Source organism: Sinohyriopsis cumingii, chromosome 19, assembly GCF_028554795.1.
Source record: "Sinohyriopsis cumingii isolate HCF-2022 chromosome 19, ASM2855479v2, whole genome shotgun sequence".
Taxonomy (NCBI): domain Eukaryota; kingdom Metazoa; phylum Mollusca; class Bivalvia; order Unionida; family Unionidae; genus Sinohyriopsis; species Sinohyriopsis cumingii.
Genome location: NC_142979.1, coordinates 32,346,592 through 32,634,949, shown reverse-complemented (window position 1 = coordinate 32,634,949; position 288,358 = coordinate 32,346,592). Strand labels below are relative to the sequence as shown.

Here is a 288,358-nt window from a genome sequence, read left to right as displayed (position 1 = left end):
TTTACCTTACTTGTACTAAATTCCGTATCTACTCAATTTGCCGCCTATTCGCTTAAACAGTCTCTAAGAACCATACTAGAACCGACTGGATTGAACCCACACATGATAAAAGCACCAAATATCATTGTGTGATTTTCAATCATAGAGAATAAATACGACAAATTACACAACTAACCACTACCTTTTTCTCATAATAACAACTCTAGCTGTTAGCACTGTTCCCGAAAACAGGCACTAGGAAACACACTGGTACCACGCCTGGTCAGAATCTCACAAGTTACAAGCACAAGCTAACAGCTGTGAGATTTTCCGATTCACAAACAAACTTAACTTTAACACTAGAAAACAAATTCTGAGAAACAATAGGCTTGACAAGGAAATGAAATCACATGAACCCCCACCCCTATGACACCAAACCCGCAAATAATCACGGGGAAATTGGATCTCAGTGCAAACTCCAAGCACCTTGAACTTTGCGAGAAGAAACTCAACTTCTCATCCACTCCTGAAAGGAATGATTTAACAACACCGCATCTAACCACCCCTGAGAGAAATGAACTAATTCAAATATCAGCAGCCGACTTAAGTATCAACTCAACCGTAAGTTTCAAAAACTTACTAGATCCATCGGCAAACAATGTGCTGGACGATACAATACCTATAGAAACACCAATATCGCCACTCCAAAAACAAGACCAGCCACCCACCCCCAAATACATGGTCATTGCACAATCCCCGGGAAAAAAACATATAGCCATGATAATAGGAAACCCACCGAAAATAGGGCCCAACTCAAGTAACAAAGGAAAAAGTACACCCAAAATGGCGCCCATGGTAATGATAACTCCACCCATTCATATCAGTAACAACAAACCGAAATATCATAACAGTCAGACCCCTGGACCATCAAAACCTTTAACTGAAGAACAATTACTCAGCAGCCGAAACAAAACACAAGCTAACCCAACCACTAAATCAAAACCTAACGTGTGGGATGGCAAGGGTAAAGGGAAGGGACCCATGTTTACCAAGAACAAACCTGCTCCCCAAAATAATTCAAACTCACACACCCCCAAAGAACCAAAGAAACAGGCCAAATTTTCATACCACCCCATAGAACACACACTTTATATCAGTAGCAACTCCAATAAACTGATAAACTTAACTGTTAACATTCTCACACAGGCCCTCCTTAGGGTTCATCAAGGACAATTCAAAATATTTAGGCCAAACACAAGGTACATAATAGTACACTGCAGCACTCGCAGTCAAATGGCCAAATTCCTAGAAATTGAAATTATTAACAACATTAGGGTTAACGTCGAAAGACACAAACAAATAGGGACAAAGAACATAATAACCAAAACACACAATAACAACCAGACCCTCATGGCAATAAACAATAACACACGAACAAATGACTTAGCCACATACTCCCGCACGAACAACCCCACATTTAAAGCAGTTCTAAAACTCACAGGACAAAATAAAGGGATAAACAATGAAACCCTCACTGCCAAACTCAAAGACAGTGGTACCCCCATAAATAGGGCGTATAAACTCAAAAATCATTTAGGACAGGAAACCAATACAGCGATACTAGAATCAAATTCTCCACTCTCAACCATGATAAGACTAGATCACTCTGGGGCACGCCACCGCCTTGAGACCTACATAAACAAACCCAGGTTCTGCAGCAACTGCCAACACTGGGGACATTTCTCTAACAGATGTAGATATACCCAACTATGCTACAAATGCGGGGGAAACCACAAAGGTGTATGTCGTAGAACCACACCCAAATGTACCAACTGCAGGGGCCCCCACCTACCTAAATCCCACGAATGCCCCAGCACTATCAAGGAATATCAAACCATAGATATCATGAACAACAAGCAAATCCCGTATCATGCGGCGAAAAAACTAACCCCAGTAATAAAAATCACCACATCATGACCCCAAACAAACCAGCAACTGAAGCAACCACAGTCCAAACACCCAACCAACCAAGGTCAAACAAGGTCAAACAAGATCAAACAAGATTAAATAAACAAGATACATTCTTAATCAAATCCCACAAAGACTCACAACTCCACCCCGAAGAATCAGATAACGCTAACACCAAAAACAAATCACTGTCAAACCCGACAATAGAAAAGTTACTCATAGAGATCAAAGCCGAACTTATCAACAACCACCACTCCATCGTGGATAAAATAACACAGATAATAAGCATATAAAGCAAAATCGAATCAAATTTGAAGTTAACATCATAACCCTCAACACAAAACAATCAATAAATGACCACCCCAATAATGGATTATACAACAAACCGGAACATAATAATATGGCAATGGAATGCTAGAGGGTTAATAAGTAATATCAGTGAACTCAAAGCCAAATTACAAAGCTTAGAACACAAACCAGATAGTATATGCATTCAAGAAACAATAATAACAAGTAGAACCAAGTAAATACCCTAACTCCCAGGATTCGCCACATGTCACTTCAAAAATCGAACCACGGGACAAGGAGGTGGGGGTTTAGCCATCTATATAGCAGATAACATCCCGAATGTAACAACAATAACCATAACACCAACCCCAGGTAGCAACGAAGCATTCGAAATTCAGTCCCTCATAATTCATACAGGCAAGGGTCAAATACAGATATTCAATATTTATGACCCGGGGGGAACATCAGGCACAGCTAACTTAATTACTTACAAACAAATAAATTATCACAAACGAGTAAATCAGATCGTCATCTGTGGAGATTTCAATGCCCATAACGAGCTGGGGGGGGGGGGGGGGGCGGTGTGACGGACAAAAGAAGCAAATTGATTGAAGAATGGACCGCAGAATCTAACTTAGCCATTTTAAATGACGGTACAAAAACACGCCTTAACCCAGAAAACGGTTTCATGTCCGCCATCGACCTCACCATTTGCTCGCCATCAATAACCCAGGTGGCGGACTGGAGAGTGGATTAAACTGACCCCTTGGGCAGCGACCACTTTCCAGTAATAGTCACCCTGCAGATGACGGTCCAATACAACTCGCTAAAAAGAACCCCTAGATGGATATATTCAAAAGCAGATTGGACCACATTCAATGAAACACTAAGCAAAATAGACACCAAAAACCTAGAAAATGATAATATTAATAAATATTACGAAGACCTGATTGATACCATACTAAAGACAGCCACCACTAACATACCCAAAACTAGTGGTAACCCAAATAAACAAGCAGTCCCATGGTGGAATGATGAATGCAAACAAGCCATCACTGAGAAGAAAAAAGCCCTCAATAAATTCAAACGCACTAAAAACTCTATTGATTTCATTATATATAAACAAAAGGAGAAAAACCTTAAAAACATAATTAAACAGGCAAAGGAATCAACTTGGCATAATTACTGCACGAATATCAATATCACAACTAGTACCAAACAAGTCTGGGATAAGATTAGATCAATTAGAGGAAAGACAACTAACACCACCCCAAAAATAGCTGGAGCCATTACTAATAAAGAAAAAGCTGACCGACTAGCTCAGCATTTCTCAGATATGAGTAGCAACACCAACCACACCCCAGCATTTCAATTACATAGGGACAAAGTAGAAAGAATCCATAGTAATCTCTTTAAAGACCTCGGTCCCAAAGTCTCGAACCTAAAAAAAGACATTACAACTTACGAATGGGACCTAGCATTGAAAACCAAAAACGAAACTAGCCCAGGGGAAGATCAAATAGGATACACAATATACAAAAATATCCCCAAAAAACATTAAACAAACAATTATTAAATTACTAAAACAAATATGGACCTCAGGCAAACTACCCGATAAATGGAAACACGCAATAGTAATTCCAATACCCAAGCAAGGAAAAGACCCTAACGATATTAGCTCCTACAGACCCATTTCCCTAACAAACAACATTTGTAAGATCATGGAAACCATAGTCACCAACCGACTCAAACGCCACCTAGAGAGCAATAATTTAATCTCCGATAATCAATGCGGATTTAGAAACAAAAGATCCACCACGGATCAACTAATACGATTGGAAACCGCAATCAAATTAGCGTTCAACTCCAAACGCAAAGCTGATGGGAATTTAAATGCATTATTTATTGACCTCAAAAAGGCATTCGACCTTGTATGGACCAAAGGCTTATTAGCCAAACTCAAACACTACGCCATCACAGGTCGAATGTTTACATTCATTGAAAACTTCCTCGCTGACCGTAAAATATCAACCAGAGTCGGCGACACCTACTCTGAACCACACACACTTGAAAACGGTACACCACAAGGGAGCGTAATCAGCCCAACCCTTTTCAACATCATGATTAATGACTTGGACACCAACTTAACATCAAAACTAATTGAACTCTCACAATTTGCTGATGATAGTGGATTATGGTGAGCAGGAAACCCCTCCAACCACAAAGTAATCAGCGATATTCAAACAAGTTTAAACAAAATAGGGAAATGGGCTGATAAATGGGGTTTCAAATTATCCCATGAAAAAACCATTGCAGTATTATTCACCACCAAACGTAAGTTACAAAATCAGTTTCCCAAACTCACCATCCAAAATCAAGAAATTAAATTCGTAAAAGTAGCACGATTTTTAGGAATGCATTATGACTCCAAGCTAAACTGGGGACACCACGTAAACGAACTAGTCAAAAGGTGCAATAAAGACCTTAACCTCCTTACAACCCTTAAAGGAACCACCTGGTGATCCAATCAAGAAACCTTACTAACATTATATAAATCGTTAATTAAATCTAAACTAGATTACGGATGCCAAATTTACAACTCGGCACCGCAAAATAACCTCAAGAAACTAGATAGTATACAAAGAAAGGCCCTAATTATTTGCACTGGAGCACTACCATCCACATCACTAGTGGAACTTAAAATCTTAACTGGAGAACTGCCGCTCCACCTTAGAAGACAAGAACTCACCCTCAGATATGCAGCCAGGCTAACAACACACCCCGACACACACCCCACCCGGCTAGCTATAAATAAATGCAACATACCTTTTAGAACTAAATTATCACAAAATATACCAGCAGGGAAATTAGTCCATCAGTTAGTTGAACAACTTCCTATAGACAACCTCCAAGCAGAAATTGCAAATCACTATGACAAAGAACCATGGATAAATATCAACCCCTCAGTTAACACCCTCATTACGAAATATGGCAATAAAAACGAACAGGAACTCAAACTAAACACAATCTGTACAGAAGAAATCAACTCAAAATATTGCAACTACATTAAGATTTACACTGATGGATCCAAAATTACAGAACCACCCAGAACAGCAGCAGCTTACGTAATCCCCGAACTTAACAGTAAAGTAGGACGAAGACTACCTAACCTCTGCTCCATATACACAGCTGAATTCTGGGCCATACTTGAAGCACTCAAATGGATCAAAGAGAACAAAATACCACAAGCGGTAATAATAAGTGACTCGCTAAGCGTCATAAACTCAATACTTAATAACAACACCAAATCAAGAGAAAACTATCTTAGGCAAACCAATTTATTGTTAAAAATACTGAACAATAATAACTTACAAGTAGAATTTATGTGGATACCATCCCATATTAACATACCAGGTAACGATATGGCAGATATAACAGCTAAACAAAAACTAAACGAAACCACTCACATCAACCTAGATTATAGCATATGCGAACTGAATAGCATATCTAAAACCCTCATTGATAATAAATGGCAGGAATTATGGAACACAAGCACTCAAGGCGGGAAACTAAAAACCATCTTTAAAGAAGTATGTAGAAATAGGAAACCACCCAAAACAAAAGGCAGTGAACAAAAATTCATAAATAGAATACTCACGGGCAAAACCAAGCTGGCTAACAGCTTCGGACAGTACATAGGACCACAACCACATAACCCTAACTGCTACCAATGCAGGGTCCCAGAAGACATAGAGAAATTTTTTAACAACTGCCATACACTTGAAAAAGAAAGGGCTAAGTTTAAAGTTAAACAGCATAATATTGGATCCCCTGCAACATACCCAGAATTCTTGATGAACACAAACCCCAATATTAATCTAACATTCAAAAATATCATAAGTTTTATACACGAATCCAATCTAATCAAAACAATCTAAGAAAGTAAATCAAAGACCAGTTAAAAATATTACAAATCACTGTTTGGGAATTATGACGGCCGGTTCGGTCTCGTGGATTCACAGACTGACACAGCCGTTCATAGCCCGAATAATAAAAACCAATTAAGGACGAATATTACAAAATCACTGTTTTGGAATTATGACGGCCTGCTAGGTCTCGTAGGTTCACAAACTGACACAGCCGTTCATAGCCCGAATAATGAAAACCAATTAAGGCCACAAACAATTAAAATAGGAAAATAGGAATTAATTAAAACAGGACTCCATAATAACATACAAACAACCATAAAACAAGTTTTCATTCCAAACCAGTAAGATAAGGAATCAAAATAAATAAGGAATTCATGAAGAAAAAAAAAGAAAAAGAAAAAAAATACTCCTAACCGTAACCTTGTCTCTTAAACAACATCTGGCTGAACTTTTAAATCAAGCTTCCACAGCTGTTTATACTAACATATTCAGCCAAATCCAGGCAATGTTGGCAGACGACCCTGAAGAATTTGAAACTTCCACGCTGGCATCGGCCCTGGAAGTATCATCATCCAGCGGCGATGAAGCTGATGAACCTGCACCACCTAAACAGAGTGGAAAAAGGAAGGCTCTGTCTACCGGAATATGGGACTGGGAAAGGCAATTGATGATATAAAAAAAGCGGGCCACTTCGTCAATGCCACAAGACCAGGTGTCCTAATGTGACGTCATCGCTGCCGACCAGTCGTAGCGGGAGTCACATACTGCTTGGTTTGACACCTGGGGCATTTCAATCCAACTAAGAAACACGAGTGTGTGGTGTGACTATTCCCACTCATGTTTATTAGCCTTTCAGTCAGGTTGTTAAGGATTAGTTAGTCCTACACCTGAGTGGTTAAATTAAAAAGTACTCTTTGAGTACATAAAAGCCTGGGGGATGAGGCTCCTTTTCCTTCCTCCAGATTAATTCAAAATCACGCAGTGCGTGAATAAACAAGTGGTACATGTTCAAAAGAACGTAAAACCACTATAATCCAACTAACTAACTAACTATCTGGCTACCCATCGTTGACCTGTTAACAGCAAGACAATGAACACCAGACTTCAAAAAGTAATGGAACTCCAGATGAATCTGGAATATGCCAGGCGCATCCTGGACGAGCTGGCCATGGAAGCTGTAGAAGAGGCAGCAAGAATTGAGGAAGAGGAGGAGAAGAAGAAAAAGGAAGAAGAGGAGGAAAAGAAAAGAGAGATCAGGCCCCACCCAATGATGATACCTAAGTATGAGGTCAAACCCATGGTGAGGACATTTCCCCAGCCAGTAGCTGTACCACAGCCACTACCAGCACCACAGCCTCAACCAGCACCACAGCCAATACCAGTAAGGATGCTACAACCAATAGTGGCACCGCAAATTGAGCATCCAAGAGTGCAAAACAGAAGAAGAGATAGAAGGATCAACACTATTCCAGAGACAGAGGATTGGTGTTCTGAAGCAAATCATCCTCCCTCTGCGCTCCCAGCCACAAGAGTAAACTGGGAAGGAGACTGGAGTAGGAGATGCGTGTGCTGTGCCAGGCCGGGAAGGTGTCAACACTAACAGATACCTCTGGAGTTCCATAAAAACAGCCCTTTTCAGGGCTAACCCATACTCTAGAAAAGAAATAGTAATCAATTTGCCAATTTGTGAATGTGGAGTAGTGTGAAAATAAACACTCACTCATTTACTGGTGTGATTGTGTGTGTGTGTGTGTGTGTGTGATTGTAAGCGCTAACGTAAGTATGTGAGGATAGAAGAGTGAGTCGTTATTAAACTTTCCATTCTGTGTGGATAGTAGATTATTGGATTTTGTAAGTGCTATCGTACGTTTGTGTGGATAGTAGATTATGGTTATGTTTTTGCTGCTTACCGTGTGTGGATAGTACATTTGGGTTTGATTTTGCTGCTTGTCGTGTATGGATAGTAGATTTGGGTTTGGTTTTGCTGCTTACTGTGTGTTGATAGTATATAAAATGAGATGACAAAAGTAGGGGATGTTTTCCTTCACGTCCGCGCATTTTATATATGAACCCAGAACGTTCGTCGTTCGCACCATTCTACCGAATAACGGATAGAAAATGGTTCAAGTGTCTGTTTTATTTAATCAATTGAGAGACATGTATTTCTGGATAATGAATGTAGAATATGTTGTAGAAAGAATAGAAAAGGAATGGAGGTATGGAGATACGAAAGACTTGGTAACCAGTCAAGTTCAAGATCTAAAGTCAGCCAGAGATCTCATAGTAGGGATGATAGAAGAAGAAGTGAATAAGAAAAGAGGATTCATTGACCCACCTTATGTCAGAGTGGGAAGTTTGAAGGAAGCACTGGATCATGTCATCCAAGTCCGGTGCTTCCTAGAAAACATATTGTACTGGACGGAGTGGAGGAAAGTTAAATGGGGGTGGGACAAGATGAAGAAAGCGGAAGATCTTATGAGAAAAGTAATGGAGGAAGAAGTCATGAAGATTAAAGACAACTGGACAAAAGAGAGAAAAGAAAAAGAAAACAACAAGAAAAAGGAAGAGTTTGAGAGGTTGAATCAGAATTGGATAAAAGTCCAGGAAAAGTTCAGAGCATTGGGTCATCCTGACTGGATGCCAGAGAAGGAAAAGAAGAAGAAGAAGAAAGGAATGATGGAAAAAGTGAGAACTTGGTGGAAGAAGTGGAGGAAATAAAAGAAGAAGAAGAAACCAAAGGCCCTTTTCAGGGCCACTCCAATGCCTCGAAAAGAAATTCCCTTTCATGCCTTCATTTCTTTCCTTTTTCTAAAAAAAATGTTCAATTTCTCTTGACGCTATACAGTCCAACCATGTTAAATTCGCCTTGAGGCCATAGTACAAAGTAAAATTTCCCCATGTTAAATTTCCATAGAGGCTATGGTATCCCATATTCCCATGTTAAATTTCCATAGAGGCTATAAGCCATCAAAAATTTCCCATGTTAAATTTCCATAGAGGCTATGGAACAACCCTCCTATTTTAACATTAAAGTCCACTAGAGGCTATAGCATCCCATTTCACTACTCACATTGACTTTTGGTAAAGTCAGAGAAGCCTTTCACTGTGCATATACGTAAAATATTTCGCGATTGAATACAGGTAAAGTGAGACTAGTATTTCCCAGAGAATACGGTAATATCAGAGAAGTATTTCACAACTAATTCAAGTAAAGTTTCACAGTGAATACGGTAAAGTCAGAGTAGTATTTCACAATAAATTCAAGTCAAGTCAGTTGTTGATGTTGTTGTTGTTGTTGTAGGGTTTAACGCTAGTTTTCAGCACAAGACAGGCTATATATAGCGGCCAGTATAAATGGTGGAGGAAGAACCCGGCAAAACCCACGAGAAAAGACATGTCAGAGACGTTTTATAAAAGGAGTACAAATAAAGTCAGGGACGTATTTGATAGTGAATTCAGGTAAAGTCAGTAAAGCATTTCAATGGGCAACACGTAAAGTTAGGTAAGTATTTCACGGTTGAGTACCGGTAAAGTCAGAGTAGTATTTCAGAGATAATACGGTAAATTCAGATACGTATTCTACATTTAATTCAAGACAAGTCAGTTAATAATTTCACTGTCAGTACAACTAAAGTCATTGAAGTATTTTACAGGGAATGCAGGTAAAGGTATTGAAGTATTTCACAATCAGTACAAGTAAAGTCATTGAAGTATTTCACACTGAATACAAGTAACGGCGCTGAAGTATTTCACAGTCAATACAAGTAAAGTCAGAGACGTATCTCAAAGTGAATTCAGGTAAAGCCAATGAAGTATTTCAGAGCGAATACAAGTTAAGTTATTCGAATATTTCACAGTGAATACAAATAAAGTCGTTAAAGTATTTCACGGTGAATAGAGGTGAAGTCAGATAAGTATCTCACGGTGAATGTAAGTAAAGCCATATCACTTTCATGTTCCTGTCACCATCTTTTTAACTGAACAAAAATGATAGCTACATAATACTTCTTATACACCCACCGTAAGGCAGAGTGTATTATGACATAAGGTTGTCAGTCTGCCCGTCTGGCTGTTTTATTCCCGCGTAAAATAACCTTAGTTCTATATCACAGATCTTCGTTATACATTTGCGGATGGCTTACGCGTGGGATAAGGTAAACGCTATATGTTCTGATTCAAAAAGTTAATGATCAACTCTAATGTGATTCAACAAAAACATATGATTTCGAAGAATAACTTTAGTTCAAGTGTCGATGTCTGGACCAAACTTTGTTGATAACTCGCGCACTTGGAGTCAGAAGAGATTCCAGTTAAAAGTCTTTGTCTAGTTAATATATTCGAAAGATCAAAGCAGTTTCTGCAAAAATAACTCTAGTCCCAGACTACATAAATCAAACAATGTAAAAGGCCTGCAATGGAAGTTAGAGAGAAACCTTTTGATTTTGGGATTAGAAGGTCTTATGTCAAGCTAACTTTACATCGAAGACGGAAGATGTTCTGTAGACAATAACTTTAGCTGCTAACCACATACATCCACCAAAAGTTGTGAAATGCTTGCACTTGGGGCAAGAAAAACATTGATTACTTTGGGGGTCAAAAAGACGAAGGCCAAGATAGTAGTGTTTTCATCATGATAATTTTTGTTCTTGACCTCTTTCCTTGAGCAATCGTCGTGGATGGCTTGTACTGTGGATAAGAATGACGCCTGTAGACAATGGTCATTGGTCAATATAAGGCAGATAAGATTTTCTCCGTACATTATTTTAGCTCTAGACCATATATTTGTATCATACTTTGTGGATAGCTTGCACACGTGGTAAGAAAGAAAACTATTGATTTGTGGATCAAACTTTGTGGATAGCTTGCACATGTGATAAAAAAGAAAACTACTGATTTGTGGATAGCTTGCACATGATTTAAGAAAGAAAACCTTTGATTTGTGGGTCAAACTTTCGAATGTTAAGGCGTGACACAAGGGGTGACACAAGCTAGGAAAATTGTAATTAAAATAACTTCAGTTACACGCCGCAAGGTGGCTCTACATTTCAAAGAAGGCTTGGAAGGAAACCCTCTACAAATGTTAGTTCAGGCAGCTCCAAGACCACGGTCAGAATAACCCACATAATACAGTCCACTTAGACACCGTCTTTATCAAAATTCGATATATGATGTTGCCTTTGGGGTCATTAAGGTATCTTATAACCACTGGTGAATATTGGTCAAGGGTCAGCCGTGCCGTTCTAGTGCTTACATAAACGACTCTTAACCGTAGGACGTGAGTACATTGTACCGCTCACAATACTCTTGTTTTTCCAATCACGAAGGAGTGAGCTGTTACCATCTGGAATAGATAAGTTACGAGTTGTATTTTCATCGTGTATCAGCCGAAATTCTTCATATACACTTCGGTCTGGATGTACGATAATAAAGCTGTTATACAGAAAACAAAATGTGCACCAATGTGTTTTTATCATGCGATTGTACCAATTTGTTGCTTGTTAAGTGACGAGAAACATACATACATACATACATACATACATACATACATATATACATACATACCGGACTGGATAGAAATATAGATATATACCATATAATGTGTTCCAGAAATTTGTGATGCCCTTGGACCAAATGTTTCTAGATGTAAGAATGGCGGAACATGTAATAATATAAATTCTACACACTTCTCCTGTACTTGTGTACCTGGATATACCGGCTCGGATTGTAGCACTGGTAAGTGAACAAATGTTTGCACGCAGCACAATATTTTATCTCGTTCATACATCAGCACAAAATTAATGATATTTGGTTACAGTTAAAGATGAGACGTGTACAAGTTGGTTTTTGTTGAGTTTTCCTTGGCGGAAGCTCGAAAGGAAGATAGTTTTGTCCTTTGTGTGCGTGTTCTTGCTTATGTACATCGACGCCCTAGATTAACCTAAAAGCAACAGCTTTTAATTTAATTTCATTTAATTTCCACTTTATCCCACTACTTTGGATTTACATTATAGCTTTTGTGCAGACGTATCTTTATTTTTTTAAATAATAAATGTATTTTGTGTCTAACACAAATGGTCTCGTTATCGAAGTTCAGGAGCAGGCTGGACATACAGGTGCGGCAAAATTTTTGTTACCGACTTTGAAGGCCGCGACGACGGGGACCACAGGTGTGTTTACAGACGAGATTTTACCGTTTGAGACCGAGAGTACCAAAGATAGTGACATGACAAGGCTTCGCAAGGGAAGCTAATAGAAAGCTCCTGAGCTATAATAGGAAGGGTCTGCGTAACTTTAGAAGAAATCGGAAAGAACAACAATATAACGTGTACATGAAATAAGAATTGAATCTTTGTCATGACAAATTAGAATCGAATGAAAGCTGACCTGTATGAATACGTATTGTTCGCCAAACAAGTCACCAAATAATTTATTTACATTTGTTTCTGTTTCAAAAAGTTTTGCAACGTATTAGTAAATTGCATTTAATTATATAATGCGTCCATATTGTCCCTTTAGATATAAACGAATGTGAATCCGACCCGTGCCAACATGCCGGTATTTGTAAAGATCGTATCAACGATTACAACTGTACTTGTTCGAATAGATACGACGGCAAGGATTGTGAACTCGGTAGGTGATATGTTTTGTGCATCCCTCGATCTAATCGCCTTGCTAGTCTGTTTTCATACCTCTCTCCCTTTTCGCTTTCGGCCCAAATACCATCTCACCCGTACTACATTGAAGACCACTTTGTTGTTGAATGTCAGGGCTCATACTAAGTATAGGGAATTTTATAACACTTGGCCACTTATTCTTGAACATTTTTAGCACCAAACACAAGCTCATCTCATCGTCCTGACAATTATATGACTAAAATAATATGAATTTGAAAAAAAATTATAGCCATGACAAATTTAGAATTTTCATGACTTTTGGTTCTTCTACTAGCAAAAGGAAATTTTATATTTGTTTTGTAAGTGCCATATCAAAGTTTGAAGCTTTGAGCTTGAGCTTTTATTTCCTGCCTTAAGTACATTTACGGACTTGATATGTGGCATACATTATGCCTTAAGTACATTTACGTACTTGATATGTGGCATACATTATGCCTTAAGTACATTTACGTACTTGATATGTGGCATACATTATGCCTTAAGTACATTTACGTACTTGATATGTGGCATACATTATGCCTTAAGTACATTTACGTACTTGATATGTGGCATACATTATGCCTTAAGTACATTTACGGACTTGATATGTGGCATACATTATGCCTTAAGTACATTTACGTACTTGATATGTGGCATACATTATGCCTTAAGTACATTTACGGACTTGATATGTGGCATACATTATGCCTTAAGTACATTTACGGACTTGATATGTGGCATACATTATGCCTTAAGTACATTTACGTACTTGATATGTGGCATACATTATGCCTTAAGTACATATACGTACTTGATATGTTGCATATCTGTGCTAAGAAAACAAAATAGAGAACAAAGGCTAAGGAGGTCCTGAATGATTTATGATTATAACAAAACTTTAAACTTTGAGCCTGAACTAGAGTTCTGTTCTCGAAAAATATTGGGAAACGGGGCCTTTCCAATTTTATGACAACCACTACTTATAGTATGCCGCATATCCTACGGTCCTCCGTCTAACGGACAGGTCACACAAATACAACCCTCTTCTCTCTCTCTCTCTCTCTCTCTCTCTCTCTCTCTCTCTCTCACACACACACAGAGGACCCAAGTTAAACCACATTTGTCTTTTCTAACGACTTCTGTTTTACTAAATGTATGGCTATGCGATACTTTCAGTGCAATAACCCAAATGTTAACATTAGTTACCTAAAAGAAAATAATTTATTTGGTCGACGTGATTGAATCTTTTTTTATTGTTCTTCCCAGACAAATGCAAGGTGGGGCCCGCAGATGTAGTATTTTTGGTTGATTCTTCTATCAGTCAAGAAACAGGCAACTTCAAAAAGCAGTTGAATTTTATTAAAGACTTTGTCCAGTCGGTTTACATAGGTCCGAACTTTGTTCAAGTCAGCGTCATCACGTTTTCCTTTGATGCCGCAGTGGAATTTGATTTGACGAGCCACAAAGATAACAGTAGCATGTTGGCTGCCATTGACAACATTGAGTACAAACCTGGCGCCACTTATACAGGTGCCGCTTTGAGCGTGGCAAGAACCGTTCTTCTTCAGTCAACAAGGATGGTGCGGAAGTATGTCATAGTTCTAACTGATGGCATGTCCTCTGATATATTGGACACAAAATATCAGGCAGACCTATTGAAGGTGGCTGGTGTGAACATTGTTGCCATAGGAATTGGCTCCCATATTTTGCACGAAGAACTTATAGACATTGCAAGTGATGATGGCAGAGTTTTCACAGTGTCTAATCATGATGGCCTGAACAACATTCAGACACAAATTGGATCCTACGTATGTGAAGGTAATGTACAACGGAACATGCTATCCAGTTTAATGTTATTACGTTACGGTATGTATCACGTATTTAAGGCATTGCTCTCTGCTATTTAATGTTATTACGTTACGGTATGTATCACGTATTTAAGGCATTGCTCTCTGCTATTTAATGTTCAAGGAAAATTGTTTTACTAAAGAATGTTAATGTAACCTTGGATGGCGAGATGGTTATGTAAATTGGTGGATGATGGATGCTGACAGGATGCATAGCTTTTATTAAATAAATAAATTGCATGTATGACATACATATCTTGTGTACTATGTTTGAGCATAAGTTATGAATGCACATAACTTTCTTTAGACAGTTTGGCACTGACTAAATGACTAGTAACTATGGGATAATCGTAGTTCCTCCAACTGAATTTTGCAACATGCCTTTTAATGACACATTAAGATTACAACAAGCTGATAATGTCTGGAGTGTCATGATAGTATTTGCATTTGAAGTCAAAATCGTTTCTATAAGTATCTGAGCGTCAGCTTAGCGCGTGAGACCGAGTTCTGTGGACCGTTTTCATACATCACTGTTATAACATGTTTAATTTTTGTCCGATAGTGTGCCTGAATGAGGTCTCTGACGTATTGTTCCTCCTGGATGCCAGCAGTTCTGTGGCTTTGTCTGAATTCCATGGTGCCCTGGATGCCTTGCAACATATTACATCAATTTTGACGATTGGACGGGATAAAGTGAGAATAAGTCTCGTGAGATATGCAACGGAACCAGAAATTGTGTTCGATTTTCAGAAATATACGTCTGCCATTGAAATGCAGTCAACGATTTCGGTTCTTTACCGGTATCCAATGCCGGCAAACCACACAAAAGCTCTCGAGTTTGTGTATAATAATGGCTTCACAAATGCAAGTGGTGCAAGAGAAGGGAAGCGACAAGTGATTATATTTCTAACAAATGGAAACAACATGGACTCTGAAGCAAGCAACCAATTCGATGTTCTGAAGAATGAAGGGAAGATCGTTGTAGCAATAGGACACGGAAATTTAGTTAATCGGGAGAAGCTGTTAAATGTTACTTCATATCCTTACATGTTTTATCATCTAGGAGAGGACCAATATACTGATATTTTTGTCCTGAATTCTCTTAAAGGTTTGCTTGAATACAATAAATGCAATCTCTAGCAGTACGTTTATTTTGATATGGGATTTAGGTAGATGACAGTAAATAGTGGACAAGTTAGGTTTCTTTTATCTACGATATAATACAAGTCGATTCACAGTCAGTTTGCATAACGTAGAAAAGAGCTTTAATTTCAATACAAGTCATCAAATATTAATTTGCAGAAGTTACAACCATTTTGCAAGCCAAAAGAGTAAGAGTTTAGGGGTTTTCTTCCGCCAGAGATATAAGTTCTTTCCAACAATTTTATTGTAGGCATCATTAACTTAAATGGTATACAAAATGTTTACTTCATTGAGATGATGCATTGCATTTTTTTTTTTTTTGAGAATTCGGAAAATACTGATTTTTGATGTATTGTGTTTGAGTTTATGGTTTTTAGGGCATATTTCATGTTTTCAGCTACTTTTTTTCTTATATTGATATTCACTGTGCTAGGATAACCTCTTGGAATTTATTCTATATATAAACACTCACATTTGTCTATTTGTGACAAACCTGCCAAAGAAAAGGTCGTGGGTTCGAAACTCGCGGCAGCAACTCTGTTTTAATACTTTTTTGTATTTTTTAATTTAGTTTTTATCATAGGACGGGCAATTAACCTAGTTCTGAAATAAAAGTGCGTGTCTGCATAGGAAGATATTCTATATTATGCTTGTCTGGTGTAGAAGCTGCTTTGATTGTAATTAAAATAAACAAATTAAAAAATAAACAACAAAGAATAAACCATGCTATATGTATTGCATAAATAGATGATTCTATATGTTTTTCTCCGATATGGATGAGATACCGATCTCACGTTCAAAAAATGAATTCATGAAATTTTGAGAAATGCCGTTTTACGTTCATATATACATTTTAAGCAATTATTCGAATTTGAAGAATACGTGAACATTTTGCCTTACAAACTTAGAATTCTGTTAAACGGAGGTGATCCTCGTGGCCATAACGAATTAAAAGTAGCCGTTACACTCAAACAAGAATTTTACGAAAACACGGTTCTTGTAATGCTTGGAACACTAATGATTTATAAGTCGATTATCACTTTGTATTAGTTTCTCCTGTGTTCAACCATCTACGTAGAAAATACATATGTTCCTATTATTTTCAAAGGACCTTGTGTTTTCAAATTTATATACCTCCTGCAAGTTAAACCAAGAATTATTCTTTCTTTAAAATACGAGCATTCGACCAAGAAAGGCTCTGTAATAATTGAGATATATTTGAAATCTGTCACGTTGCTAATTCATTCTTTGCAATCTGATTAGAACCAGATCTCCACTGTCACACATGAAGATCTGACAGTGATCGCTTAGGGATCATGTTCTGGTTAACCTATATTATCACCATAATCGCTAATTTTATCGGCCAATCGGATGTAGTCTTATATCTTCGCGTTTGGAAACTGAACAGTGTGGATGAGGAGCATGAATGTGTACCGAACGATTTGATTCACTTTTAGATTTTTGAAAGCTGCATTTCCTTTGGCTAATTCAAAGGTCAACAAAACGTGACCCCTAAGCGGTCGTCGTCAGATCATCACGTGAGATAGCGGAGATCTGATTTTAATCAGATTGCATTCTTTGCTAAGTTGATCCTTATAAAATATTTCATACATTAAACATACTATATTAGAACAATCACACACACACAATCAATAGATGTATTTTGCAACAACAAGAGAAACTCTTCGGGGAAAACAACACAAAACAATCTAAAGGAAAAGGAAATAAAAGTCAGCCAATCACAAATAAAATACATGCTTGTGTATAACAAAAACTCCCAGCTGGTTTTGATATACCTAAAGCCATTGTCAACACATTGTGATTTAACAACTTGGTGCATTTTGAGGCTGAACATTTATAATTTAAAATAGGGGATGTTACATTAAAAAAGTGAATAGCCAGGTGTACTTTGAACTGAATGAAAGGCAAACAAACACAAGAACAGGAGACAGTGTGAAATGCATCAGGGTCATTAATAATTCAATGAGTCAATAGAAAGTCAACTAAGATAGAGATCCTCTTGCTTCTGCAAAATGTATGCAGAGCTATTTAATTTTTTTTAAAAATTCCCCCAACTGATATCATGCAAATTTCAAGCCACAAAAAGGTACAGTCTATAAACAGCAATTCAACCATCAGTGAGAGATATTCCAATTACCTGAACAACACCAACCACACAATCATGATGCTGTCAACCCCTACCTCCACAAGAAACAGATTTCAAACGGAACTGCATCAGACTATAACATCTCAGGTTACCAAACATGTAATATATACAAACATGTAATATATAACAGAATCATATTGGCAGCAACCCATTCTATGGATCAAACATAACAGTACAGAATATGTTTGTCATGAACCCACCGCAAAACAAGTTGAACAAGATTCCTAACATGGTCAGCTTCTTTGAACAATCGACCTCTCATACGGGGTTCCCAAAATCGAAACGTAGAAGAATTATTGAAAGTTTCACTGAGTCAGCAGTAAGAGTGGAATGTGGACCTTCACGATATGAATGAAACGTGCTTACTGCGGCTGTTTTAGGGCTGTGCGAGATCGGTGCTAAATAAATACATTGGACCCCCTAAATCTAATTTTTTTATCACTGAAGAAAATATGTGAAATATTCATAACAAAATATAGTCTTATTTTCAAAATAAAATTTATTTTAAATAATCTGTTTTAAATATATTCTGTGTTAAACAAACTCCAAATTGTTCGGCCCCTCCCCCCCCCCCCGAGCTTGCATCTTTTGCACCTCGCTAAGACCACTACTGGTACATAGGGTTAAATTGTTTAATTACATCTATTTCATTTATAATTATTGAAGTTTCCAGCTTGAATTAATAAATAACCCGTCGCAAATTGCCGTGATGTCACTGTTCATGACAAGAAACACTGCAAAAGAGGTGTTAATTTCATGCATTTAATCCTAAACAAAATCTATATTAACTAATATGAATGAAGTGTAAACACATTAAGAATCACTAAAGATCTTACTTTGCAGCGAACATATGAGGGGAGTTGTAAAGAATTCAGTCCTTTCGTATTGCATAGTTTATGACCGTCAGTTTTATCTCCCTTTTAAAATGTAAAATACATGTAAATTATAGGTAGTATAATTAAAATATATGCATATTATGCAGGGGCGCCTGCAGGTTTATTTTGGTGTTGGGGTGGGGGGGGGTCAAACATGTAGTGATCAGCTGGTAAACTGTACTGATGTAGGCTAAATGATGTTTAGAAGTGAAATCGGCAGGGGTGGGATGGGGTAGGGTGGCAAATTCTCATCCTTGCCCCTGTATGCGGGTGCCCATGATAGTACGCTGTATCTTTAATATACCACTCGTATAAATTTATCGTTAAACGGAAACTTGGCAAGCCTGCTTTATTTTAATTAAAAGTTTGTACAACTTGTGGTATATCGAAGATACAGAGGACACACACACACACACACACATACACACATACACACACACACACACACACACACACACACATATATATATATATATATATATATATATATATTCACCTTCGAAAAGAAACATTCAACAAACAGGTTTAATATCACTAGCCTAGTTTGAAGAAAGAATGAAAAACGAAAGAAAAGTCCATTTCCTTTCCTCTTAGCAGTAGAATGGTTCAATACAAATTCCACTAAAAAATCGTGCGTGAACAAAATGTTTTGCATCCATACTGATGACATATAATGTGCGAATATTTAACACACTGTATTATGCTAAAAGGTAGTTCAAGGCCCAGTGCAATTTAAAAGATCTTAGTATGGGAATTAACATTACGCCAACTGGCCCTACTTGGCTTTCGTATGGATGGGATGGTTTAGAGCCCTATGGGAATTCAGCGTTACCGGTTTTTGCCACCCCCTTCGGAATTAAATGTTACGGTTGGCTGTAACAAGATGAAACGAAGTGCGATTGCATCAAGCAAAGAGACATAACAAAAGCACGTGAATGGAATGTTTATTATGTTATCACTGATACGAGATCGTCTTCTAGTAATGTTACTAAAAACAAATCGTCCTTTTGGGAATGTGGTTGAGAGCAGGAATGAACGACACCTGCGACTTATACCCTCAGGTAGAAAACAAAACATAAACCAAAGAAGGGTGAAATTTACATCTGATATGCTCCTATACTGAGCATAATTATCCGAAGTAGTAATGTGGGATACCGTAGCCTCAGTGGGAATTAACATTACAGACACCCCTGGGAACGTATAGCCTCAATGGAAATTTAACATGGAGAAAAATCGTGGGAACGTATAGCCTCAAGGGAAATTAACATGGAGAAAAATCATGGGACGATATAGCCTCAAGGGAATTTAACATGGAGAAAAATCATGGGACGATATAGCCTCAAGGGAATTTAACATGGAGAAAAATCGTGGGACGATATAGCCTCAAGAGGAATTGAACATGGGAATAGGGGACTGTATAGCGTCAAAAGGAATTTAAACAGGGTGGGACTGTATAGCGTCAAGGGAAATTGAACATGGGATTTTTTTTTTTTAATTTTTTTTTTAAAAAAGGGGTAGGCAATCGAAAGTCATTCTCTTTTCGAGAAATGTGGGTGGCCCTGAAAAGGGCCTTTGGGTTTATGTTAATATGCCCTTAACATAAAGGGCATCTGCGGCATCTTCTTGTCCTCAAGCTGCGTCTTACTCGAGGGCCATAAATCAGTGTCCTCTTGAGGCAACCTTGTCTTTCTACGTACACTCTTCTTATCCACAGACTGGTGTCTGACTTGTCGACAACGTCCACTTGGACCGGACATACATGAGCATGTCTGTCCTAAACATCATGGAAGACACAAGGGTGGATGATTCGACTGTGGTCCACATCTTGAAGCGACGAGAACAGGTGAATCAACGCAGTGAACTGCGCTTATTTATAGGTAGAGGAAGGATTGAAACGGATAGAGTTCATTCACCAATCCGAACACGCGTTACAAAATTCAGTCAGCCCGCATCCAATCCGAAGAGAGCAGTTTGTGACGTCACGTGGTCTATATAGATTCGCTAGCGCCTGTATGCAGTCAATCTATGCGAGAGTGATTCAACATGACGGAAACTCAGAAAACGATTCATTGGGGTGCACCAGCAGTAGAGACCGCCCAAGGGAACCCGGACTTACTTTCAGAAGAGGTACATTGGGATTTTGTGGATTTTCATACCTCGCAAGAATTTGTTCCGGAGCCTTCGTTACCTTCTTCATTACCGCAAGTGGAGAATTTTAGACAGAGACAGAAAGAAGAATTGGTGAAATTTATACAACGACAAAAGGAAGCGGAACAAGCTTTTCTCCTACAGCAACAGCAGCAAGAAGAAGAAGAGGTAAGAAAAAAACAAGAAGAAGAAGAAGTAGCGGCAAAGAAACAAGAGGGTGAAAATCAAACGGTCACGGTACTGTTGGACATTTTAGCGGAGTTAAGAAGTCTGAAACAAATGTATCAGACTTCTTTATTACGACCGAAGAGAATACGACCTTCCCGAGCTAAACACGTTAACCCTGTGACTAAGCCTACCGTATCACCCTTAGTGATTTCAACCAAATCATCATCATCATCAACAGTACGCAGTCCAGAAGTAGGCCTTGGCCGTGGCAAAGGCTTAAGGCAGTTAACGTTGATTGCTTAAACTCACCCCTACACCAAAAAAGGCCCTTTTCAGGGCCACCCACGTCTCTCGAAAAGAAATACAATTTCAATTGCCAATAACTCAAAAAAAACCCATTTTACCCCATAGTACGTGTATATGAGTGCGTGAGTGTACGTTCTTATCTTAAAATCAAAACTCAAAGACACTTACCTTATATAATTAATTTATTCTTTTATCCATAGTTACAATCCAATTCACAATTCACAACAGAGCACTTTAAAAAGTCCATAGACTTCTTCTGTCTCCTTGTTTAGTCTCTCTGTTTTTTGAATTTCTTCACGGTCACAGGCTTTTCCTCTTCTTCCTCCTCACTTTCTTCCCTTCTTCATTTCTTCTCCTGTTTCTTTTTCTTCACCTGTCTGCTTTCTTCCTCCGAAGAATCCCTCTCTTCTTCCGAAGAATCCCTCTTTTCTTCTGAAGAGTCCCTCTTTTCTTCTGACTCCTCTTGTTTCTTTTTTGGGCAATCTGGAGACCAATGTCCTTTTTCTTGACAATAATAACATGTATCTTGACTTTTGTCTCTTCTAGCCCCTGTTTTGCTTTTTTGACGGTCTGGACACTCTGAAGACCAATGCCCTTTCTTCTGACAGATATAGCAAGTATCTTGACTTTTATCTCGAAAGGAAGGAGAGTAGTCCGTCGACTGGTCTGAAGAGAATTTTCTGATGACCCCTCGCAAAGCTCTGATGAAACGTTCCATCTGGGTAGTCTCTTAAATCGTTGTGCTCGGTTTGAGAGTGAAATGAATAGTGAAAGGACAAGACACACACCCTTTAATATACGCTGGTCTGTCATGACTATAAATTAGTCTATGGTGTTTAAACTTGAGTCATTTGACGTTTTGCACTCAAGATGAAACGATCCTATTCATTCGAGAAGAAAGAAGAAGAAAGTAAGAGGCAGAAACGTGATCTATCGCCTCGTACCAGAGCTGAAGTCTTGGCACAAATTCATGCCAGTGATTTTGAAGAGGACATGAGTGAACCAGAATCCCAACCGTCTAAACCAAGTTCGCCACCCTTAGTCAACCCTGAACAATACTATTCCATTCGAGAGACTGAAAAGCGCTCCTCTAGAAAATTTGGAACCACGGCATACAAATACACGGTGAAGTTTAAAGATTTCAAGGCTGAAGTACCGTTAGAGAAAGCAGAAGTGTTCATCACTGGGGTGTGGGATTCTTTGCTCACCACACTCAAGCAACAATGTCAACCCAAAGAAGACGATCGCTTGAGACTTTCCATACAACACGACGGTTTGAAATCCCCTGTTTGGATCGAGTTTAGCACCCCAGCAGAATTGACCGCTTCCAAAGTCATGGACAAGATTCAACACGTGCAACAATCTAATGACCAGTTTGACATCACCGATGGAAAAGCCACACTGGACATGACCCACGTCTCTCCTCCTCAAGGGACTAGACGCAAAAAGATGTTATTGGTGAACGAGCTTCGCAGCAATAAGCGTAGCCTCGTCCAAATTCACAATTCTCAAGACCAGATGTGTTTAGCCCGAGCCATCGTGGTGGGACGAACCTATGCCAACAAGAACGACACGGCAGAATGGAAAAGAGCCTGGAAAACTATTCGACAATCGGACCGAGCCAAACAACGAAACGATGCAGAACTCCTGTTGCAACAAGCCGACTTGCCCAAAGACACACCCTGTGGCATTCCTGAAATGCAAAAATTGCAAGATGTCCTAGCTCCACGATACACCTTGAAAGTGTACCCTCAAGAAATGCGTGGGCCTCTGTTGTTTCGAGGCCAAGATTTTAAGGACGGAAAATACATTCATGTCTATTATCACGATGACCATTTCGATACCATTACCAGTATCACTGCATTCCTGGGATACGGTTATTACTGTGAGAAATGTGACTATGGTTATAATAATCGAGAGCAACACAAGCATTATGGATTGAAATGCTCAGGATGTTTGGCCTCTCCACCCTGTCTGAGCGAAGGACCAGTGCCTTGTTCAACTTGTCTGCGCACGTTTGTCAGCCCTACCTGTTACCAACAACATCTGAAGACGCAAGGTTCACAGCAGAAATGTGCTTGTCAACTGCTGAGATTGTGCCCTACGTGTGGACAAGGCCTACGTACCAATAATGTCAAGGCACACGTATGTCGAGGAAAGAAAAAATGTCACATTTGTCACCACATCGTGGACTTGGAACACCAATGCTACGTGCAAAAATACCAACCCCCACCAGAGAAAGAGGACGGTCACAAGAAGAAAGGCAATTTCATCATTTTCGATTTCGAATGCATGCAAGAGACCGGCATTCACATTCCTAATTTCTGCGTGGCTCATCGAGCGTGCGAGAAGTGCATTCAGGAACCTATCTTCAGTCATTGCCCTCACTGCAGCAAGATTCCCGGAGGGCGTGAAAAAATCTTTCGGGGACCGAACACGCTAGCCGATTTTGCCCAATGGGTCTTAGATCCCATCGACAAGACGTGGAGCCAAGAGGACATCGAACGTTACGGAGATTGTCATCGTCATGCCACGGTGATGGCTCACAATTTCTCCGGATACGATGGACAGTTTCTTTTGAGGTACTATACGGAACAAGGCACCGAACAACCTAAAGTGATTTTGAACGGACCCAAAATCATTTCCGTGCAAGTGGGACAAGTACAGTTTAAAGATTCGATGAGTTACTTGGCCATGCCTTTGAGTCGAATGTCTAAAACATTTGGAATGACAGAAATGGCTAAAGGGTACTTTCCACACTTTTTCAATACGGAAGCCAATCAACATTCCGTTCTACCCCATTTACCTGAGGCTCACTATTACGACCCCGACAACATGCGTACCGAACAACGAGAAGATTTCTACGCTTGGTACCAGGCTCATGCCTCGGACCCTTTCGACTTCCAGGAAGAAATGTTAAAGTATTGTCGTTCCGACGTGGACATTTTACGACGTTGCTGTGGAAAATTTCGAGAACTGTTCATGGAACACGGAGGGGTCGATCCTTTGAAAGAAGCTTGCACCATTGCCAAAGCGTGTTCCTTAGTGTATCGACAACGATTCATGCCTGAAAACACCGTGGCTGTCATCAGTCCTCAAACGACCCACTTTGTCAAACGTCAATACTCGGTCAAAGCCCTACGTTGGTTACATTACTTGTGCGACAAGGAAGACAAGTGGATTCAGCATGCCCGCAACGGAGGGGGTGAAAAGACCATCGCAACGTATTCGGTCGATGGCTGGGACTTAGAAAACCCCAAGAGCGTGTACGAGTTTAACGGTTGCTTATTTCACGGATGTCCCGTCTGTTACCCTGACCGTGGCACTAACAATCAGTTTTTGCAACGAACCATGGAAGACTTGTACCAGGACACTTGTCAGCGTCGCCTAAAGTTAGAACAGCAAGGATACCAAATGGTGGAAATGTGAGAACACGAGTACGATCACCGTATGAAAACCGATCCCGAGTTTAAACGCCTCGTGGAAAGTTACCAGTTCATGGACCCACTGAACCCGAGGGATAGTTTGTACGGAGGAAGGACCAATGCCACCTGTTTGCTGTACCAAGCCGACGAAGAGAAAGGAGAAGAAATAAAATACTTGGATGTGTGTTCGCTGTATCCCTACGTGTGCAAATATTATCGCTTTCCTGTAGGGCACCCGCAATTGTTGACGGAACACATCGACCTGGTCAACATTCGACAATACGAAGGCTTGATCAAGTGCAAAGTTTTGCCTCCCACGAACCTAAACCATCCCGTCTTACCTCACCATTGTCAAGGCAAACTGATGTTTCCCTTGTGCCGTACTTGTGCCGAAACGTGCAACCAAGACCAACCTTGTCAGCACACCCAGGAAGAACGTGCCTTGACGGGAACCTGGGTCAGCGTAGAATTGTTCAAAGCTCTGGACATGGGATACCAACTGTTAGAAGTGTACGAAATTTGTCACTTTCCCAAGACACAACAATACCACAAGGGTGACCCCACTCAGAAAGGCATTTTCGCTGACTACGTGGATGCCTTTTTGAAACTGAAACAAGAAGCCAGCGGCTATCCTTCCTGGTGTCACACTCCCGAAGACCAAATACAATTCAAAGAGAAATACTATGAACAAGAAGGCATCACTTTAGACCACATCGAGAAAAACGAAGGCAGGCGATCGTTTGCCAAAGTGATGTTAAATTGCTTGTGGGGCAAAATGGCACAACGACCGTGTTTACCCAAGACGGAATATTTGACAGAACCTTCCCGCTACTTCCAGATGATTCACGACAAAACCAAATACATGAAACACGTGGACGTCGTTCGCGAGGATTTGATCTTGGTCAATTACGAAGAAGATCTGGACTTTGTACAAGACGACCCTTTTGGAAATGTCATCATTGCGGCTTACGTGACAGCCCATGCTCGTTTAAAATTGTACGAAGCTTTAGAACTGTTAGAAGACCGCGTCCTGTACTTTGACACGGACAGTTGCATCTACATTCATCACTCGAGTCAACAGCACCCTGACATCGAAGGAGACCGTTTAGGAGCCTGGACAGACGAGCATCCCGACGACAAGATTCTAAGTTTCGTCAGTGGCGGTCCCAAAAATTACGGCTACGAATACCGTGACAAACAAGGAGAAGTGCACACGACGTGCAAAGTGAAAGGACTGACTCTGAATTATCGTACCAGTCGTGTGGTGAACTTTGGGGTATTGAAAGAAGCCTTGCAATCGGGAGAGGATGAACACTTTAAAGTGACCACCTATCAACCGAACAAGATTGTACGTTTACCCGCTCACCACATCGTCAGTCGGCCCTTGGAAAAAGTCTATCAAATCGTGTACCAGAAGCGAGTTCGACTTCCCAATCATTTCACCTTACCGTATGGACACGTTGGTATAAAACATTGGTTGTAAGAAGATAGCCACCCACAAGAAAGATGACTTCGCCACAGCAAGAATCGAGTGAGAAACCCGATGAGAACTCCAAGTTCAAACCCTACCATTTTCCAGTCTTCTTACCTGACTATTGTGATTGTGCCCGTCGATTTGACACGTTTCAGAAATGGCCTACGGATAGGGAAGGATTACCTTCTTCGCCTGTTTTAGCTAGAACAGGATTTGTCTACTTGGGACCTGAGTCAGGATTGGGATACGAGGTACAGTGTTTCGCTTGCGGACTGAAGTTACGAATGGATCTATGTATCTATAAAGATTCAACTATTCTGGAACATACTCGATGGTCTCCGCACTGCCCTTACCTTTCTATGGCCTTTCCACCCATCACACTACGGTACAATTATGACGGTACCTTAGAGACGGTACCTTCCAAAACAGGACATAGAAAACATAAAAAAGGAAAGATGTACAAGGTGGAGACTGCATTGCGACTAGTATAAAAAGGGGGCTATGGTCAAGATCGATAGTTCATTGTGACTACCAAGACCGAGAGAACAAGATGAATACTTTCAGAGAAACACAAAACAAGTTGTTTAGAAAGGCACAATTCAAGTGTGGGGCTTCTGAAGTGGAATGCGATTGTGAGCCTTGCGATGGGTACGATGCTGTACGTTGTGACCTTAGCGATGCCGTAAAGCATCATGGGAACTTTGTTCTCACTACCCCTATCATGGAAAGTGATGCTGTGCGTGTCAAAACGGAGGGATGCGAAAGCGATGCCACTCGTCCTCTTGGACACTTTACTGGGTTTCGTTTTAAAGGGGAATGTTCACCTTCACGTCTACCCCCCTACGGATGTCATCCAGCCCTGAGCAAACTCCTACCCATGTCACTCAACCCTCATCAAAACGAACCTGTGAAAGACGAATATTCGTTCCCTGTGCGTTTGTCGGAATACTGCGACTTTGAAAATCGTCTTCAATCGTTCAAAGGACAATGGCCTAAGTATCAGGCCCGACCCCCGAAGAATTAGCCAGAGCCGGATTTTTCTACTTGGGCGAAGGAGATAAAGTCAAGTGCTTCAGTTGCGGTGTGTCACTTCACCACTGGGAACCGCAAGATTCGGCCTACGTAGAACATGCTCGATGGTCACCGAATTGTCATTACTTACCCTTAGTGGGACCGAGACATTGAAGTAACTTACCATAATCTGTTCATGGATACTTTACAAGAGAACATTCGTGCTTTGCCTGTGGAGTTGAGAGAACGCATTTACCGAGAGCTGGTCAAAATACAAGTCAAACGTAAAGAACAATTGCATCCGTTACGTCACCAGATCTTTAACCACTGGTACCTGAATGGTATAAGAGAACTGATTCGTCAGAAATTGTTTCAATGGTCAGACCTTGTTCAACACTTTGAGTTAGTGAATGAACGAAATGTTCATTATTTTGGTTACTTCGAGATTCACCTACAGCAATACATTGAGGAAGACAAGGTAAAGGATTACCGACATATTTTACGTGGAATCTACTTAGCGGAAGAGGAAACTTCTAAACGAAGTCTGACGTTTCGGTTACAGTATGCAAGATTTAGATTCCCTACTGGAGAACGAAGATCTCTTGCTAGAAAGTACGTGTATTGTTTCCGAAACAAAGAAACTATAAAAACAGGCTGCCATGCCACGACTTTTATCACATGTAATCCAACAGATTCCGTGGAAGGAACTCAATGACCATATTCAAACCGTGGATCATTACCATCGATTATTACAAAAACTGTGTTCATTCAATTTGGGTCGACAAGTGGCGTGTGTCTTAGTGACTTGTTTTCTGGGATTTCGTTTACCAGCCGATTCTTTGTGGACTCTTTACGATCAGTACTTACCACATCCCCCATGGCCTTAAATGGTCACGAAAAACTCCTTTTGCTCAAAGCTTTGCGTTTTCATCTGGATACTTCTCGACCTCAACAGGAAAAAAAGATTCGTCAACTTTTAGCTACCCAAGACGTGTATGACGATGTGTGTGTAGCTTGTGACTTACATCCCCATTGGACAGATGTCCGTGCCTGGAAAGAATGGGATTTTGAGGCTTGGACCCAAGAAGTGGCCCAGTATGTACGAGAGTTGTTCAAGGAAAAAAGTTACTTTTCAGCCTGTGTTAGTGACGGTGCCAGAAGAACCCGTCACCCAGGACAGGACTGTCGTGGACAGACCTGAAAGACCCTTTCGGGAGGACACTTGTGTGACCTTACCCCCTACTATAGAACTGGTCAGAACTTTATCCAAAACATGCCGTACAGACACTTGTGTTTATTCCACGTTAATGGTTATCATGTGCCTTTTATCCTTGTACTTAAGCCTTTGGCTTTTATGTATTTTTGTCTTTCGTATTCATGTTTAAAACATTCAATAAACGTCTTCTGAAAAAAGTATATAAACTCTTGTCTTGTTTGTTTTCGTGTCACAAGTGACATTTCTGACACTATGGCTACCTCTGCTGTCTCTGCTCCATCTTCCTCCACTGTCAAAGTCATCGACGAACACTTAGATCGTGCCAGTTGGGAGGCTTTGTATCTTCGTCATCCCTTTAACATGCTCATTGCCGGACCTAGCGTTTCAGGCAAAACCGAATTCGTCAAACGTTTGATCGAACATAAACATCATTTGATCGATCGACCACCTCAGCGGATCGTGTGGTGTTACAAAGAGTGGCAATCGGCGTACAGCCTCTTACGAGAAAGTCAAGGCGATTCCATCGTGTTTGTGGAAGGCATTCCTAAAGAAGACGATGGCATCGTCTCTGACTCCCGTCAAACCCATTTGGTCATTTTCGACATGTTAGGAGAAGACGAAGAAGAAATTAAACTTTGGTTCACGCGCAAAGGGCATCACCGTAATGCCAGTGTCGTTTACATCACCCAAAATTTGTTTCAACAAAGTAAAGCCCATCGCACCATCAGTCTCAATGCGCATTACGTGGTCTTGTTTAAAAGCCCTCGAGATAAATCGCAAGTGCAAGTCTTAGCCAAACAGTTAGGAACGCCTTGGCTGACTCAGGCGTACGACGATGCCACTCAAACTCCACACGCCTATTTACTCGTCGATTTGAAACCTACGACTCCCGAGGATTTGCGATTTCGTACCCACTTGTTTCACCACTGGTGCCAAGACGGAGGGCCTGTCCTGTACACGTCTCCGTCCTCGACTTAATTTCACTCCACATAAAAAAAATCTATAAAAACATCAGACCCTTTTCGTCTGTCTCACACAACGTCAACATGATGTCCCTTCAGTCGCATCTTCCCGTCAAATTGATTCGTGCCTTGTATGGCATCAGTCGAGAAAAAAATCCACAAACACGAGCTCGTGTCTTAGAAGCTAGTCTCAAAGAAGTCTTACGATGGTTCACGGTGACGGCACGTCAATTACTACAAGGGATCATTCAGATTCCTCATCAAACCAAACGCTTTTTCGATCGAAACAAAGTCGCTTTGACCCAACTGGCTGATCCCCGCATCGACACTCAAACCAAAAAACAAATCATTTTGAAACCTGGAGGGAGCGGTACTCTAGGAGGGGTCATCATTCGCTCTCTCTTAAGATGGGATCCTAATGCCCCCAAAGTTATACCCAAGAAAAAAGTCCAACGAAGCCCCAAGAAGAAAAAGAAAAAGACCAGGTCCCCAAGGAGAACTTCTCCAGTGGCGGGACCCTCCTCTTACCAGACACCACCCCGGAAAAAGAAAAGAAACCCTCAGAAAAGGAAACAGAGAAAAAGTCCCCAGAAAAAGAAAAGTCCACAGAAGAAAACTAGTCGCAAGAGAGGCACTTCGGCCAGGACGCAACCTTACACTCGCAAACCAGTGACTGCGTCTCCGGCATCCTCACGTTCATCCACTTCTCCGTTGATGACACCAAGAACTGAAGAGTACTTGGAGACGTTGATCACAACAAGAACTTCTCCGTTGATGACCCCCAAAAGAACTTCCCCAGTGGCAGGACCCTCCAATTTAGTGGCAGTGGCTGCTGCTCACAAAGTACCTTCTCCCAAAATCAAAGTTCAAGAAAGATCGGGCATGTTACAAAGTTTACTGGATTTGTCCAAGCAAGAACTGGCTCGATTTAGTCCGTTACGTACCCCTGCACGACGTGTCATACCTGTCATGAAGTTGTTACCACGTAAAGACAATCAGTGGCGACGCGTTCCAGTATAAAAAAGGCCTGTGACCAAGTCGTGGTATCAGTGTTTTGGTGCTCCTGAAGATGTCACCCTCCAGAAAACCCCAAGGAAAGAAAAGGAAAGGACTGCCTCTTCGTTTAGTCAAACATGGGAACATGTTATCTGTCCTGTCCAAAGCTTCTCCACCCCTACGAAAAAACCTCATTCAATCAGCCTCCAAAGAGGTCATCGATACCGTGTGCGAATGTTGTTTGAACGTCTTGAAAGGCACAATCCCTTTGTCCAAACACCAGAAACAATGTTTAGGCAAACATCGTCACGTTCTTCGGAAAATGGTTCAAAAGAAAATCCCCCTCCGACAAAAGAAGAAGATGTTGGTCCAACGTGGAGGCATTTTACCCCTCTTGCTAGGCCCCTTACTGAAAGGAGTCTTGGGAACCATGTTGGGAGGACTGATGGGAGCAAGATAAAAAGGCCCTCTGGAGTCCCAAGATCTCAGAATCGACCCATGACATCCCATGGAAGGACGAAAACTAGCTTTAGTGCCTTACAAACGATGGATGGAATACCATCGTTGGCAAGAACAACGCACCCCACATTTACCTCCCAATCCCCATTTGAGCGAAATGTCCCAGTTACAACACGAATTGCAGTCCTTGATGGATCGTCAAGATTTGTCCGAAACAGAAAAATCGCAAAAGTACGGTCAACTCTTGCAACGACTGCAACTCTTTCACCAAAAAGCTTTAGACGAAACAGCTCTTCCCACTCTGAAAGATTTTAAGACCTTGATGAAAAGTCCAGCACCATCACTACCACCACCACCACCACTACTACTACCAGTGACCAAGACAGATAAAAGAGAAGAAGAAGAGGAAGGGTTTCAAACTCCACCAGAAAAAGTACGCAAGTTAACAACACCACCTACCTCCAGAATTGGATGGATTAAAAAGATGATGACCACCCCTTCTTCATCAGAAGAGAAAAAGAAGGTGAAGACAGAAGTGAAACAAGAAAAAATATCCCCTGTTCAGGCATTCTCCTCCTCCTCCTCCTCCTCGACACCTATTGCCGGTCGCACACGCAAAGCATTACAATCCAAAAAAATACCCCAAGAGAAAAAGAGTAACATCTTCCAAGAGTGGGTGCCTTATTAACACACAAACACAAAAAATGGAAAAAGTCTCAGCCAGCATTTACTACGATCCCTCCCATCCTGCAGGTTACGCAGGAGTTCAAAAATTGTATCGTATTGCCAAAACTCGACTGAAAAGTCTCCGTTTGCCTCAAGTGCAACGATGGTTACAAGAACAAGCTACCTACACTTTACAGAAACCCATTCGACGCAAGTGTGCCAGAAGTCGCACCCGAGTGGAAGGCATCGATCATCAATGGCAAGCCGATTTAGCCGATGTCTCTCATTTGGCCAGCTACAATCGTGGCTACAAATATTTGTTTTGTGTCATCGACGTCTTTTCCAAATTTGCCTGGGTAGTACCCTTGTCTTCCAAATCCAGCAGCGAGTTAGTGCGAGCCCTGCAACGAGTGTTGAAACAAAGCGGTCGTCACCCTCTTCGATGGCAAACGGACAAAGGCACCGAATTTCTGAACCAAGCTTTCCAAAAAGAATTAAAGAAACGTGACATTCATTTTTTTACCACCGAGAATCCCGAAACCAAAGCCAGCCTCGTGGAACGTTTTCAACGCACTTTGAAAGAACGCATGTAGAAATATTTTACGCATCACCACACTCTGAAGTATATCGACATCTTACCGCACCTGGTGCAAGCGTACAACCAATCTTACCATCGAAGCATCGGACGTGACCCACAAGACGTGACTCCCGACAACGAAGTACTGGTGTTTGAGCGCCTGTTTGGTACGTCCCCGACGGGGGCTGTCCCCAAGAAAAGTGGAGAGTTGACCGTAGGAGACTGGGTGCGCATTGGCAAAACCAAACGCACCGTCTATAAATTGGAAGACATGAACGGAGAAGTACTCAAAGGAACGTTTTATTTGCCCGAGTTACAACGTGTCACCAAAAAAGAAGACGACGTGTACGAGTTCGAAAGCATTCTCGAACGCAGAACCCGTAAAGTGGGCAAACGAAGTGTCAAAGAAGTCAAAGTACGTTGGAAAGGATATCCACCCAGTTTTGATTCTTGGATCGACGCTTCGCAAGTCATCGACTATAAAAAGAAGTGACCATCATGCCCTTTCACACAGACGCAGCTACGTCGACCACTCCTTCACCTAGTTCTTCTCTGCAAGATTTACAAAAACAGCCCTTGTGGGTGTGGTGTGGAGAACGTGTGCCTAAAACGCAAATCGTCTTTTTCTTCCAAATCTTCGTGGTGTATTGTGTCATCGGTGCAGCCATTGCCAATTTGAGTTTGCAACAAGGAGACAAACAATTGTGGACCATTTTATTGAGCAGTTGCATCGGTTACCTGCTTCCTAATCCCTCCTTGAAATTTTCCTCGAACGGGAACCACGGGAACCTTGTGTCCAGTGCCAGTGCCAGTCACCAATTAAACAAAAACAACAACCCCATTTTGGGCGGAGACACGCCTCTGACGTCCAGTAACCCCTCGGACAGCCACAGAACTCTTTAATTATGAGTCACACTAACCAATTTTACTTAACCTTACCCAGTGACAGTTCCATGGAGGTGTTTCCCAATAACACGTTGTGCTGTTACACGGCCAAATTACCTCAGGCCATCCCCTTAGATCACGAAGCCCATTGGGAAGTGGCTTTGGTAGAAATCATTCACCCACTCAAGTCCTCAATGTCCTTCCCAATCAAAATTTATTTTCAGTGGAAGTTCATGACGAGCAAATACAACAGTACTTGAAAACCCACGTCAAATATGATCACAAAATATATAACCCAGAAACTCAAAAGACGACCTATCGCTTGATCATTCCCCCAGGCTATTATTTTAGTGGTCAACATTTGGTCAGCACCATAAGCTCTAGGTTTAATGTCGTGTTTCTGAAAGCTTTGGAGAGTGTCAGAAAAAGTGTCACCCTGGAGTACCACAAAGTAGCTCGTCGCTTCCTGATGAAATTTCCTGAGGGGCACAAAATGATGTCTTTCTTATTTTGTCCTGAATTGTTTGACATGTTGGGTGGGGACATGGACATGAGGATGGCCATGATGAAGAAAAACGAATTGCCAGTCATTTCCGACAACGATTCTTTTAGCAAGTTCTTTCGTACCCCAGTAGAACTGAACCAAGGACTGAATTTGATGTTTGTGTAATCCGATGTGGTGGAGTACAACGTGGTGGGACACACCTCCGTGCCGTTACTGCGTGTCATTCCTTTCAAAGTGGATTCTGCCACGCTCGCTGACGAGGAAGGTGGAAACACTTATCACGTCCACCGAGAATTTGTACATCCTCACTATTTGCCCGTCAGCAGATCTTATTTGGACACGGTCAACATTGCTATAAAAGGAGATCTGGGACAAAATATTTCATTCACCAAAGGGAAAGTCACAGTGAAACTCCATTTTCGAAAACGATTCTCTCACGACTCGTAAGTCATGTATCCAGTGTACCGAGGGGTTGCTCGACAGCGAGGACACGGTTTAGGAGATATGTTAAAATCAGCCTTTCTTTCGGTGGCCCCAGTCTTGAAACCGATGGTGACACGCGGATTGCACGCCTTGAAAGATGCGGCATTGACACACGGCAAAGAATTTCTCCAAAATGTCATCATCGACAAACAAAACCCCAAAGAAGCCTTCTTGAGGGCAGGCAAAAATGTCTTGTTGCAAACCGGCAAAGACCTTTTGAGCCGACGAGAAACACCTATAAATGCCCTGCACGCTACCGAGTCAGGCATTCAGCAAGGACAAGGAAGAAAGAGACGACGAAGAAAACACCCTTTCACCAGACTTCACACGTCTAAAGCTAGAAAGGCAAAGAAAAGAAAAACCTTTCGAAACTTAGACGTTTTCGATTATTGAGACACAAAAAATGATGCACCGAGAGTCTTGCGCCTGTTCCAAGTCGGAACTGGATCTGTTTGCCATGCCACCCACCATGATGACCATGCAAGAATCCCAATGGGTGGAATTTCACCCTGTCTCCTCTTTGACGGATTCCGCTCCCATCGAGTTTGAAATCAAAGTTCAGCCCGAAGATTACATCGATTTGAACAGCAGTTACTTGTAGCTGAAAGTCAAAGTTCTTGATAAAACAGGCGGTGTAATAGATGACGAGCCAGTAGCTCCCGTCAACAATTTCATGCATTCCTTGTTTAGCGGAGTGGACTTGTACTTGAATAACAAACTAGTCAGTAGCAACATGGATACTTACCCTTACCGTGCCTACCTGGAAAATCTCTTGACGTACGGAATAGACGCCAAAAACACTAATCTCAATGCTTGTGTGTTATGGGAAGCTGACGATGCAGGCGAGTTTGACAAATTGGAAATTGATACAAAAAAAAGGACTACAATGAGGGATTTGTAGAACGAAGAGACAAAATCAAAAATGGCCAGAGTTTAGAACTGATGGATCGTTTGCATTTGGACATGTGGTTGCAAGAAAAGTATTTGCTGAACGGGGTGAATGTTCGCCTGAGACTGAATCGTAGCAGCGTCACTTTCCATTTAGTGGCTGATAGTGACAATTACAAAACCATCATCCAAGAAGCCAGACTCTACATACGTCGTGTGGAAGTATTACCTAAAGTGGGAAACGACATTAGTCAGACGTTGAGCAGAACGACTGCCAAGTATCCCATACAACGCGTGGAAGTGAAAACCTTCACCATTCCTGCTGGACAGCGATCCATGATCGAAGATCATCTGTTCCAAGGGCAGTTACCCAAACGTTTAATCCTTGGTATGGTCGAGAATAGAGCCTTCAACGGAGTCCACGATCAAAATCCTTTTGAGTTTAAACATTACAAAGTGTCCAAGATTGAAGTCAGTCGCGATGGCAAAACCTTGTGTACCCGACCTTTCGAACCTGACTTTGAGAAGAAGAATTACTTGAGGTCGTACTTGTCCCTGTACGAAGCCACGGGGCAGTTAGGAACCAACACCACTCACGGTATTACGTACGAGGATTATGCAGGAGGCTATGCTTTGTGGGCTTTTGATTTCACTCCAGACCAAGGCAGCGACGAGGGACATTTCCACCCTATAAAATCTGGTCAGATTCGTGTGGAACTTCAGTTTGCAGAAGCTCTAACTGAGACGGTGAACGTCATCCTGTATGCAGAATTTGACAATACGATAGAAATCAACAGTTTGAGAGAAGTCATTCTAGACTATTAGAAGCCATGGAAGACTGTTATCCCTCTTTACCTAGTGGAGAAACTTTAGAGATGAAATGTGAGGAGACTGTGGAAGAAGTGATCATGATGAAGTCAAGATGGCCAGAACAAGAAGCCCATTTAGTCTCCTGTTTTGCCAAACACTTAGTCGAAAAAATGACGGAATTGATCAAGAAAAATTGCTATGGATGTCAAAACGATCATCCCAGTCAAATTCAACACGATAAATGCCTGATGTTGAGTCAAGAAGAAAAATTGGACGAGTATCTGGACGAGGCTTGGAGTCTCATCTCGGACGAAGACGTGTTGCACCAGTGGTATAAAGACTTGCGTGAACATTCTTGTCCACCATTAACCACTCAAGAGATCCATCGTATCGAAGCTCTCCTGAATCAAAGTGAGGAGACGAAACGAAGAAACGGTTATTTGTCAGACATTTTCAAGCAAAAAGTCAGGATCGAATTGATGACATATTATTACCTGTGAAGAAGAAGAAAAAAACATGGATACCTGGGAACTTTATTACCTTTTGAACCACAGTTCGTATACGTCTTCTTGGAATCCTGTCGTCTGTGCTAAAGATGAACTCCCTCATCGCAAACCTCAAAACCATCTAGCTTAAGTGATCAACACGGACGAAAGTCATCTCCCAGGAACCCACTGGGTAGCCGTCTACTTTCCTCAAGAAGGATGTGTGGAATATTTTGATTCGTATGGATTGCCCCCTTTGGAAGACGATATTATCGACTTTATGAGAAGAAATGCTCAGACCACCCGATTCAATAATGTGAAATTACAAGGCACAGATTCCTTGGTGTGTGGACAATACTGCGTGTATTTTCTGCATCATCGCAGCCTGAGCTATTCCTTAGAACATTTAGTGACTCATTTTGATCCTCGTTCTTCTTCTAGAACGATGTGAAAGTAGATCGATGGTTTTGTGACCATTATGCTTATCTTTTGTCTCAAGCTAGGAAATGTAGTGTCCATCAATGGCCTAATGACTTCCAACAGTGGAAATCACAATTTAATTCACAACGTTGTCAGCCCTGTTTAAAGTAGAGTGTGAATTGAAAAAAATGTTTGTGATTTGAAAAAAATGTTTGTGATTTGAAAAACATGTTTGATGTTATATTGTTGGATTAATGTTAAAAATGTTAGAGTTGTTGGTTAGTGTTAAGTGATTTTTGAATAAAAAAATGTTGTGTTTTGAAAAAATGTCTTTGTCTTTTGTTTGGCTATAAGAATGTTGATTCATGCTCTTTGACTTCTCTCTATCTCTCTCATGTCACTCATTGAACGTTCCGGCTCGAAAACCGTGGAGGGATGTTTTCCTTCACGTCCGCGCTTTGACTTTAAGAACCGGTCAGTTTTCCAGTCTGACCATCCATTGTCGACTCATCCTCCTACGAAGATGTGCTCCAAACTAGTTAAGCTAAACGAAGCCTACGTGAATTTGCATAGGGTCAGACACAGTCTGATACCGAAAGCTGAAGAGATAGAGAATGTGAGAATGCTAAAAGTCACTGAAGACCTGATAGAAGAGCTCTTCAGAGAAGAAGTGAACAGGGAGAAAGAAGAATGGACAGAGAAGTACAGACTTCAGAGACAGCAGCAACAGCAACAGCAACAACAACAACAACAGCAGCAGCAGGAACCTGAACCTGACAGAGGCTTTGTCGATTGTCGTATCGACACCAAAGAGTTCTTCTTCTCTTTCCGAAGAAGCAGACCTATCGTCAGAAAGTCTATCCTCAGAGGACGACGCATTCTTAGAAACTAAAAGATTGCCATAGCAAACAAAAAACAGCCCTTTTCAGGGCTACCCAATACTCTAGAAAAGAAATAACCATCGATTTGCCAATGTGTGTAGGTAGAGTAGTGTGAATATAAACACTAACTTTTTTTTATAGTGTGAGTGTATGTGTTTGTGTATAAGATTGTGTGTTTGTAAGTGCTAACGTACGTTGGTGTGGATAGTAGATTAAGATCATGTCTTTTTTGTTGTTAGAGGTGTGGGGAGAGTAGATTTGGGGGTTAGATTGGATTGCTTTGAGTATGTGAATAGTATATTGAAGTGATTAATGAAAATTTTTTAGAATAGTAATGGGCAGTATAAAAAAGTGAGTGAGTGTTTCTTTTAGGTCCGCGCGTTGTTTTGGTTATGATCTAGGTAAGATCAATTTTATGTTTTTAGGGGATGTTTTCCATCACGTCCGCTCTTTCACTATAAATTGAAACTCGCTGGGCAGTCTAGCTATCCTTGTTGATTGATCAACACCAGAATGAATACCAGAATAAGCAAACTTCTTGAACTCCAGATACATCTGGAATATGTCAGGCGCCTGTTAAATGAACTGGCCGCGGAGGCTATAGTAGAAGAGGAAAGAATAAAGAAGGAAGAGGAGGAGAGAAGACAGAGGGAAGAGGAGGAAAAGAAAATAGGAGAGAGGATGGCTTACAAGATACCAGATACAGAGGATTGGGGTGATGAAGCTAATCATCCTCCCTCTGCGCTCCCAGTCAAACGAGTCAACTGGAAAGATTGGAGTAGAAGATGCGTGTGTGGTGCCAGGCCAGGAAGGTGCCAACATTAGATAGGTGCATCTGGAGTTCAAAAACAAACAGCCCTTTTAAGGGCTATCCAATACTCTAGAAAAGAAATAACCATCAATTTGCCAATGTATGTAGGTAGAGTAGTGTGAATATAAACACTGACTCTTTTTTCTAGTGTGAGGGTATGTGTTTGTGTTTGTGTGTTTGTGTTAGTAAGTGCTAACGTACGTTGGTGTGAATAGTAGATTATAGGTTTGTTTATTGTTTCTTAGAGTATGTGGAGAGTATAGTTTGGGTTTTGTAACAGATCACGTACGATTGTGTGGGTAGTAAATTATGGATTTTGTTTTAATGATTTGAGTGTGTAAATAGTAGATTTGGGGTTTGTTAAATGTTGCTTCACTTATGTGGATAGTAGATTATATGAAATGAGAAAGTAGGGGGATGTTTTCCTTCACGTCCGCGCGTTGTTTGGTTATGATCTAGGTAAGATCAATTTTGTTTTAGCGGGATGTTTTCCATCACGTCCGCGCTTTAACTATAAAACTAACAGTGTTTGCCATTGGAGCTCATTCCACGGAATAAGCAAACAAGAAGATGCCAGCAGCTTCAGCTTTGTACAACAATCTTATGGGAAGTTGGTATTGGATGGTGGATGGATTGAATGTAGCAGAAAGGCTTGAACAAGAATGGAAGCATGCAGTGACAAAAGACTTCGTCTCAAGACAAGTAACCAGCCTCCACTTAGCAATCGATATTGTGAAAGAAATGATAGAGGATGAGGAGAAGAGAATAAGAGGTTTAATTAACCCACCGTATGTGAAAGTGGGCAAGTTGAAAGAAGCCATAGTTTATGTGACGAGTGTAAGATGTTTTTTAGAAGACATTGTAGAATGGACAGATTGGTCTTTTCTGAAGTGGGGCTTAGACAAGCTTAAGAAAGCGGAAGAAGTAATGAGGAATGTGCTGACCGAAGAGGTCAAGAAGATCAAAGAAAAGTGGTCAAAGGAAAGAAAAGAAGAAGAAAATAGAAAGAAAAAGGAAGAACTAGAGAAACTAAACGCTAACTGGATGAAAATCCAACAGAAGTTCCGAGCCATGGGTCACCCGGACTGGATACCGGAAACAGAAAAGAAGAAGAAAGGAATGATGGAAAAAATAAGAGGATGGTGGAAGAAGTTAAGGAGTTAGATGAAGAAGAAGAAGAAACCCAAAGGCCCTTTTCACGGCCACTCATAGGTCTCGAAAAGAGAATGGCTTTCGATTGCCTACCCCTTTTTTAAAAAAAATTTTAAAAAAATTTAAAAATCCCATGTTCAATTTCCCTTGACGCTATACAGTCCCACCCTGTTTAAATTCCTTTTGACGCTATACAGTCCCCTATTCCCATGTTCAATTCCTCTTGAGGCTATATCGTCCCACGATTTTTCTCCATGTTAAATTCCCTTGAGGCTATATCGTCCCATGATTTTTCTCCATGTTAAATTCCCTCGAGGCTATATCGTCCCATGATTTTTCTCCATGTTAAATTCCCTTGAGGCTATATCGTCCCATGATTTTTCTCCATGTTAAATTCCCTTGAGGCTATATCGTAACATGAGTTTTCTCCATGTTAATTTCCCTTGAGGCTATACGTTCCCACGATTTTTCTCCATGTTAAATTTCCATTGAGGCTACACGTTCCCAGGGGTGTCTGTAGTGTTAATTCCCATTGAGACTACGGTATCCCACATTACTACTACTATCCGAAATTAGGGATATTCTAGGAATATTTGTATGTAATAAGGAAAATATATTTAAGAAACAAAAGTTAAATAACTTAAAACAATAAAGAAATATGTGTGAACATTTGAACTCTTCGATCATTGCAATGTCACTTTTGTTTGACTTAGTTTCTTGTTTCTTTAATTGCATGATTGGAAGCTCATTTAAGAAAACTCACGTTGACATATCAATTTCCCGTATTCCTTCTATATTGTATAGTTTATTTCTTTGCTCTAAAAGCACCACACTTTTCAAAGACGAAATCCCCTTTTAACGATTTGAAATAATTTGTGCCAACGACAGTCATATCAGCAAAACGAAACCGGATATAAATCCATAGTATACGTTTAAAACTGAGTTCTGAAACTTTTAAAGTTTCCTACTCCCTTTAAGGAAGCTATTGAACCATAGCTGTTGCTTTTGAAATGATATATCGTGTAGAGTTCAAATGTCCGATATTCGTTCATAAATGATTCGGGCCCAATATCGAAGATCTGTTATGGACAAATGCGTTAACAAATCAAAGTGTATCCTATTTGTTCTACTGTTCATATCAAGTTAACAGCTCCTAAAAATCTGGGCCAGTGCTGTTCATAGAGGCGCTATAATTATGGGCGAGAAAATTCGACGTAGCTCTTTGGCATGATAATGTTACTTCTTCATGTTAGAATATAAAGGCTAACGTGCCAAGGCAAAAAAGTATACATTATAAAGAAATGAGCTGGATAAATTCAAAGTTATTGAGACAGCCATGTGTACTACCACTGAAGTTTAGAAAGAATAAGGCGGAAGGTATATGAATCTATTTACAAATGATAAACAAGAGACAGATGAAGTTTAGATAGATGACAAAGGTTCGATCAAATGGAATATAGTTCGATGCATACAATTTGTAACAAAAAGAGTTAACGTGGTATCAAATATGAATCTCATATTTCAGGGAAGACAAAGAGGGTCTTACAGTCTTGAAAACACATACTACTAAAGACACACACACACACACACACACACACACATATATATATATATATATATATATATATATATATATATATATATATATATATATATATATATATATATATATATATATATATATATATATATATATATATATATATATATATATATATACGTATGTATGTATGTATGTATGTATGTATGGTATATCAAGGTTGTTTTATTTTGTGTATTGGTATTATTTTAGTCAAATAGCAACGAGTTGTTCCAAACTTGCACCATTAACTAAAGAGAAGGAGCCAGAGCAATTCTGAGTTAGTACAGATCTTTAACTACTAAGTTTTATGACCTTTACAAAGTTGAATATGACATTTTGCGGCTTGATTAGCTGCAATGAAAAGAGCCAACATGATCGTATCATTGGAGTGAAAAATGAAGACCATTTTGCATACATCCATAACTTCCGTGACTAAGATATATGACTTTTTTTGTGCACAAGCAAGACTAGTTCAAAGCAATATAGTCATCAGTAGGCGTAATAGACGTTTCTAACAGAAATTTACAGCGTTTTTATGTGATCTCATGTTACGTGTTTAGGCTCGAATAAACAGTAACACAAGAAAGAGTGAAAACAACAAGCTTTGAAAAATATAACAAAAAATTTAAAAAATATGAACTTACGGTTTCCAGAATCAAATCCAAATATAATCCAAGAATAATCCTTGATAAGAACCAATCATTTTACTCCTAGAAAAAAGTTATTTACTTAACCCTAAACCAAGGCCAGGAACTAAATCAAAAATAGAAACAAGTGTTTCTATTATTAGGTATCTAAGGAAAACGTCAGGTCAAACTGAAATTTCTGGATAAATATCGAATTCCTAGTATATAAAAAATTACATTACATTGACCTGTAAAGAAAATAAAAAGATTCCAAATCCCACAAACAATCAAATCAAATCAAACACAAATTAAATCAATTTCAAATTAGATATCATGGTTGTTTGTTTTCAAATCTACTCCTTTCTACCTTTTGAGTGTTTTCTATATATGGCAGGTACGCATTCATTTCAAGCTTACCTTTTCAAACAGATGAATAAATCCAAGCACATTGAAGCTACAGCCACTAATTGAGCCACAACTATCTACTAGGGATGCGCCTACTTTGTCTTTCTTTCTTTCTTTCTGACTGTCTGTCTCAGGACACGGTGGTCCCACTTTTCAAGTGATTTATCTTCACTGAATCGGTATAACTGTGTTTACAGCTGTATATCTACAGCAGCAGGGAGGGTGAACAGACCAGAATTTCAGAGTTAAAGCCTCCTTCTGAAGGTTTAAAAAAATAGAAGCTTCATAAACGCTAAAGTATGGAGGGTAAAGAGACCAAACTTTCAGACTGAAATAAAGCTTCCTACGACGGGTGAAACAAATACAAGCGTCACCGAGACCTTTAACCGGGTTATTTTGTTTGTGTCAAATATTTACCGTGTGTGTATGTGTGTGGGTGGGTGTAAAAAGAATAGTGGAGTAATTAAATTATTATTATATCAATAATAACGTTAACCATGGAATCTCTTACAGCTAAACTAGCTCGACAGCGACTAGATGCAATTAAGAAATATATTCCCGTCCGTGATTCTGTCAAGCAACAACTACAATAGCGTCAGGAGTCTCAGGCGGAATTCATGGAAGGTACAGTACAGTTATTTAAACCAACTGTCGAACCAACCAAGGAAAATTGTTACAGCAACTGAGGCAGTACAAAGAGCTCTTGAGACATTCCCTGTTGATATTGTTGGACGTCTTCAAGCAGCTCGACTACCACCCGGACAACTTCCTCAACCACAACCTGAAGCTAAACTACAACCTGAACTTATAAAAGTTAAAACCAAGATAACAGATAAATTTACGCCGGGAAAGTATTGTCGCTATCAGAAGTCAGGACCAAATAATTAATATTGCCTCGTTTTGGATATCGTGATAGAGATATGTATATGTAACCCGAACATGTTAATACTCTGAAACCTGGCAATTGGGTCAAGGATATACATCGTATTGCTTTTGATACTCCGCGGATCAGATCTGAGGAAGATGTTAATCAGTTTGACATGTTTAAACGGGCAGTAGGTAAGTATATTGAATAAGAAAGGTAAGAAAGGAGACAAAGAGAAGAAGAAATGAAGCAGCGACTTGAGAAAGTAAGAGTAGGAAGGAAATCAACCTTAGGAACAGTTATGAAAAAAGCAGATTCAACAAGTAAGGAAAAAGATACAGATCCTGGCCCCAGTGCCACTGGAAATAGTCTTGCTACTTTCAACATCTATGAAACAGGAGAAGAATTATATAAACTACAACAAACAGTAAAACAAAAACGTATAAAAGAAGTATCAAAAGAAGTATAAAAAAACAGAACGTCTTAAGAAGAAAATCGATAAGTATCTACAACAACCAGTAATGAACGAAAAAACTGGAAGTGGTTTGCCCAACGGTGGCCTTGATAAACTATATCCTGATAATGTCCTTGCAGATGTGGACAGACTATAAATTCTGTTGGGCGGAAGACGAGGCGGTAATAATTCCCCAGAAATCATAAAAGAAGCAGCTGCTATTTGTCAGAGATAATTTACAGGCGTTATCATGTACATTAATGTTTATGGGTCCCTCTTAATCAAATTGTTGATGATTACCGTGACGATGAAATCTTTGAAGATTGCGGGTATACAATTAGATCAGTGATAAAAAAATAAGATGATCATATATAATATTCAACGTGGACCATTTATGGTCAGGTAATAAATTCGCGAATACCAATATACAAAGTGATCTGTGGAGATGGACTCGGCGATGCTGTTTGGGGTCAATGCAGAAGGATAGACCCAAAAGCAATACTGATTGCAAAGCAACTGGGAATGAAAGCTATTGACGTTGTTCGTGATAAGGGTATTGGTGCTGTTGGTGATATTGACAGTAAAGCATTCTCGGCAATCAAAGATAGACCAGCACGATTAATAAGCAGATATATCCACCAGTTAAACCACAGCCAGTAAAATTACACATTATTGACAATATGCCTGCAAAAGTTGGAAAATAATAAAACAAGCTGCGAATGAAAAAATTAGCAGAGTTGACTGGTGTACCCCTGTCAGAAAAAGAAAAAAAATATAAGTGCAAGTTTAATAGCGGGAAGTGGTCTTCGTGTTAGATGAAAGCAAATATAATAAACTGTTCAAACGTGCATCTGATCCAGCATTTGACATGGACGCACCAGTCTAAGTATGAATCGGTGCGTGATTATCAATAATATTGTTATGATGCGCGTGTACCCGACTCGCGTGGAAGAATCGAATTTCAAGTTCAGGATACAAGTAGACATTTCTTGCCCGCTGATGAATTATTGAGATTGAAGGTAGACTTTTGAACGCAGATAATATATCATACGGAATTGGTGATCGAGTTGGTTTTGTTTGTAATGGTGTCACTGCGTTATTTAACAGTGCCAGATATAGCATCGACGGACGAAACACTGAATCATGCCTGGAAAACGTCGACGTTGCCACGATGACACTTGGCCTTGCAAGATACAGCGATGATTAATCGAGATCAGCTGGTCCATAATTGATGTTTGCAAAGGATACAACTGATCATCCAGAAAGCAGAAACGTAACAGTGAATGCAGCTGAAACTGAAGTTGCATCCATGAATGAAAACGTCAACATGGGATTCGCATCACGTCGATCGTGTTGAACGGCGATGAAGAATGTTCATTTTTGATTCCACTATCCCATATATTTGGATTCTGTAGAAAAAATGTTATATTTGTGCTAAACACACCTTGTAATTGTTCAAATCCACGTTGAGGAGCAGTTGAATCTAGTTTGTAGATTGCAGGTCTACCCGTGGATCTTACCATGCTGAAAATGTTGTGTGTGGTCACACTCCAAATAGGTTCAGTCGCTCTCTGTTTACCCTCTTTAAGTTCACCAGGTTCATATAAATACATGACAGTCACATTACCTAGTATAGGCTGTTTTGAGAAAGAGTCATGTCGTTGTATTGGTATATGTTTTTTATGATCGCATTGATTGACATCATAAAAATCGCACGAGTAATTTCATTATTTAACTCAGCTGTCACACTTGGTAGCCTTGCAACCTATTCAAGAGATCTCTTGTCCACCTGAACACTGTGAAGGATATTTCCTGCACGAATTGATATCCAAACAATCGCTCAGCAAGTGTTCGATTAAATCGCTCAACAACTGCCTGATCTCGATGAATTGCCATGTGCCCTCGTCTGCTTTTGACGCTATGTTGTTTCATCAGAGATGTTACTGCACCACGAAATTCTTTGCCAGGATCAACCTGTAGCAACCATGGCCATCGTAGACCACCTTGTGACCCTCGTTAATAAATTCGTTCAAACGCAGATGCAACTTCAGTTGCTCTCCTTGTTGATAGTGATTCTGCTTCTTTATATCTACTTGCAACGTCAAGGACAGTTAACGCGTATTTGTATGTGCGTGATTGACGTCTAACAGTGCTAATAGTATCATGTGGTAAAAACAAAATGTCTGCCTGATGAACTTCATTGACAGTACTGACATCAAAATTTGCGTAAAGACCTATTTTAGGTGTTGGTAGGTAATTTGCCATATTACCTGTCGTGCTAACCAGTCTTCAGCAACAGAACGAGTGATTCATGCTGCATCAGCAAGTTTACTGACCGCTGCTCTACCCCTCCAATATCCTCTTGGGTTATAATAAATCGATTCCATTATAATAAAAATAATCGGCCGACTAATTACCAGCCTCTAGCACTAGTTTACCTTTCATCGCAGATCTTGCCAAAAAATTAGCAAGCGAATCTCTGAGAGATTTATTTTTTACAGACTTTAACGTGTGTATCAACTTCACGTCTGCAATATGTCGTTGTTCCAAATCTTGATTTTAATACACGATATCATGAACGTGGCACGCTTTATCAATCGCATTCATTGGTTTTTCTCGTCAAGTCAGATATCAAGTCGGGTTCCAGGACAACAAACATTAAATCTAGGAAGCTGCTTTTCCACAGGATACTTAGCCCATGGAGCCCCTGGTAAGACTCCCACTGAAGCAGCGATATCTCCACCCCTAACATCTGTCAGGTGAGAGATAAATTTGTATTTGTTGTACCACATTTCACACACCTGCCTGAAAGTGCGCGCTTTTTACTCACGGTGACGCACAAAAATAACCCGGTTAGAGGTCTCGGTGACGCTTGCATTTGTTCACCCATCGTAGGAAATTTTATTTCGGTCTGAAATTCTGATCTGTTTACCCTCCCTGCTTTAGCGTTACTGACGCTTGTATTTTTTACCCTCCGTAGAAAGCTTTTTTTCGGTCTGAAATTGTGGTCTGTTCACCTTCCCTGCTGCTTCTACTGTGATATGAAGATTTGCCTCCAGATACAACATGTCACAAAAAGTAAATATGGTGACCTGTGAAAAACGTGTTAGGTTTTCACAAGTACCAACTAGGGACACGTTTAAATTTTCTTTCTTTCTGTATTACTACAGAATAAACCTATGGATTTGAGAATGATCCGAAAATATTGTACTGGAGCGACATTACACTGCGCTATGATGTGTGTGTTTTTCTCCCTCTTGAAAAATGTGTTTTTTGAAATGAGTTATTTTCTTTGATTTAGTCTAATGTTGTCAATAGTTGTATATATACTGTTTTTTGAAGATTTTTTTTACAGATAGAAAATGTCAGGAAAGTACCTAACGTGACCTGTGAAAAACGTTTGCGAGAACAAATATTCTTTATCTTGGGTCTTCTCTACATTACGGTTGAACCATGATCGTCCAAACTCGTCGACGAACACCGGGATGGTACACATAATCCTGTGTATCAATTCTACATTTTAAATTCATTAGATATGTTGTATTCATTAGAAATGTTGCATTCATTAGATATATTTTGCATTCATTAGATGTGTTTCGTGACAATGTTGTTTCTTTAATGTTAGAATAATTGTAACTCAGCTGTATTTTACATTCCAAGGAAGGAATAGGAATTGGTAGTAAAAATGCAAGATCATTCCTGGGATCAAGTTCATACTCGTGCTTCGACAGGGTGTATGAAAAAACTTGTGAACAGTTTCACTCTGAATGTCATGTAAGCACACATGCTGAGTCTTCATGAATTGTCCATATGAAAATACTAGTAACATGACTGGTTTCAACATATCATTAAATTTCTTAGATCAACAATTTCCAGTTTCAAACAGGAAAACCAGATGAATCAATTTGTTTTCGATTATATAGATAGTTAAGGTCTTGAATGTGTGCAGAAGGGTCTGAGAGAGAAAGAAGTTATTCCAGTATCATCACAGAAGGATCATTGTTCTTTAACTGTTGAAATTTCTGGTTTGTAGTAACTACGAAATCCGCGCTAAATAGCGAATTGATATATAATTTCTATTTCTTCATATAACCTTTAGACAACTTGGCTCATTTTTGGGTTGGTTAGCCTGGCGCATCTTATGAACATGCTAGCATCGACTCGAGATCGTCTACTTTATGACAGTATATTATTATATATTTCTGTTTTCAAAACAGGCGACATGCTAAATAAATGATCCTATTGAAACCAAGGGATTTTTTCATGTTCGTTAAGATATTCATGGAGCCACAAATTACTAAACTGTTACATAATTAAAAACTTAAGTAGGGGTGGGGTGGGGGGAGAAGAAGGATAATTGAAATGCTTAGATTAATGTTACGTACCATGGAATTCTGACATTTAACAACAAAACTTAAACGATTGTTCAGACGGACAAACCATGCATCATTTCTGAACTTTTAAGAGTCATAGAGTTGCGTATCTTTTGAATAGAGAGCATCTTGCTGTTACGTCAGTTTTCCTACAACTATGAGGTAGTTCTTCTCCCCTCTCTGCCTCACTAAACACACACACACACACACACACACACACACACACGCATCTGCTGTAAGATAATAATGTCGATTTTTCTAAATCGATTACGATGTAAGTTATAGACTTTGGCATCCAAATCATTTTTGGCCAATTTTTATGCGACGTACGTCTGTCCATTTACATATAAATTACTGGCAACTTTGTCCTTCTTTGTTAAGGTGAATTTAAATTTATACCTTAAGAAGGATCACACCTGCATATTCAGACAGGTGAGTGCACTTACTATTCAATATTACAGAAGCTTTTTCTTTCGGTCAACTCGTAGAGTATAATTTACTTTACAATACCTTGTTATATTATTATTATTATTATTATTATTATTATTATTACTAGGACTTCTATTAATAGACCGTAACTTTACCCCACTCTCATACTATCGAAATTCTTCCGTTAGGCCACTTGTATGTTTGTTTGTGTTGTACGTCCGAGAGAAGTAGGTTTTGTCGTGATCCACCACAAAATACACACACGGGAGCTTTCGTGATTTTCCGGAGTTTTGATGCTTATATTTTGTCGGTTTTGTACTTTAGTTTTAAAAACGACAGATCTCAATCAATCAAACGCTATCCAATCGGAGACGGTGGTTCCATCACGACTGTTGTTTGTAATATTTCACTCTAAACATGTTGAATCGGAAGATGGCTGGAAAAGGGGAGATAATTTTTATTGGTTTACAAGAGGATAATGAACACATCTAACAAAATTATGCTTTACAAGAGGAAGAGGGCCAGGCCTTCTCTCGGTTGTTAAAATGCAAGTGCATCGTAATGCTACTATGCCAGATGTCCCCAACGGGGAGTGGGTGGGGTGTCTAAGTTGAAGAAAGCAATAATAATTCAGAAAGAGTGTATTATTTCTTGCTTCATGCGGAAATCATCTAAGGACAGTGATGAAAATCGTGTGGAGGTGAATCTCGATTCACCAGTGATACCGACGAGCAGGCAATTTTGATCGTTTATAAAAATTTCACATAAAAAATATTAAACCCATCAGGGAATCACCAAACGCATTTAACGTCTTAATGGTCCCGAGGCATTTGGACGCTATCCTGACAAAATAGGATCCGACCCAAATAACTGTAGTGGTCTGACTTTCGAGAAATGACCCAACTGACTTACTTATTATTCACAAAGTGGGTTTTGCAGCTGGTCAGGAAAATACGAATAGGAAAGAAATAGTTAATGTAATAAGTACATCAATATTTTACATGCTTCCCAACTTCTCAGCTATGAGCAAAAGGTTAATGGCCCTCCCTGATGTATTCAGATAAAAATTTCTTGACAATCCCAATCACAAATCAGTCTTTGTACAAAATCACAACAACCCAGGCAAATACAAACAAATACCACTTTTTCAAATGGACAAATTAAAAGATCATGTCCAAAATTCGTACCACATTTTGATGTACCCAGGTTTACGTTGCAAAGAATAAGTTTATTGGCCACAGCCACTCAGGATCTGGTGAACTATCTTGAAGCATCTTTCACTTACCATGATAATAATCTAACAAATGTGAACGGGATACAATTTTCATTGCAAGGTTTTTCTCTGATGGTATGTCCGTTTGGCTGTTTGTAGCGGGTCATTTGTTTTCGAAGTTTCAATCAGTATTGGATTATCATCACGACCTACGGTGATTTCCACCAGGAACAGTGAACCAGTTGCTGCTTTTCGGATAGATGCTTGCTGATGAAGTGTTCTGCCCTTCTTTGTATTATCTTTTTTGCTTGTCAATGAGTAGTGTGATGACGTGGACAGTCAGTATTGGAGACGTCGTCCGTAGTGTCCTCAAAGCATTATAAAGCTTATCAAGTAGTTCCTCGTTTGTCTTGTTGATCAACATTGAGTCTTGCAACTCTCTGAGTTTGCATTGGACAGTTCTTTTGGTGTTGTTTTCTTAGGCGACGAAGTACTGCCAACTAAAAAGGCCATTTGGAGTCTCCTTATCGCAACATTGTGCCAGTCAAACTAATCTTCACGTGTACCTGTGGTTGGACCGAGGGTTTGGGATGCAACCTAGTACCTGACCTTGGTCACTCGCATATCCTGCCTGTCTCTTCTAATGACGATGACACAGACAACGAGATACCATAGTTTGTGACATGGGTGCATCATGTTAGTCGTGTTGCGATTTGGCAGAATGAGGACAGTGTTGATAAATAGTCGGTCGTGTTCGTCACATTTCTTTAGTAAGACGGGTCCATTTTGATGTTGCATTTGCCAAAGTTGTTTTAACCGATGACGCCTGACTCTTTATGTTAGCCGGCTCCTACATTTTAGAAAGGTCATTTCTCAGCAATGCACGTTTCGCTCAGGGCCGCTAAATTGATGCTTATTCTAAGGTTGTATTCCCATCAGCCGCGGTATGCCAACCAGGGCTAAGTTGAAGCAGACAATGTTTGGGGCACCTTTTTTTAGCCCCTTCCTGGGGTTCCGGAGGTGAACAATTCGGTCTATGAGTGAAAGGCAAACTGATATTTTTCATAATATTTTAGGTACTTTCCAATCAATTTTAAAATTAAGTTGTTGTGATGACTCCTTGCATATGTGAATATTACACCTAAGTTGTAAACAAACTTTTACTCTTAAGAAATCAAATTACTTTTCACATGCGTTGGCAATTTACTGTAGGTAAAAAGAGAGATTATTTGTTTTGTAACCAATATCCGAGGCTTGAAACCTTTCTGGGTTTGCTTTGATTTAGTTATTAGTGAACCATTCAGTCTGAAATTCACAAACCTTTCATAGCCTTGTGACCACAATTGTACTATTTTCATCCGCACATAATAAGGTATCGTCAACTGCATATTTATAAATACCACTATCTGTTAAAATGTAAAATATCATTGCAAAATATACTTAATAAAACTCTTCCAAGTATTGATTCCTGTAGAATTCCTTTGTGTTTATATCTTTAAAGGACCCGACTATGGCTCAGTGTTAACATTTTGCTTCCTGCAAAGAAGATAGCATGCTATAAACATTTTGAGATAACCTATACGTTTCTAGCCCATTTAGTGGGAAATCATTTGGCAAACTTTCAAAGCCTTTAGAAAGATCTTTTAAGATTGCAGGTGTATATTTGTTTTCATCAAGATCTTTCGCCCAGAATGTTTGGCATGAATATTGATGCTGTTAGACATCTTATTTTAATTAATTTACGGCAGTTAAGAATGAAGCATGTCCAGTCGTGCTAGATCATATAAAAGCAAATTGTATATCACTCCGTATCTGAACTAAATAGCGCTAAAACTATGCACAGCGGTTCTATTACAGGCACAATGAATAACGAAAATTCCTTTAAAATTTGCATCAACGAACAATAAATAAGAAAGTTAGACGATAGCTAAATGATCGAAAAAGTTTCTTTTTCGTTGATCCAGTAATACTTTTTTCCGGGCATGGATATTATTTAATGATTATGTTTTCGATTTTAATACTGCTGATTGCAGTAACAGAAGGCATATATCGAGTGTAAAAGAAGAAATAGGGGGCTTAATTCTAAAACTCATTACAGCGTGAATAAGGAACGATATATACATGTTCAGCAAATGTGAATTATGTCTGCCAAGTTTAAGGACAATTCATTAAGAGGAGTGGGACTAGTCGTACTCATAAAAATAATTCTATACTTTTATAACGTTGACATGATAACTGGGCACAAAATAACGTGCACATTTTCACTTCATATAAGTAATGTCTTCCATGCTGCAGGTGGATTCGTCTAAAAGTGTGGATCGAGTTGCGCACACAAAAATTATAATATGCAGTAAACGCATTTGCAGAAAATGAATTATTATTATGAAGAAACATTACCGAGTATGGTGTCAAAACCAGATCGAAATGTTCACTTCATGTTAGTAATGTATGCCATGTTTGGGTGCACTATATTGACTGATGTGGGATAGTTGTATACACAACTTATGTGCATATTAAGTACGGTCAAAGAGGGCCGTTGAGAGCGGACACGTGTCCTGGACACACACACACACACACACACATACATACAGGCCTGGATAGAAATACAGATAGTTACTTTGGAATGTATTTCAGCATTTGTGATGCCCTAGGACCAGGTATTTCTAGATGTAAGAATGGCGGAACATGTAACAGCATAGATTCTACACACTTCTCTTGTAACTGTCCGCCTGGATACACTGATTTAGATTGTGGCACTGGTAAGTGAACCGATACTTGCAAGCAACAAAATATTGTATCTCGTTCATACATCTGCGTAAAGTTAATGATATTTGATTACAGTAAAAGATGAGACTTATACAAATTGGGTTTTGTCGAGCCTTCCGTTGCGGAGGCTCGAAACCGGGATCACTGTGACCTTCGTCAGCGTGCCCGTACTTATGTCCATCTGCACTCTAGATTGACATAATCGTTAAATTATTTAGTTTCCTTTCAATTACATTTTATCACAATGTCTTCGGATTTGAGATACAACTACGATTTTTATAATACACGTATTTTGTAGCCACTTAGTGCTCTCATTATCGATGCTCAGAGGCCGGTTTGACATGAGGCGTGGTAAGATTTTTGTTACAGCGTTAAAAAGTGGTGTCGTTTCTGACTCCCGCTGTGTATAGAGACGAAATTTTAACATTTTGTAAAGACAGTACCGAAGATAGTGACACATCTAAGCTGCGAACGGGAAGCTAAGAGAAAGTTCCTGACCTGTATGGGTATAATAACTTTTGATCAGAAAGTGCAACATTATTTTATGTATCTTAGTTAATTTTATAAACGACGAAAATGTTGACATACTATTCTTGACAGAAACATGGCTAAAAACATCAGGCGATGAGCCCAAGTGTGCGGATCTAACACCCACTGGATACTCCATCGAGTCGTTCCCCCGTAATTCTCGCGGAGATGGAATTGCTGTCATCACAAAGAACTCCATGATAAAACGTCTGAACTACACCACAACATTCAATTTCGACCACTCATCGTTTGAACTAGTCCAAACCACACTTACACTGGAGCAAAGGTCAGTACATTTTTTCTGCCTATACCGCCCTCCTCCTAGTAGAAAAAACAAGCTGGCTGACTATCTCTTTTTGGAGCAGTTTCCGAATCTCCTGGACTATGGAAATTCGATAGGTGGCAACCTAATTGTTCTTGGAGATTTCAGCTTTCACTTTGACTGTCCCGGAAACTCAAATACATCAAAACTCCAAGATTCCATTAATGTTTTCAACCTCAAACAGTCAATTAACCAACCCACCCATAAACATGGTCACATTTTAGACTAGATTCTTCATAGACCTGATGATAACATTCTACGGTCCTCCCTGGTATTCCATGACCTTGCATCAGATCGCCTCTGCATTATATGCCATCTTGACGTATCAGTCCCTAACCCTCCACCTTTATCTGCTACTAAGAGAAACCTCCGTATGATAAATAGAACCAAATTAATGCACGACATCCAAGCTAACCTAACAACTTGCTTACCTCCTACCGCAGAACAACTCGATAACTGTCTGCGTTCATTACTTGACAAACATGCCCCAGCTACCAAGTGCAGATTTTCAATTCAAAAGTGTTCTTCATGGTATAGCATTGTTAGGGAACAGCTTCACACTGCTAAAAGAGACCGTCGTAAAGCTGAGAGGCTCTGGCTTTCCACCAGACTCACTATTCATAAGCAAATCTATGAAGTCGCTAAGAAGAACGTAACAAATATAGTGCATGCAGCGAAATCAGCCCACTACACTACTACTCATGGAAAGTTTTAGCTGCAAAGAGCTCTTCGAGATTACTAACAAGCTAATGTCAAGGAACAAATCAGCATCACTTCCAACTACCTTGTCTCCAGTCGACCTTCCGGACATGTTTGCAATTTTTTTCCGTGACAAAGTACAAACCATTAGAGATAAGCTTGACACTACAATTTCAATTGACTCGTCGTCACCATACAGTTGGGATACAGAATTTTAGCTGCAACCATTAGCAGCATTTAAACCTGTCTCTATGGATTTCGTACGTACAATCGTGATGAGGAGTGCACCAAAGTCATGTGAACTTGATCCAATTCCAATATCACTGCTGCTTGAGTGCTTAGATCCAGCATTCCCTTCACTAACTGATGTTATTAATACTTCTCTCTCATCTGGGGAATTCCCATCATTTTTCAAAACTGCCATTGTAAAGCCTCTGCTGTAGAAACCAACACTAGACCATAACGATTTAAAGAACTACCGCCCAGTTTCTAATCTCCCATTCATATCAAAAATCTAAGAAAAGGTTGTTCTATCCCAGCTTGTATCTCATCTAAATTCAAACAGTCTTTTTAGCAATGTACAATCTGCATATAGCCCTTGCCACAATACTGAAACTACTCTTTTAAAAGTAGTTAATGGCATTCTGTCTGCATTGGATAGAGGAAAGATTACAATCCTCACCCTCCTTGATTTGTCTGCAGCATTTGACACAATAGACCATGATATATTACTTCACCGTCTCCAGCATGTATTTGGCATTCATGATACAGCCTTACTGTGGTTCAAGTCCTACTTGGTGAACAGGACACAAATTGTATCTGCAAATGGAATACACTCCAGCCCAGTTGATACATGTTGTGGTGCTCCACAGGGGTCTGTTTTTGGACCTGTTCTCTTCATTCTGTACACTCAGCTGCTCTCAAGTGTCATAGATCATCATCCAGTGTCTCATCAATTGTACGATGATGACACGCAAATATACAAAACTAGCCACCCAACTGAAGTTGATGTTACCATCCAAGGTGTAGAGAGGTGTATTTCTGATGTGAAATCATGGATGACTTGTAACAAGCTGCAGATGAATGATGATAAAACTGAGGCCATTCTGATCACAACACAAAGACTTTCTCATTCACATCCTTTACCTAAAACAATAAATATCAGCAACGCCTACATTAAATTCACACAATCAGTACGAATCCTAAGTGTTACTCTGGACAGTACTCTCACACTGCACCAACATGTCATGAACATATGCAAGGCTGCATATCTTGAGCTGAGACGCATCAGCTCCATTCGCAAATATCTTTCAGTTGATGCCACTAAAACACTTGTGTGTTCATTAGTACTTTCAAGACTGGACTATTGTAACTCAATTCTGTCTGGTTCATCTCAATATCTACTCCAGAAACTTCAAAAAGTTCAAAACACAGCTGCTCGGATCATGCTTAGAGTACCACGATCAGAGCACACCTCCCCGCTGCTCTGCACCCTGCACTGGCTATCCATTCGATCCAGAATCAAACACAAAATTTGTTCTATGTGCTACATTTCACTGTCGGACTCTAGTCCAACATACCTATCTGACCTCACTCATGTGTACACACCAGCAAGATACTTACGCTCCTCTTCTGACAATCGTACGCTCATTATTCCCACTATGAAAACAAAGTCATATGGACAGCATTCTTTTGCATACCAGGGCCCAGCAACGTGGAAGAATTGCCCACTGAACTTAGACACAAAGACACAGTGATCACATTCAAGAGGGCTCTCAAAACTCACTTATTTCGACAGCAAAAACAAACTTAAAGACCTAATAATGTTTCCTACCTGAAATATTCTCAGCATGTTTTTTTTATTTTTTAATGTTTTTCTAATTTCATGTTGTTTGTTTTTGTAATAATATTATTATGTTTCTTATCTTATAGGTGTTGTCTAAAGTTGTAAAGCGCTTACAGCTTCTAAAGATTAGGCGCTATACAAAGTCCTCATTATTATTATTATTATTATTATTATTATTATCTTTAATTCATAGTGTGTGCTTGATCTTTGTCCGTGATTGAAGGCAGAGTTCTGGTCTACGTTCTGTTTAAAGTAACGTCTGTTGAATCAGTTGCTGTTGTGTTCAGATATAACTTGAGATGAATCATTTATTTAAAACTATTCACTGGAATTACAAAGTGTTCATTGACTTTTGGGCTAAAAATTACCTTTAAATAAAAGAGACTTTATCAGCATATTCCAAACTGGAATTCTTTCGGAACACGATACTTTCGGACTTGTGATAAAACGTTTGGGATTATTTGGCGTTTAATGTCCAATACCGTAAGTTCCTCTTAAAAGTTCGCTTAGTAATCTAAATATATAAATTATTTGTTAATTTTACTAACCTTATCGGTTGAGCTTCTTTCTACTACTTAGTTCAAGACTACAGAGTCGTAACAAAAGCTGAGGGCTGGTCCGGGGTCTGAAAATCTTTAAAGTATTTCAGGGATAGCAAAAATATATGTAATGCTTAAGTTGATTTTGTCGGAAATTTTAGTTTTCACTGGAAAATATTTCATTTTCACATATTTGAGAAATATTTAGTGAAACCAGCAAGCTTTCAGAGTGTCATCTAAAGTGGAGAACCTTGTTTTAAATCCTACCCAGGAAGGGTTAGAGTCTTTAGAAAAAGGACGAGTTGCTCGAGCTTCCCAGATAGTATAAAATTTCTGAGGCTGAAGCGCCTTTAACAAAACAGGAGATAAAAATAATTTTGGTTTAGTATGTGGTCGGGAATTAGATTTGAAATGATAGAGCTTTGAGTTTAATTAGTAAGTTTGTCTCTGCTTGTGATAGGAAATTAAAGGTAAACATGTGGATGGAATTAGAATTAGAAAAGCTTCAGGAAGAAATGATGGAAATGCGAAATTCAATTTAGAAAGAGAACGACGAGATGTAAATGTAGAGAGAGAGAGAGATAGACTGGCAGGCGTAAAAAACCCTCCGTTTACACACATTTTCATGTTTTGATGTTACTAGAAATATTAACTTCGTTCCCCTTTTGCAAGACAAAGTAGTACAATAATACTTTCCTACCTTTAAGAAAATTGATCAAAACTTGAAATGGCATAGACAGCATTGGACTTTGTTATTGCAAGGTGTACTTAAAAGCAAATCTTGTAAAGTCTACCCTTCACTGTAGGTAAAACAAGGTGCTGATCATGATGTGGCTAAGGAATGTATCTTAAAGGGTTATGGATTTGTACCTGAGGCTTATCGACAAATGTTTACGAATTGTAGAAAAGAAACTGGACAAATCCTATCTTATAGGCGGTACTAAGCCAACAAGGTTCATCATGACTAGGATTAGTTGAAGAGTTCAATAACTGTATTCATGGTATCTTGATGTGCAAAAGATAGAAGCTTTGAAAACGATACTCGCACAGCTGACACTATACATATTATTTTTTGCCATTAATTTCTATACTTTCCATTTTTACTGTATTGTCTGTCCTATTAATTGTTATATAATTTTCGTAATATACTGAGGAAATAACGATATAAATCAATCTCTTTGGAAAGTTAGATTCTTTTTCCACTTGGGACAAATATAACTTCTGTACATTGGAACCATAATACAAAAACACAAGTGTGAATTATTTTTTATAATAAAAAATGTAAAGATAAAAAAGATAATCATTCAGGTTTTTCGTCGAAATTCTAAATATTTAGGTTCCTAATCGAAGTTACATGTAACCTGAATTAAGCGATATTGAATTATAACAGGAAAATGGGTATTTGCTTGAAGTAAATGGTATATCAAGATATAAAAAAATTTACAACATATTTGAAGTTCCAGATCCTGATAATAACACCTAAATTTGGTTATGATTATAAAAGGAGAAAATAACAAGAAAATAATCTTTATGTTTAATATTTTATAAAATCTAGTATTTTTAAACAAATAAAACCAAACATGCTAAATCCTGTAGACAATGTTATTGAGCTCAACCCTGTGTTGTCCTCTGTCATCTCAGTCAACATTGCTGTTTCCATCATTGCTCTCACTTTTGAACTAAGTAAATATTCCGGGCAATTCTGCAAAAAACAAAACAATGACAGCAGATAAGAATAAAGATGATGTTTAATCTATTACACCGTGAGCTAGTTGAAGAATTTTATAGAGACATGACTGAGAAATTTGTAGACGCAAATGATCAGTCTGTGTCCCAAAGTAAGACAGTGTAGACAGGGTGATATACCATGAGACAGATAGCATACTGAAATTTATAGAAAGCATACAGAATGCAAATACTCTAAAACAAGTAGTCGCAATAAGAAACTTGGATGCATCATGAAAGGAATGAAAGAAAAAGAAATTATTAGAGAAGGAAATCAATTGACAAACACTAGCAGCAGGAGATACCCAATTTAAACGTTAAGCGACAAAAGCAATCCAGCGGCCCCAACTGATATAATTCAAATTTCAGGCCACAAAGGTGTTCAGTCTATAAACAGCTATTCAAACATCAGTAACAAACAACAACTTACATACATACTACAGTTCAAGGCACAGTAGAATTTTAAAATATCTTAGTATGGGGGGGGTATAATGGGTCCCTACGGGAATTAACGTTACGTCAACGGCCCCTATTAGAAAGCGGTTTGGGTGCTTGTATGTGGCAGAACAGGAACAAACATTACTGGGTCACTATGTGGCCTTAGGTGGGTTTCATATGGATGATATGGCATAGAGCCCTATGGAAATTTAGCATTTGCGGATTTTGGACCCCCACCCTTCCACCCCGATGGGAATGTAACTTTGCGGATGACTGTAAAAGGATAAAAACATGTGGGATTCTATTGAGCAAAGACACATATTTAAAAAAAACGTGATTGGAATGTTTATTTACTATGCAAATGAATGATAACTGAGCCTCTGATATCTCAGCTCACGCCTTGACTTATATCTCTCACAAACTAAGCCTAAGCAACTGAACACCCAAATAAACACATGCAGACAATTGTCTTCAACGGATATAAAAAAAATGCTATCATTTCTAAATGGATACAATAATAGCGTAGTTCTCCAACAAATAATCGCAAATAGGACAGTCTGTCAACATGAATGGATTTAATTAACAGATATGACTGATGTATATTTGTAACAACATAAATGATCAGTGTATAGATTCATCAACAAACGTGACTGATGTATGATGATGCATTAGATTGTCATACATATCATAACACTAATGTAAGGTGAAAAACCTAATGGATATTCCAACAACAGATTGTCTCATGATATCCCGACGATGTTCATAATTACTACCGATCCTCCACTTCTGATCAATGGTCTAGGAATGATCTCTTGTTGTCCACTGCTTCAGGTTTGCGAAGGATCCCTCAGGAAAATCGATATCTGCCGTTGTCTGATTTTCAAGGGCGATAATTAGCAAACATTGTTACACTATGCAAAAATTAAATTCTCTGCATCTAAATTTGGCGTAAGGTGTTGCGTACTTTTCAACAACAAGTACAAAATGCGTTGTTCTTTTCAATTACTGTTTCTGTTATATTTTGCCAAGGACAACTAACTTAACTTTCCCGAATAATAAAGAATACCTTTGTGACTTCGTATAGACTAAAATACGAAATATTTTTGCCATTATATTTTCACCATGTATTCGATTTCATGAAAGTACCTTTTGCCATAAAAGCACCCTTATGTCAATACCTGACCGACAGAAGCAGTCACCGTTACTAATATGAGCAAGCGAGAGACCGAAATTATTGTCATTACTGCGATCCCCATTGGGCTGTGAAACAACCTCAGCCTAAATATTATCTCGACAAACCAGACAAAGATGCCCGTTTCCCTACGACAGGTACTAACGACAAAACCTATGTCCGCAAGTGGCAAAAACATTTCTATGGCGGATTCAGAATGCAGCAAGAAACTTGAAGCAAACTTTATGGAATGTTGTTGTTGTTGTTGTGGGGTTTAACGCCATTTTTCAGCACACGAACGGCTAAACATGGCGGCAAGTATTAATGGTGGAGGAAGAACTTGGGAAAACCCCGGAAAGAACCACCAACCCACGAGAAGCTACTGGCAAGCTTTCTCACATACCCACATTGGCTGTATCCGAGACTCGAACCCTCGCAGACAGAGGTGAGATGGCAGAGATCCGTAACGTAGAGCGCTTTGGACCACTCGGCCATTCGGGGCCCCTCTTTATGGAATGTGGATCAGTGTCAACACATTGATTTACCCTCTCCTCGACTTTGTGCTAGTATTATGTTTTGGTAGTTATCAATGAGACCCCTAACAGTGTGAACGAAGTTATTATAGTTAGAATATATACATTAAGAACGATTTTTCCCGAATAACGAATGCATTAGAGTAGGAATAGGATATGTCACTAGATATTTTGTTGAATGCTGCTCGAAGGAATTATATCGGAATCTGGAAAAACATGTGTCTTACTTTTTTATCTGGTTTTAAGCCCTCCAACGCGATCAATATACGGTGATAGCTAATTTGCTTGTCTATGAAACGGTTTAGCTAGCATAACTTGTAAAGTTCTTCCATTTTCTTTGACAGATGGCTTATATACGTTTGTTGCTGAAATATAAGTAATGCTTTAAATATATCGCAAGCTATCCAGATTCCAATATATTTCCTTCGAGCAGCATTCAATGATGAGACATTACGAAGCACATTCCTTGCTTAACATGTCAAACAGGTAAATGAAAGTGCATGATCTGTTCCAGAGTTCGGCACTTCTTTACCATAATGAACATTGTTACAACTATTTAATTGATATAACGCACTTTGGAGGCCGCTTAAATTCGTTTTGTTGTTTTATTACTCTGAGGTGACTGCACGTTGTTTTCATCGAGGCTTTGAGTTAGCGTGAAATAGACACTTTTGATGGTTTTTCTCGTCATTTGAGATCTCCGCACTGTCCATAAATATGCAGATTTTAAATCATGGAATAAATAAAACTGATTGCTCTAATATTTGTGATTCATTATACGTAGATAATGTTTAGTACCAAGTTAAAAATAAATGTATTTTTAAAGAACTTAGACCAATGACATACCGCTTGTTCTGGATGTTAGAAATCAAACTTAGCATGTATAACGCAAATACATTTTTAATTGGAAACTATAACAGTGAATTTTGGTGTTATTTTAATCGCTCAGCTGCGACTTTGTTGAACGGAGCACATTATTCCAACATGAATCTTAATCAATCCTGCAAGACTTTTAAACTCTATCTGTCCGCCAGTCATGAGATAAAGTAGATTTCCATTCTTTCAATGACGCAGTTTTGGTCTTCTTAAATTAAATTGCATTCTCCTTTTGCTTTTATTATTATTATTATTATTATTATTAGCAACCTCAAAACTAAACGCTTAATAAACCATAAATCACAGTCCCATTGAAACTTGAACAGGTTTTGGTCCAAAATTTCCCGTTTTTTAATACAATGAATTCGGCACATTTCAAGCCTCATAAAATAAATCTCTTAGTTTGGTCATGTGTATCTGGAAATGATTCTGTTATATGCCAAAGCAAGTATGATCACTGGATATATCTAGCTACGGTGTCTGTGTGTGTGTGTGTGTGTGTGTGTGTGTGAGAGAGAGAGAGAGAGAGAGAGAGGAGGGGGGTATAACGTCAACTTTAAAACAATGTTGTTGTTGTTGTTGTTGTAGGGTTTAACGCCATTTTTCAGCACAAGATAGGCTATACATGGCGGCCAGTATTATTGGTGGAGGAAGAACCCGGGAAAACCCCGGAAAGAACCACCGACCCACGAGAAGCTACTGGCACGCTTTCTCACATACCAACATAGGATAAACCAATGAATAACGTCAACTTTCGCACGATAAAACAATGAAATGACCTCGACGATCAGATTGCACAAAAAACGGCTTGCCTTTGTATCTTTTATTCTATAATAACTTATCAAAACACTTTTTCCCTAGTATAATACATCACTATGCATTACAATAATTGCATTCCAACGGCGGAAGGAGTAAAGTATTTCATTACCAGAAGAAAGTAAAGCTGAAAGCATAAAAATATTCTCTCTGAGAGTCCAACCTGCTTTTTGCTTCTCTACTACCAGAATTTTTTTTCCAACAGGGTAAACAAAAAGGTCTGAAGTTGCATGTTGATTAACGATGAATATCAGTAAACATTTATCTGACAGTTGTTGAATATCATGAATCTCTGATAAGTGAACATTTATCTGACAGTTACCACTAAAGGGAAAATCTCACGCTCATGCACATGTACAAGCAGGTTCAAATAATATTTATTTTCCTTGTGGGAAATTACACTTACACAAAATTTATTCCATGTATTGAGGTAAGACATTCTAGATAATCATTCTTCACGGTTAGAAAAGAAGCTATGTGTGCATACTTACGTATAAATCCGCTCACACACCTCCATTATTCACATATACCATGTGAAGGTCGTTGATTAATTAAATAATGAAAATGACAACTTCGGTAACAAAGAAAACATCTGAAACATCTAATGTTCACAATGCCACCCACGCCATTTCAGGCTGTCAATCTACTCGAATAGCTGAAAATTAAACGCACGTCCATTTTCATTCCAAATACGAACGATGGACAGAAAAACTGACAAAAATGCAAGATATTTGAAAATCTGTGAGGTAAAGTTTGCAAAATAGTGTATAATGGTGGTAATTCGAAATACTCACCGACAATACCTGCATAAAATCAAGCCTGCTCTTGAATGGAAAACTTGATTTGTCTACAAACTATCGAAAATTTTACCATGGATGTGTTAGCACCGCCAAGATACAAAATTTAATTTATTTTTGTTTTCATTTTCCAATGATGTAGCCTTATTGACCAATACAGACGATGCCTGCTGAAGACATGATATGTCTTCAATGAACAGATAAGCCTAGTGTCCTTTTTTTCTTTCCACCTTTCTAAATGATTTCCTTGAAAATACCAGAATTTTATTTGGATCAAGTGAAATGATCAAACTGAAACTTAATTGAAAGGTATACACCTCATTACATTTTTATCTTCATGCAGTACGATCATTTCCATTTTTCTGAATAAATTAATAAAATACCAATAGCATAATAAGTCATCTTGACTCTGTATTAATTATTTATGAAACGTGGCCGTTTAAGCTAAGTACGATCTTTTCTGAATTGGCTACATCAAAGAGGTTATCACAGTTTCGAAGTATGATACTGCCGTAAAACGTGTGACATGGACCTTAAGGTCAAAATGCGAGGTTGACTTGTCGTATAATAAACTGCCGCTCCTTTCTAACGATTAGTTTCAAGTATAAACAAAATCCATCAAAGGATGTATGAAATATAAGGAAATATTTTTTTCTGAAGAAAGAAATTAACCCAAAGTTTAATGCAAATTTTCTTTGACCGTGGCCTTGACCCCAAGGTCAAAGAAGCCCATGGGAGTGTCCTAGAATGATCTTCGCAGTATCATGATGACTTATGTCATGTTTGAACAAAATCCATAATGGAGGATAGCAAAGTAAGCAAATGAAAATACTTAAACGATATTCTTAGCGCTTTTCTTTCACTGTGACGGCCGCGTAATAAATTGTCTTAGCGTCATAATGATTCGTGCCAAGCGCAATGACAATGTATTAAAGTGTTTAGGCAATATATGTAAACAAACAACTTGAGCCAACTGATTGCAGTTATATATGCTTTTGGTATAACGCAAGTAACGTAATGCAATGCAGTTTCCTAGTGGAAAATGATTCAATGAAATATAGTTCTTTTTTTGTAATAATTATTATTATTATTTTAATAGCAAGCTGTCAAAAATACTTCAAGTACTGCACTTGCGTGCAGTTTTGAGAGTGAGCACAATGCGTATTCAGTTGGTAGGAGGACCTGGAGCAATTTCAAGAAACGACCCCTCCCAAATTTAAAAAAGTCATTGCTCCATTTGTCTTTAATCCGGTCATTGCTTGACCCTTTCATTAAAGTACTGCGTAACTTATATTTTTTTCTCTTTGCTACTGTTTGTGTACAAATGTAAGTACAAGAAGAGTGTTTTGTTTTTTTTTAAATGATGTTCCTATTTTTGTTTACTTTGAAATAACTTTAATGATGGCACACACTGAATTCAAATAGTTATACGTAACTGGAGCGCATTCGGAAAACCTCGTGGTTTTAATATAATACTGCCTAAAATTAGGAAATCGATGGAAAATGGGGGAGAACTCACCCACTGAACTGCAAAGAAGGCGTGGCAAAATAGGACTATATAAAAAAAAAAACCATTATGATACACTATAGACACAAGTTCAATACAATAATGTTCTCTAGAGCATACAATCGTAATAAAAAACGAAAAAAAAACAAAACAAAACAAATTGGTAATGTTTCGGCCAAGTATAAATCGTCTCAGTTGAGTATGCGTGATTTGGATTTTTAACGTAGCTTTAACAATTTTTCAGTCATATCGCTAAGATGTCTGCAATGTGACAGTTTATAGTGATATCTAGCACTGGGGCATCATGCCGCAGAGATATAGCATGATGTCCTACCCAGTCACATTATCCTCACACCAGGCCGACCAGTCCTAACACTAACCCTTCCATGCTGCGTCTCAGTTGAATCGCTATGTACATATTTTTTTTATATATTTTTTTTAAACAGGTTATATGTATATCCACCGGTGACTATTGTAGTTATTTCTCTGTGCTGCTCTCTGGCGGAAAGCACGAGCGTGACAAATTGATTAGTGCTATCGCAAGTTGCGTGCTTTAGTAGTGTATTGAATAATGCATATCTAAAGACTTGGTAGTTGCCAAACTTCAAACTTCCCAGATGCTGATCCGACTAATTTAATCGCAAGAAGGATCAGTATACAAAGAACGCATTTATATACTGAATGCAGTGTCGATTGACATCAAGTGGTTTCGTAAATATGCATTCCCCCCCCCCCCTTTGTACAACACTGAGTCTGCACCGGATTGCGATTGACACCTTCCAAGTAAACTGAAACCGATTTTAGAATAGAATGGTACTTGAGAAAAGTATTAGAGGACTGATCTAAATAATGCATGAAATTTAAATTTATTCCGAAACAGTTTCATCTTATTTCATGCTTACATATTGAACCGAATGTTCAAGTCCGTGCTAACAATGAATAGGAAATTGCGTTGAATAATCTCATTGCAATCTCTATTTACTTTTTATGGCTGTCAACATATGTGTGTGAATGCACACAATAAACCGCACGACCATACACGCAGCAGTGTGTGCGTGCGTGTGATTTTGATTTTCAACGTAGCTTTAACAATTTTTCAGTCATATCGCTACGATGTCTGCAGTGTGGCAGTTTTTATTGTCCTGCACGACCATACACGCAACAGAGTCAAGGAAACTGAGCCATAAGTGATAATTGGTGTTCGGGTTATTTTGTTAAAGCAATTATGATCGCCGTATATATCCAGCTAAAAGACGGGAGAGAGCGTTGGGGGGGGGGGAGATATTTGACAAAACAACGCATTCATTCCGTAAAAAAATGAATGAGACCCACAATCCCATTATGCAATAAATGATTTGCTTTATCTATTGCTATAAAGATAGCTGATCAAAAGTGCTTCACCCCTTGGGGAAGCCATTACTGTTGATTAAAACTATTTCATCCCACCGGCGACAATAGTAAACAGTTTTGTATTATCACAGAAATTAACCTGAAAGCAACTTCAAGTATAACTGCTATTCGTGCCTCAGACCCCATATGAAACGTCGCGTGACCATATAACTCTTTAGGTTTTGTCCCTAATTCTCGCTTCTAACATTATTAATCAAAATTCGTACCAGTATATTTTAACCGACCCCAAAAAGTGTCTGGTGTATTTACGTATACACTATGATATCCGGGACTGACTGAAGCATAATGTCCATGGAGCAAATAAGAGATCAAGATCAATATATCCGACGCAAATCTATGTTAGTTTTCTTTAAGAGCATCCATTTTGGTTTGAAAATCTGTTGCTTTATACATTGTTGCCGACTCCGAACCCCATGCCCTCCCTACTAAAGATGCAGAGGAGGCGGAAAGGAACATGATAGTATCGAATAAATAAATTTGTCATGCTTTTTTGTGGGGTCAATGCGTGACAGACGAAACTGCTATTACAACATACCTTTGCCTTGGATCAAACTATCAAGATAGTCGAATATTGTCGGGAACACCATTCTGACATTTTTTAACAAAAAATAATAACGGTGAGACACAGTCCAACAAGGAAGTACTCTTTTACTTCAGGAAATAAAAAAGCCCCCAATTACCCGTATCTAAAAACCAACCCAATAAAGGTGACACTCAAACATCCTCTAACGAAATAAAAGACATTTCAGCTGACGTCTGTAGTCAGTGTAGCATAAAAAAAAAAAAAACATTAGTTCTGGATGACGCTACACAAAAAATACCAAATACATAAATATTACAATGCCGACAGCAGCAGCAGCTTAAAAAATAATACAACAATATACAGTCTGTATATATATAAAAAAATTTAATACAGCTTATATAAATATATTCCACATCACTGAAGGAATACAGATGAAAATTCAGACGAGTATGACAGATTTATTATTAAAATGCATGCACAAAGGACACATTTATTAATAATCTTATAAGGAAATGGGGGTGTTAAAAATAAAAAAAATAAACTCAAAACCAAAGTTAAAACAAAGAATAATTAAAATAAATAGTAAGGAAATAAGAGGTAAATAAAAGAAACTCGGTAGATGTTGGTAACCTTAAACCTGACGTGCAAGTTGCCGTTAACTAAAACGACACAAAACATTGGGGCCCTAACCATGTCCGAGTGAGGTTGCTGAATTCTCTCAACTCGGAGATTGTTCTCAGTTCTTTGGGCAGACTGTTTGAGCCTCGGTGGTAGTCACATTTGAAAGAATGCTTATCGTACCTTCTGTTCCGCATCTTTAAACTTAGATTAACGTTGCGGGGCTTTTGTAACGGGACCAGTCCATTACAGTAATTAGATGCGTTCTTTTTAAGTTGACGCTGACAAACAAATGGGACGGGTGGTGGTGGCAACCTATCACAAGTCGTTGGACGGAACGATATGGCGCCCTTCGGAAAAAAAAAAAAAAAAAAAAAAAAAACATTAAAAAAAAGTCGATACAGTATGCGGCCCTATGAAAATTTAGCATGGATGGAAGGGACATATCGGGCCCTTCAGGAAATCCATCTTAAGAGGTGTCGATGTGAGATGGAATCCTATCGAAATTTAAAAATGCGGCCTAACTACAAACATGAACTACATTTACAATCACAAATATATATGTCTTCTGTTCTGCGCTGGTCAATCTATTTTGTCAAAACAAGGTTACGACTTAAAAAATTACTTTAATGTTTATGTGTGCCATTACTAAGCTTTATGCTTTATTGAGAGAGAGAGAGAGAGAGAGCAAATCAAACCAAGTTTCATTTCTTTTTAAATCAACGCTTTAATGCACCCATCTCCAGCGACTCAATATTTTGAAACATTCGTGTGCAATTCGAGATGCAATGCCGTCTATTTATTTTAATTTTGATTTCATAAATTCATAAATTAAAAAAAAACAACATATCATTCGGTGACATTCATGAACCTGAATGTATTTATTTTAAATGAATGTCTCAATTACAAAGCATGAAATATCACAAATAATGCCGATTTTCCTTTTTTTAAATATTGGTGCCAGTATTTGTAACACGAAAATTTGCATAATCTTCAAACTGAGTTAGGATGGAGAGTCACAAAAATCAGTATCGAAACTTTAGTTTGTAACTTGGTTCCATTTAACAAAGTGGCGTACTTTTTACAGTGCAAGATTGGTTTTCCTCTGCAGGTGATGGAAATTGTTTCTGGTTGCAATATTTACCCATTTTTTTATATAAAAAAATGATTCTGAATATATTTACGCTTAAGACATTTAAAGCTTAAAAAACGATAGTGAATTTCAAACAAAAACTTAGATAATGTCACATGCATTGTTGGATAATAATTTAAGGTAAGAAAATTATGTAAAATTTAAAATTGAGAAAACAAACACTAGCCACTCTCATTCTTAATCATGTTCTTTGATTGATATGCTTTAATTCTTCCATTTTCTGAATATTTAAGGTAATTTGCTTAAAAAGATAAACGTTATTAAAATATAATGGGTTGAACTGTTCGATGTTTCCATCTTATCTTAAGTCTGGTCTTTGTAAGAGTGATACGGTAAATGAATAAAACAGTTACCACCAGTGTCGTCATGAAGCGATCACGAAAACACTATAGAGGAATTAGAAGTGAAGTGACTGATGTCGAGAATATTGTGTTGCCTGGCACAGAGTGGTGGAAGAACAACTATATCCTACTGATTTTAATGATGAGATGACTGGTCTTAGTGCATCACCACCACCACCACTATCATATCCATGACCGAGAGTCCAGATGGTTTGAGAAAACGTTTACCTGTACCCAGAGAGGCTAACTTCCACATTCAACGAGTTAGTAAGGCGACTTCCAGAAAATTTTGAACGATAGCATATACATTCACTGTCAAATTCAATGCTTCTAATTCACAACTCACGAAAGAAAAAGTGGACACCTTTATCTATGTTTGATGATTTGAAAAAGCATTGTTGATCTTGGGATCCACAGCTATTCCAACGTTCTTCACAGGAGCTTGAACACTCGTATTTAGATCAGATTTAGAATACCTGCTCAGTTACCTGTTAAAAAGTATGCACATGATTCAGAAAGTCTGTATGTATGGCTGAATCGTCCCTTCTCATCGTGACAAATTGATATCAGGTTTTCTTGTAAATTACTATCAGCAAGCATTCTAGCATCCAATACAGCAAATAATACAATTCATAGATTGCTTTTATTTGTACCGCTCCGATGGCCCAGTGGTTAGAAGTCCGCCTCGAATAAGGGAGGTCGCAGGTTCGAACCCCAGCCAAATCATACCAAAGACAAAAATGGTACAAACAGCTGCCTCGCTAGACACTCAGCATTAAGGGGTTAGTGTTAGGACTGGTAGGCCTGGAATCAGGATGTGAGTGGGTGGGACATCATGTAACATGTCTGAGGCATGATGCCCCAGTGCTAGACATCACTATAAACTGCCACACTGCAGACATCGTAGCGATATGACTGAAATTTTGTTAAAGCTACGTTAAAATCAAAACACACACACACACACATACACTCTTTTGTTTGTCGTAAAAACATAATATTCGTACAAATAATATATAGGGAGAGGATGTGTGTGATATCATAACACATATTTTACATTCATCACCCAAGCATATAAACAAATGGACTGAGGAAAAAGGTAGTATTCTGACTAACGTGAAAATTACAATCCAACACTCGTTCTTAAAAGATTATTATCGGGGAAAGGCTTATTAAAAGATAACCAGAATTATACACTGTACCTACAACCCATCTTATACAATTACAAACCAACGTTAAACCAAGCAAAATCACAACCATATTTGATACACAACAAAGAACGTTTCAAGTCCTAAAATCTAGTAAGTATTTCGTAATTTAAAAATGAGTTCTTGAACAACCAAATGTGGGAAATAAGAAACTGAAAATTTAGGAATAATGAAGAACTTCTGAAAGTCTCCACGAGTTCATTAGATATGAGGCTGACTCAATACAGACATAAAAATGACAATCGGAATTTCAGAAATTAAAAAAATAAAAACATCCCAACGACAATACTTGACATGAAAATCAAGAAATAAGTCTTGAATATAAAACCAAGACGAGCAACACAAAGAAAGATGAACAACAATGAGCAGCATAGACTGCAAGTTGTTGTTGTTGTGGGGTTTAACGCCATTTTTCAGCACACGATAGGCTATACATGGCGGCCAGTATTAATGGTGGAGGAAGAACCCGGGAAGACCCGGAAAGAACCACCGACCCACGAGAAGCTACTGGCAAGCTTTCTCACATACCCACATTGGCTGAATCCGAGACTCGAACCGGCGCAGACAGAGGTAAGATGCCAGTGATCCGTAACGGAGAGCGCTTTAGACTACTCGGCCACTCGGGGCCCCCATAGACTGCAAGTAACAAACAGATGAGTAAGTGTTCATAGAAAAAAATTCAGTCTTGAAGGCAAAATTCTCCATTATCCCTGGCAAAAAGCGGTCCAAGGAAATCATCCCTGAAAAATGGAAAATTTTTAGATATCTAGGACGAAAACCCCTTCGTGTTTCAATATAAACTACATGGCATAAAGCTGAAAGCTGATGACACTGCCAAATATTTAGGAGTAATTGTTAGTAACAACGCTAACTGGACAATACAATAAAAATATAACCAGACAAGCAAAAGTGTACCCCAACAATATGAAAAGAAACATATGAACAAAAACTGCAGCCGTGAAAGAAACAGCCTACAAAATATGTCTGCCTACAACTTGAATATAGCGACTGTGAAAACATATCCACACATCCTTTACAGGTGGCAGAAAACTCGGACAACCAAACTAGAAAGCATCCAGAGATTAACAAAACATCATGTTCTGAACAACTACAATCATACAAGTAATGTAATGGACGTACTTCACAAGCTATAATGGAAATCCCTTGAACAAAGTTAAATGAAGACTCTCTGACCTACATGTACAAAATCATAAATTTTTTTGGTCTTGGTAGATCACCAGCATCTAAACCCAGCTCGAACTTAAAATTACTTAATCTCTCAATGACGCACACAGTTTCAGTTAAACTATTTTTTGCTGTCGTGGTAGATATCATACCATAATAAGTATAGCAAAATCTCTTTTTCCTATTTACAAAATTGTTACATGTAAAAGTATTATGCATTTAACTTACACTATCTCTCTGTACTTAATCTCTATTCTCAGTTGTCTCCAGACATGTGTCTCCAAGTAATAATCAAAAGTGGGTGGCTGCGTGGTCTCAGATACTCTCCTTTACACATCACTGGCATCTCACCTGTCTTCATGGGTTACAGTCACGGCATGGCCAATTCAGGTATGTGAGCAGTGGCGTATTTACGGTAAATGGTGCCTAGGTGATGATGATGGCTCCGCCATCTATTTTCCTGTAACTGTATTCTCCTCAGCAGTTTCCAAGACCTCCGGTACCTGGGACAACCTCACCGTCCATCACCCTAATATGCTACTATATGCGAGAAAGTTTCTTAGTAGCTTCCCATGAGCTGGTGGTTCTTCCCGGGGTTTTCCTCCACCAAATATACTCGCTACCATGTACTGGCTATCGCACGCTGAAAAATGGCATTAAACCCACAAAACAAAAACAATAATCAAGAGACTGCTTGGAAATAACAAGCAAAAATCAGAAACAGGCACCACAAGACACCATCAACTGTTCATTGCTCTAATTGTCCCTATTTATCCATGTCTCAATCTTATATCCCAAAATCTATAGTTCCTAACCATATTCATGAGAAAGCAGCTCATTCCTTTTAACCTTGACCGTCATAAAGTGTAACCTATTTGGCTGTCTATTCTGTAAGTCAATTTAAAAACACAGAAAATCTAAACAAAACAAAACAAAATAAAAGCAACATAAAAAAACATGGGAAGTTGTGTCTTTGTCTTGGCCCATAACAACATAAAATTTATCAATTCATCACAGTGGAAGACGAGTAGCAGACGTTACCACACGTTTTTAAGTCCCTTCCTTTATAAGTTCTCAGCAATGGATTTATAGGGCACTAGTAACCGTTGTGTGGGGCACTACTTTGCATTGAAGTCTCATGATGAAACAAAAATACTTAAAACTTTTCCCGTAATTGCAGAAATTTGGCAAAACAATAGCATTGTAGTTACTTTTTCTGGACATTTGTACATAACTGACATCTATTGTTCTTTTAAATAAACAAAACTGTCATATTTTATGGATTTTTTCTCCCACCAAGAGAGCAAAGTTTCATTCATGAATAGTTTTATCTTTGTTTTTGTTGATTTTAATGGGACTTTTAACAGAATATACATTTTATCATGCCGAGGAAATGGGTGCCCAGGGACACCACAGAAGCAGCAAACCCAAGTTGACCTGGATGGGTATCAAACCTAAGACTCTTGGATTATGAGAATCGGTACAACTCTCTACCACTGTCAGTACGAGACTAATCATAGTAAAAACTCACATGTTCAGACCTTTCACCCAAAATTCAGTGTTGTAAAAATATACAGTCGGTTGATGAATTAACCCGTCTTTCTTGTCCTTAAAAGAGTAATAAAGTACTATTAATAGTCAAGGTCTGCCAATATCCAGCATCCCTTCCACTATATACAATTGGCAGTTTTGCTGTGATGGCATCCTGTGAATAACTGTAATTTTTTTTACATGAATTGATGAGTCCTTTTGGTGAAACACACATTAGTTCTTGCGTCAAAACTGCACTCAAATATGACTGCTGTGTTTGCTTACAATTTCGCAAAATTGGCACAACTAGATGAAGCGCCATGAAAAATGACACCCATGCTTTACACATGCTGTTTGAATGGTGGAGGAAGATAAACAATGGTGAGAATATCTCTTCAGCACAAACATTACATTTAGATTCAAAACTATTTTCTATCATCTCCTCTACTAATAGTTACCAATCAAGAATGAAATGCAGAGGAGGAGTGGAGGCATCGCAGAGACAGATACCCTAAAACTCAAAATGTGGATTTTTGTGCCCTCCTTATATCCTGTCATTGCAAAACCAAATTATCATCAGGAATTCCTCTCAAAAGGAGGGTATTACAGCATCCCTGATAACTTGAAGAACTTGATATAATAAAAGAAATACAACAGCTTGGCCTATACATAACACTTTAATACAAATTACTTTTTTTTTATTCATTTGTAATTCATGATCCATGAACATTAAAGAAATTTAAACTGGCAGATAACTGCTAAGTTCAGTATCTGCTGTAGATAATTAAAAAAATTACTAGCATACAATATACATATTAATGAAACAGAGACTTATTAAAGCAGTTCCTCATCATCACCGATTTGGTCACCAGTTTCATCAACAAACAAGACTTTTGACATTTTTTGCCATGGAATAAAGCCCTTTATCAGGGCCTCAAAAAAAATCATTAGAACTCTGAGCATACACACCCGACTTAGTCTTGGAATGGTTTTTAATGCTATATTCACTTGCTTTGCCTTTCATATCATCTTCAATTAGAATTGTAGCTCCTCCATTATCAAAACATGTCTTCATGCTACCAGCATATTCTCTATTTCCTGTCAAATTATTTTCTTTCACAGATATAGGCACTGAGTCCATGTCATGATCAAATAAAGCAGAGATAGACTCTTCTATATCACTCTCCAGTTCTTGAGGCACTTCATAGGCCAGTTCCTCTTTTGTCTTGACAATAGAAGAAAGTGGGTTTGACATTGTTAGCCCCTCCTTCTTCTCGCTCCTTTTTATTCTTGGCAGTTCTTCTAGAAAATCCATTTCTTTGCCATCATTTAGGGATGTAGTCAAGTTATCTTCATTTGGTTCCGATTCTAAGGAAGACAATGAATCTTCCTGGGTAATGGCCATTTTGACCTGCTGGAACTTCTCTGGGGACAGAGAATTTAAATTCAGAGTGTTAATACCAGCTGCTTTTAGCTCCATTCCAAAGACATTTCCCTGACTCAAAAGCAAGTCTGGTAATTTTACCTCGACAGTACTCGATTTGCTTGATGGGGGATGGACTGTGATTCCATGAATCTTAAAAGAACTTGAAGCTCCTTGCATTTCTCTCACAAGAAGTGCCTTTTCTGGGTGCTTATTCTGACAATGTAACTTCACCTTCATTCGAAGAGATGCACTAAAAGAACAATGGCCACATTTGAATGGATCTGCTGTTTTTATTTCATCATTACTTGAATTGGCTATAACCTTTGAACCCTGAAGTGCACCGGTCGAAGTCTTCAATTCTGAAGTGCTCTTTATTGCTGGCTCCTCTATGTAATCTGGTTTCTCCTGCTTGACTGTTACTTGTTGATATTCAAGATGGTCATCAATGTCGGTCAAAGAACACGACTGATGTTGGTCAAAGGAATCAGAAAAGGAACTGGCTGGGCTGCTGGACCCCTCCTCTGAAAAAAAAACAACAACTTTAAGTGAATTACAGGGCAGACTTATTTTCATATTGTGGATCAAAATGTGGTTTTGCTCAGATGATGAGGCATGAATCTTATGTGTGCGCAAGTAAATCATTTAGGCGTAAAAGTAAACTTAAGCATATCAATAAGTTAAAAATGCCTGAACTCTCATTTAAACAGAGATGTTAATCCCTACCAGCTGTGGAGTCTGTAATTGGTATATCCAACAAAGTTCTTTGTCTTTCCTGAAAATAGTGCTACTAGAGAGCTCTAAATCAGATTTAATAATTTCTGTTATCTGATATTTAACACAAGCTATGTTGTGGTCAGATAAATTAAAATGCTTAGACACCTGGGAATTTTTATGATTACAGATATCTCTCAAGTGTTCTTTTATTCTCACTTGGAATTCCCTTTTAGTTTCTTTTATGTATTGTTTGCCACATTTATTGCAGATGAGAAGATAGATGGCATTATGTGTGGTACAACAACCTCTTAGATTTGATTTAAATTTGAGGTTCCGTAAATGTGCTTCTAAAGATTTTAGATTTATCCATTTTCCTGCAGAAACTGCAATTAATGGTCTAACAGTCTAAAACTTTGTGAATGTTTTTCCTGGTTAGTTTCTTCTCAAAGAATGTTGATCCAAGCACTGACAAATTTGTGACAGTTTGTGAATCTCAGGCGTAGGTTGATTTCTAATCCTCGAGCACTTTTCCCTTTAAGGCCACACTATTGGAGGTAGTCACCCACCTTTTCCTTAAATTTTTTTCACTAATTTGGAAAGAAGTTTTCTCACATTTTTAGAAAACAGAATTGATTGGGAAAGAAGTAGCTGGTGCTTCACTTCTTTTAGGGACGGGGGGGACCAGAATACCCCAGCAGATGGGAGGGAATGCCTCCACATCCAATCAGTCATCATCTTCCTTAAGCATATCAATAGTTTATATTCCTTGCATGCAAAGTCCCATTTTAAATCAAGCTGTCTCAAGATGTTGTTTTGGGTTAATGCTATCTTTCAGCACATGATATTCTATACATGGCAGCCAGTATATATGGTGGAGGAAGAAGCTGGGAATACCCTGATAAGAACCACCAACCCATAGAAAGCTCTTGGCAAGTTCTGTCACATACTCACACTGGCTGAATCCAAGACTTGGTCTCAGATTAACGGTGGAGATGTCCTCACATTATACTAAACAACCCTGGAGGCAACATCTTAGAATGAATTACTTTTCATGTATGAAAGACTTAAGTTTCATACTGGTTTGAAACACCTTTCATTTTTGGATTTTTGTGGTTCTGATTTCTGAAGCACATATAAACCAAACAACAGATTATGTACTGGTAGAAATGTAGGTATTGCTGCCACACTACCCCAGCACAGCATTGTTGATTAGTAATGATAGTGTTAAAACTGAATTTTCTTACCTTCAAAACCATCTATGCTGTCTTCAAAGGACGCAATGTCATCACTGACATCATCAGTGTACTCTGTTAGATCCAATTCATCAACCTGAAATTCTGCCATTGGATGCTCCCTTCTGTGATGCTTCCGAATCTCAGACCGGTAGAATGCTCTGTGCTCACACCAATGGCATCTGAAGCGAGGTTTCTTGTGACTGTTTTTCACATGATCAAATAAAGTACCAGTATCCTTCATGGTCCGAAAATCACAATACGGACATTTATAACATCCTTCGGCATCTCTGTGGAATCTAATCTGGTTTCTTCTACTGATCCCCTTCCTCTGTAAGACTACTTTATAATCCTCTATTGGAAGAGTCATCATACTCTTCTGAAGAAAACCTTCAATATGCTTCTCTAGGTAGTTGTGTTTTTTGTAAGAGAAGGACATCTCATTGTCGGGATGTTCTGCTCTGATATGGTTCTTGACATGGGACGACTGGGTACCAGCCATGCCGCAGTAATTACAAGTCCATGGTTTATATTCCACATGATGGAATAAATGCTGCTTCATTTTTGACTTGTCTTTTGAAATATGATGACAAGTATCTGGATCAAATGCGCACTTGTACAGGGTCTTGAAATTGCCTTTGCTGGGTATTTTCTTCCCATCAGAATTTCTCCCATCTCCAACATGACCTGCTGGTGAAGGTTTGGATCCTCCATTTTTATTTGCCATTTGCTGCCCTGGTGAATGTTTACTCTTTTGTACAGTTTGTGGTGTTCTTCCTGCAGATGGTAGAACATTGTTCTGTGCACTTTTTGGTGTCACAGATCCTGCAGACTTATTTTTTGCACTGTCTGGACTGGAGGAGCTACTCCTTGACGGAACACTTATTTCATGTTTGGACCTTGGAGCTGGCCATTTGAAATTGAGCTTTGGTGTGGCTGAGGTAGTTTTAGAACTGTCCTCTGTGGATTTCATCTTCTTACTGCTACCAGGTCCAGTTGCTGTGTTGACACTTGGTTTTCTTTTGTTATTAACTGGCTGGGAGTGGTCTGAACAAAGAAGTGAAAGGAACCATTATGATATAATAATGCTCTAAGACAAAAGTACAAAAGTTATACCCTCATGCAAATGAAAAGCCTAACAACTGAGTAATTTAAAGAAACTTTTCACTACGTTGTTCGGCAATTTGGTCAAACAAAATCAGTATTTTCATCATGTGATAAATATAATCTAATACATGTGCTGATTTAAAATAAAACTGATAAAATTTGTTGAATAATTTCTATCTTTTGCTTACAATGGCTCTCAAAAGATGGAAATTATTTTATTTGTTTCACACATTTCTGAGGCTTATCAGTGAATGTCAATTCTGTCAGACGTATGTCAATGAAGGTCACTTCTGTCAGAGGAATATCAATGAATGCTAATTCTGTCTGAGGATTATTAGTTAATGTCATTACTGTCTAACAAATACCAATCAATGTCAATTATGTCTAGGAAAAATAAATGAATGTCAATTCAGTTAATGCCAATTCTGCCAGAGGTATATCAATGAATGTTGGTTCTGTCAGAGGCATATCGATAAATGTCAACTCTGTCAGAGGTAGTTCAACACATGTCAATTATGTCATGAGACATCACAATGTCAATTCTGTCAGAGGCATCACAATGTCAATTCTGTCAGACATTACCATGTCAATTCTGTCAGAAACATCACCATGTCACTTCTGTCAGAGACATCACCATGTCAATTCTGTCAGAGGCAATCACCACGTCAATTCTGTCAGAGGCATCACAATGTCAATTCTGTCAGAGACATAACAATGTCAATTCTGTCAGAGACATCACAATGTCAATTATGTCATGAGACATCACAATGTCAATTCTGTCAGAGACATCACAATGTCAATTCTGTCAGAGACATCACAATGTCAATTATGTCATGAGACATCACAATGTCAATTCTGTCAGAGACATCACAATGTCAATTCTGTCAGAGACATCACAATGTCAATTATGTCATGAGACATCACAATGTCAATTATGTCATGAGACATCACCATGTCAATTCTGTCAGGCATATCAATAAATTTAAGCACTAATATTCATGTGATTCTTTTGCTAAAGCATAAAAGTTGGTGTCCATGAAAATAAAGGAATTCACTGTATGTAGCATCCATCTAATAAAGTCATGACAGCACAAAATATTAAGTATGAAAGTGAACGTATGATCCATTTGAATATCTTAAATTGGTATCCTTTGGATGATGCTGATTACAGTATAGAGAAATACCTGTTTAAGACATCTTTGGGTACTGATTACAGTATAGAGAAATACCTGTTTAAGACATCTTTGGGTACTGATTACAGTATAGAGAAATACCTGTTTAAGACATCTTTGGGTACTGATTACTGTATAGAGAAATACCTGTTTAAGACATCTTTGGGTACTGATTACAGTATAGAGAAATACCTGTTTAAGACATATTTGGGTACTGATTACTGTATAGAGAAATACCTGTTTAAGACATATTTGGGTACTGATTACTGTATAGAGAAATACCTGTTTAAGACATATTTGGATACCGATTACAGTATAGAGAAATACCTGTTTAAGACATCTTTGGGTACTGATTACTGTATAGAGAAATACCTGTTTAAGACATCTTTGGGTACTGATTACTGTATATATGGGACCATTACAACTTTGTGCCTCAACTGATATCTATCAGTGTAACATCAAGCTAGAAGTACACAAAAACCAATAAGTTTAATTCAAAGGACTAACCGTTTTATTTCTTTAGTTACAAAGCTTAACTAGACATGAATGATCCACAATGATGGTAAGAAACTGGCCTGAATGTAAAAATCATACAGATGGTGGATGTGGGTCAGCAGTACATCTTTTTTTAGTTTCTTCAAATCCTGTTTATGGCACATACTATCAAAACAACTGATTTAAGCTTTCTCTAGTTTTTGTATATTCACTCATATCATATGGCACGTTAGCAACAGTTGTCCATACAGTAGAACCTGTCTTGAAATGACCACCCCTTTCTGCCAAATAATAATGGGTCTCTCATGACAGGTCATAACACTATATAATAAATAAATCCATGCATTACAAATCTGGTCTCCCAAAACAGATGATCTCTCATAGCAGTGGTCTTTCAAGACAGGTTTTAATATAACAGAATGCTTTCTGTTAAAGTTGGTCAAATTCAGTTTAGTGATTTTTTTTTAAAATCAATTTCTTTAAAATGGTTATATATTTCTGGTTTCAAGGCAAATTGGCACAATCTTTATAAAATCTTCAAGACCTTCAAGCTAGGAAGCTTTCTGTCAAATTTTATCAAATTCTGTTTAAAGTTTTTTTAAATTTATTTTTATGTTTAGCAACAGCAAATGCACTTGATAGTAGATCATCTTCATATCATACATACTCTCTCATAAGTCAAATCAAACTGCAAACAAAAACATCCATGTCTGCCATACCATATTGTGCCTGCAGATCAGGGTCTATGTTGTTTGTTGTACTGATTACTCCTAACAAACTGCTCAGACCCAGATCTGCCAGTGCTTTATGTAATGTCAGACCTGGGTCTGTGCAGTTAGCAGTTTGTCTCATCTTATAAGCGAGTATATAAGCTACAGGTATATAAATTTAAATTTAAATTGTTCTTAAGAAAAGGTTCTTAAAAGGATTTTTAATTTTTAGTAATTGTAGCCATATCTGAGAGTAATTTGGCATCATTTGTACAAATCTGAAAGGCCTTCATAACAGACTGCTTTCTGTCAAATCTGGTCAAATTCGAAGATAAGGCATTCAATATTTTTTTACTATTAATAGCAGCCATGATTGATGGTAGATTGGCTTTTATAAATCTTAAAAGACCTCAAGGTAGTACAGTAAGAGGTTAGTGTTAGGACTGGTTTCTGGATAATGTGACTTGGTGGGACATCATGCTATATATCTGCATCATGTTACACCAGTGCTAGACATCACTATATGCTGCCACACTGCAGACATAGTGATAAAACTGAAAAATTGTTGAAGCTATTTTAAAAATACAAATCACACACACACACAAGCTAGGATGCTTTCAGTGAAATCTGGTAAAATTCCCATGAGTTGTTCATAAGAACATTTAAAAACTTTGTAAACTATGGTCAATAGTTGTCACATTTATTGGTCAATTGGCATTGTTTGCAGAAACTTAAAATGTTCATCCTACTAAGTTGCTTTATTCAGTTCGGTCAAATCCTGTTAAGTCATTTTTGTGAAAAGCCATTTAAAGGTATTTCACATTTTCAGTAATAGGCCAAATTTGCTTGCAAATTAGACTTATTTATACAAATAGGAAAGGCCTAAAAGTCAAAATGCTTTCGACAAATAAAAATTGGTCATGTTCTTTTGATTGTTTTTGTAAGTTGTTTAATGGATTTTCTATTTTTAATAAAAGCAACCATATTTGATTGGTACTAATCATATGTACAATTTAAAAGCTCATTATGTGTGGATGCTTTCTGTCAAATACAGGGGTTCTACTTAATGGATACCTGTATTTTTTTACGATTTCGACAACATAGTTTCTGCAAATACAGTGAAACCCTGCTATGGCATGCTTTGTTAAAGCATGAATTTGGACATAACACAATTGTTGCATACTTCTCAATTTTTCTATATTTGTTTGTATATAAAAAAATAAACATATTTTCTCAAAGTACAAAAACTAATGTGTAAAAAGGTAATTATCATTTTGGGGAAGAGTTCGTGCATAAATTCAGATATGTAATTTTTCTATATTTGTTTGTATATAAAAAAATAAACATATTTTCTCAAAGTACAAAAACTAATGTGTAAAAAGGTAATTATCATTTTGGGGAAGAGTTCGTGCATAAATTCAGATATGTAATTTTTCTATATTTGTTTGTATATAAAAAAATAAACATATTTTCTCAAAGTACAAAAACTAATGTGTAAAAAGGTAATTATCATTTTGGGGAAGAGTTCGTGCATAAATTCAGATATGTAATTTTTCTATATTTGTTTGTATACAAAAAAATAAACATATTTTCTCAAAGTACAAAAACTAATGTGTAAAAAGGTAATTATCATTTTGGGGAAGAGGTCGTGCATAAATTCAGATATGTAATTTTTCTATATTTGTTTGTATACAAAAAAATAAACATATTTTCTCAAAGTACAAAAACTAATGTGTAAAAAGGTAATTATCATTTTGGGGAAGAGGTCGTGCATAAATTCGGACATAATATGATCATAGCATGCCCAACAAGATTTTACAATAATTTCACCAATTTCTTGAAGAAGTGCAAAGTTTTGTGCCAAAATAAACAAGAGTTTGATTTAATAATTTGGCAAGCTGTGACAATTTCCTGAAGAAAAACTGTCTTATGGCCGCATCTTTCTTGATAAGAATAAAGGTGTTCAATGTGCGTATTTGTGAACATTCATTTCATGTGAGTCAGTAGTCGATCACTGCTACTTAGGCTTAGCTAGACTTTTAAAAAAAGCTGATCATGTTAAATCTTATTATTATTTAACTATGAATAACTGAACCATCAAATTGTCTCTGTTTATCTTCAATGCATTCTGTGTACAATGTTTACTCAAAGAAAAGATTCTCATCCCAATTTATAAATCAAATAATTTCAGTAATCACTAATCAACAAAGATAACGTTACTAGCAAAGGTTATTCCAATTATGGGACAATTATTAAAAAATTTAATTTAAAAAAATGAGGGAAAAAAACAAGAAATCCACCAGCACACGCACATGGTTTTGACTTGTGTGGTGTAATAAATCATCATATTGGCAGTTGACCAGTGAATACTATTCTGCAGTTTCTACAAAAATGACCCTGTTGTTCGTTATCAATTATTCTGGCTGCATTAGTTCAAACAGAGGTCAAAGTGTTAATTAATGGGTATTTACAATGTATAACAGGATACAGAAAAGAAAAGCTTTTACTTTTCAAGCTTGAAGCCATACTAAATCTGGAGTTTCTGGTGTATCCCAGAAGTGACAAGAGAGGGAGGGAGAAAGATATATGCAGATGAATATACAGAGGCACACTGACATGATTAAAGAGGGTACCTAACCAGTAGATAATTAAAAACTTGTTTAATTGCAATTTCCCATTTTCGGAGAAGAAGAAATCCAGGTTTTGGGCTCATGGCCTTTCCTTCAAACACTTTTACTCAACATTTAATTGCTATATTGGTCCAGACTTTGTAATCTGCCTGGAAATGTACAAATAAAAGCTTTTTAATTTTTAAATTTGATAAAAATATTTGTTGGTGAAGAAGAGTGCCTAAAATCCCCTGACCAGCATTTCTATTTTTGTTGCATTGTATTTTCTGTAATTTTTATCACATGAATGTAATTAACTGACTGACATTACCTGGTGAGAATTAGAAAGGTCAGACCTAAATTCCTATGAAAGATGGATTACACATCACATGAATTATTATAATTTATGATATTGCACTACTGTGACATCAATGACATTCATGTGACATCATCAGACTTCAGAAAGAATGGAATAAATTCTATATTTGAGTCCCCGGTTTGGAACTAAGTGCATACATTGAAATTTGTTAGGGCATTTTATCAACACTGCAAAACACAAAATACTACAATTTTGGTCATAAAGGTGTTCATCATGGCTGTTGAAATTATATAGTTTACAGATCTATCAACGCAATAAGATCTTTGCAGTAAAGCAGTCAATATTGTCTCATAATTCTTCAGTAATGTGTATGGAATATTTCATCATATACTACTTTTGTCGACTTGGTAAACATGCATTATGTTCACCTAAAATGTTTGTAAAATACATTTATGCTTTTATCAACTAAGTACAGTTTTTCAGAAGAACCATGGAGAACCTGACGTCATCATTTCTTTTTTCAGGACAGCAATCATATCTCTCGATGTTTGACATATGCAAATCAACACCAAATGTCCAGCAAACTTAACTGCTGCCATTCCTGCTTTTTCCACCTAAGAACTGGAATGCTCTATTTTCTAATTTTTTGCTGTTTGTTTAAACTGTTAAACAGGATGATTGTCCATAATGCCTTCAATATTGGACAGGATGATTGTCTATCATGTCTTCAATATTGGACAGGATGATTGTCCATAATGCCTTCAATATTGGACAGGATGATTGTCTATAATGTCTTCAATATTGGACAGGATAATGTCTATAATTACTTCAATATTGCACAGGATGATTGTCCATTATGCCTTCAATATTGGACAGGATGATTGTCCATAATGTCTTCAATATTGGACAGGATGATTGTCCATAATGTCTTCAGTATTGGACAGGATGATTGTCCATAATGCCTTCAATACTGGACAGGATGATTGTCCATAATGCCTTCAATATTGGACAGGAAGATTATCCATAATGCCTTCAATATTGGACAGGATGATTGTCCAAAATGCCTTCAATATTGGACAGGATGATTGTCCATTATGCCTTCAATATTGGACAGGATGATTGTCCATTATGCCTTCAATACTGGACAGGATGATTGTCCATAATATCTTCAATACTGGACAGGATGACTGTCCATAATGTCTTCAATATTGGACAAAATGCTAGAAGCAGCAACCTGATCATGCTTGCAATGTAACATGAAAAACTGAGGTACTCCTGTACAGATAGTCTGGTTCACTGACTAACTCCAATAAATCTAATATAAAACTCAGATCTAGACCAATCCCAGTCAAATCAAAATCCAGCTCTAAAGCAGTGATCATACTTATGTATTTTTGGCTATTATTATGTAGGTCCATCATTTAAGGGTCATTTTAGTTAGTAAATTCATAAGGGTCAGACAGGTCAAATCATAAGTGTCAGATCATAAGGGTCAGCAGGTCTGACTTTATATTGACTGAATGTGCCACCAATAAACATGAGCTATTTTTTAAATATAAATATTTATTTAACAGGACCAATATGCTGACAACTTTTGGAGTTAAAGTTTAAAGTTAAATAGATGCACATAATTAGAATGAATCTAAATTATTTTGCATGTATTTTAGTCTATTTGTTTGAATATGCCAGTAACATCTAAATAGGTTTCTATCTAGAGATCTGCATCAAAACCTATTTTTGTTGCATCTTGCACTCAGCATTTTCATTATTTCAAAACAAGTCAAATTTCAAACTTTTGCAATAACTCATGGCATAGAATAATAACAAACCATTGTTTCAGTGAAAATGAAATTGAAAGAACTAGCATATCCAACATATTGATTCCCACGTTGAAGAAGTCTATAAGAGGTTTACTGGTTCACAAAACTTCGTATTCATCTCAACCAAGGTCAATAGTGTACATAATTCTGTCAACCAAGGTCAATAGTGTACATAATTCTGTCAACCAAGGTCAATAGTATACATAATTCTGTCAACCAAGGTCAATAGTGTACATAATTCTGTCAACCAAGGTCAATAGTGTACATAATTCAGATAAATAGACACATGAACAACAGACCTGTTTCATCTTGGCCAGTCTTGGAGGTGTCCACATCAATCCTTAGATCTTTAACAATCACTGGCTTGTCCTTGTGGACATCTCTGATATGACTCTCCACATAAGACCTAAATTAGAAAATAATAAAAGCTAAAATTTAATGATCTGATATCCAACAAAATAGTATTTGAGATCTAACTTTTTCTTGATTCATGAAACCTCAAACTTTTAGATAGTGGACTTGCTTCAAATTTTAAGCAAAAGAATAACAGGAGCCAGAGGTCACAAATTTAAATTACAAAGTCTGACAGGTCAATGTCTGGGTCATCTTTATGAAACTAGTTTAAAACGTGACAGGACAGCACATTTTGCAAGTACCTGTTTTAAAAGTTTTTTCTCCATTTTTTTCCCATTACTGTCAGCATATTTAAAATACTGGCATGCTACTACTTTCAAAAGACTTGCATGTGAGAACTGTGAAGCTTTCAAAGGCCTTCATATGAAAATGGTACAGCTGTCAATGGCCTTCATGAGAATGGCACAGCTTTTCAAAGGCCTTCATATGAAAATGGTACAGCTTTCATAGGCCTTCTCATGTTAATGGTAAGCTTCTGAAGGCCTTCATATGAGAATGACACAGCTTTTCAAAGGTCTTCATATAAGAACTGCTTTCAATGGCTATGAGAATGATGTGGTTTAAAATTAGTTAAGAACCAGTTTGGAAACTAGCTAAATCTCTTTATTATATATATAAAAATATATACACACACACACACACATATATATATATGTGTGTGTGTATATATATATATATATATATATATATATATATATATATATATATATATATATATATATATATATATATATATGATAGCTGATCTGCATGGTTCATATAAAATGAAAGAGTCTTTGTGTAAATGTTTTGAGTCCAAAAGTTTTGCATTTTTTTTCTTTTGTTTAAAGGTAATGCTACACTGTGCTGTAGTGTACATAATGGAAGAGCGGCATTATTTGTTGGGATTTTACCTGCAAAACTAAATTAGGGTGTTTCGGCAAGGTGACAGGCTAGTTTAAGTTACAGTGGCTATAACTGTCAGAGGACAAAAGTCCTAATTTGTAATCAATAAGGACTTTTTACATTCTTCAGTCAGAGGACAAAAGTCCTAATTTGTAAGAATAGTCTTTTTCCAATCTCCAGAGGACAAAAGTCTGAATATGTAAGCAATAAAGACTTTTTAAATTCTCCAGTCTGAGGACAAGTCCTAATTTGTAAGAATAAATGATTTTTAATTTTCCAGTCAGAGGACAAAAGTCCCAATTTGTAAGCAATAATCCCTTTTTACATCATCCTTTCTGAGGATCCTTACCCTTGCCTACTGCATGCACTAGAAGTATATTGAGAATGAAGCATACAGATACTGCCTGGCAGCAGTCTGACACAATGACAAAAGTAAAACATTACTTGCTGCTTTCATATAATTGCGTGTATTAAAGTAGTCAATTCACTGGGCCAAAGTTTTATTTTTCTCTAAGTTGTCTTGTTTTAATAAATGTATGTATCAATAAACTTATTCTAACAATGCTATGCATCTCTGCCCCACCCCACCCATGACAAGTTACTGTCTTTCCTATGTTGTGTTAATTGTTATTAAAGATAATTACACTGTACAGTAGTCAATCAATGGGGAGAGTATGTCCACGCCTGGGTCCATTGTGCCATATACAATACAATTATGGTCATTCCGTATTCTCTATCTTGCCTTGAGGCACATTATTTGCTTTCAAACAATTTCATTTCCTTATCCCTTCTCTATTTCAAATATATGACATATTATTCTTTAAAAAATTTGTTTTAAAAAATCTGCTTCCTGCACAGGATTCCTGTATCAAAATTATTTTTATTTTTCAAGACTTTTCCAGAAGATACTAAGGAGAAAATTACAAATTTCGTTTTTTTATACTTTGATTAAAGACCCAATGCTGCAGTTGAAGGTATATGTATATATGAAAAAAATCTTAGTTACCAGACTCAACCATGGCTACTGACGTAATATGGCAATTGTTGCAAAATCGTTCCCTACCAAGTTGCAATGGAGGCATTTGTTAGTCCCATTTTTATAAGTCTTTGGTATGACTCAGCCTGGGTTTGAACCTGCGACTTGGCACCAGAGGTGGGATCAAAAGCATACTATCTAGCTATCAGAAAATATTTTTCCTCAGACCCTCTTACATTATTTTTATTTTTCATCCAATTTTAAGGCCCTCTTTTGAATTAGGGCAACCAATGTCCAAATAACATATATAACTTTGCCAATTTAAGAATAATAATCTGCTGCTGTTCTTAGTACACAAATACCCCAAGTCTTACTTTCAATCAGCAAAATACTGCAATAACCTGCATTACTTCTCAATATCGGCTGATTATAAAACTTGCCCACTTCACAGATCTGACATCAAGATACTCCCTTAAAAATTTAAAGGATTAAAAAGGCCAAGCCATTTTGTCAAGAAACAGTAAATAATGATGGCTATTTTAGAAGAAACCAGAAACATTAAAAAATCATAGCTATACAATAGGTATTGCATAACAAAGAACTATGTGTCATAACATAAACTCCATATGCAAATCACACATGATACAGTACAAAACACGTAATGCTTTGATACATGTGCATTGTGATATGGTATTTCTCTATGTTCACAAGCACAAGTAATTCCCTCTTAATCTAGATGTCTTAACACACAACAGAAACAGGCAAATTATAATGTAGTAAAATTTCAACTTGGGCTTTTAGTTTCAGGTTGCATGAGATAACATAACTACTGCAACAAAGGGTGGCCACTGTTGTTAAACTCGTGAGACTCTTACTCTTCAGTTATATCCCCTTGTACATTAAAATTAAACTAAGCTGCTAACCAGAACCTATGAATTAATAACAACAACATATTTACATTATTAAATATAATACTTTGCACAGGAAGTTCTTCGACTGGTTTTAAATTAAATGTTTCACTGTATAAGACTTTAGACTGAGTACGACAATATGAAATGGCAATGGACCAGTTAAAAGAAAAAAGTTAAAACGATATTTGTATATTTAGCGTTCAGCTGAAAAATGAAAGGTTGGCATGACAATTAAGCTCACCTTTATTTCAAAGAAAATTTGATTCGTGATTCATTAAGTGTTGCTAAACTTGTTGTGAATTGTATAATAGAGTTTAAAAATTGTGAAAGATATAATGTTGCATCTAATAAATGTAAAAATTTATATAAAAAATAGAAACTTGTCAGTCTGTCTGTCTGTATGTCTCTCTCTCTCTCCCGTTTACCTTGGGGACTTTGTATAACCACAGTAAAGACACTCGTACAGTTGTTTCTCATGCTTGTACATGTGAGTGTGGATGGTGTTGTACTTGTCCGTGGAATAGTCACAATGATTGCAAAGGTAACGAGGAGAACCTCCATGATTGATGAAATACTCTCGATTGCTCATCTTGACTGAAGGCTGAGGTGGCTTCTTTCTGGGTTTGTCAGAAGAATTGTCTAGCTGAGGTTCACCAGCCATTTCCCTTGTAGAATCAACACTGGACTGTAAAGATTTGGCTGCACTGTCAGCAATGGAACTGTCTTTCCGTTTTTGACTTATCTGAAGACGAAGCTGATCAGATGGGTCAAGAGGGTTATCTGTATACATTACAAGGTTCTCATCCTCCTCCATTGCTTCAGGATCTTTACCCAGGTAATCAGCCTCCATCTCCTTCTTTAAAGCTTCTAGTTTGATGGGAAGTCTGTCTACAGTTAGTTCTGGTGAGATAGAAAATTTCGCATTATACAAAATAACAGAAATTTGTCAACAAACAATATACTGCAACTCTCCCTCTTTTCTCATTTTTCTTTGTTAGTATCATGCAAGACATATCTGTTCAGAGTACTGAATCATACAATCTGTAGCAAAAGTAATATTCAACTAAACTTGCCGCCATGACCACTTGCAAACAATCAGTACATGTCAATGAGTCAAGTACAATATGCCCATTTTATACATATGTATGTGTATAACAAAGCTATACAGTAGCAATAATAATCAAAGTCCTGAATGCAACTTCTGGGTTTTTTAATACAGTCGCATATGGATATTATTATTCCCTCAAATTTGTTATGGTCACTATATGCTGACTTTCCTGGAGTGCATGACTGGCAGACCCCTCCAGACCAATTGCCAGAGATTCTGAGGTATATAAAGTTTACTTACCTATGAGAAGTCATTTCCTAATCCAACTGGCTCACTCTGAATCCACTCTAACATCTGAATTTGGGATCATCCTCTCTGAACACCAGTAAATGCAATTGTCAAATTTCTGCCATTGGTGTCCATTGTGCATCACACTACATGTAGTCAAGCAATGAAAACAACCGCTATAGTCTGCATAAGAATGCTGAGAAAGTGAACATGTATGAATGACTAAATAATGATCTTGGAAAAGATGGAAATGATATACTTTATAATGATCTTGGAAAAGATGGAAATGATATACTTTACTAATAATTTCATTAAAGAATGGTTCATGTCCTCTGTTTGCTTATGCAAAGCACAGCCACATTTTATGTTCTCTGTTTGCTTATGCAAAGCACAGCCACATTTTTATGTCCTCTGTTTGCTTATGCAAAGCACAGCCACATTTTTATGTCCTCTGTTTGGTTATGCAAACCACAGCCACATTTTATGTCCTCTGTTTGCTTATGCAAACCACAGCCACATTTCTATGTCCTCTGTTTGCTTATGCAAACCACAGCCACATATCTATGTCCTCTGTTTGCTTATGCAAACCACAGCCACATTTATATGTCCTGTTTGCTTATGCAAACCACAGCCACATTTTATGTCCTCTGTTTGGTTATGCAAACTGCAGCCACATTTCTATGTCCTCTGTTTGCTTATGCAAACCACAGCCACATTTTTATGTCCTCTGTTTGCTTATGCAAAGCATAGCCACATTTTTATGTCCTCTGTTTGCTTATGCAAACCACAGCCACATTTTTATGTCCTCTGTTTGCTTATGCAAACCACAGCCACATTTTATGTCCTCTGTTTGGTTATTCAAAGCACAGCCAAATTTGTATGTCCTCTGTTTGCTTATGCAAAGCATAGCCACATTTTTATGTCCCCTGTTTGCTTATGCAAACCACAGACACATTTTATGTCCTCTGTTTGGTTATTCAAACCAAAGCCACATTTTTATGTCCTCTGTTTGCTTATGCAAAGCATGGCCACATTTTATGTCCTCTGTTTGCTTTTGCAAACAACAGCCACATTTTATGTCCTCTGTTTGGTTATTCAAACCACAGCCACATTTTCAATACAGACTATAGTGGATTGGTCGCAAATGTTGGGCTATGTGTATTGACATGTGCTGTAGACACCAATGGTGGATATGTTTAAGAGTATGTGTGTTTACTGGTATTCAAAACATGATTGTATATGACGGAAGAGTGGACTGAAAGTGAGCATGTTGCTTACAAATAGCTTGATAAGTAAAGTTTACATACCTTGTAATCACTTGGAAATAACATAAACAGCCTGAATTGGCCTGTCATGTACCCTAGATCAACATGTAGGCTGATAATGAGACTCAAATGAAAAATTAATAATAATAATAATAATAATAATAATAATAATAATAATAATAATAATTTTTTAAAAAATCTTAAGAGTTGCATCAGTTTGGACCATAATAACTGAGTATAGCTTGTCCCTTAATATTAACCCCTTCTAGCTTGTCCCTCGAGTCAGGACAATAATAACCCCTTCTAGCTGGTCCCTTGAGTTGAAACTATAATAACTCCTTCTAGCTGGTCCCTTGAGTTGAAACTATAATAACTCCTTCTAGCTGGTCCCTTGAGTTGAAACTATAATAACCCCTTCTAGCTGGTCCCTTGAGTTGAAACTATAATAACTCCTTCTAGCTGGTCCCTTGAGTTGAAACTATAATAATCCCCTTCTAGCTTATCAACTGAGCTGAAACAATAATAACCCCTTCTAGCTGGTCCTTTGAGCTGAAACTTTAATAAGCCCTTCTAGTTGGTCCCTTGAAATGAAACTATAATAATCCCTTCTAGCTGGTCCCTGGAGTTGAAACTGTAATAGCCCTTATAGCTGGTCCCTGGAGCTTAAACTATAGTAACCCTTTCTAGCTGGTCCCCTGAGCTGAAACTAGAAAAAAACCTTCGAGCTGGTTCCCTGAGCTGAAACTATAATTACCCCTTCTAGCTGGTCCCTTGAGCTGAAACTACAATATGGTAACCCATTTCTAGCTGTTCCCTTGAGTTGAAACTATAATAACTAATTCTAGCTGGTTCCTCAAGTGATAATTCTGCACAGATTTTACTGTATTATTTAAAAGTACAGCACAGCTTGTAGCAAGAAACCTCTGATGGAATCAAAACAACTCAGCCAAAATTTCAAAATATTTCTGTACATGTCAACTATGATTGGGGCACATACTAAAAATTAATTTTAGATCAAAGCTAAAAAATGACAAAATTTGTTCATCTTTTCACCTTGGTTTCCTATGACAGACTGGTTCTGATCAGCATATTCTGGAAAATAGTTTCCTTCATTTTCTTCTTCTTGATCCATGTACTGAGACTCTGCTAAGCCTGCCTCATCATCCATGTCCCCTTCCAGGGAGACGATGTCATCACTCGTCATCAGATCAATGACCCGTAGTGGCTTGTCCTTGTGAGTATCCCTTACATGACGAACAACATAGGACCTGCAGATAGGGAGCAATTGTTGTATTCTGGGCAACTCTTGTTTGTGGGCACATCTTTTACAACACAAGTCTGTTATATAGTGGCAAGGCAACTGAAGTAAAGTGCCTTGCCAAAGGACACACTATGGTAGCTGACCCATGCTGGTCCAATAGTACGATTTGAACCCACACCCTTTTGATCGCAAGTCCAGCATGCTATTTACTGAGCCACAGTGGCTCCAGCAGATATTATTCATATACTGTACGCCAAATGAAGTATTGTAAAAAGGATTTGCCAAAAATGACATTTTCATCAATTCATTAAATTTACTGATCTTGGAAGAGTTTTGCTGTTTCAACAGAATCATTATTGTCTGTTGGGTTTTCATTTCTGTTGTTTATTGCAACCATTACATTCAAGAAAATTGGTACCATATACAAATTTATGAATTCACAGGAATAGGGAGTTTTAAATGAACTGCACCAACCCTGATCTGCTAGCCCATTATTTGATAAAAGCATCCGATCCCATTCTATAATGATTCAATATTATGCCGGACATAAATATACTTAACATGGCAGTCAAACAGAAAATTCAGTGAATTTTCGTCCACTGCTTGCTGTGGTGTAGTCAACAGAAGTATAGAGTAATGAAATCTGAAATCTGGGCTGTAACCCTTGAGACATAACTGTAAAGCTACTAGGCAGACGTGGAAAATAGTTGTTTCATGTCTATGCTTCAAAGAACACTTAAGTGAATATGATGTAAATGTTAACAAATTCATAAGTGACCTTGACATTTAAGATAAAACCTTTATTGTGATACATGATATGCCATCACATGGTACCATTATTCATCCTTGAAAATCAAGCAGCTTTTATGATTTAAAGCAGAAACAATAGCAACCATGAAATATACACAGTTGACCTTGACACTTAAGTCAGGACTCCATATTTAGAATGCAACACATTCTAGTGTAGTGACAATGTACGAGCATCCCCAATTTATCTTTAAACTTTCATTAGTTAAAGATCAGAATGGAAAATGCAAGTAAAACCTAAATATTCATATGTGACCTTGACCTTGAAGATAGGACGCCCAATGTGGTACAGGATAAACATCAACTTGCATCCTTTAACTTCCAATGGGTCTCATGTTACAGAATGGAAATGAAAGTATGAAGATAAACTTCAATTACTGACACATGACCTTGAACATAAAGACAAGACCCCCAATGATATATGCGAATCACGCGCTAATGATCATGTGCAATTACATCAAGCATTTTATCTCAATCTAGAAGCCATGCTGACTCTGAGGTTAGCCATACATGCCAACCTGATAAAGCCTGTTTTACTTAACATTTGTCACCATTTATTTCTTCAAGTATACATGGGTCTGCTACCTAAATATATTTATAAAAATATAATGAACGTGTGAGACAAGTTTTCAAGCTGGAGAACTCATGTGTTTTCTTTGAAAAGTGTCATGCACAGCTGCTATAAATAGAAAATAAAAAGCACCTGCTGGTCTATGATGGACAAATGTATTCTTACACTAATCTTTATTCTTATACAACAGTTTTACTTTTTAGAATATTCTCATATTTAATCAATGTGTGGAATTAAAAGAGTTGATAATAAAAAGGACAAACACAACCTTGTATTGCTTTCTTTCAATTTATTTAATATACCAGGTGAGTGTTTGGTCTAATTAGTGGAAAAAAAGCAGAATAATCATGCCAGAAGCATATTGGTTGGCAGGTCAGACTAGCATCCAAAAAAAGAGTGCTGTTTCTAATCCCACCACAGGATTAGCTTGGGTCAATTATGGCAGTGTGGCTTTGGGCAAGGCACTTTACATTGTCTTTGCAATAAATAAGCTACTTGTGCTGTAGTCCAATAAATAAACCCTCCAGCATAGAAGTTTGAACACCAGGACCATCCAGTCTCTATTTAATGTGTAGTGATGAACACTAAGGACACTTGCTCTACCTTCACACCCTTTATTGAACCCTATTGAATTTATACTTGAATTGTAGCAATTGCAACGTTGTGTGACAATATTATAAAAGGAAAAATTTTGGGCATGTGGAAATAGGAATACAGGCTTGTATAATTTCAGTCAGAGCTTGTGATTTGTTTTTAAGTCACCAGCCCTGGGCCTGTGTTTAAAAACATTTTTTCTTTGAGCACTGCACATCATCTAAAAATGATATCTAAGTATAACTAGTTTCATTCCTCAATTTTTGACAGCTCTCTAGTTATATACGAGAATGGACAGTGACAGAATACTTAAAATAATACCTTTCAACCAAAACCCACGATGATGTGATCTTCAATGTGGCAAGCAACTCACCTTCTAATGATGATATATATGTATGCCCAGTTTCAATCTCAAACAGCTATAATGTTAAAAACTTCCACAGCAAATGTAAAGTGTGATAGAAAACAAAATATTAAGCAAGGTCATGGTCATGACTTATTGCAGTGTTTGACACGTTCTAATGATGATTTACAAGTACACCAAGTTTAATCAATTTTTCTCAACTATCTGGTTCACAACACACCTTCTAATGATGATGCATAAATATACCAAGAGAGTCATGACCTTGACCTTGAAGACAGCCCCACCCCCATGTGGTATGTGACCAACCTTCTAATAATGGTCTATAATGCTTAATCTCAGATGGATTGAAATCTAAAAGCAAGAAAGAAACTGTGATGGATCATTTAAAACAGTGAGCCACAATCTGACCTTGACCTTGAAGACCAAGCCCCATGCATTATGTGACTTACCTTCTAGTGATGATGTTGGAGTATATCCAGTTCCATCACATCATCATAAATGAATTTAAAATTACAGAGCAAAAGTAAAAGTGTCACGGACGGATGGGCGATTCTATGTCCATACTTTTCAGAGAACAATAGGAGAATTACCATGAATGTGACAAACCGTGCAATATTCAAAGTGTCTGTCATAACTTTACTAATTACAAAGCAAGAACAAGTCTTAAAATATCTTTGTTTTTCGTTATTACATTTTTATATCAAATTTGTCTTGCCAATTAAATGCAAATCTTTTATCACACAGCTCTAGATAAAAATTTAATAAACTCGGTATGTTACTCTGCAGTTTAGAACTGAATGCAATGCTTTTAATTTTATAGAATATTTTGTAAACACGGCAAACACAAACTCGTTATACCAGACTGAGTCCCCGAGAATGCTTCAGCCGCTTAGTGGCAAAGACCATTAAAGGGCATGTCTGAATTTATATGACTCTATCTTAGCGAGAGTTCTCAAAGCAGTCAAGTACTATCATTTCACATGTGTACAGAACATCCATAACCTGTCCTGATTGCCAAGTTTATACATACTAATCAAACAAGTTATCTCAAACATGGGCAGTGCTTCGGGTTCGAGTAATATGCTGACCATAATTGAAAGCCATGGACGACAACCTGCTATTCTCCTTTATCTGTGGCTGCCTCTGTTGAGATTTCTTCATTTTTCATGAGCACCACATCAAGTTTCAGCTGCATTGGTCAATAAGTGACTATGCTGTTGGGTTACAACAGTGAGTACAATTTACTGTGATGCACTGTGAATAGTTAAACAGGTTTATGCATATTCATGAGGAGTGAGAAAATCTCCAAACAGGTTGGGGGGCCCCCAAGTGGCCAAGTGGTCTAAAGCGCTCTCCGTTACAGATCAATGCCATCTCACCTCTGTCTGTGTGGGTTCAAGACTCAGATTCGGCCAATGTGGGTATGTGAGAAAGCTTGCCAGTAGCTTCTCGAGGGTCGGTGGTTCTTTCCGGGGATTTCCCAGGTTCATCCTCTACCATTAATACTGGCGACCATGTATAGCCTATCATGTGCTGAAAAATGGCATTAAACCCTACAACAACAACAACAACAACAACCAAACAGGTTGCCATGGTTGAGAAAGAAGCATAGTGGTTTATCACTCATGGCAATGCTGACAATATTGGGACAAATACTTAATATATTTAAATAATTCTTTTTGTGTTTTATGTCAATTTCTTTGCATAAAATTAAAACTGTGCTTGTTTGGAATTTTAGAAAAGCATATAATGAACTGGGAATTTTACTCCCAGGTTGGAGCAATCTGAACTTTTTAAACTTCACTGGAGTATTTTAAAACACAAGCTAACAATAACAAACAGACCTTTAATCATTAGGAAATTCAAACATTTTTAAAATGGCAAAGTGACTGATTATATTTTAGGGCACATTCAATTACATGGTTCTATCTGAGTGAGTGTTCAGAAATTGATCAAGAACAATCATTTCAACTATTCATAAAACATGCAAAACCTTTCCTGATACCCAAGTTCATATTGATCAAACGCTCCAGCTCAAACATGGGCCATGCTATCTTTTATTAGTAGAGTTTTGGAAATAGAAAAAACAAATGGTAAGTACAGAATAAAAGTAATTTGGTCTACAACTCTTGAGTTAACATAAAACCTTGATGTGTTTCGATTTTTTGAACACTATCAAGAAAACCGTGTTTATGCAGAGCTGACTGTTTATGAAAATGACAGCTCATCTTGTGTACTCAAGAGGAATAAGGTTATAATAACACAAATCACAAACTATGTTTTTGTTTTTAAAATAACAGCATGAATTTTAGTGAAGGCATTAATATTTATCTTAAAGTGCACATATGAAATTTTAAAATGTCAGAAAACCAACAAACATTATTGGCATGGATTAGTTTTTATTTGTAATTTACCTCTAAAGCTCAGAAAGTGAGATGCACATCAGAAGTTGTTGATGTTGTTGTGGGGATTAACGCCATTTTTCAGCTCATGATAGGCTATACATGGCGGCCAGTATTAATGGTGGAGGAAGAACCTGGGAAAGCTTTCTCACATACCCACATTGGCTGAATCCTAGACTCGAACCGCCGCAGACAGAGGTGAGATGGCAGTGATCCGTAACGAAGAGTGCTTTAGACCACTCAGCCACTCGGGGCACCCCACATCAGAAGTAAGACCAAGCATTGTACTCTCAAACCCAAAACAATCTATATCATTCAAATATCAAAATAAGACCAGGCTTTTGTACTCTTAAACCCCAACAACCTCTATCAATCAAATATTAAAATAAAGACAGGCTTTACACTCTCAAACCAAACCAACACTGTTATTCTGATATAAAAATAACGTCTACAGTAGGTACTGTAAAAACTGCCTAACATGTACACATTCCTTAGTCATAACCAAGAGCGCCAGTGGGGGCAAAATCCAGGGAATACCTTTTCTACCAATTTTTAACTCTGGCCACACTAGCACAACTCTAGAATTGAGCATTACAGCAGGACTAATATACTGAAAAGATTTTGGGTTATGTGCTTAAAAATAAATGGATTTGTTAAATTGGCATACATTTACATTTTTTGCTCTGTTTTCAGTCAATTTGTCAATCTAGTGCTCAACCACTCTGGCGGCCTAATGGTTAGAGTGTCCGCATCAGATGCAGTAGGTCATGGGTTTGATCCCGGGCAGAGTCATACCAAAGACTTACAAAAATGGTACTAACAGCTGCCTCGCTTGGCGGTCAGCATTAACAGGTTAGTGTTATGACTGGTCGGCCTGGTGTCAGAATAATTTGACTGGGTGGGACATCATGCTACATGTCTGTGGCATGATGCCCCTGTGCTAGACATCACTATCAACTGTCACACTGCAGACATCACAGTAATATGACTGAAAAATTGTTAAAGCTACGTTTATTTAAAATCCAAATCAATCCAGTGCTCTGAATTTTCATGGGCTGTAACTTAAACAACACCAAAGTAATCTCATGGTGCCTATTTATGTTGGTAAGAAGATACAAAAAAAATAGTATTTCATGTAAATAAGTTCATGTAAAAAAATGAAACTTAATAAAACTCAAATTTTTCACTTCAACTACAAACAGCACATCAAAAATGACCATCTGTAACCTCATCTAAGTTTGATTCAACTGCGAGACGGCACAGACCCTGATCTATCATTGCATAATGTACTGGCATATCTGGGTCCATACACTTAGAAATAATCATATGAACAAAACCAGCTCAGACCATGATCAGCCACTGCATTATATGACAGTGGACCAGGTTCCACACGTTTTGCCGTTGGACTGGACTGACAAGATTGTACAGTAGAGCATTAAAACAATACCCTATATGATGTTGCAACCTCCCAATGAAATGATGACAAGTACTAGACAGAATATGGTGTCTTGTGTACACAGCATTACGAATGTTCTTAACCCAGCATGATACAAATTCAAAGCATAAAAACAGCAGAGATGCTGCAAGAATTTTATCTAAGGGTGGGTGGGGTGGTGTGCCCTCTTGTTACGAACACATGAGGGGGAGAAGAAGAAAAAAAAAGGGGAGAAAACATCCAAAGTTCAATATTATCCAAACAATTCAATATCCATCTTTCATCTGGCTCCACTGTGACAGCTCTATTGAAATCCAGCTCTTTTAATGACCTTGTCTCTACTCATATAAGCATTAATCTGTTGATTGTTTCTGAGCTTAGAAGTGTGCCTTGTCTGTGTATGAATACAACTATGTGATGAGATTCCCCTTTTCACATGATGTCTGAAGGGGCATGTACATAGCTAGTGTGACCAGCACTAGGAAACTGTTCCATATCACTGTTAGGTACAATTTTCCACAGCTCATAGGTATTGCCTTCTGGATACTTCTGCTCCAAAATAAGATTTTTCACTGCCAAAGTTTCACTTTCTTAAATCGATGCTTTGCTGACTATTATGATAGATTTCTTATCTGCTCCATAAATGCCATGGTGTCCTGTCTAAGAGAGATATTTTGACCAAATAAATTATTTATCCTTACTTTTTAATGTCACTTTAGATTTTTTATACAGCCATACAGTTTTGTAGCACATGATCCCTCAGGGCTAAATTGTTTGAGAAGAGCAATTAAAATTTCACTCTGCTTTTAACTGTCCGTATTTTAATTAAGCTTGTTATTCTGCCTTTCCTACATCTAATACCACTGTAAGAGGGCTTGACCTTTATGCTGTCGGTTTTTGTCCATCCAGCATGTACATCATCATTTTTGGGTTTAAAATCAGTCGATGGTATTTTCATTAACCCTTTCCCAGTTCCTATAATCTGATACAGTTCATAAGAGGGCTTGACCTTTATGCTGTCAGTTTTTGTCCATCCAGCATGTACATCATCATTTTGGGGTTTAAAATCAGTCAATGGTATTTTCATTAACCCTTTCCCAGTTTGAACCTTGTGTCAAGCTTTGCAAATGTGTGTTTGAAATGCAGGCTACATAGAACACCAAAATGGCTGGTTCCGAACATGGTTCATTATCAGATGACAATGATTTTAAAGTTAATCATTGTCATCTGATAATGAACCATGTTTGGAATCAGCCATTTTGGTGTTCTAGGTAGCCTGCATTTAAAATACACATTTGCAAAGCTTGACACAAGGTTCAAACTATGACAGAATACTTGTTCCAGGGCCAAACATGCCAATCAAATTTAGTTTAACAACCATTCAAGCCAAGCCGAAGAACCCAGAGGTGTAAACAGTTACATACCTGCAATGAGACTGATGTCATGACAAGTGCTATAATACCTCTACTGGCATTGTGATGTATGCTGAGGCAAGTACTTTAAGGGTTAACAGTTAAACAAAAATTCTATAGTGTCCATTTTTATATGAATGAATTGGCACAGAGTACAGTTTTATATGAATGAATTAGCACAGAGTACAGTTTTATATGAATGAATTAGCACAGAGCGCAGTTTTATATGAATGAATTAGCACAGAGTACAGTTTTATATGAAAGAATTAAAATTAATTTGTTGGAGTTCTTGTGAATCACTGCTCTCCAGTTGCATGAATGTGTAATAATTTTGTGGGATTCCTACATTGATGTGTCTGGGCAACATCTATGAAACTGTAGACATATACAGTGAATTCCACATGCATCGAATCCGCAGGAGATCCAAAACTTGTATTATACTAATTTTTTTCATAAACAAGGTGAAATATGATATAAAAAATTTGAGAGGATCCTATGATGTGCTGGTGTGCTTTTGTGAAGTAGCAAATTTTATGTCGATCTAACAAGAATACATTGGTTGAGACCAGAGAACCATTAATTAGATTTATTGAGACAGGCGCGTTTCATATCGCCATACTACCGTGTACGGTAATATCCTTTAGAGGGAGAATTTTGTTCCTAATTAAACATTTGTTTATACAGCAGCCAGGCGGACTATTAGGGACAAGGAAAACTTCATTTTCATGGTAAAGTTGTCACAATTGAGAGATCGCATAAACTCTGTTACTCAAACTACCAGGTCAAGCTGACCGTGACTTTGGCTCCTCTGGAAAAAGGCGGCAGAGATATTCGATTCTGATTGGTTACGTTGAATAAGGGGCATGTTTCCCACACAAAATTCTCTAGGTTTTTAAAACCGCCACATCGAAATTCTAATCAGTCTAAGCTTTTCTACGTGGGAAAACCAGAGTAGGCTCCAGGGGATTTGCAAGAAATTCCCCATAAAAGAACTGTTGTCCAAAGGGGACTATTGTCGAAAGGAACCGACGAACTAATTTACCGATTAGAGGGAGGAACATTGAAAGCAAAGGTAGTGTGACAATTCCATGTAATTTGTTGATGCCATATATAATACTTTGCTGAAGTTATTTACTTGTAGTTGCATGAATATTTTTTCTACATTCGTGTAATAATTTGCTTTTTGAAGTATAACTGTGTTGAGTTTATGCATAGGATGTCGTACAATAATCTTCTTTAGATAAGTTTGACGGACTGTTTGAATCTGTCGTCTTGTTTACATAAGAATTATGTTCTAAGAATTTAATACATTACATTAGTTAATATGATTACGAGAATCCGTGTGAATTCGCCGAATTTAGAAGATTTCACGTATGATTAAGAATAAGTGTGTATTGACTCAAATGATCTAGTAATTGATTGATGTGATGTGTCCTATTTATTCGCCGTGTAAACTGAGGCTGGCTCAGAACCCCAGGCCTCGTGTATGTGTTAATGTGTAAGGTCAAGGCATAACGAATTAGCCATTCGACTAACTAGGGTCATTATAGGACATGTGGAGTCGATTGATAGCCTTAGCGTCTGTTTAGCACTGATAGTGAAATCTGATAACGAGGGAGAATAATGAAGAATTAACTGTTTCATAAATAACGGGAAATTTAGGTTGTCTCTATTTATATTTATTTAAAAGGGAGAAAATAGCTCCTGAGACGTATGAGACGTATTATCCTGAGACGCAATATGCTGGGACGTATGATGTGATGTTATTCTGAGACGTATACTGAGAAGTATAGAGAGAAGTGCAGTGGGATGTACAATCCGGTGATGTAATCCTGTTGACGTATTAATTTCTGAAACATATTCTGAGAGTATCCTGAGACGAATGGTGGAAAGTATCATCCTGAGATCCAAGGGTCTGAATAGCTACAGAGTAAGCAAGACAAACTGAGAACAAGCAGGTTATGAAATCATACAAGACGTTGACTTCGATTGTTCACTCAATCCTATGATGAACTAAATCTATCAGTAAACAGATCGGCTATTTTATTTATATCTATTTGCGTTTTCTTTGTATTTCAGTGAAAGTTAAATTTCTAAAAGCAGAGTACATTCCTATGTAATGAATTTTCACAGTGTTTGTATGTAATTGATTAAATTGTTTGTTTACATGTACAGGGGCTCGTGTTGGTTTGTTCTATATACCTGCTCAGATCTCTATCTATTTCACCTATAAGTTTCACCACTTATATTTATATTTACTCGAACCGGGCAATAACATCAAGGGTGGTCAACCCCTAGATAACGAAAACCAAATTTGGAGGGACAATTCTCCCCCCGTTTACAGCTTTATATTGTTATGAATAGAGTTTATTGTTTATTGCTACATGAACACTAAATATAGTCACTATGTCAAAGAGATATGCAACTGTGAAAAACTTTAACACTGTTGCGGTCAATTCTGCCTTCCTAAAGCTTCATGAATTTTGAACTTCTGGACAGTCCATTTGTTCATTTTTTGGGAAGGGGACTGCTAAATTCACTTGCAGGCATGATTTTAATTAATTTGAAATAAAATTTTCTTCCTTCGTTCCAATATAGTGGTCCATCATTATAAAGTCCCTTAATATGCTACAACCCTTTTTATACTGCAGGTATGATATGGTAATAAATCCCCTTAACGCTGCCCTTTTAATAATGTGGGTATTGTAATGAATCTCCTATATTTATATTGTTGCCCTTTTAATAATGTGGGTATGGTAATGAATCACCTTAGTATACTGCTGCCATTTTAATATGTGGGTAGTGTAATGAATCCCCTATTTATATTGTTGCCTTTTTAAATAATGTGTGTGTAGTAATTTATCCCCTTAGTATGCTGTTTCCCTTTTAATAATGTGGGTATTGTAATGAATCCCCTATTTATATTATTGCCCTTTTAATAATGTGGGTATTGTAATGAATCCCCTATTTATATTATTGCCCTTTTAATAATGTGGGTATGGTAATGAATCCCCTTTGTATGCTGCTGCCCTTTTAATATGTGGACATTGCAATGAATCCCCTATTGATATTGTTGCCCTTTTAATAATGTGGGTATGGTAATGAATCCCCTTTGTATGCTGTTGCCCTTTTAATAATGTGGGTATTGTAATGAATCCCCTATTTATATTATTGCCCTTTTAATAATGTGGGTATGGTAATGAATTCCCTTTGTATGCTGCTGCCCTTTTAATATGTCGGCATTGTAATGAATCCCCTATTTATATTCTTACCCTTTTAATAATGTGGGTATGGTAATGAATCACCTTAGTATACTGCTGCCTTTTAATAATGAGGGTGCAGTAATATGTCCCCTTATTTGTGTCAAATTTGTTTTATCACTGCTACTTAATTTATTTCACAGTACTGATTTATTTCTGGAACACGTAATTATGCAGAGAAGAATGTTTATTGTGTTTAAAGAATGCAAAGTTTTCCCTGTTAGAATGTCCGAGTTTAAATTCCGTGGACAATTTCTAACTACTATGTATTCCATAGGCTTTGCCGTAATATTCCCTTCTTATGTTTAATTAGTTATAGCATCTGATTTGTGTGGTCACCTGAAAATATTAGCAGCGTTATAACATTTTTATCACCTTATGCATCAAAACCAGATGAACAATAATGGCCATTTAAACAACAAAGTATCTTTTTGCAAATGCATGATATCATGTGTCATTCATAAATCAATACCTAGCATAGGTCTAACAAATGCGCCAGATAACAAAGACGTGATAATCACACCTCAGTCTTAAACGGCATGTTACAATTTGTAACTGCTAGTTCACTGGAATTAAAGCAAGAAAAGAAGTGGCAGTTTTTGTACTTTTTGGACTGTATAATTTAGAAATAATCTTGAGCTTATCATTCGATACATCAATGGTGACTGAGTACAGCTTGAAGTAAATCTCCATCATGTTTATTTAAATTCTTACTGTTTAGGAAATGTCAGAAAAGTTGCTGGTCAGGAAATAAAAATGTCTCTATAAACACAAAGTTACAAATAACATGAGGAATTGAAGTGATGAGGATGGCAATGATTCAGTACCAGCTGTTGTTTCCGGACCCAGCAAGGTTCAAATTTGCATTAGACTGTAATTGCAATTTTATCACTCTACACAAATCTTTGCCAGGACCAGACAGCCATTGATAAGATTAATACATGCAGATTCCTTGTAATTCACCAGGTACTCTGGTTACAGTCATATTCAAGATGTGCAGAAAATATGAAAACCAGAAACAAAACTTAGCCTGAAATTATGTGGTGGCCATCCTGGTTACGATGTAGTATGCTAGCCATGGATTGATTATGAAAACGGGGCCCTGAGTGGCCGAGTGGTCTAAAGCGCTCTCCGTTACAGATCACAGCCATCTTACTTCTGTCTGCGTAGGTTCAAGCCTTGGATTTGGCTAATGTGGGTATGTGAGAAAGCTTGCCAGTAGCTTCTCGAGGGTCGGTGGTTCTTTCCGGGGGTTTTCCTGGTTCTTCCTCCACCATTAATACTGGCCGCCATGTATAGCGTATTGTGTGCTGAAAAATGGCGTTAAACCCTACAACAACAACAACAACAACAAATTATGAAAACAGATGACTACAAACAATTTCTTTCCATCCAAAGAAATTAAAGGACAAATTTACTAGTCATCAAGTTAATGAACAAAGACGCTTTCACATGTGATTTTTATGATTCACAGTCTAGTACATGTACAAGGTTTATCGTCTTTTTTTCTTCATGACAGCATGTATGTTGTTTGTGAATTTTATTAACATTAAATACGAGTTATGACAGTAATCATACCAGCATAAATGTATGTCCAATGTTGTCGACAAGGACATGTACATTAAACATTTTGAAAAATAAAAGACAAAGTTGGGTATAACATTTCTAGGTTATAATGTTCTAAAAATCCCAGTCCTCTCTGATTGCTATACACAATCTTTTACTGTGCATTTTATTTTTGTAGACTAATGAACAGTCAGGAATTCAGCATGTTGGTACATCCCTTGCTATAAGACTCAATCAATTTAACACAGGTTACTTTTACGGCTCTGATTCACATTACAAAGGGGGGACAGTGCATTTAAATTATGAAGATTTACGATAACCACATATGCTCACTTACAAGTTAAATTCAACAGCAAATTGCACCAACTCAGATCTGTCAATGCATAATGCACTGTCAGATATGGGTCTACGCAGTGTGTTTGGAGTAATCAATAGAACAAACAAGCTGAATCCTGATCTGTTGTTGCATTATGTGACAGCAGATCTTGGTCTACATTATTCCCAGTTGACCTAAACGTATAAGCAAGCATATATAGTTGGTTGCAAACGTGAGGAAAAAAATGAGTGCAGAGATTTCAAAACAAAATTCATTGCATGTTTGATAAACTTACTAAGAAAAAACAAGTGATTAACACCTAACTTTTGAGTCCTCTTTGTAACACAGCAGTGGTGACAGATACCTCTCTCATTGTTCTCAGACATTATATAGTCTTTAAACAGACTAAACAGCCTTTATATCAGGGGTCTTGAACACGTTGCCTGCCAAGCCGTATCCTGTGGCCTGCAAAATGATTGGCGTCACAAGATGTCATGAGAGATAACAAAGGCGATGCGGCCCTTGGGCCATCGAAAATGCCCTCATGCATTCCATTTGTTTGAGTTTGAGACCCCTGCTTTATATACACAAGGATGGACCTAAATAGGAGTTGGTATAAGCAAAATGAAGTCAACATACCTCGGATACTTCCGGTGACTGCAGTACGGGCATTTGTATCTTTGTGGCCGGTGGCGGTACAAGTGATGTTTCATTTTGGGATGTGTATCTGCTCCATATGGGCACAGGACACACACAAACTTGGGGTTTCCTTCACGGTTGAACCTGTACAACTTATTGGTGGACATCACATAGCCATCTTGACTCTTGACTTTGGCAACTGGACGTCTCTTGATAGTCTGTTTTGGGACTGGAGGTGGCAGAGTTCTCTTGAACTGTGGAACCTTAATGATAGTCTTTAGGTGAGGTGTGAAATTACCAGCATTGTCCTCTGGAATGGCTGTCTCAGATTCTTGAGGCTCTTGTTTTATTTGGAAATCAAATCCCTCCTCCTCCTCCTCCTCCTCCATACACTCTGACTGTTCCAATTTAGAATCTAACATGGAAGAGAAGATAATCAAGAATACAGCTTACGTAACCAAAATTGTGAAGGTAAAGATAAAAATGTTTATGCAACCATTTGTCAAATGTTTACTGATTTGTGCAGAAACTGTGTGATTGAAATAAGAAAATCTTTGAAGAGTTCTGAATGCAGAATAAATGGTATAGAATACTGGATTCAGCAGTTACATTCAGTCATCTTGACTGTTGTGTTAGATGGAGTAGATATATGTACAACCTCAATCAGTCAGCTTGAAAACCCTTTCTTTAGGTGAAAAAGAAAGATTTATTAATGGAAGAGAATTTCACTCTGATTACATCACTTCAGCGAAGTAAGCAAATTATTTCACAAACCAAAAAACAGAAGTTTAGTTAAGTGAAAGTATTTTCCATTGAAGTTTTGATGTTGATTCCTCAGAGATGAAATTCCAATTACTTAAGAGAATAAACAAATTTGTATTAAAATGCTTGCCAGGCCTCATCCAACCATTCTCAACCTCTCTAATGTAATGGGGTCTCACAATATGACCCGTCATTATACTGACTGATCTTTTGTAACTTTAGCTCAAGGATCTGCTTCATTTGTTTGAACTTAATTTTATTACTATTACTTGCTGAATTATTTCACTTAATTATAGTTCTTGACTAAGTTTTATTACTATTACAGTAATACCTTGTGCATTCGCGTTTCTGGATTCGCGAAATTTTCATTGGTACCCTCTACGTACATGTTTTCTTTATTTTATTGAATTGTACCTTCATTATATGACTTCTGTGACATATGAAGTTTACCTAGTTTACCTTCCTGACAATGACAATAAAATGTCAGTCATTAAGTTTACAGTGCCATTCGTTACTTGGTTTTACCTTACGGTGAGTGCAAAAGAAAGCGGCAGCTAATGAATTAGTATAGGGGTAATATTAGTATACTGTACATGTACTGTACTGTAAATGTGCTAGTGTGGCAAATACCCATTAGGTGATACTGTACTCTATTTTTACATCAACCATTTATTTCTCTTTTTAAGGGTAATGTATTAAGCTAACTTTTAAATGAAATTAAAGTGCTTTGGGAGCATGATTTGGGTCATTTTTAGGGTTTAAACCCTAGAAATAAGCATTTATTAGCATTTTTAGTGACTCATACCAAATATTCGCGATTCCTCCTGATCCGCGACTGGTTCTGGAACCTAACCTCGCAAATGTTCGAGGTATTACTGTACTTGTGAATTATTTCACTTAATTATAGTTCTTTACTAAAAAGCAATACATTCATCAACTAACCTATTTTTGTGTTTTAAGATACTGTTATAACACAAGGTAGTGTTATAACACAAGATACTGTTATTAACACAAAGTACTGTTATAACACACTTTCTTAAATATTATATCCCTCAACATTAGGTTTTCTCATTTGTGACATGAGTTACATTTAAGTTTTCCATGAACAATGTAACAATAAGGGAGCAGTGTACAAATATGGGAGCAGTGTACCTGTGTTACAATAAGGGAACAGTGTTAAAATAAGTGAGTAGTGTACCTGTGTTAAAATAAGCAAGCAGTGTAAAAATAAGAAGCAGTGTTAAAATAAGGGAGCAGCGTACCTGTGTTAAAATAAGGGAACAGTGTACCTGTGTTAAAATAAGGGAGCAGCGTACCTGTGTTAAAATAAGGGAGCAGCATACCTGTGTTAAAATAAGGGAGCAATGTACCTGTGTTAAAATAAGGGAGCAGCGTACCTGTGTTAAAATAAGGGAGCAGTGTACCTGTGTTAAAATAAGGGAGCAATGTACCTGTGTTAAAATAAGGGAGCAGCGTACCTGGATCATAGGTGTCCTGGGTCATCATGTCCTCACCATCTTGTGACATGTCCAGCTCCTGTCCTTCAATAGCCATATCATCTTTGCATGACAGGACCTTGAGTGACAGGGTCTTGTGCTTGGATTTGCAGTGAAAGACTACATTGGATCTGCAAATGAAAAATAAATATAAAATCTTGCAATTTTATACACATATACTGTATAGACCAACTCTGTGGCATTCTAAAATAACACGAAATCTCTGTTATTTCTGTAAATGCAACTACAGTGGTCCCCTTTTTGAAGGCCTAGAAAAACCACATGTCCTCTCATTCACTGGGCCAAGTAAAACTTTACTAATTCATATTCATTCTTGGGCCTAGTAAATGCAGATTCGTGCCATCAGAAAAACCTTTGCCTAACTTGCCTACCTGTTCTCAGTCTAGACCATGTCAAAAAGGACGGCAACTTCATTCTCTTTCACAGTTACCTGGTGTAACCTCGATACTAAAACAGGTAAATATTATAAACATATGTTGCTGATTTCTTAACAGTGTTCACACTTACAACACTTTTCAGCAATTTATGTATCTATTTTTGATGAGAAAGTTTCCCTTTAATGAGCAATCACACATCATTTACGAGACAGACCCAATAAAAAGTTAAGAGACAACAAATGTCAAAAACATAAAGGGTGTAGTGGAGAAGTGTACTGTGATGAGTATAACTATCTTGCAATTCATCCATGAAGGGAAGAGTGCTTTTTTCCCCCAGAGTCTTGAGACTCCTGTCCAGAAAGACAATACCATGATCATACCATGATCATAGGCCATCTTGCCAAACACTGTGTACCATTGTAATGATATATCACCCTTTCTAATAAACCAGACTTTTAATGCAGACTGAATGGCCTCATAATGGAGGACTACCAGACTAGTAGTTGAATGCAGACAGGATGGTCTAATAAAGAAGGACCACCAGTCTATTCTTTAGATGCAGACTGGATGGCATCATAAGAGACGACCACCAGACTAATCTTTAGATGCACACTAGATGGCCTCATAAGGGAGGACCATCAGACTAGTAGCTAAATGCAGACAGGATGGACTAATAAAGGAGGAGGACCACCAGTCTATTCTTTAGATGCAGACTGGATGACCACATAATGGACGGCCACCAGTCTAGTGGTTAAATGCAGACAGGATGGCCTAATAAAGAAGGACCACCAGTCTATTCTTTAGATGCAGACTGGATGGCCTCATAAGGGAGGACCACCAGTCTAGTAGTTAAATGCAGACAGGATGGCCTAATAAAGAAGGACAACCAGTCTATTCTTTAGATGCAGACAGGATGGCCTCATAATGGTGGACCATCAGTATAGTATTTTCATATACTGTACACTTTACACAAAACTGGTAAAGTCAGGAAACGTGATGAACTCAGGCTTAATAATAGAATGAATCTGAATTGCTTGAACAAGCCCAGAAACATATTTTTTTAAAACTAAAACTACAAGTTCACAAAAATACATGGGGCCCCAAGTGGATGAGTGGTCAAAAGTGCTCACCAATACGGATCACTGCCATCTCACCTCTGTCTGTGTGGGTTTAAGTCTCGGGCTCGATAAATGTGGGTATGTGAAACAGCTTGCCAGTAGCCTCTCATGGGTCAGTGGTTCTTTCCAGGTTTTCCCGGTTTCTTCATCCACCATTTATACTGGCTGCCATGTGTAGCCTATGTTGTGATGAAAAATGGCATTAAACCCTACAGCAACTACAACAAAAATACACCTTAAACTGGGCATAAAGGTTAACCTGATTGACTTTTACCTTCGATTTGTCTTCTCATGATAACATTTTTTGTTGCTGTAGGGTTTAACGCCATTTTTCAGCACACGATAAACTATACATGGCAGCCAGTATTAATGGTGGAGAAAGAACCCAGGAAAAGCCAGGAAAGAACCACCTACCCACGAGAAGCTACTGGCAAGCTTTCTCACATATCCACATTAGCCGAATCCAAGACTCGAACCCACGCAGACAGAGGTGAGATGGCAGTGATCCGTAACAAAGAGCACTTTAGACCACTCGGCCACTCGGAGCCCCCATGATAACATTTAACTTGTACTAAAATACATTAGATAACAGACCTTCCCCTGAGTTTATGGTCAATACCCAGTAGAGATATATGAAACAAAACAACGGTGTCATCTTCTTAAAGTTTTTAAATGAAAACAAATGTTTCATTATATATAAATGATATATACACTGTAACACCTATTCTGAAAGACCACTGTTTTGAAAGACCACCTGGCATGAAAGACCATATTTTTCATGCATGGATAAACAGTTTTATAGATTTATATATCACTCCAACATACACACATGCAGATACATACACATACACTCTCAATTTCATGCAGGACTGCTCCAATGGCCTAGTGATTAAAGTGTCCACCTTGGATTGTGGTAGGTCGCAGGTTCAAGTCCCAGCCAAGTCTTACCATAGACTTACTAAAAATGGTACTAGCAGCTGCCTCATTTGTCACTCAGCATTAAGAGATTAGTGTTAGGGCTGGTCAGCCTTTGTGTCGAGATAACGTGATTGGGTGGGACATGATGCCACATGTCTGTGGCATGATGCCACAGTGCTAGACATCACTATAAACTGCCAGACTGCAGACATCGTAGCAATATGACTGAAACATTTTTAAAGCAGGGTTAAAAATCTAAATCACACAAACACACATTTTCATGCATGCACTTACTGACCACATTGTACAATATTAACTCAAACATTGAAATGTAAAACCAAAAATAATGGAAGAAAATTCTTGTACTTGACTGCCATAATTTACAATATGAATATTCTCCTGTAATAAGCCCAGTGGGTCTGCTTTTTCAATTGTCCGAAAATAAGGGTACAGGCTAATAATCAGTCATATCTTTAAAGGACATAATTTTATAACTTTACAACAGTGACAGAGGGCTCATTACCAGAGATTTACGTGACTATTTGTTTTTACCTGGGAGCAGATCTGTATCCACAGTGACCACATTTGTAGTCGCATTCTTCATGTCGATATTTATGTGTGTAGATCGTTGCTCTAACTGGAGTTTTGAATGGACATCGTGTACATTTATATACATACTGATAGTTCTCGTACTCAATCTTGTAGTAAGGAGTTTTTGAAGTTTGACACTTTGGAACATTTCCACATCCAGCAACATCTATTGCTGGTTTTGGTGCCAGAATGATCTTTGACTTGCTTTTTTGGGATGAACCCGGTTTAGATTCAGAACATATATTCTTTTCTTTGTCTGTGAGTTGCTTTGGAGGACAAGGTTTTAACTTTTTAGTTGACTGTGCTGTGCTGTTACTTGGGGAAGGGCTTGACAATCCAGTCTGAGCGATACCATCAATAGTATGTTCTCGATTTTCTTTTGATAACTGGATGACTTGGTAATTCTCCCCAAGGTGGACTCTTTCAGCATGGTGTATCACTTGATGGGGAAATGCTCCTTTATAACTACATAAAGAACACTGCACAAAGTACAGACCATGCTTTCCAGACAGATGAACCCTGATGGAGTTTTTATTCGTTTTATATGGGCAAAATGGGCAACAGCGTCTACCAATTCGGTCTATAAAGTGATACACCTCTGGTTCACTTCTTTTGAATCTTTGACCAGAATGTCTATTGAAGGAGGGAGTTAAATACCTATTTTTAGGTCCAATTGATGCATAATTCTTGATACTTTTCAAATTAAGCTTAATCTTCAGCTTTGGCTGACCTTCAGTGGTGGATGAACCAAAACCTTCCATTGACCCAGACACTTCCCTGTGAGCATTATCTTCATGATTATCCATATCACCTTTGACAAAATCGTCAGTTTTATTTTCAAACGCAGTTTGACGCAAGAAATCTGACAATGACTGACCTTCTGTTGCATTTTCTTCAATGCTGACTGGTTCCTGTTTGATCGATATTGGTGTCTCATTTGCATGCCCATGAAAGTTCATAAACCTGTCAGCTGGTTTAGGACCAAGTGAAAATGAGGGACTGGCGCTTTTTCCTTTCGGTGAATTTCCACTTGAGGAAGATGCTGATTTATTTTGTATGTTAAATGAATTTGTGACATTTTTTGCTGGTTTTGGTGTATTAAGATTTGATAGCCCATTTTGCCCAGGACTTTTTGATGGACTTTTTATTGATCCAAGCTTCTTACTGCTATTGTTTTCACCTGATTTTGGAGATTTTGCCGTTTTAGCCTGTGCAGAGTTGTCTCCCCCTGCCATCCCAAGCTTAAGGCAGTTCTGCACAACACCCTCTATCCTTGACACACAAGTGTATCGGAAAGGTTCTGAGGGATGATTCATGCGCAAATGGATCTCCATTTGTTTCTCCTCTGTCAGGAGAAGCTCGCAGTAGTCGCATTCAAAATCCTCCTTTCGCTCACTGTGTGTTCGAAGTAAGTGTGTCACTATAGCCTTCCTCTTGTCTGTCTCAAATACACAGTTTTCATGCACACACCTGAATATTTTTGGAGTGGGTTTTGGCATCTTGGCAGTCAAAGAAAATGATGATTACAAGACTTTCAAATTTATATTGACTGTTTGACAATTCACTGTAGGCAGTATCCGCCGGCAGCTAAATCTGTAAAAGAAAGATGGACTCAAAATTACCAAGATGAATTATGAACCACATGAAATCCCAGTGAATTTTCAATCATTACTAATTAATACAATGAAAAATAATTTAGCTATTTCTCAAATTTCATTACTTCCAGACTTTGCTAATAGCCATTCCCACCCCCCAAACAAAAAAACCCATTCTGGATCAAAATTTTCTTTTGCACAATTAACTTTATCATTGTCCTCAGTCATCATCAGAACACTGGTATTGGCTCAAGTCATATGACAGATTTTACAATTATGACTTAACTACTAATAATTAGGAACACTACTTTAAACTGGGGAGACAACTTGTTACATACAGGAGACAAGAAACTTAAGGATCAATGTGTTAAAATTGTCATAGATTAAAGTGGTTCTGCACATATTGATACTTTTCCATGAGCAATTTGTCTTTAAGAGAATTTGTATCCTGGGATATCACAATGCACATTAACATTAAACATTTTTTTTTTAAATTTAAAGATAATTTAAAAAAATTAAAATCATAGATCTAAAATAGTTCATGGAACATGGACATCCTTCTTTAGTACCTTAAAAGTGACCCAAACTCAAAATGTAACCTTGGTAACATGAGTGGATGCCCAAACTCAGAACGTAACCTTGGTAACATGAGTGGATGATTCATGAACATAGGTATCACTTTATGCTACAGTAGTTTTAAGTTTTCATTGGTGATAATGTTCAACAACTCTGGGATAAAAATTGTTTTTTTGACTGTTGTAGATAAAACAGTTTAGAAGCATTTTTATCTGCATCTTTTCTAGCCAAGGTTCCAATATGTTATCCTATCTACACCTTGGTGGATTGATCAAATAATTCAGTGCTTCAGGTCTGTGAATTTCATAAAAACCCACCACATCCAATTAAAATCAAGTTGTTTTTCAAATCTGAACACTGCTCCTACACGATCAAGACAAGGATTACACACAGCTAGAATGGACTCATAAATAAGCAATTTTCCACTGCCGGTCCATGTCTGCAACAAATACATCCTTTCCCTCAAATACATCTGTAATACTAATAGCTTCTCACTGGTACATAGTCATACTTTCAACATTTAACGTATAAAATAACCTTTTGAAGTCAATTGCCTCCACCATTTTCAGTCAATGTACAATGCACCGCTGTTACATGCTACTGATTAGTAGTCATTACATACTAAGGCAGGCAACTCATGAAATCCAATAGATTTCGCTAGGACAAAGTACTAAATATCTGATCTATCCACCATGGTGTAAATAGGTTAACATTACAGAACCTTGCCTACGAAGATGTTTTATCTGTAGTAGATGAGACAGCTTAAATCCAAGAAATTAAAAAGAAAAAAGGTTATTGTTGCATTAGCAATAATACAATTTAAGCTTCTGGTGCGTATCAAAACTAGAAAGAAACCCTGATGCATCTTTAAGAAACCAGGAAATTTAAATGGTTATCCGAACTTTAAGAAATTAAGAAATATAATGCAAAACCCAATTAATAAAGCTAAGACTGTTTCAAAGACTATGAAAATTTTGCTTACGCAAAAAAATCTGGAAAGCATAAAATGAATTATGCATGCTGTCCAAAAAAGGCATTGATTCTAGCAATACTGACCATTGTATAGATACGGCATGTTGTTTTTACAAGTCTAAACAGCAGAAAATTAAACTGTTTTGTCAACCATTGAACATGACTTAGTAAACACTAATAAGATACTACTGGTGTGAACTTTGTCACAAATTACTATGGAACAAATTTTTGAAAGATAGTTTATCTTTTATGATCGTGTCAGAATCCAAAGTAAAGAAATATTTTTAAACAATAAGGCAAATGAATTATATTAATTATAATTTAAACGAGCCCATTTCATTAAGAATGGTGGTAAAAAGAAAACTGGTTTGGCCAAAGATGACCTCAAATCTGCCGAATTAAAGTAGTGCCTTTACACAATAAGAATGAATACCTGAGGTATGTACATGTAATTATTGTCCAGTGTCTGGCCTCAACCCTAAAAAAGTTTCTGCCACACTAAAAAAAAATACTGGTGACCTTCCATGACCCTCCAGAATGGGGATGTGGAACCACTGGTACCGCTGGTATAAAGCATTATTTCAGAAGTACTGGAAAGTATAATGTGTGAACAGTCTAAATTTTATCTCACCAAACATAAACTTTTATCTGAGTAACAGTCTGAATAGCTCAGATATGCCATCACATAATGGCAGACCTGGATCTCTGCAGTTAGAAACATTTAGTAGAACAAACATAAACCCTGATCTGATCAATTATGTGACAGCATATCAGGGTGTATGTAGTTTAAAGTTGTGCCTGACTTGTAAATATATAGGGTACATTCAGTTGCAGATTCTACTACTGTAGTGCTGGACAGATATGATGGTTTAGTTTAGAGACATTTATGCATGGACTTGGAGCTGGTAAGAAGCATTTATGTACGGCCCTGTGGAAGGTAAAAGGCATTTAAGCATGGACATGGGACTGGATAGAGGCATTTAAGCATGGACCTGGGACTGATTATATACATTTAAGCATGAACGTGGGGCTAGTAAGAGGCATTCAGGCTTGGACCTGTGGCTGGCATAGGGCATTTAAGCATGGACCTGGGGTTAAGTAAGGGGCATTTAAGCATGGCCCTGGGGCTGGTAAGAGGCATTTGAGTATGGACCTGGGGCTGGTAAGGGGCATTTAAGCATGGACCTGTGGCTAATAAGGGGCATTTAAGCATGGGCCTGGGGCTGGTTCGAGGCATTTAAGCATGGACCTGGGGCTAGTAAGGGACATTTAAGCATGGACCCGGGACTGGTTAGGGGCATTTAAGCATGGACCAGGGGCTAGTAAGAGGCATCAAAGCATGGACCTGGGGCTGGTTAAAGGCATTTAAGCATGGACTTGGGACTGGCGAGTCAATGGCTTATTGACAACAAATTACCCTTCCATTGAGGACAAATTCACCTATCGTGTTTGGAGCCAGAAAAAAAATGAGCGACAAAATCTAAGTATTACATTAACATTAAAAAAGGTTAATATCTAGCTGCTGATATTGATGAACTTGTATCTTGTGAACTGATGGCAGTGTCAAAAAGTTTGTAAAAAAGTGATAATGAGCCATTTTCTTTAAATATATATGACTCTTGAAAGAAGAAAAGAAAGATAGATGTGAAGTTGGTTTCTATAATTCTGAAAACATTCTGTTATTCTAGCTGACTGTTACCATATACAAGTCCAAATGGAAACATTCTGTCATTCTAGCTGACTGTTACCATATACAAGTCCAAAACATTCTGTCATTCTAGCTGACTGTTACCATATATAAGTTTAAATATTGTCATTCTAGCTTACTGTTACCATATACAAGTCCAAAATATTCTGTCATTCTAGCTGACTGTTACAAGTCCAAATTGAAACATTCTGTCATTCTAGCTGACTGTTACAAGTCCAAATTGAAACATTGTCATTATAGCTGACTGTTACCATATACAAGTCCAAATGGAAACATTCTGTCATTCTAGCTAACTGTTACCATATACAAGTCCAAAACATTCTAGCATTCTAGCTGACTGTTACCATATACAAGTTCAAATGGAAACATTCTGTCATTATAGCTGACTGTTACCATATACAAGTCCAAATGGAAACATTCTGTCATTCTAGCTAACTGTTACCATATACAAGTCCAAAACATTCTAGCATTCTAGCTGACTGTTACCATATACAAGTTCAAATGAAAACATTCTGTCATTATAGCTGACTGTTACCATATACAAGTCCAAATGGAAACATTCTGTCATTCTAGCTAACTGTTACCATATACAAGTCCAAAATATTCTGTCATTCTAGCTGACTGTTACCATATACAAGTCCAAAACATTATGTCACTCTAGCTGAATGTTACCATATACAAGTCCAAAATATTCTGTCATTCTAGCTGACAGTTACCATATACAAGTCCAAAACATTATGTCACTCTAGCTGAATGTTACCATATACAAGTCCAAAACATTCTATCATTCTAGCTGAATGTTACCATATACAAGTCCAAATAAAAACCTTCTGTCATTCTAGCTGAATGTTACCATATACAAGTCCAAATAAAAACCTTCTGTCATTCTAGCTGACTGTTACCATATAGAAGTCCAAATGGAAACATTCTGTCATTCTAGCTGACTGTTACCATATACAAGTCCAAAACATTCTGTCATTCTAGCTGAATGTTACCATATACAAGTCCAAAACATTCTGTCATTCTAGCTGATTGTTACAAGTCCAAATTGAAACATTCTGTCATTCTAGCTGACTGTTACCATATACAAGTCCAAATATTGTCATTCTAGCTGAATGTTACCATATACAAGTCCAAAACATTCTGTCACTCTAGCTGACTGTTACCATATAGAAGTCCAAATGGAAACATTGTCATTCTAGCTGACTGTTACCATATACAAGTCCAAAATATTCTGTCATTCTAGCTGACTGTTACCAAATACAAGTCCAAAGCATTCGGTCATTCTAGCTGTCTGTTACAAGTCCAAATTGAAACATTCTGTCATTCAAGCTGACTGTTACCATATACAATTCCAAATATTGTTATTCTTGCTGTCTGTTACCATATACAAGTCCAAAACATTCTGTCACTCTAGCTGACTGTTACCATATACAAGTCCAAATGGAAACATTCTGTCATTCTAGCTGACTGTTACCATATACAATTCCAAATAGTCATTCTAGCTGACTGTTACCATATACAAGTCCAAATATTGTCATTCTAGCAGACTGTTACCATATACAAGTCCAAATATTGTCATTCTAGCTGACTGTTACCATATACAAGTCCAAAATATTATGTCATTCTAGCTGACTGTTACCATACACAATTCCAAATATTGTCATTCTTGCTGACTGTTACCATATACAAGTGCAAATATTGTCATTCTAGCTGACTATTACCATATACAAGTCCAAAATATTCTGTCATTCTAGCTGACTGTTACCATATACAATTCCAAATAGTCATTCTTGCTGACTGTTACCATATACAAGTCCAAATATTGTCATTCTAGCTGACTGTTACCATGTTCAAGTCCAAAATATTCTGTCATTCTAGCTGACTGTTACCATATACAATTCCAAATATTGTCATTCTAGCTGACTGTTACCATATACAAGTCCAAATGGAAACATTCTGTCATTCTAGCTGACTGTTACCATATGTAAGTCCAAAACATTCTGTCACTCTAGCTGACTGTTACCATATACAAGTCCAAAATATTCTGTCATTCTAGCTGACTGTTACCATATACAAGTCCAAAACATTCTGTCATTCTAGCTGACTGTTACCATATACAAGTCCAAATATTGTCATTCTAGCTGACTGTTACAAGTCCAAATGGAAACATCCTGTCATTCTAGCTGACTGTTACAAGTCCAAATGGAAACATTCTGTCATTCTAGCTGACTGTTACAAGTCCAAATGGAAATATTGTCATTCTAGCTGACTGTTACAAGTCCAAATGGAAACATTCTGTCATTCTAGCTGATTGTTACAAGTCCAAATGGAAATATTGTCATTCTAGCTGACTGTTACAAGTCCAAATGGAAACATTCTGTCATTCTAGCTGACTGTTACAAGTCCAAATGAAAATATTGTCATTCTAGCTGACTGTTACAAGTCCAAATGGAAATATTGTCCTTCTAGCTGACTGTTACCATATACAATTCCAAATATTGTCATTCTAGCTGACTGTTACCATATACAATTCCAAATGTTGTCATTCTAGCTGACTGTTACCATATACAATTCCAAGTATTGTCATTCTAGCTGACTGTTACCATATACAATTCCAAATGCTGTCATTCTAGCTGACTGTTACCATATACAATTCCAAATATTGACATTCTAGCTGACTGTTACCATATACAAGTCCAAGTATTGTCATTCTAGCTGACTGTTACAAGTCCAAATGGAAACATTCTGTCATTCTAGCTGACTGTTACAAGTCCAAATGGAAACATTGTCATTTTAGCTGACTGTTACAAGTCCAAATGGAAACAACATAAGCCATGATCTGATTATGCACCTGCAGATCACGTCAATGTTCTACTGATTACTCCTGAGAAACTGCATAGACCTAGATCTGCCAGTCCAGTATGTGACAGCAGATCTGGGTGTATCCAGTTTGCAACTAGAATTTAATTATAAGCTAGTATATTATGGTACGAATTTTTTCAATGCTGAACTTTAACCTAATTGATATATTTATATATGTGATAATGCCATACTTAAAACTTAAATAAACTAGTGCTGTTGCATTGCCAAAAATGAGTGCATTTTGTGTGAAATGCCATTTTCTATATAAACTGTAATAATGCTATATGCAAGATCTCAATATGTCATAGTATTTACATGGTTTTTAAATGTAATATTTATTTAATTGCTGTGAAATTTATATGTGTAAATATGATTCATAAATATTTCCATCATTAACTTCCTGCTGGCAGGAATGTAATCAGTAATTATGGACGAAAAAAATGGAAACAAGTCAATGTTAGTTTATTTACTTTTTGTCTTATCTTCAGTGTTTGTTTTATATGACAATACACTGTAACTTTAACTTTTACTGTGTTTTTTTTAAATATCAAATCTTATGACCACTGACATGGTTCATGAAAAAGGAAATTCCTTAATTGATGCGCTATACAATGGAAAGCATGGCTACATATAACCCGACTCAAGTGATAGGTTCATATTAATTTAACAAGGACACCAAGCTGGATCGATCAATGAAATCCTCTTTAATGCCAATTATATGCATGATGATTAAATAACATATACGATACGATACGATACGATATGATATATGACATGACATGATATATGATATTAGTGTGTGTGATTTGGATTTTTAAAGTAGCTTTAACAATTTTTCAGTCATATCGCTACGATGTCTGCAGTGTGGTACGATATGATGTGATGTGATGTGATATATCATAAGATACAATATGATACGATATGATATGATACGATACGATAAGATATGAAGAATCTTACAAGAATTATGTACCATGTTTAAATAAATGAGCTTCTAAACAGCTTTTGCCCATAAAATACTAAAGGAAATCCTTGGATAATTATAAGTCAAAATCTAATGTGGTACGTGCAGCAGATTTTGATTTAACATGTTAACTGAAGTTAGTAAAGAAAGATCTACTTCTGTAATTTTACCAGTTTAACTTTGGAAATTTATATCTCTGATATTACCTCCGACCTAAATTTCACGTGAAAAAGTCCGTTTTAAACTGAAGCCCATTACTATCAAACTGAAACATGAAGAAATAAAACTTAACGGGGGAAAAAATATTCGCAATACTTCTTTGTACGCAATAATATAATATTGCGACTGTTTCCAAAAGTATTGAAATATTAGCAGAAACTATTGTGAATATTCTCAAAAGGGCATGCTTTTATTTTAGTATTACGAATATTCGCAATAATGTATTGCCTTAATATTCGAAACAAATTATGGTGTTTGTCCGCAATAGTTTTGATAATATTTTTAATGACTGCGTTATGTGCAATAGATTTGCGACCAAACACAAAATTACTGAAGCAATACGAATGTTCGTGTTTATTCAAAAAATTATTAGACACTACTTATCATTGCGAATATTGCGTTTATTATTAAATACATTGCGAATACTGAAAATACTGCGTTTATTCCCAAACGTTTTCCGTATATTCGCAAAATGGAAGTATCTGATATACGTATTGCTAGGTCTCAATTCAGCAATAGGCTTCCGTTGTTTTAAGCACTTTTTCTAAATTCTTATTCACACGTGTAACGTTCTTTTCACATGCTAAATATATTTACATGTGAAATAAAGAATTTATTTCAGACATGTGATCGACACTTTTTACCATATATAAAAAATCACATGTGAAAAATTTCCATCTATTTTGTTCCACTCGTATAAAATACAATTCTTTCGCATATCCAATGAAATAAAAGAAAAGAAAAAAATTCAAACGGCTTGCAATACCTATCTACAACGAATTCGTTAATTTAAGTTTTGGTATATATGTTGAAATTTACTGTCTGGCTTTCTGAGCTTTAAGAAGAAATGGTATAAGGTAACGCATGCCTTTCTATGATATACAATTCCCCCTTGGAGCGCCCCATTCATCCAGGCAACCTTTATTACACGATAAATGCTTGCTGACGCAAACTAAACTATAATACAGGCATACCTAACCGTACAATGATGCACAGCGCGCAACGCTCCAAAAAGTCTGCAGTCAACAGATGTATCGTAACTGCATGGCAAACTCGCTACACAACCTACTTATCTGTTGTGTTCTTCCTACACAGATCCACGTCTACATATTTAAACTACTATCTGTTTCCTCCTTCACACATCAACCAAGTAAGCAAGGAATCCATTTTGCCACAAACGTTCTCCTCAGACATCGGTCATTTGTGGGCCACTGGCGAAAACTTGCTAACATATACACACCACAGACTGTATCGTCTGTAGTACATTCATGTACACAATACTTTACGTACCACCAGCACTTATATCTCTCAACAATACATACCAGCTATTGGCAGAAGAAAACGTAGCTGCCAGCCATGACACTTTTAGCATATAGTGGACAAAATTATCTCCATTTTGTAAAGTACAACCCTCATTCTGCTTCCAACCCCGCAGGTTAAGCAAAATCTCGCCAGCTCATACACGCGACGGCTCTCGATCAAAATGACGGTCGCTCGATTGTCAGCGATAAAATGCACAATTTCACAACAAAAGCACTGAAACCATCTACGCTTTCCTTGCAGACTTGATTACAGGTGAAGACCAGTGTTTGGTTGAAACGGTAGCACGTAAAAAGCCGATGTACATAACGATGACAACTTCAGGATTGATGTATGGTTCGCTTGTTGTAGGCTCGTTGCTAGATTTCGCTAGACAGGGACATTTGATGACCTAATGTGCACAGTAAACTCTTTTTGATTATTTTATTTATTCATCATTATGGCTTTTTCATAAACTTCGAAAAAGAAAAGAATAAATTTAAAATGTAAAGGTCTACACCTAACTTACACAAACCGCGGCTAATAGGTCAGTCCTTAACATGACAACAAAAGGCCTTATATTGATGTCTGTTCATCGAATTGATGACTATAAAATTATGAGATTTAAAGTTTTTTCTGCGAATCAAATAAAATGCCAATAGGTATGGAAGGTTTTTTTTCTTGTTATGAAGATGAAAAGCTCATATTGTACATGTTGTAATTTGATTAATATTAACAACCCAAAATATCTCTTACCCAACAGTATCAATCAAGCATTTTTTGATGATCTCGCGTAACTTTAACAAGCCTTCCATGTCCTTTAATAAAGAATGAATGAGTAATAACAAATGCATCGAATAAATATGTGTTCATTATAACAAAATAATTAATGCCACTCCACAATGACACTGACGCATGACTTACCCAAACAAACAGACGGACAACGATACCATTATATACCCTTCGACCCTGAACATATCTACAACACACGATGCCAGCCACTGTTGTGATACATCTTCCTTATCAGCTGGACGGAATAACCAACGTACAAACAGGGACTATCCTACTACACCTTTTATAAAGTATGCTATTTATTTATATAAAACCGGAATGGCAGTTACAACATCCATGTTATAGTTTAAGAAATGATGCAATCGTACACCATTCAATCTCAAATGTCGTAAGTGAATTGTGTTAAATAATGTATTGTTGTATTGTACTAGATCATATTACAAACTTCATATGTGCAATACAAGTAGCACGTAACATCCTATAGCATTTAGCGAATTAAGGAAAATCGGATCATGAAAAGTCCATGGTATTAAGTATATCAACAAAAAGACTGCCGAGTATGGATGATGGAAAATATGCACGGTATGATCCAGAAATTCGAATAGTTACATCAAACAGAGACGCATGCGCCAGATGTTCATCCCCCGTCTTGCCTTTAGTGTCGGAGCCCCGGCAATCGGAACATCAGCCGTTTCCGTCAAGACGAAAAAGAAACGAGACTTGACGGACATGGCCGAGCCATGTTCCAACTGCTGTCCCAGGTGGCCGAGTACTCTAAGGCGTTCCCTTCTGAAGATCATTCATACTCCCCACCTATTTGAGCCTCGACTCGCCCAATGTGGATATGTGAGAAAGCAACTTCCAGTGGGTTAGTGGTTCCTTCCGGGGTCTTCCTACAACCCCAAAAGAGTCCTTCGAAAGAAATAATGTTCTACTGGATAACATGAATTTCTACGAATTCAAGAAACAACAATTTTTCCCTTACAGCATTTGAGTGTTGAAATCATCTCCGATATTCTTCAACTATAGCAAGATTTTCAAATAAGTTGCCGTTGCGGACAAATAAATGTCAGATTGGCACCATTTTCATTTAGGACATAGATAACATCATTGGAAGTCCATTGGTGAAAATCGCATTTTATAATGATCACTCGTGCTGAGAAAGTACTGACAAGATTTTCACGACAGTTTCGTGGCACCCATATTGGTTATACAATTGGCAATATTTTCATTTAAGTCCAACTAAGTATCATAACAAGTCCATTGGTCTAAACCCCTAAGCTGATGTATATATTCCTTTAGGAGTAAAGGTAACACTATGTGCATTTTCATGGTACCAACCATAGTCGCCATATTGAGGATTAGACATTTTCAGTTAAGACTAACTAGACACTATAATAACTCTTCTGATGAAAAACCCCAAGTCAAAATCACTTTTAATTTCAGAACAGCAGCTGTGAAAACAACATTTTCAATGGGGACAAAATTGGAAGTCACGCCAGCACAATTGTAATTTGGGATCAACAAAACAGTATATATAAAAACTTTGGGTGAAAAGCCAATGCTGATATGACCATTCATTCAGGAGAAGTAGTAAAAACTTTCTTCTTCTGTAACTTGGCGAAAGTGGCAGCCATATTAGACATCTGATCGGCACACTTTTCGTTTAAGATTAACAAGATATCATAAGAAGTGTCCTGATGAGAACAACATGCCAAGATGACATTCAATTCAAGAGGAGTCCTGATAACAAGAATATAAAAATGGTCGCTGTGGAGATCATATTAGATATCAGATCGGCGCCATATTTATTTAGGACCAACTATACATACTACGATGTGTTACAGTGAAAACCTCGTATTGATTTTACCATCCATTCAGGAGGAGCAATAGTGATAACAGTATGTTCAAGATCAGTGCGCCGCATGTCAGATCGACACCATATTCATACAAGTCCAACTTTCTTTTCAGAATGAGTTGCAACAAAACAATTTTCAAGATAGATCGATAGATAGATAGATAGATAGAACATACTGATCGTCAGATCGCCTCCATTTTTATTTCGGATCAACTAGACCAAATAAGAAGTATTTCCGTGGAAATCCCATTCTGATACGACCTTTCCATGTGGGAGAAGTAGCCCTAAGACTTCCAAGACAGCTGCTGTGGTGGCTGTACTGGACGTTACATAAGAGTCGTTTACATTTAGGACCAACTAGACACCAGGAGACTTTTCGTGGAAAAAGTCACGATGATATGACCATCCATTCAGGTGGAATACAACTAACAAGATTTTCAAGATGGTGGCCATACTGGTTGACCGAGCAGCACCAGTTTCCTTCTGAACCAAGAACACCATGAGATGAATGTGCGTATAAAGTTTCATGGCAATCCTCCACGTAGTTCAGGAGTAGCGTTAACCAACTGATTCTAGCGAACGAACGGATGGACGAAGACCCTTCCACAAGCTCTTTTGGTATATGACGAGTTGATCTAAAAACCCATAGCCTAAACAAAATTCTTGCCCGATAATCATTGTTTTTGTAAGTCATTTAAATGTTTTTCTAGCTTTTATGACGGATGATGCTGTCAAATTTTGTTCAGCAGCTTAATTGAAAACATCATTAGGTTTTTTAGGGGGAAAAATATTTTGAGTAACGGTGCCAATATTTGATGGCTGATTAGAATTATTTGCATGAAAGGCCTAGATGTTCTAAATTTGTTGAAAAGTTGTTGAGAAGTGATTTAAAGATATGAATATTTTAAGTAACTTTTGATCATTTGTTACAGTGTTAAAAGTCTTCAAGATATGACGCTTTATGAATTTTTCGCCTAATTATACTTACGGAGGTTCCTAACATGTCGTTTTGTACTTTGGTAACAGACGACATATTTAGCGGCGGATCAAAATCATTTGTAGAAACCTGAAAGACCATTGCGCCACGATGTTTTGTTCCAACTGTTTGAAACTGGACAGTTTCTGAGAAAAGGCAATGATTCGAGGGACGACGCACAACAGTCGAAGAGGCATGCAACAAGCTTAGATGAACATAACAACAGACATCGAGATCTACCGCCTGTGATCATAGAGGGTAGTCCCATATGAGTATGACCTTGACGATCTTGTGCCAATCAATCAAAAGAATCTCGGAAAAGTCACATTCGAATGGCTACGAGTGTAAAACCTTAAACTCAAACTCAGTGTTTCATGACCAGAATACCCCACCCCCATAATTCAAACCATACTAACTCGAACAGATTACATGGTGAAAAGATAAATATTATTATCTATCTGAGCTATTACAAAGGAAAGCACGTGGTCATATTCACATATTTCCCTGTAAAGGGCCCCATTCATGTCCTGAGGACTTTGTAGCTGATAAACACTTCCCAAACAAAACCCAACTTTGCTTATACAAACTGCACAGTACTGACGATTTGTTTCTGTATTCTATCACGTCTATCGACGAGTTGTTTCTTTCTTCTATCAACTACGTGCACAGGACTTGTCCTTTGCGAGAAAAATCAACTCCTTCGAATGCAAACGAAGCAAAATAGAAAATGTCCTCATTAGGGAAAACGCTATACATGAAATAAAAAGTAAAAAACAACACTCGGTACTGTTTATTCTTCTCTTTACAACCTAAGCTGGTAAATTTAGTTGAACTAACACCCACAAAGTAATAATGACATATATGGGTATATGTGCGAAAATCGTAATGAAAAATATCATTTATAATAAGTGACGAGGTCGTAAACGGGATTTTATACTCGCTGATGTTCTAGCGATTCGAGCTGAGTTATACCAAACGTTGCAGGACCCATGACATACAAATGTTCCCAAAGAATGATTAATCATATTGTACATACACGCACACGGCTACGTATCAAAAGAATAATTTCGTCCTCGCGTACAAAATCTCCATCGCATCTTCTGCTACGATAAACAACAGCGAGCCGTGAATCTTATTCAACGTTGGGCATACTGTAGAAAAGTTATATCGATGACATGTTTAATCTTCTTCTTGCCGTGGACATAGCTGTCTAAAGGTTCAACTTTATGGAAATGTCAAGACCTCGCCGGCCTACATAACTATTGCTAGGTCAATTGTCAAATACACACGCCTCTATTTGACAATCATGGCATTGAAAACATGCACGCTTTCCATTTACTACAGTTGCCGACGCAATGTGGAACACAATAGGGAATGAAGGAACTGATATCGTTGTTGTTCTTTAAAGTATTTCATCGACCTTTTCTTCTACCAAGGCAACCAGTGAATACGTATGAAATTCTTCCTTTTTATATTAGCTCATATGTTTAAATATTCGAGGCGAAACTGTTTGCCAATCCGAACATCGTTTGTCCATTTCCGTTTAGTCGACAAATAGCTTCGAATGTAGTTGTAGGAAAACGTATCGTTTATTTGGATTTTTTTGCCTGCGGTGCAGTGAGTCACGTATTTTGCGACAGAAATGACCGATAATGTTTCGCTTATGACTTACTCTTAGTCCGCCGAAATATTGCGACATTGATTGGAACATCGCTCAGCCATTTCCGTCAGGTCGTGAAATAAACCTGGAATGTAATTCATTGTCACTATATTCTGAACTACTTTTGCTCACATGAAACAATATGGCCTCGGAAGGAGACGAGTCACAATTAGAATACACTTCGCCTTTGCTGTCATAAGGTTTGTGATCAACTCCGCCTAAGGCGAATCATCAAACATCAAATTGATGCGCATTGATTTATGTGTATTCCAACAACTACTTCCGAAATGATTTCACAATTTGATGGTAATGACCGAGCGATTTCAGATCCATTGCGCCATGTTAACAAAATTAGTTTCGAGCACAGTTCTCAACACGCTATGAGACTTTCTCGATGGAAGAAGCTCAAGACGTCCTGATTGCCTGGCTGCGTTATTCATTCAGCGTTTTAGGATGATGAGTGAACTTCATATTTCTAAACAAATTAATGCAAAAAGTCTTGACGGATACTAGTTTTATGTTTTAAATAAGATGGATAACAAGTTACCGTAAACAGTCCGCCTATTTCGGTAACCTTTACCTATTTATCTCAAAAATCGAAAGGTTAATTTCCCGTTTCGAAAGCAAGTAACCCACAAAGTCTGCTCATGGTTTTGATATAGGACTAGATTTATTTTTGTGGAAACGGTTTACCTTCTTAAGACCCCACCTGTCCTTGACCTTTGACATTTAACCCCAAATTCATATGACGTCTTCCCTGTCTCAAATGCGTGCCATCTTGTACAGAACTTGAGAAGTTTTGTAGGAATCTTTTTACTTTCTTTCAGTCAGTGTGACCTCGACGTTTGACATTTTGACTCCAAAAAAATATATATATGTCTTCAGTGGCACATATACAAGCCATTAACAAAGGTTGTTCAAAACTGGTGACAAGAAACTAAAAATATAGTGCAGAAACCTTATTCTTTCTCAGGGTCACAATGAAAAGGTGCCTTTCTTATCTCTAATGCAAGCATTTACAGAGTTATGTCAATATATTTCGGTAAACATCGATCTGTGGTCAATATATTTACAAATTAATCTGGTGTGTGGAAATAGTTTTCCTTCTTTCAGTCCCTGTTATCATGACCATTGACTTTTTGCCAGAAATCAACAGATCTCTTCCCTGCCGCAAATGCAGGTACTTGCAGCTTTTTAATGGTAGATAGTGAAGAACTCGATTTATTGTGAAGAAAGAAATAACAACGAGACGAACGGACGGATGAACGGACACCACAGTACAATACGCTATGCCTTACGTCAGGTGATTAAAAACATTAAAACGCCAGTCAACTTCACATTTATATTTCATTCGAATACTGTCTCTATAAGACAGTGCTGCTAACAGTTATAATTTTCTGTGAGTATTGTTAACACGTTTTGCTTCGCAAGGAAAAATGCCCCAGAATGTTCAAATCGATCCAAAAATGTTTCTTATTATCAAATGGTAAATTTAATAGGAAGTGGGTTTTGTATTCGAGAGCATTTTTATGAAGTACTCGAGGGAAACTATGTTTTAGAAAACATTTAAATGCCTTTAAACTAAATTCCACTAAGCGATACTTTTCTAACTTTAAACGTTTGTCGGAAAAGTAATGAAGAGTTTTAGCCCGAAGGTTATATGTATCGATGAAAACAAACTGTACATTGTCGTAATTATTACGTGATCCGTGATGAAGTTTTTCTTTATAAAAAATTATAGACGAGTTACAAACAAAAATTACTTCCGAAAACAGAAATGTCCTCCATCGCCACGTATGTTTCCATCGAGTTGAGTCTGAAGGTTTAGAAATGTTACCTGATTATGTAACAATTCGCAATAACATGGCGGATAATGAATATTGATTAATTCATGTAATCTACATGGATTAATTCACGTAATATACACGTAAATCTAAATTACATTCCAAAAGGTTATGAATTTGTAAGATGTCTCGACTAAAAACTTGTGTCCTCTTCTATTATCCTTTAGTCAAACATTACGTTTAAGTTAGATGTTTGTTTCCCATGCAACTCTTAACCTACTTGCTATTATGTCAGAGTATTTATGTGCAGGCCTCAAGGCACTTCTTTTGTAGTCAGATGAACTCTGAACGAATGACTAAAACTCAGGGCGATTATTTTATTTGGTATACATTTCCACAAACTCTTTCATCAAGGAATATAAACGTTATTCCCCAGCACCTAAAAATCTAAAAGAGACATAAATATTGTAGAATTGAACATCTATTCTTTGTAATCTGTGTTGCAACGTTCGGTATTTTTGGCAGAAAGGCATCACGTAATATAACAACACTTAACAAGAATACTCGTTATTTGGATTGTTGATTATCTTTCTTCAATTACATGAATCTTCCGCAAAGCAACATGTCTAAATATTTATCTCAATTTTGAACCCCATTTCCGTGCCATCAATTCCAAACTCCAAGCCACAAATCAAAATTAAAAGACCTTTTCTCGTATGCAAACATGCACAAATACATGCCAAGGTACAGTCTCTATGACTACGACACATAACCATAAGCGAAGCTGCGCGCATCATCACGTGCTACTTTGGTAAGGAACACAAATTACACAATTTTTTTTCCTCTTGTACCTCATAATCATCACTATCTCAAGTTTCGTAGAATATGAGTTATCAGAAAGATGAAATTATAACACTAAGCACAAAAGTCTCAGATCATACAACAAAATAGTCTACAATTAAATTCAACGTTTTAACTTCTAATGTACAAGGACATATTATTTTCTAGTCGATCTAAAATGTCTTCCCCATAGAGCGCCCCATTAATCGATCTGCCTGAGAGAAGTTTGCCAGGCAGCTTTTGTTACCGATAAACCAACACATCCTGAAGGAAATCAAATCCTCAACCCTCAACGCCCCAAAATCATACATTCAACTCATGTGACACAGTGGCGAACTCGCATATACATACAACGCTGAAGGATTTACTACACTACACATACAAATATGTAACTACATGCCGACTTCCTGCTAAGGTGTCGGATCCCAACTCAAACTAACCCACCGTCTAATGTAGAAAGAACTCCCTTTATGAGCATTCCTTAGAAGTTACTGTAGCAAAACTTGTTTACATACCTATACCTGAAACAGATCTACAACACTGTATAAATATGTAGATATACATGGTTACCTACCAAAAGGCATTACTTCCTCCCTAGATTAATCGGCCGTCTGCACAAGATAACACATCTTCTGCTACGAGATGACGTCTGCTAGCCACAAGACTAGTACATCGATCATACAGTAGTACTGTGGGAAAATGATCTTGCAGTGATGTCTGCTTTGAACGATTTCCTTCTGGCTGCCTCGCTCGATGTTGAAATACCGAATGAGACCCTGCTAGCACTAACCCTATGTGGCAGTTCTTAAGCAAGGTGACGGTCGGTCGATTGTCAGTGATAAAAATGTTCTACTCAACAATAATAGCTCTGAAACCATCCACGCTTTCCGATTACTGACAGATAAAGAGGTTGCAGACGAAATATACAGTCTGGTCCACTAGCCCAACGTATAATGATCATGGCAGTGGTTTACAGTAAAGCTATGGTAACAGGCAAGGGTCTTCGTCTGGCTCAAGTGCTACTACTCGTAATATTTAGCTACGATGAACATAGTAACGTGTTAAAGATACTCCTGACCAACAAAAGAAGCGGTCCATGCACGTGTCTTCCAATAAATATTAGATTTCTCGATGTAAACGAATATATTTTTCCCCTTAAAAAGGCAGTAATGAACGCTAGAACTGGCTATCAGTTCCAACATAAAGGTACAGTAGGCACACTTTACGTCTGATAAAGGTACAGTTCTGTTTTGAATCTGCTAGACAATGATAATTTTTTTTCTTCTCCAAGCAGTGTCAAACTTGTATGTTCAACACTTTCTTCAGAGATTTTTCCCAGTTAACTACGCTGGATTACATCTCGAAGGAAAATGAAGGAACAATTAAATGAAAGGGAAGTAGAAAAGAAAACGCAATGGTTAGCTTTACATTCATCCACACAGACGCGGAATTTCAATGTTACCAAAAAGACCACAATACTTCAGACTCCTCTAGCTTTCAACTTTCATCGTTGAGCTTGTCAATGCAACGGAATGGACTCAATGACTTTACACCTTAAGATATCAAAATACTTATTGTCATACATACATCGTAGTTTGAGGACTAAATATGGAACAAATCGAAATTATTACACCAAATGTCCCAGGTTTTGATGGCAATTCAACAAAAAAAAGAATAGGCAATCCTTTTGTGGAACGATTTAAAATCGCGAGAATCACTCCAGAAACATTGATGTGCCTCGTTTCCTCTTGCCAACATTTAAACGTTTCCAATTAAAATCAGGTTTTCATTACATGCATTTTCTGATAATGAAAGTGACTGAGGACTATTCATGTATATGCATTTATGCATGTGTAGGGTTTAATGGCATGTCAGCACAACCCTGGCTACATAGTACAGAGAAAACTTATTATCTCCCAAAACTGCATGCAAAACAAAGATAAAGGCAAACAAGAGTATATTCATTAAAATACAAAGTCAGCTTTCTGAAGAATACGTGTGTGTGTGTGTGTGTGTGTGTGTGTGTGTGTGTGTGTGTGTGATGAAATTCAGTAATATAAATTTACATTTAATAGAACAATTCTTTTTAAAAATGTGCAAAGTTATACTTAATTATTACGGAAATGCAAAAATATTTACTCTTTCTTCATAATTTTCTTTCTTTGTCTGGCATCAAAACTCCTAAGAGTTGGGGGTCAGTAAAGAAACTGTCCCAAAGTCCTCGTACCACGATACAATCAACGTTGTCAAAACAGTTATTTCAGTTAATGAAGCAGTGTTGAAAAAAGGTCTAAACATTACCGGATAGCTGCGTGGAACTGAAAGGTCGTTCGGGTTGCGAAGTTATAATTCCAATATTAAAAAGGCATTTACATTGTCTCAAAAGTCTGATAGTAACACAAATCAAAAATAACAAAAGCGCGCGAAGGCTATATTGTAAAAACGAAAATAACCCCGAAACAAAAGAAAACTACACGCTGCCTTAGAACGTCAGTGAGTTTCGCTGCGAGCGTCATATTTGATAAAATGAAATATTTTTCTCCTCGCCCCAATGCTCACTTCTGGTAACGCGTCTTACGATACTGACACTGCATTCAGGCCCGGCCCTATGATGTACAGGGCCCAAGGCAGCAAAAGCGATAAGTGGGCACCATAGCAAAAAAAAATTGCATTGGGCAGTTGATTACCTGAAAGTGCGGGGCCCAAGGCGGTAGCCTCGTTCGCCTTGCCCTAGGGCCGAGCCTGATTGCATTACTATTGCAGTTGAAGAATATGCATGAAGGACATGCATGCATGGCTAATTGTTCCACGGCCTTAAGCAATCATTACAATTCACAGCCACGAGTTCACAGTAATTTTACCACTTGACGTACTTTCTGGTGTGCGATCACCGACGTTCAACAACATTTCTGACTTAATTTCACAAAACATTTGCAGTAATTGGCTTTCATTAAGTTAGCAACCTGTCTGTCGCATTTTTACGTTTCGGGGGGGGGGGGCCGATTCACGCAGATTCATCTGTACTTTAAATAGACGGCTGTCAATTTAGGATAGATGAATTGTACAATGACTTTTAAGGTTGAAACTTAAAACTTATAAAGCCGATCGTTGTTGCTATTTTGGGTTTAAAGCCATTTTTCAGCGCAAGATAGGCCATGAATGGCGGCCAGTATAACTGGTGGAGGAAGAACCTGGCCACATTGGCCGAGCCAAAGACTCGAACCCACGCGAACAGAGGTGAAATGGTAGTGATCGGTGGGCTAAAGGCAAGCGCTTTAGACCACTCGACCACCCGCGGCTTCTCACAAAGCTGAAGAGTTATAAATGTAAATTGGCATGTTACACTCCATCATCAGTTCGAAAGCAGAAAAAGAACTCGTGTCTGCTATGAACAAAATACACAGATTCCATATCATTTGCACTCTCTCTCTCTCTCTCTCTCTCTCTCTCTCTCAGAGTCTAGTTTTAACTATCAGAATGCAAGAACTAAAAATATGTTGACGTAACATAAAAACCCACACAAGTGTCCACTGGACGGACGGACAGACAAGCGTAAATCTCTATAGCCTTACAAAGTTCGTAGTAGGCTATAAAACAAATAAATGTCACTTCATTATAAAAGATCAAAATAAAATAACCAAATGAGAATTGGAACATAAAGGAGGAGAAAGGAAAGAAGTATAACTTTTAATTAATAAACCATTCAAAGGAGATTCAAACTTATTACGCATAATTATTTGAATTTAATGTATTGTTTCTTTTTTATTTTGGATTAATTTCTTTTATTTTCACAAACTAACTTTTGTGTTATTTACGATAATATAACAGGATCATAATTTTCAGATATGTAACACTTGTAATAATGCATGACGTCACAAATTATATCTGAAAATTCAATTTCCTGCACTATTCTGCCGGTTAGTAAAATAAAATCAATGTTTTTCGTCGTGCGATACAATAAAATCTCTCCTGTGTTCATTTTAAATGAAATTTATGAAACTCGTGGTATATTTTCAATCCTCTAGGGTCACAACTGACAGAAAGGATTCAACTTGTTTCATACATTTTATTTGAATTGAGCACTCGCTGTAATACCCTCTACTGATCGTCGTGGGGGACAAATGCAAGCCAGTGTTATTTAAGATACAATATACTGATACAAATCGGGTGAAAATGAAGTAGTCGTCCCGAACGTTGATCAGTTGAAAGGTATTTGTATTACGAATATATTTATGAGGAACCTTTTAAAGATACCGCATGTTGTTTATTTTCCCCTTGGACTTTTTAAATCGTAAGGCTAACTGCAACAGACGTTTATAGAGTACGTCATTAGAGAAATGATCCATCGTACCGATACACATCAATATTGGGGGGAGGGGGGTATCAAGGTGGTTTTTTGTTGTTGTTGTTGTTGTTGTTGTTTTTGTTGTCTGTTTTCTGCTTAGCAAGAGTTGTGCGCATGAGCTTGAATGAATCTTTACTTCCTTCAGACTACTTCACGTTTACATAAACGTTTCAAGACGACGGGAATACTAATGAAAAGTTCAGGGTTCCGTACTGGTTCAGAAAGCTTTGTCTAACAGAACATTGGTTGCTCTGGGCGTTCAAGTACCGCTTCTCTGGTTTGGATTACACGCACTTTAAGAAAACCGTGAACAAGTGCTGAAGAGCCAGCTACAATCTAAATTGGCAGATATATGTATCTGCAAATTTAGAATCAGACCGATCCGTACTGAGGAGTAGAAATAAACGTTCTGAAGACATCACCCTCACTACCTCAACAAACACAGACTACTGCAAATCGCCAGATGCCACAAAAAGAGAATACAGGATTCTTTGTTCATTATACACCGACACCGAAGAGTCCCACTAAAACAAAAATATATACATTTATACTGTTTGTCGATTTGAATTAATATTTCAGAACAAAGTTTTATCTCCATATTTTTCTCTCTATTTCTGTCTCTGTCACTCTCATGTATATATATATATCACCTTTTATGTTTATTCTTGTGAATTGAATTTATGTAGCCAGAACAACATTTTGATTTTTACTAGATCAATTATACCTTGATCATGGTGTTATATTGAGACAATTACGATTACACCTTGATCGTGGTGTTATACTGAGACAATTACAATTACACATTGATCGTGGTGTTATACTGAGACAATTACAATTACACCTTGATCATGGTGTTGTATTTCAACGATTACATTTACACCTTGATCATGGTGTTGTATTGAAACAATTACAATTACACCTTGATCGTGGTGTTATACTGAGACAATTACAATTACACCTTGATCATGGTGTTGTATTGAAACAATTACAATTACACCTTGATCGTGGTGTTATACTGAGACAATTACAATTACACCTTGATCGTGGTGTTGTACTGACACAATTACAATTACACATCGATCGTGGTGTTATACTGAGACAAATACAATTACACCTTGATCGTGGTGTTATACTGAGACAATTACAATTACACCTTGATCGTGGTGTTATACTGAGACATTTACAATTACACTTTGATCATGGTGTTATATTGAAACAATTACAATTACACCTTGATCATAGTGTTATTTTAAGACAATTACAATTACACCTTGATCGTGGTGTTATACTGAGACAATTACAATTACACATTGATCGTGGTGCTATACTGAAACATTTACAATTACACCTTGATCATGGTGTTATAGTGAGACAATTACAATTACACCTTGATCATGGTGTTATTTTGAGACAATTACAATTACACCTTGATCGTGGTGTTATACTGAGACAATTACAATTACACATTGATCGTGGTGTTATACTGAAACAATTACAATTACACCTTGATCATGGTGTTATAGTGAGACAATTACAATTACACCTTGATCATGGTGTTATTTTGAGACAATTACAATTACACCTTAATCATGGTGTTATAGTCTTTTTTCAAAGTGTTTCAAGTCTGTTATGACTGTAAAAGAATGTCTTTTGTCTGTTATGACAAGTTCATATTCTGTTCGATTTAAAACTCCAACCTATTCAATGCCACTACCGCTACTACTACATCTACCAATTTGTCATAAGCCGATGAAATGAGAGTTAGGTGCCTTTCCCAAGGATTAACGGAGACAGCCAACTCGGTCTGACCTGTGTGGGTATCGAACCAGCTATCCGTGGAGTACGAGTCAAACGCTCTGACAAAGTGAGCCACCACTGCTCTCGAATACAAGGAAACGTACAGAGAACAGAATATACTGAAATAAGGAGAAGAAGATGATGAAGAAGAACATAAAGACGGAGGAGGAGGAGGAAGGAAGGAAAGAAAATACAAAATAATAGGTTTTATTATTATTATTATTATTATTAGTGTTTTGACGATAATGATGACGACGAGGACGATGATGAATTTAAGTAATGATTTAGATATCATAGCTGTTCATTTTCTTTCCCTTTTCACTGGATCTAATTTTAACAAAATTATTAGGTTTCGATTCGTTATTTACTTTATGTGTCCATTTAGTGACAGCCAAAATATCTGCACGTTGCTGATTTTCCCAGACGGCTGCTACATTAGTTAAGCGTTTCTCTTCTTTGTCCAGATCTGAAATAAACGTCTTGTAATTGCCGGCAAAATTTTACTTTTCGTTGGACACAGTTTGTGGCTGCTACTAAAAACACTTGAGTGGGAGCAAAGTTTACCCTTAATTAGTTTACCCTTAACTACTAGACACTTATTAAATACAGCACAAAATTTTAATTCTGGCAAATGTATTGCTGCTTTTACTATAAAGTACTGATAATCAACCGTTTAAGTAAAAAAAATTGTTTTTAATATATAGGCACAGCAAAGGGGAAAACTTTGATTTTACCCTTAACAGTATATAAAGAGAAAGAAGAAGTTATCGTTTATGTCAGTTTATGTAACATTTCAAATGGAGATTACGTGACTGACTGTGGGGAACGTAAGTGCTATTCTAGGATGGGAATCAATATGGACGTTAATCCAACATGTCCTCCTTCCCAAGAGCATATGAAACGCAGCATAATGTCAAAGTCAATACGGAAACAGTGTATGTGGGCTAAGAAGAATATCGACCCTTCTTCCTGAAGCAATGCGAAAAATCCATTCATCGAAATCATGTAGGAAGAGATGAGAAAAGAATACAAAGCTGTGTATAAACATGTATAGAGCGGAGTCAGTTTAATGTTGGCAACGCGTTTCCGTTCCTTGAAATGCGATATATAAAAGACATTCCGGTTTTTTACTTAATAAGACAAACTTTTTTTAAAATCCGTGGTCCAGAAATGCATGAAATATACACGTGAAATGAAACATAATACACATTTTGTTGAACACTGACATCAACAGTTACTTTTCTGAAGAAGAAACAAATGAATATTAAATAAATGCATATATAGGTATGAATGTGTGTGTGATTTAGATTTTTGACGTAGCTTTAACAACTTTTCAGTCATATCGCTAAGACGTTGGCAATGTGGCAGTTTATACTGATGTCTACCAAATGGGCATCATACAAATGTCCCACCCAGTCACATTATCCTGACACCAGGCGCTCAGCATTAAGAGGTTAGTGTTAGGACTGGTCGGCCTGGTGTCAGGATAATGCGACTGAGTGGGACATCATGCAACATGTCTGCGGCATCATTCCCCAGTGCTAGACATCACTATAAACTGCCACACTACAGACATTTTAGCGATATGACTGAAAAATTGTTAAAATTCCAAATCACCCACGCGCGCGAGCGCGCGCATCCGAGGCGGACGCTTTAACCATTAGGCCACCGGAGCGGTCCCATAGGTACGGATGCTTCTCGTATGTGCATCTTCATGAAGATCTGCATTCTATTATTTGCCGCTCTATTGTGCGTATGTGGCAATGTGAATGAACTTGACTCACTGCCTCGGTACATAGTAGCCTTGCATGTGTTTCTGTGCCGTTACACACCAAGGCGAAAATGCATGTTTTTTGCCACATGCTATCTGAAAGTCAAAGTTGATAACACAAACAAGCGGTCTAAAGCTTACTAAATGATGTGTTAAAAGTTGGTGTTTGGTGTAAAATAGTTAATAGTTGTGTAGGCTTGCTGAGGATAATTTTAGTGGGAAAGAGGTCTGATGCATGAGATATGTAATTGGCAAAAAACGTTTAAGACCTTAATATTGTATTGATTCCGTTGCTGCCAGAAAAGTGATCACGTGTATGTATTGCCACTGTCGGACTAGATAAAATGTACAAACCACTTTTAAAAATAAATAAATATATAAAAGAATAAAATAAAATAAAATGAATGATTACAAATTGGCCGGTCGCAAACATAAAACGGGTTGAAACAACCAACAGCTTAGTAAGTACTTTTCAACACACAGGTTTAACGAGCGAGCGTGGACAATGCATAAAACACTGCTGTATTGGACTTGTCCATGGCAGGGCCTCAAGATCGATGATAAACAACCGTCTTCGACAATGACGATATGAACGACACATATATATATACTGCACTTCATTGTATTATGCGGTCCTCGCCTGAGGGTTTCTATTAGTATACGTACTCAAGCGAGTTTCAAGATAAACCGGAATCTTGTTTCGCTCTGTTGTACGCTCCCACACAGAGCCTCGCCGCTTTATCGACCTTCTTCGTCATGATTTAGAAAGAACCCAAGCACAAAGTGTTGTGGGTAAATTTAGACCAGCACTCACTGTTAAACAAGCTGACCCAAAAACTCCTTGAGAGCTGCGAGAAGTTATTATATCCGTTCGCTGACTGAGCGATTCAATATCATTCTAAGTCATCAGCAGGAAACGTTTGCTGGCGGCGTGACAAGCCTTATTTGATTAGAACTAGGAAGTTCGGCTCAAAGACAATATTACAGAAGTCGAGCTGGGCTGGCACATTAACGTGTTTAAGGTGCTATGAACTCGACTACGGCCAACGTTAGTCTCAATAAAGACCTAATGTAGTGGAACATGGTCAGTCAATTTGCAACATAGTTAATCAAAACTATAAAGGAGGTGAGAGGCGTCATATATTTTCTTATGAATTGGATGCACCGCACATTAAAAAACACCCAACATCCAATGTAAATAACGTCCATTCTTTTAACTGATCTTAAACTTGTGATTGTTTATACGTCATAATAACTTCATTGACGTCACAATATAAAAACCGATTTCTTCAGATTTATTTATAACAAAGTTGCAGGAATAACATTGAAAAATCACACGTGCGGGTATTTCATTCATTGTTTGAACGTCGTAAAGTCTTGTTTAAGAGACATAATTTCTTTTTTAAAACTGTTCTTCACATACCAAACCGGATGTTCGTCCGCCAAACACTTACCGTTTGGGAACTATCCTTACTATGACCACTTTCAAGGCGTCGAAGTTGTTCAACTTGTAATGGGAAAGAGACGAGGATTTTCCGACTGAGTAACTTCTTGTTATCCACAGCAAAAACGTGAGGCGTGTTCATACATTTTCCGTTGCCCAAATATGACGATTTTATCCAGACGTATTGACGATGATCCCGATGACAAAAAGGGACCATTTGACAAAGAGATAGCCATGCGATACAAATATTCCACGACAAAAGATTTATAAAAGAGTATGTCATAATAATAATACAAGTTTATCCAAAGAGCTGATAAAGCTTCTCCAACTTCCTGCGAATCCAACAACTCTAGTCCTTGGCCAAAAGATCCATTCAAAAGGAATAATTTAGTAAATTGTTCATTATTACCCTTTCCACAATGTCAATGGATTCAAACGCATTTTACGTGAACTTTGTTTCAAACATTCAAAATATTATCTAGGTCACATAATCATACGAGCAGACTTATCAACATGATAGCGAAAATGTAATACATTTAATAATTCAAGGCTAAAGAATTGTCGCTTCAACCCAGTTGTGGGTTCTGGACGTGTTTGATAGTAAACTGCTTCTCTCGATTATGAAGTAACACGTTTGTTCTAGGTCATCCGCTCTTTGTCGAATAATCACAGATAATAAACCTAAAAATAAACAACCTAGAATACAAGGTCAGTTTCGACTCAGAACCGGACAACATAATCTTTGGAGATAGCTTGGTCGATCAGGGTGCAAAACATACCGTTTGCGGGTCAGTAACTTAAATCGCTGCACGTTTAGGATGTAAATGTGTTGCAACTAATATCCGTACTGATTACTGTAAAAAAAAAAAATGCACAAGGGACGACGAATGTCAGCGAGGTTTAGTTTGTAACGGTACAAGGTCAGGTGATACAAGATAGAGACCTGCTAGATCGTTGTTTTACACTTGACAACAATGTATCAGATGCACACATAAATATGAGATTAATAATGCGCTGGTCTAGGATGGGAACATTTTCCCCAAGGGTTACAATATTATATTGGACACGAGGCTTTGCTGAGTGTCTCACACAAAAAATTCTGTTCCCAAACGTGGAATTTTCCTATATATAACACCGATATATAAAAGATTATTTTTGTCAGATTTATGAACGATAAATGTGGTCAAAGTCAGAATTGTACATTGTTAATACAAAATAAAACAAACAAACTGCAAAACAATCACTGAAAATTACATCATCTTAAGATAGAGGGAAAAAATTAAGTTTGAATTTCGTGTAACATTAAATAACGTTTAAACGCACACGAGCACTAAAAGAACAGTGGTCAAAGCTACTGAGGTAATGGCATTACACTGCGTCGTAATTAGCTACACCAATCGGTGCAAAAATTTCCTGTTGTGGGACACTACTTTCAGCCACTCAGTGTATCCCCTAGGAGTGCAGGACTGAGAGTCAAAAATCTCCTGGGTGTCAAAACTGGGGGTCAGACTGAGTAAATAACAAACTCTGGTATCAAAGCTGGGGGTTGGGTTGGGTTAAAAATGTGAGGTCTCTGTAGCGCAAATACGGGTAAAGGGAAACACCGACCACTGCACGTTTAATGATGTCAGTTTGTTTCATATTTATGTTTATCTTGATTATTGTGGATAACTGTTCAAGTGGTGATATAAATCAGGTACTTTCCTTAGTTTATCTGCATTGTGATTAGAGTAAAACGTCCTGTGATGAAATATATCAGTCACGTGATTAAAGATCGATGTTTTACACCTACGCATGAAGGAAAGTAAGAAAATACTTTGCACTATGGCGTGTATTCAGCGTATAGCAATTATTTTCTTCGTTCAAGACCTATCTAGAAAGTGTCCAATATGAAAAGTGGTAATAATACGTTCATAAACTAGAAATGGACATTACTGGCACTTTCTGAAACGTTTATGAGTGTTAAAACTAGAACACGTTCTATATGTAATCTGCTACATCAATGGTTAAGGTTCGAATTTTTGTAAGAATTTAGTGTCCGATACGGACCGTTTGCTGCCCAACGTTTGTAATAAAAGATACACAACCAAAAATGCAATTTAAATTGGTTAGCTGATAGCCATGAGCGTTGTCTTCACATGAGCAGTCAAGACAAATTGCGTCACTACATATATACGACAGCGTAAGTACGTGACAAAAACCATATACAAGTCGTTTCAACGGCCTCTTGTACTTCAGACGCAATCGAGCGCCTTTGTAAACAATTTTGAAGGTGTGTATCTATTGTGCATCGTGAGACATTTTTGCCTTTTTTATATAGGAGAAACGTGTTTTCGCATCTTGACTGATCATATTATTTCTTGTATATTCTTAGTACATTACTCTCAATGTTCCTTCATTACTGGACAAGGATACGTAAGATTTCCTACTTTCTCTTAAAGGTATAGAATTTCTGCTTCACTAGTTAGGGTGGAGAGCAGTGCTCATTTTAATTTAGGCGACCATTACTTTCGGGAACCCTTATACATTTTCCTGGAGCCAAGATAACTAAGTTGGTAATCCAGAGGTCACGGATTCAGTAACTGCCCAGGCAAGCCCAAGTCGGTTGCCTCGGCATGTTCTTGGTGAAAGGTGCTCATCCACCCAAGTTGTGTATGTGTGTGTGTGTCTGTGATTTGGATTTTTAACGTAGCTTTAACAATATTTTCAGTCATATCGCCATGTCTGCAGTGTGGCAGTTTATACTGATGTCTAGCACTGGGGCATCATGATATCCCGCCCAGTCACATTTTCATGACACCTGGCCGACCAGTCCTAACACCAACCTCTTAATGCTGAGCGCCTGGTACCCGCATCTGAGAAAGACACTCTAACCACTAGGCCTCCGGAGCGGTCAAAGGCTGTAATGAATATTCTGATAAGCGTTACATCACTGACATAGCTCTGTACTGGTGACTACTAAATAGTTTAGAAAAAGCCCACTCGCCACAAAAAAAGAGACCCAAGAGTGTCTGGTATTACTAGTGTGACTTATGTAAGTGAGAGAAAAAATATGAATTAATTTTTTCTGCATTTTTAACAGTTTTTCAAACATATGTGCTTGTAAAATTCAATGGAATTTCGAAATCTTGTTTATACAAGTCGATCTATTTTGTAAAGTAAAAACGAAAAAAATAATATCCCAAACAGTGATTGTTCAATTGAACTCATTCATGACTTTGATGATACAAGTTTACATACCAAAACTGTATAAAATCTCCTCAGAAATATGGCGAATCAAACACCTGCTCATCGATATATGCAAATACAATTCAGACTGCCAACCATCTAAGACCCCAGTGACATACGCTTGAACACCAAGAAGATCAGTTCAGATATACAGCCTATAGAGTGGTAAAACAAGCTGGGCCAATCATTAGTAAGATCACCGAATTAACACTGTAAATGCTGCTAGTTATCAGACTCATCTAAGACCCGGATGAAATAAGCCTGTTGACTAAGTTTAATCAATACAATTGATTCAGAAATTGAAGCTCTTGATTGTAATCTCTGTCAATTCGACGCCAGATCTCATAAAAATGTGTGGATATCTCTCGTACGTAAAGTTCTAGGACATCTCAAATGTTTCAGACACAACGTTCTAGTGTACAAATGCAGTGCAGTTTGTCAGTATGCATGGGTATTTCAGCGTCATAAACCCCTCCCCCTTCGTTACATTTTATAGTGGAACTGATACATTCGGAGAACGTTAAACTGTCCCCCGGGCGAAACTATTAGAAGTGGTCGTTTTTCAGTATGGCTTTATTATTATTATTATTATTATTATTATTGTCTTTCGTTTATTGATATTATTCGTCCAATAAATTGTCATTATTGCAAGAAAGGATGGATGGATTTAAACTGTCTGCAGAATACAGAATAATTTGAGGTATTCAGTCTTTGTTTTAAAACAACGAGAAGGCATTTTTGATCTAGATTTTCGTATCCTATTTCACCATGATGTTTCGTGGCTTATAAACCACCAGAAATGAGAAAGACCATATCATATTAGAATACCTATCGACTAGATTTATTACCGTAAATTCCTCTCAAAATATGTTACTTCTTGCGCCTATTCTATGGATTACATTGTTGCACTCCTTCTTAGGTGTGAACGTGTCCTTAGCCCTTTCTGTGTCACTTCAACTGATGCAACCTAATTGAAAATTAAGGTGGGTCAAGGAAATCAGATGACTGGTGCGAAGTACGTGTAGACACAAACTATACTAGATTCAAAAGATACGCCAGCCCAGTGAGATAAATAATAAAATCTACCTCATATACATACAATTCAAGACAGATCTCCTTACCAATTAGGTCTCGTCTCTAATTCTGTAACACCCGAAAGAAAAACAAAAACATCAAGTAAATTATTGCGACTGACTTATACTGATATAATAATAATAATAATAATAATAATGTTTTTATTTGCACGTATTTTTATTTGAACCACTGATTAGCCAATATATGTCTCTAAATATAACCAGCTTTGTTAGTGTTTCACACGTTCGATGATGAGCGATTCTACAAGTGAAAGGTGAGATTGCAGAATACACGTTGCGTACTGTATAGGTACTGGGAAATAGTGATAGTCGATCCTTTCTGGGAAATGATGAGATGAAATTGCTCATATGAAGGATGCCAAAGCGAGAGACAGACAGACAGAGATGTGGACAAATGTCATGACTTTATCACTGAAGTTAATCTAGAATGTGGAGAGATGTTTGGGTATATGTACATAAAGATACGCACAGAAACGCCAAAGTGATCGTTTGTCAGGCTTCCGTCAAGGCGGGCAAAATAACATTTTCACTATCTAGAGCATCTCGCTTTCTCATGTATATACTAAATGTTTATCAGAATATCTCTCTTTCAACTTTTAGCTTTAATACCTTTTTTACCCGCTATCATACCACTATTAATAATTTGTATTTGTACTTAATCTCCTTTATCTGTTGTCAGATGTAAGTTGACAACAAAGTTCTGTTCTGTTCCAATGTAACAAACATTGAACCGAGTGCTGTCTGCACTTTTTACAGTTAAGAAGGTTTCTCCCATCCAGGTAGAAAGCATTTTAGCTAGCCATAGTCATCCGTCCACTTTGTTTCACATCGACCCTTGGCACAAACTATTTAGTACAAGTATCCTCTTAGAAGACTTAGATACAACCTGCTACAATCTGCTACACCTATTGGCCAAACAGGATCTCCAATGTGAACCTATATGAAAAGACGGGAAGTAACACCATTTCTTGGAGATCAAGATGCGCATGATCAAAGAGATCGGGCACGTAAGAATGGATACCCAAGGTAGCCCTCACATAAACATCAGTTAGTAAGCGTAAATACGGACAGCCAAAGATAACATGGCGAGGAATACTGATGACCGAACTGGTAGAGATGGCACTTTCTTGGGGCGAGGCACAAGCCATTGCTCAAGACTGACTTAGATGGCGAAAGATATTTGCAGCTTTATGTCCCGGAAAGGACGAAGAGGACTAACGCAACCTCTTCAGATGATTGCTTTGATTCTGTGGGCTTCAATGCTTCAATGCCCTTTTCTTCAGTACATGATATGCTATACATCGCGTCTAGTATATTTCGTGGAGTAAGAGTCCAGGAAGAACGACGGACCCACAGGAAGCTACACCATGTACTCATGTTGGTCGAGCCAAGACTCGAACTTGAGCGGTCAGAGGTGAAATTTGTAAGTTATCTGTAAAGGCGAACGCCTTAGACCACACCTCATTCGAGGTCCCCTCTTCGGATGAAGAATTGTACTTTCCATAAGAAGTAAAATCAACTGAGGAATCAGAGTGCTCCCAACTTCACCCGTTTACTTTTCGATGTGGTGACTCCCACGATGTTCACTTACCTTAACTGGAAAGAAAAGCGTGTATCAAAGGTCTTAATTTGAGAAATTTGCATGCAACATGTTTATTGTCTACCGAAACTAACAAGATTATTCCCAACTGTCTACATTGGTGACTGTAACAAGAAACATGACTGAAGCAATTTCATCAAGCTGCATCTAATTTGACAGCGGAGTTGCAAATGTTACATTGCTTACATATGCAAAAAGGTGATGTGGAATGATGGAAATCGACAACCCTTTGCGGGCCATGTCTGTCAGAAATGCATTCTTGCCCATTCATATTTCCATAATGGGTCTTTCGCTAAATAGCATCTGTCATTTACCGTCGGGAGTAGATAGTCACTTCAATGTGCAGTGACTTGTCCTGCACAGATAGGCTCAAAATTTACAGGTGTGTACCTGAGCCAAACTATTATATATATATATATATATATATATATATATATATATATATATATATATATATATACAGCAACTCCGCTGTCAAATTAGATGCAGCTTGATGAAAAGGGCATTGAAGCATTTAATTTGTGTGTATATATATATATATATATATATATATATATATACACACACACACACACATACATATACATGCCTACATACATACATATGAAGATAGGCTTTAAATCAACGATATGAAATCAGAAATCACGGCTTGAAAATTCCACTCGTCCGTTCGTATTTACGAGTGGTGGTTGAGGAAGGGTACAAGTCTATTTTTCGAAATGCCCGTCTAATTGGACGAGTGTGGCATTTTAAGCAGATTCAGTACCAGGTACACTGTCGGGTGTAGGACAGGTAAACGTTCCAAGTCACTTGTCCTGCAGGACAAGTATCCGTTTAAACATTTTTGCAGCCTTTTAAGTTCTTAATAATATTCATTATTCATTTGATGAGCGCATTAAAGCCTAAATAAGGATGATTTAACTGTTCTGTGCATAACTGAACTACAAGTATATGCTTCTGTTCATTCATTTTACTTATTCAGTCATTCACTAGTTGTCAATTCCCAAAGTCACGTCGTCTCTTAACATGTCTAATAAGATATAATCAAGTTCAGCCTGTTGTATCTTTCGAACCATTGTGCACTACACTGTTCATTAGAGTCAGTCTTGCACCTTGAACACGAAGCAAGACAGTTAACAAAAGATGTGAGTGACAGACAGATGTAAAGATAGACAGACAAACGTAGCAGTATAGAACACTACCATGTACAGGGGGGAAAAAACAATGTGAATAAGTCCTGTTAGAGTTTTCCACAAATTCGGACACCCTATTTGTCGGCCGGGTGTTCCTTCATGCTATGAGAGTCCATACTGGACATTATCGTACGTCGGTGCTAAAAGCTATTTTTGTATGCGGACTGACCTAGATTCATAATCATTTTATGAGAGGACACACGTATGTAGTTACATACATGAATTGTTCCTTTTGTTCGCTACGCACCCGTGAGACCTTTGAATATGGTATGACGTAGAGCATTTGAAAATGGTAAAACCAATTCGACCACATCGGCTATTTCTGAGACAAAATATGCATTAAGGTATGTTTGCGCAGTAATTTTACCAAATAAAGATTATACATTTTGTATTTTTGTTCATCAGAAATTTCTCCGCAAAAAAGACTTAATCTATTCAGACAAGCTCAGCTATTTCTACCATTGATTTGATTGAAATATAGCAAATGAAGAAAAAAAAAAAAACAAGTTTCATTCATTTGTAATTTCTCAGTCAGTCCTTGTCTCGCAAAATGCCTAGGTGGTCCCAATGGCAGCTATCAGCATACATCAAAGATTGGTAGGACCTCGAAGTTGCAAATGTAGTTGAACCCACTATAGACCATCTTAATAAGAGCTTCGTTCTCATTCCAGCAAAGCTACACAGTTCGGCAAATAAAGAAAAGAATACACAACATCATTCAAAACGACGTAATTAAATAATTAAAATCCCGTGCCATTACTAACGCGAAAAAGAGATAAGAATAAAGGAGCCATGTACACAGCGCTGAAGCAGCTAATGTAATGCACACTAAAACCGATTTTCATCCATCACATATCCATCTAATTTATATGCTTTATTGTCATCTTACTCGATCAATGATAAAATATGATTTTATCTACTTGTATGTACAGTAACAATTCATGGCAATGGTCTTGTTATATTCTGTAAATCTGTCACTGTATTTCTTAAAATTTTCTATGAGTTCGTACAGATGAACAAGTGAAAAATATATTACCTTCAGTAACCGTGACTTGACTTCGACGATGACGATGATGATGAATGTTATTATTAGTAGTAGCAGCAGCAGCAGCAGTAGTAGTAGTATTAGTAGTAGGCAGCAAGGTATGGTATAGACAGTAAGCATTCAATACGAAAAGGTGCATGCTGACCAATATGTCATCGACATTAATTTTTCACTTGTCATAGCAATATACACTGGTAATCGAAATTACGTCTTCAGGCTTGTTGTGTTCAGGAATTATTAACGGTCACCAAGATAAGAATAAGAACAAGTGACAAGTTAAAATTAGAAAACCAGACAAGCTGTTTGTGACTTATCGTTCTTTGTTAACTGAAATATTTATAACCGTTACCCTTTATTTATCAGAACATGGAGGTGTGGTGTGGTAAGGGGTTGGCGTTGTTTCACCTTTTATGAATTGTACCACTATATTGCCACGGGGAATACTGGAAGCTTAAGTCTTTATGGGTTATAATCATTTCCATTACTAAAAGGGAACAATATTAGTCACGGTGTTGCTCTTGGAAATGTTCAGCGGTAACCACCGATGATGCAATTATTACATGTGCCTACCTTAGAATCGTTATCGACCTAATGACCTGGGGTCAAATAAAAACATGAATCCAATCTAAGCTGGGTCTACATCCACTATTTGCAACAGCGCATTTCTTCCCCTATTCTAACGCAGAGGGATCAAGCAAATCGTCTACATTTGTGCAACGTTTACACGAAAAATTTCATTGTGAACGTCACAAGTTGCTGTTTTTCTTGTTGTTTGTGGGAGGAAGAAAGTCACCTGTGTGTAATGCAGCTCTAATACTGGCTTCTCGGGTGGTTTGCCGTGCATAAACGTCTGCCGGTGTACGAGGGAAACATTTAGCCCGCGAGTATGTGATCCGCAAACGATGGCACAAAGCAAAAATTGTGTCTGTTCATTATTGGTAAATGATCAAGCACCAGGTACATAAATTATATATAAAATGCCCCCACCCCCCAAAAACTGTTTTGAACATAACAAGAGGTCCAGAAGGGAGTGAAATCGCTCACCTGCTTGAGATTGATATTAAAGACAAACACGAGAACATTTGGCCATAACAGCGCGGTTGGTATGGTAGTTCCTAACATTTACCGATTTTGAAATTATTTTAGTAATGGCAGACATACTGGATGCGAGATAAACGGCAACGGCGAGATCTTAAAAGGTCTTTTGCATGCCATAATGCCTTCTGTGGAATTTTTATCAATATATGTTCTGGGGTTTTAAAATTTGTGACTCTTTACTCTTTTTATTATTTTTTTTTGTAGTAACAATGGCCATATGGAATAGTGGATCGACATAACTCATGCAAAACTCAAAGGCCTTCATGTCAACATGATATCTGTCAAATTTGGTAAAATTCTGTTCAGCCGCCATTGTGCAGTTGTGTTATGTTTTGTTTCTTAATTTTAGTAATACAGCCAAAGTCAATGGTATATCAGCATCATTTATATAAAATTTCAAGGTGTTAAGGGTGTTCTTACCACAATGCTTTCTGTCAAATTTGCAAAATACTGTTCAGTGTTTTGACAGAAATCCGCGATTGTATTAGTAAAATCGGCACCATTTGTATAAAAGAAAAACAACAACAACAACAACAACCAGACTTACACCTTTACGGTAATGTTCAATAATGTTTGACGATCTCTGTTACGGATCACTGCCATCTCACCTCTGTCTGCGTGGGTTCGAGTCTCGGATTCGGTCAATCTTGGTATGTGAGAAAGCTTGCCAGTTGCTTCTCGTGGGTCGGTGGTTCTTCCCGTTGTTTTCTCTGATTCTTCCTCCACCATTAATACTCGTCGCCATGAATAGCCTATCGTGTGCTGAAATTGGCGTTAAACCCCACAACAACAATAATGTTTGAAGAGTTTAACTTAAGAAGGCCTATACATACTAGAAGCTCTCTAGTACAGGAGGTGACTCACTGTACTCGTGGAATTTTTTTTTGTTGCAAGCTACGGGCGACAATCAGCTAAGACCCTTTATCACCAGTGACTGCCTGTGCTAAGATTTCCTCGTTTCTCATGACTATGAAAATACCTGCTTAACCAATGATTGCGAGCGCGAGTAAAATTTCTCGCCATTTTGAGCCAACAAGACCTTTCATGCTGTTTGTATGAGCAAATCAAAGTTAATCTTCCAAACGCATCCAATGATCAATCAATAAAACGGATAATTTCATTTATGTATGGGAGATTGATACACTGTATTGTTGTTAGTCACGTATTCTTTTGTTTATACGTACAATGCTTAAGAAAAGCGAACAAATCTCAACATAGCCCGCCACAGCTGATAAGAAGCAATAACAGACTGTCGATTATGGTATGCGAAGATGGTACTCGAGCAGCATTTGCCTATCTGATGTTTTGAGTACGGGTAAAGTCACACAAATATATGCGTCAACCAGATAAAACCAGTATGACTACATTAGATTAAAGAACATAACACTGCGCCATATTTTTGCCAATGGCCTCGTATCTCGCCACAGTTTATTTCTTTTAAAGCTGTATTTCTGTTACTAAAAAATAATAATACAGTATGTAATGTTGTTATAACAAGGAAGCAGTCAAGATTTAGTAGCGAGAAAATAGTACCAGTAATAATTACAGTAGTCGTAGTAGTAGTAGTAGTAGTAGTATGTTTTATGGCGAGTCAGCACAATACTGGAATGAAGGTGTCGATTAAACGTAATGAACTCGGAAGGTACGATGCGAACCATACTGTAAAGAAATTCGATGCTTCCACCAACACAGTTCATTTAAGACCTCTTAACTATTTTTCTGCACACATATTTGCACAGCAGTTTCTTCAGTGTGCAAAACCACGCCCTACCCCCTAAATAACACCACCCCTCTCCCGGTAATATCGACCACTTCCAAACATGCAAAGTTTACGTTTCAGAACAGAACTACACATCTGTTTCGATAGTACTTACTAACATGTGTGCGGCATGGAGCCTTCCGTGTTTTGATAGTACTTAATAGAATAAAGGCTGTAAACAAGTCCTCAGCGTTTTAAGAGTAATTACGTGTATAATGAATGTAAGGAATCTTCAGTATTTTGATAACATTTACTGGTACAAGGACTGCAATGAATCGTCAGTGTTTCTCGAGTGTACTTAATGGTACAAGGTCTTTAAGGAGTCTACGTGTTTGGATAGTGTACTACTTAATGGTACAGGGTCTGTAAGGAGTCTATATGTTTGGATAGTGTACTTATAAGGGCTGTACAGAGTCTTCTGTGTTTTGATTGTGTACTTTCTAGTATCTGGACTGTAAGGAGTCATCAATATTTCTCGGGTATACTTACTGGTAAAAGGGCTGTAAAGAGTCATCAGTATTTCTCGGGTGTACTTTCTGGTACAAGGGCTGTAAGGAGTCATCAATATTTATCGGATGTACTTACTGGCACAATGGCTGTAAGGAGTCATCAATATTTATCGGATGTACTTACTGGTACAAGGGCTGTAAGGAGTCATCAATATTTATCGGGTATACTTACTGGTACAATGGCTGTAAGGAGTCATCAATATTTATCGGGTGTACTTACTGGTACAATGGCTATAAGGAGTCATCAATATTTCTCGGATGTACTTACTGGTACAATGGCTGTAAGGAGTCATCAATATTTATCGGATGTGCTTACTGGTACAAGGGCTGTAAGGAGTCATCAATATTTATCGGATGTACTTACTGGTACAAGGGCTGTAAGGAGTCATCAATATTTATCGGGTGTACTTACTGGTACAATGGCTGTAAGGTGTCATCAATATTTATCGGGTGTACTTACTGGTACAAAGGCTGTAAGGAGTCATCAATATTTATCGGATGTACTTACTGGTACAATGGCTGTAAGGAGTCATCAATATTTATCGGATGTACTTACTGGTACAAGGGCTGTAAGGAGTCATCAATATTTATCGGATGTATTTACTGGTACAATGGCTGTAAGGAGTCATCAATATTTATCAGGTGTACTTACTGGTACAATGGCTGTAAGGAGTCATCAATATTTATCGGGTGTACTTACTGGTACAATGGCTGTAAGGTGTCATCAATGTTTCTCGAGTGAACTTACTAGTACAAGGGCTGTAAAGAGTCTTCAGTGTTTTGATTGTGTACTTTCCAGCATAAGGGCTGTAAGGACTCGAAAGGTCCATCCATTCCAGAGAAGTAACCATACAAAGATTTTAGGACAGCAGTGTTCAGAAATAACTGTATTTTACAAGAAAAACGCGGGGGGTGGGGTGATTTCAGTATATAAAAAAAACAACCGTATTGTCATCTGTTCCGGAGATGAAGCTGTTACAAATAACAAAGATTATCAAAAAGGCTACCTTGGTGGCAACTTTGGAGGTCCGATAGGCTAAAGTTTCACTTGGATCGACTACATATAATAAGAATTCTTCTAGTGAAAACCTCATGTTGCCATTTTTGGAGAAGAAGCGACAACAAGATTTTCCAGATGGCCAACATGACTATTAAAATGAAGATCTGATCAAAAGAAGTCTCTATGTGATAACCCCATGTCAATACCATTATCTGCTAAGGAACATTGGCAACAACAATATATTCAAGCTGGGTACCACAGCAGCCATAGCATGATTTTCAAGATGACCACCATAACCGCCATATTGGATGCTTGATCAGCAAATTTTCATTACGAGCAACTAAACATCCTAAGAAGTCTTTAACTAAAAACTTAAAATCGCCATGGCCAAATGTTTAGGCTAAGTATTTATAACAATATTTTCCAGATGGACGAACAAAACATGCCATATTGGATGTTTGCATGCATGTATACCTAACAGGGTTTAATTATACGATAACACATTCCTGGCTATACAGTGCTTAGTATGTTTACGTATTCCAACCCCTCCCCGTCCCTAAACAGGCATCACATGCAACATTAAAAGCAATCACGAGTCCTTCGAAGGGAAGAAAGGACGCTCTACAAGAAATTCCAAGAATTAAAGATAAGACCATTCTTCCTTTTAACAGTTGTGTGTCGAAACCATATCTTCTATATTCTTCAGCTATAAGATTTTCAAATTAGAGGCAGTCGTACACATACTGGATGTCAGCTTGGCACCAACATAATTTAGGACCAAGTATATTTCATTTTAAGTCATTTGGTGAAATCTCCATGTCATAATGATCATCCATTATGGGGGAAAAGTAATAGCAGTATTTATAAGACAGTCGTCTAGCAGCCAAACCGAATGAACGAAAAGTATCATTTTATTTCGGAACAACCAGCCATCCATTTGAAAAGGAAGAGCAACAACACTATTTTAAAGCTAAAATCTTCCATTCAGAAGGAGTAGCACTAACACGATTACATGATGGCTGTTGTGGTGCAATCCTTTAAGTAGTTTCGAAGGAGTATTGATACAATGATGTGATAACGTACTGCAAAACGAATGACGACACACAACAGGCCATCCCATAAGCTCTTCTGGTCTATCACAGTAGAGCTAAAAAGGTCAAAGACCTTCAAAATGAGAATAATTTTTTTATCTAAAAAAAAGGTTTCTTTTTTATAAAAATTAAACATTTTAACTGTGCTCTTCTAAAATGTCCTCAACCGTCTCAGTTTCGGGGCCCCGAGTGGCCGAGTGGTCTAAAGCACTCAACGTTACGGATCATTGCCATCTCACCTGTCTGCGTGGGTTTGAGTCTCAGGTTCGGCCAATGTGGGTATGTGAGAAAGCTTGCTAGCAGCTTCTCGTGGGTCGGCGGTTCTATCCGGGTTTTCCCGGCTTCTTCCTCCAACATTAATACTGGCCGCCATGTATAGCCTATCTTATGCTGAAAAATGGCGTTAAACCCTACAAAAAGAACAACGACAACCGTCTCAGCTTCAACATTATCATGGGCTGTCAATAAACATTTCCATTCCGGACCAACCAAACACAATAACTATTTTAGTGAAAACCCGATGTCGCTCTGGTTCTCCACTTAGAGCAATATTTTCAAGATAATAGCCATGGCGATAAATCTGAGGGTCAAATCAGCACCATTTTCATTTAGTATGAAGTATACATCAGATGTTCCTTTAGTGAAAACCCTATGTCGATACGACGATCCATTCAAAACGAACAACAAGAAGAGTTTCAAGATGTCGCCGTTGTGGCTGTGTTGCAGTTCAATGCATGCACCGTCTTCATTTAGGTCAAGCTAGATATCGCAGTATTTTTTGTGTGTGACTATACCGTAAGAAGAATAAGTGATAAAAAATATTTTAACATTTGCCGTTTGATGAGCGCCAATTTCGTTTAAGACCAAAAAGAAATACGAAGAAGAAACCTTTCAAAGTCTTTGATAAAATACCCCATCCAGATAAAGCTCCGTTCAGGAGGTGCAATGATAAAAATGTCCAAGATGGCTACTCTAGTAGAGTAGTAGTAGTCACGTAATTGGTCAGTTAATATCTGGACCAACTAGACCTCGAAAGGTCTTTTAGTGAAAACCCCATGTCCGTATAACCAACCATTCGCTTATAAGGAGTGGTGATAACAAGACTGTCAAATCAGAACCCATTTCATTTAAGACCAACTAGCTATCATACGCGATCTTTATGTGAACATCTCGTGCTGATAGGACCATCCGTTCAGGATGAGTAGCGCTAATTTGGATGTTCAAGAGGCACCGTTTTCACTTAGACCAACTAGATCTTTAGGTGAGTGTGTGAGTAAAGAGTCATGGCATTACTCCCAGGGTCAAGAGTTTACCGGGAGCTTTGATAACAACAACGGACAGTCAACGGACGACGGACCGATGAAGGACGCACAGGCCTTCTTATAATCTTGTTGGGATTACAGCCAGTAGATTTAGCCTACAAATACGAAAAGTGCATTTATGTGATACAAGTTTTTAATAAGAATGCTGACTAAAAAGCAAAGAAATCATCGAACTCACTAGACCTATTGGTAGACCACCTTTTAGCTGAACAATCGTCCGTGTGAAATTTTACCTGAGCCACACTCAAAAAAAATGGCTTAGTCCAACGAGACTACATGGTTCAGGATGATTCACCCATCTGCTGACTATTACTTGCGGAACATGATAACTATCACGTACATCCTATATGCATTTAACACAAAAAAGGGGCATAGCTATAACAACAAAATTAATCATCTAATGACGATCACACACATGCCTGTGAATAACAATTATCATACCACCATTTAGACACAACACAAAAAAAATGAGCAAGGGTCTTGATATATTCCTTGGAACGTGATGAAAGAGCCTGCTTACGCTCACCATGTACATAGAATGTCAGCCAAGATCAAAGGAAATTGATCAGAAGGCGTGAGATTAGTTTGCACACAGCACTTATCACACACACGGCAGTTTCGGTTAATACATACATAAAATATCGTGGAAAACCTAACACCATATAACTTTACCATACGGTTATTAATGTTCCGTACTTGACGTGGAAAACTACACAAAGACATTTGTCTCGGTCAAAAGGGTTAATAGATTTATAGTATATTGGTCTGCTTCATAACAGAATTTCCCCACCTGTCGCCCCACAGCTGTCCAATATCAACCGTCCTCAACCTCGCAACAGACCGTCTTCAAAAGATATCCTTCGTCTAAAAAAGAACACATAAGAACTTCCAAACATCTTTCGTAGGTATATATACAACTAGTAATGAACTAGACTGAAGTAAACAGATAGCTACTTACTATATACAGCTCGCAAAACTTTGTCCTCGCCGATAAAACGCTCTGTCGAGTTATGTCGTTTTATGATCGAAGACGTCTACCGCCAACTGGTCCGAAAGACAGGTTAAGATACCACTACAACAAGCACACGGCGAAAACGAGATCTGCGAAACAGTGGTCTACATGTACAAAATCTATTGCTGGTTATCACAACGCTGTAAAGCCCCAAATACTATCCAAGCCGCACAGCAGACGGAAAGCAAAACGTGAAGTTGGTACAATTTCGTGTAGCTAATAAAATGTACTATCGTGTTTAAATCTAGATGTTATACAACAGGTTTGATGGTCTGGCCCACTTACATAATACTTCTCATCTCTTTGAGTACGTCCTCTGCTCCAGTTTTCAGAACCGATAAACTACAATGTAACTTTGCATTCTTCATCTGTATTGCGAGAAGATGGACATTTATTAAACAAAAAGGAAATGCCTGTACAGCTTGTATAATGAATATTTAATAGGGATACAAATGAGAATTCGAAACAAATTTAAGCTCACGCCATTGGTTTACTTCTTTAGTGTGCCATTCAGAAAGACACTTAGATTCCCTTTCCATGACATGATATAACCAATAATGTGTCAAAAGTGTTGTTAAAACCAACAACTTGCACTGCTTGTATACTATCACATGACGTACTTTTCATACGCCATCAAGGCTACAATCCGAAATTCTCTCGACAATTTCCGTCAAGTCAACAAATAACCTCAGATGTAGGTTTACGAATACGCATAAATTCGATTTGGGTCACTACACATTTGCACATTTGTTGCACCGGAAAAGGTTCGCCAGGTTCTGACTATGACTCTGAATATAGTTATCATTGGTAGCAAAGTACACCGGATGTTTCTTCATCGACTTGACGGAAAAGGCCAACAACGTTTCGGTTAGTGACGGCTAGTCTCCAGGTAAATGTCACTGAATGCTTGTGAAGTGACTAAATACTCAGAAACGCAAACATCCGGTGACTGTACTTAAAAATATCATCCTTGGATATCTTTCATTTTCATTCGTATGACTGAAAGCTTATACATATCATCCTTGGGTATCTTTCATTTTCATTCGTATGACTGTAAGCTTATACATATCATCCTTGGGTATCTTTCATTTTCATTCGTATGACTGAAAGCTTATACATATCATCCTAGGATATCTTTCATTTTCATTCGTATGACTGAAAGCTTATACATATCATCCTTGGATATCTTTCATTTTCATTCGTATGACTGAAAGCTTATACATATCATCCAGTCCTTAGGCTAAACGAGTTTTGTGGTTTCTTTCTCATACCACCGCCCTGTCCAGTTTCTTGCTACGTATCCCTGGCCGACACTGCATAATAATAATAATAATTAATAATAATAAAAATAATAATAACAATAATAAATATAAATACAACGAAGATAATTTTGTTTCTTGGATTATTTAGTACTTGTAGAACTGCCATTCTTTGATACTTCAAAGATTTAACAAGATAATCATCCTGAAAGCAATACAACGAAAGTTTTACTCTTTTAAATGAACCAATTATTTGATTTGAAGAAAGAAAAAAATAACACACACACACACACACGGGGAAATAACAACAAAGTAATTAAAGCGCCAATGCCGCCGTTACTTGCAAAAAGACGTATATGACAAATCATCGGAATCTTGAAAGATATTAGTCCTAAACACTGATGGGTTCTATTAAGAGCCATGTAATTTCTCTCTTGAACTCCATTTTTCACATGTGTACGAATTCATCCGATGTTGATCGGCAAAATCCGTTGGTCAACCGATTTCAGTCGAAAGCTGGAACACAAGATTTGATGACGTCAACGTTGTAAACATCAGACGCCAACACTACACTATGTCAGACTGTCTTTAGCCTAATTTCGTCCTTCAGAGTATTCCATTGCACCAGCTGATTCACCAATATACAGCCCTAGTCTTACTTTTGTCTGATGCACTATTTTTCTTCTCAGATTGACGGATAAAAAAGCGGGTTTGCCTCTTCATTCCGAATCGAACCAATTTGCGCGAAACGTGCACATGTTGTTGCTATTAGATTAGTCACTAAAGGAATATGTTGGATGTGTACAGCATCACTACTTTTTGGGGCACTCCCAAAAAAGAATGTAATTAGGAGTGACTTTGTTAACTAAATTAAGGGGTGGAACCTCTTGATATTAAACTCAATATCTGAACATCGTTTAATCCTAACATTATTTCACGCCCCACCACCACCACCACCCCCCAAAAAAAGGGGGGGGGGGGTCGAGTGGCCGAGTGATCTAAAGCGCTCTCCTCTACCGATCACTGCCATCTCACCTCTGTCTGCGTGGGTTCGAGTCTCGGATTCGGCCAATGTTGGATTTGCGAGAAAGCTTGCCAGTAGCTTCTCGTGGGTCGGTGGTTCTTTCTGGGTTTTTCCAGGGTTCTTCCTCCACCATTAATACTGGCCGTCATGTATAACCTATCGAGAGCTGAAAAATGGCGTTAAACCCTACAACAACTACAACAACAACAAAAAAACAAACAAACAAACAAACGGTTTATGTTAGAAAGCTTTTTTAATAAAAAATAATAATTTCCTTGCTTCAAAACTTTAGTTGGATTAGAAGAATAGTTAAATTTACGATAAAAGGCTGCACTGGACATTTAAATAGAAGAGGACATGGAAATTGGTGGTAAACCTGCAAATAGGTTCGCATGTGCATGCCATATTTTTTACAATGACACCTAATATATATTTCTTGGTTTGGATTGCAGAAATGATTCATTAAAGACTATATGATCAATTATAGTTGTAGCAATAAATCGGCCCTAAATGTATCAAATAAGTTGGCTAAAATGTGCACAATAAACAGTTCAAACGACAATTCACATTTTAAGAAGTCTATAGATCGATATCGCTATCTAAGCGGATTAAATTCTGCTCTCTCTCTCTCTCTCTCTCTCTCTCTCTCTCTCTCTCATGCTAGCGTATTATCTCAAAGGATATTGTCTGTTTACAATTTAACTGGTAATTACATTATCGCAAATCCATTTTAAATTTTAACACAGTTGTTAGAATGCAGAACACGTTTGCGTTTTCCAAAATTACTTTATTCACCAGGACAATATAAATACCATGACTATTCTTCATATTTCCTAACAACTTGCCTAATATGGCTAATCTATGAATCATCGAGATTAATGTCTGATTGCGGATGCGGGAGGTAGCGGGTTCCAACACCCGCGGAATCATACCAAAAACTTCTAAAAATGGTACTAACAGCTGCCTCACTAGGCGCTCAGTATTAAGAGGTTAGTGTTTGGACTGGTCGGTTACGTGTCTGCGGCAAGATGGCCCAGTGCTAGACATCACTATAAACTGCCACACTTCAGACATCATAATGATATGACTGAAAATTTTTTAAACCTTCGTTAAAAATCCAAATCACACACAATGTCTCCTTATATGCTTATGAAAAGAATGTCATCAGACGCAAAGAAATTACATTTCATCAGCAAGAAAGGCTGAGGAATTGTGAAGTGGAAATAGTTCTAAGATTATCGTCTGTAGAGCCGAGAAAGAAATGACATTTTTTAAGGTTCTCTATGAAATACATAACTAAAAATGAAACTAAATTGTGTGATTGAATATCACACACAGAGATGCGATGTGCTAATTTTGTTACAAGGTAAATGAGTAACTTTAATTTGAAAACAGCGAAAACAGCTGAAGATGAATTGGAAATGTATCTGCACTTCTTCAGCATCAACGGACCAAACTTCTCACGTATCCGTGCATGTTTTTGTCGAAATGACGTGTCGTTCATATAAATGTGGCGAAGTGCCAATCCAGCATCAGTTATTCAAGTATATACTGTTACTACATACCACTGTACTGAGAGCATTTAATAAAGTATCAATTTATCAAAAGCGTTTCCAGAAATCTGATTCGACAAGTAAACGAAAAGAAGACCCAAGAAAATCTCTGTACTGTAAGAAAATGATTTCAGATAATTATTATGGGATAAAAAGGTGATGGTCACGTAAATAAACGACTACAACCTAATCCTTCTACTTTGAGATTCTGATTTCGTTTCTCTTTTTGCTTGTCTTATTTCAATATTATTTCTTACTTCTAAGGTTGCCTTTGCATTTAAAAACAACACATTACCTATAATTATTGTTTATCAAGAATTAAAAAAAAGACTTGTATTAACCCCCCCCCCTCTCTCTCTCTCTCTCTCTCTCTCCTGCTTTTTATACACCGTCACTTACAAGTTACAACATAAACAGCTGTTATGTTCAAGTTAGGGGCCCTATATTCCTTATTGGTTTAAGGCGCTCGTCTTTACCGATCACTGCCATTTCAACTCTGCGTAGGTTCGAGTCTAGATTACAGCCGATGTGGATATGTGAAAAAGCTTACCAGTAACTTCCCCAGGGTTGTTGGTCTTTCGCGGGGTTGCCCTGGTTCTTCCTCCACCAGTGATACTGGCCGCCATGTATAAACTATTGTTAGTCCTAAATTGTAAGACCTCGACCATGATATCGACCATGAAATCGATTAAAAGGATGATAAGAATGTTGAACGAAATGAAGATATCTAAACACATTCTTCAATATTAATAAAAACATTTATTCGTTTCGTTTCACAAGCATACTTCAACTTAACCCGATTTCGACAACTTCCAGCCAACTGAAATGTAGGCCAACGAAACTTGGAAAAGGTCCATTTTCTCGTGTGAGAATTTGAATTTATTAGAAAAAATAAGACATCAGATTAAGTAAAGTCTGACTGAAACATGTCTTTATTTTGTAGAAAAGAGTCGTTGTGGTCTGCCAAGTGTGCGAGATATTCCTGAGAATTTGACTTTCGTTACAATGTTAGTCGACATCAAAACATGCTACACAGCGTCAAGACCTCGACGCCCAAAACATAAATATCAGGGTCGAGGGCTTACATTGTAGGACTAGGACTATCGTGTGCTGAAAAATGTCGCCAAACGTTCAGCAACATGAACAACAATTTAATCTTAACACACAATCAGATGATAACTACTGGAATATCCTCGGCCTTTATCCGTCAAGACGAGAAAACAACTACGGATATAATTCGTCGACATTGAGAACTATATTCAATAGTATTCTTGTTTACATAACGAAATATAGTGGCGGAAGGAGACAGTGTAACAATCCGAACATTGTCGGTATTTTCAATCGCATTCTATGTAGTATAATCCACTAGGGGTGAATCACAAAACAAGAAAATTTCCAAAAGTAAGTTTTCTTGACAGAAGGTTAAATTCATGCACTGGAAACGCATAAAATGCAAGATTTTTTGGTGGTTTTTCTTATTAGGCCCCACACAAGGGTTTCACTCCCCTGACCCTTGACCTACTTGTTTCCTTCACCATCACCCCAAAAGATATTCCTGGATCCTGCCCTGAACATAAGCAAGTAATAATAAAACGAGGAAGGAAGGAAGGAAGGCTGTTTGGATGGATCGATGTATAGACGGATGAATGCGTGTATGCGTATACAAGGATGGAGAACATCATAGGGAAATCCATTAATAATCATCAGAGCAAATACAATTGTATACAGAACAATTTTAAAAAAATTACTCTTAAGTAAAATAAAATAAAAACACCCCCCCCCCCCAAAAAAACCTACATGTTATTTACTGACATCAGCCATCCTCAAAACTTTCTCTTGTTGATCTCCAGCATGTGACGGTTTGTTTCGTCTGCTTTTGGACTTGTCTGGTCTATTTCTAAAGAAAACGCAACACTTCATGGATCGGATTGGCTGGGCCACATGGTTAATCAAGTGCCAGCTGTGATATCTGTAACGCTGATGGTAACAAACAGCATGTAGGCAGACTGAATAATATGTACGTGGCAGAACTCGGCGCTGAAGAACTAATCAAGATCGAGCCTATCTATATGTGATTATACTGGGGCAGTTGAAAATGAAGCAGAAAAAAATCGAGAAAATGTTATGCTTGAAACACTCTTCCAACCTGAACACCACCAATTGGAGGGAAACATAACACACGGTTGAAATTCATAAATCTTTATCAAATTAACCCAACGTGTAATGTGCACAACCCATGATATGTGGTGCAATCCGCATGAGGCGAATCACCAAACCCATCAAATGCATGTGTGTTAACTACATCAGTGATTATTTCTCAATTGAAGGGAAAAGCGATGTACCGATTGAGACAGTGTTAATACGAGATATCGATTATCAGCAATGCAAGCGGCGATGCTGTATCACAACCAATGGCATCTGGGAAATGAACGTATCGGCGTATGTCAATCAAATCCTAGCACGTAAGGATACCTACTATCACTGGCAATGGTGTCAGCACGGGATGATTGAAAGACGCCCTGGCGGCGTTTTGGTGCAATTTTCAGTATGTACCGAAATACTAACACTAATTCACATAGATAAAAAAAATACTTAAATTTTTTACGATATGCAGTTCTAATAAGCAGGGCATAGTTACCTCTGCACTGACTATATGCTGATTATTCTTTATACAATATAAGCGCAGACAGAAGTCTTCAGGAAAATCAGATTCTGACAGTTGACTTTAACAAGTTTGAGTCGTCGGTCGAGATAGCAACTAAAATATAGAAAACGGGTTGGGGTGGCGTAGCGCGAAACATTCACAGCATTTCCAAAACGAAGTTGTATTGTTGTTGTTGTTGTTGTAGGGGTTTAACGCCATTTTTCAGCACACGATAGGCTATACATGGCGGCCAGTATTAATGGTGGAGGAAGAACTAGGGAAAACCCCGGAAAGAACCACCGACCCACGAGAAGCTACTGGCAAGCTTTCTCACATACCCACATTGGCTGAATCCGAGACTCGAACCCACGCAGACAGAGGTGAGATGGCAGTGATCCGTAACGGAGAGCGCTTTAGACCACTCGGCCACTCGGGGCCCCGGAAGTTTTATTTACAATTAGGTAATTAAATTTATGCCATGGAAACGCTTAAACTACAGAAGCTTCCGGTGGTTTTGCTTATTAGCACCACCACCCACAAGTGGTTCAGTCCCGCTGACCCTTGGCCTGCTTGTTTCCTTGCATCCTCACCCCAAACGATATTCCTGTAAACGGCCCTGAACAAAAGTAAGTACTTAAGAGAGCGAGGAAGGAAGGAAGTATGTGGTGTTGGATGGATATGAAGACGGATGAATGTGTGTATGCGGATGGATGGATGGATGGATGGAGAACATATGGAAATCTAGTGATGATCATTAGAGCAAATACACCTGTATACAGAACAATTAAAACCCAAGAAAGTTACTCGTAAGTAGAATACAAAAACTCGTAAGTAAAATACAAAACTACAAGTTGCTCAATTACATTCCCTACACGCAAACAACCATTCTCTCAGAGGCAGGGAGGATTTCTCAGACTCTCGGGAGTATCTACAACAAAATACGCCCCTTAAATCCAAGATTTGAAGTGTCTGAAGAGTTCCCAGATATTAGGCAAGGATTGAATTGCGCACAGAAGAACGTACAAGGTGCCATTTATTTGCGATAAAATGTATGTATAAACTTCGAGGAAAACAATAACTACGTTTTGCTTAAACCCAAAAGACATGCTGAGAGAAAAGTATAATCCAAAGAAGCACGCGACTTTCCAAACGAAGTCACCGAAGTAACAGAAAATTTGAACCTTCAAAGTAAAAAAAAATCAGTATTTTAAACTTTTAAATGGACACACACGAAACTTTTTGTTCACACATGGCTCATATATTAAAATTTTAAAAATAAATGTTATTATATCAGTATGCAGCTTTAAATATAGTTCTGTTGTACACATTCGTATAAAATTATTCCTCCATATCATATCTCACTTTTACAATAGGCACTCTGAAACAGGTGTATCGAGTGAACAATGTTACTAAATAAAATGATAGGTACATGTTACTAATGAAATGATACGTAAATATTACTAATGAAATTATACGGACATGTTGCTAACGAAATGATACGCAAACTTTACTAATGAAGCGATACGCACATGTTACTAATGAAATGATAGGTACATGTTACTAATGAAATGATACGTAAATATTACTAATGAAATTATACGGACATGTTACTAATTAAATGATACGCAAACTTTACTAATGAAGAGATACGTACATGTTACTAATGAAATGATACGCAAACTTTACTAATGAAGCGATACGTACATGTTACTAATGAAACGATAGGTACATGTTACTAATGAAATGATACGTAAATATTACTAATGAAATTATACGGACATGTTACTAATGAAATGATACGCAAACTTTACTAATGAAGCGATACGTACATATTACTAATGAAATGATACGTAAATACTACTAATGAAATTATACGGACATGTTACCAATTAAATGATACGCAAACTTTACTAATGAAGCGATACGTACATGTTACTAATGAAATGATACGTAAATGTTACAAATGAAATGATACGAAGGCGTATTGATCGAAATTCCAAGGGCAAATTTACCTACTGAATGTTGAGAACAGAACAAACAAATATATTTTAAATACATAATAGCCATTAAAAAAATAAGCATTCTGACCATTGAAAACTACTTCTTTAACGTTAGAATTCATAAAAATTAATTTAAGTCTGTTTTCATATAATGCTTGCGCAAAGGACTGATACGATGAAAATGAGCAAAAAAATGGGAAAAGAAGATGAAGAAATAAGAAAACATGCACAATGCATGTAATGTGTGAAGCCAGATGTTTTAGGCCTGTATTATCGAAGCTTTTCAAGCACGAAAATTTAGCTCTATGCCAAAAAACACTTGACAGTCTTTAACTGCAATTATAATTCAGTTAGAACCATGGAAAGATTCTGATGTTTAACTCGATTCTCTGCTAGACTGCTGAATTCCATGACCTCGGTCTAAATCAAGTATCTGTTCAAATTGTTATGCTTATTGCTTGAGCTTCCGTTTCGTGCGAAGTAAAACTTTCTCTTTTTAATCATCTATCATGTGACATTTTGTATCGTCTGCTAGCTATGGCTTTCAGACCTGTATAATCTATTTCCGATGGAAGCGCTGCACTTGGCAGATCTGAAAGGCTGGGCCCAAGTTCAGTAAAGAGCCAGGCATAATGGCAGCAACGCTGATGGTAACATACAGGACACACGGTAGTAATGATATGGTAAGATGGGAAGCAGCCTGGAAATGGGTGAACATAAAATAGAGTATATATGGGTTTGGCTGACCAGGATTGGTTAATAATGTAAGTAAAGTTTTAGGAAAAAGAATCTTTTGAGAACTTATCGTAGCTGTAAGTGGGGAAAAAATAGAGACATTGTTTTATTGATGTAATTCCAGTCCTTTGACAGTCTTAAGTTTGGAACACTCATTACTAAAATTAGCACCTGACTCTTTGGTGCGGAATTGAAAGCACACGTTTCAAACACATGCAGGTCAAAAAAATGCCACGCCTCAGATCCTTTCCTCTACATCGAAGTTGACATCCAGGTTTCATCTATACTGATAAATATAGATTTGATCATAAGCACTCAAAAATTTTAAGTTATTGAATTTTTAATATCATGGTGTTTGCATAGGTTTACTATAGGAACTGAATTAGTACCGTGAGTCATACAGTAAGTAGGCAGGCAAACCGATAAAATGTACGTGACAGAACGCAGCTCTGAAGAAGAAATTAAGATTTGCGCCTATCGGTGATCATACTGGAACGGATGAAAATTAAAGGGAAAATTGATACGAGAACAGGTTCTGTTTGACAAACTCTTCCAACCTGCGCACGAGCAATATGGCTGAAACAAAACACAAGACTGAAATTCGCAAAACGTTTTACGATAGTCCCAATGTCTAATGCACGCAATCCCTTCAGATACGCCAAAAAAGTCCCGTCGAACAAAGAACTGACATTTAGACGTATCACATATTTCGAAAACAGCACAACAGTACTGAATTTAATGCAGATTTTTTCATGAAAAAAATTAGGAGCGATTCAACAGTTTGAATGTATAATGATAAAAGGTTACGTCAGTTTTTAAATTCCGTGCATCACTAGATAATTATCAAACACGACGTTTGACATATGCACCATGTGCTGAAAAGTACGCATCTCTTATGGCGTCCTTGTATTATCCTCAAGGTCACGTCATACTATCCTCACGTACCTGTGATGTTATGTTGCAATATCCTCACGTACCTGTGATGTCACATTATATTATCCTCCCGTAAGCGTCTTTTACACTACGTTTCCCACGGTGACCGGACTTTTCATACGGATAATTGTTTCTTCAATTTGACGCCAGTATTTTACGAGGACGTCATATTGTCAGAAGGAAACATCTTCGTCTTGCTTCGCTGTTATATACGGAAGTAAACCAACGGAAGCTATGAAATAACAGATCGCGCTTTATCGGCAAGTTGATTTAAAATCTCTTAGCTATAAAAAAATATTTTCTACGCTCGCTGGCTGAGCGATTCGATATCAAGCTCAATTGTGAATCTGTTTAAAATCGGATCTTAATTGTCCTACGTGAAAATCTGAAAGAGACCGTTTAGGAGGCATGTTCTGGTGACCTAAGATAAAACCATAATGGCTAATTTTATCAACCAATCAGATTAAGCCTGATATCTTCAAGTCTGGGAGCAGTATGGCTCAATAGCATCAACATGTGCCGAACGATCTGATTCACTTTCCTATTTCTGAAAGCTGCATTTCTATTGCTTATTCAAAGGTCATCAGAACATGACCCCTAAGCGGCCTGATCTTCACACGTTTGCTTGCGATCTGGCAGCTCTCCAGATTTTGAATGAATATCCGCAAAGGTCCTCGTAAGTCTTTCAGAAGGTACTACATTAACCAGACGCAGAAACACACTTAAAAAGAATTACAGGCAATGGAAAGCTTGCCTCCCACCCCCGAAAACACAGCAAGCAACAAAAAGCTTGGCAAAAAATATTTGAATATTGAATGATATTCATTGAAACTCCGATACTATAGACACCGAATATAATTTTAAGAAAAAAAAGGCATACAATTTGTGCCCGTCTAGTATGAATAAGTGCGTCTAGCTTGACGGCCGTTAGGTCTTACCATTGTTATAGCAGATTTGTCTTAACTACGTGTCTTACAATCACAGCGACATATACCAGTATAATAATCACGGTGGAATATACCAGTATAATAATCACAGTGGCATATACCAGAATAATAATCACGGTGGCATATACCAGTATAAAAATCATGGTGGCATATACCAGTATAATAATCACGGTGGCATACATCAGTATAATAATTACGGTGGCATATATCAGTATAGTAATCGCGGTGGCATATACCTGTATAATAATCACGGTGGCATATACCAGTATAATAATCATGGTGGCATATACCAGTATAATAATCATGGTGGCATATACCAGTATAATAATCACGGTGGCATATACCAGTATAATAATCATGGTGGCAGTTGCCACTATAGTAATCACGGTGACATATACCAGTATAATAATCACGGTGGCATATGCCAGTAAAATAATCACGCTGGCATATACCCGTGTAATAATCACGGTGGCATATACCAGTGTAATCACGGGGACATATATTAGTATAATAATCATGGTGGCATTTGCCAGTATAGTAATCGCGGTGGCATATGCCGGTATAATAATCACGGTGGCATATATCAGTATAATAATTACGGTGGCATATACCAGTATAATAATCACGGTGGCATATGCCAATATAATAATCACGGTGGCATATACCTGTGTAATAATCACGGTGGCATATATAAGTATAATAATCACGGTAGCATATATCAGTATAATAATTACGGTGGCATATATCAGTATAATAATCACGGTGGCATACACCAGTATACTAGTCACGGTGGCATATATTAGTATAATAATCATGGTGGCATATACCAATGTAATAATCACGAGTGACATACTATCATTGTAATACTTATGGTGACATGTCAGAATTATGATTATGGTGACACATCAGTGTACTAATTATTGACTGATCATCAGTTTTCTCCATTTTTAATTGCGAAGACAATTATACATCCACTATATTTTAAAGTTATTCTTGATGGGGAAAAAAATATAATTCTTCCATACTTATTTTAAAGCGTTGTTAAACAAACACTGTGGATGAATTACCATGCAGTGAACAAGATTAATATTAACACGGTAAGGTCTGACTGCCTATAACATTAGGTGTACATCTCATTAAGGTCTGACTGTCTATAACATCAGGTGTACCTCTCATTAAGGATTGACTGCCTATAACATTAGGTGTACATCTCATAAAGGTCTGGCTGCCTATACCATTAGGTGTACATCTCATTAAGGATTGACTGTCTATAACATTAGGTGTACATCTCATTAAGGTCTGACTGTCTATAACATCAGGTGTACCTCTCATTACGGTCTGACTGCCTATACCGTCAGGTGTACCTCTTGTTAGGGTCTGACTGCCTATAACGTTATGTATACCTCTCATTAAGGTCTGACTGCTTATAACATCATGTGTACCTCTCATTAAGATCTGACTGTTTATAACGTCAGGTGTACCTCTCATTAAGGTGTGACTGCCTATAACATCAGGTGTACCTCTCATTAAGGTGTGACTGCTTATAACATCAGGTGTACCTCTCATTATGGTGTGACTGCCTATACCATCATGTGTACCTCTCATTAAGGTTTGAATGGATAACACCTGAGGTTAACCTGTCATGTGTGTGTGTGTGTGTGTGTGTGTGATTTGCGATTTTTAACGTAGTTTTAACAATTTTTCAGTCATATCGCTAAGATGTCTGCAGTGTGGCAGTGTTTAGTGATATCTAGCACTGGGGCATCATGTCGTAGACATGAAGCGTGATGTCCTACTCAGTATCATTATCCTGACACCAGGCCCACCAGTCCAAACACTAACCTCGTAATGCTGAGCGCCAAGCGAGGAAGCTGTTAGTGCCATTTTTTAAGTCTTTGGTATGATTCGGCCGGGGATCGATCCCACTACCTCCCGCATCCGAGACGGACGTCTAACCACTAGGCCACCGGAGCGGTTTAGCCTGTCATTAGGGTTTGACTGGCTAACACAAGAGGTTAACCCGTCCTTACGGTTTGACTTGCTAACAGCTGAGGTTAACCTCTCGTTAGGATTTGACTGGCTAACACCTGAGGTTAATGTCTCATTGCATGGACAGGACTGTAATGCTGGCCCTAGCTATTCAATTCACGGAAAGAAACCACATGGTTATAACCGAGTACGCTTAGTTATTGGCCGATCTTTATATCTTTCACATTTGTCATGTACACGTGTTTTCAAATATAGGGACAGCCAAGGTGCATCGTCAAGGTGTAACGTCAAGGTGTATCGTCAAAGTGTATCCAACAGACCATACCTGTCATACAACTACGTCATGCTTGTCTACACTTAAATTTGCCACTCGTAACCTTGAATGCAGGCCATTCAATCATGATTACTAAGATTAATGACAGTAAATGTCTACCACTGATGATAAGTAATAATAATGGTGAAATATATCAAAGGTAAGACTAAACAAATACAAGATGACATAGAAAATCCTACATGTGATCGAATATGGTTATAAAATATATCTGCTCGTTGGCAATACACTCATATACGAGAATAAGAGATGTTAAGAAGGTTCATGGAATCTTTCACATAACTATATATAACTACATAACTATTAACTATATATCTATAACATAACACACACACACACAGATATATATATATATATATATATATATATATATATATATATATATATATATATATATATATATATATATATATATTTCAAGTGCAAGTTCGACCTGTCAATCATCTATCAATATCAATGAACAAGTAGCACAACATCACTGATTCACATACAGCAACTTAAATTATAAAGGAGCTCTCCTGGATAACACAAAACTCGGAACTCAAGTTTCAGATTATGTTTCCTCTATCAGCCAATCAGATTATACCTTTCAATCGTAACATCGTTTGTGACTGGTCATAATAAAATCTCAAGCTTAAACGTATCATCAGCTGTTTGATGATTTTAAGGCCTGGTTCATAAAACACATGCGATAAAATAAGGAATGGAAATCTTAAGTCGCTTTTTGTTTTCAGCATATATTTTCATGCAGACATGTTAAAACGTATCTGAAAGGTATGTAAATTTTAACCGCCAACCATTTTCAGACCAAAACAGGCAAGAAGGGCATCTTAAAATGTATAATAACGACCAAAAGAGTCCGTGACAAAGAAGACCAATAAAAATAACAAATTTAGTATAAATAATAAGAGTCCACAGTTTAACTCAAAGCCAAAATTTTTTGTTCAGTAACCCTTGATAATATAACAACTCTTGATGTATTATTAATTGTTGCCACACAGCTTCCGGTTGTCGGCTATATTACATAGAAAAACAATTATGTAAAGACTTAAGTCGCGATGTTTGAATCGTGTTGGATAAAATACGTCTGAAGTCAATACGTCTCGACCGTCATAACAGTGACACTACTACTACTACTACTACTACTGAGATAACTAATAATGAGTCTGTAAATCGTTTTCTTGGAATGCAGACAATATATTTGAGAAATGTCATCATTGCCGTGATCGTGACGTTTTCTCGAATAAGAAAACTTTTAACTTCTCTGTGTTTTACAAAATTTACAGGGGAAAAAGCAGAAGCCTCCTCCAACCCTCCCCAAATTAAGGAAAATCAAAAGAGCTTTGTTTATATTACATTATTCTACTTAAATGTGAACGAACCGATAGTCAAACATTCGTTTATCATTTCTTGCAGTTCTTGGCTGTCGCTATTCAGTAAGCTTTATTTTCCCCAAAATAATCTGGTCACCTGGAACAAATGTTGATCTACAAGCATCCGGTTTATCTTGTAAATCCTAACTTTGCTTGTGAACTTAACTGATTTTTTTTTCTTCTTCTTCAAAATCATGCTATAAATAGTTCTTGAAAAGGTAAGTTGTGTTTTGAAGTCCACATAAATCTAAGGACACAATGGTGCCGTTTGGTTACTGTTGATTTTTTACATTGTCTCGTCATCAAATGTTTTCAAAGGTGTCACAGCGTTGTCACAGATATGTTGCCCAGGGCGCGCAAAATGTCTACGAATTCGCGCTCTTGAGGTGACAGTGATGAGCGAGGCCTCCCACAAATTAGTATGAAGTCACACATAAAAATGTACTGCGCGCAGTACAGTTGTTGTTTAAATGTTATCCCTTAAAGCGCTTCCCGTGACAAAAGTCATGTCCTCAGTTACATAATCATTGAACTATGGTTGTTTCCACCTCCACCTACTTTTCTACTCCCCTTATTTTGTGACAAGGGGGAGCTCCCCACCCCCATCCTTTTACATAAACTCCTGGCAGCATCTCTGTGTTGTTTGACATTAAGAAACTTCTTTCCACATAATTTGGTGAATTGGTGGTTTTGCCATTTCTACTAAAACAATTGTATTGTAGATGAAGTGGAAAATTCAATGGTCAAATTTTAGCTGGGACATTTCAAAATGACTGCCTGGCCTATTCTTTTCCTGCTTGGACAGTCATGCACAATTTTTTTGGTTTTAAATTACTGGCTTAGAATACAATATACATATATTATTTTTTTCATAATATTTCTGCAGAGCCTTTGCGTGAAAGACGAACATTAATCGCGTCCTCATTATGAAAGATGCGAAGAAAAAAGTTACTGGAATGCGCAAATCTTGCTGTACCCTTCACAATAAATAAAAACTGCTGTAGAAAGGGGACGGGTTGAGGAAGCTAGCTAATATACTACATGTTGGTAGCTCATACGAGATTAAACACTTTTCTCTCAGTTCCTTGGCATGCTATATCAAGCCAATAATTTGTATTTTAAAAAATGCCGATAAGACCAACAAACCAAACCAAACACTGATGGAAGTTCAAGAAGTGCATGAACGCAGGTCCATATTTTTCTTGCACGAAGCTATACTTTTAAAAAACAAAAAAACGAAGACCTTCACGACAACAACAAGGAAATGAAAACAGTACTTGAAATAAAAGTAGTTGCACCCGCAGTATTAAACCAATGAAAATGGTGACGACGATTTGAAAAAGAAGAAACAAGAACAGAAAACGCAGGGGGAAAAAGATTAATCACGAAAGCCTTATCTGCGCAAACATTGTCAATTTGTAATACGTAATTAATGTACTTATTCACTATGGAAAAAATGGTTTCCTAAGGAACTTGATGCATTGCTACATAGTGTTAGATTTTGTTCAATGTGTTGTCTTCGGGTTAATATGTGCAGTAATATCAGAACACGATATCCGGGCATAAGGATGCAACTGTGGTTTTGTACATTATTTAGGAAAGGAAGGCCACCTTAAAAAGTTCCCCTCTTGGTACCCCTGCAATAATATCGACCTTCCTTCACCTACAAGCACAACTCAACAGATCGCTTTCGCTGAAAATCGTTCCTCGCGAACAGAACATAGAACAAACCCATAAGCAGCATTTTTCTAAGCCGTATATTTGTTTATGGACGGCTGGAAATTTGACTGAAGTAAACCTAACCGCAAAATACTTACGATTAAATAGCCCGTACTACCCTGTCCTCACGGATGAAACCCTTTCTCTAGCTTTTCATTTCATTCTTGCAGATGTCGGCCGCCATCTGGTTTGGGAATGAGAGGTTGAGTTAGAGCTTGCAGCACGTGTCTAAAGTGAGATCCGCGAAGCATAGGCCCACATGTACACAATCAATTGGCTGCTAGTTGTAACGCCGAAAGTCTGCATTGCACTAGACAAAATTTGTCAGAGAAAACCTACAGCCTTGGTCCTTCTTTCTTCTATATGTTGCAGTAAGGCCAGTTATTGAAAGTCTATTTGGGATAAAGGCTGGCAGCGATGAAAAACAAAACAAAATAAAAGATGCAGTAATCCAGTTAACCCGCTTAAAGCGTACCTCCGATAAAACAAATTGTTGTCCTTCCTTAGGTTCTTTAATGATACGGAATACAACATATTTTGCATTAGGTCAAGCAAAGCTCTATAAGGTTTTAGTGCAAGGTTGCTATCAGGTTATCAGACTGTATCCATAATATGCAAACGTAGGACGATAAACCTTAAATTTCAACATCAATTCTACCAATTCTTTCCCATACTACCTAGTACTCGTCTTATGCAATTTCTGAAACATGGTGGGAAACTTTTTTCTATTTTTATTGCATATCCTCTTCCTTCTTTATTCACCAGCACATAAGTGTACATTAATAATTCACCGATATCGCTTATTAGGACTGGTACAATAAGGGTCTAGTACTGGACTAGTAGATGCCAACTTTATTGACTTATATATATATATATATATATATATATATATATATATATATATATATATATATATATATATATATATATATATATAAGTATTTGTAATATAAGCAAATCTGATTAATATCAGATCTCCACTGTCCCATGTGAAGATCTGAGAACGACCGCTAAGGGTCATGTTCTGGTGACCTTACGTTATTACCATAATCGCTCGTTTTATCTGCCAATCAGTTAAAGTGTTATATCTTTGCGTTCGGGAGACTGGGTAGTATTGGTGAAAAGTAGCCATGTGAGCCGAATGATTTGATTCACTGCCATATTTTTGAAAGCTGTATTTTGATTGGCTTATTCAAAGGTCACCAGAACACCCCTAAGCGGCCTTTGTCAGATCTTCACGTAGGACAGTGGAGATCTCATTTTAATCAGATTGTAATGAAAGCAAAAGAAAGAGAAGAAACCATATTTTAAGCGATTCAGTATTTGTCCGAGATATTCCTACAGTGAGAAGGAAAAAAAAAACAAAAACAAAAAAGAACAATTAAAAGAAACTAACATAAAAACACCGAATTTTTAGCCCACTGAAATATAGCTGAGAATACCATTACGATTAACAAAGCAGAATAATAGATATAATAAGCGCACTGAGCAATCTGGTGACGAGAATACGAAAGTGAGTCCCCCACTTAATTCCTTGTTTGCACAGATACTTTTATCAAATAAAGATAACCGTAGCAGGAATAGGTAAGGGTAATTCGGATTTTTAAAATTTCAAAGAGACCTTACATATCAAACTATTGTTGCATGTGGTACTGGTGTTAGGGTTGAGGATGAATCCAAAGAGAGTCCTAACCTATTTAACGCAAATTGAGGATAGACTAAAGCAAATGTCAGGTATTAGCTCAATACCAAGTGTAAAATCTCTCTCTTTCTCTCTCTCTCTCTCTCTCTCTCTCTCTCTCTCTCTCTCTCTCAAATACTAAACAATTTAGCGTTTTTTAAAATAGGTATACAGTTGTCCCTGCTAATTGACACTATCCTGTTTAATATTTTAATTTAACAAATCATGATTTAGAGACAATAACTGTTTGGAGAGCAATTAACACAGCGGATATCACTGCCAACTTCTATTTGCAAGTAATCGACTTCAAGATTGAGAATTTCGTCAACTCTGACACATGCATATGGCTGGCTTCTGCAACAGAACAGCATACTCTATTTTAGGAAAAGGATCGACTCGGTATTGCAGAAAATCCTTCTATGATTAAAAGTACCGATAGAAATCATCCAGCGCGTACATCGGTGTAATAGTAAAGTGAATAATAATAATAATAATAATAACAATAACAACAACAACCATCGGCGTGCGCGTTTTAAAACAGTAGGGATTTGCTCATAATGAGCAAATAAGACAAGCTGGTAGGGATTCTGTACGTTACAAATATTCAGTGTGTTTCATTTGCTTACACTACACTAAATAAAAAGAATTCAAAAGAATCCCGTCGTCTCCCTGAGCTTTCAAATTACTGTCCAATCATACCAACGCGTCTCCGCGTGTACCAAAAAATCGCAGGTGGGTCAATACCAGAGAGCAATTATATATATATATATATATATATATATATATATATATATATATATATATATAGGTAGGTTGTTGTTTTTGTTGTTGTTGTGGGATTTAACGCTATTTTTCAGCACATATTAGGCTATATATGGCGGCAAGTATTAATGGTGGAGGAAGAGCCCGGGAAAACGCCGGAAAGAACCATCGACCTACGAGAAGCTACTGTCAAGCTTTCTCAGATACACACATTGGCCGAATCCGAGACTTGAACCCACGCAGACAGAGGTGAGATGGCAGTGATCCGTAACGGAGAGCTCTTTAGACCACTCGGCCACTCGGGCCCCGGTAGGTAGCTAGGTTGGTGCATTTACGAAAAATTATGACGAAAGAGTGCTTAATTGGTTGCATGGACTTCTGAAAAAAGTTTTCGAATGGATTCTAGAACAGATGTAATATGTTAAGATCTTATTTAAAACATCTATATACATAATCAAAGTATTAAATCTAAGACAGTAAAACATAACAGACGACTGTGAAGGTAAAATATGGCTACGAAAATGATGTATCCGACACGTAAATCAAAAACTGGAAAGTGGCTACTAAGCTACATGGCCATACCTTTTCGCAAGCTTTTTTATTCCAATCATAACCAACTCCACACAAGTCTCACCACCAAGAGACGCGTATGAATTGGGGAGGGTCATAAATATTACCAACCTTTTTCGAAAATGTACAGTGACGTACTCTATGTAGATTTTAAAGAGTTGCCAATAGTACGCATCATCCGGCAAATGCATGCGCAATATTGCGTAATTGTATGAGCCCAATTAATTTTGTTGGTTTAAAAAAAAATATAGGAATGATTAACCACTTTTGTTTTAATACAGCAACTGTCCTGATATGAATGCAGTAACTGGTGAGAAAGAACGCATAACTTTGAAAATGGTGTTTTACCACAATGTAAACAAAGAGCGTTAACCTCAAGATATTGTACTTAATATCAAATCCTACAAAATGCCAGATGGTCATACTATCAGTACCTAAAGTTACATGGGTTAGTACAGACAATTTTGGAAACAAAAAAGTACTTTTAATATATTCTTAAGTTAAAATAGAATATGTGTGCTTATAAATTTTTTATGTTATCTTCTAAGTTGCTGCTCTCGTAGATGAGCCCACAAGATTTTTCCTGGACTGTATGTCATTGCTGATTGAATACACGTTGGAACTCACTCATATAATTTATCCGGACACAGAATCAGCAGTAAAATAATCGACTATCAACCCCGATTCTCAAATATGATATTTATATTTCTGGAAGAGAATGGTGGTGAAGTAAACCTTTCTTCCAGGCCAATAACTGTATTGATCTTTAATCTGAACGCTGTGTCGTCTGCTAGTTACGGTTTCCCAAGCCATTTATTGGAGATTAAAGTAACCGCACTATGTTTGCCGGACGTACTCCAGTTGCTGTGATCCACAGTAAACTGTCAACAATTAAATGATCTTTACTGTATTTTCAAACGAAAATTCTGGAAGATCAAATGTCTAGGATGTTGCATAATGGAAGAATATCAGTTGAAAGCCAAACACAAAGAAGTCAAACAACGGAGCAACCTGGCGAATGAAGACTTTCTGTATAACAATAAAACACAATGTTACCTAATTTAGTGACAAGTAGATCGCAGTAGATGAATTTTTAATATATTACTGTTTCATTTTCAAACCTAGGAAGGCAGAAAGACAAAATATTTGGTTCAATGTGGCTGCATGATAGCTAATGTAGCCTCCGTTGTGTCATCTTCGAACATCACGAACGTTCTGACCAGTGCCGGATTAAACCCTGCAGAGGCCCTTAGGCAGTCGAAATCTTGGGGTCCCTCTCGTAAATTATCTCCCGATACGTTTTAACAAAATTATTTTGATCCGTTGTCGCGGGGCCCCAAGGCCTGTGCCTAATCTGTCTATTTGGTAATCCGGCACTGGTTCTGACTTCGTTTGCGGCAGACGACATACTATTTTCACCTCTGTCAGGTTATAAAAAGAAGAACAAAAATATAAAAATATTAAAAAAAGAACAGAACGCCGGTTTTGATGGAAATATATAAAATTCTTGAATTAATACCAATGCTCGTGGCTCAAAATCAATCACATAGTTGACTATATTTAACCAATAAGACAACTAACAACCCAGTAGTGACATCAAAGTTAGGGATTTTAGGACAGGAAGGCCGATAACCTGCTTCTGTACAAATTGATTTGTAGTTCTTAAAGTTGTGATGTATCGTCTGCTTCAGATGAATCCTCAACTATTCCTTCGTCCAGGATTAAAGCGCACGCAGCTTTGTCGATGGTGGAATATTACAGAAACAGCCCAGGATTCGAGATCGATCGGCATTACCGAGGCGGGCAAGGCTTGTAAACGAGTAATGACAGTCTAATTGATAGGCCAACGTAAACGTGAGCAATGGCAAAGAATGCGTGAGAGGATACAGAAGGGATTTTACCAGCTACGTTGAAAGAAATAAACGGGAAATCCAGGAGTTAGATACAGTTTGGTAATAATACAATGGCTAATGAGTTTAATGTACCTTCTCGAGCACTACATTTTGTATGATTTTTTTTTTCTTGAAAAGAGATACATGGAATAGGAACAGAAAATGTGATCCAGGATACTTTAAATATTATCTGAAATGGCCAAACTGACCAATAAGGACTGCCAAACGGCCAAACGGACCAATAAAGACGAGCTAGATATTCGAAACTGCAATTTCATGGTAATTACTACAAATACAGAAGGAGAACCTTCACACAAATTATACGTGCTAGTTAAAGAAGACAATTAGCTTGGCTGAAGACAATTATGTTGCTTTCATCTGAACTGTCACAAAAACTTCCATACTGAAATCCTTCCAGTGCTAAACATCTAAGGTTGACAGCAATGATCTGTCATATTATACATGTATACCTCGGTACAGTAGTATTATTTTCTTATTGAATACTATAAGTAGATTATAAGTCATCTACGATTCAACATGAGATGAAAATATAAACTTTTCAGGTCATTACTTTTGAATAATCATCAACTATCCTCAGTAAAGGCGTTGTTCCACTTAAGGTTCTTATCTGGGGATATATTCCGTGCTTCAATATCAACACCCGATATCTATATTTCATATGTGTTTTCGAGGTCATCAGCAGGGCAGATGATCGCAATAAAAGTTTGCTTAGTTGATAAAAGTTTTTATGTGCATTTTAATCTATACAACACTGGACATCTTAATGGTATTATAATTGACGGTTAGATGACATTGTAGAGTGATAAAGTCGTTAATATCCATGCCCATAATGACACAGTTCTTTAAAGTCTTAATATTAGCATCGTGTCAAGAAGGTGGTTTTTCTTCGGGTATGAACACTGTACTAATAAAATATGGAGTGTTGTTCTATTTTACAATGTTGTGTTGTGTATTTACTCGAATCTAGTTTTTGCCCATACAATAAAAGCGATCTTAGACCGAACGTCTGTAAATAGTGTATCGACTTTTCCAGCCGATACAAAGCACCTTTTAACAGAGATTCATGACAAAAGATCTTTCCGTTACGTCAACTACCAATTAGCCAGAGACACATGAACGTGAATGATATTTTAAAACCCTTTATAGGAGAAGGATTAGAACAGATGTTAAATTTTTGTTTTTTAAAAGTTGACGTAAAGATATACAATGCATTATATTTTATTATATTGTCCTTACTGTTCGAGAGGTTGTTACAATTATCCGCTGATTTATTATTCTGCTTAACACTAGCAGGGGCTTTTCTTTTGATGTACAATCCCACAGAAAGCCTTGAAGCTTTATCGACTTTCTTTGTCACGATTTAGAAGCAGCCGAAACATAGGGCGTGTACACAAAGCGATGTGAATAAATATCAGGTGAAGCATTAAATGTGAACAAGCGAGAGAGAGAGATTATTATCGTTCTTTTTGGCTAAGCGATTAAATATAACGTTCAGCCATTAAGAGGAAGTATGTTTGGTCGAGTAAAGACCTTCTAGCTTGAAAGTTGAACTAAATACTGAAAACAACACTGCAGGCAACGTGAAATTTGGTCACGAAAAGTTTATATAGGTACTCTCTGAGTTGAAAACTTTATATAGACCCTATGAAGAAATAAAATAAAACAAAACATAACATAACGAAACCCCAACAGGAACAGAAAATACAAGTATCCATGCCCCTCTTTAACCAGAAAGGAGGCTGGTTCACTACCGATTTAACCAAGCATTGCTGTCAAGCAAGATTTAAAATCAACTTTATTAGTCACCGTTCCCGTGGCCTAGTGGTTGGAGCGTCAGCCTCAGATGCGGGAGGTCGCCGGTTCGAACCCTGACTGTGTCATATCAAAGACTTATAATAATGGTACTAACAGCTACATTAAAAAATCCACATCACACACAGACACACACAAACTTATTATTCATCTGAAAAAGCGACAATAATGGAATGAAAGCGTCAATAATGGAATGCAAGCGTCAATAATGGAATGTTTGTGTTTGGACTTTTAACGCAGCTTTAACAATTTTAGTCACATCGCTGTGACGTTTGCAGTATGGCATTTTATAGTGATATCTAGCACTTGGGCATCGTGCCGCAGACATGTAACATCATGACCCACCCAATCATATTATGTTGACAGCAGGCCGATCAGTCCTAACACTAACCTCTTAATGCTGAGCGCCTAGCGAGGCAGCTGCTAGTGCCATTTTCTTTATAAGGAATTGGTATGGCTCGGCCGGGGTTCGAACCCGCGACCTCCCGCATCCGAGGCGGACGCTTTAACCACTTAGGTCACCGCAGAGGTCACAACAAATGAATAAAAGTGTCAATAATGGAATGCACGCATTATAACATTAAAGACTGCGCAACCACCGAAAACGCTAATGCAAATCTATCTCCCTGAATATATTAAATTCTTGTACACAAAGTCTGACATTTAGAAAAATCATTATTTAATTACTGCATTTTGCAATTAAAAAAGAAAGTTATACTCAAAGGAATGCACAAAGGCGAGTTATTTTGTAATACTTTTGTCAATTGCACATCTCTTCCTATTCCACCCAATTGTCCCGTACATATCTCTGGTCCATTGATGAACCATTAAAAAAGACGTTTCTCTGTGTCTAGGCTGATCACTGTTTGGTGGAGTTGATTGATTTTCGTATCTCCAACTTTAAGTAACGATTGTATAGTCAACTGTATTTAACCTTTATTTACTATTTTGAAGATTTCATTATGTTTGTGTGGATAGAATTTATTTTGAATGTCCAACAATTGGTGTTAGCCACCAAAACCTTTTTTCTAAAACTTGTCTTCAGTGAAGGGAACATAAGTGTTATCTCTGTACTTGAGATATAATGAAAGCGGCCAGATTCAATGAAAATTACTTCGTACAGCAATTTCCATCAAATTTAAAAGAAGAGGAAGATGAGCTGGAGGAGACACGATTACAATAACAGCAGCTTTGAACAACTGTCAAAAGGCAACTGTATTGACGTTTCCATGTATTTGTCCGATACAAAATAATTCAGGTTGCTGTCTACTTAATTTCTTCAAAAATAAAGGCAAACATATAAAGGGGTAATCAACATTGAACTTATTGATCATTTAAGGTCGGGAGATTTTTTAATATCGGAAAAAGAAAGACTAACCCGCAAGGAGTAAGTAGTTAATTATATTTCATTAAGCTGATTACCTTCTTCGCCACAGCAATCCCCCATTTGATGCCTCCCGCTGATATCGACCATCGTCTATGCTGAAATCCTTTGACGCAAATAAATTACAAGAGAACCACAAAGAAAGATCACTTATAAAGCTATATGCCTTTTCCAGGCTTCTATAAAACTGTAAATTGATTCTAACTATGAAAACAAAAGTACTTACAATAGGTAATCTGTGGTTTGTTGTCCCGTCTAATGGAATCTTTCATATATTGCTTGCCAATTTGCGATCGAAGATGTCTGCCACCAACAGGACCAAAGGACAGGTTGAGCTAACACTTAAAATACGCAGGAGAAACGAAATCCGCGGCCTTCGTTTTTATCCTTAATGTAACCGAGTTAGACTATAGTGCACTAAAGACCGCAGAGAAAAGCAACAAATTAGTCCTTTCGCATCCTTTCTTTGTCCAAAAAAGAATATAGACAGGAAATGCTAACAGACATGTCTCTTGCTAAAAACACACGCATACACACATACGAACAAAATTTATGAATGAAATCTTTCACTACTGGAGGTAAAGACCCCGGGTGGATAGGCGTTCAAACGTAAGATATACGTCGTAAATATTTTTCGTTGATCTCGATTTTTCTCTACTGGTTTTGATGATCTGAAGGAAGGAACGAGTTCAGTCCACTGAATATTAACCGCGATGGACATGTGCACGGGATAAGCTCAAACAGAATGAGTACATCTATTACAAGGGTTTTCATGATTAACCAAGACGACGCTCAAGGTTATGTCATTGTACCGCAGAAGATATAGGAGATATTAACAGCAATGATAACTGATCTTAAAAAATAAGTTAATGTTTACATACATGTATTGCAAATTGTTTAGCTATATTTCAATCAATTATAGATTATGAAAGCAAAAATATATTGTCCACGATGAGTTTATGTAATCCTGATAACCAGGGTTGGATGCAAATGACAAGTCACTTGACCATTTTACGTGATACGTGAAACAGCTCATAGGTGCCATAAATTTGACATAATGGCATTCGTTCAGACAAAGTTTTTAACCCAAATTACGCTTTTGTTTAGAAGCAAGAAACGGATATAGTAAAATTTATTTCTTTTCGTTCCTCCCCCCACCCCGTTAATTTGAACTATGCAAAACTTTGCTTTTCTTTTCTTATTATGTGATACCATTTATTGAGTTTAGTTTCATACTTGCATTGATAAATAGCTTTTCAGGTGTTTTATGTTTGTTCTCAGCGTCATTCGTCTGTCCACTTCTATATTTGTTGACCCCTCCCCGCTCTACGCCTATGAATAATATTGCTGCTGCACTAACCCTATTTTGTTTCATAAAGGTTTTCACTCCCCTGGCTGGTTTCCTTGCCTTGTTTTTTTAGCTAGTGATCCTTACCATGGATGGGTAGTATTCCAGTTTGTGCTATATGTTTATTGCTATAGTATACTGCATTGCTGTATCCATTATGTACTCGTTTGGACTAGCTCAGGAAGGGTCAATTAATCTAAAAGTTGTCTTTATTTAGTCAGAGGCCGTTTCTAAGGAAATTAAAGATAAAGCAGCTAGGGAAAATTGCTCTAAAAGTTGTCTTTATTTAGTTAGAGGCCTATATAACGAAATTAAAATGAAATCAGCGAGGGTCAAATTAATCTCAAATTAGTCATTATTTAGTCAGAGGCCTATATAATAAAGATAAAAGTAAAGCAGCCAGAGCAAAATACTCTCCAATTTGTCTTTCTTTAGTCAGAGGCCTATATAAGAAAAATAAAAAATAAAGCAAGGATCGACACGTGGCAGTTACCGCTAGCACCGAACGGGCACGACCTTATCTGTTTCCTCCCCAGTGGTTGATCTCGTCTTCCCGACGGTTTGAGTTCCTATCTAGCTGTGCTATATTGTATGATGAGAAGAAAAAAGAAAAGAAAAAGTAAAATAAATATAAAAACAAAACAGAAAGAACATAACGTGTATTGTGTCATTGGATTGCATGGGAAGCTTGTAGATTTTGCGTCTTCGCAGATATGAATAAGATGTTTCTGTTTCCCCTGTGTTCTTATTTTGAGATGTTCTGATATTTGTGGACCTATATTTGGGGAGTTCCAGTGTGACCCCCTGCTCCCTATCGTAAGCCACGTAGCTTTGGCGTCACACCATCATTTACTCTTCGGATGGGCTCAACTGCCTGCTGAATAAGGATGTCAACTCGCTGTCCCCATGTATATGGACTTGTTTCTACCTATTTGATTAGTACTGTGTTAGTGACTGCGAGGTTGCGTCTATCCACTACCATGTCACATCTTGCTAACGAACAGTAATACTAAATTACTGCGTATTTCTCTCATAATTAAGGCCGCGAAAACGGCAAAGAAATGGAAATCAATATAGCTAACCCGCAGGTGCGGAAACCCTATCATCCATGCTGTAGTCCTCGCTGTTGTTCATAGGTCAAACAGACACGAAATTACTGTGTACATAACTGGTCAAACAAACCCAGAGTAAACGTACCATAAGTATGGCATACAAAGATCATTTAGACACGAAGGCTTCATTCAAAGGACATGCACATATCTGCGAGAATTAGGTTGATGATACAATAGTTAGCGTATTGACCTTGATTATAAGCAGACGAGTAAGCAAGAAAAGATCGAAAGAATAAAGAAAGAAGATGTGGAAGTTGGGATATGATTATATAAATGCATAACGCATCAATTTGAAAGAATTCTTCAATTGTCCAGAAACTTCATTGAAAATTTAATGATGCTCAGTCCGATTGTATCTAGTACATCAAGTTGGTTATGAGCACCATGCATAATATTGTAGTAGTAGTCAGGGATGGATGGGTAATATTTTGGGTCATCAGCAATTTGAAACGTTGGATCCACTGGGTTAATACAATAAGTAAAAAATGAATTGTTCACGTATTAAATAAAATTTTATTATTTGTATACGTCAAGAATTTTCCTGTATAGTCAACAACGCTGTTACAAACCTCACAAAAATGAAACATATTTTAAAGAAAATCTAGATAAACACGCATTCATAATTCGGCCAGTTGAAGAGTAGAGAACAAATGGGAATTAGAAGCTCATTTGATCCTTTCTGTGTTAAACATCATAATAATGGTGAACCCAAGAGTTTTTAATCAGTCATAATATTTGCCGTGCTCTGGGAAAAATATGTCAGTCAAATGTGGCATTCATTGCAAACAACCTGAATGATTCGACAACCGTTCTTAACGTGGAAAGTGTTTGCTTTTGTGGGTTTTTCATATTTTAAACGAAGCTTTAAAATATTTTCATTCAAATCGCTACGATGTCTGCAGTTTGGCAGTTTATAGTGATGTCTAGCACTGGGGCATCATGCCGCAGACATGTAACAACATGTCACACCCAGTCACATTATCCTGACTCCATGCCGACCAGTCCTAACACTAACCTCTTAATGCTTAGCACCTAGCGAGGCAGCTGTTAGTACCATTTTTTTAAGTCACAATATGACTCGGCTGGGGATTGAACCCGCGACCTCTAGCATCTGAGGTGGATATTCTAACCACTAGACTAAAGTCGTTAAAGTGGGAAGAAGTTGCAGTAAAATGGCAAACCGATATCAACACAATATAAATTGCCATAGAACATTTTATTATGTTCTATCATCTCTCTCTCTCTCTCTTGTAGTCAGCCACTCAGAAGCGAATCTTCAAAACGTGTATTCGGTTATTCCAGTTATTTTCGCTAATGCATCTACAGTGATGTACACTATCATACTTAATGAGTTCTAACTGGGAGAAACTACTCCTTCCAGAAAATAGTAGCATGTAGTTTGATTGCTAACCGCGAATTGATTACTTGTCTGCATTCTTCTTCTTGCTGTTTTTGCTTTCTTTATTCAATGATAATGTTCTCTTCAAATTTTGTCAATAAGCAAAAAACATAGAAACTTCCCACTTGTAGCGTGATATATTTCACTATTGAAATACGAGGTCCAAGTGACCTGATATTGCTCGCCTGGTCAAAATAGCCCAACTGTTGACCATTCCACTAAGTAGACGTACATAGTATTGCAAGAACACAACCTGTACAAACTAACTTCCAAATACTATATCATGTCTAGTTTACTTATTTTACTATAGCTGGAATAAATTCTTGTATAATTAATATTGCAACACACCTGGTTATATCCCAAAAGAACCGAGTTAAAGAGTAAAAAATATAGTAAAATGATAAAGGCCAGACAGAACATGTATTTCTATATTGTTACAACCCTATGGTCATAAACTAAGTAACAGAAAGAAGCAAAATCAACAAGTTTTGTAAAACGTAACGAAACAATTCAATTATCAATGTTATAAAGTTAAAATTATAGAGGAATTTACAGTATTATGAATTGAATCCATGATAATCTAAAACAAAGTCATGTTAAAGTCCAAAAGAATGAAAATATTCCGTATAAATTTCAGATCCGGAAATGTACTAGTCTGTAAAGAATCATGATTTCAAATGTTGTTGTCCAGAACTTCTTTGAATAATTCACAATAGTTCCAGATCAATATTATAGTTTAATCAGTACTTTCTTTTTCCATTGAGTACTCCTAACAAATGTCTTTCCACTCAAATAATCTAAATACAACATAAATTACGTCCGCAGACTTGATATTACACCAAGAAAACAAGAAATAACAATCCGAAATATGAACGAATCCAAGATGGGAATGAATCTGATTGCTCAGTTCTCTCCTTATATAAACCTTCAAAAGTCGATTACGACTGTATGTCGCAATATACCCCACGTGATAGATCTTAATACTCAGTCTGATATTTAAAAATAACTATTCATGTGACCTAGCCCATCTAATGGGAAAACTTGATTCTTTGAGGAACCCACCTGACCTAAGCCCATGCAATGGGAAGCAGCCCGAAACTTGTCATCATGTTTACCACTAATATTGTTATTAGTAAGTGTCAACACTATCGTAAGAATTTATTTATAGATCCTATGTAATTGTCCGTGGTTGATATCTTAAAATTGAACCTATGCAGGTACGCTAAATCCAACAATAGATAATCACTACAATTTACAGTCATGAATAAAAAATACAAACGTTAGTTAAAATTATGCACCAGGAGTTACAAAAATATAGATTTACATAACATTATAGCATAGCGAGTTTCATTAACACAGTGTGTTATAACACAATGAACTTCGGATAATAGAGAAACTCAGATTTTTTTTTATAAAAATGGAAAAAGTCAACATTATAGTATGCCTTATATTCAATTTCAATCAGAAATCGTAGATTAGTATTACATAAGCAAATTCAATATAATAACAACAAATTAAATTATTATTCTCAAGTAATTTTAAGTAGACGCAAATAACTATTGTTATTGATTTTGACTACCCAGTGATAATTATGCAATAATTATTCATAAAGCCGCTGATATCTCTCATCATACTGAACATGTACAGTAGTCATATAATTAATTTACATTGAGAGATCGCACTTCTAGTTAAGAACGAGTTTATAGTCGATTCAGTAAATTAAGTTGATAGTGTGCATAGGAATACTCGTATTTATAGGCTCTTGTTTGTATCACATAACCTCAGACAACCATGTAGATGCTAGACCGTCTCAAGGCAATCTATGGCGGTAACCAAATCAACTGTTTAAACACAAAGATAAATGCCTTAGAATCAGTGGCGTGGCTACCACATATCAAGAGTAAACAAAGCAAAAAGGCCCACTAATTATTTTTTACATTATAGATTAGGAAGGGGCCCATCGATAAACCTTGCATTGGTGCTCTCGTAGAGGCCCAAATATCATAACTACGCCACTGTTTAGAATACAAAATTAAAACATAAACAAGTTTTCCTTTTATCGTCCATTGTGTTCGTATTTACCTTAATTGTTGTTTGTGATTGAATGAAAGCTAACAAAACGTACAAACGAATCTGGATATGAATCTAGCATTTTAATGGAAATATAGTGCGTCGTAATACGATAAAAAAATAGTCCCTGTCAAACTTACACTATTTCGCACAATAAAAAAAAGCTATAAGTTCTGCATGGTATATGATTGACAATACTGAACGGTGGCATCATGTCCAGCGTTGTGTTTGAACAAAAGACCTACTAAATGGCATTTGGGGCCCCGAGTGGCCGAGTGGTCTAAAGCGCTCTCCGTTACGGATCACTGCCATCTCACCTCTGCCTGCGTGGGTTCGAGTCTCGGATTCGGCTAATGTGGGTATGTGACAAAGCTTGCCAGTAGGTTCTCGTGGGTCGGTGGTTCTTTCTGGTGTTTTCCCGGGTTCTTCCTCCACCATTAATATTGGCCGCCATATATAGCCTATCGTGTGCTGAAAAATGGCGTTAAACCCTACAACAACAACAACAACTAAATGGGGACATCCATTAATTATGTCAACAATTTTTAGGCAATTTCCCCCCTCCCCCCCCTTGTCAACAATTGTCAAACTTTCAGTGACCCCCCTAATAAAATTTTACCCCGCCCCCCAAATAAACACTATTTTATACGGCTCGCTTTTATGCTAAAAATATGCTAAAAATAGAATTATGGAAATTAAAAGGTCTACAAATAAATTTTAATACATTTTTTTTATACTTGTTTAACAGATTTCAAATTGACTATAACACTTTGAATTCATAAAAAAATCGAGAGTTTATATTTTAGCTTCTATCATCTTACCATAGGGAAGCCAAATGTTCATCAATTGTTATAATGGGCATAGTGCCTGATTTTTTGTAATAAATAACATTGTTGACGTCAATTTATCTTGAACTACCCCCTCCCCCATGTTAACAATTGTCAAACTTCTTCAAACCCTCTCCCCCCCCCCCATTTTGTTGACATAATTAATGGACGACTCCAATGGCATTCGTTAGTTGGGCATATTGATTACGTTATGATCCTGTATCACACTGTTTCTGTAACATCACTATACCAGATGGCTGAAATCACTCAGTTATAGACTAATACTATATTTCTGGCTTTGGTATACTATATTTCAGAAAAAAACGATAAGATAGTTTCTTTCTTAGATTATACATGAAAAACTCCGAAGCACACACAGTTCAAGTTAGAAACGAATACGGAAAGTTAACATCCAGAATGTGAACTTCTTTGCAGCTGATGTTGACATGGCGGGCCTTGTTGAACTGATACTCTTGGACAAATTCCTCGATGCTTATGGAATACACAAGGACCAGTAGATAAAGTGCTCTCCGTTACGGATCACTGGCATCTTACCTCTGTCTGCGCCGGTTCGAGTCTCGGATTCAGCCAATGTGGGTATGTGAGAAAGCTTGCCAGTAGCTTCTCGTGGGTCGGTGGTTCTTTCCGGGGTTTTCCCGGGTTCTTCCTCCACCATTAATACTGGCCGCCATGTATAGCCTATCGTGTGCTGAAAAATGGCGTTAAACCCAACAACAACAACAACAAAGACCAGTAGTATTAATACTCATATAACCGTCCATGTCGTGCAGTAAGTCATTTATTGTGCATATATACCCGTCCCTGTTGTGCAGTAAGTAATCTTTGTGTATACACCTGTCCGTGTCGGGCAACAAGTCATCCATTTTATATACACCTGTCCGTTTCGTCCAATAAGCAGCCCTTGTATATACCCTTATCCGTGTCGTGTCATAATCAATATTCTAAGTAAAAAAGGTATTTAAAATCTTTGTGTCGGTTTTGTATACGATTGGTTGGTGAGGGAATACAAGGACAGATTGATGAATCGATGGTCTGACGATAGACGGATGGATGAATGAATACATAAATATCTGACTCGATTGATGGGTGGGAAGATATATGGATGTATGGTTAGACGGTTGAATAAATGTGTGGTTTGGGAGAGTGATAGATGGATATATTCTTGTACATACAATACCGTTGAAATGTTAATAATATTTGCAAGGGAGTGTGCTAGCAGACACATAGATTATTTCTTAGTGAAGAAAATGTTGGATGGGTAAAACCTGTGTGATATGGCTAGTGAAACATTGTATATCTCTTGGGGAATATGGTGTGATATCTTAAGAAGATTATTTGTTATCTCCTAGGGAATATGGTGTGATATATCGAGAGGAATGTGATGTGATATTTCACGAAGAAAGTATACTCAAGGATGATGATGAATATAATTGTATTTTGTATCGTTGATTTCTGACCCCCACCCCCAACCCGCTTTAGAAACGTGAAATGCATAATGCATTCTTGTTGCATTTTATTTAATCGTACAGGACACTTCTATTGCTGAATTGCAATTGTTCTTTTTTTGCAAAATATACGTTTTGTATTCTGCTTTGCTTTTCGCATCAACACTTAAATGTTATATTTAGTTTCATCGCATGCATATCTCTTTTTATTTTTTTTATTTTCTGTATATATCTTTCTGCTTCACGAGTCAACGAGACATGACCATGTCTTTATTTTTGTTTTTATTCATATTTTGCTACCTGTTGTTAATCTCTGCACATATCAGACGACCCATTGCTCAATTAACAGGCATGCAATTTTAAGGAATGAATTAATGCATAGTTGTACAAAGAATGATCACGAGTCTTTTCCTTTCCTGAGCAAAGAAAAAAAAAGCCACAAGCTTTTGATTTACAAAGATTTTCTGTTCCTATAATCTTCTACTTATGTAGGATGTCAAGATCTTTCCAATTGTTGTAATACAACAATTCTCTTTTCGAAAGGCGCCAAGAACTTAATGGATACTTTACTTAAGTAGATCAACTATTACATGCAACACGTGTTTTGATTTGAATATGTCCTTTTAATAATATTGTTAACTATGTTAGCATGGAATACTAAATTAATCATGGACCGATAATTTCTATTTTGAATTTATGGAACACGTCAGTTCATTTGACCTTGAAAACAGTATTTTAATTGTACACTTTAATATTATATCTGTACGTAATAAACTGGATACATGTATATAGAAATCGAATTTAGTGAGTTCGATATTATCATGCTAATGCATACGCACCCTGACCATGATGAATTGACTCTGCTGGGTTATAATAAACCAGTTCGATATTATCATGCTAATGCATACGCACCCTGACCACGATGAATTGACTCTGCTGGGTTATAATAAACCAGTTCGATATTATCATGCTAATGCATACGCACCCTGACCATGATGAATTGACTCTGCTGGGTTATAATAAACCAGTCGGATGTGAAAGGAATATAAATGGAGGTGTAGTTATGGCCTACATTGTAGAGAAAATTTGTGACAGGAATACATATGATGGAAGGGTAGTAATGGTCTATATAGCAGAGAATTTGTTTTTACAGGAATACATATGGAAGGGTATTAATTGTCTACATAGCAGAGAAAATTTGTGACAGGAATACATATGGAAGGGTAGTGATGGTCTACATAGCAGAGAAAATTTGTGACAGGAATACATATGGAAGGGTAGTGATGGTCTACATAACAGAGAAAATTTGTGACAGGAATGCATATGGAAGGGTAGTGATGGTCTACATAGCAGAGAAAATTTGTGACAGGAATGCATATGGAAGGGTAGTGATGGTCTACACAGCAGAGAAAATGTGTGACAGGAATGCATATGGAAGGGTAGCTATGGTCTACATAGCAGAGAAAATTTGTGACAGGAATGCATATGGAAGGGTAGCTATGGTCTTCATAGGAGATACAATTTTCAACACCAAACATGTTATTTAAAATTCACTGAAATATTGAAAGGTTATGTATTGAATTACGATTAAAGGGTAGATGTTTTTGTTTCATCTCATAACAACTTACCATCATACTTTCGATGCCAACATTGTGTATATTGTCCAGACGTCTCTATCGAACGTGTATGAAAATAATATTATATTTATTCTCAATGACTTAAACGAGGACCTGTTATATATTTGTTTACATAATCTGGTTGATATAATAGCAATATCTATAAATAAAAGATAAAATATCATAGAATAACAAACAAAACTGGCTTCTGCTTCAGGAACACTCCTTGATCGTATACCCGTTTCAAACACATTTAGCGGTTTTGTTTTTTAGCGTCTGGAGTATTAACTGTTGATGAAGACATCAGTGGTCAGAGGACGACTTGCATAATTACCGAATTATACCATATATATCTCTTATGTGAGAGAAATATGGTTGTAAAAAAATATTTTTAAAATCAAATTAATTTTAAAGAGTTATATTTTGCTCTCGATATGCAAGTCAGCGATTTACTCTTTATTCCTTGAAAAGCAACAAAGCTTTGTATTACTCGAAAATGTGTCAGGATCATGCCAATATGATAAAACTTGATATAACAGGATTCTTCTACCATTCGGCAGTTGTTGGGTCTTACTAAAGAAGAATCCATTCAAAAGCGGTAACCACGTTAACTGTAAAAAGGACACAAAATATCAGTAACCATCTTAACCTACTTAAATATAGCAAAATAATATTTCTTTGCCAGTTACGAAAATACTGATAATCGCTTAACAGTTCAAGGTAAAATTGACAATGAATAAGACGTCTGGCCCAAGAAAACTCCTTTTCTATTCTCCATCATTTAGTATCCAAATCTGATCATGCATAGAAAACTGGTGTCAGGATAATGTGACTAGGTGGGACATCATGCTACGTGTCTGTGGCATGATGCCCCAGTGCTAGACATCACTATAAACTGACACACTGCAGACATGGTAGCGATATGACTGAAATTTTTTTGAAAGCTACGTTAAAAATCCTAATCACATACATTATAGCAATTTCATTGGTTTACTATGGTGGTGGGTGGTGCTGGTGTTGGCATTAGTACCGTGAGTCCCGTAACACCTTTCTCTGAAAATCGTTTTCTCGGCCATTCTTGTGAGATTAATATCACTAGGTAATAATATCACTTAGCAGTCGTAATCCTGTATTATCCGTTTCTAAATTATCAACATTGTTGAACTGTTGCGCTGTCGGACCTGAATGCTGCGTCCCATGGTCAATATTTAATTAAGAGCTGGTCTGCATTGTGTTGATACAAGCAAATAGCGCGAACAACAACTAAACACAACGTCGGGGCTTAAAAGGCGATGTGAAGAAGCAATTAAGTTTTATTGGTAATGCACAATATGGTACAGGTGGGTGGGGGACGGTACTCTGAATATGAATAAATAGCTAACAGTTACGGTAATGGTGATGCTACATTTTAAAGTAGCATGCACCATTTAGCAGTGAGAGTGTGAAAGAATAACTTAAACAATTCCATACATTTTTGTCCACAGACTTTGATGCAGTGTGCAACAAAATGGAGTTCGTATCTAGTGAAAATGAAATGCCACTGACACTTCATTTAGTGGCAAGTATAAGTGGATTGTGAATAAAACTTGGACAAATGGAGCATGAACTCTTTTCCTGCACACACTGTTTACAAATGAAATGGATTTTAGTCATTCCTGAACGACCTTGTCAGTATTTCCTAAGCAAAGATACGAAGGGCTTTAATGTCCATAAGACGCATTTTATGATGACGATAATAACACAATTTTCCCGGCTTTTGGATAATAATAATAATAATAATAATAATAATGACATAATTTTAGTCCAAGCCAGTATGATATTCCATAAAATCAAAAGTCCGGAAAATTCATATTCTCTGCTCACATGTTTTGCTGAACACGCTGAACTATCCAGCCATTTCAAACTGCCTCTTGGCATCCTGGTTTCGAAAGCACCCATCTCTTTGCAAAAAACTACTAATTTATCCAGTCCAATGTTCAAGTGTTATACCAATCCACCCCAAACAAATAACTAGTTATCACAAGCACCTAAAAATGTCACACAATTATCACTGATATGTACATACATAATTGTACATATAAGTGACATACATAATTGTACATAAAAGTGTAAACTATTTTCCTACACGTGGTCTGTTTGACACACGTCATAATCCAATGTAGAAAGCACGTGGATATATACATGAATACAGGTCATATTCACCGTCCTGAAACATGTTGCGTTTTGCTTTGTTTAACCGTAACGATTAGTGACAATCATGACAGCAACCAGAACTGAACCAAGTACCATCTTATAAAGCTGGGGTCTTATACACGCAGCATGCGGCCCGTCCAGCCGTATCCTGTGCCCCGCAAAATGATTGGCGTCGCAAGGTGTCATGAGAGATAACAGATGTGGTACGGCCCTTGGGCCATCGAAAATGCGCTCATGCGGCCCCAGGGTGGTTTGAGTTTGAGACACCTGTTGTAAAGTATGCAACTGCTGATATATCTTACTTGATCAGTTTGTAACGTTGTCTAAATTTGTCTTTTTCTTAATTTGCTTTACACTAGTCTTGCGGGAAGTGCCTTCTCACACACTAGCGGAAACGCATACCACAACTAGCATAGTTCTCATACATGCAACCAAATTCAATCTCTCTCATTACCTTTATACGGGTATTAAGAACGAACGACTGGTGATACCGTAAGATATCTTCTTTTGCTGATTAATATTTACAGAAGTACATGGCGTGAAAGATGTGATGAACAGAAATAAAAATGTAAACAAGCAAATCAGTCATTTTATTGTATGAATTGCTGGAATGTTTTACAATTCTCTTTGCTATTATCGGTACTGACCATAACTCTACTTTGAAAATGGCAAGTTTTATGGCCAGTAGGTTACATATATGCGTGTAATGACTGTCAGTCAAGGGACCGGGTTGACTTTAAGATGACCACTATGGTCGCCATAGATGTTAAAAACGTTAAAATTAAAATAAAAAACGTGAAAAAACGCTTTTTTCTCTCAATAAATAAAAAACGAAAAAAAAAAAACGTTCCAGTAGTTTTTAGGCAACACAAAAATCAAAGTTTTACTTATTTACACGCTATTTTGTGAAGGATATTTATCCTAATCTGATGACTAGAAAATACTCAAAAAACTACAAAAATTGGACTTTATAGCATGCGAAACGTTCCAAAAAAGGGACTGCAAAAGGTTAAACACAGCGTCATCTTCCAATGTATACACGCCTGGCCTACACTACCAGATATCAGCACTATGTTGTAGTATGTTTACGTAAAGTATCGTAGGCTAGCATCATAGATTCATTATTGATCGATATTTGTTATCTAGAGTATGACAGAGGACCGCCTGTATGGCCGATGATAAAAAAAAAATGGACGTACCAAATATAAAAAACGCAAAAAAATAAAAAACCTAAAAAACGCGTTTTTCGTGGTAAAATAAAAAACGAAAACAACATTTTTATCATCTATGATGCTCGCCCCATTTCTTGGCATCGTGATGTTTGCCACGTGCATTGTACACAAAGCCAAATATATATGAAAAATTTTACGCTCGTTCAATCTTGAATAGTCTTCATTCAATAACATAGTTACAATGCAATCTCAATACCGTGCTCTGTTGTGCGTAAAATACAATATCATACTGTCTCTTCTTTTTAGCTCAAATAGATAAATTTTCCGCAAAACAGATTGCTCCTGAACATTAATATGATAGTTTTGTAAGTTAATAATATATAACTTTAAATTCATTACGTACTATACGTTACAGTTGACCATACCACACCCACCTGCCCGTTAAGCCAGTTCGTAATACCAATACCCCTTAAGATCGTATGTATAGTGGATCATGCCAGAGCAATGTGAAAGATAGTAACTTCCAAAAAGCTACGATTTTCCTGGTGAGAATTAAAACTTAAATACTTTCACAGGCATTTGACAGATTTGTTGAAAATGACAACCGTTAGATTAATTACAAATGCGACCACATCGTCTCATTCTCATCATAAATCAATTGAAATAAAAGAAAAATTCTTAAGATGTTTCGATGATTGATTAATGTAGTCCTTTCCATGTCATAATTAAAGACTACGAGCGTTTGTGTCCTTGTACTGCTTGATCGCCTGCTACGTATATATTACGTGTCTAGGAGATTATCACTTATATTGTTATAAAAGAATATGATGTACAATTATTGAAGCTATCCAAAATGCAAGGTGTTTGCCATGTTATGAAAAGTGGCGTGTCATTAGTACCATACATTATCACTGTGTACAGTGTTAGATACAGTTGCACAAATGAAAATTGTATCGCGCGATTACTATGAAATAGTCAATGAGTATCTTCCCTGTAGATTATTATACTATATAAACATAATGAAATATGGAAGTTGCCTGTGGATCTTCTCACGCACCTTGGAAACGCTCTACATCAAGCCTAAATATATGTAGACTTTGGAGCATGCAAAGGATTGATGTCACGCGATGTTAATCAGAACGCAGACACATCTGACCCAACATGCTTCGTTTACTAGTAGGTTTGACCTATTTAATAGTACGTGTTACCTAGATATAAAGTATATTATCGAGCATTTTAGATAACACGTGCTTGTAAAACAAAGCGTTTGTAACAAATACCCGATCAGTTTGAAAACAGTGCATTTAGTACAGTCTTCCAGTGATTATGGTCACTACTTAAGGCTAAATTACACTAATTAAGACTAAATTACACTAATTAAGACTAAATTACACTAATTGCGCTCACTTCTGAGTTACGTGATCTTACATATTTGGGAGTTATCAAAATAGTAGTTATGTAAGTCTTTATCATCCCCACAATACCAAGTTGATGGCAGTTTCAGATCGGCCAACCACTCTTTTCGCAAGAAAATGTTTAAGATCTGAACGTTTCATATGCATTTATTTCCTTCATTTCTTTGGTCTGGTATGTTCCAGTCTGCTGCCCTTTGCGTCAAGATTCTTTTGCGGTCACGAGGGTAGTCTACTATTATTGCATTGCTATTTGATTTCTGTATGTAAAAATCATGTTATGAATTAAACACCATTAACTTTGATTTCAATCTGTGCTGCTTCTCATAAAACGAGAGCAATAGGATGTGTATACATGTGTAAAATATATATCTGAAACTGCTGGCATGTGCAAAGTGCATGCTCTTCGGCGCTGTCGGAGAGATATTTCCAACCTGTTAATCAACAAAATGGATCACACAGCACATTTACACTCAAGTCTCATCATCAATTGTAATGTCCTCCCAACTTTCTGAACAATTTTTACATGAAGATATACTCTGCACTCTATTATTAAAGAGTTTACCGTATTTAAGGACATTTTGTTGTGCACGAACGATGGATGGCAGAGCCAGGATGGAGAGTTCATCAGATCCTGCATGACCTGGTCCTTTGTTGGCTTGATATACAATCTGACATTAAGACGTAATGAGTAATCAGATCTAGTCTACAACAGCGGAGATGTCAATATTTAGAGTGCAAACGATTATGAGCTTTCCCCAAAAGTACGACTTTCCGTATCACATGACTCGGGGTACACTTCCATCACATAACTTGGGGTACACTTCAGCCATATATCATGCTATTTTTGACTGGATAACATGTCAGCAACAAGTACTGACGATTGTCTTGTGAGCGGTTTCAGTATAATCTTAACCTCGAAAGAGATCAAGTGCAACTGAGTTAAGAGGTAGGACAGATTCTGTGAAAGACTTACAATGTCAAGTTGTACTAACTTTGCAGTATACAGCTTTGTCCCGTCTATGAGTTTTTATGATGGATTCAAGGCCGTATATTAGAACCTGAAGAAGCGCATCTTAAACGTTGAAAACTTCTTCTACAATCGTAAGACTGTGGTTAATTGTCTTCAAAACACGTTCATCATACTTTTATTTAGAAAACCTAAGCAGTGAATCAGAAGGCAGCAAAAAGTTGATCTGCTTTTGAGATGGCCTACCTGGGGGTGGGGGTTGGTGGTTGTGGTAGGGTTTGGGGGCATGATTACAGCTTGCATATCGCAAGGAACAGCACCCCACCCCCAATTTCGTTCAAAGATTTCTGATTACGACGTAGACACTGTGTCAAACATATATAGTGAGATCAGTGAGTTTACATGTAGGCGTGTAAACCGAGCCTCTGTTTCTCTCGTTGCACGTATCCTCACTGACGAACATCGTCTTTTATCGACCCTTACTATGCACAGTTTTGGAGGAAGCTGAATATACCACAAACACAGAGCTTTGTTGTCCGAACTACACGCAAACCAAGCCTCTAAATCTCACAGAGACCAGAAATTAAACCCGTTCACTGGCTGAGCTTTTTATCAAGGTAACACTCGTCAGCAGGAAATATTTTCTGGCTGACGATAGCGCTCTAGGTTTAGAACAGGCAAGACTGGCTCACTCGTCCTACAACGTAAGACACATCACCCGATATTTTTGTTCGGGGGTAGGGGTGATGAGACTTACCGCCTAACTGACGGCGCTGTGTAGCCTGTTTTATTGTCGACTAACGGTGTAACGAAAGTCAAATTTTCAGAAATATCACACACAACTGGCCACCAATAACGAAGCTTTTATACAAAGTAAAGTTATAACGTTTTTGTCAGACTTTACTTACCCTGATGTCTTTTCTCTAATAAATTCAAATTTTACAAAAGAAATGGACCTGTTTTCAAGTTTCGTTGGCCTACATTTCAGATGGCAGGAAAGCCGGGAATGCTGAAATCGGGTTAGGTTAAAATAAAATATTCTTTAACGAAACGAATAAAAAATATATTATGCATATTGGAACTGTAAGCAACGTTTCGTTTCGTTCAAGTAATATATCCCCAATATGAACCTACTTAAACATACTTCGGCATACTTGACTACCGTCGCATTGCAACAAATTCAAATGTATGTCAACGGAACATGAAAATGCGTCCATTTGCTAGTGTCATAGTTTCATTCTGCCAGGATAAAGACAGCACAGTATATTAATTACACATACATTAGTGGAAGAGTGTCGATATAGGCTGCCAAGTGTGTGCGATATTCCTGAAAGTTTGACTACTCATTCCGATATCAACCGATTCGGAACACGCTATACAAGGCCACTATTTGGATAGTAAGACATATCACTAAAACAAAAACATGTACTATGTCTTACATTGTATGACTATTGTCCATGCAACATTCGTGCGGCAAGTGAGTCATAACATCGCTTGCTGTTGCCTCAATGCTCCTATCAACATCGAGGAATTAAAAATTTCTACAAACACTAATAGCAATAAAGGAGATTAGTCGCAATCGTTGAAAGGAATGTTCATGATGGAAAATCGAGGTGCAGAACATAGGCAACAGCGATATGACAAAGAGAGAAAATCGACTGTAACCATTGGTAACGCTTAAACATGCCCTAGCAGCTGGTAATATTGATTTCAACTCGATTTCTTGGACACAGTCATTCGGTAAATTTGTTGAAGAATACACACTGTCAGCCACAATGATTTTGTAAAGTATCTCCTCGGTGGCAATAAACTTGAGGATGGTACGTCCGCATCGGATGCGGGAGGTCGCAGGTTCGAACCCCCGACTGAGTCATACCAACGACTAATAAAAATGGTACTTGCAGCTGCATCGTTTGCTCTCAGATTGAAAGGTTAGTGTTAGGACTGGTCAGCCTGGTGTCAGGAAAATGTGACAGCTTGGGACATGATGCTATATATCTGCGGCATGAATTCCCAGTGCTAGACATCACAATAAACAACCACAATGCAGACACTGCAGCGATATGATTGGATTTTTTTTTAAAGCTAAGTTAAAAATCTAAATCACACACACAGCTTGACATAAATCATGGCATAAGAAAATGAAAACCTTACAAATTTATAAATAGTGATATAGTATGAAATATGATATCATTTGCAGCACAAGAAGTAACATTTTTGCGCGGTAGACCTCAATGATTCCATATAAAGATAAACCAATGGCTTTAGTGTACGGCCCAGTAGCATGTATAAAACAAGCTGAATTTTTTTTACGATCGTGAATCGTGTCTTTACCCTACCCCTGCCCAAAAGATTTAGAAAAATCAATGCGTTTAAAATACATCACGTTCGGTTTTAACTTTTCTTGAAGATACAGTCATACTTTTTCACGAAAGCGTTTGATCTTGTCCTGTCTAGAACCCTTTCCACTTCTCGTATTCTGGCTTCCGCAGCTATGTATTATGAAATAATTTTCAGAATTGTCACGTGTTCCTTCTTTCGACTATGTATTTCACTAAATATTTTATTTGGAATAAAAGCGCTAAAATGTGTTTTTTTTTCGATAGTGTATGAAGAGTGACAGTACTTAAGAGTGCATAACGGTGAACGGTTACTTAAATCTATTTGTACAGATCCTTGCTTCATACCAGGCAATCACCTGTATCACCAGTAATTACCTACCTGCTATCAAGGGGCCCGGAGTGGCCGAGTGGTCTGAAGCGCTCACCGTTACGGATCACTGCTATATCACCTCTGTCCGCATGGGTTCGAGTCTCGGGTTGGGCCAATGTGGGTATGTGAGAAAGCTTGCCAGTAGCTTCGCGTGTGCCGGTGGTTTTTCCTCCAGCATTAATACTGGCCGCCGTGTATAGCCTATCTTGTGCTGAAAATGGCATTAAACCCAACAATTTGCTATCAATGATGGTCGCAGCAAGGATATGGAATATGAAAGTCCAAAGAAGGGGGTTGGGGATGATTATAAAAGTGCTCAGCAAGTGAGGACCGGAGCAGATATTATTCGGAGAAGCTAGGATATGTTTAATCACATCATTTATTCTCCTGAGGTGAGGCTCTTCTCAACGTCTACTGTATTTCTTGAACTTTGGAGAGAGAGAGAGAGAGAGAGAGAGAGAGTTCATTCATCAGTTGCGTGCATGCAGCATAGACAAGCTAATATTAGCAATTATGGTGGAAATACGTCATTCAATTTATACATATACACGGTTTTATAAGTTCTTCCTGTTTTAATAACTGGACTGCAAATGCAGGTAGCTAGGGTGCAAGATCGATCAATCAATCGATATATATAATTTCAGCCACTTCTTCGAATTCAGAATGTTCTACTATTTCGCATGCAGTACAATTCTAATGTAATTTGTACCAGAATTTCCTTAGGAATAAATCTTAAGAATGTATTTGCATTAGAGCTTTGAAAGGCGCCTGTTTTCAAAGTCTAAATAAAGCTAATTTTTGGAAGACATACTAAAACATTTGCATTATTCTTTTGAAAGGCATTTCTTTCTCAAAGTCTAAATAAAGCTATTTTGTCAGAAGACTTGCTAAAACATCTGATTAGACTTTTGAAAGTAACTCTCATAAAATCTAAATAAAACTGTTGTGTAAGAAAAAAAATCTTACGCTTTCATGCTGGTATAGCATTTCAGTTATTTAAAACACATCAATCTGCACCATCAAAACTCTTCTTTCTTATCTAACATCAGGCGAAAATAACAGGCCCGTTGTGTATGCATAGTTTCCATAACAACTCAGAAACTGAGAAAATGTGGCGATGGAAGAAGAAATATGCTTCACACGACATTCATTGATGAAGCATTTACGTACGCATATATATATATATATATATATATATATATATATATATATATATATATATATATATATGCACACACACACACAGGAATAACCCTTACAAGTGTGTGTGTGTGTGTGTGTGTGTGTGTGTGTGTGTGTGTGTGTGACTTGGATTTTTAACGTAGCTTTAACAATTTTTCAGTCATATCGCTACGATGTCTGCAATGTGGCAGTTTATAGTGATGTCTAGCACTGGGGCATCATGCCGCAGACATGTAGTATGATGTCCCACCCAGTCATATTATCCTGACACCAGGCCGACCAGTCCTAACAATAACCTCTTAATCCTGAACGCCAAGCGAGGCAGCTGTTAGTGCCATTTTTGTAAGTCTCTGGTATGACTCGGCCGGGGATTGAACGCACGAACACCCGCATCCGAGGCGGACTCTCTAACCACTAGGTCACCGGAGTGGTTTCTTATAAATATAATTTTATTGTCAAATATTGTATAATATAACAACTTTTTCTACTTAGTGGTGGTTACACTAAACTACCCCATGACTACCACACCTTTTTCTTTCATCGTAAAAGCTGTATCAATGAATAGCAAAATATATGTATATTTAAGTGGATGTCTATATGTCTAATTATTTCCCATCTTTAAACTAGGTCTCGTTAAACTTTATTTGAAATTATCACCGTTGTAGATTTGCACTAAATCCTTCTGTTACTTTCATTTGACAATGAAAGTTGGTGACGCGGGGTGCATTTTATGGGAAGGACTATTGCTATTGTGATTAGAATCCTCTCCCTCCTTCCTCCCGTACTCTGGTGGCAGAAGTGCGTTTTACACAGACACACACACACACACACACACAGGCACCTTGTTAACTCTAAAAATAAGCTTTCTGGCAGGTATTCTAAGCTTTCGTGATCTTACCAGGAAGCTAGCCTTTATGAGAAATAGATCGAAGTGATATCAAAATGAAATAATTGCCTATCAAGAATTACTATATATCAAAGAGAAAGAAAATGGGATATATATATATATATATATATATATATATATATATATATATATATATATATATATATATATATACACATATACATATATATATATATATATATATATATATATATATATATATATATATATATATATATATATATATATATATATTCATCATCTTGTAAGTGTACTCAAAAACAAGGATGGCGTGTCAACTGATAATATGTACAACAGAGTAAAACAAAAACGTACGTGCTGTAAACAATAAAAACATACACGATCGCGATGATAATAATAAGAAGAATAAGGGTAATAAGATTAATAATATAAACATCGAGATATAATTGTTACTTTTATTATTATTATTATTATTGGTAGAAATGAAATGGATACAAATTCTAAGTAAAACTGGCAATACGTACGTAGATCATGCCATTAACATTGTAAAGGATATGCAGGTTGATGTAGTATAATTACCATATCAATGTACGCTACACACCAGTAGTAACAATCTGTAATAAATTTGGTATTTGTTTAGCTAGATTGGTCGATGATCAAACGATTTTGATAAATTCTGGACATAGATGCATGTTGTTGCAAAACGTAACCCGGATGTAGGTGCGGAGCACTAAGAACTGTGTACGGATGCTCCTTTCTGACGCCACAGCTTCATGTGATCTGATGGCACATTAACGTTTGGCGTGTTGTTAAATATCCTGTTTTCCCATTTACAGTGGATTTAGGTCACGTAGGCACTGGAAGGGTCTGTAAATATATTTAAATTAGATACGGCTCTAATACTCGAAAATGTAAAAACACCGACCGAAACCTTTTAATACGAACGATTGATTGCATTTTATAACTTTTGAACGTCTACATAATGTGGACAAACAATCTGTTTTTGACCGAAAGACATTATATAAAGATCAAGTAAGTAATGAACTTCATTCTGGTGAAAAGATCCACCATGATGAAAATTTCTATATTGGCCCAATCTCTTGTATCAAACTTCCTCTACCAACAACTGTTCACCTTTGTTTCAAATCCTCCATTATATATATAGAGCCAGAAAGAACCCCAACCCAACATTTTCCATCAACACGGTAATAATCATAGACCGTTGCAAATCTTGGCCTAAGGAAATCTATAAAGTACTCACGATACAAATCTGAATCGTCATGATTTCATCGATCAGAATCTCCATTCAGTTGGACTTTCCATGCTTGAAGATGTCGGCTGAGGTTAAGGTAGAATATGCAGCATGAGCGAAATCCGCAAAGCAGAACAACATGTACGCAATAATCGGCTGCTTATCGCAACAGTATTCAGCGCAAGCAGAGGACAACGTAGCACAATCAACAGGCAATATTTCTCTTTGACCTTCCATATGCTAAGTTTAGTTGTATTTACAAAAAAAAAATATGGAAAGACAGCATTGATACAAATATAGCATTTTCTTCTAAATCTATATTTGAAGCCCTTTTTTGCATTGTCTCCTGATTCAGATCTGATCGTTGGATTAAATATGTACATATACCAAGGAAAGTAGATCTGTACACTCTGAACATGAATCCAATTAATCTGCGGAAAGGGCGGTCATCGACGGTCTGACCAAACGGGTATAGTGTTTGATACTTAGCGCAAAACTGGGCTTCACTGGCACGACCATTGTGCATGGAGAATCTGATGGTTGGGGTGAGGGTGGGCTTCAATGGTTTAACCAAATGGGTATGCTAGGAACGAGAGCTGGTGGTAGAAAAAAATTAAAATTTCTTAACGGTCTACACCAGTTTCGGTGAAAACAACATAATTTTCATTTAATATTTATGTTTTTCTTGTAACTGAATTTTTATTTTTGTCGTTTTTAGGATATGATCAAAAGGTCTTGAACTATACTGAGTGAAAAATCCTCTGGTTATACAGTGATTGTTTTCTGGAACCGGCAACTGTCCTCATTATTGTAATGTTGCCTTAACCGAAGAACATTTTGGCCAGGGCTTCACTATTATAATGCTATTCTAACGTGACTAAGAAGTTCAAGACAACCAAAGAGATATTCTAAAATGTTGGTCATCGTTTAAGCTTTAATCAACAATAATGTACTTTCTTCCCTTATGAGGATTGACCAATGCTTCCCTTCTGACATGATTCTGAATTAGGTATGAAGGTACAAGGGACATGAGACTTAAATACATGTATAATATATGATAATAGTCAAAGGCCTTAAATACATCCGTATTATATGATGGTAATTAGGGCCAAAGGCCTTGAATACATGTATCATATATGATGGTACCTAGGGCCAAAGGCCTTAAATACACGTGTAATATATGATGGTAATTAGGGCCAAATGCCTTAAATACATGTATCATATATGATGGTACTTGGGACCAAAGGCCTTAAATACATGTGTAATATATGATGGTAATCAGGGCCAAAGGCCTTAAATACATGTATCGTATATGATGGTACTCGGGGCCAAAGGCTTTAAACAGTTGTGTAATATATGATAATAACTGGGTCCAAACCCGTTAAATACATTTATCATATATGATAGCAATTGGGGCTAAACTCTTTAAAGACATGTGTAATATATGATGGCAACTGGGGCCAAAGGCCTTAAATATACGTGTAATATGTGATGGTAATTGGGGCCAAAGGCCTTAAATATATGTCATAAATGATGGTACTTGGGGCCAAAGGCCTTAGTTATGTGTGTAATATATGATAGTAACTGGGGCCAGAGACTTAAAGACATGCATAATATATGATAATAATTGGGGCCAAAGGCCTTAAATACGTCTGTAATATATGATGGTGCCTTGGGCAAAAGGCCTTAAATGCTTGTGTAATATGTGACGGTACTTGGGGCCAAAGGCCTTAAATACGTGTTTATATATGATGGTACTTGGGGCCAAAGACCTTTAATACGTGTGTAATATATGATGTTACTTAAGGCCTAATGCCTTCAATACATGTGTTATATATGATGGCAATTGTATTATACATGATAGTTCCTGTAGCCTTTATAGACATTGATTATTAATGGAGTCTTTAACGTGGGAAGCATTCTATTGCCCAATAGATTATGTCAACATAATTATTGTATTAAATTTTGTGATCAATTAGATACGATCGCTCAAGACAGCTGTCATACATAGATACATACATACATACATACATACATACATACATACATACAGTTGATAAAATATTTAAAAAAATGCTAACTATTTTAGCGAAACTAATTAAAATACAAAGAGGAAGGTAAATTAAATTGATAATAGAAAGAGGTCAATGCATTGGTTGGAAGTATGTACACATGTAGTATTGTTTTACGGCACTTAATACAAAGAAAAGTTTAAGTTTAAGAAATGCAGAAATGAAATAAAAATTTCTTTAGGAATTTAAACCCTTAAAAATATCAGACTTAAATATATTGAAATTCTGTACACACACACACACACACACACACACACACACACACACACACACACACACATATATATATATATATATATATATATATATATATATATATATATATATATATATATATATATATATATATATATATATATTTTCTGGTTGTTCGTTCATGCACAGATTCTTCAAGCAGTTAACATCAAAATACTTGCGTCTCACAAGATGGAAATAGACAAACTCGAGAAAAATGTGTGCTTTGTTGTCATTGCGCACTGTCATGATACACATTTTGGTCGAGGTTCACTGTAAATATAATCAAACGTTAAAGAGAGAAAACGAGAGAAGCAAAGATGTGACATAACCACTTCCAGAGAATTATGATTGCTTCGGTTGTGCTATGTTATAATTTATTTATTTCGCATATCGTTCCAGCTGCCCACAGGAAAATGAGCACTCAGCATCTGCCATCGAGTAGCGAGAATTACTAATCGAACCGAACACGTGCTAATGAACCAGAATAAAGTCCTGTAAGTTATGATGAGCAGACATCATACAACTCACAAGACCGTTATGTTGAGGAAACCAAAGCAGGATACTGGATAACCTTGATCTATAATATTGCTTTCTTCAGAAGGAGATGCAAGGGAGAAAAAAAATTTGTTCTTTTCCAAAGACCTTAGTTTATCTTTTATGCTAGAGTATTGTCGTCTGCTAGCAGTGACTACAACATCATTCAGTCGTTGTGAATGGATGCAGCGCACTGATATGATAGAGGAGAACAGTCCAATGCCAATCGTTAATAAAAGCAGTCTGTTGGTATAGTGTTAATGCTTACAAGTGCTTTGAGAAACCCTTAGTCGACAGTAGGTGTCCGACTAACGCTCTGACGTTCACTCAAGGAGAAGAGTGTAAGATCAGCTGAAAATGGATACATACTGGAAATGCAAGTGTCATTGCCATAAGTATACAATTTGAAGAATTATATGCATAAAATTTGCAAACTGTCGCTGGCTTAAAATCATTGTAAAATTTCGAAACTTCTTTTTCTCGATGTGGTAATGCAATCGGCAATCACATTGACATAGTCTGGAAAGAAATGGAGAGAATTTTGCCTATACATTTAATAATAATAAAATCTTCGTTTTTTTTGAGTAGATATAAGGAAATATATCACTCGTGAAGTGGACAGATTTTGTATTGCCACTCGTGAAGTGGACAGATTTTGTATTGCCACTCGTGAAGTGGACAGATTTTGTACTGCCACTCGTAGCTTTAATACTCGTGCCAATACAATGTTTCCACTTCACTCGTTTATTACTCGTATAATATTTCAGTATCGCTACTAAAAACGTAGATATCCTCTTCGTGTTATACAAAGTTTGCACATAAAATCGATAAATATAAGAATTAAATATGAATTTAATAATGTTCATAAACGATAACATATTATCTACTTCAATAAACAGCATGAGAACAATTTTAAGATTGTCTTAAGTTTACTCAGATACTGGTCTCTTATAAAAAAAATAATTATCAGTGAAGTTTCTGTACATGTTGTCGGCTAACATCCAAAGCGCATCCCAGATGAAGAGCAGTGAGCTACACTACCAAGGCGCACCCCAGACGAGGAGTATTGTAAATAGTGCGCATTATACATATGTACGTTAGTGGAACAAGGCCAGAGATGCAACCACCGGCAACAGGTATTTGGAAGGCAAATTATTTTTATCAAGAAATTGTAAATTCTTTTTGTCAGCCTATAATCCACACTTAAATATGAAGAGCCCTCCTGTAGCTCTTAACGAAGAGAATAGATACAGCCAACCCTGTTTTGTGTTCTTCATCTTCATCTGTATGTCGTCTGCTAGTGAAGTGATAAGGTTATCAACCGTAAATTGCAGCATCTAAAGGAGCTACTAATGATTTAAGAGTGAAACAATATTGAATTTATATGCAATATATAATATAGCATGCCCTTACTTATGTGCGATATGTCTGCCTAATTTCCCATGATACTCCTCAGTCACATGACTTGATGTCGTTCGCTGAGTGGAATATATGTACTTTTTGGAATAATTAAATGCAACAGTATCAAGCGACCTGAAAACTCTTCCGTCAATCTCAAATATGAAATATAGTTTTTGCATAAATCCTCGTTTGTTTGTATCTCCTACCGATTTCAATAACGAAATTCTTTAATGTGATAAAAATGAACATTTCTTAAACCACTTAATTCATTGATTTATAATTTCTAACCTGACTGTGACGATTGTAGCCCTAACATTTTCGTCGTCTGCGCGTTGCATGCTTAACGGACTTTCCATACCAACAAGGCGCCATATTGCGTACACAATTGGCGAGTCAATTTCCTCAGAAAACATTGAGACGTAGTTCATCCCATTCGGTAACTTCCGGATAATTCCGTTACTTACCATAAGGTTGAGAGCTGAAAGTTATAGCCCTTTGCACACATGTTCATTAAACTTAGTGGCCTAGTTGTTAGAGCGTCCGCCTCGGATGCGGGAGGTCATGGGTTCCAACCCCGGCTGAGTCATACCAAATACATAAAAATGGTACTTACAGCTGCCTCGCTAGGCGATCAGCATTAAGAGGTTAGTGTTAGGGCTGGTCGGCCTGGTGTCAATATAATGTGACTGGGTGGAACATCATGTTACATGTCTGCGGCATGATGCCCCAGTGCTAGATATCACTATAAACTGCCACACTGCAGACATCGTAACGATACGACTAGTTGTCGCTCCTTATATTTTCTTCCTTCTTTTCCAAAATACTCGACCGATTCCGTCAAGTTCATCGTCACAATTTCTGCATAAGCGCTAAATGTAAGCACATCTATAATGTGCTTTAAAGATAGTGTATAAGCGCTAAATGTTTTACATTAATGTGATCTAAGTTTTTACTTTTGACGCTGACAAAGCTGCTAACGAGTGTGGCAGTCTTCGTTTTCAGAGTTACATTCCTTTGTATAGACCTATAACAAACTCTCATATCTCAAAGAAATCACTTAGAGACGCGAAAGGTCATGAGGAACAAGTCAGAGTTGTGTACTTGCGCAGAGCACACCACCAAACCATTAGCTCGGCTAGTAAAATTGTTCTTTAGCGTTTGGTTAGGACATGCATTCTTACAGTATATATTTGACACTTGCTGAGTAAGCCCATTTCTTTACTTAAGATACAAGAGAGAGAGAGAGAGAGAGAGAGAGAGAGAGAGTCTCATAGAATGTTTTAACAACTTTTGAAAAGGTAACTTCTATCGTACTTCAGTTACGGAAGAGTAAAGGCATGTCTAGAAGTAATTACTAGATAAATAGTGCATAGAAACAAATCAAAAACCTGTCAAGAAAAGGGGTGGTGGTCTTGATTAACGATTTGTCCAGGCTAATTAAACAATCGCGTCTGATTACGGATATTCATTCATGCGTGTTCCTTTCAGAGAGAGAGAGAGAGAGAGAGAGAGAGAGGGAGGGAGAGGGAGAGAGAGAGTAATACCACAATATCAGCACATATCTAATTATGTGGCCTTACTAATTACACCATAACCTCAGTAAGAGTTACCATTATGGCGGAGATCTTGGAAGATTGACACTGTAGCCTCAAAGATGGCCACATTGTGAGTTGGCATTACAGCCTCCATCTTGCTTGGATAGCCTTTACCAGATTCTGGTATGTCAAATATCTCAATAAGTCACGTGACAGGTCCATATGAACCAATCAAAGTTGTGTATTTGGGGAGGGCAAATCTCCAAACCAGTAGCTTTACAAATGAAATTGCTCTTTAACGTCTGTAAAGTGGCCTCATTATGGCACAATGATTTTATGAGGAGTTTAAAAACAAGGCTCTAATTCTGGATTAAAAAATGGCACTATGACCTAAAGTAGTTATGAGTGGCACGACAGGGTCAAAGAATTATATGTGGGGATCAGTGGTGAAATTAACATTACGGCATCCATCTTGAGAGGATGACACTTGATGCGAATTAACTTTATTCCTTCCGGGGTCAATGGGAAATTAATATATTGATCCCATATTGGGATTTTCGCAAGGAAGTTTGGCGTCAATGGGAAATTAACATACTGACCGATAGTGACATATTTATACGAAGGGGTAAATCAGTGGATTATGGGGTCAAGGAAAACAAGATACTGTGAAAAACATATACCACTGTACTTACGAACATCCTACACTGGAATTAGTTTATCATCGATTCTGTATCAGTAAAGAAGCAATTGTGCATGCTTGAAATTTTCATGTTAACGCAAGTATATCTTTTTTTTTTTACCCATTGTGGTAATTCAATCAATACTCTACGTCTCATTGGCTGTTATTATATCTGCATGTATGGATAAATAATACATTACCGCAAAACTCATAATTTGTACCTAGAGTTATTTTTTGACAAAACTGTTTGTATTTGGCATTTCGAACATCCTGTCAGTTACCTTTTGCGTTTCATGACTCTGGTTGAAAGGCTTTGTTCAGTGATGCAAGTTCATGAAGGATGTGATATGTTACCATAATGAGCATAATTGTTAAATCTATCTGAACTCTTACAGGTTCAGAATCTCGAAATATCAAAGGTTTCTATTTACTTCTTTTTCTAGCATGGTTCGACAACATTTACATATAAATACATCGATGATATTTTCGTGCCCTGCGTTAATACTGGATATATTTTATCGTGTGATGGAAAAAAAACTTGTCATTCAAAGAGTGTCTGTCATAAAAATATTAGCATTTTAAGGGAGCGGTAGGATTAGGATGACCTAATTTGTTGCAACAAATTGCATATGCATTATCGCTAGGAATTTTTCAAAGCATTGTCAAGCTGGTACAGGGGAAGTAACTGCAAGAGACGTAAATATGGTGGAGTTAAATTTCTTAGACTCCCCCCCCCCCCGCCATTTTTTTTATATTAAAAAAAATAAAATTTCCATATTTGAAATGTAATGCATCTTCCAGTTATTTGTTCACAAAGTGTTCGTTTTCTGGCTGGAAGTATAACTAATGTTGGCACGAAGGGAACTATTTTATTTTCTCAAGAAAAAAAAAATATTCTGAAAATGTTTAAATCTATTTCGCCAATAACTTTTTATATTGCATACCAAAGTATAAAATAAAAACATTTCTTAAAGCGAGATGGCTGGGCACTGTGTTTTGAAAACGTAATAAACTTTGAACATCTTAACAGTACTTCATAAATATTCTGGATGTAACTTCACCCCAAAAGTATCTTAGTATTTGAGTGGTACACAATTTCCATACACTGAATCTACCAACGGTGGCTTTGGCTGTATACCATTTTTTGCAACTGGCACTCTTTCATGTCAGATTTTGCAGAAACATGACTTGAAAACAAATAGCTTGTTTTTCTAAATCTGATAATAACCAAAGATACCCATTTGATAATTTGACTCTGAAGCTGTTACACGAAGCCGTCAGATTATTATTATTATTATTATTATTAGCATGAAGAAATCTGCCAGATTGTTGTATTGGACATTATCAATGCATGTTGGTATGGACCTTATCTTGTCTTTTTATTGTGTAAAATAAGTTCCATGTAGTAAAATTTTCTTAATAATGATTTTGGTTTATTAGTTCCCTAAATTGCATATTAATATTTTTGGAAAATTTGATTCTGAAGCTTTGGCGTGATTATTTTGTATAGAGTATTCCCAAGACATGACGATTAACACGAATGTGTTGATTTGTAAAGTAATCAAAGGATTATGGAATACCGGATATAGTCAGTTTCTTGTGTTCTTTTTCTTTGTTGGTTTTATTTTAAAAGAAAGGCCCAACAATTTATCAAGGAATTTCTCAATGAGTTCTGTCGATATGTTACGACTTTGCTAACGAAGATATTGATTTATTATTTCAGGTCATTAATTTTTTTAATATTTGTATTTGAAGAAACAGTTAGCATGAATAGGAAAAACTTCTTAAATGATTACTTAACCATTAAGGACTACCACCATACGTGACCGGCACAATATGTACAATGTTCACTGTGGAGGTTAACTGTTTTGTTTGTTTTTTTTTTAAAATTTGGTAAGAATGCTTATATTGTTTATTTCCTTGTTGATATTTTGTTTTGGTAAGAATGATCGCATAATGGTGTTTGATTGTTTGTCGCTTTACGGCCAGCAACGCAAATGCTAAGTAATCATTTATCAAACACCAAGTATATATATGCGTGTGTGTAACAGCCTCAGTATCACTGTAAAATGTACTTATGATCAATATTTGTTTCATCGCTAGGAATCCCTTCCACTGCGTTTCTTAAGATTCTTTGCCAACTGTTTTTTTAATATGTTGTTGGTGAAGGTCATCATTGCATAACAATAGCCCGTTTCATACCGAATTTAACCGAGTTGCTCCGTAATTATCCGAATAACCTTCCGAGTTACTTTATACTCAGCCAATCCAACGCTGGTGGGTACATGTACATAACAAAATTGCGTCCATTGTTGTTTAGAAATATTTCAGAAATAAAATTAATTAAATGATTGAAATTTATATGTAAATTATACACAGACTTTCAAAAACAAATTTGATAAAACTCATATGAAACGCATTTTATTATAGTGACGTTTCGGATGCACAGAAATAGTTTGAACAACTTGCTCTTTGATTGCCAGGATTACATTTGTTTACTTCGACACCGTTTCCTTACTCACATGTACATGTCCAGATGTAAACAGCTCAAAGCTTCTCTCTCGTATGGGTTTGAAATCCGCCCTGGTTTCCCGAAAATAAGACAGGATGGTTCCAATATTAAATTTCGTCAAAATCTGCGGCAGCATCGCTGTTGAATATGCATTTTTCAACTCGATAAACGTCGTTGAAGTAGTTATAGAAGTTGATGCTGATGCTGAAGCGTTAGCCATATTTTGCCCACCACCTATTACGGTCAGCTGGGGGCCCCGAGTGGCCGAGTGGTCTAAAGCGCTCTCAGTTACGGATCACTGCCATCTCACCTCTGTCTGCGTGGGTTCGAGTCTCGGATTCAGCCAACGTGGGTATATGAGAAAGCTTGCCAGTAGCTTCTCGTGGGTCGGTGGTTCTTTCCGGTGGTTTTCCCAGGTTCTTCCTCCACCATTAATACTGGCCGCCATGTATAGCCTATCGTGTGCTGAAAAATGGCGTTAAACCCTACAACAACAACAACGGTCAGCTGACCACCCGCCACGTGATCAAAATTCCGAGCAAATTACGAAGTTCACCGAAGTCTGCATGAAATGGGCTATGAGTGTAAAGAATGCGTTACTAACAAAGTTTCACTTTCTTACTGTAATAGATATTAAGAAAAAAAATTAAGTATAGTTCGTGCTTTGACCATGCCAGCTGTTCCGGAATGTTTGAGGAAACAGTTAATATGTAGATATATACAAGTAACATTTTCAAAACTCCAAAACAAAGCAATAAAAAAGAAACAGCATCCCCTCCAACAACGACAGGACAAGACAAGACAAAACAAAACAAAATATTTAAAAAAAACGGTCATTCAGTTTTCAGGGTTCACTTTCACTATTTATCTGACCATAACTGTCCGATTTTGTTGAACTTTCAAAGATAATCCTTTACTGTTATTACGTTTATAACCGGATGCTTGGTAAATGTTCTTGTCTTATACTATACTTATAGGTTACGGCATTTGTATGGGAAAATGTGGACGAGTTTTTTTGATGGAATACTGCACGACCTTGGGAGTGAAGTATATCCTTCCGACAAAACGAGTTCATATTTTCCCATACAAATGCAGTAACCTTTTTTATTATATGCTCATTTTCTTATTCTACCTAAGGCTTAATTATATAAACAAAATACACTACAAGAAAGAACGTAAATGAATGTATGCCGTATTCCAAACTAAATACACAAGCGCAGATTCATCACTACACAACAACAACATTATTAATGCGGACATAACTCCGCCCAGATAAATTTGAACTTAGTCGCGCGCTCGGCATAAGTTTCGAAAGAAAATGGCGTGTCTAGTTAAAATTGAAATTTGCAGTCATATTGTGAATGAATGCGCACTGCAAAAACTTTTCTATTTGTTATGGAATGAATAGATTTTGGTATTTTGTTTCGATTCTACGAAAGTGATTTTGGACTGGATTCATCTGTGCAAATTGTATATGAAATACATCGGATTGAAGCAGCATGAGAGAAGCGTGTTTACATCTGCAAGTGTGTTTGTTCTGTCATTGACTATTTGAAATCAAAATGTGGGAAAATATGAAGTGTTTCAATTGCAGTTATCAAAAAGACGCTATTGAATTTAATGTTTATTTCATTTTGAGTGCAGTAAGGAAGATGTAATTGCCCTTGGAATACAGTCTAAATTACAGTACAATTTCGAAATGTGTAATCAAGCTTGAGAACTCATGACATGGCTCATGTAATTTAGATTTGCAGAACTTTGAAAGTACATTTTGAGGAAATTCTGGATGTAAAACTGTAAGTATATTTTTGTGCATTCTTATTACCAGCTAAAGAAGACAGTTTATGCCTTGTCACTTGCATGTTATTTGTAAGGACCCTTTCTTGCATCTATTGTATAGCTAGCCTAAATCCGAAACATTGTATCAAAAAATTAACGCGGAATGTGCCAAAGCAGCTGGTATGTGGCAGTCCACGAAACATATGCTTTACTTCATTCAGAAACAAATTTAAATAAACACAACATAAAGTGCCTACTTAGCGAGTGTACATGATTTGTTTACAAATCAAAAGTGTTGGCGTCTGCGTCCATTGCTTGTTTACAATAGAAAGTAATTCCTTTATGCACGTTAATGCAATATGAAGCTGTGCAATATCGTAAAATACTGAACGATTCTGATAATGTAAAGTTAACGGAGAAAAAAATGAGCATATAATAAACTTCCTTTTCTGAGATTTTACGTACTTCTCCGATTTGTAACAGTTATAGGAGATGCCACACGTCGTCTGATTATACATTTATCCGAATGACACAATTTGTCTATATTCATCTTATCAAAGACATTCCATCTCTGTGCTAGTTCTTAAACTTATATGTCGACATCGGCCAATCAACCACGTTTTCCCAAGAGGATGGAATCTCATGACGTGAAGTCTTTAGTACAGCCATTGCAGACTTAAATGTTGTGTACTTAACGACCGACATAATTACGTTAGTTGGTGGAGTTACTGCATTAAATCGGATTGAATAAAAAACTTTCAAAACGCTGGTGGTGGTTATTACACTTAGCAGCGACAACGACAGTAGTTAAGTGGGATACCCTACGTACAATGGGAATTAGCATTACAGGGACCCCTGGGACACTACGTACAATGGAAATTTAACATGGCGAAAAATCGTGGGACACTCTACGTACAAGGGGAATTTAACATGGCGAAAAATCGTGGGTCACTCTACGTACAAGGGGAATTTAACATGGGGGGAATAGAGTTTGGGTTTATTTAGGGACAAGGGGAATTGAACATGGGATTTTTTTTTTTTGTAAAAAAATTTTTTAAAATTTAAATTTAAATTTAGGCAATTGAAAGGCTATCTCTTTTCGAGAAATATGGTTGGCCCTGAAAAGGGCCTTTGGGTTTATGTTAATGTATTCATTAACATAAAGGGTACCGCATTGGTCTTCTTGTTCTTAGGCTGCGTCTCACTGTTGGTCCGTAAATCAGCACTCTTTTCAGGCATCCTTGTCTTTCAACGTAGATCCTACGTATCCACAGGCTGGTGTTTGTCCTGTGGACAACGGTCCACTTGGATCGGACATACATGGGTATGTCAGTCCGGAACATCATGGAAGACACAAGCGTAGAAGATTGCACATCGGTCCACATCTTGAAGCGACGAGAACAAGTGAATCAATGCACTGAACTGCGCTTATTTATAGGTAGAGGTAGGATTGAAACGGATTGAGTTCATTCACCAATCCGAACACGCGTTACAAAATTCAGTCAGCCCGCATCCAATCCGAAGAGAGCAGTCTGTGACGTCAGTTGGTCTATATAGATTCGCTAGCGCTTGTGTGCAGTCAATCTATGCGACAGTGATTCAACATGACGGAAACTCAGAAAACGATCCATTGGGGTGCACCAGCAGGGGAGACCGCCCAAGGGAACCCGGACTTACTTTCAGAAGAGGTACATTGGGATTTTGTGGATTTTCTTACCTCGCAAGAATTTGTTCCGGAACCTTCGTTACCTTCTTCATTACCGCAAGTGGAGAATTTTAGACAGAGACAGAAAGAAGAATTGGAGAAATTTATGCAACGACAAAAGGAAGCGGAACAAGCTTTTCTCCTACAGCAACAGCAACAGCAACAAGAAGAGGTAAGAAAAAAACAACAGCAGCAACAGCAAGAAGAAGTAGCAGCAAAGAAACAAGAGGGTGAAGATCAAACGGCTACGGTACTGTTGGACATTTTAGCGGAGTTAAGAAGTCTGAAACAAATGTATCAGACTTCTTTATCACGACCGAAGAGAATACGACCTTCCCGAGCTAAACACGCCAACCCTGTGCCTAAGCCTGTCGTACCACCCTTAGTGATTTCAACCCAATCATCAGAAGTAGGCCTTGGCCGTGGCAAAGGCTTAAGGCAGTTAAAGTTGATTGGTTAAACTCACCCCTACACCAAAATAAAAAGGCCCTTTTCAGGGCCACCCACATTTCTCGAAAAGAAATACAATTTCAATTTGCCAATAACTCAAAAATAAACCCCACCCATTTTACCCTTATAGTACGTGTCTGTGTATGAGTGCGTGAGTGTAGCTTCTTATTTTAAAATCAAAACTCAAAGACACTTACCTTATATCATTCATGTATTCTTTTATCCATTTTTTTTACAATCCAATTCACAATTCACCACAGAACACTTTAATTAAAAGTTCATTGACTTCTTCTTTCTCCTTGTTTAGTCTCTCTGTTTTTTGAATTTCTTCACCGTTTTTTCCTCATTTTCTTCCCTTCTTCTTTTCTTCTCCTGTTTCTTTGCTTCTTTTAAATATAATTGTCTTCTTTCTTCCTCTTCTTCCTCTGAAGAATCCCTCTCTTCATTCGAAGAATCCCTCTCTTCTTCCGAAGAATCCCTCTCTTCTTCTGAAGAATCCTTCTTTTCTTCTGACTCCTCTTGTTTCTTTTTTGGGCAATCTGGAGACCAATGTCCTTTTTCTTTACAATAATAACAGGTATCTTGACTTTTGTCTTTTTTAGCCCCTGTTTTTTTTCTTTTTTGACGGTCTGGACACTCTGAAGACCAATGCCCTTTCTTCTGACAGATATAGCAAGTATCCTGACTCTTATCTCGAAAGGAAGGAGAGTAGTCCGTCGGCGGGCTGAAGAGAATTTTCTAATGACCCCTCGCAAAGCTCTGACGAAACGTTCCATCTGGGTAGTCTCTTCCATCGTTCTCCTCGGTTTGAGAGTGAAATGAATAGTGAAAGGACAAGACACACCCTTTTTATATACGCTGGTTTGCCATGACTATAAATTAGTCTATGGTGTTTGAACTTGAGTCATTTGACGTTTTGCACTCAAGATGAAACGATCCTATTCATTCGAGAAGAAAGAAGAAGAAGAAGAAAGTAAGAGGCAGAAACGTGATCTATCGCCTCGTACCAGGGATGAAATCTTGGCACAAATTCATGCCAGTGATTTTGAAGAGGACATGAGTGAACCAGAATCCGAACCCTCTAAACCAAGTTCGCCACCCTTAGTCAACCCTGAAAAATACTATTCCATTCGAGAGACGGAAAAGCGCTCCTCTAGAAAATTTAGAACCACGGCTTACACCTACACGGTGAAGTTTAAAGATTTCAAGGCCGACGTACCCTTGGAGAAAGCAGAAGGGTTTATCACCGAGATGTGGGATTCTTTGCTCACTGCACTCAAGCGACAATGTCAACCCAAAGAAGACGATCGCTTGACACTATCCATAGATCACGACGGTTTGAAATCCCCTGTTTGGATCGAGTTTAGCAGACCCGCAGAACTGACCCCTTCCAAAGTCATGGACAAGATTCAACACGTACAACAATCTAATGACCAGTTTGACATCACCGATGGTAAAGCCACACTGAAAATGGATCACGTCTCTCTTCCTCAAGGGACAGGACGCAAAAAGATGTTATTGGTGGACGACCTTCGCAACACCAAAACAAGTCTCGTCCGAATTAACAACCCTCAAGACCAGATGTGTTTAGCTCGAGCCATCGTGGTGGGACGAACCTATGCCAACAAGAACGACACGGTAGAATGGAAAAGAACCTGGAACACTATTCAACGTTCCTATCGAGCCAAACAACGAAACGAAGCAGAACTCCTGTTACAACAAGCCGGACTGTCCAAAGACACACCCTGTGGCATTCCTGAGATGCAAAAATTGCAAGATGCCCTAGCTCCACGCTACACCTTGAAAGTGCACCCTCAAGAAATGCGCGGGCCTCTGTTGTTTCGAGGCCAAGATTTTAAGGACGGAAAATACATTCATGTCTATCATCACGATGACCATTTCGATACCATTACCAGTATCACTGGATTCCTGGGATACGGTTATTATTGTGAGAAATGTGATTATGGTTATAACAATCGAGAGCAACACAAGCATTGTGGATTGAAATGCCCAGGATGTTTGGCCTCTCCACCCTGTCTGAGCGAAGAACCAGTGCCTTATTCGACTTGTCTGCGTACGTTTGTCAGCCCTGCCTGTTACCAGCAACATCTGAAGACGCAAGGTTCACAGCAGAAATGTGCTTGTCAACTCTTGAGATTGTGCCCTACCTGTGGACAAGGCATACTTACCAACAATGCCAAGGCACACGTATGTCGAGGAAAGAAAAAATGTCACATTTGTCACCACATCGTGGACTTGGAACACGAATGCTACGTGCAAAAATACCAACCCCCACCAGAGAAAGAGGACGGTCACAAGAAGAAAGGCAATTTCATCTTTTTCGATTTCGAATGCATGCAAGAGACCGGCATTCACATTCCTAATTTCTGCGTGGCTCATCGAGCGTGCGAGAAGTGCATTCAAGAACCTATCTTCAGTCATTGCCCTCACTGCAGCAAGATTCCCGGAGGGCGTGAAAAAATCTTTCGGGGACCAAACACGTTAGCCGATTTTGCCCAATGGGTCTTAGACCCCATCGACAAGACATGGAGCCAAGAGGACATCGAACGTTACGGAGATTGTCATCGTCATGCCACGGTGATGGCTCACAATTTCTCCGGATACGATGGACAGTTTCTTTTGAGGTACTATACGGAACATGGCACCGAACGTCCTAAAGTGATTTTGAACGGAGCCAAAATCATTTTCATGCAAGTGGGACAAGTACAGTTTAAAGATTCGATGAGTTACTTGGCCATGCCCTTGAGCCGAATGCCTAAAACGTTTGGAATGACAGAAATGGCTAAAGGGTACTTTCCACACTTTTTCAATACGGAAGCCAATCAACATGCTGTTCTACCCCATTTGCCTGAGGCTCACTATTACGACCCCGACAACATGCGTACCGAACAACGAGAAGCTTTCTACGCTTGGTACCAAGCTCACGCCTCGGACCCTTTCGACTTTCAGGAAGAAATGTTAAAGTATTGTCGTTCCGACGTGGACATTTTACGGCGTTGCTGTCGAAAATTTCGAGAACTGTTCATGGAACACGGAGGGGTTGATCCTTTGAAAGAAGCTTGCACCATTGCCAAAGCGTGTTCCTTAGTGTACCGCCAACGATTCATGCCTGAAAACACCGTGGCTGTCATCAGTCCTCAAACGACCCACTATGTCAAGCGTCAATACTCGGTCAAAGCCCTACGTTGGTTACATTACTTGTGCGACAAGGAAGACAAATGGATTCAGCATGCCCGCAACGGAGGAGGCGAAAAGACCATCGGAACGTATTCGGTCGATGGCTGGGACTTAGAAAACCCCAAGATCGTGTACGAGTTTAACGGTTGCTTATTTCACGGATGTCCCGTCTGCTACCCTGACCGTGACACTAAAAATCAGTTTTTACAACGGACCATGGAAGACCTGTACCAGGACACTTGTCAGCGACGCCTAAAGCTAGAACAGCAAGGATACCAAGTGGTGGAAATGTGGGAACACGAATACGATCACCGTTTGAAAACCGATCCCGAGTTTAAACGCCTCGTGGAAAGTTACCAGTTCATGGACCCGCTGAACCCGAGGGATAGTTTGTACGGAGGAAGGACCAATGCCACCTGTTTGCTGTACCAAGCCGACGAAGAGAAAGGAGAAGAAATCAAATACTTGGATGTGTGTTCGCTGTATCCCTACGTGTGCAAATATTGTCGCTTTCCTGTAGGGCACCCGCAATTGCTGACGGAACACATCGACCTGAAAAACATTCGACAATACGAAGGCTTGATCAAGTGTAAAGTTTTGCCTCCCACGAACCTATACCATCCCGTCTTACCTCACCATTGTCAAGGCAAACTGATGTTTCCCTTGTGCCGTACTTGTGCCGAAACGTGCAACCAGGACCAACCTTGCCATCACAGCCAGGAAGAACGGGCCTTGACGGGAACCTGGGTCAGCGTGGAATTGTTCAAAGCTCTGGACATGGGATACCAACTGTTAGAAGTGTACGAAATTTGCCACTTTCCCAAGACACAACAGTACCACAAGGGTGACCCTACTCAGAAAGGCATTTTCGCCGACTACGTGGATGCCTTTTTGAAACTGAAACAAGAAGCCAGCGGCTATCCTTCCTGGTGTCACACTCCCGAAGACCAAATACAATTCAAAGAGAAATACTACGAACAAGAAGGCATCTCTTTAGACCACATCGAAAAAAACGAAGGCAGGCGATCGTTTGCCAAAGTGATGTTAAATTGCTTGTGGGGTAAAATGGCACAACGACCGTGTTTACCCAAGACGGAATATTTGACAGAACCTTCCCGCTACTTCCAGATGATTCACGACAAAACCAAATACATGAAGCACGTGGACGTCGTTCGAGAGGATTTGATCTTGGTCAATTACGAAGAAGATCTGGACTTTGTACAAGACGACCCTTTTGGAAATGTCATCATTGCGGCTTACGTGACAGCTCATGCTCGCTTAAAATTGTACGAAGCTTTAGAACTGTTAGAAGAACGCGTCCTGTACTTTGACACGGACAGTTGCATTTACATCCATCACCCGAGTCAACAGCATCCTGACATCGAAGGAGACCGTTTAGGAGCCTGGACAGACGAGCATCCCGACGACAAGATTCTAAGTTTCGTCAGTGGTGGTCCCAAAAATTACGGCTACGAATACCGGGACAAACAAGGAGAAGTGCACACGACGTGCAAAGTGAAAGGACTGACTCTGAATCATCGTACCAGTCGAGTGGTCAACTTTGGGGTATTGAAAGAAGCCTTGTAATCGGGAGAGGATGGAAACTTTAAAGTGACCACCTATCAACCGAACAAGATTGTACGTTTACCCACTCACCACATCGTCAGTCGATCCTTGGAAAAAGTCTATCAAATTGTATACCAGAAGCGAGTGCGACTTCCCAATCACTTCACCTTACCGTACGGTCACGTCGGTATTGGTCTGTATATGAAAAGGAACCCTAGGCAAGATCGATAGTTCGTTGTTCATTGAAGTAACTTACCATGTCGTTGACGAAGAAGAAACCAGATTGGTTAGGAGTCAAATGTTGGACATCACCGAGACCAGGGTTTTGAGGCTTGGACACAAGAGGTGGCCTAGTATGCACGAGAGTTATTCAAGGAAAAAAGTTACTTTTCAACCTGTGTTAGTGACGGTGCCAGAAGAACCCGTCACCCAGGACAGGACTGTCGTGGACAGGCCTGAAAGACCCTTTCGGGAGGACACTTGTGTGACCTTACCCCTACTATAGAACTGGTTAGAACTTTACCCAAAACATGTTGTACAGACACTTGTGTTTATTCCACGTTCATGGTTATCATGTGCCTTTTATTCTTGTACTTAAGCCTTTGGCTTTTATGTATTTTTTGTCTTTCGTATTCATGTTTGAAAAAAAACATTCAATAAACGTGTTCTGAAAAAGTATATAAACTCTTGTCTTGTTTGTTTTTCGTGTCACAAGTGACATTTCTCATACCATGGCTACCTCTGCTGTCTCTGCTCCCTCTTCCTCTACTGTCAAAGTCATCGACGAACACTTAGATCGTGCCAGTTGGGAGGCTTTGTATCTTCGCCATCCCTTTAACATGCTCATTGCTGGACCTAGCGGTTCAGGCAAAACCGAATTCGTCAAACGTTTGATCGAACATAAACATCATTTGATCGATCGACCCCCTCAACGAATCGTGTGGTGTTACAAAGAGTGGCAGTCGGCGTACAGCCTCTTGCGAGAAAGTCAAGGCGATTCCATCGTGTTTGTGGAAGGCATTCCTAAAGAAGACGATGGCATCGTCTCTGACTCCCGTCTAACCCATTTGGTCATTTTCGACGACATGTTAGGAGAAGACGAAGAAGAAATTAAACTGTGGTTCACGCGCAAAGGGCATCACCGTAATGCCAGTGTCGTTTACATCACCCAAAATTTGTTTCAACAAAGTAAAGCCCATCGCACCATCAGTCTCAATGCGCATTACGTGGTCTTGTTTAAAAGCCCTCGAGATAAATCGCAAGTGCAAGTCTTAGCCAAACAGTTAGGAACGCCTTGGCTGACTCAGGCGTACGACGATGCCACTCAAACTCCACACGCCTATTTACTCGTCGATTTGAAACCTACGACTACCGAGGATTTGCGATTTCGTACCCACTTGTTTCACCACTGGTGCCAAGACGGAGGGCCTGTCCTGTAGACGTCTCCGTCCTCGACTTCATTTCACTCCCCATAAAAAATCTATAAAAACCTCAGACCCTTTTTCGTCTGTCTCACTCTCAGTGCGAACATGACGTCCCTTCAGTCGCATCTTCCCGTCAAATTGATTCGTGCCTTGTATGGCATCAGTCGAGAAAAAGATCCACAAACACGAGCTCGTGTCTTAGAAGCTAGTCTCAAAGAAGTCTTACGATGGTTCACGGTGACAGCACGTCAATTACTCCAAGGAATCATTCAGATTCCTCATCAAACCAAACGCTTTTTCGATCGAAACAAAGTCGCTTTGGTCCAACTGGCCGATCCCCGCATCGACACTCAAACCAAAAAACAAATCATTTTGAAACCTGGAGGGAGCGGTACTCTAGGAGGGGTCATCATTCGCTCACTCTTAAGATGGGATCCTAATGCCCCCAAAGTTATCCCCAAGACAAAAGTCCAACGAAGCCCCAAGAAGAAAAAGACCAGGTCCCCAAGGAGAACTTCTCCAGTGGCAGGACCCTCCTCTGACCAGACACCACCACCACCCCGGAAAAAGAAAAGAAGCCCCCAGAAAAAGAAAAGTCCACAGAAAACTAGTCGCAAGAGAGGCACTTCGGCCAGGACGCAACCTTACACTCGCAAACCACGACCTGCCACGGCGGTGACTGCGTCTCCGGCAGCTTCACGTTTGTCCACTTCTCCGTTAATGACACCCAGAACTGAAGAGTACTTGGAGACGTTGATCACACCAAGAACTTCTCCGTTGATGACCCCCAAAAGAACTTCCCCAGTGGCAGGACCTTCCAATTTAGTGGCAGTGGCTGCTGCTCACAAAGTACCTTCTCCCAAAATCAAAGTTCAAGAAAGATCGGGCATGTTAAAAAGTTTGCTGGATTTGTCCAAGCAAGAACTGGCTCGATTTAGTCCGTTACGTACCCCTGCACGACGTGTCATGCGTGTCCTCAAACTAATACGACGTAAAGACAATCAGGGGCGACGCGTTCCAGTATAAAAAAGGCCTGTGACCAAGTCGGGTATCAGTGTTTTTTTTGGTGCTCCTGTAGACTCAAAGATATCACCCTCCAGAAAACCCCAAGGAAAGAAAAGGAAAGGACTGCCACCACGTTTAGCCAAACATGGGGACATGTTATCTGTTCTGTCCAAAGCTTCTCCACCCCTACGAAAAAAACTCATTCAAACAGCTTCCAAAGAGGTCATCGATACCGTGTGCGAATGTTGTTTGAACGTTTTGAAAGGCACGATCCCTTTGTCCAAACACCAGAAACAATGCTTAGGTAAACATCGTCACGTTCTTCGCCAAATGGTTCAAAAGAAAATTCCCATTCGTGAAAAAAAGAAGATGTTAGTGCAACGTGGAGGTATTTTACCTCTCTTGTTAGGCCCCATACTGAAAGGAGTCTTGGGAACCATGTTGGGAGGACTGGTGGGAGCAAGATAAAAAGGCATCGGAAGTTCCAAGATCTCAGAATCGACCCCTGACAACCCCATGGAAGGACTAAAACTAGCTTTAGTACCTTACAAACGATGGATGGAATACCATCGGTGGCAAGAACAACACACCCCGCATTTACCTCCCAATCCCCATTTGAGCGAGATGTCCCAGTTACAACACGAATTGCAGTCCTTGATGGATCGCCAAGATTTGTCCGAAACAGAAAAATCGCAAAAGTACGGTCAACTCTTGCAACGACTGCAACTCTTTCACCAGAAAGCTTTAGACGAAACAGCTCTACCCACTCTGAAAGATTTTAAGACCTTGATGAAAAGTCCAGCACCATCACCAGTACCAGTACCAGTACCACCAGTTCCTGTGACCAAGACAGAAAAAGGAGAAGAAGAGGAAGGGTTTCAAACTCCACCAGAAAAAGTACGCAAGTTAACAACACCACCTACCTCCAGAATTGGATGGATTAAAAAGATGATGGCCACCCCTTCTTCCTCACAAGAGAAAAAGAAAGTGAAGACAGAAGTGAAGACAGAAGTGAAACAAGAACCGATATCCCCCGCTCAGACAGCCTTCTCCTCTTCGACACCTATTGCTGGCCGCACACGCAAAGCATTGCAATCCAAGAAAATACCCCAAGAGAAAAAGAGTAGCATCCTCCAAGAGTGGGTGTCTTATTAACACACCAACCAACACAAAAAATGGAAAAAGTCTTAGCCAGCATTTACTACGATCCCTCCCATCCTGCAGGTTACGCAGGAGTTTAAAAATTGTATCGTGCTGCCAAAACTCGACTGAAAAGTCTCCGTTTACCTCAAGTGCAACGATGGTTACAAGAACAAGCTACCTACACTTTACACAAACCCATTCGACGCAAGTGTGCCAGAAGTCGCACCCGAGTGGAAGGCATTGATCATCAATGGCAAGCCGATTTAGCCGATGTCTCTCATTTGGCCAGCTACAATCGTGGCTGCAAATATTTGTTTTGTGTCATCGACGTCTTTTCCAAATTTGCCTGGGCAGTACCCTTGACTTCCAAATCCAGCAGCGAGTTAGTGCGAGCCCTGCAACGGTTGTTGAAACAAAGTGGTCGTCACCCTCTTCGATGGCAAACGGACAAAGGCACCGAATTTCTGAACCAAGCTTTCCAAAAAAAATTAAAGAAACGTGACATTCATTTTTTTACCACCGAGAATCCCGAAACCAAAGCCAGCATCGTGGAACGTTTTCAACGCACTTTGAAAGAACGCATGTGGAAATATTTTACGCATCACCACACTCTGAAGTACATCGACATCTTACCGCACCTGGTGCAAGCGTACAACCAATCTTACCATCGAAGCATCGGACGTGCCCCGCAAGACGTGACTCCCGAGAACGAAGTGTTGGTGTTTGAGCGCCTGTTTGGTACGTCCCCGACGAGGGCTGTCCCCGAGAAAAGTGGAATGTTGGCCGTAGGAGATTGGGTACGCATTGGCAAAACCAAACGCACTTTCGACAAAGGTTACTTACCTAACTGGACGACCGAATTGTTTCGCGTCACTGGACGAGTGCATGGCCGTCATCCTGCCGTCTATAAATTGGAAGACATGAACGGAGAAGTGCTCAAAGGAACGTTTTATTTGCCCGAGTTACAACGTGTCACCAAAAAAGAAGACAACGTGTACGACATCGAAAGCATTCTCGAACGCAGAACCCGTAAAGTGGGCAAACGACGTGTCAAAGAAGTCAAAGTACGTTGGAAAGGATATCCACCCAGTTTTGATTCTTGGATCGACGCTTCGCAAGTCATCGACTATAAAAAGAAGTGACCATCATGCCCTTTCACACAGCAGACGCAGCTACGTCGACCACTCCTCCTTCACCTAGTTCTTCTGTGCAAGATTTACAAAAACAACCCTTGTGGGTGTGGTGTGGAGAACGTGTGCCTAAAACGCAAATCGTCTTTTTCTGCCAAATCTTCGTGGTGTATTGTGTCATCGGGGCAGCCATCGCCAATTTGAGTTTGCAACAAGGAGACAAACAATTGTGGACCATTTTATTGAGCAGTTGCATCGGTTACCTGCTTCCTAATCCCTCCCTGAAATTCACCTCGAACGGGAACCACGGGAACCTTGTGTCCAGTGCCAGTGCCAGTCACCACTTCAATCACAACCAGAACCCCATTTTAGACGGAGACACGCCTCTGACGTCCAGTAACCCCTCGGACAGCCACAGAACTCTGGAATTATGAGTCACCAAAACCAATTTTACTTAACTTTACCCAGTGACAGTTGCATGGAGGTGTTTCCCAAGAACTCGTTGTGCTGTTACACGGCCAAATTACCTCAGGCCATCCAGTTAGATCACGAAGCCCATTGGGAAGTGGCTTTAATAGAAATGATTCACCCGATCCAAGTCCTCAATGTCCTTCCCAATCAAAATTTTTTTGATGTGGAAGTTCATGACGAGCAAATGCAACAGTGGATGGATAGCAATGTCAAATATGACAAGAAAACCCGTACACAAAAGTACCTATCACTTGTTCATTCCCCCAGGCTATCATTTTAGTGGTCAACATTTGGTCAGCACCATAACCTCCAGGTTTAATGTCGTGTTTCTGAAAGCTTTGGAGCATGTCAACAAAAATGTCACCATGGAGTACCACAAAACAGCTCGTCGCTTCTTGATGAAATTTGAACGGAGTAAAATCGTGTCCATTTTATTTTGTCCTGAATTGTATGACATGTTGGGCGGAGACATGGACATGAGAAAGATCATGATGAAGAAAAACGAATTACCCATCGTTTACGACAACGAGTCTTTTAGCAAGTTATTTCGTGCCACGTTAGAACTGAACCAAGGACTGAATTTGATGTTCGTGTATTCCGATATGGTGGAGTACAACGTGGTGGGACACACCTCCGTACCGTTACTGCGTGTCATTCCTTTCAAAGTGGATTCTGCCACGAACACTGACGAGGAAGGTGGAAACACTTACCACGTCCACCGCGAATTTGTCCATCCTCACTATTTGCCGGTCAGTAAGTCGTATTTGGACACGGTCAACATTGCTATAAAAGGAGATCTGGGACAAAATATTCCATTCACCAAAGGAAAAGTCACGGTGAAACTCCATTTTCGAAAACGGTTCTCTCACGACTCTTAAGTCATGTATCCAGTGTACGGAGGGGTTGCTCGACAGCGAGGACACGGTTTAGGAGATATGTTAAAATCGGCCTTTCGTTCGGTGGCCCCGGTGTTGAAACCGATGGTGACACGCGGATTGCACGCCTTGAAAGATGCGGCACTGACGCAAGGCAAAGAATTTCTCCAAAATGTCATCATCGACAAACAAAACCCTAAAGAAGCCTTCATGAGGGCAGGCAAAAATGTCTTGCTGCAAACGGGCAAAGACATTTTAGGCCAACGAGAAACACCTATAAATGCCCTGCACGCTACCGAGTCAGGCATTCAGCAAGGACAAGGCAGAAAGAGACGACGAAGAAAACACCCTTTCACCAGACTTCAAGCGAGAAAGGCCAAGAAAAGAAGAACCGTTCGAGACTTAGACGTTTTCGATTATTGAGAAAAGAGACAAAAAAAATGATGCACCGAGAATCTTGCGCTTGTTCCAAGACGGAACTGGATCTGTTTGCCATGCCCCCCACGATGATGACGATGCAAGAATCCCAGTGGGTGGAATTTCACCCCGTCTCCTCACTGACCGATTCCGCTCCCATCGAGTTTGAAATCAAAGGACAGCCCGAAGATTACATCGATCTGAATAGCAGTTACTTGTACCTGAAAGTCAAAATTCTAGATAAGACTGGAGGTGCTATAGACGATGAAGCAGTAGCTCCCGTCAACAATTTCATGCATTCCTTGTTCAGTGGAGTGGACTTGTATATGAATAACAAACTGGTCAGTAGCAGCATGGATACTTACCCTTATCGTGCCTACCTGGAAAATCTCTTGACGTACGGAATAGATGCCAAGAACACTCATCTCAATGCCTGTGTGGTATGGGAAGCTGACGAACCTACCAAGTTTGAAATATTGGAAACTGATGAAAAGAAAGACAACAATGATGGATTTGTAGAACGAAGAAATAGAATCACGGGAGCCGACACAAGTTTAGAACTGATGGATCGTTTGCATTTGGACATGTGGTTGCAAGAAAAGTATTTGCTGAACGGGGTGGATGTCCGCCTGAGACTGAATCGTAGCAGTGCCGCTTTCCATTTGATGGCTGATAGTGACGGTTACAAAACCAAAATCCTAGAAGCCAGACTCTACGTACGCCGTGTGGAAGTGTTACCTAAAGTGGGAAACGACATCAGTCAGACGTTGAGCAGAACGACCGCCAAGTATCCCATACGACGCGTGGAAGTGAAAACCTTCACCATTCCCAAGGGACAGCGATCCATGATCGAAGATCATCTGTTCCAAGGACAGTTACCCAAACGTTTGATCGTTGGTATCGTCGAGAATACAGCCTTCAACGGAGCTGCCGAAAAAAATCCTTTCTACTTTCAACACTTTGGCGTGTCCAAAATCGAAGTCAGTCGCGATGGCAAGACCTTGTGTACCCGACCTTTCTAACCTGACTTTAAAAAGAAGAATTACTTGAGATCGTACTTGTCCTTGTACGAAGCCACCGGACAGTTAGGAACCAATACCAGTCACGGTATTACGTACGAGGATTATGCAGGAGGCTACGCTTTGTGGGCTTTCGATTTCACTCCAGACCAAGGCAGCGACGAGGGACATTTCCACCCTATAAAATCTGGCCAGATTCGTGTGGAAATTCAGTTTAAAGACCGAGACCCTGATGAAACGGTGAACGTCATCCTGTATGCAGAATTCGATAATACCATAGAAATCAACAGTTTGAGAGAAGTCATCCTAGATTACTAGAAACCATGGAAGACTGTTATCCCTCTTTACCTAGTGGAGAAACTTTTAGTGTTGCATTGTTGTTAAAAAATGTTAGAGTTGTTGTTGTTTAGTGTTAAGTGATTTTTGAATAAAAAATGTTGTGTTTTGAAAAAATTGTTTGATGTTATGATGTTGGATTATTGTTAAAAATGTTAGAGTTGTTGTTTAGTTTTAAGTGATTTTTGAATAAAAAATGTTGTGTTTTGAAAAAAATGCCTTTGTCTTTTGTTTAGCTATAAGAATGTTGGATTGATGCTCTTTCATTTCTTACTATCCCTCTCATGACACTCACTAAACGTTGCGACTCAAAAACCGTGTGGGGGATGTTTTCCTTCACGTCCGCGCTTTGACTTTAAGAACCGGGTTGTTTCCAGTCTAACCATCCATTGTCGACTCATCCTCCTAAGAAGATGTGCTCCAAACTAGCTAAACTCAACGAAGCCTACGTGAATTTGCATAGGGTCAGACACAGTCTGATACCGAAGCCAGAAGAAATAGAGAATGTGAGAATGTTAAAAGTCACTGAAGACCTGATAGAAGAGCTCTTCAGAGAAGAAATGAACAGGGAGAAGGAAGAATGGACAGAAAAGTACAGACTTCAGAGACAGCAGCAACAGCAGCAACAACAACAACAACTGCAGCAGCAGCAACCTGAACCTGACAGAGGCTTTGTCGATTGCCGTATCGACACCAAAGAGTTCTTCTTTTCTTTCCGAAGAAGCAGACCTATCGCCAGAAAGTCTATCCTCAGAGGACATCGCATTCTTAGAAACTAAAAAAATAATGCCATAGCAAACAAAAAAAAACCAGCCCTTTTCAGGGCTACCCCAATACTCTAGAAAAGAAATAACGATCGATTTGCCAATGTGTGTAGGTAGAGTAGTGTGAAAATAAACACTAACTCTTTTTTAAAAAATGTGAGGGTATGTGTTTGTGTGTTAGTAAGTGCTTAAGTAAGTTGGTATGGATAGTAGATTAAAATGATGTCTTTTTTGGTGTTTGAGGTGTATATTTGGAGTTAGATTGGATTGCTTTGAGTATGTGGATAGTCTATTGAAGTGATTTATAAAAAATTTTAAAATAGTGATGGGTAGCATAAAAAAGTGAGTGAGTGTTTCTTTTAGGTCCGAGCGTTGTTGTTTTTTGGTCATGATCTAGGTAAGATCAATTTTATGTTTTTAGGGGATGTTTTCCTTCACGTCCGCGCTTTCACTATAAATTGAAACTCGTTCGGCAGTCCAACTACCCTTGTTGATTGATCAACAACAAAAATGAACACGAGACTGGAGAAACTGTTGGAACTTCATGTGCATCTGGAATATGCCAGGCGCATATTAAATGAACTGGCCGCGGAAGCCATTGTGGAGGAGGGAAGGATAAGAGAGGAGGAGGAAAGAAGAAACAAAGAAGAGGAGGAGAGAAGATATAAAGAAGAAGAGGAAAGAAGATACAAAGAGGAGGAGAGAAGATACAAAGAAGAGGAGGAGGAGGAGGAAAAGGACAGAAGAAGAAGAAATTTCAGAATCCCAGAGAGCGAAAATTGGGATTCTGAAGCGACATATCCTGCCTCTGCTCTCTCCCCCCAAAAGGTAAAAAGTAACTGGGGGATAAGATGTGTATGCGGCGCCAGGCCTGGAAGGTGCCACCATTAACCAGGTGTCCATGAAGTTCCAAACAAAAAACAGCCCTTTTCAGGGCTACCCAATACTCTAGAAAAGAAATAACCATCAATTTGCCAATGTGTAGGTAGAGTAGTGTGAATATAAACGCTAACTCTTTTTTAAGATAGTGTGAGGGTATGTGTTTGTGTGTTTGTGTTTGTACCCGCTCACGTACGATTGTGTGAATAGTAGATTATGGGTTTCTTTATTGTTTCTTAGCGTAGGTGAAGAGTATAGTTAGGGTTTTGTAAGCGCTCACGTACGATTGTGTGGATAGTAGATTATGGATTTTGTTTATTGTTTCTTAGCGTATGTGGAGAGTATAGTTTGGGTTTTTATTATATGAAATGAGAAAGTAGGGGGATGTTTTCCTTCACGTCCGCGCGTTGTTTGGTCATGATCTAGGTAAGATCAATTTTATGTTTTTTAGGGGATGTTTTCCATCATGTACGCGCTTTCACTATAAAACTAACAGTGTTGGTCATTGGAGCCCATTCTACGGAATAAGCAAACAAGAAGATGCCAGCAGCTTCAGCTTTATACAACGATCTTATGGGAAGTTGGTATTGGATGGTAGATGGATTGAGTGTAGCAGAAAGGGTTGAACAGGAATGGAGGTATGCAGTGACAAAAGACTTCGTCTCAAGACAAGTAACCAGCCTACACTTATCAGTAAATATTGTAAAAGAAATGATAGAGGATGAGGAGAAGAGAATCAGAGGTTTAATTAACCTACCGTATGTGAAAGTGGGTAAGTTAAAAGAAGCAATAGATCATGTGACGAGTGCAAGGTGCTTTCTAGAAGACATTGCAGAATGGACAGATTGGTGTTTCGCGAAGTGGGGGTTAGAAAAACTTAAGAAAGCTGAAGAACTAATGAGGAATGTGCTGACCGAAGAGGTCAAGAAGATCAAAGAAAAGTGGTCAAAGGAAAGAAAAGAAGAAGAAAATAGAAAAAAAGGAAGAACTAGAAAAACTGAACACAAACTGGATGAAAATCCAAGAGAAGTTCCGGGCCATGGGCCACCCGGACTGGATGCCGGAAACAGAAAAGAAGAAAAAGAAAGGAATGATGGACAAAATAAGAGGATGGTGGAAAAAGTTAAGAAGTTAAAAGAAGAAAAAACCCAAAGGCCCTTTTCAGGGCCAGCCATATTTCTCGAAAAGAGATAGCCTTTCAATTGCCTAAATTTAAATTTAAATTTAAAAAATTTAAAAAAAAAAAAAATCCCATGTTCAATTCCCCTTGTCCCTAAACAAACCCAAACTCTATTCCCCCCATGTTAAATTCCCCTTGTACGTAGAGTGACCCACGATTTTTCGCCATGTTAAATTCCCCTTGTACGTAGAGTGTCCCACGATTTTTCGCCATGTTAAATTTCCATTGTACGTAGAGTGTCCCAGGGGTCCCTGTAATGCTAATTCCCATTGTACGTAGGGTATCCCACTTAACTACTAACGACACTATCACCGCCTCTTGAGCCGGTTGTTGCCTCATTTACCATTGCTAACGCCTCTCACGAAAGCCTTACAACTGCCTTTGCTTCTATGTTTTCTATCGGAGATACAACTAAATGCGAGGTCAACGCACAACCGACGAGATTTTCATCCACTCTGATCATATTTAAATTTCGCAACGACAACTCACGTAGCCTGAAATACGTGACATGGAGGATCAGCCAGACATACACAAGGGCCGCAAATCATTAGCGCCACCTGCCACACAATTCAATTTATCATCGACAGGACCTTTAAATCGCTGGTGGATCAAAACTCAAAAGCACTACCTTCAGACATTTGGTGAAACGTACTCTGCGACAACCTTTCTTTCGGAGTATGTAACATCCTATATCACTCGTCTTGCTGGAAACAAAAGCCGAGTTATATTCGATAAAGACACGTTCATTTGCATTTCAGCGATCTGTCAGAAAAACGTTCAGTCACACAACCTGCGAACATAAGTCATATTATTTGTGACTCGTGGTGAGCGTGAGAGCGGGAATGTTGAAGACCGCGTCATTTCTGGGACTAAAGACATTAAGTAAACTTAACTTTTCTTTCACTCTTACTGCATTCTTGCCAGTGCGCTACAACGATAGTTTAGAGGATTATAATGTTGCTATATCCACAGCTCCAAGATCGACAAATATGCGACCATGAAAAATAAAATAATATCTAAAGCACATAAGGGATAATCTTCAGTTGTTAAAGAAGTAAAAAGTAATACAAGTAATTAATATCCAACGCACATAAGGGATAATCTTCGGCAATTAACGAAATGGCAAGAAATAAAGTAATAACCCGCAGAAAACAAAAAACAAAGTATGGGAGGAAATCGTGGAAAATCTCGTTACAAATTAGTAATAAGCGGCGTTTTAGTCAACGAAATTGTATGTTATTTTGCGGTAAGAAAAAACATGTCGTTGTAAGGCCATGTAAATCCAAGCCCTTGAAGGCTCAGTTCAGCTCATCATTGTAATGCAGAGGAACTTACAACCAATCAAGCATGCGTGCTTTGAACTGTCACCATGATTTTATAAATTCAAGAGCTACACCGTGATGGCCTTCAGCACGCACGTGGCAAAGCGGATAATCAGCCCTTTTCTGCATTGTGAGCTTTGCGTAACCCCAAGTGACCGGTTGGCTGTATCTGCGTAAGAGTATAGATATGGAACTCTCTGGAGTCATGCCGCCGTGCTTATCGCAAGCATCCGCTCAAAAAACTCTTTAGGTAGGCCGATAGTGTATGAAAGCTGCACAATGACTTCAAAAATAATAACCCACCTGTCCACCCAGTTTGAGCCGTAGAATCATCGTTTGTAAGTGATTTAAATATTTATTCTTTCTCATTTACAAATGCATCTATCTAGATATATTGCTTTATCGTTTATCCTGTCTAATTTTTTATTCATGTTTATATTACAATACCTTTTACAAACAACCAAATGGGCGGTAACTGTGTTGGTAGAGCATCGGATTCAGGTCACATGTTCAATGCCCGCTCATGTTAGCCCGGATCGGCAGCATCTGCGTGTTGTTGGGAAAGGCGCATAATCCCCATTACAACGCCATGATGAAACCACTGAGAAAGTGCCATTAAAACCAACAAACCAAAATAAGCAAATGGCTGTTACTATTCGGAGGTATGGTATATTAATTATACAACTATGAGAGTATCATATAATCATCAATAGTTCTTAAAAATAAAAAAGTAGAGCAAACTACTGATAGTCCATACACCATGGTCATTAAATACAGACACCATTCATATGGCAGCATGATTATATGACCGGTATCACCGCATTCTACAATCCAGTACACATCTCATATCCAGTTTTCAACAATGATAATCGATTTAGACAAGACCACGACTTGACGTTTATCAGTATACATGTCTGTATTTACTTGTATTGATTGTGTGAACATTATTAGAATAGTGACTGTCCGGTGGTCTAAGTGGACTTTAAGCAGAGATGCCTCATTTAGATAACTAATCAAATATTGCAATCGCAGACTCAAAATACGTACGTTTCAAGAAGCATAAAGCTTTATTTTGTTGAACCTCTGGGCTGTTTGTAAGGTTGGATTTTAAAAGTTGTCAATAACCCTTTTTTAAATATGCTGACTAATTTTACTTATAAATTTCGTAATGTATATGATTTTGAAAGCAATATACCAAATATGTTGAAAATGAGAATATAGTGAGGCGGAGTTGTATGTGGTAAGTAATACCAAATCATTTTCATCGCATCTATGTGTTGTCGTAGGGACGGGATTCGTAATATATGGCAGTGTTTATCTATCTAGAAGACATTACCTATTACGGAAAACACTCATTCATGAGCTCTTGTTTCATATAAACAGAGAAACAGTGACATCTAGGACAGGTGTATGCTTAAATGAGGTTTGTGTCTATTACAATTCAAAATAAAGGACACAGAAAGTGTTTGTTTAAGACAGGTGATTACTGAATTATTGTAACCGTTAAGGCAGGTTTCACAGTGAATCTACACCATCTGACACCGACAGGACATCAATGCAGATATGACTGGAGGATGGCCATGTCAAATGCATGTTGGTTAGTAAATGTGAACATTGATGAGTAAATAAGAAGGTGTTGATCACTCAGACGGTGTGTTGGTTTTACGTGTCGGTGTTGATGAGTAGATAAGTGGGCGTTAGTCAATCAAACGGCTTGATGGGGCCAATAGGTATATTTTTAGCATCGCATTTCCTCTAATACCCTAGTTCCCATTTTTGTAAAAGTAATATATGTGCAATGGGATATCTTATGTTAATTTTAAACATTACATTTGCACTTGTAACCCTGAGTATCATTTTTGTAATCAAGACAAAACAAACCATGAACAAGAGAGAACAAAACAATACAAAACAAAACAGGAAAATAACATGTGTATATACAATAAGAAATATCATGTCAATTTTAAATTTTATTCATAATGTTATTCTTATGAACTAATGTTAAATTCCCTTTCTACGCAGACCCCACCCTACTGCTAAACTCACTGGAAAAATGTTATGAACATTATTTTTCCTTGTACCCAGATTCCAATCCTTTGCGATGGCAACCTAATATGTTAAATGCCCTTGTACATTGACCAAACCATTCTGTACCAAGGTTAGCTGATAAGTAGGTGTGGGTATTTGTCAATATATGATTAGTGCTGGTAGGTAGATGACTGGTGATTGGTCAGTAGATGAGTAGGCGATGGTTAGTAAGAACTGTTGGTCATTTAATATGGAATTTGTTCTCAAGTTATTGCTGGGGTGGATATATTTCATCGTGTGGTACATAAACAGGATACTGTGACAAAGTGATAAAGCCATGAGTTAAAATTAATATCGTTTTTATCTATCACAAGATAAAATATATCCGGTATTACCACAAGAAAGAAAATATTCTTTTAATGTTATATCAAAGCTGTTCCAAAATCAAAGGTTAGAGGATTAAAATAATTCCAGTCTCCAATCCCTATTCGTAAATAAACTTCACTTTTAACCCTATATCATGCAAACCTCAGCGACCTAAGATCAGGGATGGATTGCGTTCACCTAATATGTTGCAGTAAATTATATTTTTGAAGTTTGTAAACCATTTGATCCTATCTGACGACGAAGCATGTCCGATGTTCCAGTATATAACTGGGTCTATCACTACTATCAAGATATTAAGGGGGAAAATTCATTGAGATGCGAACTGTGTTGAGTCAGATTTTTGCAGTAAAAGTTTAATGCAGTTTCCATTTTTGTCTAGCTCACAAAGCGCGCGTTTTTCTTGCTGTTGGTTTAATTTCTGTAGGCACATACAAATAAGCAGCTCTTGGTATGATGTGAAATCTTGTAATTTTACATGCGAAAACATATGAATAAATGTTTCACACGTAAACATATAAGAGTGAATAGAGACGGAAATTATTTCTCGAATAATTTCCTTATTTTACATTTAAGTACAAAATAAAATGGAATAATTTACAGTGTCGATTGTTTAGAACTCTCAATCAGCTGCCTTGAAAAAAGACATGGGTATGATTATGAAGTGTTCTAAGATATTTTATTGATACAAAAGAAACTAAATGAATATAAATTCTGAAAATATTCAATTGGACGAACAGCTTTACTGCAAAACCTTAACCTTTAGTGGAGACTGTTTCGTGAATTTTGACACTTAACTGAGTATCAATGTGGTAGAATGTAGTATTCTATTCTTTTTTAGCAAACTGTCAGTTGGTAGTAATAAATCCAAGTACGCCAGTGCAAATGAAACAGATATGACGGCTATTACAGAGGCCGGAATAGGTCATTCAAATATGTTAGACACCTATTTTTCAAATCTAAATTCACTTTATTTTCAACAGCGTTTGTCTGGATTGTAAGATCATTTTAAAATGGTATCCGATCTACCTTTCTCTTCTTCTATATTTTTGTAGGTCATTGCTCTATGTTTGTTTAGCTCTTTATGTTGCCTCAGCTGTGAGGTCTTTGTCGTTTCCTCAGCTCGTCATATGTTCAGATGACTCTTCCATCATTTTTTAAATATTTCATCGTTGGAACAGATTCTGGGAGTTGACCGCTCCAGTGTCTTAAGTGGTTAGAGCGTCCAAAAACTCACAAGGACATCCTAGTCAGGGCGAAGCTAACGCCAATCACTAATCAAGACCACATTATTCAATCTGGCCCTTGTGGCGATAAAACGTGCAAAACCTGTCAACATATGATAGAGACCAGGAAATGTTCTAGCACAGTAACTAGACAAAATTAAACATACATGGTCCAAACAAAACGTGCGAAACAGAGAATGTCATTTATCTCATCACATGCAAGATTTGTAGCCTTCAGTATGTCGGAGAAACTGAAAAGCTACACAAAAGGATCAACCTTCATAGATCTGATTGGATGACAAAGAAGCTGTACAGAAGTTGGGTCGCAGAACACTTCTCCTCCCCTGGCCATACTTTCAGTGACATAACACTTATTGCAATTGCTCACAACCCCAACTGAAGCCCCCAAACTAGGAAAGAAAAGGAATCTTACTGGATACGCCGCCGTAGAACATTGAAACCATGCGGTTTAAACCAAGAAGACTAGACCATACAAAAATAAAGTTATCTTTTGCAACCAACACATTTTGTTTTAAATAATTCTATAAATTTGTTTAATAGCCTATGACTATTATAACAATGAAATATCCGGGATATAATTTCGCTTTCATGAACTTACATAAAATAACAGATGTCGTTATTGCTCATCAATTTCTAGGTCAATACAAATATTTTCCAGTATCAGCAACAAGCTGAAATAAACTAGTTGAAACAAAATAAAGTTAAAACGCTGAATTCCTGTATAAACAGCCATGTAAAGTTTCGCAAACATAACCGCTTTGCTGTTTTATTTGTATGTCTTGTCTATGTTTTGTATTTGCCTTTGAAAAAGACTCATTGAAGAAAGCGCTCATGCTAGCTAGATACTAGTTTCGCACCGTTCGTTGTCGGTTTATTGCATATATATATATATATATATATATATATATATATATATATATATATATATATATATATATATATATATATATATATATATATTCCTATAAAGTCTTTTGATCAATCGAACAGAATCATTATATATATATATATATATATATATATATATATATATATATATATATATATATATATGTGTGTGTGTGTGTGTGTGTGTGTGTGTGTGTGTGTGTGTGTTCTAATAGATTAGAGATATGTAATTTGTTTCAAGCAAGATATAAATCAGTGCCGCAACGATATTCTGACTTAGTACACCATTGCCATGATTTACTTGCAGAAGGATAATTCAGTCTCCATGTGATATCTTCAGTGAATCGCTTTAATTATGCCATTTCAATTATTCTACGCCTCTACGTGAAACATAGTTCATGCATCATGGTTTTGTTTTCCCTTCGTTTTATTTCCTTGATAATATTTTTTATGACAATCATTTTATCAACATACCTTTTGTGCCAGTTTTAAGTGCATTTTGAAATTCTTAGTCTTACTCACCATTCAACATTATATATTGCAAATCTATATAGTCCAGTGGGATTACAACCGGGATGTATACACAATCATCTTGATGTTATTTGGAAAATCATCCTCAATATCCATTTACCATTCTGTTTCAAGAATTTGTTTTGCGTAGTCTTTGTCCAAGTATGTTTTGCATGGCATTGCTTTCCTGCCGGGATCCTTCGTGATTTTGATTCTGTTAGGTTGATTCAAAGACTTTATGGGAATAATTTGATTTCCCCCTGATACCTTCTGGAGGCTATGTGGAAATGTGTATAGTGTTTACACACTTAAATATGGATGGGCTTATGCAGATATCCTAATAGGCAAGTCCAAATATGTTTGTATATCACGTATTGTGGGGACATGCACATGCATTATACTCGAAGTATTGGGGTTATGGGGGTATTGCTTGTGTTGGGGTTATGAGGGTATTGCTTGTGTTGGGGTTATAGGGGTATTGCTTGTGTTGGGGTTATGGGGGTATTGCTTGTGTTGACACACGTTTTCACTATAAATATATCCGCACAATCTCTTACAAGTCCATATTACATATATGATGGTCACATACATGCACATGTACACGCAAGTAATGTCCCGATATCTTCAAGTATAATATATGCATATATCCAGATAAAAACTTAATGGTATGATATATGCTCGCACAGAAACATGGACTCAGGTGGACATCTCTATATTCTGGGCAGATCGAAAAATATCAGAGGAATTAGTGTTTGTGTACATACGCTATACTTGATGTCATGTTTGTGTGTTTTTGTGGACATGTTGACGTATATGTCAGATACATACTATGGAATTGTGTGTGTGTGTGTGTGTGTGTGTGTGTCTGTGTGTGTGTGTGTGTGTACAAGCTAAATGTATATACCTGTCTTTCAATTGTACATCAGTGTTTTCAAAGTTTACTCACAACTCATTAGTCAAATCTAATTTCCTGATATCTAAGAAGCGTATCTTGATTCAAATTATATATTTGTTAAATGCATTCACAAAATAATGCCTTGTCCTAATTCTTAATTACGGAGCTTGACTTTTATCATGTTATATTAATTTAGTTCTTTAGCTGCTTAAAGTAATACTACACTCTACTTGAAACGTCAGGTTTGGATCTCTTCTTTCACAATATATAATTTTTGAAGACACGTTCAACCACTTCAGTTTATTTATTTATAACCTGTTAAATTTTATGGTTTTCTCGATCCTTTTTAACAAGATTCCTTTAATTCATGTCGAAGGTGATATGTTCCTAAGTTTTCGACTGCATCATTATATTTTTCAACAATGCCCTGGTCAGATGATAACGTTTCTGCTTCAAAAGCAGTTCGTATGTGGGTTTCCTCACTCACATCATCATCAGAATCAAAATATGTTTTCGAAGGTTATATTTTTCTAAGGTTTGGAAGTTAATTTCTATTTCTTTGCATCATGTCCTTGAATTACGATGAAAGTACGGTTTGTACAGCAGTTGGTCTAATGGTTGAATCATTCACACATTATCTTCATCATGTCTTCTTTTCTTTCATCTTCCTATGCAGCTTGGCTGATGGTTTTGTCAATAACATTATGATTCCCTGTAATTTTAGCAAGAACTGTCAGAAGACTTCGTAGCTCACTCACTTCATTTTATTTAGTGTTTATCACTATTTTAAATGAATGTTTGTCATCAGACACGTTGTAAAGTCACTCATATGTTAGGCGATACCGACCCACTATCTAAATTGTAACCAGGAGTGCTTTATTGAATAAGCTGAATTGGTCAATAAAATATACGTAATATGTTGAAAACTGTACATGCATAGAATCTGCAGTTCTACCTGTGCAGACAAAATAACACTCTCCTAAAGAAAGAGGATGCTGAACACAAATAATATTGAATATTTTCAAGTTGATTAATATTACTTAGCAAATAGTTGATAAAAGGCACATACTATTAAAATCTTGGACAGATGTACGTTTATTTTGATGCAACGTTATTAGTACAAATGTAAATACATCAAGTGGAAAATAAAACAGAATCATCGAGATACTTAACCTGTTAAAATCCCCACCTGTAGCTTTCCATCTGAGAGCCCTCATTGTTTGTTCAGGCTATTAAAAATATGCATCCCGGGGATCCCAATCTTCCAGTCCTTCCTGAAATAATTTTGTCATCATACTACAGAAATAATTATGGGAAATTTTAAAGCTGTAGATGCATAATGCTTATAAAAATTGCATCAGTGACAGAAACGTTGTGTAAACATACAAGAATTATATCTTAACGTAAACATTCTTTTATGACTGTATCTCCATACCAAGTCATTGTCTTTCATCGTGTCTGGATAGGTAATATTTCACTGTAGTAATCTAAAAAGCCTTGAAAAGCTAATATGTCCTTTATCTATGATCATAACTTTGAACAAAAAATCTCATCAATTAGAATCCGAAATTGTTTGGAATGCCATCTTGAAGTGATATAGCACACTGTTTCATCTACTGCTTTTACAATATTATCTTCATTGTTCATTCTTTTCTTCTTATTCTCCTTACGTCTTTCCATTACTTTTCTTTCGAGCCATTTTATGATCTACCTTTATTCTCTTTTCTTCATCAATATTTACTTTCTCCTCTTCCTTGCTTCTTTCCGCTTTTCCACCCTTTTAATTAGTCTCTTCACGTTTTGTTTTCTTTCTGTGCAACTGTTCTCCACCATTATTTTATCATCCTCGATCATTCTTTTTTACTTTTCTACTGCATTCTCGTTTGTCATTTTTCATTCGTCTTCCTTGTTTCTGCTATCTTCGTCTATCCATGTCTATTATGTTTCCATATTTGTCTGTTTCCGTTCTTCTATCCTTTCTCTTTCACAGTTCGACTTTTGTTCCCTTATTTTGTTCTTACACCATCTTTCTCATTTCTAGTAATCCTTTCTTTTCCTTCCTCCAATATTTTTTCTTTCTCATTCCCTCTTTCTGTTTTTTTCAAACCTACTTTTCACTACCATTCTTAATTTTACTCTTCAATCTTTTTCACTGTTTTCCCACATTTATTCTCTTCCTCGCTCTGTATTGTCTCTGACTCTCCTTGTTTATTCTCCTTCATTTTGATTTTTCTTGCTGTATCCTTTTATCATGATCTGTCCATTTACCACTCTCACCCTTTCTTCTCACCTTAAATACTCCTCTTTCTTCTTTTTCATGTTCTCATGTCTGCACTGTAAACAAAGAACACAATTTGTCATAACAATTTGCAAATGATTTGTTTTATTCATATTCTAAGGACCAAACATATTTTTAAAAAAAGTGCAATAACCCAAATGCAAATGCAAAGGAATCTTAGGGGCAAATACATTAAAAGTGCAGCAGAATAACTCAAAGAGGATGAGAATAGTAAGGTAGATTAGGAAGGTTTCGTAGAGGAATATATGCAAGGTTTATATATCTTCTTCGTTGCATTATCAAATTCCTTATGAAAATTATAATGTGATCAAACATCGTTTTAGCTTATTTCCGGTTACGCATTTTAGTAGTATCCAGGATCTTTTCTTAGTATCGGAACAACGAGGTTGGCACAATAGTCTTCTATCTTTATTACTTGATTTCGTCTCATGAAAATTATTGGCCTGTTTGATTATTTGGTTTGCCAGAAAAAAGAGCAGCACTGTTGAATATTTTGTAAAGCATCCGTTATTTAACTGCATACTTGACCCAGTGAAATCTGGACTCAACATTTTCCTGTGTTTTAATTATTGTTTTCATATTTGAATTTTTATTCTTCATTAGTAACAATTTCTGTGGAGAATGTCAAATTATTGAGAGCTGAAAGTTTCTTGTTTGAAACACAGAGCCTCTAATGCCAACCTTGAAAATAAGTTGCACTAGCAATCCGTGGAAACCTTGCAATCAAACTCAGATGTCAAACAAACAACCTTGACCCTTTTTTATTGAAAACAAATTGTTTAAACTGGAATAATTCATAATATGACATAACGGACACCATTAGATGACTTGGTCCATCAGTTATGTGTCAAATGCTTCGCTGAATCTTTCGCACCGAATAATTTGAATATAAGTTTAATTGTCAGACAGGTGTTGGTCCATCGAAACACCCCAAACCACACCAAACCACCCCAAACCTTCGAATCACCCCAAACACTCTCGTTAAATATATAAAGGAACAAACCAACAAATACTTTTTATTTATATTATTTACAGGAATTAAGGTCAACCAGCAATCGAAAAATTGCTTGTTCCATACTGTAATTATCCTCTCAATCACGAATACAGTGGTCATTCCTTCGTCGTGTTCTTACCATAGTATTCAGAGGGTCATTTCTAAGACGACAATAGCCCCGGGTATCAATCTATATATATGACTGATGTTAGCATGATATTTGTGTCAATAGAAATCTTCGTCCACGTCATTAATGACAATTATACCTGGATGAAATTCAGTGACATCTGTTAATTATTTTAAACCGACTTATGAGTCGATAATTTTCCATACATATTTGCTTACTCAGTACATTATGTCCACTCATTGTTTGTTCCGACTGCCCGTTTGATCATTTTTATATACACCCATGTATTATTAATGTACCTATGTTATTATTGATGTGGTTTGAGATATTAAACAACCGTATTGTTTTGAAGCTATTTGATGTTTTCATTAATCCGATTTTTTATTCGTGAGCGGTATATAAAGTTAATTAAACTTATTGTACTTCATTTGTATTAGGGTGTTTTAAGTGTCGAATTAATATGTCAGTAGTATCGGATGTAACGTGGGAACAGTATGGAAAAATTGGGTCAATAAGAGGTCCACGGCAATGAAGGATTTTACCAACAAATAACTGCATGATGGAAGAAGAAGTTGCATGCATCTGTATAGTTATTTTTAAATAGCATATTCTAACATGAATACCCATATGCCCATTACGCAAACGATGAGAATATTCCAAGAAACATGTAATCATAGATTGCAAATACACAAAATAAATTAAAGAGACACAGTTATAAAGAAAATTAGGGATAAAATAGGAACGTTCAATATACAAGATAAAAATTATATGGCAAAACCATAAAATAAACTGTAAACTGTATTGTCAAATCTGAAAGACTCAAAAGAGACTGAATTCTGCCAGAATATATGGCTTCGATCACCACGGCACGAGGAAAAGAACTAATAACGGCATATATCTATTTCATCCAGAAACATTCCTACCCACATGCCTCTGTCCTTATGTCCCTCGATCTCTAAGATAAAGTATTCCTATATTCCTTTCTGTAGTGAAGCCTTAGTAGGTTTATATGTGTGTGTGTGAGAGAGAGAGATTTGGATTTTTAACGTAGCTTTAACAATTTTTCAGTCATATCGCTACGATGTCTGCAATGTGGCAGTTTATAGGGATGTTTAGCACTGGGGTATCATGCCGCAGACATGTAGCATGATGTCCCACCCAGTCACATTATCCTGACACCAGGCCGACCAGTCCTAACACTAACCTCTTAATGCTAAGCGCCAAGCGAGGCAGCTGTTAGCACCATTTTTGTAAGTCTTTGGTATGACACAGGCCGGGGATAGAACCCATGTATGTATGTATGTATTATATGCTGGCCAGGTCACATACGTACCTTCCTACATACTTTCCCCCTTCATTCACTCTCTCCCTCTGTGGACCAACAGGTGGATGTACGTTTTTTCCCCCAAAAAGAAGAAAAAAGCGGAGATCTACTTGTTGGTCTATCTCCCAATGAATATTTACCCGTTGTACACATACATACACTTAAAAACAAGAGGCTCACCTGTTTAGTTCAATGGTCGTTTTGTTCTCTATTGTTTTGGAGTTTCTTTCTATGTTTATCTCTGTGTATGTACTTTTATGTAAATTTGTTGTAAACAATATTGAACTTTTTACCGATAATTCCACTAAATTATATTAGAAAAAGTTGTTTTAAAATTTTATTTCCTTATATATGTAACAAGAGGGTTTGGGGTCTTTTGGTGTGGTTTTCGGGTGTCTCGAAGGTTTGGGGTATATCGATGGACCGGACAGATGTCTGATATATTTGTATAAGAGTATTTATAATTTTGAGAAACAAGCTAGGGGATTACATCGAAACTATAGGAAACAGTTGATCTCCTCACTTTATTTTAGAGCAAATTCAAGAAGCTATCGGTGCAGTTTTAGAACGATAAATATCAAGGTCTTAGGAATTAGTACATATATATGACCCTGCGTTGAAACGGATAACTGAAGGCATCGCATGGAGAAGGAATGTTAGACATGCTCAGAGTTAAAATATGGACACGCCATGTTACTGACAATTCAATAAGTTTAAATTTCTAAATGTTCATAATCAAGCCTATATTTCCCAGCACAGATCCACCACCACTGCAAGCTTCTTTTTTATGGAGAAAAAAACACGATGCACCGTATGATTAGAGTCTCTGTTGCTTATCAATACTGATTACTCGTAACAAACTGCATAAACTTGATCCACCGACGCATTATGCGACGGAAGTTCTGGTCCAGGCCTTTGCAGTTTGCAGTTGGACTCGACTAATAAGCGAGTGTTTACGGTGCATAAATACTTTGCACCAAATGGTAGAACTTAATAAAATTCAACCCATTTATTTCAACTCAATTTACAGGTGTGAAATACTTCGATGACTGCAAAGAAACCATGCTCCCTATTTTGCTGATCTTAAATGGAGTGGGTCTCATTTTAATTGGAATTGGAACGTGTAAAATAGCGGCTGATGAAGTACATCCGATACGCATGAAAATAGGAAGGGCATTTTGGTGCATCGTTTTCTTACTGTTGCTCATGGGAGGTAATATATATATATATATATAATGTGTTCTTGCACATGTAGAAGAGGGGTGCAAGTTATTGTCAGAAAGAAATTGAATGGAAACACAGGGTTCGGTATTATTAACTTGTTTGATGAGATTGTAAAATCAGATGTGCATACACCAGCCTACTGTTGCCTACTCTTTCCGACATCAACAGAGTCGAGCGGAAGATAAGAGAATGAAATGACAGAATTCCCATGGCCAGTCGTGCAAATATTACAAAGTCAAATTATATAGGTACATAATTAAAACAAAGACAAACGTTGTGTTTGATGCTGGCCACTTCGTGACTTTGTACTGAACATAAATGATATTAGTGAACCAAAAATTTGCTATGTAGTTACAGCCAAACCTAACTATTTGGACAAAGTCTATAGAGTAAATGTGCTGAGAAATTGAAGAATGAAACATAGCGTATACCATAGAATTTTTTTGAGGCTGCAACCGCCGTAAACATGATTGTTATATATTGAGCAGACTCAACCTAAACTATGTATTTACATCAATATAACTTCGAACAAAATATATCAAGTAACGATGCAAACAAATGAAACACTGACACAAGCGGCATTATAAAAAGAAAAAAAAAAACCAGACTGTAGAAGCCGTATATCCTTGTAAGAGATTATCTGCGGATGCAACCGCCTGAAAACCGAACAAATGGAGAGAAAAAGAACACAAATTAAACAATAAACAACCATAAACAAACATATCATTAACAACACGATAGCATATAACAATTATATACAGGGAGGTATGATGGAGTGGAGGTGGACAAAATTTCTGCCATAAAAGAAAACACGTCCGCACCCCAGAAGGAGATTGGCTCAACTGATGCCAAACTTCTTGGCAGAGAGAATCCTTCCGCGCACAGCCGGTGAGAAAGTGTCGCGATTGGCTGGGCAGAACACGTGATTAAAATATATTGGCCCTTGGCCAGCGCGATACACGACAAAATCTGGCGGGAAATTGTAGACCCAATCACACCTCCCATAATGTCCTTTTCTTTCCTGGTTTCGGAACTCCATTTAGGGTTGTGAGCAATTGCTATAAGTGTTATATCACTGAATGTGTGGCCATAGAAGGAGAAGTGTTCTGCAACTGGGCATATGTACAGCTTCTTTGTCATCCAATCAGATCTATGAAGGTTGATCCTTTTGTGTAGTTTTTCAGTTTCTCCGACATACTGGATGCTACAGATCTTACATGTGATGAGATAAATTACATTCTCTGTTTTGCACATTTTGTTTGATCCATGTATGTTTAATTTTTCTCTAGTCACTGTGCTAGAAAATGTCTTGGTTTCTATCATATGTTGGCAGGTTTTGCACCTTTCATCGCCACAGGAGCCGGAGTGACTAGTGTGATCTTGGTTAGTAATTGGCGTTAGCTTCGCCCTGACTAGGATGTCCTTGAGGTTTTCTGGTATCCGGTATGCTACTACAGGTTTGTTTGGGAGTATTAACATTAGTACGTCACACGATTCCACGATGGGCCAGTGCTTCCCGATGATTTTACCTACTTTGGGGGTGTCTGGATGGTAGGTCAGTATAAATGGCATCCTATCAGCAACACTTATAGCAATTGCTCACAACCCCAAATGGAGTTCCGAAACCAGGAAAGAAAAGGAATCTTACTGGATACGCTGCCTTAGAACATTGAAACCAAGCGGTTAAAACCAAGAAGACTAGAAAAAGACAACCATTCACAAATAAAATTACCTTTTTGCAGCCGGCATGTTCTCTTTTCAATGATTCTCTAAATTTGCTTATTAGTCACCCAGTAACCTATAATTACAACTATAATAATGAAATATCCGGGATATAATTTGCGCATACATAAATTTACATAAAATAACAGATGTCGCTATGGCTCATCGATTTCTAGGTCAATATAAAATATCTTTTAGCATCCGCAACTAGTCATAGTTATGTAAAGTTTTACAAAGACAACGGTTTGTCTTTTATTTGTTTGTCTTGTCAATGTTTTGTGTTTGCATATATATATATATATATATATATATATATATATATATATATATATATATATATATATATACTAACGTTGCCGGAGGTCTCTTTAAACAAGGTTTCTGCTCTCAGAACTCTCTCCCTCATCTTACAAAAATCGCTTATAGTAATTGATTCCCAGGCTTTGGAGAACATTGAAGTGTGTGTGTGTGTGTGTGTGTGTGTGTGTGTGTGTGTGTAGATCTTACCGAGAGCTCTGATGTATCCGTTCGATTGAGCAGCCCCGGTAAGTTCATTTTATGCCTGTGTATCCGCTACTCTGATTAAATATATGCGAACGACGATATTATTTGTCGACATCAGATTGGTATATTTATGTCATAATCGAGCCATATGGACTCGGATCACAGTTAGTACTCCTATATAGTCTCTACATTAATTTCGACCTTGGTATCACCACCGGACTACTTTAGAGCTTCGTGTTATGTATATCTATATTTTTGTAATGTTTTATCATGACTGTAAAATTGTAGTGGCTGTCTATAGCTAAGTTTTGTACACAGATATAGGTTGTATTTGAAGATATTTAGAGCGGCTGTAGATTATGTAGGATCTATACATGGTGAACAATAATAAAACCTGTTTACAAGTTAGATCGGTCGAACGGATGGGTTCTTTTTCAATGTGTGTCATATGCAAACTGCCACGTAGTGAGTAGGAACAAACTTCGATTGTGTCCTGTTTACTTGTATATAAGTAGATGGAGCTGGGCAGTTATTTCATTCTTATTTCCCCGTGGTCTTGTCTTGACATCAGTCCGCAGATGTATTTAATGTTATGTTTAGATATTATTTGAGAGGAAACATTTATTTTGATTATTCATTGGAACTAGATGTGCTCATTGAAATAAAACATTATTCTGGGAATATTGTGAATTATTCAAAAGAGTTCTGGGCAATGCCATTGTGATGCATCAGGACTGCTGGCAGACCAGTACATTCAAGGATCTGGAATTAATAAAGAACATTCAATTCTTTTGGACTTGTATGGAACATTTTTAAGAAATGTTTAAATTTAACTCATAATAATGTAAGTTCCTCTTAAATTTTAATTTTATAACGTTTGGTAATAACATTATTTGTTGAGCTTTACAAAACTTATTGTTCTTTGCATATACTTACTTTACGAATAGAGAAAGAGTCGTAACACTTCGAAACCAATCGAACTTTCCTACCTTGTTCCAGATACTATGCTAGGCCTGAAAAGATATAACAGGTTTCATTTAATCTTTTAAATCAATAAAATGTAGAAAAATGAAATGGAAATGTGCTAGAGATGGAGATTTCAAAATGACGTTAAGAGTGTATGCACATGCAAAAAACATTAAACTTGACACAGTGAATCTGAGAAATGTGAATCAACGAGCATGCATTAATGTGACTAAACATTCCAAAATTATATGAGATTTATACAAGTATGTTTAGCAGGTTATGTTCAGCCACCAGCAGGGTAAGTGACACATATGATACACTAGCTATGAAGATTAAATCAACGTAGGTATTGTGAGTTTTGATGACTGGTACAACAGTTAGTATATACCATCAAACACTGAAATTTAATGACAGTGTACTAAACGAAAAGATATTACCAAAGTAAGTTAATTCATAGAACAGTTTTTTGAATATTTCCAGTGAATACCCCAATTATGTGCCTTGCCGATCAACTATAGGCAACAATAGATCATCCACTAAATGTGAGATCCTCAAAACTTGCAAACAAGGATGGACATTTGCATATGTGGGATATGTACCATGCACGTATTAAGATCAACTGTGCAAACTTAATTCAAATGATATGCTTGAACATTTTTAATGTATTTTAAAAGTGTCGGTTAACAATTATTAAGCTGAATGGTTCATCCGAATGTGATGTCAGCTGATGCTATAATACCACACTCTGACCAAGTACAAAACTAAAATATATTGCCATACATAAGCATATTCATGATGAATTTAACATTTTGAGATATGTACCTTACAGATCAACTATATTGATACTGAGATCCATTACAATGTAGTGAATGTAAACTACAGATCCTTAAAATTCTAAAATATTTGGACATTTGCTCATGTGTGATATGTAAGTTTATCCCTCAATACAGCAATCTGTCAAGCGAAGTCTTAACCAAACTGAATATTAAAAATAAACGCATGTTGTGTTACTTGACTACTTCATTACGCTGTTTTCTTACATAGAAGGTAAATAGGCTTAAAGAAATTATATGTTATCCCTTTGACCTTTATTTCTTTGGATATTTTTCATTCTGTGACAATTTAAAAAGGCTTAGTAGACAACCTGAGTAGGCTTCGATGTAGTCTGCATCTCCAACCTATTAGTAACTACCAAATAGCTGTGTTTATAAACAATTACTAAATGTCGTAAAAGCCATATATGTATTATTTATATAATCACCTCATCATAAATACACAAATTACTGCTTTAACCCGTAATAAATCGTGTAGATAACACAAAGGCACAATATATATCTTTATATATTTTGAATAAAAGTCTCATTCTAACAATGCGGGAGGTCGCGGGTTCGATCCCCGGCCGAGTCATACCAAAGACTTACAAAAATGGTACTAACAGCTGCCTCGCTTGGCGCTCAGCATCAAGAAGTTAGTGTTAGGACTGGTCGGCCTGGTGTCAGGATAATGTGACTGGGAGGGACATCATGCTACATGTCTGCGGCATGATGCCTCAGTGATAGACATCATTATAAACTGCCACATTGCAGACATCGTAGCGATATGATTGAAAAAGCTATGTTAAAAATCCAAATCGCATCACATCACATCACTCATTCTAACAGAAATTCAACATTCACCACTGCAACTTAGGTAAGGTGTAGGAATACTTAAATGCTGAAAATAAGTGTCAACTATAAAGATTTTATACATGTGCATATTTTTACATAAATTAAATTTTTCAAATTGTTTTTAAATTCACTAAACATTAAAAAATTAATTTTGTCATTTTTATTTTCAGCATTCTATTTTTAAAGTCAATATAAACAACATATCAAAATTTCACATGTCTATCTTTCATAATATATATGGTATACCAATTTAAACTTTTATGAATATCACAGGATTCAGATCACAATTAATTTTCCTTATATGTTTTCTTAGTACTTATCTTTCCAGTATGTCCAAATCCTAATAACTCATTTGTTAATTAAAAACATACTTTCAAACATTCATTCACGGTCAAAGTCCTGTCCAAAGTTATCCGGAATATTTTGAGAGGCTTGGACTGTAAACAAAGAAACGTGCAATGGGTCACAGATTTCACTTCCGGATAAGCATTAATGACTCATTACTTACAGTGCACTGTCGCCGAAATATAGAGAGACAACCACATCATAATATTCATATTCTAAAGAATAATCAATTACATTGAAATCAATACCTCAAGAATGCCAATATTTAAGTCTTGTCTCACCACCAAAATGAGAGAGGGACAATACTGTAAAACTAGACTGGGACTACAATCGTGGGTACCGAATAGGAAGTAATAATTGTGATTTGGGTACATATATTAGTAGATTCCGAGAGAACTTGGTCTAGTTTCACACCCGTATTGCACTTTTGTTTAGTATATATTGTTTCATATATACGATTTTTCCTGACTAACATATTAGCCATATGCATCGGGGCATGCATTGAGGTGTGTGCTGTTGCTACCTAGACAATTATCGATTTTGTTCCTGTGTATTCAGTGATTATAATACATGCATATGCACATATACACACCACACCTGTATTTAGTTATTAACACTATGCAGAATTTCATACTGGTTTTGGACTATCGTCTTCTTATGAAGAGATGATATTCAGCTAGAGCTAGTACCATTTTCATTCGTCATTTTTAATTTATACCTAATTTATGACGGGCTTTGAAGAAGACACATTTGATTCACATGAGTAAAAACTGCAAAATATTTCATTCCCAACTTAAGTTCTTATATTGTTTATTGTAAATTGAACCAACGAATGGTAAGTCTTTTTAACATTATTTGACGAAGTTTTCAAGCAGACTTTATCAAACAGTTATAATTCTGCAATGCTGACAACTTATCTACGGCGTACGAAATTAAATCCCGGCTAATTTGCATCGCCTAAACGTAATTATCGCATGAACCGTACCCTTTTTAAACTACATGTTCCCCAAGCAAGTTGTCGAAGCAGTAATAACATATTTTTGTATGCCCCTATAGCTAATATGAATATGGCACGTAATGCTGCCCTTCTCCGTCCGTTCAGGCTTGCATTTAGGTTACAATGATGAGCGTACTAGTTCTATGATGCTTATTGAAATATTTGCATTCTTTTCAGGAAGCTTCATGGCGTTCGGTAGTTATGGTAGTTGGAAGCGTGAAAACTTCGTTTCATGTACAGCCAATGAAACTGATTGTCATGTCGAATGTGCTGAAGTAATTGCGACTTATTCCGTTGTCATGTATGCACTAGAATGGATATGCCTTGCGTTCTTGCTCGTTTATTTCGTTCGCTCAGCTTGTTCCGCAAATAAAGAAAATGAATAACTATTTCTTGTTGGGAATTTCCTTTCCTATGAGCTATAGTACCCTATATTTTATAACACTAGCTGTCGGTATATATTATATATGTTTATCGTCTTTTTCTCTTTCTCTTTGCCTGCGGCGGTTCGAGTCTAAGATTCAGCCAATGTGGGCATGTGAGAAAGCCTGCCAGTAGCTTCTCGTGGGTCGGTGGTTCTTTCCGGGGTTTTCCGGGTTCTTCCTCCACCATTAATACTGGCCGCCATGTATAGCCTATCGTGCTGAAAAATGGCGTTAAACCCCACAACAACAACAACAACAACTCTTTCTCTTTGCATGTTACATAGGTAATCGGTAACGCGTACTACAATCAATGAATTGAACAAAGTTCACAAAGTTCCGGGGGGGGGGGAAGGAGAGAGTAACGAGTAGCAGCAATAGGAATAAAATATGGAAATATATTTTACCTAATCACCCAACTGTTAGTACCATTTTTATTAGCACTTGGTATGTTTCTGACGGGATTCGAACCCGCGATCTCGCACATCCGAGGCAAATTTGCCCGTTTTAGAAGAAAGTTCACAAAGTTCGAGGTGGGGGGGGGGACAAGGAGAGAGTAACGAGTAGCAGTAATATGAATAAAATATGGAAATATATTTTATCTAATCACCAAGCTGTTAGTACAAATTTTATTAGTACTTGGCATGACTCTGCCCGGATTCGAACCCGCCTCCGATGCACATCGGAGGCGGACGCTCTAACCACTAGGCCACCAATAACATTGTTTATAAATCGATATTATTTTCCTGTGAATTTCATGCCCCTTGTTTTCTCTATCTGTATAACTGAGGAGCTCGTTGTTTACATGTTGGATTAAAAACAAATATATTAAATTTATTTTTGTAATGGGGATTGAATAGCAACATGCACTCGAACAACAAATAAATCATCACCATTATCATTAGTAGGCTGTATGTAGTATAAATGTTTGTTTGATAAATTAAAAGAGCAATTATTATCGGGTAATGATACCTATTTTTAGATTACAAAATCAGTCTGGATACATGACCTTAATCCAGTTTTTACGACCAATGCAACAGGATGTGGACTGAATGGTACAACTCTTTCAATGATGTGGACTGAATGGTACAACTCTTTCAAGGATGTGGACTGAATGGTACAACTCTTTCAAGAATGTGGACTGAATGGTACAACTCTTTCAATTGTTAATATTGTCAGGAGACACGTTTGCAAGACTTCACGATTGTCCTGGACACGTTGATATCTGGTTCAACTGCTGCATGTTTCAACCCTTGGTCTCGTCACTATGTAAACATTTAGTCTGTAAATGCTTTATAAAACAACAAAAGTAAGTGGATTTCAGCCTTTTAACTTTTTGATTCTGTGCTAAGCAATTGTTAAAAGACTTTTTGTCATAAGCAACGTAAGTGCGCTTTTAGCCGATATGAGTCAAGTTATCACATCTGATTAATTTTTGAGCAAGTATACTAAATTCAAGTAGTTAATTAACATTTTGTTGTTTTCTTTTAATCCACGAACACTTGATCAATGAACATATTTGAATTTGGACGTACGTCTCAAGAGAAGATAACTTTGATTAGAAACTTACGGATGTATATGAATCAAAAGCCTATTTCAATCAAATAATAGTGTAAAATTAGTTCGGACAACTTGCATTTAGTCGCAGATCATTGACACAAAAGATTTCAGTTTCCGCATTTGATATTTTAATTTCGCTTCTGTCACGTAATGAACAAACAAGAAAGGCTTCAAACATAGCAGGAAATACAGTATTGTACCTCACGCTGTTTGGTCGTTTCAATAGCCCCGCGTGTCGACCGGTCCCTATATCGATATATACCGCCCGGTCCATTCCAATTATTTCTCAAGTTGAGAAAGATAAGAAACGGTACACGTACAAAGACAAACATTTCTAAGGGGTATTTGTTAAGAAAACAGATCGAAACTAACTGTGAAAATGTCCAAGAAATAATGGTTTACGCAGCGGAAAGACCGAGATTCACCTCCGGCCTATGGCCAAATGTTGGAGCGGTGAAATTTTTGTTGTTGCCTAAGCATGATTTTTTGGACACGTGTCATTTCGTCGTCTTTGCCAGTACAATGTTGTGCGAAGAGTTTATTTTCAATTACTGAACGATGTTGCATTAGGCATTTGTATGCTAACTGACATATCAACTACTTTCGATTAATAACAGCTAGTGTTCCTCAGACTAATCATTTTGCAAGCCATGGTTTGGTTGGTTCGACATTTCTCAAACTGCACCTGTTTATCAATAGTGCTTCAAACAAAAACTAAAGTTAAACAACAGATCAGATATAAATAAGCGGTCTGCATACGAATAAGACTAGATGTTATAATCTGCTTTATACAGTGTTACTGCAGCTTTTAGGAAACCTGTCGAACGCGAATAAATAAATTATTTAATCCATACCACTATATGCATGGAATCAAGATGATAAAAAATGGACAATTATGTGTTTGGTTTGATTGAATTTTTAAGTCTAACATTATGTACAGTAGTGTTCGTGTTCTAATAGCAGTTTACTGGTTTAGGTCACGGCTTTCTATCCTATTCATGAATGTGATCGATTGGATTGTAATAAGTGAAGATTACCAATATGTGTTGAATTCATGAGGATATAGTCATGGGGGATAAAACGCTGTGACCTATATCAGTAACCGACAAGGCCACTATGATCACACTACTCTGATCAACCACTATTATATTCTACCCAAGTGAGGTTGTTGGCAGGTCTATATCATTGATTGAGGATATTGTGCAACTTCAGAAATAGCATTATTGATCGCTTCTACACTGTGTATATGTTCTGTTGCAGATTTAGTCTGTACTGGTAATGGATACAGGGTCGTAAAGAGCGATCGCGGGTCCTGGAGTAAGAATCACCCGGGCCTCTCCTAGTTCTTGTTCAAACAAAATTTTTCTTTTATTAAATTAAAAAGTGTTGGTGGCCAGAGCTATATCCCCAGTTGCCCCCCCCCCCCATTGTCGGCTTTGAACGAATATTTTATTTTGGCAGAGCAAGATCAGAAATATTTTATACCAAATGTGGCACAGTAAGTGCGAGAATATTTATGTTTTAAATAATTACGGAAGGCACAATATTCACAGATTCATGCGCATAGTATTTTGAAAGAATTTATGAGACTTTCTGATTCTGGAATTAAATCTACCAGAACACTGGAGTGTGCGCTACGCTACATAAAGATTAAATCACTGTTTCATTTTAATGCATCATACAGATTTGTCTGAGAGGCTCAAAAGATGTTATGTGAGTTTTCCAACTCATAGCCAATTCATATTGATATATTAATCAACTTAGGAATTATCTTGAAGTAGCAGCGGTGTGAACTTGGTGAATATTATCATAAAAAAACTTGAAGAGTCATTATTTGATATTGTGCAAGACAAAAAAAAAAAAAAGGCGCCGACGTTGAGTACAGCTAATGAAACTGACATTGATATCACAAGTGCATATAGAAGCAGGACTGAAAATCATACAAAATCAAATGATGTATAAGGAAGTAAAAGTGAAGCTGAGCAAGACTTGAAAAAATTCTCAGAAGCTATTGCCAAAAACAGTGAAGTAAAATCTACTGAGAAAATTTACAAACACTCCAAGTCAGTTGACGTTGTAGAATAAAAACGTGCAAAACCTGGTTACGTTCCAGTTGGTGCAATACTCAGTGATTGATCATTTAAGCTCATTTGAACTGACACAACCCTGGAAGATATTTTATTTAGTTTTTCAAAGAAATTCCATGATGCCAATAAGAATAAGACCTTTTATTTTTTTTATTAAAAAAACTGATTTACAATTTATAATTACTATAAAGCTAGTATTAAGAATCTGTAAAATTTTAATGCATTATATGGATAATAACCTTCGTTTTCAGGCACCACACATTGCTTGGGGAGGAGAAATAACTGCGGTGCTTAGAGACTGAGCGTTGGCGAGTCGAAAAAATCATACAATTAGTTAATCCCTGTGTGTATATAAAATGTTTAATGGCATTATGACGTAATTAATACAAAATGGTATGCCTTGGGAGATATGAGCTTTGCGACAGAACACGCCATTACGAATACTGTAATCATATTTGCTCGAGTTACGTGTTGATGTAGGTGCTAGATCCTGTCATCAATATAGTATCAAGGTTAAATCATATAAACAACTCTGCCGGCCATGTGGATCTTTTCGCAAGTATTAACATGAGCGCAAACGAAGATTGTAGAAACACTAGAAACCGTTGAGGAAACTGACACAGACATAAATGAAACACTAGCCAGAACTGAAGCGATTGTATCTTCTGATCCTGGTGCAGTAAACTAAATAAAACAATTTTTTTGACGGAATTACCAAATAGATAAAGATTTTGTCTAATATAGAAGTATGCAACTGTAATTAAATTAAACCAAATTGCGCAAAAACGTGGAATACGAGTATTAAGCCGAATACTAAAAGCTGATATACTTGTGTTATTAGGATCCATAAATGAACCACAATTAGTTTTTACCCCGGGTCAACAACACTCACCCAGCAATGTACTAGAACTGAAACAAATCGTACCTGAGCGTAATATACTAATAGAAAGAAAAGCTGACATACTTGCGTTATTTGGTTTTGCAGTACAGCGTCAACTTAAGATATAAAACGGATATTGTTCTTAGTGCACACTATGCCGCTTACTCATAAATCAACAGCCAAGAATGTGCATAAGACCCCACAACAAGGTAGTTTCACGGTGGTCCTCTTTGAATGGATAATGTTGTCGGTAGGATTCCGGCAAGAGATCATACAGAAAACACCAACAACACCTGGTTGAAATTAAGTATGTACACATAATATTTCCTGTACATGCTACTGATATTAGTAAGATTGAATTACTCATCTTTGTTATCCCCATCAGTGTTTGTGTGTAATAAAGGTCTGTAGCCAATTAAAACATCCCCAAGTACACAAAACGGGTGCTTTGATACTGAGGCTTTTTTGTTGCAGGATTCAGAGTCGATGAACCTTTATGTGTGGATCAAAACATTTCCACGAACGGTATACCGCCTTTAGTAAGTATGAGGGTAATTCATTTCCATGTAGAAGTTGCATGCATCTGTAGAGTACCCGACAGTTCCTTGCTGACCATGACAAGTACTGTGGTGGAATCAATGAAACGCCGCAAGGTATAGAAGCTAGCAAAATATTTGAAGGCGTCTAGCTGTAAGTACCTTATATCATTTATGTGGACTTTGAATGTCTGAATGTTCAAGTGCAAAGCTCTGCTTCCGCAACCGATAGTTGCAACCATCACAAACAAAGAAATGCAGTACATTTTGCTGAACAAGTCTCATGCCGGTTTTGTTACACTATTTTCATATGAGACAGAAAAACTGAGCCACCAAAAACAAAGCTTGGTAAGGACTCAGTTGAGACGTTCAATCGATCGAAGTTACAGCGAAATTGCGAAATAATGCAATCAATCCGAACAACATCAAATTTATTAGCGGGTACTATACCTAACTAGCAAAGGATTGTACTCATACCAGTGCCATTGCGACCTGGACAAGTTTTCCGCAACTCAGTTACCACAACCGAGGCCTTTTAGTGGTCGTTGTATCGTCGAAATGTTTCTGCCAACGACAATGAACAAGGAAACAAAGTTTGGTCCATATTGGAATGCAAAGTCATGCGTGACTATCACAATCTGTATTTGCACATCGATATCTTGTTCCTCGCAGATGTGTTTGGTGCGTTTTGTGACACTGCTATATGGGCGTATAAGTTACATCCCGCACTTTACTTTAAGTCGCCGGGATGGTTGGGGTGTACTTTTCTGAAATAATTACCGTCTGTGGTTTCGCCATTCGCGGACGAGTCTCCCATTGTTGGACTGTAGGGGCCACATGATAACGTATTGGTTGTCTTGAAATATCAATTCGATCTGAAATTGTATATACATCGATGGACCATACTATGTCAGTTACGCGAAGTTTCCTTCGTTCTAACTCTCCTGGTAGATATACATATTGAACGAAATTGTTTCCGGTTGGTTCTAACGGCGAGGTTTGTGAACTCCTTTAATAAGTAACACTGAAATCCTTTTGCGGGTTGCATCAGCAGGTTTGAATTCAATCATGCATATGATTTCATTATTTAGTGCTTGTATACAAGTATATACTAAATTATTCACTCCTGTCTTAACATCAGAAGCAAAATCAGTCTTATTGTTGGCTTCAGTTTTAGTTTGGATTTATTTATTCATTTAAATGATTTTTTTTTACTGCAATTACAATGTGCTGAATATTTTTCGACTATAATATTAATTTGGAATTATAGTGAATTCAAACAAAGACACATATGATTATATTGTTGTGAAAAAAATCAAAATGCTTTTAACGGATTATCACATTCCAGACCAGTGGCAAATTAGCACATTCGAGACTACAGACACGACAACATATTCAATATTGGAATTTATTTAGCATACCACTGAAATTCAATAGAAACTTCATACAACTGGCTTGAAATAGAACTTTAAGAACTATGTGGGATTTGATTCACAATCATATAAGTTCTACCCATAGCTTCATTTCGTATTCTACGGAAATAAATTATTTGTTGAATTTTACAAAACTTGTTGGTTTTCGTTCTTATTTGGTACTTCGTTTAGAAACATAGAGTCGTTACACATTACCCGTTCGTCAATAATAACAATTCTTATTTGGCCTGAAAACATTAATGAAGTTCCTAATGACAAACAAATCTTACGCGCAGGACCAAAACGGTCAGGATACAATATACGCGATTGACATTTTTAGAATTATCTCAACGATTCAAATCAGCTTTTACTGCGATGCTATTAGTAGTAGTTATGAAAAAGCGGATCTTCTAAAACAGTAGCTGCTCAAGATTAAATATTCAAGATTATATCTGGGCTCTCACCACCTCTGGAGCCAGTTGTTTTGTAAAATCGATTACGCCTGAGTCGCTTGTGTAACTTTCATATCATGATTGTAAGTTGACATATATTCGTTTGCCCTTGTTCCCCTCGTGGAGCAAGAAGGGCACGTAGTAGATTTTCATTTGTACATTAGAGATATATTTAAATATAATGACAGTCGTACTTGGACTTGTGATACCATTGCGTGTTAACTCTAGAAAATTCGTTTACGTGACTAATTACGGAACTGGCTTTGGCTATGTTGTTTGTCTTTGCTTAACAAGTGGACCAAATATGGTAGCGGGATTGTTTTTTTTTTTTTTCGTGCATCAATATTAGCTAACCAAGTTGTAATAATAGTCGTTGATAGTATAAAAACGGTGCTACCTGCGGATCGATTGAAAACTAGAGGATTGCAGGCAGTTCAATAGATTCTGGATTGACTACGAATATTAGTGACTCGACAATCAAAGGTTGAACAAAAAGCGACAACACTACCAACAACAGAAACAATGCCAGCATAGGTTTGTAAAATTATCAATGAAGCCGTTCAACAACGTATGTCCGATCCTGTAGTTTCATTGGGGAGCTGCTACAAAAGATGCTAGAGAAAACAATAATAAATAAACAATTGCTCATTTCAAAGATACATCCGATCATGAATTTGATATGGGTGCGGCTGTGTAGGTAGATCGAAACAAAAGAGATTTTTGGTGTAAGTCGCTACTGGCTAGGGCCCTAATCAATAAAAAGTAAATTGCAAGTGCAAGACACGTCTAGATTTTTACTTCCATGTCAGGCAATTTGAGGAAACTGAGGGAAAACTTGTGCGAAACGATGCACCCGGACCCGATACCACTACTGGATTTGTTAACAATGTCATTATAGCGGTTTTCCACAGCGGAAATTATTCCTTCGACGGAAAGAAGATCGAAGCAATTCTTGACAATTCTGACCTCGCTACGACGATTATGGGACAAGTCAGATAAAGAGATGATTATCAACGATCATCTCATGCAAATTCCCAACAGTGTACAATTAGGCAAACTCAGTTACACGCCAGTCCTGCTACAGATACGTATTCGGTAGTTGTATGCTTTAACAACACTAATAACAATGGATTTACGCAGCGCCGAGCATAACTCCGTGGAGGCTCAGTAAGGTTTTCGTGTGAGACTCCTTTCAGTCATATATTTGGATTTTAGCGAGATGTCTGAAAGTATTGTTTGGAGCCAAACACGCAGTCACATTAATCCGTAACAAGAAATTCAGCGATGCAATTTGGTGTGATGGAGCTGCCGTTTATGGAGAATGGAGATGTCAACATTACCATTATCGATGCCTGTGCTAATCTCTTCAATATGCACGGAATTCCATTTGTTGTCCTTTAAGCAGTTTTGAACCACATCAATGGCGTCGTTGCTCACGCAAACCACGGATACTCACCCACCGACTAATATTATGGGAAGGTTTGCATGGCAAAAATACCGAAAAGAGTCTTAGCTCACCAAAACTTATTGTTGTAGCTGTTCAAAATAGAAATCGAGACAATAAACATGCCTACCAAACTAGTGTGGTAATAGCTGTTGTACCGGTTACCGATATAGGCCAGGCATTCTATACGCTATGCAGTTTCCCTCTTTCTTGACCGCTGGTAACTTTCACGGATTTCAATCCACCGGATCACACACACACGCACACGCTTGTGATTTACTGTAAAATGAGCACAAAGCCATCGGGGATAGAAGTCCGTGACCTATATCAGTAACCGCGTCCAAAACCGCATGGAAAACGGTCAAATGTATATTGACAAGCACCTTGACAGTGATAGTAAAACTAATACATGCAAATTATCACATATTATCTTATTACTAATTCTGTTGGATTTGTTCTAATAAATTATATTTATATCTTAAGATTGTGTCGTTCACTCGCAGGATTTCATTGTTCATTACTCTTATTTTACCAATTTCTGTATAGAATTCCATGGAAACTAAAGTATCGGATGAACAATGGATCCTGACAAAATAAGATATCAACATATTTTCAGTACAAAAATAATAAAATCACTGATATTCGGGAATGTGTTACTTATAACGGAAGGAGTTCAGAGATATAGAATGTTAGTAAAAACAAATGTAAGCCATCTAAATGAAACAGGCAAACTTGCTCTGTGAAAAAATAATAAATCATCTGTATTACATACTTATGCAATTAGTATAATATAAGATTTATTAAGATTTGGTACGGATACAGGAGTAATCAAGAATGCAGAAGTGATAGGAAAATAGGACCAATTATTTAAAAGAGACAAAAGAGCCTAATGATTAAAGACCAAAATTCTGATTAGCTAGGATCACTATTACTGCCATCGATAATAGTAAACTAAAAAACTATTGATACTATGTCTACATCGAAATACTGTCAGGCAAGTTTTAAATCAAGTTACGAAACATACCATATATTTTGTCTTACACAGTCATATGGACTATATACAATATGCAAAAATGATTTTTTAAAACTTTATTTAATTTTAAAATGCCTTTGATAATATATGTCGAATTGCATTATGAAGGAAAATATGCTAGTAGTGAAATAAAAATAGAATTATGTGATGTTATTTCAAAATATGACAGAGATGCTAAATCATGCATAAAAATTAAATGGGATTATTTATTCCAGGTTTGAATGAAATCGATCAAAGTAAGAACAGTTCTTTACACGAGTTTTACTTTATCTTAACTAACTGAAAGATTATTTTGATCTAGACACTGTCTTGGTATAAGATTTTGAATATTAAATAAAGAGATTATTTGATATCGCAAATTATAATTTACTTTGGTATGCAGATGATACCGTTCTTAAGCAAATAATCAACAAGATCTTCAATTCATAATCAGTATATTAAGTATTTACTTGAAAATTCAAAGTTAATGTCGTCACAACTATAATATAAATATTCGGTAAAGATTACAGGAAATATTGTTTTTCTACAATTAACAGAATGAAATTCAAACAGCTATATTGTTACGATTCCGTGGTCAAAACTTATGCAACAGAAAGAATCAAAACCAGCAAGTTACGTAACATGAACATAATTTATTCCTCTAAGATAAAAACTGAAACTTTAAGAGGAACTTAGAGTATAGTAAATTAAATCCCAAATAACCGTAACTATTCTATCACAAGTCCAAAAGTATAGAATGCTCCGACTGAATTCCAATGATCTTGAATGTCCTGATGTAATAAGAAACTGGAATGTGCTCCTATATGTATTTGAATGAAGTCACAAATTCCAAAGTAGTGTGTTTATCCAGGCAATGAGCATACCAATTTTTCCAATGAATGATTGATACATTTCATATAGGATTATATCTGAACACAACAAGTAAATCATAGATTCTCAAAGACTGATATGGAACAGGAATGACTAATTGTTTGCCTAACCTCTGTTTATATGCAAAGTCTCACCTGACCTATAACGCAACATATTTTTCCGGAAACTGGCCATTTCTAGTGGAAAATCCATGAAACTCGTAAATAAGATCAAGCCTTGAACTTAAACTTAAGTAAATATATTGTTAACGTCTTAGAATAATAATCAAAATCAGAAAAGCAAAAAAATAGAATAGTCAGTTAGAAAAAGATCTCTTCCCTCAATCACGGGCAAAGGTCAAGCATACAAATTAGACAGTTCAATGAACTCACTATACTATCTTGTTAGCTTTTAGCAAGGACCTTGTGCATGTAAGGAAATTCGAAAAGAAAAAACCGTTAATGAGCAGTATCCAACACATAACTGTTCTGGTGTAAACCTTAGCTCTCGATATGATGTCTTTGTGACTTTTTCTTTGTTCGAGATAGTTTAAACGCACATGGAGTAGTAACAAAATACTTTTGTTCTGCCCCTCCTCTCCCAGACCACTGCCCCACAAAGCTAGAAAAGAAGAAAGCACATTTTTTTTAATTATAGTAAGTACCTACGTACCTATATGGAAGTTAATAACACTGATTAATTCTCCAAAAATGAAACCAGAAAACAATTCATGCTAATATCGGCCGGATCTCGAATATGAAGCGAGTATGAATTGTTACCGGAACGAAAGACTGGTACCTTCCCCAGTTAACGTGTAAATAACTTAATACCTTATCCCTACTAAACGCAGAGAATATGCTACAGAGGATTCTAAACTGGAAGAAATTAATAGTCTGGCATACCGTTTGTACCTCAGCTCGCGCACACAGAACCTGTCGTTACATGAAAAAGCAATTTGCTTCAGCAAGCGGGCTACGATTATGTGTTAATTGGATAGTAGTGCAGTGCAAAAAGTACGCTGTCATAGAGAAAGCTTTAGTTATTTATAACATACTCATCAAATGAGCTTTCAGTTCCAAGGTATATATAAAGAATACCATGATATGATCTGGTACAAAATTAATGCCTTGTGTCACCTATCCTTAAACATTTGTTCCTCAGTATCCAATAATTTCAAACCGATTTAAAAAAGAGTTTGTTTTTGCAGGTCTGTGAATTGAAGCCTGCTTATGATTTATTCTTATGGAGTCAGGAGTCAGACTATGCAGATGGACTTATTTTACTATTATGGAATCAGGAGTTTCAGGCTATGAATATGGACATATTTTACTATTATGGAATCGGGAGTTTCAGACTATGCATATGGACTTATTTTACTATTAAAAAGGGATATGTTGGGAAACAAGTAAAAATCAACATCATACTGGTGTATGCAATGACAATAACAAGTACATTAATCAGTCGAAATAAACTCCTCCATGATTTTGAACGTGGGATAAGATAGCAAGGTTTCTCTTGTTCTTCGACTCCTTGGCCAAACATATGTAGGAGAATGAAACAAAACCTACAGGTTTAGCAAGATAAAAAAATATCTTGATTTACTAGAATACAAAGTAAAAATTCGAAATATAAGTATTATGATTCAAATCTTAATTAATCCTACATATTCCTACATAAGTCCAAACGTATAGAATATTCTAAATATATTTCATAATTTTGAAAGCTTTGATGTACCAAGAGTCTTAAATGTCCAGCTTGTATCACAATGCTATAATGCATAATGTCTTTGATAAATTCTAAATAATTTCAAAATGTTAATTTAGTTCAAAAAGACAATGAGCACTTTGTAATTCCAATGCAACCATTAATTAAATAATTCCTCCAAAATTATATCTAAACACAACTATAAGTTGTTCCACAGACTGATGATAAATAGGAATGAATAATTATTACCAAATCATATTCATACTAATTTCATTTGACATAATACAGAATATAATTTCTTAACGAAGGTATTGAACTCAAATTCAAGTAAACATCTTGTTTACTTCTTATAACCATTACACAAATCAGGTAGGCATTACCCTCAGTCACGGACAAACATTAAGCAAACATTATAGATATACATATTTATTTATGCAATAAAGCTTTCGTTTATATTAATCAAATATACAAAATAATATTAAAATTGCATGAAAAGATGTCTTTGAATAAAACATAATCAAGCAATATAGCACTACTGACCACGTGAAAGGGATCTGCAAATAACATTATCCTTTCGCCTTATGTGTCAAATTTCAATATTGCTTTTATGCAGCATCAAACACCACTCTAATAATCTCTGATGTTTGTTTTTCATTTTGTTAATGAAAGTAAGTTGGTTGTGATCCCTAAATACAATAATCGGAGATGGAGCTGAACTAACGTACATTTCAAGATGTAACAAAGCCTATAGAGAAGCCAAACATTCCTTCTCAATTGTGGAAAATTGTTTGTGGTGCTTGTTTAGTTTGCAAGACAAATAACACACTGTATTATCCTCACCATGATATTTTCTTGAACGAATACGCCATCAACCTCTACATAACTTTTATCAACATATATTTTATGATAATTGACTGAAGTTTGGAATGAATGAACTGGGCACCTTTAAATATGGCCCATAATTTATCACAAGATCACTGATACTTGTCAGGCTAATGAAACGTTGTTTTCTAACTCAGCAAATTATTAGCGGCTGGGCAATTATAGAGACATTTGTTGAAGACTTCCGACTCTATCCAGTCCTACCCAAAATCGCATCAGTTCTTTTGCAATGACATACATTGGGAATTCAGAGATATAATTGACCTTAACATCTATAGGTTTAACTTGACCGTGCCCCATAATGTCATAAAATGTGTTACAAATACGGGAAAGCTCACATTTACCCAAATTAGCTGTCAGATTTGCATTACTAAGTCTATCAAAGAATTTCCGAATAATTTATATGTGATCTTCCTAGGTAACATTGAAGATGATGACGTCATCAATGTACGCGTGAAAATCTTCTAGACCAGATGTTATTATCAAAATAAAACGCTGGAATCGTGACGGAGAAATTTCAAACATTCCAACTTGAGAGGATTCATTTTAAAGATGCTGTTTCACAGGTGTAGAATCTACAATCTCAACAACATGGATGCTTTTATTAGCTAGAACAGCAGGAAATAAGTGCTCATATTCACATAATAGCTGCTTTTATCCTGTGGTGGTAGATATGAACATATATAGTCCAGATTGTTTAACATTTATGAATTCTAAAGATTGATTAAACCAAGAAAACTACAGTCAGATCTCATTCCATCGTTCACATCCTCGCCGTTTGGGATAAGTACAACTAAATTAATTGAACACTTAACTGGGATATGGCTACCAAAATACCCCTTTCACATCATTATATATGACACATTTGTTTCTGTTTCTGATTCAAATGGGTGTTAATGATATGACGTAAGTCACTTACTTTCATTTAAGTTGCTTAATGACCAAAAAAGTTAGTCCGAAGAGGATTTTGAAGTATGGACAAGAGATCCAAAACTCTATCAAGGCTGAAAACTCTTTTCCTGTGTATTTCTGCCGTACCTTAATTTCATTTTTGACTTAGCTCACTGAAGATTAGTAAGAATGAAAATTAATTCCTGTTACTTCACAAGCCTTTGCAACCTATATTTGGAATCAGAGACATGGTCAAGAAGATTAATTTTGGAATATTCATTGAAAGAAGTTTCTCTTTTAAGAACTACAATGGTCAACGGAAGGTATGTCCTAAAACCAGTTGAAAAGGACTAAAAACTAATGATTCTTGAATTGAACTGATTCCCTAACAGAAAACAACAGCTAAAGTACACCCTCATCTCAATCCTTTCCTATATCAAGGAATATCATCGAATCATATTTTACAACGATTGATTAAATCTCTCCAAGGTCTCTTGACTTTCATGGTGAAAGGCAGAATATTTAAACTGTTCGATGCATAATTTATGCATAGCTTGTTGGAAATTTTAAGTCATAAAATTTGATCTTTGATCAGACATGACAGATTTGGGAAGGTTAAGAAGTGTATATAAAAAAATTTACCAAAGCTTTTATTACGGTTTTAGTCTTATTATTTGTCAAGGGAATTGCCTACGGAAATATTGAAGTATTAGTTGCCTGACTTAGTCTTAGATAAGGGACCGACAGTCAACTATTATTCTGCTATATGGCTCGTCAAATGGAGGAATAGATTGCAGATTTGCTTTAGGTATGTTCTGATTTGGTTTTCCTATCATTTGACAAGTGTGACACAAGATCTTTTAAACGATCAGCCAAGAGAATTTCATAGGCTAGACTTCGAGTTTTCTATCGATATTACTATGAAACGATAATGCGATAGCTCGCTGACCACTCCTCAGCAGAGGGTATCTCAGGTGGTCTCCATTTCACATTACGACCCTATTTGTCAATAAATAACAAACTGGGACTTGTCTGGCTTCAGTTTCACTAATAGCCCTCTGAATCAATCAGGAGATCTCAGGATCTTTTCCTAATTTACAATAAGTGATTGTATTTTGTCACCCTTTCTAGACTAGAGAGAATGAGTAGTAAAATGAGGTTCACAGTTATCAAATATATATTGATTGATCAATACTATCAGTAAACACGACATCATAAAAAGACTGACCAATGAATGTGTCAGCTAAATGAATAATTTCCTTATTAACATCATTCTCAAGCGCTCTTTGTACCATAGTTATGGTAACTGCACAAGTAGGATACAATCAGGAATTTCAATCTCAAAAGGTTCCACTTTTAGATCCTAACACGGCTAACCAGTTACAAGTGGATTATTCACAACCGTATCAACAGCTGGGTCATTGTCTTGTAATAAATGAATACTCTTAATAGGCAAATGAGTTACTGCTCCGACGGTCACCGATACTAAGACTAAGTCTGATGACAAATTGACTGAATGAAGAGGAACATTACCAGAGACGCACTCTACTCCCTGAATATTAACACTTTCACTAGAAGAAGACTATCAAACAATGGTAAATTTCCTGATCAAAGATTGAGAAACTCCTGTGTCCCTTAATATTTTAATAGGGTTTGGACAAATTAGCAATAAGTGCTATATAACCTTTTGACATGAATATGGTTTGCTTGATCCAGCCAATGTATTGCTTTCTATTTCAAACCTTGACTTTGACCTCTCTGAAATGAGATCATTTGTAATAGCTCTGTCTTTACTATGTTGCTTAGAGTTCAACCGTAGCCATCAGAAATGACATGCATGTTCTTCTTACAATAATGCACGTAGGAATAGATAAGGATTGTTTTATTAGCCTTATCAGTTTGCTTTCTAAAAGTTGCGCCAGACTGAGATTTCGAGGTACGCATATGAAACTGATATGATATTTACCGAACAAAACTGCTGTTAGGAAGACTTTCGGAAAAACGAAACTTTGTGAGTCAATGAATAATCTTAAGATGTGCGAGCAGCATTTTGTAAATTTTCAAGTTTTTGCTCAAGATAGGTCATTATCTCACCATGGATGCACTTCGTGAACTCATGCAATATTTGTTCATACTGCACGTCTTCATATTGCAGGACATGTGTGTAAAAAGTATGGTGTATTTTAAACTACTTCGTAAACAAACCATGCACACTCATGTCGTAGACAATTTAGCTTTTGTTTGGTTAAACTTTTTTATCAACTAAACACGCTCTTTCGTCCGTTTGACCGTAGATATGATACAAATTACCGATGAAGAGGAGTTCACTGAGTCACAAACAAAACCTTCAAACAGGCCAACTAATGCACTTGGTTTTCGCAATATCAAGAACGAACGTGAGAGACGCAGTAATTGAAAATACCATTCTGATCTTTGAAGCAGTTGTTTAGGAAAAATATTCGTAATTTGTTGGAAACAGAATGGTTCAGACTATGACCAGTGCTCTCAATGGTCGCAAACAGAATGGTTTGTACTGTGACCAATGCTCTCTAGGGTCTATACAAATAGCATAGAAAAGCATATTGAGGTCAAAGGCTATCGCATATCTATCAGAGACATACCAATTTACAAGTTAGTCAAAACACTAAATTTGAGACAAAAACCCTGAAGATTTCGGTAGGAAACTATAAGCATCAGAACCAATAAGCCAAGACGACGAAAAGGTATTATTTACGCTGGCTAAATGGACTGTCATACAACAGTTGATATGTAATTATCCCCTTTTAAATATTCTTATACAATGTTAGGCTAGCGATAGAAGTCATGTAGATAATAGCTGGGGTACCTCCAACAGCGAATTAGCAAATGACAGATCATAGCCATATGTCTTCTTTAGCTGGCAATATGAATGATAATAAATATACTTACACTTATGCATCTTGAATTTCCTGAAACTGTAGTTCTGTAAATCCGAATGACATGACATACTGACAATAGTTCCAAAACTTGATACACAGCGCGAAATTGTACTGTAATTTCGTCTACATTTCCTGCTGCAATCACATTCTCCTTATTGCATTCAAAACGAAATGAATGTGATATTCCATAGCGTGTTTCGGATAATTTAAGTTAAAAGAATTATCATTCCAAACAATCAATGACAGAACAGAAACAGAGCTGCGGTTGATTCACTGCCAGTCCACTGCTCATATCACATGTGCGTCATACAGAATTGACTCGGCTAAATCCAGCCTGCCATTACAAGCAGACAAGCAAATTTGAGTTGGATCAACAGAAAAACAAAATACATCCACTACAAACCAAATGGAAAGTTGTTTCAATGCACATTTTTTCAACAATATGACTAAATTTAAATTTTAAGTAGACAAAAAAAATGTAAATTTAACGTAGAGCGCGCGACGAAGCTCAAAGGTCGCTGGGCGGTCTCCGTATTAATAGTTTTAATGTGTATTGGTGACTACGGTTGTTGTAGTGATTTTGGAATACTGTACAGCATAAATTCAAATGTTTTTTTTTTCTTGTAGCGTTTTCTTTTATTATTAAGCCTCATGTATAAAAGAGAAATGAGTATGTAATGAAAAGGTTACTGCATTTGTATCGGAAAATATAAACTAATATTCTCGGAATAATACTTCACTCACAATGTCGTGCAATATTACCCAGAAAATTCGTCCATGGTTTCCCAGTAACCTAGTCATATCATTGATTCTTACTGTTGATATGTAGAATACGTTTCTTTAAACCATCTATTATTACTGTTGACAGGCAGTGTATATATCTTTATACAGTTCAGTATTTTCTGATGATGCTCTCTTCAAACTTTGAAATTGAAACTGTTTGTATGTATGTATTTTGTTTGTTGTTGTGGTATTTAACGCCATTTTTCAGCACACGAGGGCTATACATGGCGGCCAGTATTAATGGTGGAGGAAGAACCGGGAAAACCCGGAAAGAACCACGAGAAGCTACTGGAAAGCTTTCTCACATACCCACATTGGCCGAATCCGAGACTCGAACCCACGCAGACAGAGGTGAGATGGCAGTGATCCGTAACGGAGAGCGCTTTAGGCCACTCGGCCACTAGGGGCCCCATGTATGTATGTATGTATGTATCTATATATATATATATATATATATATATATATATATATATATATATATATATATATATATATATATATATATATATATATATATATATATATATATATATATATATATATATATATATAATGAGATTTAAAATATCGACAACAGAGGTTTGTATATTTTTAAAGAGACAAGACAAACCTTTTTCATGTATTCTATAGATGTATGCACTACAGAAACGTATGCATTAGGTAAATTTTCATTATGAATATAAACTGACTTGGAAAAAGTATGAGTAGTGAATAGGGACGATCTGGCGACAATGGGACTTATCATTAGAAACACCCCTGGAACTGTCTAGCGAAAATGGAAAATTAACATGGAGAAAAATCATGGGACTGTCTAGCGACAAGGGAAATTAACATGGCAAATAGAGTTTGGGACTGTTGAGCGACAAGGGGAAATTAACATGGGAAATAGATTTTGGGACTGTTGAGCGACAAGGGGAAATTAACATGGGAATAAATCGTGGGACTGTTGAGCAACAATGGGAAATTAACATGGGATTTTAAAAAAAATAAAAATAAAAAAAGGGTAGGTAATGGAAAGTCAATCTCTTCTCGAGACCTATGAGTGGCCCTGAAAAGGGCCTTTGGGATTATGTTAATGTATCCATTAACATAAAGGGCACCGCATTGGTCTTCTTCTTGTCCTTAGGCTGCGTCTCACTGTAGAACCGTAAATCAGGACTTTTTTGAGGCATCCTTGTCTTTCTACGTAGATCCTACGTATCCACAGACTGGTGTCTGTCCCGTGGACAACTGGCCACTTGGATCGGACATACATGGGTATGTCCGTCCGGAACATCATTGAAGACACAAGCGTAGAAGATTGCACATCGGTCCACATCTTGAGGCACCGAGAACAGGTGAAACAATGCAGTGAACTGCACTTATTTATAGGTAGAGGTAGGATTGAAACGGATTGAGTTTGTTCACCAATTCAAACACGCGTTACAAAATTCAGTCAGCCCGCATCCAATCCGAAGAGAGCAGTCTGTGACGTCACGTGGTCTATATAGATTCGCTAGCGCCTGTGTGCAGTCAATCTATGCGACAGTGATTCAACATGACGGAAACTCAGAAAACGATCCATTGGGGTGCACCAGCAGTGGAGACCGCCCAAGGGAACCCGGACTTACTTTCAGAAGAGGTACATTGGGATTTTGTGGATTTTCTTACCTCGCAAGAATTTGTTCCGGAACCTTCGTCACCTTCTTCATTACCGCAATTGGAGAATTTTAGACGGAGACAGAAAGAAGAATTGGAGAAATTTATACAACAACAAAAGGAAGAGGAACAAGCTTTTCTTCTACAGCAACAGCAGCAAGAAGAAGAGGTAAGAAAAAAACAAGAAGAAGAAGTAGCAGCAAAGAAACAAGAGGGTGAAAATCAAACGGTCACGGTACTGTTGGACATTTTAGCGGAGTTAAGAAGTCTGAAACAAATGTATCAGACTTCTTTATCACGACCGAAGAGAATACGACCGTCCCGAGCTAAACACGTCAACCCTGTGACTAAGCCTACCGTACCACCCTTAGTGATTTCAAGCAAATTATCATCATCAACAGTATTCAGTCCAGAAGTAGGCCATGGCCGTGGCAAAGGCTTAAGGCAGTTAAAGTTTATTGCTTGAACTCACCCCTACACCAAAAACCAAAGGCCCTTTTCAGGGCCACCCACATCTCTCGAAAAGAGATAGACTTTCAATTGCCAATAACTCAAAAATCAACACAAAAAAAACCATTTTACCCTTATAGTACGTGTATATGAGTGCGTGAGTGTAGCTTCTTATTTAAAATCAAAATCAAAGACACTTACCTTATATAATTAATGTATTCTTTTATCAATAGTTACAATCCAATTCACAATTCACAACAGAGCACTTTAAAAAGTTCTTACACTCCTTCTGTCTCATTGTTTAGTCTCTCTGTTTTTTAAATTTCTTCACCGTCACAGTCTTTTCCTCCTCTTCCTCTTCACTTTCTTTCCTTCTTCTTTTCTCCTCCTGTTTCTTTTTCTTTACCTGGCTGCTTTCTTCCTCTGAAGAATCCCTCTCTTCCTCTGAAGAATCCCTCTCTTCTTCTGAAGAATCCCACTTTTCTTCTGACTCCTCTTGTTTCTTTTTTGGGCAATCTGGAGACCACTGTCCTTTTTCTTGACAATAATAACAGGTATCTTGACTTTTGTCTTTTCTAGCCCCTGTTTTTCTTTTTTGACGGTCTGGACACTCTGAAGACCAATGCCCTTTCTTTTGATAGATATAGCAAGTATCTTCACTTTTGTCTCGAAAGGAAGGAGAGTAGTCCGTCGGCTGGTCTGAAGAGAATTTTCTAATGACCCCTCGCAAAGCTCTGATGAAACGTTCGATTTGGTTAGTCTCTTCCATCGTTGTGCTCGGTTTGAGAGTGAAATGAATAGTCAAAGGACAAGACACACACCCTTTTATATACGCTGGTTTGCCATGACTATAAATTAGTCTATGGTGTTTAAACTTGAGTCATTTGACGTTTTGCACTCAAGATGAAACGACCCAATTCATTTGAGAAGAAAAAAGAAGAAAGTAAGAGGCAGAAACGTGATCTATCGCCTCGTACCAGGGCTGAAGTCTTGGCACAAATTCATGCCAGTGATTTTGAAGAGGACATGAGTGAACCAGAATCCAAACCCTCTAAACAAAGTTCGCCACCCTTAGTCAACCCTGAAAAATACTATTCCATTCGAGAGACGGAAAAGCGCTCCTCTAGAAAATTTAAAACCACGGCTTACAAATACACGGTGAAGTTTAAAGATTTCAAGGCTGAAGTACCGTTAGAGAAAGCAGAAGGGTTCATCACTGGGGTGTGGTATTCTTTGCTCACCACACTCAAGCGACAATGTCAACCCAAAGAAGACGATCGCTTGAGACTCTCCATACAACACGACGGTTTGAAATCCCCTGTTTGGATCGAGTTTAGCACCCCTGCAGAATTGACTGCTTCCAAAGTCATGGACAAGATTCAACACGTACAACAATCCAATGACCAATTTGACATCACCGATGGAAAAGCCACACTGGACATGACCCACGTCTCTCCTCCTCAAGGGACCGGACAACGCAATAAGGTGTTAATGGTGAACGAGCTTCGCAGCACCAAAACGGGTCTCGTCCAAATTCACAATTCTCAAGACCATATGTGTTTAGCCCCGAGGCATCGTGGTGGGACGAACCTATGCCAACAAGAACCACACGGTAGAATGGAAAAGAACCTGGAAAACTATTCAACGATCCGACCGAGCCAAACAACGAAACGAAGCAGAACTCCTGTTGCAACAAGCTGACCTATCCAAAGACACACCCTGCGGCATTCCTGAAATGCAAAAATTGCAAGATGTCCTAGCTCCACGCTACACCTTGAAAGTGCACCCTCAAGAAGTGCGTGGGCCTCTGTTGTTTAGAGGCCAAGACTTTAAGGACGGAAAATACATTCATGTCTATTATCACGATGAACATTTCGATACCATTACCAGTATCACGGCATTCCTGGGATACGGTTATTACTGTGAGAAATGTGACAATGGTTATAACAATCGAGAGTAACACAAATATTGCGGATCGAAATGCTCAGGATGTTTGGCCTCTCCACCCTGTCTGAGTGAAGGACAAGAAAGAGTACATTGTCCTGCTTGTCTGCGCACGTCTGTCAGCCCTGCCTGTTACCAACATCTGAAGACGCAAGGTTCACAGCAGAAATGTGCTTGTCAACTCCTGAGATTGTGCCCTACCTGTGGACAAGGCCTATGTACCAATACTGTCAAGGCACACGTATGTCGAGGAAAGAAAAAATGTCACATTTGTCATCACATCGTGGACTTGGAACACCAGTGCTACGTGCAAAAATACCAACCCCCACCAGAGAAAGAGGACGGTCACAAGAAGAAAGGCAATTTCATCTTTTTCGATTTCGAATGCATGCAAGAGACCGGCATTCACATTCCTAATTTCTGCGTGGCTCATCGAGCGTGCGAGAAGTGCATTCAAGAACCTATCTTCAGTCATTGCCCTCACTGCAGTAAGATTCCTGGATGACGTGAAAAAATCTTTCGAGGGCCGAGCACGCTAGCCGATTTCGCCCGATGAGTCTTAGACCCCTTCGACAAGACGTGGAGCCAAGAGGACATCGAACGTTACGGAGATTGTCATCGTCATGCCACGGTGATGGCTCACAATTTCTTCGGATACGATGGACAGTTTCTTCTCACATACTATACGGAACATGGCACCGAACGTCCTAAAGTGACTTTGAACGGAGCCAAAATCATTTTCATGCAAGTGGGACAAGTGCAGTTTAAAGATTCGATGAGCTATTTGGGCATGCCTTTGAGTGGAATGCCTAAAACGTTTGGAATGACAGAAATGGCTAAAGGGTACTTTCCACACTTTTTCAATACGGAAGCCAGTCAACACGCCGTTCTACCCCATTTACCTGAGGCTTACTATTAAGACCCCGACAACATGCGTACCGAACAACGAGAAGCTTTCTACGATTGGTACCAGGCTCACGCCTCGGACCCTTTCGACTTTCAGGAAGAAATGCTAAAGTATTGTCCTTCCGACGTGGACATTTTACGGCGTTGCTGTGGAAAATTTCGAGAACTGTTCATGGAACACGGAGGGGTCGATCCTTTGAAAGAAGCTTGCACCATTGCCAAAGCGTGTTCCTTAGTGTACCGGCAACGGTTCATGCCTGAAAACACCGTGGCTGTCATCAGTCCTCAAACGACCAACTATGTCAAACGTCAATACTCGGTCAAAGCCCTACGCTGGTTACATTACTTGTGCGACAAGGAAGACAAGTGGATTCAGCATGCCCGCAACGGAGGAGGCGAAAGGACCATCGGAACGCATTCGGTCGATGGTTGGGACTTAGAAAACCCCAAGATCGTGTAAGAGTTTAACGGTTGCTTATTTCACGGATGTCCCGTCTGTTACCCTGACCGCGACACTAAAAATCAGTTTTTACAACGAACCATGGAAGACTTGTACCAGGACACTTGTCAGCGACGCTTGAAGTTACAACAGGAAGGATACCAAGTGGCTGAAATGTGGGAACACGAGTACGATCACCGTTTGAAAACCGATCCCGAGTTTAAACGCCTCGTGGAAAGTTACCAGTTCATGGACCCCCTGAACCCGAGAGATAGTTTATACGGAGGAAGGACCAATGCCACATGTTTGCTGTACCAAGCCGACGAAGGGAAAGGAGAAGAAATCAAATACTTGGACGTGTGTTCGCTGTATCCTTACGTGTGCAAATATTGTCACTTTCCTGCAGGGCACCCGCAATTGCTGACGGAACACATCGACCTGAAAAACATTCGACAATACGAAGGCTTGATGAAGTGCAAAGTTTTGCCTCCCAAGGACTTGTACGATCCCGTGTTACCTCACCATTGCCAGGGCAAACTGATGTTTCCTTTGTGCCGTACTTGTTCCGAAACGTGCAACCAAGATCAGCCTTGTCAGCACACCCAGGAAGAACGGGCTTTGACGGGAACCTGGGTCAGCGTAGAATTGTTCAAAGCTCTGGACATGGGATACCAACTGTTAGAAGTGTACGAAATTTGCCACTTTCCCAAGACACAACACGACACAACACTACCACAAGGGTGACCCCACGCAGAAAGGCATTTTCGCAGACTACGTGGATGCCTTTTTGAAACTGAAGCAAGAAGCCAGCGGCTATCCTTCCTGGTGTCACACTCCCGAAGACGAAAAGACATTCAAAGAGAAATACTATGAACAAGAAGGCATCACTTTAGATCACATCGAGAAAAACGAAGGCAAGCGATCGTTTGCCAAAGTGATGTTAAATTGCTTGTGGGGTAAAATGGCACAACGTCCGTGTTTACCCAAGACGGAATATTTGACAGAACCTTCCCGCTACTTCCAGATGATTCACGACAAAACCAAATTCATGAAACACGTGGACGTCGTTCGCCAGGATTTGATCTTGGTCAATTACGAAGAAGATCTGGACTTTGTACAAGACGACCCTTTTGGAAATGTCATCATTGCGGCTTACGTGACAGCCCATGCTCGCTTAAAATTGTACGAAGCTTTAGAACTGTTAGAAGAACGCGTCCTGTACTTTGACACGGGCAGTTGCATTTACATCCATCACCCGATTCAACATCACCCTAACATCGAAGGAGACCGTTTAGGAGCCTGGACAGACGAGCATCCCGACGACAAGATTCTAAGTTTCGTCAGTGGCGGTCCCAAAAATTACGGCTACGAATACCGGGACCCAGAAGGAGAAGTGCACACGACGTGCAAAGTGAAAGGATTGACTCTGAATTATCGTACCAGTCAAGTGGTGAACTTTGGCGTATTGAAAGAAGCTTTGCAGTCTAAAGAAGATGAACACTTTAAAGTGACCACCTATCAGCCCAACAAGATTGTACGTTTACCCACTCACCACATCGTCAGTCGACCCTTGGAAAAAGTCTATCAAATCGTGTACCAGAAGCGAGTGCGACTGCCCAACCACTTTACTTTTGCCGTATGGACATGTTGGTATAAAACATTGGTTGTAAGAGGATAGCCACCCACCATTGCGACTAGTATAAAAAGGGACTATGGTCAAGATCGATAGTTCATTGTGACTACCAAGACGAAGCGAACAAGATGAATACTTTGAAAGAGACATCGTTCCAGTTTGGGGATTGTAAAAAAGTTGTATCTTCCTCTAGTGTTACTAATATTGGATGGATAAGACCCAGGCATTGCGACGGAAAATGTCCGGAAGGAATCTGCGATTGTCCATGTGGTTACCATTGTAATTGCGTAACGGAGTTTGCAGACGAGTGCGATTGTGTGCCTTGGGATGGGTACGATGCTGTACGTTGTGACCTTAGCGATGCCGTAAAGCATCATGGGAACTTTGTTCTCACTACCCCTATCATGGAAAGTGATGCTGTGCGTGTCAAACCTGAGGGATGCGAAAGCGATGCCGCTCGTCCTCTTGGACATTTTACTGGGTTTCGTTTTAAACGTGGATGTTCACCTTCACGTCTACCCCCCCCCCCCACGGATGTCACCCAGCCCTGAGCAAACTCCTGTCCATGTCACCCAACCCTCATCGAAACGAACATGTGAAAGACGAATATTCGTTTCCTGTGCGTTTGTCGGAATACTGCGACTTTGAAAATCGTCTTCAATCGTTCAAAGGAAAATGGCCTAAGTATCTGGGAGGACCGACCCCCAAAGAATTAGCCAGAGCCGGATTGTTCTACTTGGGTGCAGGAGATAAAGTCAAGTGCTTCAGTTGCGGTGTGTCACTTCACCACTGGGAACCACAAGATTCGGCCTACGTAGAACATGCTCGATGGTCACCGAATTGTCATTACTTACCCTTAGTGGGACCGAGACATTGAAGTAACTTACCATGTCGTTGACGAAGAAGAAACCAGATTGGTTAGGAGTCAAATGTTGGACATCACCTAGACCAGGATTTAAACTTCATTTCAAACACGATATTGAATCATTACCGAAAGAACTGCAAGAGAAGATTTACAAAGAAGTTTGGCAGGGACTTGCCAGAGTGAAATCTCAATGGGTCACTGTAGAACTTTCGTGTCGAGAAATTCATAAGAGGAAAGTGAAAAAAGTCAACCAGTGTGTTAGATTTCTTTGAGTCAAGGGTGCATTCATCCTATTATATCGCTTTAGACCGTTTACATCAAAAGAGTTCAGTGACATTCTTGGACGTTACCGTGAATGGCAGTGGTCAGAAATTACTCACTATGTGGATTACTTTTGCTCTAGGAGAAGATTGTGAATTGTACGGACTGACCTATTCATGGATACTTTACAAGAGAACATTCGTGCTTTGCCTGTGGAGTTGAGAGAACGCATTTACCGAGACCTGGTCAAAATACAAGTCAAACATAAAGAACAATTGCATCCGTTACGTCACCAGATCTTTAACCACTGGTACCTGAATGGTATAAGAGAACTGATTCGTCAGAAATTGTTTCAGTGGTCAGACATTGTTCAATACTTCCAGGCCTCCGATGATCCACGTGTTGATCATTTTGGTTACTTCGAGATTCACCTAGTGCAATGCATTGAGGAAGACAAGGTAAAGGATTACCAACATATTTTACGTGGAATCTACTTAGCGGAAGAGGAAACTTCTAAACGAACTCTGACGTTTCGGTTACAGTATGCAACATTTAAATTCCCCACTGGAAAACGAAGATCTCTGGCTAGAAAGTACGTGTATTGTTTCCGAAACAAAGAGACTATAAAAACAGGCTGCCATGCCACGACTTTTATCGCATGTAATTGAACAGATTCCGTGGAAGGAACTCAATGACCATATTCAAACCGTGGATCATTACCATCGATTATTACAAGAACTGTATCCATTCAATTTGGGTCGACAAGTGGTGTGTGTCTTAGTGACTTGTTTTCTGGGATTTCGTTTACCAGCCGATTCCATGTGGACTCTTTACGAACAGTATTTACCACCCATTCAACATGAAAGTGGTGCCTTGAAATGTTCACGAGAGACTCCTTTTGCTCAAAGCCTTACGTTTTCATCTGGATACTTCTCGACCTCTACGGGAAAAAAAGATTCGTCAACTTTTAGCTACCCAAGACGTGTATGACGATGTGTGTGTAGCTTGTGACTTACACCCCCATTGGACAGATGTCCGTGCCTGAAAAAAATGGGATTTTGAAGTGGCCCAGTATGCTCGAGAGTTGTGATCCTTCCTTTCAACGTCCAAAGAAAAAAGTTACTTTTCAACCTGTGTTAGTGATGGTGCCAGAAGAACCCGTCACCCATGACAGATCTGTCGTGGACAGGCCTGAAAGACCCTTTCGGGAGGACACTTGTGTGACCTTACCCCCTATAGAACTGGTCAGAACTTTACCCAAAACATGTTGTACAGACACTTGTTTTTATTCCACGTTGATGGTTATCATGTGCCTTTTATCCTTGTACTTAAGCCTTTGGCTTTTATGTATTTTTGTGTTTCGTATTCATGTTTAAAACATTCAATAAACGTGTTCTGAAAAAAAGTATATAAACTCTCGTCTTGTTTGTTTTCGTGTCACAAGTGACATTCCTGACACTATGGCTACTTCTGCTGTCTCTACTCAATCTTCCTCCACTGTCAAAGTCATCGACGAACACTTAGATCGTGCCAGTTGGGAGGCTTTGTATCTTCGCTATCCCTTTAACATGCTCATTGCTGGACCTAGCGGTTCAGGCAAAACCGAATTCGTCAAACGTTTGATCGAACATAAACATCATTTGATCGATCGACCACCTTAGCGGATCGTGTGGTGTTACAAAGAGTGGCAATCGGCGTACAGCCTCTTGCGAGAAAGTCAAGGCGATTCCATCGTGTTTGTGGAAGGCATTCCTAAAGAAGACGATGGCATCGTCTCTGACTCCCGTCAAACCCATTTGGTCATTTTCGCGTAAAGGGCATCAGCGTAATGCCAGTGTCGTTTACATCACTCAAAATTTGTTTTAACAAAGTAAAGCCCATCGCACCATCAGTCTCAATGCGCATTACGTGGTCTTGTTTAAAAACCCTCGAGATAAATCGCAAGTGCAAGTCTTAGCCAAACAGTTAGGAACGCCTTGGCTGACTCAGGCGTACGACGATGCCATTCAAACGCCACACACCTATTTACTTGTCGATTTGAAACCTACGACCCCCGAGGATTTGCGATTTCGTACCCGCTTGTTTCACCACTGGTGCCAAGACGGAGGGCCTGTCCTGTACACGTCTCCGTCCTCGACTTAACCGCACCAAAAAAAATAATCTATAAAAACCTCACTTTTCTTCTGTCTCACACAACGTCAACATGACGTCCCTTCAATCACATCTCCCCGTTAAATTGATTCGTGCCTTGTATGGCATCAGTCGAGAAAAAAATCCACAAATACGGGCTCGTGTCTTAGAAGCTAGTCTCAAAAAAGTCTTACGATGGTTCACGGTGACTGCACGTCAATTACTGCAAGGGATCATTCAGATTCCTCATCAAACCAAACGCTTTTTTGAACGAAACAAAGTCGCTTTGACCCAACTGGCCGATTCCCGCATCGACACTCAAACCAAAAAACTAATCATTTTGAAACCTGGAGGGAGCGGTACTCTAGGAGGGGTCATCATTCGCTCTCTCGTAAGATGGGATACTAATGCCCCCAAAGTTCTCCCCAAGAAAAAAGTCAAACGAAGTTCCAAGAAGAAGATGAAAAAGACCAGGTCCCCAAGGAGACCTGTGTCTCCAAGAACTTCTCCAGTGGCGGGACCCTCCTCTTACCAGACACCACCCCGGAAAAAGAAAAGCCCCCAGAAAAAGAAGCAGAGAAAAAGTCCCCAGAAAAAGAAAAGTCCACAAAAAACTAGTCGCAAGAGAGGCACTTTGGCCCGGACGCAACCTTACACTCGCAAACCACGACCTGCAACGGCGTGGACCGCGTCTCCGGCAGCCTCAGGTTCATCCACTTCCCCGTTGATGACACCAAGAACTGAAGAGTACTTGGAGACGTTGATCACACCAAGAACTTCTCCGTTAATGACCCCAAGAACTTCCCCAGTGGCAGGACCTTCCAGTTTAGTGGCAGTGGCTGCTGTTCACAAAGTACCTTCTCCCAAAATCAAAGTCCACGAAAGATCGGGCATGTTAGAAAGTTTACTGGATTTGTCCAAGCAAGAACTGGCTCGATTTAGTCCGTTACGTACCCCTTCACGACGTGTCATGCCTGTCCTGAAGTTGATACGACGTAAAGACAATCAGTGGCGACCCGTTCCAGTATAGAAAAGGCCTGTGACCAAGTCGGGGTATCAGTGTTTTTGGTGCTGAAGACCCAAAGATGTCAACCTCCAGAAAACATCCCTCTTCTAAACAGCCCCAAGGAAAGAAAAGAAAAGGACTGCCTCCTCGTTTAGTCAAACATGGGGACATGTTATCTGTCCTGTCCAAAGCTTCTCCACCTCTACGAAAAAAACTCATTCAATCAGACTCCAAAGAGGTCATCGATACCGTGTGCGAATGCTGTTTGAACGTCTTGAAAGGCACGATCCCTTTGTCCAAACACCAGAAACAATGCTTAGGCAAACATCGTCACGTTCTTCGGCAAATGGTTCAAAAGAAAATTCTCCTTCGTCAAAAGAAGAAGATGTTGTTCCAACGTGGAAGCATTTTACCCCTCTTGTTAGGTCCCTTACTGAAAGGAGTCTTGGGAACCATGTTGGGAGGACTGGTGGGAGCAAGATAAAAAGGCCCTCGGAAGTCTCAAGATCTCAGAATCGACCCCTGACAACCCAATGGAAGGACGAAAACTGTCTTTAGTGCCTTACAAACGATGGATGGAATACCATCGTTGGCAAGAACAACGCACTCCGCATTTACCTCCCAATCCCCATTTGAGCGAGATGTCGCAGTTACAACACGAATTGCAGTCCTTGATGGATCGCCAAGATTTGTCCGAAACAGAAAAATCGCAAAAGTACGGTCAACTCTTGTAACGACTGCAACTCTTTCACCAGAAAGCTTTAGACGAAACAGTTCTACCCATTCTGAAAGATTTTAAGACCTTGATGAAAAGTTCAGCACCATCACCAGTACCAGTACCACCACTACCAGTGACCAAGACAGAAAAAGGAGAAGAAGAAGAAGAAGAAGAAGAAGGGTTTCAAATTCCACCAGAAAACGTACGCAAGTTAACAACACCACCTACCTCCAGAATTGGATGGATTAAAAAGATGATGGCCACCCCTTCTTCATCACAAGAGAAAAAGAAAGTGAAGACAGAAGTGAAAGAAGAACCGATATCCCCTGTTCACACATCCTCCTCCTCGACACCTATTGCCGGTCGCACACGCAAAGCATTGCAATCCAAGAAAATACCCCAAGAGAAAAAGAGTAGCATCCTCCAAGAGTGGTTGTCTTATTAACAAACAAGCACAGAAAAATGGAAAAAGTGTTAGCCAGCATTTTCTACGATCCCTCGCATCCTGCAGGTTACGCAGGAGTTCAAAAATTGTATCGTGCTGCCAAAATGCGACTGAAAAGTCTCCGTTTACCTCAAGGGCAACGATGGTTACAAGAACAAGCTACCTACACTTTACACAAACCCATTCGACGCAAGTTTTCCAGAAGTCGCACCCGAGTGGAAGGCATCGATCATCAATGGCAAGCCGATTTAGCCGATGTCTCTCATTTGACCAGTTAGAATCGCGGCTACAAATATTTGTTTTGTGTCATCGACGTCTTTTCCAAATTTGCCTGGGTCGTGCCCTTGACTTCCAAATCGAGCAGCGAGTTAGTGCGAGCCCTGCAACGGGTGTTGAAACAAAGCGGTCGTCACCCTCTTCGATGGCAAACGCACAAAGGTACCGAATTTCTGAACCAAGCTTTCCAAAAAGAATTAAAGAAACGTGACATTCATTTTTTTACCACCGAGAATCCCGAAACCAAAGCCAGAATCGTGGAACGTTTTCAACGCACTTTGAAAGAACGCATGTGGAAATATTTTACGCATCACCACACTCTGAAGTACATCGACATCTTACCGCACCTGGTGCAAGCGTACAACCAATCTTACCATCGAAGCATCGGACGTGCCCCGCAAGAAGTGACTGCCGAGAACGAAGTGTTGGTGTTTGAGCGCCTGTTTGGTACGTCCCCGACGAGGGCTGTCCCCAAGAAAAGTGGAGTGTTGGCCGTAGGAGATTGGGTGCGCATTGGCAAAACCAAACGCACCTTCGACAAAGGTTACTTACCTAACTGGACGACCGAATTGTTTCGTGTCATCCCCCTGCGGGTCCGGGGTTGTAGAATTGGCCCGACGTGCCTCGCTACGTGTCGTAAAAGGCGACTAAGTAGAGGCAACCTGTTTGCCGTGGGTTGCGTCCCGTGTCGGAGGAGGAAAGGATCCTGGTAGTTGAGCAGAGGCTTTCCCTGCAACACACTACTTTGGCCTCTACTTCTCTTAGACGGGTGGTCGGGATGGGCCCGGTTCCGACAAATCGGCTGGTCACGCCGAGCCCTAGGAGGTCTTTATTTACTCTCTCACCTTCTTTATCTGTCTCCCCCTGCGGGTCCGGGGTTGTAGAATTGGCCCGACGTGCCTCGCTACGTGTCGTAAAAGGCGACTAAGTAGAGGCAACCTGTTTGCCGTGGGTTGCGTCCCGTGTCGGGGGAGGAAAGGATCCTGGTAGTTGAGCAGTTCCCTGCAATACACTACTTTGGCCTCTACTTCTCTTAGACGGGTGGTCGGGATGGGCCCGGTTCCGACAAATCGGCTGGTCACGCCGAGCCCTAGGAGGTCTTTATTAACTTTCTCACCTTCTTTCTCTCTCTCCTTGTATCTCTCTTGATACCACCGTTGCCCCTATATTCTTTTCCTTTATATTTCCCTTTTCCAAGTCTTAGAAGGCTTCCTAGAAGGCGGTGGCTTAACGGGTCAATCGGGGGGTAATTTTACCGACCTTAGAAATTGGCGACTTCAGGGTCATTCAAAGGTAATTTTATCAACTGAGTATGGCATCTGTGTATCCCTGACACTTGAAAAGTGTCCCCTTGTTGGGCTCCTTGGTGGGTGGGGAGCACGGGTGCTGAATTTTTAATCTAGCCATCATGGATAATTCCAAAAAAAATCAAAATAAAAGATCGAAACCCTTATCAGAGTCTGACGATGAACCATGTAGTGTGGAGTCATTTCCACGCTTCATGGTCATACAGTCAAAAGATGCCACGAAACCGCTTGCCGCACTATCTCCATTTGTCATCGAAAAGACTATCACAGGATCGATTGGCACACCTAAAAGTGTTAAAAAGTTGAAATCGGGTTGTCTTCTTATTGAGTGTGAGCGACGAGGTCAATCAGACAATATCAGGAAAATGAAAACGTTCTTTGATATCCCAGTAACCTCATTCGCTCACACCACACTGAATACGTCCAAAGGCGTGATTCGCTGCCGTGACTTGGCTGGAGTCACCGACGCTGACATCATCGAAGGAATGAAAGATGAAGGTGTCACTGCAGTCCGACGAATACGTATTAAACGTAATAACAATCTGCAGGACACCAACACCATTGTACTCACCTTCAACAGGCCAACTGTACCCAAAGTGGTGAAAGTTGGCTTTTTGCAAGTAAAGGTAGAGATTTACATTCCCAACCCCCTTCGGTGTTATAAGTGTCAAAAATACGGCCATCACGAAGACCGCTGCTCCAAGGGCCAAATATGTGGCCGATGCGGAGACAATGCTCATCAGGAATCTGATTGTAGAGCAACTCCGCATTGTGTCAACTGCGGAAAAGAGCACCACGCAAATTCCAAGGATTGCGATACCTGGAAACAGGAGAAGGAAATTCAGAGGGTAAAATACACAAATAATATTCCCTATCCAGAAGCCAGAAAAATTGTACAGGCAAAAACAGCCCATCCTGGCCCATCCTTCTCCACTGTAGTGAAGAGCAATCCTAAAACAACGAAGGACGCTCAAACACAAACAGAAGCACCCGATTCAACACCAAATTCAAACACCCCCCATTACCAAGCACAGAAAAACACGGCATCTACTCAGACTACATTTAATAATACCCAACAACCTAAATCACCAAAGAATAAAAAATCTCACGGAAACAGGCAACAAAAGGGGTCAGATGACCCCATCAAACTTTATAACAGGTTTGGAGACATCGAGAGCATGGATGCAGAAGAATCTGCTCCATGCGCCCAAGGGAACTCCAGACCTACAAACAAAAAATTCACCCCCGTACTTCCTCCAGAGAAATAACAAAACAAATTCCGTCTGCGAAAGGTCTAGCCTAGCTCCACAATCTTTAATTTAAATTTATAATGAAAAACACTATCATACAATGGAATTGTCGAGGACTTAAAGCAAATTACAATGATATTCTCCTGCTTTTAAACGAACATGATCCTGCGGTACTATGCCTTCAAGAAACCTTCTTGAAAGATACAGACAATATCACATTTAAAAACTACTCCCTGTTTAACACCTGCTCTCCAAATGTTGACAGGGCATCAGGAGGAGTTTCTGTTATTGTGAACAACAGAGCTCCTCATAGTTTCATTACTTTAAACACCAATTTACAAGCCATTGCTGTAAGCGTCACTCTACATCGAGTGATTACATTTTGCTCTATTTATTTACCACCAAACACTAACCTAGTACCAAACGAACTCGATAATCTTGTTCAACAGCTTCCCGCACCCTTTGTTTTACTCGGGGATTTTAATGCCCATAACATTTTATGGGGATCGAATCATGTAAGTGACAGAGGTCACAAAGTTGAAGACTTTATTTCTAGACACGATCTGTGTCTATATAATACCAAAACACCTACATATTTACACCCAGGCACTGGTACATACACATGCATCGATTTGACAATTTGTTCTCCTTCGCTGCTTTTGGACTATGAATGGAAGGTCGCTGATGACCTTCACAGCAGCGATCACTTCCCAATCTCCCTTGTAAATCATAACTCTACAATTGATGAAGTAATTCCACAATGGAATTTAAAGAAGGCCGACTGGGCCAAATTCGAAACACTCTGTAAAACCAGGCTGAATGAGGATACAGTTTTCAATGTTAACGACCCCATTCAGCATTTTACATCTATTTTAACCGACATTGCAGAAGAATCTATCCCCAAGTCCTCAGCAAACTGTAAAAGAACCCTAAAACCTTGGCTCACTAAGGAATGTAAGGAAGCCATACGGCAACGCCGAGAAGCCTTGAAAAAATTTAACAATCATCCGACGCCCGAGAATTTAAGTAAATATCGTATTCTCCGGGCCAAAGCTCGCCGCACAATCAAAGAAAGTAAACGAGCATCATGGATGAAATATGTTTCCTCTTTAAACTCTCGTTCCTCAATTAAGAAAGTTTGGGACACGATCCGAAAAATAAACGGAAAGAGAAAACACAATTCTTTCCGACATCTAAAAGTGAACAATAACAATCTTAGCTCAAAACGTGACATAGCAAATGTTCTTGCTGATACATTCTCTAAAAATTCGTCATCATCTAATTATTCCGAAGCCTTCCAAAAATTGAAAACTCAAAAAGAAAAGTCACGTTTAAAATTCACATCCAACAACTCGGAAAGCTACAACCAGCTGTTTTCACTATCAGAACTTATGGAGGCTTTAGACAAGGCCCATGATACTTCCGCTGGGCCTGACAAAATACATTACCAGTTTTTAAAACATCTTCCAGAATCATCTTTAACATCTCTTTTAAAACTCTTCAATGATTTATGGATTACTGGTAACCTACCTAAAATATGGAAAGAAGCAACAGTAATACCATTTCCCAAACCCGGTAAAGATAGTGAAGATCCTACCAACTATCGACCTATTGCACTCACAAGCTGCATGTGCAAAACAATGGAACGAATGATCAATTCTCGGCTTGTATGGTACCTGGAAACTAACAATTTAATATCTCCTTTCCAAAGTGGCTTTCGTTATGGACGGAGCACCAACGATCATCTGGTTAGACTAGAAACATTCATTCGCGATGCATTTATCAAGAAAGAACATTTAGTAGCGGTTTTCTTTGATTTAGAAAAGGCCTATGACACAACATGGAAGTACGGGATACTAAAAGACCTGCACGATCTAGGTCTAAAAGGCCGTCTGCCCTCTTTCATATCCAACTTTCTCTCCGACAGAGAATTCAAGGTACGAGTGGGCTGTACTCTCTCAGATTTGCACGAGCAAGAGATGGGTGTGCCCCAGGGCAGTATTTTATCTGTGACACTTTTCAATATCAAAATTAATAACATCACCAAGTGTTTGACTCCTGGTGTGGATTGCTCACTATATGTTGATGATTTTCTCATATGTTATCGGTCAAAGCACATGCATACAATTGAAAGACAACTACAGCAAAATATCAACAAGATTCAAAATTGGTCTAGTACGAATGGTTTCAAATTCTCGAAATCAAAAACGGTATGTATGCATTTCTGTCAATTACGACGACACCACGATGAACCTAAACTCACGCTGGACGGAACACCTATTCCAGTTGTTGAGGAAACAAAATTTTTGGGTATTATCTTTGACAGAAAACTGACCTTTATTCCACACCTAAAAAACTTGAAAGCCAAATGCTTAAAAGCACTTGACCTACTTAAAGTAGTAGCACACACTGACTGGGGTGCTGATAGAAAAGTCATCCTGAATTTATATAGAACGTTTATTCGCTCCAAACTAGACTATGGTTGCGTTGTGTATGGTTCAGCCAGAAAATCGTATCTTAAAATGCTTGATCCAATTCATCATCAGGGAATAAGACTGGCTCTGGGAGCATTTAAAACATCCCCGTGTGAAAGCCTTCTAGCTGAGGCGAATGAACCACCGTTATCGCATCGTAGAGAAATGCTTTCCGCACAGTATGCTCTGAAATTAAAATCAAACCCTCTGAATCCTGCTTTTTCGGCTGTTTTTCAACCCAAATACAAAACTTTATACGAAAATAAACCAAACGCCATACCTACCTTTGGCATTAGAATATCATCCAGCCTTGACTCTACAAATATAGATCTTTCTAAAATTCAGAAAACATCCATCTCCGAAACACCACCCTGGCTAATTAAACAACCAAAAGTACGTTTTACGCTACACGATGGAAAAAAATCCGAAACAAACCCTTCTATCTTCCACAACTCTTACCATGAACTCCTCACCGAATTTAAAAACTACACCAGAATTTACACTGATGGATCAAAGGATGAGGAAAAGGCTGCTGCAGCCTTTGTTTGTGGAAATCACACAACGCAAGTTCGCTTACCAAATGGAGCATCAATTTTTACAGCCGAAATCAGAGCAATAGACCTTGCTCTGCAACATATAGAAAAGAATCGTATTTCAAACTGTATCATCTTCTCCGACTCGCTATCAGTACTTCAGTCACTACACAATAGAAAACTGGAGAACCCATTATTGAAAAACATACTCGTAAAAAATACCGAGCTGAGTGTCTCCCACAATATAATATACTGTTGGTTACCTAGCCACATTGGTATTAAAGGTAACGAAAAAGCAGATCGCGCTGCTAAAATGGCCCTTTCTCAAGAACCATCTGATTTTAAAATACCATATACAGATTTTAAACCTTGTATCAGAAAGTTCTTACGTCAGAAGTGGCAGGCATCATGGAATGATGCTGTAAATAACAAACTTCATGCAATCAAACCAACTCTAGGAGAATGGACTCCTTCCTACAGAACCATTCGTAGGGAGGAGGTAGTCATTGCAAGAATCCGAATTGGTCATACTTATATCACCCACACCCACATACTAAAAGGTGAAGACCCACCAGAGTGCGTTTCTTGCAATGAACCATTCACTGTCAAGCACTTTATGATAGAGTGCTTTGACCTACAACCTACGCGCGATCGTTATTACGTTGTGCATGATATGAAAGAACTTTTTGATAATATAAACATCACTCGTATTATCGAGTTCTTGAAAGCCGTAAATATTTACTCTAAACTCTGACTTTTATGCTATCACCTTGTGCAGTTTTATGCAATATACATTCCGTCCCATTTTAATACCTATTCATCTTTTTTACATCTCCCGTTGATCGGGAAGCTTTATTTTGCACCGTTACCATCTTACCGTTTTTAATTTCAACCATTTGTTCTTTTATATCGCTGGTCGATGTAGAACCTTTTATAAGTTTTAAAAGATTATACAAGTAACACTTTGTTTGGCGCTAAATAGCCTAAGAGTGCTGATGCGCCGTTAAAAAAAAAACAATCAATCAATCAATCAATCTTTATCTGTCTCCTTGTATCTCTCTTGATACCACCGTTGCCCCTAAATTCTCTTCCTTTATCTTTCCCTTTTCCAAGTCTTAGAAGACTTCCTAGAAGGCGGTGGCTTAACGGGTCAATCGGGGGGTAATTTTACCGACCTTAGAAATTGGCGACTTCAGGGTCAATCAAAGGTAATTTTATCAACTGAGTATGGCATCTGTGTATCCCTGACACTTGAAAAGTGTCCCCTTGTTGGGCTCCTTGGTGGGTGGGGAGCACGGGTGCTGAATTTTTATTCAAGCCAAAATGGAAAATCAAAAAAATCAAAATAAGCGTACCAAAACGGGAACTGACTCAGATGATGAACCATGTAGTGTGGAATCGTTTCCTCGCTTCATGGTCATCAAATCAAAAGATGAAACCAAACCCCTAGCCGTACTATCGCCATTTATAATCGAAAAGACTATACTTGGATTAGTCGGCAAACCAAAAAGCGTTAAAAAGATTAAATCAGGTGGTCTGCTTGTGGAGTGCGAACGTAAAGCACACACTGAGAACATTCAAAAAAATTAAGGTATTTCATGACATCCCAGTGAATTGTTTCGCACACACATCTCTAAATACATCAAAAGGCGTCATTCGTTGCCGTGACTTGGCTGGAGTCAGCGACAAAGACATCGTAGAGGGGATGAAAAGTGAAGGTGTCACTGCAGTTCGTAGGATTCGTATCAAACGAAACAACGATCTGCAAGACACCAACACCATTATACTCACCTTCAACAGACCAACGGTACCTAAAGTTGTCAAAGTTGGGTTCTTACAAGTTAGGGTTGAGGTATACATACCAAATCCCCTCCGATGCTACAAATGTCAAAAATACGGTCATCATGAAGACCGCTGTTCCAGAAACCAAGTATGTGGACAATGTGGAGACCCTTCTCATCGGGAATCCGAGTGCAAAGCCACTCCGCATTGCGTCAACTGCGGCAAGGAACACAATGCAAATTCAAAAGATTGCGATATATGGAAACAGGAGAAGGAAATCCAAAGGATCAAATACACATCCAACATCCCGTATCCAGAGGCCAGGAAGCTTGTACAAACTAGAACATCACTCCCCGGCCCATCCTTCTCAACCATAGTAAAGAGCAATCAAAAAGCAACGAAAGACGCCCAAACCCAAACAGACCCACCTGAATCCCCTTCCGTCTCGAACATATCGCATTACAAACCCCCAAAAAATTCAACATCGACGCAAACAACGTTCAACAATCCTCCACCATCAAAATCACCAAACAGTAAGAAAAAGTCGACAGCAAATAGGCAGCAAAAAGGATCTGATGACCCAATAAAACTGTACAATAGGTTTGGAGACTTTGAGGATATGGATGCAGAAGAATCTGCTCCATGTCCTCAAGGTGGCTCCAGACCTAACAACAAAAAATTCACCCCCGTACTTCCTCCAGAGAAATAACCAAAGACATTGCCTCCGCGAAAGGTCTAACCTAGCTCCAGAATCTTCAATATAAACTTGTAATGAAGAACACCATCATACAATGGAACTGTAGAGGACTTAAAGCCAACTACAATGATATTCTTTTGCTCTTAAACGAACGTGATCCTGCAGTACTATGTCTTCAGGAAACATTTTTGAAAGATACAGATAACATCACACTTAAAAACTATTCCCTGTTTAACAACTACTCTCATAATGTTGACAGAGCCTCAGGAGGAGTCTCTGTTATTGTGAACAACAGAGCCCCTCATAGCGTCATCCCTCTAAACACAAATTTACAAGCTACTGCTGTGAGCGTCACTCTGCATCGGGTGATTACCTTTTGTTCTATCTACATACCACCAAACACCAATTTAGTAACAAACGAATTAGACGACCTTGTTCAACAACTCCCCGCACCCTTTATTCTACTCGGTGATTTTAATGCCCATAACATTTTATGGGGTTCAAGTCACATAAGTGACAGAGGTCACAAAATAGAAGACTTCATTTCCAGACACGATTTGTGTCTATATAATACCAAATCACCGACATATTTACACCCAGGAACTGGTACATACACGTGTATTGATTTGACAATTTGTACCCCATCGCTGCTTTTGAACTATGAATGGAAGGTCGCTGATGACCTTCACAGCAGTGATCACTTTCCAATCTCTCTTAACAATACCAACGTTACAATTGACGAAGCAGTTCCACATTGGAATTTAAAGAAGGCCGACTGGGCCAAATTTGAAACACTTTGTACAACTAGACTTAATAGGGATACTGTCTTAAACGACAATAACCCTTTTCAATATTTTACTTCTGTTTTAATCGACAATGCAGAAGAATCCATTCCCAAGTCCTCACCAAACGGTAAAAAACTCTCAAACCCATGGTTCACAAAAGAATGTAAAGAGGCCATTAGACAACGCCGAGAAGCACTGAAAAATTTTAATAATCGTCCAACACCCGAAAATTTAACTAAGTACCGTATTGTTCGGGCCAATGCTCGCCGTACGATTAAACAAAGTAAAAGAACATCATGGAAAAATATGTTTCAACTCTAAACTCTCGTTCCTCTATAAAGAAAGTTTGGGACACGATCCGCATAATCAATGGAAATAGGAAATACAATTCCTTTCGACATCTCAAAGTAAACAACAAGAATATCAATTCCAAACATGACATTGTTAACATACTTGCTGATAGCTTCTCAAAAAATTCCTCATCCTCTAATTACTCAGAAGCATTCAGAAGATTAAAAACTCACAAAGAAAAGACACGGTTGAAATTCACATCGAATAACTCAGAAAGTTATAATCAACCGTTTACAATGTATGAGCTGAAGGAATCTCTGAATAAGTCCCACGATACATCCACTGGGTCTGACGAAATACATTACCAGTTTTTGAAACACCTCCCAGAACCTTCATTAACAGCCCTTCTAGAAATTTTCAACAATTTATGGATTACTGGTAATGTACCTAAAATCTGGAAAGAGGCAACAGTAATACCAGTTCCCAAACCCGGTAAAGATAGCGCAGATCCTAACAGCTATCGACCAATTGCACTCACAAGCTGTGTGTGCAAAACAATGGAACGAATGATCAATTCTCGGCTTGTCTGGTACTTGGAAACTAATAATTTAATATCTCCTTTACAAAGTGGCTTTCGATATGGCCGGAGCACCAACGATCATCTGGTTAGACTAGAAACATTTATTCGAGATGCATTTATCAAGAAAGAACACTTAGTAGCGGTTTTCTTTGATTTAGAAAAGGCCTATGACACGACATGGAAGTACGGGATACTAAATGACCTGCACGATCTAGGTCTAAAAGGCCGTCTGCCCTCTTTCATATCCAACTTTCTCTCCGACAGAGAATTCAAAGTACGAGTGGGCTCTACCCTCTCAGATCTGCACGAGCAAGAGATGGGTGTGCCCCAGGGCAGTATTTTATCTGTGACGCTCTTTAACATCAAAATTAATAGCATCACCAAGTGTTTGACTCCTGGTGTGGATTGCTCCTTATACGTTCTAATATGTTATCGGTCAAAGCACATGCATTTAATTGAAAGACAACTGCAGCAAAATATAAACAAAATTCAAAATTGGGCCAATGCAGAATGTTTCAAATTCTCGAAATCAAAAACGGTATGCATGCATTTCTCTCAGTTATGAAAACATCATGATGAACCGAACCTCACGCTGGATGGAACACCTATTCCAGTTGTTGAGGAAACCAAATTTTTAGGTATAATCTTTGACAGAAAACTGACCTTTATTCCACACCTAAAGAACTTAAAAGCTAAATGCTTAAAAGCACTTAATCTACTTAAAGTAGTAGCGCACACTGACTGGGGTGCTGATAGAAAAGTCATCCTAAATTTATACAGAACGTTTATTCGCTCCAAACTAGACTATGGTTGCGTTGTGTATGGTTCAGCCAGAAAATCGTATCTTAAAATGCTTGATCCAATTCATCATCAGGGAATAAGACTGGCTCTGGGAGCATTTAAAACATCCCCGTGTGAAAGCCTTCTAGCTAAGGCCAATGAACCACCGTTATCGCATCGTAGAGAAATGCTTTCCGCACAGTATGCTCTGAAATTAAAATCAAACCCTCTGAATCCTGCTTTTTCGGCTGTTTTTCAACCCAAATACAAAACTTTATACGAAAATAAACCAAACGCCATACCTTCCTTTGGCATTAGAATATCATCCAGCCTTGACACTACAAATATAGATCTTTCTAAAATTCAGAAAACATCCATCTCCGAAACACCACCCTGGCTAATTAAACAACCAAAAGTACGTTTTACGCTACACGATGGAAAAAAATCCGAAACAAACCCTTCTATCTTCCACAACTCTTACCATGAACTCCTCACCGAATTTAAAAACTACACCAGAATTTACACTGATGGATCAAAGGATGAGGAAAAGGCTGCTGCAGCCTT

At 38.0% G+C, this 288,358-nt stretch overlaps 2 protein-coding genes across 6 annotated transcripts; one reads left to right on the top strand and one right to left on the bottom strand.

Annotated features, from left to right (window-relative positions):
* The first annotated feature begins 7,434 nt into the window (after window positions 1-7,434).
* LOC149775397 (collagen alpha-4(VI) chain-like) lies at window positions 7,435-16,534 on the top strand. Its single transcript, XM_089943473.1, has 5 exons — window positions 7,435-7,717; window positions 11,760-11,897; window positions 12,681-12,794; window positions 14,084-14,635; window positions 15,227-16,534. Exons 1-5 carry the CDS (start codon window positions 7,435-7,437, stop codon window positions 15,802-15,804), a joined length of 1,665 nt encoding a protein of 554 aa, XP_089799599.1. The 3' UTR covers window positions 15,805-16,534.
* Window positions 16,535-72,710: 56,176 nt separating this feature from the next.
* On the bottom strand, window positions 72,711-199,123 carry LOC149775396 (uncharacterized). Of its 5 annotated transcripts, none has more exons than XM_089944042.1 (9): window positions 199,007-199,123; window positions 109,315-110,946; window positions 106,311-106,459; window positions 104,071-104,485; window positions 90,497-90,711; window positions 87,268-87,742; window positions 83,956-84,062; window positions 75,437-76,471; window positions 72,711-73,999 (listed from the first exon to the last, which is right to left on the bottom strand). In XM_089944042.1, the coding sequence occupies exons 2-9, from the start codon at window positions 110,850-110,852 to the stop codon at window positions 72,987-72,989; spliced, it is 4,947 nt and encodes a 1,648-aa protein (XP_089800168.1). In that variant the 5' UTR covers window positions 110,853-110,946; window positions 199,007-199,123; the 3' UTR covers window positions 72,711-72,986. The 5 variants fall into 5 exon arrangements, with proteins under 5 accessions (XP_089800168.1, XP_089800167.1, XP_089800166.1 ...); XM_089944041.1 differs by lacking the exon at window positions 199,007-199,123 and adding an exon at window positions 169,375-169,510; XM_089944040.1 differs by lacking the exon at window positions 199,007-199,123 and adding an exon at window positions 152,716-153,005.
* Window positions 199,124-288,358: the final 89,235 nt, after the last annotated feature.

Bases quoted from the DNA above. Each gene is read 5' to 3' on its own strand.
- LOC149775396 (XM_089944042.1), bottom strand. From the start codon at position 110,852: ATGCCAAAACCCACTCCAAAAATATTCAGGTGTGTGCATGAAAACTGT. The intron at 106,460-109,314 runs GTAAAAACAAAT...TTTCATTTGCAG, and splicing joins GGATACAGATCTGCTCCCAG to ATCCAATGTAGTCTTTCACT. The intron at 90,712-104,070 runs GTATGTTGACTT...CCCTATCTGCAG, and splicing joins AGTCACCGGAAGTATCCGAG to GTCCTATGTTGTTCGTCATG.
- LOC149775397 (XM_089943473.1), top strand. From the start codon at position 7,435: ATGATACCTAAGTATGAGGTCAAACCCATGGTGAGGACATTTCCCCAG. The intron at 7,718-11,759 runs GTAGGAGATGCG...TATATACCATAT, and splicing joins AAACTGGGAAGGAGACTGGA to AATGTGTTCCAGAAATTTGT. The intron at 14,636-15,226 runs GTAATGTACAAC...TTTGTCCGATAG, and splicing joins TGGATCCTACGTATGTGAAG to TGTGCCTGAATGAGGTCTCT.